Source organism: Anguilla anguilla, chromosome 7, assembly GCF_013347855.1.
Source record: "Anguilla anguilla isolate fAngAng1 chromosome 7, fAngAng1.pri, whole genome shotgun sequence".
NCBI classification, from domain to species: domain Eukaryota; kingdom Metazoa; phylum Chordata; class Actinopteri; order Anguilliformes; family Anguillidae; genus Anguilla; species Anguilla anguilla.
Window position 1 is genome coordinate 15,866,330 of NC_049207.1, and position 287,617 is coordinate 16,153,946.

Here is a 287,617-nt window from a genome sequence, read left to right on the forward strand (position 1 = left end):
TCAATAGGCTCCTAATTAGTGAAAGTGTGAACACCTGGCCACTAAAACTAACCATCTGGTCGATAATGAATTCAAAGACAAGGCAAATGATAATGAGCAAAATCTGCATTGTGTTATGTTTAAGGGAAGAAATTATGAAATTAAATATGTGTTCAATAACTTAATTGGGAGCCTACTGATTTATCTCTGTCTTTCATTTGATCAAAAAAGTTTCTTCTTTTTAAGCAAGTACACAATAACCACAATGTAACACAATATCAACATGGGAATTTTATTCTTTGTGGCAAGAAAAGCTACTTCAGACATAATAATGTCTTAAGAGGACAAATAATTCCTCTAAACATGAAAAGCACCTAATTAAAAAAATATGCAGCTTGTTAAAATTATGGGATTGAGATTGTGGTTGGAACGAAAGTTTGGGAACTACTGCTCTAGGTGTTAAATTAGGTGTGCCATAGGGTGAGTCCCTTGGGTCGAAGTGAACTCTTTAAACGGCTTTATTCAGAAATCGTCGTTTTTAACCCTAATCTGTTAAGAAATGATGAGGCATGATTCCAATACTGTGGCGAAGTCGAGTCGACGAAGTTTTGTTTGCTAGCCTGTCCCATACTATGGCAAGCCGTTTTATCACTCCATCGACATCATCGTGGTCATATCACATTGGATCACGTTGGACAACACAAACGTAGATGTGTTGGTTTTTTTTATATCAAGCTGTCTTGCAAACAATATGAGAGGCACCTAACAATGCAAAGAAATTGTGTTCATCAGATAACCTTCGTTCTGATATAAGGGAGGGCAGACAATTTTATCAATAGCATAGGTGTTGCTTTAGGAACAGAAAGTGTTGCAATCAAAGGGTCACGCTATGTGGTCAAACCGGCACAACAAAAAAACAGTCTCTTTGGGTTTACGGAGTACCCAGAATAAACGAAATAATTGATTTTGCTAAATAGCCTACCCCTCAGTCTGTCCCAGGTGAGTAACAGAAATGTAGCTATTCAGAATGATGACTGATTCACTTCAGGCTACTTTCAAATAAATTTCAGCCGCCTAGCTCACATTCGGATGCAGTGAACTGATCAGCAGTTCTGACACTGATCTTTCCCAGTTTGTATGATCCGATGCACCTTTCTTTTGGAGGTGCAAATGTGTTTAGGGCGGGGTAAGGCCTTTTCACCAGAAGGGTGGTGCGAAAGCATGCCAACGTATTGATATAACCCGCAAGTAAACTGTTCTCCATGTTCACGTTTGTTCCAGGACCTTTTCACAGAATCAACAGAAGTACTAGGTTACTGATTAGACGGTATTTTATAACATCTCCGATGACCAAAGTCCCGTTTGGAAAAGCACCAGTAACCTACTAATCCATCTGAAGAGGACATCTGCTGCAGTTCTGGCAAAATGTAGGCTATTCCATTAATTTCACTTAAAGCTTTCAAAATAATTTTAATTAATTTTAATAAATTAAGTGTGTGCGCGTGCGTGCGTGTGATTTTACGCTTTGCATAGTTAGTAATCTGTGTCTTGATTTCTTGAGTCCCTAAAAAGACACTTGGGGATGTTTCATTGCTGTATCTAATAATTCAGTTGTAAAGGGTCCAGAGGATGATACGATCTTCTTTGCAAGAAAATAATGCGTTAAAAGATATGTAATTGTCTTTTTTATTAGCAGTGCAATACAAAGGAGACCAAAGTAGTTTACACAGACGCTGTACTTTTAGGACTGTAAATTAAGACCACACAATAAAATAGGCAGTATTAATTCAACAATCAAAGGATAACATTTTGTTCCCACATTCCATGGTGGGACCAAATGTTATCAGTTGAGAGCTAAATTAACATTGGACCTTTTACTGTGTAGGAATTGCCAAACAACGGTCAGTTTTTTGGGTTCTCCCGCTGACTATAAAAAACGTATGTCTTTCCCAACGGTTCTTTTTGTATCCTTATTGATTTGTGAAATATTAGTAAGCTACCAACAAGTGCAAGAAACACAATGCCAATGTGCCAAGCATGTTGCTGAAACAATTACATTTATTAAGCAGTCAAACGATTTGAAGTACTACTAGGGAAAGAGTGTTCTAAATTTGTCAGTCATGAGAAAGCAAAATTAGTATATCTACAGTGCATTGTGAATGTAACTGTTACCTGGGAGTTAATGTCTTATTTAGCTATCTTCATTATGATAATTTACACCTTGGATTTAGAAGCGGTTTGCTTTTAATTAAACTAATCAATTAATAATTTAAAATATGCATATTTTGTCAGCAAAAATACAGCTTGATTAAAATAATTTAAATATTCTAATCATGGTAAAAAAAATTTAAACTGTTGAGAGTGGAGCTACTTGAGTGTGCTGTGATACTACATAACAATGCTTGAGTTTTAGATAAACCAATTCCTCAGGTCCTGTCTGGAAATATTTTTTTCTCAAAGTGTTTGTTTTGGTACAGCATCTGCCACTGATCATCATGAAAGAAGAGGTCAAGGAAAAAACAGAGCCTTGTTGCTCCAAACTGAAGGTGACCTGCCCATTTCCATCACCCCTAACCCTTTCACATATCTCTTAAACATTGTACAGTCCCTCATATTTTCCTTGAACCTTTACCTATAAACTTTGCCCCACACCCTTTGCCGAACATGTAGGCTAATACCCAAGCCTTAGTGTTTCCCAACACTAACACTAACCGTATCTCTGGCTTTAAGTAAATTTACTTATTTTTTTGGATTATATATAAATGATATCATATATAAATGATATTTCAATGGATATAAAGCACAATAGCTTATTGTTCAGCTTTGTTGTGATTGTTTTTGGATCTAGTCTAATATTTTCATGCTGATGGAAAACAAGAAAATCATCAATGCAGGTAACCCCCTAAATGCGTTGACCTCTGTTACAGATGTTCTTGGCCTCCCTGTCCTTCGTTTACTTTGCTAAAGCCTTCCAGGGGAGTTACATGAAGAGTTCCATTACTCAGATAGAGAGGCGCTTTGACATCCCCAGCTCCATGATTGGAGTAATCGATGGAAGCTTTGAGATGGGTGAGGTTATTCAAGCTTGAGCAATTGCAACAGTGAACCATTGATGCACTGTCTAATGAAATTCTAAGGCCTTTATCCAGGGGTGACTTGCATTGCTTACCTTTCACCTATTAGTACAGTAATGTACTAATGGAATTTGGAATGGAATTTTCTCTCTTTTTCTAGTGTGAACTCCTGTGATGTTTCCATTGCCACCCGTGGTTTCAGTGTTCTGTTTCATACCTTGCTTCTCAGGGAACCTGTTGGTCATTGCATTCATCAGTTACTTTGGTGCAAAGCTACACCGCCCACGACTGATTGCAGCCGGATGTCTAATCATGGCAGCTGGAGCATTCTGTACTGCTCTACCTCACTTCTTTCAGGGCCAGTGAGTCTAACCCGCACTACACCTACATCTGCACCTCATGTGAATGTGCCTTGTAAGAATTCCTGAAGGTATTGTGCTTAATGCAGTAGATTGCCTTTTGGGCTGGAGGGATACATTTGTCGTATCTGGGCTGTATCTATCTAGCTAGCAACAAACACAGCTGAAATCTGACCTCAAACCACAGGCTCTGTATTTTTAGCCACACCCACCCCTCCCCGTACAGAAAAGAGTGCCAAATGTCTCTAACACATTTTAGAATAACACAGGTAAAGGTTCACAAATTTGGCAAGAGTACAGTAAGAGTATAGACACTGCCTTGGCATGGCTGTTTTATAATGTTTTCAAAGTGAAAATCCTGCACAGTATGCAGTACATCCATTACATTTATACCGGCTGAGATATGAAAGTGATTAACCAAAATCTGATGCATACTTGATTATTATTGGCTATCACCTTTATGAAACCTACTGTCTGCCCTTGCATTGCACTTACCAGTGACTGCTCTCACATAGGTACCAGTACGAAACAACTGTTTCACAGCCCCAAGACACCAATTCAACTGAGAGCGCCCTTCCATGCCTGGCCAATCAGAGCCATGTGCTAAAGAATGATGAAATCTCAGCAAAGAGTATGGCAGGTACAGAACAACCAACCAACCAACAGAAAGAAGGAAATGATACTTATGACTTAGAGAGAGCCTGATCTTGTGAGGACGTCATTTTTACCTTTTACTTAGTCCAGAGAAAGCAGTACCCATGACAGTGTAGTCGATGGAGGATTAATATTGAGATCAGCATGCGTGAACCTGACGATTGCAATACGATATGTGCACTAGACCAAAACAGAAGAGGAGATGTGTATGCCATTTAGCACAATACTCGAAGGTAGCACCAGGCATGATTGATTAATATTTCAATTTAGACCAAAATGGGTCAAAGTGTTTGCCCTTTGCTTTTCAAATGATACCCTTGAGAAGCTGTGGTGCCTGCGATTGTATGACTTGCTGGGTCATGACAGACTAATGGGCTTGGCTCCTGTAGCGTGTGAGAAAGAGGCCGGCTCCATGATGTGGATCTACGTGTTCCTGGGAAACATGCTGCGTGGAATTGGAGAGACCCCCGTCACACCTCTAGGCCTGTCCTACCTGGACGACTTTGCAAAGGAGGAGAACACCGCTTTTTACCTGGGTGAGTGAGAAAACCGTTTCACAGTGGAAAGTGAAATATACTCGCTGACAAGTGGAGAGAGGTCTCAAATGTGCCTGAAACTCATTAAATAAAATCATTGCCTATCAAGCATCTCTGAAGTGCTTGTGTTTCTTGATCCACATTGATGTGGTAATGTCTGTTCTCTCCTTAATTAAAGAAAAGATTTGCACACTGATGGATCCAGATTCCACGCTTTTAGCATTTAGCATCAGTCTTGTAGTCTGAAGAGCAAATGGCCTTGAAATGTTGCTGCGGGTGCTAAATAATGCATGAAAACACGGGCGATCAGTGCTCAACATTTTTTCTTTAATTCTGGATATTACTTGGTCCTGCAGCTGCCTAGTATGGTTTCTTCAGATGTGCGTGTAACCACCTTTGCTGTCTGTTCTCTTCGGCACAGCCTTTTATATGCAGTATCAGGCCAGATCCTCAGTTATGTAGTGTAAAGTACTGTCGATGTAGTACAGTCCTGCCTGTCCTCTTCACTGCAAGCTGTGTAAATATGGACTGATCCACAGTGATGTAATGTCTCATCTTTCCTCTGCAGCTTGTATACAAACCGTGGGCATTTTAGGGCCCATGGTTGGATTTATGCTGGGATCCTACTGTGCCAAACTCTATGTGGACATCGGTACCGTGGATTTAGGTAACTGAATTGCATAAAACCACAACTTCAGATTTTTTAAAAAGTGACTTCAGGGGGGAAAAAAACAAGGCCAAGGTCACGTATTATAAGCAGATTTCGCAATACTGATTTTGAGGCATCTGATTCAGATGCTGCTAACTGTATTTGTATCGGCGTGGTTGAGACTGCCCCCCTACATACAAATAACTGACGTTGCACATAAGGAGCATCACTATTTAGCATATTTTCCAAATATTTACATTTATATTTCACTTTTACATTTAACATAATATATCATTTTTCGGCTTTGCTTTAACGCATAGCGTTACACTTACAAATAGCGATGACTATTTTTTAGATTAATTTCTTCATTAAAAAAAAGTGATTACAATTTGAAAATTGAGTTCCTTTTTTTCGACACTTGGTGATTCTAAATTTGCTAAAATTGAGCCAGGTTACAGTGTGCAACATTTTACATCCCACCGAATGTGACCGTGTGGCTACATAAGGGATTTCAGACATGGTCAAGATCTCCGACTTTGCTTTTTGTCTTTTAGCCAAGTACCACTAGCTTGCTAGCTAATGTTAATGTTTATCTAGCTGGCTGTGTACACCATGCCCCTTATCATGAAGGAGCGTGGCAAAAGTAGTTCTAGATAATATAAGAAAATAACACACTGGAGCCAATCCAGAAGAAGCCTGACGGGATAGATGCCTTCGAAAAAATGTAAAGTAGCAACAAAGTGCAATTTTTTACAACTACGAGATAATAAGCCCTGGAGTGAATTTCACATTGCTGCGACACATTTACAATCTAAAGGCTTTGGCCTGGAGTTTTCCTTTAAGTTACTAGTTGTAAGGAATTGTGTTTTTAGCTTCTACAGCTTTTATAAAAAATATTTTATAACATTTGATAAATTTTGCAATGGATTTTCATGAACTCAAAAATAAAGCAAATTAGCAGGAGGTCCTGAACCCCCCTATTACATTTGGATACATCCAGTGAAAATATTTTTTTCACTTTGCTACAGTATGTGCATTTGTCATGTGTCTTGTTAAAGTCCAGGTCATACTTTCTTTATGTCCATAATCAGGTCATTGATTTGTGCTTTCTTACTTTTGGTCATTGCAGTTGTTCTCTGAGCAAATTAGGAATTTCCAGAATGACCGTTTAATTCAGCCTTGATTGACCCCAGTGTTGTTTGGATTGCAATCTATAATCTGTTTGCATGTGAGCAATGATAGCAGTAGGTTCAAGGCCAGACTTTGTCACTGTTCTCTCACCTGATTTATATTGGCAGATTCCAGATTTCCAAATCTTGTGATTTTGCATATTGCGTAATCTTTCAAAATGTCTAATTGTAATTAGAGCCCGACCGATGCCAGATTTTTGGGTCTGATGCCGATCCCGATTTTGGAGAGTCCTAGCCCACTGATTACCGATGTTTTGACCGATATTTTGTCAAAAAGTGCAACATTTTCAAATCAATTTGAAAAACTTATATTTTATCAAATGTTTCTATATTTGAGAACATTTAACTTAAGCAAACAAATAAAAATAAACACACAAAGAACTTTTTAGATTAAAAAAAAAAGTAAAAGATGATATTAAATTAAAAATACTTTATTTAAAAAAATCTGTTTTCCCGTTTCAAACATGTATTTTTATGAATATTATTATTATCGTTGTTGGTGTTATTAATTTGTAATTTCTTAGTATCTATTCTCAGTGCATTATATTTTCTTATTTTATTCCTACTACATGATCTCAAAGAGTAAGACATTATCTAGCGGAGCTAAAGAGTGAATCAAGTGTAACGTTAGATGAAATTAAATTGACTGGATGAAATATGTGAAAAAAACTACAATGCACTTTCATGCAGGTTACCCGCGCTAACTGTTGGTTGATTCACTTCTCCAACAGCAATCCTTCTCTCATGTTATCATGACAAAGCTAGATAACATGGCTTAAAATGATCCATGTTAGAAGTGTTTTATCTGCGTTTTTACTGTCTGGTTAGCTTGCTACGACGATGCGTGACTAGACATGCTTGCAATAACGCGTTAGCTATTGACACAGCATCATATAGTAGCTAATGTCATTATCTCAGATAAAAAAACAAATGTGTGATGCATTCAATCACCATTTTATTTTGGCTGGTTATTTATTTGAGAATACAGCGATGTCCTCTGGAAATGCAGATCCTACGCTGCTTATGTGCTCACTGCCACTTCATAAAGGCTTGCTAGCCAGCTAGCTTGCTAAAGTGAACCAAATATGTTCGCTCGCTCGCTCGCTTGATAATGAGGATTGATAAACATAGTGGTCGTATAAACGCATTTAATTAAAAACTTTCACTAAATATGCATACCTTTATTGCGGCAATCGAATCTGTGCAGACAAGTCTTGCAGTGGAGAATATTGGATGAGGCACGAGTGGCAAAGTGGTTAGAGAAGTAGCGCGTCAGCTGCTGCAGTTCACACTTGTATTAGAGCTTCCTCTACTGGATAATTCTAGTAAATAGCAATTACAACGTTCGAACAGACAAGTACAGATAAATAATCATTGTTTTTTTGTTTATTATACTTAAATATCGGGACACATCGGCGGCATAACTGCCGATCCCGATGTCGTCAAAAAAGTCAAATAATGACAGTGGATTGTAAATAATATAATTTTTATGATATTTAAAAAAGTATACTTTATCATATTTTGAATAACAATATAAAATACAGCTACAGTGGCTCGTAATGGATACTTTTAGCTGGCTACCTAATCCGCTGTAGGTTTGAGACTAGCAGTAAGTGAACAAGATCCCAATATATAATTGCTATTTAAGCAAAATTGTCAAGGGGTAGTGCAATACTACAGAGTAATTTTGTGTAACCTATCTTACATGATTTGCTGTTTTATACTGCTTATACTGCCACTATTCAATGTTTTTGCATATACTCTCCCACAGTTTACAGAAGCCCCTTACCCTTACCTACATTACAATTAGAGCCCGACCGATATATCGGTTTGGCCGATATATCGGTCGGGCTCTAATTGTAATGTAGGTAAGGGGCTTCTGTAAACTGTGGGAGAGTATATGCAAAAACATTGAATAGTGGCAGTATAAGCAGTATAAAACAGCAAATCATGTAAGATAGGTTACACAAAATTACTCTGTAGTATTGCACTACCCCTTGACAATTTTGCTTAAATAGCAATTATATATTGGGATCTTGTTCACTTACTGCTAGTCTCAAACCTACAGCGGATTAGGTAGCCAGCTAAAAGTATCCATTACGAGCCACTGTAGCTGTATTTTATATTGTTATTCAAAATATGATAAAGTATACTTTTTTAAATATCATAAAAATTATATTATTTACAATCCACTGTCATTAGTCAAGGGAATGGTTTTTAATTGGCCAGTAAATAGCTAGTTAGCTACAGAACTATTGCAGTTAGATGACTAGGTAGGTTTATTTAGACTCTGTAGCTTGCCTGCAAGCAAATCTGGAGGAGTTAATCAAATTCTTATATGCAATGCCCAATTTTTTGTATTGTATATATGCGTTTTTCATTGTTGGGGACCATGTGCATTTTGTGTGCAGAAGCATTTAGATTTTTTATTTTTATATTTTATTTTTAATACCTAGGTGTTATGACTTATGGTATTGCAGTTGACTAAAGTGCTTTCTGTCGCCATGACAAAGTGTAGAGATTGATTATAGTCAGAAACTACACTGAAAGCTGATTTATCAGCACTATTGACATATTACCTAATGATGCTAGTATAAATCCTGACCTATAATGTTTCACTCAATTTTGACCTTTCTACTTCTTTCAAAATATAGAAAGCCCTTGATATTGCAGTTCTGTCTTGAAGTGGTATAGAATCATGCAGAACACGTCCCACAGACCTCACCTCTACATGCTCCCTACAGACACCGTGTCCATCACTCACAAAGATTCGCGCTGGGTTGGGGCCTGGTGGCTTGGTTTCCTGGTTACTGGAGCTTTGATGCTCCTGGCTGCGATTCCATTCTGGTTCCTGCCCAAGTCTCTCAAAAAGCAAGATGAGCAAAAGGCCCAGAGCACTGATGATTCACCAAGTGAACAGGACCACTTCCTTCCGGAGACTTCCTCGCCTTCTGAAACACCACAACCTGGTACCTTGTCGGAGCATGCTAAAGGTACTAAGAATTTCTCTTGCTGCTATTCATTGCTCCCATTACATTTTGTTAGCATAGCACATCAAAACTGCAGAAGCAATTCATATTTTTACAACTGTAACCAGCCAATCACTGTTTGTAGATTTTTGGACTGTTCCTTTTGTTCACTTTACTGCTTGTCCCAAGGAACATATATAGCTACTGTGCATGCAAGATTTAAAATTTTGTTATTAGCTGTGGTGACCAGAGTATGTTTTTCCCTGCATGTTGCACGAACAGAAGGCAAGTATTATCAAACTTTTAAATTTTATTGTGTATTTGAAAATAATCGCACAGCTTTAGCAACATCCCCTACTGTAAACCCCTGTTCTGCCTGAAACAGATCTGTACCTCATCAGCATAGTGAAGTGCATATGAAAGACATTGTAATGAAGTAATATGGGTATTTTGCATGCCAGTGCAGGTAGAGGTACATGCTAGTGAAGTTTATACAGTTTAGAGGTACTGTAATATGAAGAATATAAAAGACCCCAAGATTGTATTATGGTTAGAAAAAAGTTCAGTATAAAGCAGAAGAGCTTATACTTAGTGTTGTGTAAGACTATTCACTTGTACGGTGCAATTTTGACTTCTAACCAAATTTCGCTTTTTCGCCTCAATGTGGACTTTAACCATTCCATTGCCCACACACTGGCAGAGTCGTAAATGTCACAGGCTGTTAACAGCGTCTTGAAAGACAATATAACAAAAACCTCCAGGCTATGGGACAGTCTTGCAACCTTTTTACCCCACCAACGCTCATGGCCTGGAGGAACGAGAACAGTTTCACATGAGAACCTGGCTGACCAGTACCAACATTATGGACTGGTAGAACGCGTTATATGTATTTGCATGTAAATGCAAGTCTATACAATGTTGTTTTCCCCCCGTTTTCCCTTTTTCAGTGCATCTTAAGTATGTGGTTTGCATATGCGTTGTCTGGACTGTGCATCTCTGCGCGGATCCGTCAGTGTATTGGTCTCTCATGCAGTTTTGGGGTAACGCAGTAAATGGGTTACTTCCTTGGCATTTTTATGCGTTCACTAGCTGGATGTACAGCTGCTCCAGGATAGCTGTTTGAATCAGTGCCCAGGTGTCATGGTCTGCGACATTCAGATAATCTCACTGACCAGCTGAAGTAACTTTAGTTAGGGCTCCCTGGGACAGCTGTTAGTTTCGGTGCTTGGGCATACATATTTTTAAGCTTCTTCATAGCTGCTAGGATAAAAGTCCGTAGTGTCAGAACAATTAGACGAATGCCTGGCAGCAGTAGATAGCCTTGCTCTCCGGGGTACAGAGTTTTGTCACCCATTATTTCAACACGCCCCAGTCAACGTACGTATATACAAACCTGAATTCACACAAACATCCACGTTACAGGTTTCAAAGTTAGTGGAGTCAGAAACTTGTTTTCCTCCCTGCCACCAAATCTAAATCCTTACAGACTCGATCCTCAAACACTGTTAAACCATGCCTGTCGCCCAGATAGTTTTGGTCAACTTACCATAAAGACAATGCAGGTTACAAGTATAAGCGACACCTCCTCGCTACTGATCTGCATAGTACTCAATTATACAATAGCGACATGGAGTTGTGAAAGAACGATTGCAAACAAGGAGACTTGATTAACACTGCCATCTACAGTTTCCTAACTTTTCCTCTGGAAACTGGAACATCTGACTCCCTATTGATTGACCAATTGTTTGATTTAGGGAAGCCAGACACTGGCTTCCTTAAGTAAAATCGCATTATTTAGAATATGGATTTCTGCTTCCCGCCTCTGAATTGAATGTCTGGAAAAGGGTATTTAAGACCATTCATTCCTGATAACGAGGTTGAATTGACCATTTGAGGCAGTCCTGCGTGAAGGCTTTACTAGATCATATTTAAAAACTGTCACTCTTCATCAAGATCGGAACTGTGTTGAATTTCCTTACAGTTCACATTAAGTTTAAGTATTTGTATACACTTTTTTGAGCATAGTAAATGCAGGTAGGTATTAGTTTCCCACCATCCTTCTGTATACTTTTTGCTTTTTGCTCAAGACCTGTAGGAACAGAAGATTCTGGTCTGTGACATATATTGCTGTCTGACTCATCCAGCCCTTATCAGACAGAAGATAACAAGACATGTTGTTCTTATATTTTCTGCTATGATTTCAGCACTAACTAAATTAATATGTCTTCTTATTTTCTAGGTTTTGTGACATCTTTGAAGAGACTGTTTAGAAACACAGTTTACCTGCTGATAATTTTCACGTCCCTTGCGCAAGTCAATGGCTTCATTGGAATGATCACCTTTAAACCTAAATTTATGGAGCAAGTCTATGGCCAGTCTCCCTCCAAGGCCATCTTCTTAATAGGTTGGTTCTTTCTTATCTCTGTTTGACCAGCAAGATTTCACCTCTAGCAGTATCAATACACAATTCTTTCTTTTCAACTTGAGTCATTTCAACTGACTGCAGTCAAAGTATTCTGAACTGTTCCCAGAGATAGTGCTGCTTTGGTCATAAACTCCAGGGTACAAGTGCCTGTTGTTCTATGAGTTATTAGCTAGCCTTAAACTGCATATGATAATTGGATTTCATCCAATCTTGTGACTGAAAACGATATTACTTAATGCCATCTTCATGGCCAATCAGGGCAAAGATGTGCTTTTGTGACTTAATTTGGGCAGCAGTACAATGACACACAAACAGCTGATCTGATTGTAGTGTAGGCTGTGAAAGTTGAACATATATCGACAGAGCATGCACTGGGCCGAGTTTATGAAGCACAGCATCTTCCTCATTGTCGTGAGGAGGGGGCTTAAATGCCACCAGGCCCAAAATACATGAGCAAAAGTATGTGGCGATAAGCTTAGGGATAAACACAGGGTTTGGTCACAGCACAATTCTGTCTGATCATGAAAAGGAAAGCAGACCGTTCGGGTTCACAGACAAGGTGCATAAATCACTTACTAGCTTAGCGGAAACTAGCGCAGTAAGCAGCACCACCTTTAGAAACAAAGCCCTTCATCTACACTCTCCAGCGGTTCGAAAGGAGGGCTGCACAAAGCTTTCAATACCACCGCTATGTCCCACTGCGGAGCACGAGGCGGGGCAACAAGTTTCATGCGCCGGACGGCCTAGAGAAAATGTTTTACCAGGGGGTGGACAGAAACCGTATAACCAGTATACTGTAACCAGTATGGCATGCAGAAATTGCAGACAGAGGCTCTTATCTAGTAGGCTCTGCACTCTGCACAAAATTTAATACTAGAGATACAGGAAATGCTAGGGGGTCCTGAGTGCATTCCGGATGGCAAGCTTTGAACGTCTCCCATCTACCCTTATACGCCACCATAGTCAAGGTAGTGTGAGAATGCTGGATAGCGTTTATCGCTGCCCTGCTCAACCCCATCCTCACGAGCTCGCATCTAATGGGCCAGGTCTGAGGCGTTACCTCTGTGGGTGGGGGAGAAAAACTTTCCTCACCCCCTGTGCAGGTCCCGGAAGCCAACACATGGCCCCGGTCAGCAGCAGGGCTATGTCAGCCATCCACTGTTTGTGAAGCCAATCTGGCCCGATCAAAATGAGGGCTTGTTTCTCCACTCTCGCCGTGGTTAGCACCTGCAGTATCAAGTCAAAGGAAGGAAAGGCATAAAGGAAGTCCTCGGGGCAGTGATGGGCCAGTGTAGTCAGCTGATGCCATCGTAAACCAAATACTAGCAACTGCTGCTTTGTTGTTTCTCCTGATTAGAAAGTGTTTGCCCTGAAGATAGGGTGCACATTGTTGTAACGCAAGCCACCCTGCTCCAGCACATTGATAGGAGGCAGAGGAGGGTCCCAAAACCCGCTCGCCATCATACCATTGCAGACCGCACCCCACCCCTTAGTCAAGGTGTCTGTGTACAAAGGAACATGAGACAAGATGGTGCCCTATCAGCACACCGACACTCAGCGTCTTGATTTTTCACCAGTGCAAGAGATCTCTTGCAATCAACTGCGGAATGCAAAACAGCGTCTCGCGGTCTCTCATGGGGTTGAATTTTATTCGCCAGAGTTGTTCCGGGCTCATGCATAGCCCCAACCAAACTACAGCAATTGCTGCTGCTATTAGTCCCAACAGGTGTATAAACCAATTCCCATATGCAGCTTAAAGCGAAGCTAATAAGGAAAATAACTCCTATATACCATTGAATTTCTCCCCACTGGTAGATCACTGTTGCCTTGCTTACCTTCCACTGTTGTTGGTTTAGATCTTTGAACCATTTTAACAGTAGTTGCTTTTAGCTGTTTGCAAGGATCATTAGGAGACCACTTCATTGCATTGCTGATCAGTTTTGAGCATTAATTTAGTTAAAATGATACAATGTATGCATGCCTTAGGAGAATCAAACATTAAGGTTGTGATCAGTTTTCCTCTTGTGAAAGTTATTTTGCTGGTAGGCAAATATGGTAATTATTTTACACCATCTGCGTAAAAACCTGTGACTGTGACTAATTGAATAGTAGTTCATTTGGTACAGCCTAAAAATTTACGTTGGTACTGAGAGTAATATCTTGAATGCTCAAACACCGTCTTATCATAATAACCACTGGAAGCAGAGCTCTGTCTCATTTTACTGCATGGACATAATCAGTGCCTGCATATTTTCTGCCACTTTGTTTACCTCAGTCACAGCAGGTATTGGGGAGAGTCAGTATAAATGTAGCAGTTTTTGGATTTTGCTGTAGATGGGGAATGCTTTTTTTTTAAATGCTTATTAAGAGAACGACTTTACAACTTTATAAAGCCATAGTGAGTTGAGGCATTTTATCATGTCCTGTTTTCCATTATTAAGCAACATATGTGGGCCTCTTGGCACGTATTTTGAATCTAACCATGTTTGTGTCTTGGCAGGCATTATGCATTTACTCATGTTTGTCTCTTGCCAGGCATTATGAATCTACCTGCAGTGGCCCTAGGAATCATTACTGGAGGGTTTGTGATGAAGAGGTTTAAGCTGAATGTTTTGGGGGCTGCAAGGATGTCCTTCAGTGCCTCGGTCTGTTCTTTTATTTGCCTCCTCATGCAGTACTTCCTACAGTGTGACAATGCACAGGTGGCTGGACTAACTGTGACTTATGAGGGGTAAATGTACTTTGCTCTGCTCTACTACTTTCTCTCTTTTACCGATGCAACAAGTGCATTTATTGAAAGAAAAGAAATCAGGCTTTTCATTAATAAAAATGAAAGAATCTATCAAAATTAGACAGAAGGCATTCTTGGCACAATATCTGATTAGTACAATAAATTGACAGAAATTTTATCTATCTTTGATCGTTTTGGCCTGTACTGTATATTAACCTACCAATACTGTAATAGTCATTGGTGACAGTAGTTTATCGTACTACTTTTCTGACTATTCATAAATGACCACTGATAAATGTTTCTTTTAATTAATTTGAACTATTAATTTTGAATTATTTTTAGGTAATTACAGTAGTATGTTTATGGTAACTGAGTTTAAATATTCTGTCTGACAGGGTAAAACAAGTGTCATACCTACAGGAGAGCTTGCTGTCCCAGTGCAACATGGGATGCTCGTGTTCACTGAAACATTGGGATCCCGTGTGCTCGTCCACTGGCATTACTTATGCTTCCCCTTGTCTTGCTGGGTGCCAAACCTCCAGCGGTTTGGGTAAAGGCATGGTGAGTTCGTCTTTCTATTATGATGTACGTTTATTTTAGCTTTTTATTAGGCAGCCTCAACTCAACTTCGTACCTTCTGCTCATACCACTTTCACAGAACCATCTCTACAATCAGACCCAAGGTCTGCACATTTCATGAATCCCATGATGGGTTTTCATAGGAGCCTTTATTAAGAAAAAATTAAGGAAAGTTTTGTGAATGAAGCCTGATGACTCTAACACTAGAGCCTAATGCATTTGGCTCATTTTTCATTAAATAAATTGTTTCAGACACATTTCATCTATTGCTTTTGTTGAATTGATGGCTGCTGCTCTAACCACTGTTCCACACCTGTCCCATGTGTCACACAATGATTCTAACTATTGCTTCACATTGCTGCTCTGACCACTGTTCCACTTTGGTACCCTGTCTTGCTTGATTAGTCATGTCTGTTCTGTTTTTATCTTTTCTGTATTTCCTTTGTGTTAAATCATGTCTGTTCTGGTTATGAGAACATTCCTTCAGGTGTTTGTTTAATCATTTTGTTCTGCTTCTCAGTATAATGCTTAATGTATTTGATTAATCGTCTCTGTTCCTTTCTGTGTTCATTCTTCCTTGTCTTCCAGGGTTTCCACAACTGCTCCTGTGTCGAAACATGGCCTGTCCTCTCTGCCAACTACTCTGTAGTCCTGGGACAGTGTTCCCGCCAGAACTGTGACAGCATGTTCCGATACTACATGGCGGTGTCAGTGGTGGGGGCCTTTATATCTGCCCTAGGGGCCACACCCGGTTACATCGTCCTTTTCAGGTAATATCCTGCACGACTGTGGAGGTCAACTTGCTCAACTTAATTCTGTTTTCACTGAATTATCAGATAAGTAGCCTCCTGTATGTCACTGTGTACTAGAATTGAACACTGAACAATTGCATGATATTCTGAAATATGCTGTAATGGATTTTTAAAAATTTATCAGGACATGGAATATCAATATTCACGATCAGAACTTGTTTTGTGTTCAGATCCATTCCACCAGAACTGAAAGCACTGGCCATCGGCATGCACATCTTGATTGTCAGAACCTTGGGTAAGAACTGAATAAAGTCCTGTTGTGAAAGGAGATCAAACCTTAATTCTCCTGTTCTAAGAGATTGTTTATTCTCTTTGTGGGTAATCCACCTTTGTGCCTCAATGCTGACTGTTCGGAACGTGTCATAGGTGGGATTCCGGCTCCGATATATTTTGGGGCAATGATTGACAGGACATGCCTGAAGTGGGGTTCCAAACGATGTGGTGGTCAAGGAGCTTGTAGACTGTATGACTCTGATGCGTTCAGGTAACTCTCGTCTTAATACGTATTACAGAATATTTAATAAACCTAGGGATCTAAGTTATATGGCACTGGTACTAGTGTTGAATATATACCCTATGATGTATGGGCTTTTATAGTATTATTGTACAAATCCTTTCTTATATGAGGCCAAAATATGTCTCTTGTGGGACTGGTTAGTGATGCTGTCTTGGACCACCTTCCCGTCTCTGTGCCTGTAGAAATGCGTTTCTGGGCCTGATCTACGGCCTGTACTCTGCATCCATCTTGCTGTGGGGAGTTCTCTATGCGAGTCTGGTGAGAAGGCACAAAAAACTTGCGCTGCGGGAGAAAGCCAAGCCTTGTGGACAGGAGGAGGGTGCGGTGAACAATGTGAATGGAAAGGCTGTTTCCGAAGCGAATCTCAAGAACGATACCGAGCCGGAGAGCGAGTGTGCCGTATGAGACATCCCTGTGTCTGCTCTCAATGCACAGAGCTGCTATTGCACACTGCGCTATTTTTTAAACACATAAACACAGTATCATATTAACATGTTGTTTCTCTCTTTCAGTCGTGCACATGTGAACACACACGCACAGACACACACAGATTTTCTTGGAACCTACAGTGCAATGTCATATTGTTACTCAGTATTGGTTTCATTACCAATGGTTACAGCTTGTATATAAATCTTTTATAGTGAAAAATTATCATATGCCTTGTGTCATAACTTGGCAACAATGGGTGTATGGAAATACCTGAATTATAGTGATATGTGTAAGGATGAATCAGCGGTATGTTTAATATATTGTAAATTAGATGTTTTAAATTTTTTACAGAACTTCCTGCAAATTCCCACTGTCCGACCAGTCTCATTGTCACAGTTCATGCATTGCTTAAAAACCATTCATACTTAATACAGCATTCCAGTTTGAGGTCAGCGTCACATCATGTTGATTTTTTGTCTCGAACCAACTTTGTTCCCTTTTATCTTTTACATTATTAGAAATGATTTGATTTTTATATTTTGATTAATATATTTTGTTTTTCTTTTGATTTATAATGACAGAGAAGTTGACCCAATGATCACAATGCCTGGATTTTTTAATAAAGCATTTTACATTGTATTTTATTCTTTACATGGCTGATATACAGAGTTATGTACATTACTGCACTTAATATTATTCAGATTGATGGTGATACTGAAAACATTGTCAAGTGCTGGAGGTTTTTCCCTCTACAACAGTAAATTTACTCAGTCAAACAGTTGAAGTCAATTTTTTCTTACCAAAGGTCATGTTGCTGCATTCTGGTTCTCCCCCCCCTCCCCCCTTCACTGTGGTGATGGTTAAAGTGGCTTATTCAGTCCCAAATTGGTTATATAGCTGAAGCAGTACTCCAATTCTAACTGTAGGTGGTGCTAATTTATTATATATCGACACATGTCTCTACTGATAGGCTGTGCCTTTTGCTCTTGGTAATAGAACAAATTGAACAAGTAAACAAATGCTCTGAAAATCAATGCAGGTTTAATACAGTATTGATTTGTGCGAATGAATAATTCTGTGGAAACGCGTATCATCTCTAAATGTGAGGGTATATATGCTAAGACTGTCCGTGAATTCATTTTGTGCAGATTTATGTACAATTAAATGTCTTGCCACTATATGTACCTCAGGAAGTCGGGAGAAGAAAGTGCATTTTAGTCTGTTCAGTGTTAACTGAGTAAGCACATGAAAGGCACAGAAGAAATTGAGCATAAATGTGTAAAGGGGTGTTGGACATGATTATTTGAGTGTTTTTACTTGAAATTACACTCTTAGACATATTTCAGGTAACCTTGTGCACTATGCTGAAAAATAGTTTGCAGCCTGGAAAAAAGGAAATAAATCTTGTGTGCTGTTATAAGTTGCTAACAAATTTGTGTTCTACCGGCCCCTGATTCTGAATGCTTGAGTGATAGTTGTCCTGCACTTGGGTAACATGTTGTACCAGGTATTGAGAAACACCCTAGGTACTGGTGTACTCTAGAGGTATGATAATTTTCAGGAATGTGTACCACCCACACCAAAAATGTGAGTAACTAGGCAGAGGTGAAGCCAACATTGTGGTCGTTTTATAGAGTTATGAAAGCACCAGGAGCAGTTGTGTGGAGTCAGCAGATATATTTATGTGTAGCTTCATGAAACCTAAACACATGCTCATTTCCCCGTGGACTAAAATTTTGAACTGAATTGACCGTATCTTCAATGTGATTCTGTCTGCTGAGTTTATCTGAGTTCACAACACCAAAGTGGTAAGTATGTTTGTATCTTGGGGGGAGTTGATATCTACATATGCAAAACGAAATGAGAAGTTGGGATGCCTGCGGGCCACAGGTGAATATGGAAGAATCATAATTGTAAATGGATACATGGTGGAGTAACTCCGGTCCGAGGGCTTAGCTACGCGCAGTTAATCACTTGCTATGATTTATTTAAAATTTATCATAGGAGATACGGGAAGAGGAAAAATATTAGTTATGTAATGTTTAAGTGTTCTTACAATCAGTGGTCGATTACGCCTGAACAGGGCAGGTTTATTGCATTGGGCATGGCTCTGGAAATAACAGAACAGAAGACATTACATTTATTTGACAGACGCTTTTATCCAAAGTGACATACAATAAGTGCATACCGAAGGTCATTGGAACAACTGCAAAACACAGGTCCGATAAGGTACAATACTCATTTTGTAATAGTTATTCATAGCCATGACCACATTAAGTCCAGTTTACACAGTAAACAGTACTCTGACCTAACCTATGCTAAGGCAAACTAGGAGGCATGAGAAGCTACAACATCAAGATAATGATACAAAGTGCAATAACTGCTGGATGGAGGTACATGTAACAGGAAAGTGGCACAGGAGGTGTAGCATGAAAGAGGCGGATTTAAGTGAATAAAAATGATCCCTGATTGCCTCACAAAGTGGTGATAGTTAGGTAGTCCAGTTATAGTCTGAAGAGAAGAGTCTTCAGACCATGGCGGAAGATGGGCAATGACTGAGTGGTTCGTAGAGGAACAGGGAGTTTGTTCCACCCCTGGGGAGCTAGAGTGGAGATGCTTCGTGGTAGGGACGAGTGATAACCATTCTTGGGAAGACAGGAAGAGAGTCAGTGTGTGCACTGGCAGCAAATATGCATTTGAAGTAGTACATGACTACATGGTATTTGAGAACACAAGGGAAATCTGACTGCAGGGGAAGACGACATGAAAAACTGACTGGAGACAGTGGCTAACAGCAGTAATCCATGGACGAGCCCATAAAATGATAGAGACCGTGTAATGGCAAGGTATGCTTATGACGACGAAGCAACAAAGCAGGGTCTTGATGACAAAGTCCACTAGAGGCTGTAGGCTTGAAATGCCCAGAAGAGATTCAATGGTATTGTGCAAGAAGCAAATTGGAAAAAGGCAGGGAGTTTACCAGATCAGAATAAAATTTAGTGAAGGGTTGTTCATAACTTCATGATTCCTTCTACTTTAAGAATGATCTCTCAAGGGCCATTGTAAAAATGGGAGAAACGTGGGCTGTAGTGTTACCAGCAGTTATATGGAAAGTTCCAGCAGCCCCAAGAATAATAGTCCTGAAGCCCCTCAAGACTGTGACTGAGAGAACCATTAGGCTCTCAGCTTATACTCTCCTGCTGGAGTGGGAAATTAAGGTCAGGATTGTTTGAGGTAATATCTGCTGGTGTTGGACCAGTCACTGAAACAGCTGGTGGCAGAAAATAAGGCCAAACAAAATATAACTAGTAAGGCAAGAGCTCTGCTACAGCATGGGCTACATGTTATCTCAGCAGAGGTGGGCCCAGGTGACTGGAAGAAATGACTTCCCAACATTGGAGGTCTGACTTCTTCTATATAAGTACTGTTGACAACTGAGATGTGCTATTATGTATAGTTTGTTTTAGTCAACACAAAGGTATATGCATTTTAAATATTTTTAAATAGGAATTAAATTCTGTATATGAAAACGATTCTGAAAACTGGACATAATGAACATCATTTTTATAAATTTTGCATATACCCCTGAATCAAAATCTGAGAATAGTGCTTCAAATACACCAAATATTTGCAAACACTGTAAATATACAGAAAAATAAATAAAACTGAAATGGACCCACCACCGGTGTAAAACAGTTTTAACATTGTTAGTTTGGTTAATTAATGTGTGTACTGTTGCAGTGTCAGCTGGGTGAATGATTGTAACATCTGTAAAAGGTCTGTCGCTGTGGTACATTCCCTTCAGTTCAGGGGTGCTGTAGGGCTTAAATGTTAATCCTTAAATCTCCTGTGAAGGGAAAGCTGTTTGTATAACCGGCCTGCCGGTACCCCATGCTGATAAAAAAATGTTAAAGCATTCCTTAGACTATAGCTCTACAACAATTAAACATTTAATCACAATAGGACATGACATTCAGTTTTTTCCACATGAAAAAGATGTTTTTTATATGTATGCAAAGGTCTAATTCACTTTATAGGTTTGCCACAAATGTGACATTTAGTTCTTATTTAAGTGCTGTGTTAGTCTTTCAGTAGAAGCTAGAACATTTTCTTTTGATAAAAACATTGAAGCGGTTGTTTTTCTTTTTAATTTTTACAATGTTAATTAGAAAAAATGTAACAATTCCTGGAGACCCTCAAACATTTTATATGTGGACACAATGTTTTATCATTAAACCACAAATGCATAATCCACAAAAAATGTGTAAAACAGATTTATGTGAGAGTGAACTGTAATGTTTTTTAGCAGTGCTTGCTGCCTTGTTAGTGTCCAGTCCAGGGCTGGTACATGGGCAGAATAGAAATGCGCCAGGTTCTTTGTTCTTTTGGAGCCTTTGTACTGTAGCACTCTGTGGCACTCATTAGTGCCATCCCAAAGCCATGAACTGGGATGGAAAAACACTCACTGCCACCTACAGGAAGATAAGTTCCATCACTGTTCACTCATCTACCAACAGGACAATGAGGCAGTTTACTTTCACTGCCTGGCCCAGCTATATCTGGGCATAACTCTTGTAGCATTCCAGCTGTCTTTGCTTTCAGCACCTGGTTATTCTGCCCTATCCAATAGCACAGAATGTTGTATAAGAAACTGCACAAATTCTTAGATGCTCTGGGGAGACCTCTGTGCAGAATGTTTTGTTCTCTCTAAGTTTTTGCTTGCTGTGCATCTGAAGGCTCATTATTGGTGGGGGAGAATTACCAGGGCTAAATCTGTAGGATTACCAGAATACTGGTAGGTACTGAAAACTGGTGAGCTTCTCAGCAGCATGTAGTTTTGGACATTCCTCTGTGTTTGCCGTGCTTGTCCTCAGTCTTCAGGGAAAGAAACTTTTCTAATTTAATGTTGCATCTGTCTGGCAGGACATGGAGTCAACAGGTACCATGTGACAATTACAGACATGAACTGACATTTGTGAGAACAGTGACGCACCTAGAAACAGACTGAAGGTAAGGCAACTCCAATTTACATGATTTAATATGTGTATATGCTCCTGAATGGTGGTTGTGGTAACACAGTTGCATTTATTTTTTTAGAATAGAAGCCTCAGATAAGTACTATGACTTAACTAAAGGAACAGTTTGAAATGTTTTATTTGGATCTGTACTGGTAGGTTTTTCTTTTTGTTAATTTTGGTGTAGTTAGGTTAAGTACCTTTAACTGAAATATTGCATTTTGTGAGGTCATTGTCATTTTTGTTGTGATTGCTTATGATGAAGTTAATAGGAGTAATGGGTAGTGTAAATAGAGTTGATAAGAACAAGAAGAAACAAGAACAGAATTAAAGGAATGTTGCTGACAGTCCAGTATGTATACTGTATATATTGGTGGGTTCGGTGAATATTTTCAGAAAGATGAGCAATCCTGCAGAACAGGCTGATGAGAGGCTGACCAGCCAAGAGGCCCTATGCCTGAAAGAAACCTCCAAAGATCAATGCTGCTCCACGCTGAAGGTAATGCCAGATCATAATGCCAGTGCACAATGAGGACTTCTGGTTGGAGTCCAGGTTTATATAATTCTTACTCTCTCTTCTTTTCCTGTCTCTCTTTCAGCTGTTCATTGTAGCCCTGTCCTTTGCCTACTTCTCCAAGGCTCTGTCAGGGACCTACATGAAAAGTTCCATCACACAGATTGAGAGAAGGTTTGATCTTTCCAGCTCCCACACCGGGCTCATAGATGGCAGTTTTGAGATCGGTAACGATAGCACATTGTCATAATGAGTGAAATGTTTCAAGCAATCCTGCTTCTCTTCTGCTGCTCCTGTGGCTCTCTCTGCTGTAATTCTGTAGGTGACCAGTTGTTCCTGCTATGTTTCTCCTGCAGGGAACTTGCTGTTCCTGGCAGCAGTAAGTCACTTTGGGGCCAAACTGCACCGTCCCAGGCTAATAGCGGCAGGGTGTCTAGTTATGGCTGTTGGTACAGGCCTCATTGGTCTACCTCACTTCTTCATGGGAAGGTAAACATACGTCATCAAAAGCACATACTTGAAAAGTACAACGTTCCACACACTTTTGTTGTAGTGATTTTACAGTATGCTGCTCAGCTGATACATTGTGTCATGCTAGATCTCTTGTAGTGAACAGGCATCATCTATAGCTTATTATCTATAAATACCCCAACTGTAAATGAATAAATGTTTTTTTGTTTGTTTCTGTGATTATCCTTGTAGTTACAAGTTTGAAACTGTGATCCGAAGTTCAATGAATGAAAATGGCAGTATATCTCCCTGTCTGGATATTCCAAAACTGCCTGCTTCTCAGGAGACCCTACCTATACCATCTCTCGACATTGATGCAGGTAAAAGTCACACCTGAACACATTACTCTTGTATCAGCACAGGTGAAGACAGAATAGCTTCTCAATGAGGCAGACTTGATAGGCAGAAGTCCCAAAAAGAGTAAATTTGACTCATTGATTCATTGATTATTGGAAAGGGACAGATTGGGTGACACAGTCAGCCAATACATCTACTATGTAGCAAGGCCAGTAGTAGGATGCTGGCCTCCATATTATTCTGTTATTCCCTGACCCAAGATCTCCAACATAGTGCCTGTAGATACATAGGTTGAAATGATTATAATGTAAGGAATCAGAGAAGGTTTGCAGAGTGAGGTTTTTTTCAGGGATAGCTTCTCCTGTGCTTGCTTCCAAAGTGGCCTGTTCCTCTTTGGGTTTATCTGTCCTAGGTATTTGAAGTTACTCTGAGCCTAGAAAAGGCCAACTGTTGTGTCTTTGCACAGAACCATCAAAAACTTTCCCAGCTCTGTGTGTAGAAGTATGTCTCTGTCTCTCTGAGTGTCTATATGTGTATACAAACTGAAGCTCTTTGGGTAGACAATAGAAACTCTGTGCACACATGGTGTATATAGGCTGCATGTGACATTGCGTGTATACCGTGTGTGTCTGTGTGTTTCTACAGCATGTGTGAAGGACTCTCAGTCTCACATGTGGATCTATGTGTTCCTGGGAAACACCCTCAGGGGACTAGGCGAGACACCCGTCACACCTCTGGGAATATCATACATTGATGACTTTGCAAAAGCCGAGAATTCGGCCTTCTACATTGGTAAGCATCTGTAGAAACTGTTGTTGCACATGAATGAAAGACAGTTATATTTTACGGAATCTTTATCTGATTCACAGCTTGTCTACAGACCATCACTTTGCTGGGACCCATGTTTGGCTTCTTATTGGGATCAATGTGTGCTAGACTATATGTAGACATTGGCTTTATCAATACAGGTAAGACTGTCATCAATGATGCAGATGATGTATAACTGTATATTGCATCATTTATACATTGCTTTTTATCATCTACCATTATATCGATTATATACTATAATCGATTGTATTGATATCGTACCCCATCTATGATGTAAAAATAGATAATCTATTCCACTATCTCAATCAGTTTTTTACCTCTAAATGTCCTTAAGTTGCTTGAAAGAAAAGTAAGATGTGTGCTATGTAAACCGATGCTGTATTTGGCAGATTTTGCAGGAACAGCTGTTGTTGACCAAAAAAGCATAGAATGGTTAAATGATTGGGTCTGTGGCTGTGCTCCGTGTTTGCGTATCATTGTTGGTGACAGAAGAATGTTCATGTGTTTGCATGAACACTCACATTAGAGAGCATGCTTGTTCATGTGCATGTGTAAGTGCTTGTACAGGCCTGACTGCATGTGTGTGTGTGACAGAGGCTGGTCTCTTGCAGACAGCATAACTATCACTCCAAAGGATGCACGGTGGGTCGGAGCCTGGTGGCTGGGCTTCCTGGTGTCCTCAGCCATCATGCTCCTGGCTGGCCTCCCGTTCTGGTTCTTCCCCAGGTCTCTGCCCAAACAGGGCGAGGAGCACGTGGTTCCACTGCCTCCACAGGAGCAGCCAGAGCTCCCTGCCCCTCAAGCCTCAAAGCTGGCTGACATTGCCAAAGGCAAGCTGATACAAGCCCAAGCCCTGACCCACACCAAGACCACAGTAGGGCCTGCAGAACACCAGCATTTTTGGTTTTGTCACAGGAGACATCACCCTCTACATTCTCTGCTCTCTTTCTTCCAAGCTTACTTTGTCTTGTTCGATCAGGACCTCTGTATAAAGCCATAATACATAGAGTTCCATGTATGAAATCCACACCTCTAGTTCAGATTCCCTGTTGTCCAAATTAAGCGAGCCAGTAAATATGCCTCCAGATCTTCTGTCCAAATACAGTAAGAGGGTTAATTAGTCATTTCGGTTCTGTTACAGGTTTTCTTCCCTCCCTGAAAAAGCTTTTGGGCACCCCAGCCTACTTCTTACTTCTGTGTGGTAGTATTCTGAAGTTCAACTCCTTTATTGGACTTTTCACATTCAAAGCTAAGTATATGGAGCAGCAGTTTGGCCAGTCAGCAGCCCGTGCCAACTTCCTCATTGGTAAGTGTGTGCTACTCGCCAGCGTTCTCATAAGTGCGTGACCACTCTCACCATAAAAGCTCCCTCACCATTAAGTGAAAAGAAAGGGGGTCGTCTAATCACAGGAAGTAAGAAGGGTTCACTTCATAACCAATCATTGTAAAGTTTCACTATTTATGTCCAGGTCTATCTGTTCAGGCTCATTCTGGTCTGTTTCAGAATATTCCTCTGCTCTTTTCAGTGATGGTATTTTCATGTTAAGCTTATGATATCTGGCTCAAATTGAACCTAATAAGTCTGTTTAACAGTATTGACCAATCCAACATAAATAGTTAGGACTTCTGTTCCCTGCAGGTGTGTTGAACCTGCCTACTTTTGCCGTGGGGATATTTCTGGGCGGGCTGCTAATGAAGAGGTACAAGCTCAGCGTGGTATCAGGGGCCCAGCTCTCCTTTGTGACCTCTTTTCTGGCCTATCTCCTGCTCCTCCCACAGTTTGGAATTAAATGTGAAAACTCACAGGTAGCAGGGTTGACTGTCTCATACAATGGGTGAGTAACCCTAACTCTAACTGCTGTCACTGTGCCATCTGTAAGGTTGGCAATGAAAGCTACTTACTTCATATTACATAGTACATTCTGTATTCACTGTCTCATCTATAAGGTTTGCACTGTAAGTTACACTCTATATTGGAATTGGGATATAGTACTAACCACTGCCTCCTACAGTTAAAGAGAAGTGCTGTGCATATTGGTTCTTATAATGCATGCCACATTCTGTGTTCTGTTGTACATTTGTACTGATTTGCTTTATTGTTCACTGCTGGAGGTTCATACAATACTGCTGATGTCCTACTACAGATTAGCATTATCACTATTCCAGCAACAAAATCGTTCTCTATTTCCCACTATGCTGAAACCAGACTATAACAGTGTATTAACAGAGCCACCCAGCTGCTGCATGAGACCAAATATGTAAATCAAAACAACATAGAAAAAACACTATGGTCTATGATTACATAACATTGTAAGCAGACTTAACAAATCAGAAAATCCTGACCTCAACCTTAAGTACTAATTATACTTTACCAGATACTCAGCAGCCAATCTTATTTAAACATTATTGATAAATCTAATAGAATGTGGAAGCCATAACTTCAACATTGATTCATACTCCGCCCCTCAGGTCCCCTGGAGTCTCATATGAGGAGCACACATTGTTTTCAGAGTGCAACACAGGTTGTTCCTGCTCTGTGGGAGAGTGGGACCCCGTATGCTCTGAAAATGGTATCACCTACATGTCTCCATGCCTGGCAGGCTGTACTAGTTCATCTGGAACTGGGAGGAATACGGTAAAGTACTGCTCTTTTTGGTTTTGTGTATATCAAACACTGTCACTTTTGTGGAATACACACACCAGTGTTTGAATAAAGACTACTTGGGGTAATGTGAGTCAGGATTGTGGGTGTGCACTGAACTTGAGCAGTAGTCATTTTGAAATAATTTTAAAAGTATTTAAACTCCATGTGTCCATTTTTTCATCACTGATCTTTTCAGCTTTTGTTTTTATATTTGAACAAAGGTCTTCCACAACTGCAGCTGTGTGATGGCCTCTCCTCCTGAATCGGGCAGTCTGTCTGTGTCTCTGGGTCAGTGTGCTCGCAGTCCCGCCTGCGGCCACAGCTTCACCATATACATGGCCGTGTCTGTCCTCAGCTCCTTCATAAACTCCCTGGGAACCACGCCAGGATACATGGTCATTATACGGTCAGCTGCCTCCTCGGACCTTGTGACTTTACTCATAAGCCAAAGATATACTGTTCTCAGCTCTCGCCTTTCTTCGTTGATTGAATTTTTTGATTCTATAAACTGATTCCTCATTTTGAAAATTTACATTTGTGTTGGGTAGGACAGAGAGCAGCATGTTTTGTTAGGGGAACAGACAAATATAGCAGGGTTGTGTTAGGGACAGGTCAGGAGAGCAGGATTTTGTCAGGGAAATTTTTTGGATGTGATTAAAGGTGAGTTTTTCCTATTTTATGATTTCCTTTCAGGTGCATCACACCTGAATTAAAATCCCTGGCCCTGGGCATCCAGACCCTGGTGATTAGAGCTCTGGGTAAATGTCATAATTTCATCCTAGAAGGAAGCACACTGGGAACACTATCAGGACTGATTCCATCACTGATATTTGAGCTGGATGACTGCCTATTGCTAAACCCTAACCTTTGAATTAATCTGTGTATTTTCAACATGCAAAATAGCCTGGTGGAAACAAAATGAAGCGTGTTTCATTTTGTTTACTCATATTACTAAATTAGAAAAGAAACTTAGAGCTAAAAGTGCCTGTGGTGTTCCTCTATGGGATTTTGCTTGTGGTTCTTCTACAGGGGGACTTCCAGCTCCAGTATATTTTGGTGCTCTGATCGACTCCACCTGTTTGAAATGGGGACTCAAGAAATGTGGGGGCAGGGGAGCTTGTCGGATGTATGACTCTGATATGTACAGGTGAGTGTGTGCGTGCATGTGTGTGCGTGTGTGTGTGTGAGAGAGAGAGAGAGAGAGAGAGACACAGAGAGAGAGAGAGAGAGAGAGTGAGAGAGAGAGAGAGAGAGACTGATGTGTGGTGTATATTTAATATTATTTAATCTTTATTTATTTGGGTAAAACACATTGAGACAAAAGTTTGTTTTCAAGGGGACACTCTCCAAGTATAAGAAAATATGTGCGACCCTGATAAGAAAGGAACGTTATGAGAAGGTAGTATGTTGAAAGTGATGTTCTTTTCTGCCAGAATGCCTGAGATTTGAGTGAGAGGGAATAAAAGCAGATTGTTCCTGACATGACATGATTTGGTTTCCTTTGCTGAATGCAGGGTGATATTTCTGGGCCTCATCACGTGTCTCAGTGGCTCCTCCTATTTCTTCACTGCTGCTGTGATTGTGCTCCTGAGGAGGCAGTTTCAGAGGGAGGAGGGAAAAACCGGAGATCCCCCCACAAAGCAGGATGGACTGGAACTCCACCTCTCCCAGCCAGAGAAGGAGGCAGACAGGACTGCAGACCAAACCAACGGGCAGTTCTAGAAGGGTAGCTCAGACCAATGGGCAGGCCTTCAAAGGGGATCAGCCCACCGGGTAGTTCTATAACAGGGATCACCAATCAATATGTGGTTCCAGAAGGGAGAGAGGTTTAGTAACCAGGGAGTCATCAAAGCTGCATAGGGCTAGGAATTCCTTCTCCAAAAGCTGAATAACAGAGCTACAACTCTGAGCTGACTTCTCACACAGCACGTTGTTGAATCTTTTCAAATAAAGATGCCATGGGTAATTACATTTTTAAATGTTGTATTTTTTCATGTAAATCTCTGTGAAGTAACTGAAATAGGAAAAGCAGGAGATTACTGGAGTTTAACACAAAAGTATGTATCTGGAAATAGTCCAGTAATAGAAATAGTTTTAAGAAAATGAAGACTTATGACCCCTGGAATCAAGTAACCATAACATAATACATTTTCAATATATATTTTTCTTCAATATTTTTTCAATGCACAAACTTAAGCCATGTTATCAGCTTCAGTTCTTCAGACTGTTCAAAGACCACATGCAAAATAAAATTTACAATTGAATGCTTACAGCATGCTTCACAAAATGGTCATTTTATGAATTTACAGGTATAATTTATAGGTATAATTTAGTCTGGTATTTAGGAGGAGTGATTATTGTAGTTATGTTTACAGTCAACCAAAATAACTTTATCAGCCCAGTGTTCTGGAAAAATAAAATATAAATGCCAGAAGGCAGTGGCAGAGATTAAATATGTGTGTTTGCTGGCTACAAATTCATGTGAATATAAAACCAATCTGTAGGAATGCAAGCGCCTATCACAAACATACATGTAATTCTGTGTATCATCACACTGTGGAATATTGTCCTCTAACAATTGTCCGTTCACCCAATACCTACATTGTCCAGTTCATCAGTAGATACACAATATTGAAGGCAGGGGTGCAAACAAGAAACTTGATCACCAATGTAGATAATTACCTTTCATTAACAGAGACACGAACAATGGGCGACTTCCTGACCCACAGCTGCAGTGGAGAAGTACATAGCTAGTACATTATTAGACCCACCATGGGCTCATTATCCTGATCCCCATCTCCCTGCCTCTCTGCCTAAAAAACAGCATTCCACCAGCCCCAGTGGACAACAAAAGTCCCAGTTCAGAGGGCAAGCACAGCACATTCAATTACAACAAGCCCTGAAGCTGTTGGCATCTCAATGAGTTTTTATTTGATTAAAAATAACCTCCTCTCCAGCCTAGCATGATTGGCTTTGTAGTCATCACACAACCCTTGTTTATTACAGGGTGACATTGGAAAAAACAATGGAAAATGGGCACTCTCTGTTGATGTACACACCATACTCAAGCTGAGGACCTATCCAAGCAAAATATAATTTTTTGTATTGAAGTAGAAGCTTCTGCTTTCTCCTTGATTAATAATTTAAATTGTTTCATTCATGTGCAAATAATGAATTAACAAATAAAAGATAAAAAGCAAAAGGCATTTCAGTTCAAGGCAAAAGTCAGTGATGTTGATTTGTGAGATTGCATGATGGCAATCTTTATCTGAGTGTGGAACTGAAGAGAAATTGTGAACTGGGATGTAAAAGGCATTCGGGGAAAGCTGGAGCATCTTCTTCTGTGAGTTCAGCTATAGTGTTGAGCTGCCACTAGCATAGCCCTGCAGTCCCCCTCTGTGCGGAGTAGAGTAATGCGAGTGCGGAGGAGGTGGTAGGGCATGCAAGTTGAAGTGGACGTGGTGTATAGCCTTGAGAAGGTAGTTGTGGAAGAGGTAGCAATGAAAGCCCATGAGTTGAGATGATAGAAAATGAAAAGGAAAATGCAGATTTGAGAGAAAAGGGTGAGGAATTGACAGGGTAACCCCAAAGAGATGGTGATCATTAGTAGGGAAAAGTTTAAGGGTGTAGAGGAATAAATCATTTAAAAAGGTGTGGGGGATAAGAGTAGGGCTTAATTGCCTTGCAAGCAGTCAAGCAATACACACTTAATTATATACACATTTAATAAGCCTCAACTATTGTTATTTTCATTGTTCCCTCAGTGGAGTTCTATTTTTAGAATGTAAGCCAAACTTAAGTATAGATGTATAAGGATTCACAAGGTCTGAGTCATTGACAATTTACAGGCCATAAAGTTTCTGAAGATACTGTGATGTGATTAAACAATATTATGCTTACACATGAAACAAGACTGCAGTTCAGCTCAAATAAAAGCTGTGGGCTTCTGTACTCTGCTAATAATTCATTTCACCTGGTCATGCAGCTGAATCTCAATAATACAGTCTGTAATGCCATTATCATGTTTTTGAGAATTAGATTTTATATCCATTGTTTAATTGTGTACTTTGCCGTTTCCATTTAATGCAGCAAAAATAATTTGCTGCTTATAAACATGCTGGATTTGAGAGAGTGACAGGACCCCAGGCTGTCAATTCTTTAATTTCAAAGAGCTTCACAAGAACTCTGTGATCCAAATGAAAGAGACAGTGTCTCTTCAGATTTATAACTGAGGGTAGAGGTCTCCCTCAGCTATCATATATAGCTATGAACAGAATGTTGATAATTTCCTGTTTGTGTGTGTGTGTGTGTGTGTGTGTGTGTGTGTTCCTAAATCATAAAAAGTGGTGGCATAAAAAACAGGAATAGGACATGTGCGTGTCTGAGTGTCCAAAAACAAAAGTGAAACTGATTGAGCTGTCGAAGAATGAAGGTCAAGGTTTCAGATATGGCAATCTGAGTTTACCATAGTGCGTGCTTATGACTGGCCACTGACCACAGGGACGAAGTTGCTGTTTTCGACAAAGACGATTACGATGGTGATGACGCTGTGCCTGCGTGATGCATTTGACCCACGTCGCATCCCCGCATTCCTGAAGTGAGGTCCCATCTCCACAGATGGAAATCATCTCTGATGATAGAAACCGTGGGCTATATTTGGAGGGCTGATGATGTCACAAGTGGTTCAGGCGTGATGCCTATAACAGGACAGACTCTATAGGCAAGCCCACAGAAACCAGTGGCAACACTAGTGCCTGTTGGGACCTCTCGCTGTACCTCCTCATTGCCCTGGATCTGATTTCCAGCTCCTAAATGTAAGTGAGATCTGCAGCCTTTAGTGACCATCGTGGTCCCACTGTCGCAACAGCATTCTGAGAATTGTGCATGCTAGCTAAATGGGTTATAATACACTTTGATTTTAGTGCACTTTACTCTTAACATTGTATGTGTTAGGGTGCATTCCTCTGAATGTTATATTTCCCTGTACTCTCATTTGAATGAAATTATATTATATGTTTTGTTGTTCTTTCTAATATGACTGTTAACAGATTTTATATTGCAATTCGTGGGTTTAATTTATCTTTGTCTCATATTTGCTCCTGAGATCTAAAAATTAGTTTAGGCAACTTGATTATTTTTTTGCAGGCAATAGTGACTGTATAATAATTATTTAAAACAAAACATAAATCACAATTCATATTAAAACTATTAAATAGTCATTATTATTATTATACTTTTTAAAACTGAAGTGTTTCTGTTTACAAATAAATATTATTAATATGGAGAGAGCACATAGACAGAACGTAAGGTAATAGATTATTATTTTGAGTATAATTATAAAATATTAACGGTATGATATATTTTTGTTTAAACGACCTTAGAAAGCTTTGTATATGATGCACAATCAGAAGCTGCCAGCTCTCATTCTGGCGCTGTCCCTGGTGCTACGCTGCGTCACCGCCGCCCCCAACAACAGGTAAGTGCTGCGACGTTTATTGCATCTCCTCGCCGGTATTGTATTATATTTTTGCGAGTGCCACTTTTGCAGGACAAAGTATCTAGAGCGGGGAACTGCTGCTAATTATGCTCCTTGTATATTTTTTTTCTAACAACCCTTGATAAGTGAGAAATGATGGTGCCACCCTTCGATGATACCACTTACCACGTACTATCGATCATAATCTTTCCTTGTTAAAAAAAAAAACAGGTGTACTCTCCGTTGCTGAAACTTTTCGTTTGAGAGTGATCGATCGTGCATGGGACCGCGAGGCAATTCTCTTTGACTGAGAGGCCACTTCAGGCTTATTAGAGTGCTCTCTGGCGCGCCCGGTGAAGTTGATGGCACATGAAGTGGTGATCTAGCGAATGGTGTAGATGCCCTTTCTGTCGCTATACTGCAGGTATGAAGCTTCATCCAGTGAACAAGCAGGTGCACGACCAGAGAGAGAGAGCTGGCTACTGCCTAGAATGTCCAAACACACCTTTCCGAGCCTTGATGGAGCGCTACCGCAGGGTGGGCTAACGGCATTGAGCGGGTATGGTCTTCCAATTATGGTTTTGTTATTTTGTTGAGGCTGCATTCCACAGTTTCGCCGCTAATTCTTTTTGACCTATGAACATTTACAGTAGTAGTTACGTTAGGCTACCTGCTGTTGATAATTAAAACGTAATGAATTCTTATCCAGGGAGCTTGAAAGTGGGTTTAATATCTTACATAAGGACATACGTTTTGAGGGCCTTTGTTACTTCTAAAGTATGTTTATGCGGGCAAACCAATAAATTACACAATTCTCTGGACAAACAAATAGCACACGCGTCATGAAGGAGATTTTTGTCCTTGGTATTTTTTTTCTTCTTTCCTCCATATAGGACAGTTTTGTTGATTTTATTGATTTTCAAAGCAAAAGACCTATGATTTCTGATGATTCTGATTGACTGTGCATTTGGACAGTATAATTTTGTTGGCACACCTTAGGCATTTAGCAGGCATTCTGTTCAATAATGATTTACACTGCATATGTTATTTACGTACAGTGCATATATACACCTAGACATTAACTGTAGCAATTCAGGTTAAGTGCCTTGCTTAATGGTAGAACTACAGTGCTCTGCATTGGACTCAAACCTACAACCTCAGATTTAAAAGTCTAGGTCCCTAACTATTTTGCTACACTGCCAAACCTGACACAACACTGTACAGAAGATACATATTTAGGGGATTTGTTATTGTCCTTAGGCAAATCCTATATTTGTGAAGCCGGTCAGCCAATTATCTTAATTTAAACTACAGGACACAATGCAATGAGTCTTGTTATATACACAACATAATCTAATTATATTTTGGCTGGGCGCTTTGTTTGTCTTGGTTTTATTTACAACCTTATTCATTCATAAATCTGTATCTTTACTGGAATCATTCTGTATATGTAGTTATAGGTAGAAGAACAGTACAATATGAATGAATGAATGAATGAATGAATTATTGCATTTATATAGCACATTTCCGAACGCTCAAAGTGCTTAAAATATAGCCAACGCTATACTGACTCATTTTGCGCTACTGCTACTCCAAACATTGCTCTAAACTTCTCCATCTATCTCTCCATTCCTCACCTCTTCCCAGGCACCAAATACAGAAGCGGAAGTGCAACACGGCAACGTGTGTCACCCAGCGCCTGGCAGACTTCCTGGTCCGCTCCAGTAACACTTTGGGCCCCCTGTATGCCCCAACCAACGTGGGATCTAACACCTATGGCAAGAGAGACCGCCTGCAACCAACCAGCTACCTGCCACTGTAGCTCTGGAACTGTGTGGAATTCCCTACCCTTCTGGAATGACCTCACTAAGAACAAACTACAAATAGTCTTATATCTCTTCTATCTTAAACATCTCAACAATCATTAAATATGAGTTTAAGTGGTAGTTTTAACCCTAAACTCCCAGTGCCTTGTGGTGCAACATCTGTGGTCATGATGTGCATTGTGGGCCTGTTTGATTCAATTTCCTTATCTGTACACCTATTACAGCCTGCCTGAAATCAACTACTGCTTCTGTACTAAAATTTCAGGCTCTTCTGATTCAACTTCTCCATCTTTACACCAGTCACAAATTGTTTCAATGCAGGATCACAAAATGGCATGTATGTAAAATGTATTGTAAAAAAAAATAAATGACCTTGAGCAATTATATTTAACAGAACTGAATCAGTCTTTTGTTCATTTTCTAATAAAAGTTTAAGATGTTCAAAAGCCAAAGTTGTTGTGTGTCATTGTCCAGTAGAGAATACTTCGGATGAAGAAAGCTCCTAAAATGCACATCTATGATACAAATACAAAGCATACTAATGAATCCCATTTTTCAGTTAGTAAAAAATTAAAACCTAAAAAGGCTCAATGAAAGTCCAGGCGCATGATCAGTCTATTTATATATGCAGTCTTTTTAGGTTTTTCATTTTTTTTTTTAGAAGTACATCAGAGACTCTGGAGAAGAGTGAGCATGATGACTAAGAGATACAGGGGTATCTGAACATAAGACATAATTTGTGAAAATATGAAATGGGTCTTTACTGATAAACTGTGTGTTCTGGATACAGGACATCCATACAAACCAATGCTAAAACAAGACCAAGAATAACAAGAATAAGGAGTGCATGATGCTCTTGGGTCAGGAACCCACAATGAGGTGAGTAGGTACAGTAAAGGAGATGCAGAGAGAATAATGAAAACAGTCTCATCGATAATCTGCCATTAGCTCTCAGGAATGGAAAGGATGGGGGGTCACTGGGTGACCAATCTGAACAGAGATGAACATTAACACACAGCAACAGTGATGAGTGAGAATTATCTCCTGTGATATCCTCAATCCCCCACAGGGATCTCTGACCCTGTCTGCCTACATCTCGCTCAAGCACCTGTCTATTTAGCAGAAAGGGTGTAAATTAATATCTATCAACACAAATATACCAAAAAAAAAGATTAATTTTGTGCAGTGCATTACCTGTTTTGTTGTCATAGCTACAGTCAATTAAAGACCAGGCATGACATAGGAATAGCAACGGTACACAAACACAGACCACCTGTCATAGTTACGCTAGACAGGGGGACAGAGAAGCAATGGATGCTACTTAAAAGTAGAATACACACACAAAACAATGAAATACACTTCAAAAACTTCTATTTGTTCTCTTTTAGTCTTATTTATTAGATTCAAATGGGGCCAGCAGCAGAAGCCTGGTGTAGAAACAATGGACAGACACAATTTTTGTCAGTATGAGAATAGATCAGTACAGTGCCAAGTGATACAATAAAATATTTTAGCAATTCCTATGATTCTACAGCATCTTTATCTCACTTTAAAGTAACCTGAGGCACCACTGTGCACTGCAAGGCAATATATACTCCCATTCAAATATCCTTACTACTCCTCTGTACATAAGCACATTTTTCAATTCAGTGACGACTACTGGTCCTCTGTAGGTAAAGAAAATCTTCAACTGAGATACATTAGTGGCCGTCTGCAGATAGAGATATCCTAGCTCAATGATCTTGGAAAAAGGAGGACTCTGACTACACATAAAAATAAAAATAAAAATAATTAAGGTAATTTGGTCAATGAACATTATCTGTGGTATCTGAGTTGCAAGTTACCCACTTTGGCATAGATGGTTGGTTGGTTGACTGTTAGCATAGCCCAGTGTGGTTGACTGGGTGACTAGCTGACAAATGCATACTACCAAGAAATTCCAATAGATGTAGATTAAACATTTTATGTGTTCACAGATGAATCTTTGGCCCCTGGTCTTTTTCACCAGAGAGGTCCAGTTGTAGTCCTGTAGCAATCTGAATGCTAAAATGCAGTCATGCTTTTCTGTAAAAAAAATAATAATAAATTACCATTGCAAAGCCATGTTTGTATTCTGAGACTGTATCTCATTTATAAATTATATATTTACTCAGTGAATGTAATTCAATATTCAAGCATAAAGCAAGATCTTTGTAAACCTGAGATTCATCAGGCAAATGAAATTCATTAATCCGGCATGTGGGGATGGCTGGAAATTGTCTCACTGCAGACCAATTGTGAGTCATTTGAGTTCCTCACCTGTGATATAACACACAGTATAATTAACATGACAGCGGAAATGTGCTTTTCCTCTAGTGTGCAGCTCTGTGTCAGATCACTTCTCTTTAATGGAGGCGTATAAAACCACATTACAGCCTTTAATGAGTTTGTCAGATAACTGCAGTCATGGGGGAGGTTCAGTTGCAGAGATATCTCAAACACTGACGTGAATGCAGGCGTGCCTTTATAATGTGGGTTCAATGGTCGCTTTGCTTGTCCTGGGCAATTATTATGGCTAGCACACAAGGACAGTTAATTCTCTTCTCTTATTATTATCTTTAGATTTCAAGTCCATTTGAATCAGACCACAAAGGACTGATTAATATTACTCACTAATATACACACTCTAATTAATTCCATGGCTTCTCATGGATGAGTTAACCCTCGTCTTCTTGTGTGTGTTTCAGGCTAATGAACACAGTCTTGCGCACTTCACACTTATCACTCCCTTCAGTATTTTCAGTACCATTTTACTACACAAACCCAATGCACACAAACACATGCTTACTCTGTATGTATAAAATGTATACAATGCCTTTAGAAAGTATTCACCCCATCTACCCTTGTTTTGATCTTAGACCTTAAAATTTCAAAGCATTGCAATATTTTCTTCACTTGATCAATGCAATAAATTCAAAATATTAATGATGTAAATAATATATTTTTTATTGAACAACAGTTTTTTTTTCAAAAAGGAAATGCATTTCCCATTTCCCTCTTAATCCAAAGCGTCAATACTTTGAAGGCCATTGGTAGCAATTGCAGTCTTCTGCAGTCTTCTTCTTCTCAGGTATAACTACATGAGCTTTGACCATTTAAGTTTTGAAAATTGGATGAATACTTATCAATGAAGTTATCTTCAGTTTCATTTTTACATGATTCCGAGCATATTAAAATGTTTTATTTCATTTTGACATGATGGATTTCATTTTATAGGAGTAGAAAATGTTCTATTCAAATATATATTTGACTTTACAGCACAAAATATGAGAAAAAAGTCTACAGGAGGTGAAAACTTTCTGAAGTCACTGCACCTCTGAGTCCTCCGTGGCCTGCGTGTGACCTCTGACTGTTCTCAAACCCCTGTCTACCACTAAACCATTTGCTGCCAATAACCACCTCACCTCTGTTTTGTAACCCTTCTTCTCCTTTTGAATTGTGACTTCTCCCTCATTAGATCTGCTGGAATGAACAACAATGTTAAAACATACCCTGTGATTTTGCATGTTATTGTTTAATGATCTATGACTATGTTTAGTGGTACAGTTTAGTACAGTTTTCTTTGCTCTTGTAGAATTGTTTGTTATTTCCCTCCCTGGATTGTGCTGCTTAGAACCGAGAAGGCAAAAGTTAAAAATATCTTTTATTAAAAGAATTTCTTTCCATGGGTCAAGAGCAGAAATTGACATTGCGCATTTGCATTCAATCTTAAGGGCTGAAATTGAAACTGTCAGGGCAATGGTGATGTAGCATTGTTTCTGTGAAATATTGTGAACCACTCTGCCACTGATAGGGAAAGTTGGGACAAATTTTTCATTTCTCTGTGAATTTTTATTTTGATATTTTATTTTATTCTTTTGTCTGTGCCTTCTATTTATATAACCAGTGATACATTCTGACATCATTGTATAGGCTTGAGTAGAACAGAGGGTTGATTGCACCCTTCAGTAGGGACAAATAAAGACAACAGTTATCTGCTGAAAAAAAGAAACATGTTATTTGCTTTCAAATTCAGGAGATGCTGTGGCAGAAAGCAGTTCACCTGACATGTATTGCCTTTTGGTCCATTCAGAGTAGGTTGTCTTCTGTCTCGATGTGAGAGAACTAACGCTCCACTTGTTGTAATTTTTTTATTTTTTATTTTTACTGTTTATTAACAGTCAGAAGATAATAGCAATTGTTTATTTACATATTTATCGATACAGATAACTTCTTATTTCTGTGCTTATTTACAATTTTTCAATTATTTGTACTTTTCTTGTGTTTAGTTTAATAACAAAACAGGAATAAAAATATCATATTTCCAAAGTTGTAAGAAGCTAGAAGTCCAGAATTTTACACAATTTAAGCATTCTATAATTGCTAGATATATGATAAAATATTAGCATATAAGTTTTTTGGCTGATAAGCAAAAAAAAAAAAAAGAATAAATAATTAAACATTATTTTGGCTTTTTGGGGCTTAATCCACCTTAACAAAGAGAAAGAAAACCCAAACTGTGCATAAGTGAAGGTATAACAATCAGGATATAATTTAAACAGAAACATGTTTTATATAAGTTTTATGCTCAATACACTGTATTTTGTAAACAGGGCTTAATGTGCCAAAATTTTGCCTCCAGTTAATTGTCTGAAAGTGGATGTTTCAAACAAAACTTTAGGGCTCTGGCTCTTCAGTCTTGTTAAGCAAATTCTTGTTGTGTATTAACCATACATCAAAACTCTTAACGAGCCCGCGATATATTTTTAATTCAATATATAATCATTGATCTCTATAATGTCTCTGGTCTGGACATAGGATCTGACAATGCATCGCCGTTGTTGCTTCACGAAAGGTTTTCGTGGAAGTTTGACCCTTATCGTGTATCGTAGTTTTTGTTCACATGATCGTGTTTGCAGGAAGTTCCTTACAATACTTTAATAAATTATATCAGCCGACTGGCGCACATTGAAATTCAAGCTGCCAGTTGTGTGATGTAACAGTCCGTAATGGTGACAATATCTGCAGTTTCTTGGTCGGAAAAAGTCAACAGCAGATCAGCGTTCCATTTCTTTAGCTCTTATTTCCTGCGCATCACTTTTACAGTGTCTGTGCATAGAGCAGAGAGGTAGCGACCTAAATTGTCTGGAGCTGTAAGTGATGGCAGATAAAACAGCAAAGAGGGGCAAGTTAGTGGTGGTTGGCGGTGGAATTGCAGGTGTTTCGTGTACTGAACAGGTGAGTACCTGCTTTTAAAAGAATTAAAAAATAATGAAGTACATGTGATGTGACACCTGTACTGTACCAGCAAGTAGCGTTGTCGTAAAATTTCTCCTTACTGTGAAGAATCCCTGACTTGTTTACATTCTGGACAGATGTGTCTGCTATGCGAATATATCGCTGTTTCTGTCGGAGCACTTTCGACGCAACTCTCCTCGCTCCCAGAAGAACAAACTACACAAAAAATACATCTCAGTTCAAGTGAGCTCCACTCATTGTCCACTCCTAAATCTTTTGGAACTGCTCAGGCGTCTGAACCATTTGTACTGGTCGGGGATAGATCTTGTGAGGAAACTCCAAGAGGCAATAGCCTATGTACATATGGTTCATGATCGACGACAATACTAAAAGTGGGCAGAGGCATATCCACTAAAGTCAAAGCAAGCTGAGGATGCAGCCTAATCCACTGTGGCATTTTTCTATAGGTTTGGGGCGCCTAAATAAATTCTCATTGACTGAGGAGGGGAATTCAGGAAATTCGTGCTGCCCTATTAGCTATTATGTATTTTCTAATGATTTCTTCATTAACCCAAAAACATGGCTGAGGCTCACTCAGTTTTCTTATGTAGTAACTACAGATACCTCCCCTGAATTGAGTTCTGCTGGGATCATGTTAGGCCTACAACTTGAATAACAAGTTTCAGGTTGAAGAGAACTTTGGCAAGGTAGACCCTACAAGGTTTTATAAGCACACTAATATAGCACACTTCTTAAAAAATAAAAAAGTACAAGAACTTTCTTCCACAGCATCTACTTTGTTCACTTTTGAACTATTGGTGGCATTATTAACAGACTGAGTGGGTGATTGAAGAGTGTTTTTTCTTTATGCATGGTAGATTTGATCCTAATGCAGTGATAGCATATAGACCTTTTTCCAAAGATGGTATTTCTCGATATAATTGTGCCATCATGGTAGTACATTTCTATGCTTGCGAGTCAGGCACTCTTCAAGGTAAGAAGAAATTTTAGGTGAGCGCTTCAGATATTGCTTGTGTCTAAACTGCTGCAACGAAACAGCAATAGATTCACTTTGAAGTCACATCTGTCCAGAATCTAAACAAGTCAGGGATTCTTCACGTAAGAAGAAATTTAACAACAACGTCCTATTGTCTTTAAGTATACACACACTGCAGTGTCCACAAGTCGACAAGTTGAGGTAAATCAGTAGGTATAAACGTTCATTTTTATTTGTCTGTTAAGTCTATCTACTAGTAAAAATTTATGCCATTTGTGATTTCTTCTGAAACGTTTGTAAAGAGACTTGCTGTCTGTGTTACCAAACCTGTTGTGTCTGTTGAAGTCATGAGAAGTGCTAAGGCGTCTAGAGATAAACGTCATTGTATGCACGCTGATGGAAGTTGCGTGTATGAATACTTTCTTACAGCTTGCTTCACAGTTCCCATCCGAAGAAATTGTGCTTCTGACTGCTGCCCCTTTGATAAAAGCCGTGACGAACTTCAAACAGGTAAAGCCATAGAGTTGCACGGTACATAATCACAGTACAAATCCTCTGAGAACTTGAGAGCTAAGATGAGCTATCATTAATGGAAAGAGGTAGCTCTTAGTCCCAAACCAGTTTCAGTTGCTGGTTATTGAAACATTCTGGCTGTCCAAAAATAAATAATGAAATAAAACGAAATAAATATGTGTTATTAATGTATGTTTGGTTATGTTTTGAGAAGAGATGGCTCACAGAAAATGTATTCACTCATTAAACGAGTTGCAGGCTTTGAAAGGTTTTGAACTCCTTCCCTAAATTGTTCTGAGATTTATCTAGTTGTGTCCCTTGTAGTCTCAACTTTTTAACGGTATTCAAAGAAACATAATGTCATTGTGTAGTCAAGAGGTAATCATGCTGAAGCTGAATTCATTTTAATTTGACAGTCTGCTTTTAATGTAAGGAAATACAGTGAAAGGAATGTGCATGTTATACTTCAAAGGTTTCCAAGACACTGGAGGACTTCGATGTGGAAGAACAGCCTTGCAGCATTATAGAGAAGAAGTATCCAAATGTGAAAGTGATCCAGTCAGTAGTGAAACAGCTTCAAGCAAAAGAGCATGTGAGTTTATCAGCAATAGAACTTTATGCTGTGCATATAATGGGTTTAAGGGATGAGTGTGTGGAATTCTGGGAATAAGAGAGGGGTTCTGGCAAAGTGATTAGATAGGGCATCATTTTGCATCTCAAGTTTATACCAGGGATGGTGATTTTCTGTTATTTCACTGATCGAGTGATCGCATGATGTGCTCGATTCCAAATCGATTCCTAAAATTGGGGAAGAATCTGTATTTAGAACGCATCTTGGCCGGGCAGCACCACTGTTTATATAGAGAATGCATGAACTTGAACGCATAACAACGCATATCAGTACCGAAGTGCTTCCATAGTAGTTAAGTTTGTTAATGTTTAGTTAATGTTTAGTTTACTGTGTCAATAAATACTGTCAGTGTCAGATATAACACATGTGCATCGGTGTGACTCGACAAATAAATAGGAAATTTGTAAGAGCAAGCACGTCATCAGTTACAATATCACACTTGCAATAGTGTCAGCTTATGTCCATGACCGACTGTATAGAGCCTAGGGCAGGTAGTCTAGTTACAGCTTGACTACGTTTATAGCCTCTGTTTCGAATATAATTAAGTAGTTGGCTAGCTAGCAATCCCTGATAAAATAAAATAAATAAATAAATAATTTTTAAAAACATGCCGCTACCTCATTTGACATAAAACCAAATATTTTAGGTAATCCAGTTGAGGTAGTCTACTAGACAGAGACGTTCGTTCCCAAGTGGTAGCCTATAGGGCAGTGGTCTCCAACCCTGGTCCTGGAGAGCTACAGGGCTTGCTGGTTTTCATAGTGACTCTGCACTTCATGAATCAATTGGAGCAGTTGATTACACAGTTAACTCAACTCACCTGGTGTCTTTGGTCTCAATTGGGTGCTGATTTTAAGGTGAAAACAAAGACCAGCAGATCCTGTAGCTCTCCAGGACCAGGGTTGAAGACCACTGCTATAGGGTATGGTGTATTTACCAGAATACTTAAATGGGCTCATGTTTCCTTTACAAATGGAGTTGCATATTTTAAAACGGAAGTTTTCATTACATTTGACAGAAGTAGTAAATTCGCCTTGGGCAAATTCCAACACATAGTTGTACATACATGAGAAAATAAAAAATATCGAGTGGGCACGAATCCGACGAGTAATCATTCAAAACTTGTTCCCATTGCTAGTTCACATGGGTTTATTGTGGCAGTGTCAAGTGTACATCTGCCTCAAAGTAAATTTTATGTTAATGGTAATTAGGTAGGTTTATGAACTCAATGGAGTTCTGGAAAAAGCAAAGCAATACTGTACCAGTTTAGAGTCTTGCTAATGCTTGGGAGTTGCAGAGTTCTGTCATTTGGTTAAGACCGTGGAGCATTATTGTTCTGAGCCAGAACCTTGTTAATTCTGTAGAGGGGGGCTATGAAATTAGAATTCTGTTAACTCTGTAGATTGCTGATGCAATGTGTCAGATCCCTCCTGGTAATGTAATGAGTCATACTACTGTTGGTGCGCATGAGCTGTCCTGCAGTGGGTCTGAACCCCATAGTGCTGTAGAATAGTGCTTTTGTGTAAGTACCTTTTATGAGTAGTCTGGTAAATATGCTTCTCTTTTTTTACAAGGGGCGATTCAGACATTAAATTCGAAGTCAACATAATTCCAAGGTCAACTTAATTTCAAAACTGTGCTCTCTGGCACTTTAAGCTAATTACGAGTTTGGTGCTTAACCAGTGTGCAAGTGAGAGGGAGCTAGATATGCACTCCAGCAGGGAATACTATGAACTACAAGTGGGGTTAATAAGGTCAAATGTTTTTTTATTATTATTTATTTCAAGTACAATGCTTAATGAGTGCTATAGATTTCAAATTAGGAATTAAAGTTGGCATCATACTACCATTGTTCACTTCCAAAATAATTTACAACAGTCATAAATGAGTTTGTAATTAAACAATGTTCATCTAAAAATATGGCTTGTCCTGTTTAACAAAGAACTATATGAAAAACAACACCTGATAGCTGAATTAATAATATTTTTGACATGCAAAATCATGAGTACAATGTTAGGTCAACAAGGAGCAAATAAATTCACGAAGGTTCCCATCAAAAAATACAATCAGTGGACAGAATAATAATATTGAAAGCATAGATTGAAGAATAAATCAATTCCAGTGGAAAATGTGTACTGCAAATGATTTTTATTTGTTTCTGGGTTCTAAGAAATTGGTTGTGAAATGCTGTCAGGCTGTTATCCACCTGTCAGTTCACTGGGTACAGTGCTGTTGATTTTGACAGTTAAAACTCATCTGAATGATTTGTTCCCAATTTGTCTCAATTACCTTTTGTGCATTTAAAATGTAAAATTGAGGGAGATAAGCATTTTCTAAGGTGGCTTGCGGCTTCATTATTTAAATGATTGATTTGTACGGGCCTTCCACAGGGAGAGTCAGAATACAGTAGCAAGGGCATACTTCTGATTAGAGGCTACGTTTACATGTGGACTGAAAATAGTTCCAAATACAAACTTTCATGCAGGAAGTTTTATGTATTGTCTTTTTTATTATTTAATTCTTGATTTGTTTTCAAGTGTTTTTCAGCTTTTATTAAGTTTTATCTGTGGTATGAAGAGTCACAGATATTAGACAGTCACTTAAGTGGAATTTCAGTGGAAGTATTTTGGAAGCACCTCCCAGTATTGAAGATAAGCAAGTGCGCAAGTCTGAATGCCTACTTGGAAAAAGCATGCCTAACTTGGCAACTAGGCTAAAAACACTTAAGCAGGTCCACAAATCTACCAACTCTGAATAGGACCCTAGATTAATGCCTTAAAGAGATTAGCATACACTATGCTAACATTGTAATAATAAAACCTTACCAATACTGCCACCTAGTGGAAAGATCTGCAGATCTCCTTTAGAAACCGCTGCCCAGAGGTTGAAATGTTACAATGTAACACAAGTCTTAATATCCATGTTTATTTTTCATGTTCTATATTTCATATTTCACTTGTTTCACTCATGTTTCTCAGGCAGTTCTGCCTAGATTTATTCTCACTATATGAAGTTTAAACTTTGCTGATTTGATCTGTTTTCTTCCTGCTACTTCCATCTCTTCATCCCAATTCCCTCCTTTTACCTGGGGGGAACACCTATGTCTTAACAATTTTATAACAATGGTTACAGTAGACATGTAGAACAGTGGTTAATGGAATAGTATGCTGGTAATGAGTCAGTCTGATGATGGTGATGATTATTTTATTTATCCGGATAAGCCCCCACTGGGATGCAAATCTTTTTAAAGGGAGCTCTCATGAAGGTGTTTGTGTTCTCAGAAGCTGCAGACAGAGAATGGGAAGGAGCTCCATTATGAGAAGCTGTGTATCTGTAGTGGTGGCAGACCCAAGCTCTTTATACGTGACAGCCCCCATGTGCTGGGGATCCGAGACACGGACAGTGCGCAGGTACTCGCGTCTTGATACTTCATCAACAGTAACATGAGTCATTTCAACTTGTTGTACTCTCATATTACTCTTGTAAATGTGCAACTCCCCAAGTGCCCATCCTCTGCCTTTATGCTGTGCACATAGTCAGTGCATGTTCAAATAAAACTTTCACCTGTTTAGCAGGGACTGATAAATAAAAGTACATTTACACCATGAGTGAGGGTGTACTTAATTAGCATTTCTGTGACAGAGTAAACTGTGAGGTTTGATCCATGTTCTTTAATGACCCAAGTCTGGATTTCAGCCAGAGCGTCTTGATATACACAACATTTCTCAGTCAGTTATGTCAATATTTGTCTTACCCATGAACGCCAGAATGTTAATATACTCGTACCACTTTAATCATGCGTGTTGATTTACACATAACTCATTAATTCCAGCACGTCAGTGTACATTTCAATCATTCATTTCAGTGTACTGAAATAAGATTCACTCATTAATTCAAATATGTTAGTAAAGAGCTCACTCATTCTTTTCAGTGTATAAAGTACACTCTCCTTAGTAATTATGGTTATAATGTGAACCTCATTCATTCCCTTGTGTTTGTAGGAGCTTCAGAAGCGCTTATCAAAGGCAAAGAGGATAGTTGTTATTGGGAATGGAGGAATTGCCTTGGAGCTGGTGTGAGTATAATAATAATAATAATAATAATAATAATAATAATGCATTACAGGGAAATCAGGATAAGACACAGAGTACTGAGGATTAAAACATTTTTTTATAAAGATAATAAATAACATCTTGACCTGTCTCTCCAGTTTGTGTTCAGATGTAACAATGCTAGGCAATATTCATTTTATATGTGTAAGACCTGAAAGTGATGTGTAGGGTGTTTCTGTTTGTGGGCATGTATAGCGCCATGAAAAAATATTTGCCCCCTTTTTTATTTCTTTTGGTATTGTGTCTTTGTCACGCTGAATGATTTCTGAATATTTAGACAACATTTAATATTTGACAAAGAGAAACTGAGTAAACACAAAACTGAAACTAAACAAAAATCAGAACCGCACCCTGTGTATGAGCTCCCAGTCTTGGCCCCGAACTGTGGAGAGGAACGCACCTTTAAGTACCTGGGCTGATTAGTTAATTCAACCCAGGTGTGCGTGCTCTCCACCAGCATGTATGTATGGTAAGTACAGGTGATGTGTATTTGTGTGCATGTGTTCGTGTCTCTGCAGGTACGAGGTGGAGGGTTGTGAGGTCATTTGGGCGGTGAAGGACAAGGCCATCGGAAATACCTTTTTCGACGCAGGTGCTGCACAGTTCCTTATCCCCTGCATGGACACCGACAAGCCAGAAAGAGCCACACCCTACAAGAGGACCCGCTACACCACTGACCGGGCTGCACCTACATGCGCCCCCTCTGCAGGTGTAGACCCATGTACACCACTGAAAATACAGACCACATACACCTCTGTGGGTACAGACCAACCAACCAACCAACTGCAGCAGTGGACAAAATACACGACGAGAGGCTTAGACCCATACTGACACATCCTCAGCTGATGTAGTTCCACATACACACCCCCTCTGTATGAGCAGTCTACATACACCCTTCCTGCAAGTATAGACTCAAATACACCCCCATCTGCAAGAATATCCCCCCATATATCACTAGTTCATATACACACCCTTTTTGTACCTAAATACACTTAAGCTGTAGGTTTAGAACCACTGCATAGCCCTACATACACAGAATTGCAAATATAGACCTATACATGTAGACGTACAGTATGTAGACCTGTATACCATCTGCAGAATTGGATATAAATGCACCATAGTAGATGTAGCATAAACACATTCACACTTCTGCTGGTATATTCATGTACTCACACTGCTGCAGGTATACATACTGTGTGTAATTATGAATCAATGTTTGTTCTGACTGGGTTGTAAAGCACAATCTCACATTGCATTCTGTTTGTTTTCAGAGCATGGTAAACCGAACCAGAACCCAGATTCGGCAGAGAAACTAGGCAGTGCTCTGGGCCCAGACTGGCATGAAGGCATGAAACTGAGAGGAGCACAAGAGGTGTGTGTTTGTAAGGGAGGGAGCAATGGGATGAGCTCACTTGCTGAAGGTGTGTCTAAGACATGTTTGAGCTCATTTTCTAAAGGCCTTTGTGTGCTTTTCATTGTTATATATGCAAACAGTAAAATTAATTAAGTTAAATACAGGATCCATCATGTTATTAGTGACCTAGCTGTGGAATGGAAACTGAATGGAAACACCCTCATGCTGACCAAGAGGTATCTCTTTGTCAGAGATGTCATCCTGTGAAGGTGCTACCTTTAGTTTGGGCCAGTGAAGGTCTGTAGTTTTCAGCGGTTTAGGTCATGTGAAAATGTGTTGTGTCCTGTTGCTCCATACAGGTATCCCGCAGAGTCCACGTGGAGTATCAGTGCGAGGTCCTGAAGGTCTATACAGCTGAGGAATTCCTGAACTCTCAGCATGAATCCCAGGAGTCCTCACAGTGCGGCCTGGATCCATCGTCAGAAACAGGTGAGCATAGAGAGCAGTCAAAGTAGAGAGACGGAGAGGTGAGAGTAAAAAGAGGCAGGTGACTTGAGGGAGAGGTCAAAGAAGAGTAGAGCTAAAGGTGAAAGAGATGCAGGGTTGTGTACAGAAAGATGAGAGGAGTTGAATGATTATGGCAAATCTGTTAATCTTCTCTTCCATTGACTTACCGTGTCTCCTGCTTCTTCCAGGGCTCTGGCCAGTGTATATAAAGCTAACCAACGGCAAAACCTATGGCTGCGACTTCATCGTCAGCGCTACAGGGGTCACGCCAAATACTGAACCGTTTCTCCTAGGAAATGACGTAAGAATTCACATTTCCCAGACTGAGGGAATGGCTATGTGGTGGCATTGGAACAGCTGAGTGCTGTACTCTCTTCTGTTTCAGTTTGCAGTGGCGGAGGACTCTGGCCTCAAAGTGGACGACCACATGCGGACATCGGAACCAGATGTGTATGCAGCTGGGGATGTGTGCACTACAGGCTGGGATCCCAGTCCCCTGTGGCAACAGGTGCCGTAACCTCTATATACTGTAGATACTCCAATATGTACGCAATGATGGGGGCATCAGCGTGGATTAAAAGGATCTAGATGTATGTCAGCCTACACAGTTTTCTCTCCAAGGGGAAATGTGACGTTTTTGTACATCACCGCAATGTCAAATGATTCAGAAACCAATTATATTTGAAATTTAAATATTACTGAACCATGTGGGAAAAGTGCTGATAACAGAAACCCATAAAAACAGCAGTACATTAGTGCACACTAATGCATTGAAAATAATTTATCAAAGTGATCCAGCGGCTGGCTCATTAAAAGGGCAGTTCGCTAATGCAGGGTTCCACACACATTTTCTGGGGCTGATGGGCGGTGGAATCCATAGCATAGCCAAAAAGCAACCAAATGGCCTTCGAAAAAGTGGATTGAATGTCCTTTTAAAGTAGAAATAAATTAAAGATTGGGCTCTTTACCAGTTCACCAACATGCCTATATATAGAATCATTCATGGTTAGAAATAGTACCAAATTAGCATTTAATTATCAGACAAGCTAAAATTATTACAAGATTTTTGTTGAAATGGGAAACAATTAACACCTCCTCTTCTCTGGAAAGGAATCTTTTCATTTTGTCTGTGTACGTCTCCCTGCCATGGGATATAAAATAATATGTAAAGCCTGGTCTTGGACACCACAAGGTTCTCTCTGTAGTATAATGTAGTCTCAGGGTGCAGTGTATTATCCCGTTCTCAGATGCGACTGTGGACCCAGGCCCGGCAGATGGGCTGGTTTGCAGCGCGATGCATGGCAGCGGACCTCCTGGATGAGCCAGTAGAGTTGGACTTCTGCTTCGAGCTCTTCTCTCACATCACCAAATTCTTTAACTACAAGGTGGGGAACTAGAGTTTGACCAGACAAAATCTCAACAACATTGTAGACCTTCTACTGACAGAAGTTTCATTTAGTTTAGATGGAATCTCAGTAGTTATTTTTTCCCCAAATAGTCACTTCAGATATGTGAGAGCTTTGAGTATCTAGTCTCGATTCTAGGCTTTTAATTGCCTTGGAGTCTGTTATTGCAATTTGTCAACATTAGTACCAGAGCTGTGCCAATGAAAGTCAAGGAAGCCATAAAGAGGCTGAGAAATATGAAAAATATTTGGCATAGGCCAAACCTTATGGCTTACCAAAATCAACTGTGTGGAACATTAATAAAGGGAGCACTGATGAGTGCAGTAATTGCAAAGGGCCTAGTAGGCAAAGAAAGACCTCTACAGTTGATGAACGAAGAATTTTTGAGTACAGTGCTGAGCCAAATCAAGAAAAAATGTTTGTCCCAACATTACGGAACTAATTGTATAAGTTTGTGCGTTCTATTTACTGCTTTACAGGTGGTTCTATTGGGAAAGTTCAATGCGCAAGGCCTGGGGCAGGATCATGAGCTTCTGGTACGCTGCACCAAGGGGAAAGAGTATGTGAAGGTGGTGCTGAGGCAGGGGCGGATGGTGGGTGCCGTGCTGATTGGAGAGACAGACCTGGAGGAGACCTTTGAAAATCTCATGCTCAATCAGATGGACTTGTCTGCCTATGGAGATGAGCTGCTCAATCCCAACATTGACATTGAGGACTACTTCGACTGACCTAGGTTCTGTCACCCACCTGTCTTTCCAGATCGTTTCAGCTTCAAGCTTTTCATTCATGAAAGGATGGTGGCAAAGTTAAGTCGATTGGTGCACTTTGAGGATATTGCCTATTTGGGCAAGTCTATGGAAATATTTTTTGTTTTCATTTTATGCCTTCCTAAAGCCGTATCAACAGTTAAACCTGGCTGTAAATAAAGGATAATCCAATGTGTCAAAATGTGATAGACGTTTATTTTGTTAAACAGTGAAACAAGACAGCAGATCTCAGAAGGCAAACTAATCAGGAGAAATAAGACTAACAGAGTGCATCGTGGTTGACAGTGCAGTTCACATGATTTAAAAAAACTTCTGAACTTGGCCCCTTCTTTAAAAGTTGGCTCCAATCATTGAGCACAGTTGAACAGTGTTTGCAAATCTTTACAAAATCATTAACACGAATATGAAATTAAAGGCAACATGTCAGTGACCCAAACAAATGGTCAAAGCAGAACATTTCCTTCAAGAGTTCTGAAGCAGTGAAGTCTGAGTAGGCAGTCATTTCCGGATAAGTTTTCTCCTGGTGCTGACTCTCATCCACAGGCTGCGCACTGTCCTGCTGATAGATGATCTTGAGGGCAGCCGCAGGCTTTTCAGAGGCCCTCGGCTGCAGGTCAGGACCCCTGAGTCAGAGTCCTTTAGGCATTCATGGGAAATGTAGTTAATTCTCTGAAGCTGCTTGCTGTAGTAGCTGCGCAAATCACTCAGCTCCTCCACTGCAGCTGCTGAAATGATGGAAACCTCTGAAGGAGCACTAACTAATGCTGATCCCCCATGGACAGGAGGCATGCAAGCATTGCTTTCAGCCTCAAGAAGGTTTTGCTTTGGTCTCTTTTTGGGTGTTGACTTTCGTTTTCCATTGGCTTTGAAAGGAGAAATGTCAGGAGTTAGCGGAACTTGGTTGACGCTTTCTGAGACCCGGTTGTCTTTTTCCACAGAACTGATCTCCACATCTATCTCAACGGTAGCAAGCTGGAGACATGTGGGGTCCTCCTCCTCAGCTTCACCCCCAGCTTCGCTCTGCATGTTGTCATGTTTTCTGGCTTGATTCTGCTGATTCTTGGATTTCTTTGTAAATTTGCCGTCTTTGGAGAAGGTGAGAGGAGGCATCCCCGCCTGTGCAACTCCAGCCAAACCGTCGTCCTGGGAAGAAAACTGCTATGAAAGACCCCTGATAGGCTGTGGCCATGACTGACCTGCTGAAATGCAGCGGTGTTAGTGATCTCTGAAATGGGGCGGGGTTAGTGCTCAAAACCCTGATATGAAACAAGCCATGCTCCGTTATGCATCTCCCTACATGCAGGCAATTAAACAAACATAAACACCACACCAGGTTAGTATGCTGCACACGAATGGTTATGCACAAAAAAAGCATGCTTCAATAATTCTCTTAACAGGTTTTGATATTTCTTTCAAAAATGCACATTATCTTTGATCCCCTGCTGAGCATCTCTCTACATTTTTTCAGCAAGCACTCAATACTCTGTAAGGCTGATGTTCTGCATTGCATGCTGAGATGCAAGTAGTTGTTAAAGATAGTAATTGAACTGTACTTTTCAGTTCTTCTCGTGGATGAAATTAGAGAACCTTCTTGATTTTCTTGGCATTGGGGAGTGCGCCTTCTGCTTTGTCACCAGACCTTTTCCTTCCTTTGGTCTGTGCACTATTCCCACTTCTGGACGTCTTTACCTGTTGGTCATTAATAGCATGAACTGTGAACACTGTGGCCACTGAACACTAGAGAAAGTAAAAATGGATTGGTACACATTTGGTTTAGTACAGTTGGTTCAAAAGCAGGTTTTTAGGGCCAGTGAATGTATTTGATGGGTTTTCAGCTGAGCTGACCCTGTTTATCAAGGTCCTATCCTGTTTAACTTCCAACTTTGAGGTCAGGGTGTGATGCTGAATCAAGCATTTTTTCTTAATAAATAGCAAAAAATATACTTAGTGGACAGTTACTTAAAGGCAGACTATGCAGGATTTTTAACTTGAAAATATTATAAAGTAACCATGCACTGGTAATCTGTCTTTACACTTTTGCCGAATTCATGCACCTTTACCTGTTCTTGTTATACTAAAATGTGTTTGGGACATTTGTGGGCATGACACTCTCTCATATGTGGGGCTACAGTGTGTTCGTTGCTATAGTCTGACTGATTTCTCTTTCACACTTCTGGGTCCTCAACCAGTTTCAAGCCAACTGGGGATGGTTTGCAGCGTTAATTATTTCTTGTGTCCACTCCTCATCCTAAAGAACACAGTCCCTGCTTTAAGTGATGCCTTTCAAACAGACACTTACTGAGAAACTACTTACTGCATCCATTTAAGCAGCATATAGTTTCAGTTCAGACTGATACGCAGACCTTCAGCTGATACCACTGAATTGGAGGCTACCGTGTTGGGAAGAAGATTTGGGGCAGGTTCGGAAGATTAAGAGTCCACGGCGATACAAGAGCACTCGTGTTGGTGAGCAGCTCTCAGGCATTTTAGGTCCTTTCTACTCCATACGTACATTCATAATTACATACACACAGTGGATGATTCCTTCTGACCAATCCCCTTCCATTCCTGATAAAATTATTTCCTGACTTGGAAGAATGATGAATTATATTGATGTATAATTCAATACAGCGGAACCTGAAAAACAAATGCACAGCAGAACACCTGCACTAGCTGTCCACAGATTTCAGCTGCAATCGCAGCTTCCAGCTCTTTCCTAGAAGTGCTTTCCAAGCCTTTTTGTGAAAGCACATTGAGATACAATTGAACTCAACTCTTCTCCTTCTCCAAAGTTCTATTCACTGGGACAGGTAGTACTTTGTAGTTCAACTTCTGTGAAAGTAATGCTCACCTTTGGGACCACAAATTAAGTGGTACTATACATGCCAGTGGTGTCTGGAAAAATTAGTAAAACTACTGAGAAGAGTCAAGAGATAGCAAAGGCTTTTATAAATTATACTTCAGTCCCTTCCACTGTTCCTACTTTAGTGTTTTCTCTTCTCCCCTTAATTTCTGCATATCTTGTTTGCAAGTAATTATACATGAGATCTGATTTTACTTTAGTCCCTCGTATACACACGTTTTTAGCCCTCAGAGAGAGTGATAAATAGCCTTTGGAAATCCTCAAAAAGTGCAACAATAATCAGTCTCTACCAAGGACTACAGAACAATGGTGCTACAGGAATTTCAGCAACTTCATTGTGGCTCATTCTGAATCAGAATTAAAACACATCTTGCACATTCTGGTTTTCATTTAGAGTGCAGAGTGCCTACGATTACATGGTTGTGATAAAATTGAAGCTGTGATTCTGTTAGTAAATGGACAATGTATGATTCGGCTAGTGAACTTAATATGTGGAAAACTAAAAATTGAAATTAAATGGAAACAGCACTAATTTATATACAATAACAGACAGCAAGGACCTACCTTTGAGAGTTACTCTGGGTATTTTCATGTATGAGAGATACAAGTAGAAACTGGTACAGATGGAGATCAGGTGACAGATACAGGCAGACACAGGTGGAGATCAAGAGAAAGATACAGGTAGAAGCTGATACAGGTAGAGCTCAGGTAGTGTAATCAGGAAGAGATGGCATCATTAAATCAAATAAAATTATACCTTTTCATTTATATGGCAGACATGTAGCTACCATGTTGCCAAAGGGACCTTTACAGATGGCAGCAATTACTGGAAAATAACACCTGCATGAAATGTATGTCATGTACGAAGGGCAGGAATCTGAAAGGCAGTTTTAGTCAATTTTGCCAACTGGACTTCGTTCACTACAGATAAACAGTATGTGTGTCACATAAATACAACTTAAATTACATAACAGTCAATTGTTTTTTCAGGGTTCCTTCTTACACATAAGATATGTCTGCATGGTATTTAATATATTAAATAGACCACTACTTATGAAGGCACAAGAAAAAAAATGAATTTGTTATTTGAAACCATTTAAGAGAAACAAATTGCTCTCAATTACATCATTTTGAAATGGACCCTTCCATTAATTAAGCACTTACTGGAATATTAAGAAATATAGATCTGTCAGATCTTTTCAGCAGCTTTTAATTAAGAAAAATGCAATTTCAGAAGGCTGAAAGGCTCAAGAAAAGATAAAATTGAAGGACAGAGGTAAGATTCAGAAACAGAGGAGAGAAACTGGGAAAGATGGAGGAGTTGTGATCAGTATCGTGGAGGCGTTAAGAGATCAGTGAAAACACTGCAAGAAAAAAAATGCCTCCCGCAGCTAGTTATAAACTAAAGACACATACACTGACTTGCAACTATTCAATAGCCACTTGCAGCTGGCTACAGGCATGCAATTGCTTAGATAAAGGATGGGGGATCTTACAGGGGGAGACTCACAACCAGGCTACAGGAAATTACAGAACCTACAGCCAGACTTACAGGGACGCCAGGTCACAGAAATACGCAGCCAAGTCACAGGGGACTTGCAGTGCCTTAAAGTTAGGCAGAATTTACCCAGTAAGACAGTGAGGTCACATGAACATGTAAGTCGGAAGTCAGTGTATGTGCACTTACGGTTGACTAATTAGGACTAAAGCAAGGCTACCTTGCTACCTCAGGCTGAGGACCAGGTCAGCGGGACCAATAAAATCATTTATTGACTGACTTACAGGATCGCTGTTGGGCGGGTTTCTTTTCATCTTCAGGGTGATGGTGTGTTTGTCATTCTTTAGAAGTGCAGCCTTTCGACCCAGCTTCATATAGAAGTAGGTGGTGTAGGGGGTGAAGCTAAAGTCCTCACTTTTAGAGAAAGAAAGTGATTTGAGCATCAGAACTGTAAATTATTTTCTTTAGTCTGTCCTGAAATTGTAATTCATCTTTTTCAATCGAATAAATCGACGGTTTGTGAGATACAGGGGTAGTTTGGGTGAAGAAGGGGCAGTAGGTACCTGAAGTACCCCTGCAGTAGGAGGTGAGTGAGGATGGCCTCCACCTCCAGACGGGAGAGGGTGGTGACTTGTGCGGTCTTCCGCCCTTTGGTCCCCATCCAGGTGTCAGTCAGCTTCAGTGGGGTTACCCTCTCGTTCTTGGAGGTGGCCGCCTCAACGATCTGCACTGCCTCGCGGGCGTGCTCCGTGATGTCCACAGTGATGTAGTCTGCATATAAACAGTGTTATCAAACAGAAAGGAAGGATACAGGCCACACTTTCCCAAGCCCTCAAGGGAAGGCCCAGGATTACAAAGCAAATTCTAGAACAAATTGGTCAGGCTAGGGTTGAGGTAGTGTTTCACAAACAAACACGTTCTATCAGTGGACCTCCAATTTTCCCACGCCCTCACCATTGCCGTGTCGACAGACGTCGCACATCTGGTTACAGCCCTCATCATCCCAGACCTCATCGAAATGACTTGCCATGACCGTACGGCGGCACCTGTGGAGCGATGGTCAAATAAACAGGTGAGTGCGTCGTCCACACAGTGCTTCTCTGAAATGGCTGAACAATTCACTTTTTCACTCAGTTCTGGACTTGAGATACAATGCTACTGCAGTCTTAAGCCAGGCAAGACATGAATGTGGTGCCAGAAAGAACAAATTCAACAAAAGGAACTTGGTGTTCAGTCATTAACCTCCTCACGTCCTGAGTACTAATTACTCTTGTGTCCAGTTATGTGCTGTCTCCACCCCATCTGCCAGTTCCTCCTGTTCCTCATTTACTTAAATTATATACCACTGGATGTCTTTTGATGCTGGTTATTCCATTCTCCAGATCAATGCCTTATTCCTTCTTAATGATTTAAGCAGCTTGTTGTTTCTGATATGTAATAAATTAAAAAGAGGATCTTTCTACTGCAGATCTCACCTCCTACATTTGTATCTTCCCTGAAAATACTGTACCTGTCCAAATTCTGGCAGTAGGCCACCATCTGCATCAGCTTCTGCTGGCCAACGTTCTCCATGACAACCATGGTACTGATTCTGAAGATGTCCGCAAAACCAAAGTACAGGATGCAGTCCGCAGGCTTGTCATCCCGCCCTGATTACAGAAGACAATGTTACACTGACACATTTTTATGAAGCCCACAGAAAAACTGTGTTTGGGCTGTCTCTTACTATGTTGTTACAGTATTCTATTTTTGGAGTAAAATTGTGATTGAAATTATAGTGTTGAAAAGAAGGGGGGGGGGGAAGCTAGTTCAGTGTAAATGTGTGTAAAGTTAGGGATGGCTAATTCTTACCAGTTAACTGTTAAAACAGTATTTGATCATTACATTTGGTCCACATGTAATGTCAATCATCAGCTTACTAAATAATTTACCACTGGCTTGCTGAATGACTGAGCATAGCCACTGCATACAGAATACAAATGCACACAGATTCTGTGTCAGTATGAATTAAATGTGTGTGCGGGACTGCATCTGCAGAGGTTGGTGGATATAGTACCTACAATGGGTCCATAAAAGGTGTGCTCATTTAAAATATAGATTGTACCTGCGCGGCCACTCTCCTGGTAGTAGTTCTCCATTGACTTGCTGATAGAGTGATGAATAACGAATCTGACATCATTCTTGTTGATTCCCATCCCAAATGCTACAGTCGCCACCACCACCTACAACCATACAGTCCGATAACCATCTTCAACCTCACGTTCCCATCAGTTTCTCATTATCATTTATACAGTTGTTTGTACCAACCAGGCGTATACCTGGTTTAATACCATACACCATCTGGACATCATTCTTTGTTACGCATCTTGTGCAGTCACCTGAATCTTGTTGTCGCTCCAGTGGCGGTGCACTTTGCTCTTGTCAGCAAATTCCATGTTGGCGTGATATGGCTGGGCCATGATGTCCTTCTTCTGCAGGACTGCAGACAGGGCCTCTGCCTCCTTTTGTGAAAACACATAAACAATTCCTGCAAAAAAATTAATTTAATCCTTTTTAAATAGAAAGCACACCATGCACATGCAATCACAATAAAAGAGCAATTGGCTACCGTCTACAATAAATCTGTTATATTTTATGATTTCTACCATTAGTTAGTTGTATCCATTCTATCTCTCTTTTCCAAATTTGTTGCAATGCGATTTGTGATGATTACTTCTGTAAAGACTACTATGTAAAATAAATTTGATGAACAAATCTGTTACTATGTGTTTATAATGCCATATCCCAGCAGTTCAGGGATTAAAGGGAATTTCATGTCTCCTTTGCAGGAGAATCAGTGTTATGTCCCATCTGATCTTACCTGCTTTTTCGTGCACAAACACATACCTGCACTATCTACCTCTCACATTCTCTCCTATACACACACCTACCTGACTGATCCTTGTATTTCTCCAAGATCAATTTTGCAATGTCCTCCATTGCACGTTCAGAGTTGGTTTCTTTGATCCGAACCTTAAACAAAAGGCAAAACCTCAATCACAAACATTCTCATTTGCCATTTCTGTAGCAAAATATAAAAGGCTGAACCACAGTGCAATGTGCAGCCCTATAAGAACTCAGCCACTTGATTAGTAAAAGCATGAGAGAGGACTTTACAGAGCCACATAAGGGATGTTAACTAATCAAGTGGCACATTCACTTTGACTGAGACTAGACTTGAACCCAAATAATGACTCCTGGAGAAAAACAGCATGAGCATGCCCTAATGGCAAATTAATAGTGTATGATTGTTGCGACACCCACCTCGTAGTAAAGGTTGGGACGGTTGAAGGTGGAAGTGAGAGTGAGGGCGTCAGGGACACACAGGATCTTTTGGCAGTCCTTCAGGACACTGCTGGTTGCCGTGGCAGTAAGCCCGATGAGGGGGACCTTCGGAAATTGTCTCTTCAGGATCCCCAGCAGCTTGTAGTCTTCAGCAGGAAGAGAGATGGGGCGTTAACTCTGAACACCACTATTTTACAATGAGAGCTTCTCGCCAGTTCTGTGTTAATGAAACCCTTAGGGGTTTCAGTTCTGGTCTAATGAGGCACATCAGATCTGAACTAATGGCACACCTGCACCAGTTAAGCACTAATAATACCTTCAGTAAATCAATGCTCATTAAACTTTCACCAAATCCACACAAATTCCACACGGACCATGTAATGAAACCATTATTGGGTAATGAAGCACATGGTCCCCATGGTGAGATCTTAATGGTGAGTAATTCAGCTGTACTACTGAAGAGGCTTGTCTGAGAGCGTGAACAGGGCCTGTGCCAGAGTGGAACTATAACCAGGCCTACAGGATTGAGAACATCATCATATCTGCACAAACGTAACAATTAGGTTTGCAGTGATCAAATTGCTCAATACTGGAATTGGCCCAGCATAGGCTTAAAAAGCACATCAGCTACTGGCATAATGGCTGATTTCTTTAGCCAATGTTATGAAATTTTATTGTGAGACCAAAACGTGAATAGGACACAGAATATGATGAACACACAATAAGAAGTTTATCTTGCGATGTTCCTAATTAACAATAAAGCAAGATTTGATCATGTTTCTTGTTCCTTCTAGGTGACTGCAAATTTTGTAGATGAAACAACACTGGAAATGGCATTGGTACTGATTTAAATCTGTCTAGAGTTTCTCTATTGCCTGTGTAACAGTTAAATCTAAATAGATCAGTAATAATAGCAGAGTTAGTAGGCCTATAGTACTGGGAGACTGAGCAGGTCTGTACTAATGAGACTCACCAGGTCTGAAGTCATGGCCCCACTGGCTGCAGCAGTGAACCTCGTCCACAGCAATGCGCTCCAGTGTGCCCGCACTGTTGGCTTTCTCCAGCCGGGACATCAGCAGTTTGCTTTTGGAGATTTTCTCTGGAGTCACATACAGGAGTCTGAACGGGGTCTTCTGCTGCGTCATACCGGCCATGACCTCCTTGGCATGCTCCTGCATTTCGGGTTCCGTACAGATTTAGGGTGCTTAAGCACTCTTCACATACATACACGGATATTTGTGGCAAGATGAATTGTTTTCATAAAGTATGTTAACTGGTATGAGGGTCAACTCATCACAAGGCAATTAAATGAGGGCTTTAGAGAAAGAGGGATGCTGGGATGTCTACCTTGCTGCTGGAGGCATTGAGAGAGACTGCAGAGACACCAACATTCTTCAGGTACATTAGCTGATCCTCCATCAGAGAAACCAGGGGGGCAACGACCAAAGTAAAACCTGCCAAACAGAGAAACAGAAAAATAGGCAGGAGGGAGGAATTCAATGGGGGTTATCAGGATATACATATTTAACAAGTGATCTTGAAACACACCTTTATAGGTGTTCCACACAAATCAAATTGATTGTTTCTAGCAATCCAACATACAGTTTCAGCATAGTTGCGCTGTAGATTGTGCTGTGGCTAATATGGGCCTGTCTGTGTGTGCTTGGCAGTAAGGTGATACCCTGAGAGCAGACAGCAGGCAGCTGGTAACACAGGCTCTTGCCACGGCCTGTGGGCATCACCAGAAAGAGGTCTCTGCCAGACATGGTGAGGTTGATGGACAGCAGCTGGAGTGGCCGAAACTTGCGAAGCTGAAATACAGCGGACAGCTGCTTCTGCACTTCCTTGGACCACGGGAAATCTGGAATAAAGAGTGCACGCTCATGGTCACATACAAATGGATGTACAGTGAGAGGGTGGTGTGAGCACAATGCAGAGTATATTCTGTATGAGAACATACTGTATATCTCATTGGCAACAGACTTTTAACAGTGCATTTTTTGTCTCTTTTGGAGACTTGGTATTTGGTAATTTCTATTTAACATGGCAGCATTCAGGTTTACTTCTGTCGACTTGTGTATGTCTGTGTGTGTGTGTGTGTGTGTGTGCGTGTTACCTGTGCCCTCATAGCGCTGCAGGTCCTGCTTGGTGCTGCCAGATTCGGAGGGCTGGGCAGAACTTGAGGGCTGGGCAGAATCGCAAGCTTGCTCCCGCCTCTTCAGTAACCGTTTCCTCCTGGAGTTCAGACTCGCCTGCCGCTCCAGCAGCTCCGCAACCTGCAGCTCCACCACCTCTAGCTCCGCCTCCACCTTGTCTAGCTCCACCTGCACTTCTGCAGAGATGCATCATCGCACTTCAGGAGCTGTTCTGGGAGACTCTCACAGAGTCATTTTCCTCTGTATCTTGAACAGCCATGTTACATTACATAATGTTCATTTAGCAGGCTCTTTTATCCAGACGCATGTGCATCCTACATTGCTAGTCGCTCAGGATAACAGGGTCAGCCAAAAGGACAGGAAGATTGGATGCTGGAATCTGTAGTAAACAACTATTTCAGGGGATTCTGTCCCAGCGCAATGCTTGGTTGCATGCCCTTTATCATTTTTAGAAATGTTGAATGCAGCCTATGGCAAGAGATTCATTTTCAATGAAATTCAAATAAAAGAAAACACGAAAGCCATTTGCGGTTATTCCTATCTTTTTGATGCATATATCACTTGGTTCCAGTCAATTCAGGGTTTGTTTATAATGGAAGTTTTTTGTTGTACACACGAGACATCTTTGTGAGACATGGTGAAATATTTCTAAGACCTACCGTTAACACTGTCCCCCTCCATTTCACAGGATAAGCCACAAGCTGATCACCCTGGGTATTCTCACAGGCGTCTTTATATATCTGATGGCAAACCAACATTACAGAACAACATGTAAACACAGGTACCACACTGCCACATTCATAAAACTAAAATAACTAGTTTGCTCACAAAACCATATACAAAATGAATGAGAGTAAATTGTTTCTGCAGTTTGGTACAAAAATGAATTAAGGCTAAGTAAATGAGAAAATACACACAAGTATTCAGAACAGATAAACAGTTGAGTCACTAGAGATCCTTTCTGAAGTCTCAAGCAAATAGTGTTGAGCTTCGTAGGGGTGGTATCATGAATGTAAACATTTCCTACACACTCCCTTGTGGTGTACAGCACTCTTGTGATGAGGATGCATGTGTTTTATACAGTACAGGGGTAAAATGATTCCACTTGCTTAATATGTATAAAATATTAATCCCAGATTACATCATGTAAAAAAAACAGAGGTTCACTAACAAATTTCCATAAAAGGAATCAATCACTTACTTACGCAAGGAGAAATGTACATAATCTACAAAAATGTCCCTAAACTAAATCTGTAAATTATCGCACTGCTTCACCTTGTCCACACACACCTGTGAAATATTAATGTTAGTCTTTGTTCTCTTCCTAACAAACTCTTTAATCCTTCATTAAAATATGTGCATGTGCACTTTCTCGTGTTTGACATACGAAGGTAAAACTCCTCGAGCTAGTTCAATTTAGGTGCGATACTTGTCAGTGGACCACTTCCGTTCAGGGCTGTTCCTTTTTTGGTATAGCGTAGCAAACTGATAATAAAAGATATGCAGTGTTTCCTGTGGAATTGATCTCTTGGTGTGGTGGTGGGTGTCTAAAGGGGGAGGGGGGGCGTGTAGCAAAGGCGAAAAAGTTTAAGACTATGAAAGCATAACCTCTTGAGACTTCTTAAAGGTTTTTTAAATATCTAAATCTATCTTTTAGCTTTGACAAGCTCTTGATACAAGGAATAGCAGTTTGCAAGAGCTAAAAAGTAGTTTTAGATGTACTTTAAAACCATAAAAAGTTTGTTAACCCTTGTATTGTTTGTAAATATTGAAGCAAAATAGGCCTGTATTTTGAGTTATGGTGGGGTGAGAACAATTAAAATAGCACATTGTCCATCTAGAAGTTCTATCTTCAAGAACAGAGGACTATATAACCAAAATTGATACTCAAGAAAAGTTACATATTGCACTTTAAAAGGGACATTCTTCTGCTAAATCAACTCAATTACCATGACAAAACAGTACTTAGTTAGAATGTTTTATCTTTTTATTTAACAATATAATTTGAGCTGGGTCCACATTCAAAGCCCTCTCTCTCTGTCGCAAAACCTTAAAAATAAACACTTTCCCTTTCGTTTTCATTGGAAAAAAATCCCTATGTTGTAGCATGGAAATGGAAGTAGTTTAATCACTTTTTAAATGCCCCCAAAAAAAAATTTTTTTAATTCGCCGTTTTGGCGATTTGGCGACATCCGACGGGTTTTTCCAGGTCACAATTATAATCAGATGTATTGTACCATTATAACAGCAGCTCTAGATTTTTAAAAAAGGGTAGGCAACTGGAACAGGTTCCGCTTCGGCTCAAACAAACACTTATTATTTTCAGATAACGTTACATATGTATCACATTTATTTTTTACTTGTCCGATCAGACAACTGCATGAGGCATTCCACTTGCCCGAACAGTTAGGATCCGCCAGTTGTCATCACCGAATGATAGTTATGATGATGGTGTGGCGGCACGGCAAAACCTTACCAGCGGAAACGTTGAAATATGTATCTAGGCCCGAAACTCTTCAAGTACGAGTAGTTGGCTGATCATTTAAAAACCAAACTGCACAATCTCATAATAATTCGAAAGCTAGACTAGCACTAGCAGCTTACATTCTAGACAGCCCGCTAGCTATGAAGATGTTTACACGCGGAGCAAAAACATGTAGCAGGTTCAAATAAATTCAAATTAGCCAGACGTTAGATGTCTATCTTATACGATAAGATATTTTAGTCACTCTTGGTTAACAAATATAGCTAGTTATTCACAGCTAACTAGCTACATCAGCAAAGTTAAATTTACTGACGTAGCTAGTGAGCTAATTAAGCTAAATTAATCGAGCAGTGTTCAGCATTTATACTGGGTATGTTACCGTACTTAGCTGTCAGCGAATAGCTCCGAAACCGACTGTTCATCACCATCAAATCTCTTCGCTTGTTTGCAGACTTCGCACTCCTCTCAACCGTTGCTAGCAACCTTGTGGAGGAGAACGGCTGAACATGCTCTCAACAGAGGGCCAATCACAGTGCGAATCAGTTGAGCAGAAACTGAAACTAAAATGCAGGAAACTGACATGACGCAGAGCAAAAACCATACATGGATTTCCAGATCAACGGATAATTTTACTATGGAGAAAATAAATGGGACGTTCACAATAATAAAGGAAATTAGAAAGCTAGCAATACTTTTTCACAGCATTGTAAAGTGTTGTATTGCGCACACACAGACAGCAAGTACATTCTTTTCTTTAGTTTGATGATGGGCTGACAATGTACAGTACTGCCATCTACTGGACCGGTCAACATTACTGGGCGTGCAGTCAGCGTACAGTTCAGTGCGTGCTTTCTACGACCTTCGCTGATTGGCTTTCGGTTTGAGGACCAATGAGTGCGTGTAGTCGTGGTTCCGGAAGACGTGGCGATTAGTGCACAAGTGCCTAGCTAGTCAGCTAGCAGAAGCCTCAACAGGCGGGTTCGTTTTGAGAAAGTTATAATTGGAGCATTTAAACTAGCGCAACAATGATCTCTCTAACGGATTCACAGAGTAAGATGAACCAGTTTCACGTGTTTACCGAAGTAACTGATATCAGTCTCTCCGTGATGTCAATGTTGTAATACAGCACGCGACATCAAGATCAGTAGCTGAATGAATGACAAGTTATAGATGGTCAGCTTGTAGCCTTAAGACATGAACAGGCCTGCGGAGCCAGAAATTAAATTTTCTCGCTGTTTGTCGGTTTCATACTCGCTATCTGACCAGTTCTTGTTGGCTTCATGTATGTTTTTGATTTATGGTAGTAGCTAATGTAGTTTTCTAACGTGAGCTGTGTGCTTTTTTTCCCTTCCTTGGGAACACTTAACGTATGTAGCTAGCCTCCAGGCATTAGTTTTTCAGCTAGGACGGGTAGGCAAGATCACAATATAACAAAAGAACGAATGTTCAGGCGTTTTACAAGTTATGCCTCCCTATGTCATTTTGCTATGTAGTTCTGTTCACTGAAAAAAATGCCTGTAATCCTATTAAAAGTAAACCGGGGATATATTGCATAAACGAGTCATCTGTAAAATAAACGAGAATAAGTCTTATAGTCATGCGTATTAACTAAAGCAGTAGTTATGTATTGGCAATAGACATTAGGTAGATTACAGTAAATTGTTATTTTCAATTCAGATTTTGAGTTGGTGCTAAGAAACAACGGCAGTTAAAGTTGTCCTGAAAAAGTTGACAGTCTTGTGGTGCTGATAATGTGCAGTCTTCCCTGGCTGTAATGTGTAAATCCACAGTATGCTTATAGTATGTAATCATAAGTAGTAGTAGTAGTAGTAATTTAAGTTGTTATCGGTGCCGTCATTTCGGGAATTTGATCCATTAACTAACGTTAAATGGAGTATTCGAACCCTTTTGAGATCACCGGAAGTGTTCAGCAGATGATTTGGATATTGATCCATACCTGCAAGGAAAATATGTTGTTTGCAAGGGAAGACTGAATAAAATATGTATTAACAGAAAATATGTCTTCCTATATCAGTAAGTCATACTTTCATTCTACACTAGTCAAAATGGGTACATAGACGCGTTTCAATTAATGCATTTTTTTTGCCTTCAGAAATTGGAATGGGATTAACAGGATTTGGGGTGTTTTTCCTTTTCTTTGGAATGATCCTGTTTTTTGACAAGGCACTCCTTGCCATGGGAAATGTGAGTACTTTCATTTTGCTTTCAGTGATCCTGACCGTTGACAAAGTGAACACTGTTGTTTCCTCACACGGTTTTCCCTTGCTTTCTCTCTCTGTGCTTTTTTTGTATGGATGAATGTGATCATGCATGCTTGTATGTGCCTGCATGTGTGTATATGTGTGCACAGATTTTGTTTGTGGCTGGCCTGTCATTTGTCATCGGGTTGGAGCGGACCTTCAGGTTCTTCTTCCAGAAACACAAAATTAAGGCCACTGGCTTCTTCCTGGGGGGTGTGCTTGTGGTGCTGATTGGCTGGCCCGTGGTTGGGATGGTCCTGGAGATTTATGGATTCTTCCTCTTATTCAGGTGAGTTGATCCTGGGAAGAGCAGGGCATCGTGGGTACATAAGATGGGTATAGTGGGGTATATGGATAGACATGAACATGATCTTACACAATGTTTTTTGTTTGTTTTTTACACGTGAGTTATGGAAGAATGAATTATTGAGTGTAGTGTATGACGTTTGGATGGCTAGAACTGAATGAGAAGTGGTGGAAATGTAGAATTTTTCATAATAGAGAATACATGCATTATCACTACACACTAAAAACCTAACACCATCCTTACCCTATGTAGATCCTGTCCTACATAGGGTAAGGATGACAAGATCCTGTAGATCTTGTCAAATGGCTAAATCTACGTGTGGTAGAACTTTGATCAGAGCTCTGGTTAGTAATGGAAGTATCATCTTTGGGCCAGCAGGGGGCAGTCTTTCATTAGACCGAGTAGAAAACCAATGCCTTAGTACAATATTAAAATAGTGCTGTAGGAGATGCCCTGTGCACCCGTGCAATATCAGAGCCCGAATTGAACATATGAATGGTAATTTAGCCACTAGCTAAACTGAGACTGTTTAACATTGACATGAGCCCAGTTTTATACGGCATCCATAATAGTCAATTTTCAGTCTGAAGTTCACATTACTCACAAGTTCATCAACAATGCAAAATCATTCAATTTTGAATAGATAAGTGAATAATGTTTTTACAAATTAAAGTGTCATTTTGAATAAAAGGTAAGGAGGAATTACTCTCCTGTGAAATAACCCACTGTGTGGCTAGTACAGTGGGAATATTTAGGCTTGAACAGAATTGGTAATGTAATATTTAGATTATGGTTGTGTTTGAAAATCTCAGTGATGTCTTCTCATGTATATCATGTCCACATACTATAAGGTAGTTTAATGGGGTAGGCCAGGTGCAAGTTTTTAACTGGGAGGTAGGGCAGCAGTGTAGTATAATGGTAAGGCCAAGAGAACAGTTGATATTCTTTCTGAAGCTTGCGGGGGGGCGGGGGGGGGCGGGGGCGGGGGGGGGGGGGGGTGTCACTGTCTGTAACTGACATTGACACGCTCACTGATTTTTCTGAACTCTACACTGGTGTGGTTTGTGCTTCTTCATCACTCTGTGCGTACGCTTGTGTTCAGATTGGCAATTCATTAACCACACAAAGTAAAATAAAAAATATTTGGTAAAATGTTTAGGTTATATATTTAGTTGGACATTGTGTGCATGTGCATGACCATTAACTTCAGTTCATGAAACATTTAAAAATTAATTGCGTTATTCTGATGAAAAATAGTTCATTTCTGTAACAGATCGCCACCTTCTGCTTCACTAAAGAGGCCTGATCCCTTCTCCTTGTCATTCTAACTGTGGCTCTATCATTCCTGTCTGCTTGCCTTTTGTCTGCTTGTGTTCTCTCTGTCATGCAACTCTTTTTCCTCTGGTCCCACCTCTCCTCTGACCTTTTCTTTCATTCCTTGTTTCTGTTTCAGGGGCTTCTTCCCCGTGGTTGTGGGCTTCATCAGGAGGATCCCGATCCTGGGGTCCCTACTAAATCTCCCAGGAATCAGTGGGGTAAGTGCACCGACTCAGCCAGTGCAATTACTGAGGCACTAATTAGAAAGAGTATACAACGAGCAAAAAAAATCCTGTTGAGCCTATTGGACCCGAACTGAAGCCCTTCAATGGTAAACCCAACCATAAGCACAGCACGTCAGTGTGTTACTTGACTGGAGTGCCATTTAACCTTCATCTGGACCAGAACAAGGTGACCAGAGACCAGGGCCCAGGCACTTGTTCTTCATTGCTGCAGCTCTGTCCAACACTTAAGCTCTGTGTGCTGCGTCCTGTAGTGTTACAGCACTGCTCCCTGTTTCTGAGCTGACTGTTTTTCTGTCGTTCCTTTAAAGCCTTCCTAAGGCTGTGAAGACCATCTGCAGTCATGGTCAGTTGCTGTTCATTTCTCCCAAGGTCATCGCATGAGTCTTAAGTTTTCCCTCATTGCTCCGCGTATGCACGGAAGATGTGACTACAGAGAAAATGTTGAGGAAATTACACATTCAGAGCCATGTGTTTCTTTTGGGATTGTAAAAACAAATGTCTGCAAACAGTGGTAGAAACCTTTCGCTAAATCTCGCTTACTCAACATTTTTTCCCCCATAGAGTAAATATTCTTGCAGATCTTTATCAGATCTCTCTTGCTATCTCTCTTTCTGTTCTTCTCCCTCCCCCTCCTCGAATGATCTCTTGATCTCTGTCACACTGGTTTCTCCATGTTGTTCATCTGCTACACATAAAGCTCAGACCACAGTGTTATTTTAGTTATAGAAAAATAACTTGTTCTCTTTTGGGCTTCAGCTGATATATTTTAGGCCATAAAGCACCGAGGTGTGAGTAAGTGGTTGTCATTGTGTCTTAAAGAATAGGTAACCGTGTATCATACTGTCATCCTTGTATTTTTCTTGTTTTAATATGTGATATGATACTTAGCAGTGCATGATTTTGTTTTTTTTTTTGTTTTTTTTGGTTGACCATAGTTACAAGGTGACTACTGTGACTAATCCTGTTTCTTTCTTATTTATATTTCAGTTTGTGGATAAAGTTGGAGAGAGCAACAGCATGGTATAACAGTGACAAATTTTTATTTTTTGTTTTTGAGAGATCTCTTTTTTTGCAAACCTGGTCAAATATTCCCCAATGTTAAGGTTACGTCACCAGATACGTATGAGCTTTTCTCCTATTTAAAGGCCAAAAACTTTTTTTTTTTTTTTACCCCATTTGTTTTTTGATGTCACTGTTCAGTTACTTCTGTAGCGTGGTAAAGTTACCACGCCTGGTTACCATGGGACTCTGTTACTAAGAGACTTACCTGAAGGACAAGACGTGTGTCCTATGAGGTTCCCTGTGTGCCCTCTTCACATAGCCCTCCACATGAGTGGAGGATTTGGGGATGTAGGAACGTGACAGACCAAGCTGGTTCTTCAACAGCCATCAGGATTTTTGTGGAATGTACCAAGAATCAGAATAGCTTCTGAGCTATTATGAGACATGCCAGGATGTTGTTACAGCAGTCATCGTCCTCTTCTGTTTTGTGCCTCTGCCTCCATTTTCCTTTGGAGACAGTTTTAGTTGTGGAATAATACCCTGACTTGCCGCAACTCGGTATGAATGCGGTTCTGAACCTTAAGGTATTTTTTGCAAAGTGCCCAATGTGGCAACTTGGAATCAACTCCCTCCTTCCACTTGACTCCACTTATCAGAACCAAATAATGCACAGGCACTTATGTACAATGAGCGCAAATGCAGGTATTGCAGTCTGTGGTTTTAAAATGCATCAAACTTTTTATCTGTGTAAAGTATTTAAGGATATTGGGGAGAGTCAGTAACAAAAAAAAAAACAGCCTTTGTTTTATTTTGTGGAACTTTTGTAAATACATATTTGAAATAAAAAAGTGAAATGTGTGGGTTTTTTTCTATGCTAGGTGATTATTTTCTATGCTAGTTATGACAAAAAGGCAGAAGAGTTCAGATTTTAAGAAATGCCACCTGGATAAGCTTTATGGTTTCATTGTTGGGCTCATTCCTTTACATCCATTGGCAAATTTAATCCACGAACACTCTGACAAGGTTTGCTCAAAAGATTTTCAACCTTTAACCTAAAGGGCAGCTAGACAGGAGGCAATAATTTAGCTTCTGCTTGAACTGTGGCCTTAGGCTGTCTTGTGCCTCTTAATTCTCTTCAGGCTCAATTTGTGTCACATTCTGTCAGAATTAATCTAAATGGATTGAAACATACTGACTTCTTAAATAGCCAATATGCACCCTCCAGAGGACCCAGCAGGAATGTTTTCTGTCTGTCGCATGAAGGCACCCAACAATGCTTGGTAAGTTGATGGACTAAAAACATTCTTACAGGTTCCTCTGGAGGTTGTCAGTTGCATTTCGGCCTCAAAACATAAAGCATTGAATGGAGCTGAGGTGTAGCCCAGATTATGCACAGTATGTGCGTACAGGATGGGCATTTACTATGTCCTGACCTACTTAGTCTGAATTAAGTTGTTTTAGTTGGCACCTAACAAAGTATAAAAAGCTAATTTAGATGTTATTATTGACAGCATGAAGATGCACTACATGTCCAAAATTATGTGGATACCTGACATCCAACATCTCATTCAAAATTATGGGCATTAAAATTGAGTTGGTCCACTCTTTGATGCTATAATAACCTCCACTCTTCTGGGAAGGCTTTATACTAGATGTTGGAGCATTGATGCAGGGATTTGCTTCTGTGCAGCCAGAAGAGCATTAGTGAGATCGGGCGCTGATTGGGTGATTAGGCCTAGCTCACAGTTGGCTTTCCAATTGATCCCAAAGGTGTTGGATAGGGTAGAGGTCAGGGCTCTGTGCAGGCAAGTGAAGTTCTTCCACTCCGTTCTCAAAAAAACCAAATATCTATATGGACCGTGTTATGTGCACAGGGGCATTGCAATGCTGAAACAGGCAAGGGCCTTCCCCAAGCTGTTGGGGAAGCACAATATCGTCTCAAATGTAGTATTATTTGGTGTAGCATTAAGATTTGCCTTCTCAGAAACTAAGGGGCCTAGCCCAAACCATGAGAAACAGCCCGAGACCAAGGTGTGTCCAGATGCATTTGGTCATATTGTGTATACCCAATATCATATCTAAAGAACCTATGTAGTTTTTGGCTCAAGCTTGGCTGTAAGGAAATGCATTATTGACCTAAGAAAGGCTTCTTTATTTGTCCAATATTTGACAAATGAGTTGTAGTCTCTTGCTTTCAAATGTAGAGAAGATTATTCACACTCTTGTTTTCCCAATATTGATTATTGGAATGTCTTGCTTGTTGGAGTTTCACGGTCTGTCTTGAAAAATTGCAACATGTCATTAATTTCTGCACAGTGTAAGACCTTTCTACACAGTCACAGTCCTGCACACTCTGGGGGTGCTGAGGGTAGCAGAGCAAGACCCTTTGGTCAGTTTGTCACTATGTAGTAGCTCTGAGGACACATTTGGCATTTGATGGCAATCTGTCACTTCGGATGTGTCACTTAGGTGCAAATTCAGGTGTGAAAAACGAATCTGATTTCACCTAGGTCAAAATGAAATTATTAGGTGCCCCAGAGATACAGATTATAATGACTGCATACATTAAAGGTTTAAACACATACATTAATATGTTATTTTATACATTGTGTACAATTCCCAATATCCAAAAACCTATAGAAAGTGCTGTTTAGAGATGGGGACAATAATCATGGTATGGTCAGTTTACACAATAATGAAGATAACATTAGCATTGTGTACAACTTGTAGTCATAAACCGAAGTTTCAACAACAGACTACAGGTGCAACCCTTCAGACAGTCTTCTCCCATGCAAAGGGGAATTGCACCCATCCTTAATTAATCATTCAAATTTGCCTTATGTGTCTGTACAACTACAGCTTCTTCCAATACAATTTCTGTCTCTCACCAATTTATGTATCACAGTACTCCAAAAATTATAATATATAGTATATGTTTTCCTTCGTACCTGCTTAACGAGGTACATAAAATAACAAATAATGTATGTGCTTAGATAATCTTTTTAACGCATATAGCCATTCAAATCTACCGGAATGCACCGTCACCCTTTAAATAAATCTTATTAAACGGATGCTACCTTTTCCAATTAGCGATGGCCTTTCAAACCAGCTGGAGGGCCTCTCCGCGGCGCGTGCTCTCACACCTTGAGCTCACAGGAAGTGTCACTCTGCCGAGACTGCCCAATCAAACACACAGGCATTCATTGACAGGCTGTCAGCGATCCCTTCATTCATAAGAATGGCCGTTCATTAAAAAATGCTATGCTCCACTGCACAAGGGGTAAACATATTAATAATGTCCAGAGCAATGTTTTTTTCCATAGTAGGCCTATAAGAAATAAAAAAGGCCAGAGCGAACATTATTTACCTAACAACAGACGGTAACCCACAGGCTTATTCTTAAATTGGCGCTGGTTAACATACTTGCAGTTTCTCTAGAGGTGGTTATCAGTTCTTTGTACCTACATTCTAAATACAATGAGAAATAAAATAAAGGGGGCAAAGAGTGAGAGGTCGGGGTTATCCGATGTGGGAGACATTTGTAAACTGTATCTAATCACGTTGCGCGAAAAGATGGCATTAAAGTGCTATAAACCAACAACTCACGTTCTCAATCGTATCCTGACCGATCGACATTGACAATTCTCAAAGGAAAACAACGCAAGTCTTGTTCACAGGTTCTGACAGGAGTTCCCTCTAGACACCCCCACCTTTTCCATTGTTTATAAAGAGCGACGAACAGTGCGTCACAGCCACATACCCTCGCCGTTGCATTAAACGCTGACGGACTTGAAGATATCCTTAAGAATGAAAGTAAGACAGGTTGCTTTTGTTTAGTACTCTTTTCATATTGAAATAGTTACTCAATATTTAATCCCACATACATTGCTAATATTTGATTATATTTAATGATGTACATTTCTGTAATGCTACTTGCTAAATTAAGTAATGTGGCTAATATTTATTTGGGACTTTACATTTTTCCAAAATTCTGACACTAACTCAGGGTGATTTTTCTGAGTAATATAGAGAGGAACTAACATTTTGCCGCATTTATGTGCATGTTACGCATTTGTATATGGATGTTACGCTAATAATGATTACAACAGCATGCCAGTTATCCACAGTGCGTTTTTACGCACGGGAATACGTGCAGCCCTTTTATCCATGTTTAGAAATATAAAAAATATTGTTATGAGTGAAGCAAATGTTCTGGGTTCCATGGACCTAGAACTAGGCTATGTATAAGAGTGCTTGTTTCTCTTGCCTCAGGGTTTGAGAACTTTTACGGCTTATACCCTTGCTCTATTATTCTTGGCAACATTCGTTTCTCAGTCCTGGAGTGTCCCGAAGGTAGCTATGACATTATGTTATACTTTCTTTTTGTTACTGTTTACTGGTGACTCAGTAGTCCTAACTTCGTTCAAACTATCTATGCTTCTGAATGAAGGATAGCTTTCAGCGAAGAAACTGGACTCCCCAGGCGATGCTGTACTTGAAGGGCGCGCGTAAGTATCCTGTCCACGAGTTCTTCGGTGCAGGTGTTTTCTGGAGGTGAGCTCTTCAGATGGCATTTGAAACCAACTTCAGCTTTGTTTTATGTACAGCTTCTTCAAATCTATCCGATGACCTGACATTTAGCGTCAAATCACATATTTCAACTGAATTTGCACGACTGATAAATATTCATATTTGAACTATGGGTATGTATCCTGCTCTATTTCACTCCTGTACAAAATGTGCAGTAGTTGTATTTATATTCACTTACCGTTGTGTTTATTATGAACGTGCCTATTAAATGTGCTGTTTTGAAGTCTGAATTATATCGACACTACTATTTCTAAGGCGCATCCACCTTGCATGGATTTCCGAAGAGACAACGTAGTGAATGTTAGATTGTAGTACATGTACCTAGTCCTTTAGTTTTTTTTTTATGGTAGAATTATGCGTCTTGAAGACTTTTCATTTCCAGAGTTATTTCGGGTCTCACTGAGCTTTTTTGTTTCAGGCTTAATTGAAGCGACAAGTAATTTGTATTGGTTGCCTCCAATATTCTCTGTTACCCCTTACACTCAAGACGCCAAGAGAATGTCTTAACCTGTGCTTTGTTTAATAAGTAAAGAAGTAACTATTTGTCAGATTCTTAATATAAATATCAAGTTTTGTAATAGATTCAAAAATTACTTTGATTGTTTAACATGGTTTAAAAGTCCAGTAAACTAGATTCAAATTGTGTTTACATTCGCCAGAAGTGAGAATTGATTGTCTTTTTAATACTGCTTTCAAGTTTTAAACCAAATTATTAACGTTAAATTGTAATTAACAGTTAACCTGTTCAGCAGATTAGGACATGTTGCGCGTGTATCCTGAGCTCATTAATATTCATATACGTGAAATACGTCATTCACGTAAACCATTCTTGGTCGCTCGGTTAGAGCTGGTTGTCCCATGCATTAGTACAGTGGTTCTCAAATTGCGTCCTGGGGGCCCCTGTCCTGTATATGCTGGTTTTCATTCCAACCACAATTGTAATCCCAGAATTTTAACAAGCTGTTCATTTTTCTTGATTAGGTGCTTTCATGTTTTAGTGCAGGGGTCCCCAATCTTATCCAGAAAGGGTCAGTGTAGGTGTCAACTTTTGTTTCAACCTAGCAGTAACACACCTGATTTTACTAATCAAGGAGTTTAGCAAAGACTCTAGTGAGGAGGTGACTGCACCATGCACCAGTGCTAGCCTTTTAGGAAAGCCAGATTGTTCTTTTAGATAGTTGGTGAAGTACTCTTTTTTAGAAAAGAAAAAAGTGGATAGATTTTTCAGTATCCAGAGAAAGTGCACAATGCTTAGGCATTTCCAATTTAGCTTGCCCACAAAAAAAGTGGAAAGAGCATCATTTACATTCTACAAGTAGAAAGGATTTCACTGGACTTTGTGTTATAGTGATTGTACCCAGCTAATTCTGCCCACTGAAAACCTGGCGTTTAGCCAATGGGGAAAGTAACGAGCAATGTTGGCACAGGCTTTTCTACTTTATTTTTTCGCAAGAATCATTTAAAAATGTTGTCCCTTTAGACAATGCGGCTCATTTTCTCAATTTTATTTGATTGTAGAGGGACGACGTTTTGTGTCTGAAGACAGAAAAGAAGGGAACATGTATGATGCCATTCATTTAGGTAAGGTCCTTCTGTTTGTCATCTCTGTGGAAAGTAACATGCTTTTGATAATTTGTCAAGGCTATACCAAGTAAAAGTGGGTTGACAATTTGTGAATAAAATATAGCGAGGCCGTTGAACAGGTGGGAGAAGACTGGCACATTTTAATGGAAGGACTTCATAAATATGAGAACATGTCTCGTCGACATTTTGAGAATCCTTTATCTGAGTGGCCCCAATGAGTTGTATGCAACATTATGTCCTATGCTTTCAGAGACACGCAGTCAGAACACAGAACAACGCAGAGTGTCCCAGGCAGCATCAGTGCTCCTCGACTTTCTCCAGCAGGCCAGAGAAGAAGGTGTGACTTCTAGAACTATGCTTGCTCATTTCAAACCACAGCATGTCACAAAAACTGCATGGATTGTTCTCCTATACTGACGTTCGGTATCAACAGCCATATTTTGTTGTTGTCCCATAGCTGCAATATAACGATGTAACTCCACTGTTTGAGCTTCCCCTAATCGCAGCCCTGCTTCAGTCTATGGACACTCATTTTCCATCATGCATCTTACAAAATAATTGTAAATTATTTTACAATTAAATGCTAAAATGTAACTTCTCAAGTATGTTATCTTCACACAACTATTGGCCCCTCTGGATGGAAATCCCTTTACCTCTTTTGCATGTTCACATTTAATTGGCATGGTATTACATATTCATAAATCTAAATTAATTCCTTTGCATTGTTCTCTCTGGGACAAATTCAACCCCTCCATTATAAATTAATCAATTTAGTTTCTGGTACAAAGCTGGATGGGTCTGGACAAGCTGCTTAAATGAAATTTAAATGTTGAGTTGAGACATATTGATTGTCCCTTCAACCATTTCCCTAAAAAACAGCACTGAATGAATTAGTCAGTATAAATCTAATCAAATTTCATTTTTTTCTCATTACAGCTGATGAGAACCAGGAACAAGTCTACTTGCAAGATCTGCCTGCTTGGAAAAGAGAATACTTCAAATAATGCGTCGACTGATTAATCTTTATAGTATTGAATGTATTTCATTTTTATTTAATTGTGTAATGTAATAAAACTGGATTATGTGGTGTAGCATTGGATGTTTTGAATGTACTATTAAAGCGCATTTGCATTCAATACAACACATTTTATTGTAAATGATTGTTAACCAGTATTATACAGTCAGGGTGCTTTCAGTAGAATTAGAGTTTGCTTCATGTGTGCTGACATCTCCCTGAACATGTGGTCAATCCTGACAAAGATTCAGACAAAGAAAATGGTGAATACATAGTTCAAGTATGAAAGTGCCCCAATATTACGCTCCAGAATTATTTGCCAAATTGCCACATGTTATAGTGTGCTATGAACCAACAGCAAAAGTGCACTACAGGGCCCATAACCATTTCTGGATCAGGTTACACGTTCACTTTAATTATCTAATCAGTCCAATAATTTATTTGATGTTTTTGATGAAGCCATGAGCTGTAGGCTGCACATGTGGTTTCTGTGTTTATAGATGTTAAGACATATATAACAATAATTGCTTAGGACAAAAAGCAGCATTCATTTTGGCTCACCAGGAATGGAGTTGTGTATCACTGACACACAGTAATGTGAATGTTAGTTCCAGTTGCAGTAGATGATACACTGAACCAGACTCAGATAACACTAAAAAAGTTTCACTGACATTGACAAAGCCAGGTAGTGCACAATAATGATATTTCTTCCAGAAACTTTTTTCTCTACAGAACAGTATTCTTGATCTAATCTGAAAGTATCCCTCAGGAAACGTATTTTTTCAACCAAAGATTAAATCTATTAACATCAAATCAATATCATTTGATAAAGGAATTTGGCTTAATACGCAAATTGCTCACAGCAGTGTTTTTATCACCATGGTAAGTGCTTATTGCCAAACAGTGGAAATTCTACTGTTTTGCTTTCAGGAGGAAAGCTAAGTGCAGTGGATTTATCAGAAGGTACAGTATAGATTGTGTGATAAAATTCCATTCTAAGTCTAATAACATTTATCCTGCAGTAAAACAAATAACCATTGATCACCATAAATTAAGTCAATTGTGGGGCAATTTACCACAGTATTCTACCATTCAGTGGTTAAAGGCAGGAAAATTGAAAGACTAGAACAAGGAGAAAGGTTGTGGGCAGGCCCAGGTAGAGAGGAATAGCATGAGGAAAAGAGCTGTGGGCAGTGCCAGGGAAAGACAGGTAAAGTGAGGGTGAGGCTGTGGGTGGGGCCAGGTAGAGATGTGGGGCATAAGGAGAAAGACTGTGGGCGGGGCCAGGGAAAGAAGGGTAGAGTGAGGGTGAGGACTGTGGGCAGGGCCAGTGAAAGACAGGTTAGATTGAGTGGGAGGGCTGCATATGGGGCTAGGTTATGGGAATAGCCAGAGAGGGAGGCTCAGTGGGAATGAGAGCTGTGGGCTGAGTTGTTGAAAAAAGGAAAGAGGTTTGTGTGAGCTGGCAGTGGCTATCAGGGGGTTTCCTCAGTTACTGTTCTCCTTAGGCTGCCTCTTCTTGCGGTGAAATACTGCCCCCAATGTGAAGGGTGATTTGATGTTTTGTCGGTCACGCTCGGCCTCCTCGTCATGGTCGTAAGGCTCCTCATCTTCCTCGTCGCTGTGGTGAGGGGTGGAGTGCAGCGAGGCAGAGGGAGAGGGAGGCACAGAGGGAGGACGGGGGAAGCGGAAACCTTCCGTCTGTTGACAGAAAGGAAAGTCTTATGCTTAGTGTGAACACATAACTGTCAGCTAAACATAAGAGATACTTGACATTGTTGGGGGAAACTTACTGGGACCTAAGACAAACTGAGATGCTGGCCAGTGAGATACTGTTGAGGAAATTCTATATGGCATGAAATTACCGACGCTGGTTTCAGACAGATTAGCAATAGCTGGCTGATTATAGCACATGGAACAATTTTTCTAATGGTGGCCATTGTCCAATATAGTATCTTCAAATATCCTGCTCTAAGCAAGCAAGCAACCTTTGTAAGTAAAGCATCATACAATATGAGTATAAGATAGATTAGTTTCCTGACATTCACGAATGTTAGCTACCGAAGTCCATCTGAATTCATAAGAACCCAACAGTGAGGGCAGGGAATAATTCTGCTTTGCAAGAGTTCACCCTTTCTGTACAGTCCCTCATAGGCATGTTGCAATCCCTCGGCAATGGGAGCGAGCTAAAGTCTCTGATGTGGACAAATTGCTCAGTAAACTACCAGCTAATTACCAAGACAGCTTCGGGGAGCACTGTTTGACCCATGGCATACTTTAGGATGAGGACAACGCCTACACACTCCAAGACCTGTCAAAACGAAGGGTGTGTACAAAAAGGATTGTGCAACATACTTCTGTCTTCTACCAGACCAGTTGTCAGAGGGAAAGATCTACTACTATGTATCTGATCGGTGAGCATGGCACAGTTCCTTCAGGCTCTCCTCTTGTCAAACATCCCATTAAAGGTCAGAAGGATGACCTTAGCTCACTGCATCTAATTAGTGAGCACAGTACACCACTATGTGATCCATGTTCAAGGGGCAACAGTGTCCTTTGCAATCTCTCCAGCCAGATCTCAACTACCTGCCCGGGAGCCAACAGGCCTAAGAACACCCGACTGTCAAAACCCTTCCCAAAATATGACCCAATCCTCAGGTCCATCCGAAGACATGGATCCAGATGCCATACACCCGATTGTCTTAGCTCACTATCCATACATGTACATGTTTATTGTATATGTGTACGTGAATTGTTTGATTACAATGTAAATTGTGGAGTAGAGCCAAATCAAGAGAAGATATGTCTTTGTCGCAAAAACCTCATGGAGGGCACTGTATATAACAAGATCACCTGGTTTGGAGTGGTTTATTTCTTGTTTATATAGATACTGTGCTTGTGTGTGCATGTGTGTGTGTGTGTGTGTACAGTATGAGTAAATGTGAGAGGTGTGTGCATGTTTTTTTTAAGTATACATGTGCTTAATAAGTTTGAATTCAAACAATGCCATGTCAGTATTCACCAAAATGTTAAACTGTCAATTAAGCACAGAGAAAAGGAGTCAGACTTGACAGGACTTTATCTGGCCCTGAGGGGCTGTCAATCAAACACCAAGACAGCCAAAGCTTAGGCTTTACCTCGGTTAATATGGCTCCACGTCAGCGCAGTCTATCGTAGACATCGAATTCTTTGCACAAAATAAAATATTTACATATGGCAACCATTTCATTGAGCTAGAGTCTGGGTAAGAGTGAAATCACCTCAAAAAACCCATTTTCTATAGGGTAACATATTGTGCAATAAGTCCACCCTATTAGCCACAAATTGACCATCTATATCAGGGGTAGGCAACCGTGGCCTTGGAGTTCCAGTGACATTTCTGCTTTATGTTCCATCTGAGCTGAGCTGAGATTCAATAGACGAATAAATCCAGTTATGTTGCTATAGGTTTGGAAGAATCCAAAACCAGGCCCATCTCTGGCACTCCAGGGCCAGGTCTCCCTGCCCCTGCTCTATATTAACAATGTCACTCTATGAATTTTATATTTTTTTAAGGTAGTGCAGACTCTACAGTCTCCGTTAATACATATATTTTTGTGTTCAGACAGGGAGAAGCAGAGAGGTTAACAAAAGAGAAAGGATCACAGCTGAGAAAGGGCTATGGCAGGAGAACCCCCAACTGCGTGGGGGGACTCGTCGATGGCTTGAGAATTGGCCACCCTATGGACTGTGCCACATAGCATGGATGCTGAATAAGATTTTCCTCAAACACTCAAAAGGGAAGTGATTAGTTAATCTGAGAGAAAAAATGAGACCTTTTAGAGACAAATTGTATTAGCTGGTTTTTAGCACTAAAATTTCATTTCATCAACAGATTTTAACACCAGCACAGAAATGTAGCACAATTTTGCCTCAGACACAAATAAGCTTTTCCACGTACAATACTCATGTACAGACAATATGGTGACCAATCTACTTTTTATTTCATCTCTACCAGTTTTTTATACCATGGACCTGCTTGAAGATGTCAGTGGTGTTACACTGAGGTCACACTCACCTGTGGAGGTGCGATTGGGTCCATTTTGAACTTTTCTGGGAAGGCTCTGCTTAAGGCCAGGTGTCGAGCATGTATGTAGAACTGAAACATTACAACACACCATATCAGCACTGATAGTCCAATCCATTTAGCATAGAGGGATAGCACTGATTCTGTACGTAGATCAATCAAAAAAAGCAGGCAAAAACGGAGACTATCAACCAATCAACACAGCAGGTCAACACTGAGACTATAAACCAGTTAACACAGGTCAACGCTGGGACTATAAACCAATCAACACAGTGGGTCAACACTGAAACTATCAACCAATTAAAGCAGATCAACTCTGACACTATAAACCAATTAAAACAGTGGGTCAACACTGAGACTATGAATAATTGATGCAGCAAGTCAACACTGAGACTGTAACCAATCAACACAACAGGTGAATACTGAGACTAAACCAATTAACACAATTAGTCAACACTGAGACTGCTCAGTACCAGAATAACAGGTGATACACATTGGAGAAATAAGGCTTTTAGCTCTGTGATTGATGAACATTTGATAAGAAAAATAAAAAACAAAATACAACGGTTTATGAGTCAAATACAAGACAATACATGAAGCTCCTTTCCTTACTCACCCTTCCCAGATACCTCCAGTCCAGCAGGTCCGATAGCCTCTCAGTGCGATTCCGCTGGATGATGCGTTGCCGACGGGACTGCTGGCAGAACCCAAACATGAACTGTGTGAGCTGGCTACAGGACTCATCGGCTGACCGGAACCGCCGATCCACAATGTAGATCCCTGAGATAGGAGGAGCAGAATGGCTAATGGTCAAGAATGCAGAGGAACATAACCAAGGGTGGAACTGGGCAAGAGGTGCTGGGTAAAACTGAGTCCGAAATGCTCTCTACTGGGAAAGAGGAGATCTACACAGAAGAGAAGGAGCTCTCTCTCACTCCCTAGTGAGAGTAGAGAGTACTAAGAGTGAGAAGCTCAGAGTTGAGGCAAAGGTTTTGCATACCATACGCTGCAGGATCTGAGACATGTTCCTCCATGAAGCAACCAAACCCAGACAGGTTGGTGGTCACACTGGGGATCCCCATCACTGTACACTCACCTGGGGAAAGAACCAATCACACATTCATGTAGGAAAAGTAACAACCAATACAAAGACACATGAAAAGCACAATAATCTACCAGTGATGAACAATTATTGTGTTGATTTGTGCACGTATAATGATAATCTGTATACTCATCCCATGTTTGTTAGTATATTTAATTTGTGAGTATGTCTACATGCATATGAACAACAACAAATGTGTATATTCACCTGGTGTGTAGCCCCAGGGCTCGTAGTAAGAGGGGAAAACACCCAGGTGGCAACCGCGCACAAACTCCTCATAATCCATGGGAAGCAATGGACTGGTGGAAGACAGGAATTCCGGATGGAACACTATCTAGAGAGCGCAAAAACCAAACCTGAACACACTCAGAGACTGAAGACAGGGGGAACATCGAAGCACAGAGCCTGCAAGCTAAAAGACCCGACAGAAAATCTGAGCTCACACAAAGGGGTGTTCAGCAAATACACCGAATATAAAATACACACATACTGTAACACTGTCAATGTTGAACACTAATACAAGTACAAGTAGTTTGCAATAATATGATATTTAGCAATGTTCAGGAAGAGCTAAACTGTTTACTTATTTATAAATTATCTTTGACAAGTGGTAGAAACAGGCCACACTGTAGTCGTGACTATTCCTATAAAGAACATTATAATATTATCATTGTGATATTAATACCTATTACATCTGGATGCAAATAATTTCACAGCCAATTCAATTAATAATATTGAGACATTAGATCAACAATTGATACACAAATATAATAAAATGATTCTAGAACAGGAATTAATTACATAGGCTGGTCATTTAGGCAATCGCAAGATGCGAATAATCTGAGTACTCACAAAATACTGGGAATAAACGTTATACTAAACACCAAAACACGGATTCAAAGTGTTCTTCTGATCTGAGTCTCTACACGGTCCAAGAAGTTCAAATTAGCTTGTGGCACAGAATCGACATACACTTCTCTTCACAATTGCACTGTTCATAAGAGAGCTTCATTAACATGGAGAGGATTACATTATTCTGTACTTAAGTTGGATCCATACTGAAGTAAGAATCTACCTTAACCCTATCGGTGCGGGCGTTGAAGAGACTGATACGACGCACGTTGGCCAGGATGGGGTCAGTGGTGTCGTCCAGCATGTTATGAGTGGTCACTGGGGGTAGGGTGTGTCTCTGTCAAAACAGAAAGAGAAAAAGTTTATGTTTGAGCAGTGTGTGAGTGAGTGTGTGTGTGTGTGTGTGTGTGTGTAAAACAGAATAAGAGAGCTTTGAGTCTGTTAACTCACTCAGTCATAACTAGTGGTCTTGTAAGAAGCATTGGCCATATGCCTGGTACTTGATAAATGAATTTCTTTCAGTCTGTGATTGTATGAAGATACAGCTTGAAGTTTTCACTGGTCTACAGATAATGCTCGGAATTACTCTGCAAAAAGCTAGCCACATTCTTTAAGCTTTCTGGCAGGATGTATCCCTTGTTAAATTTTCAGAAGAATCTTTTTTTAATATCTTCAATCAGCTAAGTTTGGTTACAATGTGTCTAAGCAGTATTGTGCTGAACACACACAAGATCAGTAGCTTTTACAAAGTACATTTTTGCTGCAAAAACTTTGGTTTTGCATTCTGGTAGTCAAATTTTTCAATTCAACAAGCACAGACCATCAATTCTAAAATTCTCTAAAATTCTCATATTTGAGCAGAAGGGTGAACAGAAGCTATAGGTTTCATTCAAGAATCTGATATATGTTGATGGAAGTGAGAATATAACAAATGTGAACAAAAATATATTTCTCCTTGATTTATTTAAAAATTTTCCCACATTTACTATTAACTATTCAATACTATTAACATTTGAATGAGCTTCCATTTGCACTGTAATGCAGTGCAATGTAATACTACTATGGTATAGCCAATAGCTAACACCCCTCAACTGTCCAAGGGAGAGGATCAGCAAACAGATTTTATTTCTCTGCCACTGCAATTGCAGAAGCAAAAGGTCCATCTGAAAATGTGAAGAGAAGTCAGTGTTCCATGACACAAAGAGACCACATTATCAGTAGAGGCAATCCTTCCTTCCACTGGACATCTGAGATCCACATGACTGTGTAACACAGTAGGCCAAAGCCTGTAGGCCAAGAGTGGATAAATAGCACTCATAATGGTCAGATCTATCAAAGTTCACTCATAAATAATCAATAGCTTTTATATTCCTGTCTCCAAAAGGCAGATGCAGATATAAATCTTAATAAAATGCCTTTTTATTGGCATTTTGCGCGCTGATCTCCATTAGCTGTCTGATACATATATCACTGGAACATGCTGGAACATTTACCATCTATTGACCAAGGGTTTTAAACAGAGTGTGTGCGTCTGTGTGTGTGTGTGTGTGTGTGTGTGCTTGTGTGTGTGTGTCTGTGTGTCTGTGTGTTTGTGTGTGTGTGTGCGTGTGTGTGCGCGCATGAATGTGTGTGTGTTCATTGCGATGGAGGAATGACATACTGTAGGGCTGAGCTAAATCAGTCTGATGTAATGCAAGTCAGATATCTGGAGTAAATTTTCTTCATTTAATGCGATTTTATCACCTTGTGTGCCCATATTTTACAATGACCTGTATATGTGACTCATCCATCAAAAACCCAGCATGAATTCCCCTGTCCATCTTAGTCCCTTCCTCTATATTTCAACATGTGTGTAGTAAATGGCTCTTTCACTTCTACTGCACCTGAGTAGAGTATATGGCCCTCTTCATAATAGTGAAGTCATCTTTGTCCAGGATTTTATTCATGTCAGGGATTTCCCCTCTGTGGAGAAGGCAGAGGGGTGATCAAAGAAAAGGTGTTACTGTTACCGGTAGCCTCAGGTCATTCTGGAGGAAGTCATTAACACCAGTCTGACGTAATACTGAAACACCCAGCTAACTCATGGATACCACTCTGGAATTAACGGAACAGTATAATTAACACTTGTCACAGAGACTGGGAATTTACACCATTTCACTGACAAAGTGGCAAATCAGGCCTTTACTCTCCCTGGGTCAGACTGAGGATAAAAGGGGGAGGAGCACTTTTTACTTTGTTTGTTTGGTTTTTACTTTTCACTTTTTTATTCATTTGGTGCTGGTTCTTATCTGAAGTGATGTTGAGATCCATTGTGGTATGTTACATAAACACATTGTCAGTCATAATCTGCAAAAGTCACCCAGCTCAACCAGGAGCTCGTTCAAATGCACGACAGAAATAAAAGAAACATACTTTAACAGGGCATCATAGAGCCTCTTGCCAAACTTCTCTTTAACGGAATGAGCAGTGTCCCTGTTAGACAGAATACATGATTAAATAAGCAGCAGAGTCATGGTTTGTGTGTGAATAATGCTCTTGGGGCATGTGTCATAGCTGGTGGGTTAGCATAGGTATTAGGGCTTAGATTATTACACTGGATTATCTTTGTGAGAAGCACTGGTTCTTTACCAGAGCTGCTTGCGTACAGCCTGCCCCTTCAGAGACTCCACGTTGAAGTTGTTGGTCTTTGCGGGCATTACAAAGAACACCACCACAGTGACATCGTTCCTGTGCACCTGACCCACCCAGACACAAACACACACACACACACACAAACAGGAGACCAAAGAGAGAGCAATAGACTATTAATGTAGAAATACAAAGGCAGACAGTCACACAGACATGCAAAGAAATGCACAGAAACAGCCAGTTAGCATAAAGTGGACACAAAGTGGGTGTTACATAGACTTCTGTGAGCTGACCACTTAGGATTATATAAGATTATACAAATTGCACACAAGTTGTATAGAATTAGTATACTCTTAGTATAAACTTTTTCGGACACATGAATTTCAATCTGACAGTTCTCACAGTGGTCCCATGGCCACAGATCGGATATATATCCAATCTAGGACCACATACGTGAAAGTGGTCCAAATCTGATATGATAATATCTGATTTTTGTGTTCACTCAGCTCCGAAAAATAAGATCTGTGTCACACTTCGGCAAAAAAATCAGAACTGGCCCACTTCAGCCTGTAATCTGAACACAGCCATGGTGGTCTGTAGCTGGGTTTACTGATACAGTACATCTCAATAAAGAAAGTGGTAAGAGATGCAAATAGCATACCCTAAGCAAGTAATTGAGCCTGGACAGGGACTCCAAAAAGATGTCTGCCCCCTTGTTGGAGAACTCATACCGGCCGGCAATGAAGAAAAATAGAGTTTTCTCCAGATTGAAGTCAAGATGTCTGCCAGTAAAAAAGAGAGTAGTTAAAACAATACTAGCAAACTGCTAGTCATTAGCATATGTTTTATAAGATAAAAGTGATGTAAGAGAAAATATGCTCCATTAATTATTTTGAAGATAGAATGTGTCATAACTAAAGCCAGAGGTAAGGGGTGAGCCACACAAATGTTTTCCTATTTAAAATAAATAAAAAATTATAAATGTAAAAAAAAACTAAATGTAGATCTGCCTTGGGGAAAATGTGCTGTACTTATAGTTTAAAAGTCTAGTGCGATATGTGTGTATATTTTAAAATCTGTGAATGTATATCAAATGCATTTACTGTCAAAATGCATTTATTGTATAAGCTACTGCTTATGGCTAAATCCTGTTTGTTCTTTGTTTTTTTTTGTTTTTTTGTTTTAAATGGTGTGGAATACCATTATTGTGTCCAAAACGGGACTCAACAGAGATGATATCTTTCAACACAGAGGCTCTCACTCAGACAGAGGGGCTTCCTCACCCATAAAAGTGTCCTCGAACAAACTCCTGGATTTTGCTTTTGTTTGTGGAGTGCAGATTCTGAAACTCATGCATGGCAGAGAACTTCTTCACGTTCAGACCGTTTGGTGTTACCACATCTACACAGAAAACAGGAATCAAACCTATGACCTTTCGGTTACAAGCGCAGTTCCTTACCCTCTATGCTACACTGCCGCCCGTTGAATTTTCAGTTGCATTTCTAGTTGCATTTGTAATAGTAACTAGTTCCAGTTGTAGAGGAAACCACAGTAGGTAATAGAAGTAGACAGTGGTGTCTGAGATGCAGATGACTAACAGAGGACGCTGTCAGGTGACTATGACGAGGACTCGCACCTGGTCTCCTGTGCAGCATGTGGTCAGCCTCGATGGCAGTGATCTCAGAGACGGTGGTGAAGACGTGGGAGCAGTGGACCGACGCTCGCTCCAGACAGTACCGGTGGTAAATCTGCCTTTCTCCAGCCTCCTTGTCGATGTTGAACTGAGACACAAACACAATCACACAAGTAGTCTGAAAACTACAGTAGTACGGACATTAGACATTCCCAGTGACTCTTGGAGAACTGAGATATACAAACATTGACAAACACACACATGCTCACACAGATACAATTTTGCCTAGTGTCATTTACAGCCACATTGATGGGACTGGGGTAAGATTGTGAGGGAATTATAAAAGAAGAAAAAGTTAGAAAAGCACGTGATTATTAGCCATAAGAAATAAAGAATGATTACATTGATGCCCCAAAAACTTAAGAAAAATCAAATCATGCACTGGAGAAATACTTTGGCAGAAATATTCTGAAAACTATGTGGTACCTTGTACCTGTTATCCAACTGACAATGCTGTTGACTTGCACCCATATTCCATACAGTCAGCTAGTGTACTGTGCTAGTATTTCATTAAACAGACGCATATCCTATGCTCTGTTTGAACTTCGTTTGAAAAACATTCATTAAAAGACTATTAGAAAAAGTACAACAGGCCTCACAGGTGAAGCTCTGTGTGATTACCATTCAACTGAATGTGACCTTTCATTCATTCCTGACCGTGTGAAAGGTAAATGGCTTCACGTGTATTATTTGGGTGGGTGAGGAAGGGAACTCCCACCTTGTCCAGATTATTGTAGAAATCCACATTTGCAGCACACAGATAGCGGCCCAGCAGGGTGGCGTGCGTCGTAAAGATGGTTGCCATTGGGATGTTCCGTGAACGGCACAGTATGAGACCCGGTCCCGCCTGCCACTCATGGAAGTGGGCAATGACATGGGGTTTGTCCTGGAGCTGGTCTGTCAACTGTCGGGTGCATTCAGAGGTGTAGCCAACTTTCCCATGTGTGGGATATACAGTATTCTGGTGTTCTTTAAAATCTAATACAGTTCTTGTGAACAAAACAAATGAAATGATGCATATGCAACAATGCATATGCACATAAGACACCATGAAAACAAGACATCATACTTCCTCACACACCTCTTTGAAGAACCAGGCATTCAGTGATCCAAAGATAAGGGAATCGTTGGCTTCTCTGTCATGGAAAGGAAGTCCAATCCCGCAGGTGTCCCAGAATTCCCCCTTCCACCGATCCAAATTCCAGGCAGCAGAGCCGATGTCAAACAGAATCACATAGGGACTGCCCTCGATCAGCCAGCGTCCAAAGCGTACCTGCAACACAGTAACGCATCAGAAACAGGCTCTGCTTGTGAAACACACACCTAGGATACACACTTGTGGCATGTAACACATATTTGTAACACACTTACCTCTACATCACACCTGTGAAACATTCAAAGTACATTAATCTGAACTCCTGAACTTAGAAGTGTAATCATAATACACAGAACTGCAAAATCCACCAAGGGAACACATTGTTTATCTGATCAAAGAGACAGAGAACAAGAGATCAAATCATCAGGGTCAGATTAATGACATTCTGAACTTTCCAGACTCTGCCTGTGCATCGGTGGGTGCATTCATGTGTACTTCTGCATGTATGTAGCAGACAACCGCAAAAAAGCACTTCTTTGCACCCTGCTGGTACAAAAAAAACCCACTGCATATCTACATGTATTATTCTCCCTACCCTTGTAGGATACAGCGACAACATTAATCCACACTTGAAGTCAATATGCTGTATTATCACAGTTGGAGGGAATTCCATTCTGAGTACTTCATTATTCAGTTTTGATCCCTTTTTCTCCCAATCATATTTCAGCTCTCATTGCTGTAGCCTCCGCTGTGCCAACAAGCACATGACCCTCTCCAAAACATGCAATGCCAGGTGGCACTTCCTATTAAATCACCGCTGGCTAATCCGAGAATGCTTCACATGCAGTTTAGCTGATGGGCTTGCAAGCACCCAACTGACCAGCGGGGGTCACTAGAGAATGATGAGACGCAGATCCTCGCCAAATAGACAATCTCTATTTTGTGTTTCCCGGACCCGGATGAGCCATCCAGCAGCCCCCTGATTTCTGTTTTATTATTATATTTTTCCTTTAGGTTCAATAATTTACATTAGCGTATGACATTTTCACATATTTTTACATACTCAGTATTTTACAACAGAACAGTATGCACCAGGGTCCACAGTGTGACACAGTCAAATGTAACCAACGTTACATGTCGCGCCCTAGGATTCTATTGAGTAAGCCAGAGTGTTACAGGCTATTTATATCTGACATATTGTGATGTGACACTTAATTGTTTTCTAACACCTTATGGAATAAAGAATAATTAATGCTGCAACTTATCAATAAGTCCCCTGTCAGACAGCCATGTGTATTTAATTATTATTGTCGTAGTGTCAGATCTGTGATTACAGAGGCTACGTGTCACAATGGATGCTTTAGGCAGAGTTAAAGGCTATGGCCAGATTAAGGTTAGGGTTAGCGACTGGTCAGAGCTGCAGAGTATGGAAAGTTTAGGGTAAAGGTAAGAGGCTAGAGGCAAAGTAAATGGCTATTGCCAGGTCAACGTTAGGGTTACCAGTTGGAGGGGCTAAGAAATGTGAATGAATGTAGGACTGAATGTGAAAGGGACAATTAGATACATATGGACTGGAATAAATGTGGGAAGGTGGTCAAAAGAAGAATTGTGGAAGATGAGTATGCCTACTTGAGTGCCTGAATTATAATGAGACCACCACTAGGGGGGGCTGCCAGAAAGTGTTGCTGGTGACAGACTCTGAGATGCAGGTATGCTGCTCAGCACCAAAGCATGCACATCAGGTTATCTCTGGGCATATCATGTTTCTATAGCACCTTGCCCTACTCTTACTAACAAAATGTCCTAACATTCAGGTTACAGGTTTTTATTAGTCAGATAAACCTGGTTTTTACCTCCTGTGACAAAATCCAAATCCTTGCAATCTTAAAATATTCCATGTTCAGGATTACTACTAGGGCTAGAATAGGGTTTAGGGTAGAATTATGGTTTGAGTTAGGGGGTAGGGGTAGGGTTAGTGGCTACGGGAAAGGAGAGAAGCTATCAGTAAGGGCAGAGATTATGGACAGAGCTAGAGACAACTGGCTGATTATAGTCAGTACCTGACAGCCATTGTTGTTCAGGGTCTCCATGGCCTTCTGTATGGCTGGGTTTGGTGCCTCACACTCCTCCACCTGCATCTTGAAGTTGTGCTCATAATATGGCCCCACCATGAAGAAGTTCTCCCCCCATTCATCCACGGTGAGCTTTGCCTTTGTCTGGATTACTGTGTAGATTCCTCCAACTGCTCAACGGATATGCACACATATGTATACTGCATTAGCATTTGGACAGTGACATTTTTTGCTGTTGTTTTCGACTATGTATTCCAGCACGGTGGAGCTTTAATTTGAAGATTCTTACATCCATGAGTTACAAGCCTAGTTCACTAACCATTAAACTGCACAGTGCTATATGTCATCACTCCCAAAGCACAAATAAGAAGCGAAGACACAAGTACAAGTACAGTCTGAAACAGAGCACTATGCCCAAAAAATGGATTTTCCAGAAATTTCATATCTAACTAGGGATTAATATTTAACTGTTCTGACAAGCATTTCTCGCTTGTGGCAGACAGTGCCTCAGCATTTGCACTGAGGTAAATATTCTTTGCTTTGAAAAATAATGCTCTTTATCACAGTAATGGGCTGGTCCAATACAATGCTGATATACTCTCTGACTTAAAAATTAGGTACATGCAGCATGGTTGATGTACATCCACACAGCAACACCCTAATATGCATTTTCTATTACTCTGTTGAGTTTTCCAACAAATAGTCTACGTTCCTGCTGGACAGCACAGCAAGTGCAGTAGCATGAGAGGAAACGTACCATTTCATGGCACATATTTCAAAATGTGACCAATTGTGAAGGCCAAGATGGTGGCAAAAGGAACACAATGAATCAATGAACACACTGACATCACTGAAATCAATGCTAGATGTTCTTATTTTTTCCAATCTGTGGTGAGCATGCTTGAACTGTTCTTTTAATTTAACATTTGGAATTTTTATTTATCCATCAACTTGATGAATATTCACATTTTCATGTTGATTTTTGTTCAATTAAATCAATTTGTGAATAGCAACATCAATTTCAATAAATTTAAATTATTAATGAAGGTCGTAGATTTATGTTAAATCCAATACAATTATTTTGGGTTAATAACAGTACATGTCTGGTGAGACGGCCAACTCTCAAGGTATTCATGATCCCTCCTGCACGGTTGGGGATTGATCCCCTGCCATGACACTTTCTAAGCTGTGATCACTTCTCTAAACCATTCCTGCCCTCCCTGTCTGAATTAAGCAAAAAATATAAAAGGAGAAGTCTGGCCTCCTTTTTTAAAGATAAAGAAAAGCATTACTGTATGTGTTTAAGAGGAATAAAATTTAAAAAGTGGTCCATAGATTGTCAGTAGTATATTTCGCAATCACACTAAAGGTAAGCACATAGGATAAGATAAGATAAGCCTTCTCAAAGACAGTATGTAAAACAAATCTGAACAGTAGTCAAGGCAATACACAAAAGCAGAACATAACATAGCGTGCTATTCTGAGTCAGGTTCTAAATCATTTATGTTTTCATTGTTTTGGAACAAACTAATGGTTTTATTATAACCACCGTCTTTGTGAGCAGCATTAAAAAATGGCTCGGTTGTTCTCATGTCCTTTTTTATAGCACAGAGTGCCACATCGCAATGCATAATGCTTGTACATACCTCTTACACGCAGTAATGACAACGGTACATAAACACATAGAGTACACATTCAGTGTAGTGTGCGCATTTATACTTCCACAAGCAACAAGCAGTCAGTCCAAACTGTAAACAACATTTACACATACAGCATTTTTCTAAGAATCCATATACAGAGAGGTCAGTTTACCAATTTCAGCATAACAATATTCTGACACGGCTGATAATTAATTTGCAGTGGAATAGCTTATATCTAGACAATCAAATTTTTTAAATGTATTCCTGTCACTCACACTGAATGCAATTTCATTATTAAGTACTCATACATAGCAGCCTCGTATTAACACGAGTACAGCATGATGACTATAAATGTCAGAGATAATGTCATGCATAATTGCAGTACAATCAATGATAGTGTCATGCAATAACTAAGATTTTTAAACATATCAATTGAATCAGTGATTATTAGATAATAATAATAATAATAATAATAATAATAATAATAATAATAATAGCAACAACAATAATAATAATAATAATTAGTTTTGTTAGCACTGTCAATGACATTGCCACGGGGAGTAATATTTAGTCAATAATTTGTTACTAATGAATTCGCACCTTTATTGGTTACCTCCCAAGCGACCTCAAACAGGAGTAAATCTTCCACGGGTAAATTTTCATCCTCCCAAATTGGGAGGCCACTCAATGACGTCATCGACAGGGACCTGGACAGTGGCATCTTCGCTTCCGTCTAAAGTGCACTCACCTCCAAACAAACAGTTACACACACAAAGTAAAATTATCAGTGTCGAGTTGAATATGCACTAGCTATATTGAATATACACAAATACCCTAATACCCTCAGAATAAAGCTGCCAGTCTGAACTTCAACCTCATGTTCATTGTTTCAATTCAAACCCAATGTGCTGCAGTACACCGACAACAACCACTGTGTGTGTGTGTGTGTGAGAGAGAGAGAGAGAGAGAGAGAGAGAGAGAGGCTAGTTTGTTTTACCTTATCAAAATGCAGCCGAATTTCTAAACTCTTCGACACTTGTGAAAATATGAAAACTTTTAAGGTCTCGGTCTTTTCAATAACTTGGTAAGCCGCACGATTTTTTCAGGTACCGACGTCCAACTGCGTCGACCACTGTCACAAACAAATTACTCCGCCTACTGTAGCTGAATGCACTCTGCTCACGTTTGTAGTGGAGTACCCGCATTTCACCCAGACAGAGCGCGATTAAAGTCCACGTTTGCAAAACTGCGGATGCAAGTTTGTATGCGAAGGACATTATTGCACTTTCTGTCTAAGCCCAGTATTGTTTATACTCCAGATTATTTTGCCTGTTTAAACGTTGAAGCTTTGAGCAGAATAATTCACGTGTGTTTTTTATTTTAAAATTAAATAACAACATTCATATTCGACATCCTAAGTACAACTTCCATGCTCATTGTACGAACATAACAATAGGCCTAAAGGATGCCAAGCGTTTACATAAATACAATTTTAAAAATTATATTTTGTATAGCCTATTGCATAGGCTGTTATGTCAAGGAGCAACACAAAAGAAATAGTGAGAAAATCCTCAACAGTTCTTTTGTGTCATATCTTTGAACTGGTCGTGTTGACCATTCATTCTGCCTGGTGTGAAATGGCACGAATGCAACAGTGTAAACATCAAGGACATTCCTTCAGGTAACTACGCATGTTTACTTGAATTTTTGGGAGGTTTATTTATAAAGACAGATGCAATGGGCTAGGGATTATGTTGTAAGCATGTGTACCTAATCTAAGTCTAACCCTGCTGTTGACACAAAACTGAATTATGTCCACAGAGGGGTTACCGCTTCGACCAATCGGTCACTTTTCTTATGTTTGTATAATCTGTTTCAAAATGTTGCCAGTGGAGGGGGTGAACGCTACTGCTTAGTAACGGGTTTCTTAGGAAATGTCGACATTACATCGCCATCTCGTGGATGTGTTGACTCATCGCACTTAAAATATAATTATAAGCAAGTTCTTCTCTCCTGCGATTTTTTCCAGTTCTCTGGAGGGGCTGATCGAAAAGGAGCTGTGACGTAATTCGAAAGGACAGAGGCTAATTTTATTGAGACAATAAAAACTTTTTTTCTGAACCAAATTTATTTTCATAGAAGGGTTAATGGAAATAATTGTACGATATGATGATCTTCCTCTTTATTAAAGAGTAGCATTTGAACACTATGAGATGTACTGTAACCGCAAAAAGGATATATTACTCGCTCATAATGAGAAGATTGCACTTGAAACTAGTTAAATGCGAATTGTGTTGCATTTCTAGCAGCAGTAAGCTACTGTTGTGAATACAATACCCATGTCTCCCTTGGCTATAGTATTACTAAAAAAAAAAAAGTATTTGTTTGATGTTCCTGTACGAGATAGTATATTTGATGTTCCATGGCCCAGGTGTGTGTGATTTAATCTCGGGTCATATGTTAATACCTGATCAGTGGCGTAGGCTATATATATGTAATCTCTAAAAACTTGTTATGGTCGATATTGTGGCTCAAACTAATATTTTGGACATCTTCATTGTTATTTCATTTATATGTAGAGACTTACTGGATAACTGCATAATAAGTTCCTGGTCCCTAAAACATTTTGCAGAAAAGTTTACGTCAGGAGCTTGAGCATAGAATTTTTTCAGGGCATAAATTTGCAGTACATTCCTCTTGAAATTCACATTATTATCATCAAAACACCTAGATAATATAACTAAACACAGAATACTTACGGAACTGCGGGTCATCATTTTGTCATTTCCTATAAATTGTGCATAATGCATTTCAGCACCTGTAAAGAATGGACAGCGCTCCAATTCGGTTGTTGAAAACGCAGACACCTCATTCGCTACCACAACTGCAATTTAAGGTCAAATAAGGCGATGAAATTACATATATAGCCTAAATACATATATAGTGAAGGCAACTCATCTTCAGTATCACAGCTAACCAGAAAGGGTTTGTAATACGAAGCTGGGCTATATAAGAGAAACACACTGTTTAATGTGTGTAGTTTTTGTTTCATACATCTAATATGAGTAGATTCGCGTTGCTGTTGGTTTTTGCGGTAGTTTGCTTTTGCGGAGCAATGGGAAAATCACAAAACGCATTTCTTTCTGCTGAGCGGACGGACGACTCAGGTAAATCTTCTTTTGCAAAAACCTATTTTGGAAAAGTATTAATCGGAAGTTCACACATTAGAGCACATTTCTTTAAAAAAAAATTATAGAAAGACTTGCATGCATCTAATTAGAATAAATAACGCAGAGAAGACATAGTAACGCTATATTTAACTGACACTCAGAGATTGCAGTTCCAATCTGAAGCATGAATTGTGGACTTAGACTATCTGAAGTGAACATTCAGCCTGTCTGCTTAATGTGTAGCCTAGCCTACAGAGAATAGAAAGAAAGAAAGAAATATATATAAAATAGTACACCGGGAACAAAGAAATAGCCTACATTACATTAAATGAAATAGTTTATTAACATGCTTTGTGTTCATCGTCTAGGTTCTCTGTATCCAGAGCGTGCGTCTGCTGGGGTCTGGGACCGCTCTAAAGTACTGAGAGAAGTCACGGGTCCGAATTATTCAGACGAAGCAGATCTCTGCTTCTTCCTGAAAGACAGTGAAATCGAGGGCCACATTTCCTGCCGACTCCGATACTCTCGAAGCAAATTCAACCGCAATCCGTTCGGTCTCCGTTTTGGAAAACGTGAGTGGAGTTACCTTCCCAAGAGCAAAACTGCAAAACCCGGGACAAGCAAGCTTCTCCCCTATCTACTGTACATCCAAGAGCGGAAAGCCTGACTGGACAAGCAGTCCTCATCCATGGGTTTTTGAAATTTTATGATAACTGAGATATGTTCATTCCAATTTCCATATTACGCCACATGTTAAACATTGTCATTGTGTGTGTTAATTAAAACGTCCTGTATTCTGTTAAACACATATGTTGTCCAGTGAAATGGTCAGATGACCACCTTTAAGTAGACGGATTTGCTTTTTAACAGGATATTTTATGTGAAGACATTATTAATTTAATCAATCAAGCCTACGTTAATGTTAGGAAAATATTTATTTGTTTGCATTATATTCGCGTAGCCAGTTTTATTGTGCCGGTGGCAGCAATGTCCATTGTGAGTGCTTTTCGCCCATGCCTCTATTATATTTGAGCAAATAGAATTAGTGTCACCAGAAACCACAAGGGCGCGAGGAGTACAAGTTTTCTTTTCAGTACTTTTCATAATGGAAATGAGCTGTGTATCTTGAAACGATCAATGAGGTGGTTTAATCAGAAATAAAAGCGGATAAAAACAAACAGCTTGTATAATATTATCAAGCGAATGAATGCTTATCATATTTACTGCCGAATGACAATTGTTCTAACATTAACTCGAACACTCTAGAAAAAAGCGAACATTAGAAAATTTAATTTATTTAGTATGCCACTAAAACGAAAATCCAAATGATAGAAAAGAAAACCAAGTTATTCAGACAGCTCCTTGCCACCTCCGTCCTCAGTGCAGTCAAAAACGAAAATATAGCCTATTACGAGAAATTGTGGTTTGTATGGATGTGAGCGGTGGTCGCTGTGTTACAACTTCGAAGGAATTTTGTTAATTACATAGATTAAATGAAATTTCTGTGAACTGTGTGTGAGAATGTTCAAAATTCAGTAGAGATGACAGAATATAAGTTGCATTGAAATAAAAAAAAACCATACCGAAGAATAATTGATTGTTTTTACAACGTGAACGTGGCATGGCTTAATTTTTCATTCACTGTTAGTCATTTGTTTTTGTGCCTAAAGGATTTGCAATAAACGTTCTCGATTTGTGCGATGGAATTATGAAATGGAACAAAACTCCCAGCACCCAAAATAATGCCTTGGCTGATCAATGGATCAAGGGGTCATGTATGCATGATAGACAAAAAACATACTAAATTATCAGTTTAAACGTTTTATTTAGGCATGGACACTGTGTTCACCACAAAGTACAACAGAATTGACAGTAACAGCATGTTTGAAAAAAGAATGACCAATCTTACGCTACTCTTTCGTGCTTTCCTGGTGAGCCTAGCAGAGAGAATCAGACGGTCTTTTCTTTCCCTTCGCTGCCAGTCACACAGAGTCTCAAAGAGAGCAGGTGGGGAAGGGAGTTAGGGTGCCATTCTGTAATGGTGCTTAAAAAATTAAAAAACAGTCACATTTTGACCTGATCACAATATATGTAGGGAATAAGGACACAAAACTACCCCTAAAGTGAAGTGAAGAGCAGTGGCAGTGTGTGGGTGAAATTAGGAGAGAGGTGAAGGAGTGTAGCAGCAATGGTAGGAGAAAGGTGGTGGAGTGTAGCAGTAAAGGTAGAACAGAGTTCGGGGAGTGTAGATGTGATGGATGTAGGCAGGTTTAGGAGCGTAATGTGCCCTCTGCTGGTCTGTCAGGGCATTACAGGTCCTTCAGATCCTTCTGGATGCCCCACAGAGTGTCAGCACTCTTCTTCAGCTGAGCGATCTCCTCATCCGTCAGGGTCATGTTGACCACGCTGTTGACACCTCCATTGTTCAGCACACAGGGCAGGCTCAGGTACACCTCATCTCCAATCCCGTACATGCCCTGTCAATGGACACAAAGCCTCCCAATGAACACATACAGTACATCATATTCTTTACTTCACATTATGGATGCTGGGTGACACAAGTGACTCCCCTTCACTGTAAATTATTTTAAATCCTTCAGAAGGCTAAAGGGTGCTACTTATACACACCTTATGATAATAATAATATGTATAATAATAATAATTATTATTATTATTACTATTATTATATGTGGATGAGTGTGTGTGCATGTCTGTCCATATTTGCATGTTTGTGTGTGTGTGTGTCTGTGTGTGTGTGTGTGTGTGTGTGTGCGTGTGTGTGTCTGTATGTCTGCTAACTTATGCTTATCCTCAACTACATCAGTAAATATCCAGCTCTGCAAACTGTACAGGGTAAATTGTAATACATGAACAGCCTAAGATAAGCAAATAAATGATGTCCTCTGGCAATGTTCGGTTGTGTTTGGCAGCATGAGGCAATATGTGGTTGAGTGTCACAGCGCATCGTGGCAAGCGGTTGTGTTTGGTCGTGCATGGCTGCATGTAGTAGCCTTTTGTAGAGCCTGGTAGCGTGTGTCTGTGTTAGGCTGTGCGTTTTGGTGTTTGGCTGTGTGCGTTCACCTTGACCATGGTGGAGACAGGGTGGATCCTGTTCAGGTTCTTGATGAGGGACTCAGCCAGGTCAGCCACGCTCAGACCAATGGCCCAGTTAGTGTAGCCCTTCAGCCTGATCACTTCATATGCACTGTAACACACATGTGTAATTAATGTACAATCAATAATAGGATAGAATAGAATGTAAGCTTTAACTAAGGTTCTTACAATGCATTGTTATTGAGGTGCAAAACAGTGCATAAAGCAAGCAGAGCTGGAAGTGAGAGTTAGTTCTAGCAGTGATCTTAGGTCTTAGTGCTAAGGGTGTTTTGGGAAGTGTGGTCCAAATTGATAATGTCATGTGGGATGTCCTTAGGTTTATACAAGCTGGAGCAACCTAACTTATGAGGTAATTAATTATATAATTGAGACTCCATAAATTTCTCCATTACATTGTGTCCATTGAGCAGACCTGTGACATTCAGGAATTTATGGTAGGAACAATGTCTTAACATAAAAAGCAAATGAATAGTGGTGACTGAAGAAATATTTTAATATTAAGTATGAAAAACATGTATAAAACCCAATGGCTACACTAATGTATACTTTTAATTTAACCACATTTACTCTCAAGTAATAAAGCATTAGATGTATTTTCCTCCATTTTTACTCATCTTTACTTTCATTTTTCTATAAAGAAAGCAATCTGTCTTAATATCATCCTAAAATTGAACTGTAAGAGCACTTATCTTACACTGAAGTCTGTAAGTCTAGTAATATAAAGTACCTCTCCACCACCATCTTATGCGCGTCCTTCCAGTTCTCCTTGTCAGCATCAGTGCCAATATCAGGGTTCAGCTTCTGCAGATTCACCCCGGCGACATTGGCACCACTCCACACAGGCACTGAAACACATAGGAGACCCTCTCACAAGGTCAGCTGTGCTTGTCGGTCCCCTGCATGCACTCACTTTTCACTTTTACACTTTCACGTTTCAACTCTACCTTTGTGTCAAGAGATACTTGTCTCTTGTCACACACATACACACACACACACTTCCACACACACACACACACACACACTAACCGCTGGAGTCTCCATGTTCTCCGAGGATCCACCCGTTGAAGCTGCTGCTGTGGATGCCCAGTTTTTCGGCCATCAGGTAGCGGAAGCGGGCAGAGTCCAGGTTGGTCCCGCTGCCAATGACACGGTGCTTGGGCAGGCCACTGAGCTTCCAGGTCACATAGGTCAGAACATCCACTGCAGGGTGCAGGGACAGACTACTTAAGAAAACAGTGCACTGACTTAAGAGACAGTACACTATAAGAATACATTACTTAAGTTAAAAGCAGAGGTGTAAAATCCAGGTTCAGAAAGTAAAAGTCCTCCTCAGTATTTGTTCCAAATCCCTGGATATGCTAATTAGCACAATTCTTCAGCCAGGTGGTAGAACTAATTAGTGAAATCGGCTGGCTGAGTTCATGAGTAGAAGAAGCATGTGGCAAGACTTTTGCGTTCTCACCCCCGGACTTTCCACCTCTGCTCAAAAGGAATGTAACAGCTTGGCAAAGGTTACAGTTCCATGTCTTCATACACTGCCTCTATTTACTGCGATATTCCTGTAAAGAACATGGTGAAGAAGTGAGTTTTTTCCTACCAGTAATTCAACTGTTTGAGGAACAAAGCTGTCAGGTTAATATAGACATTAACCTAGCCAGACTTGAAAACTAGGGGCTATATTTGCATGTGTGTGGCCGTGTGCGTGTGTGTGTGTGTTTGTGTGTGTTTAACAGCATATGTCCTGTGTGTACCTGGATTGGACACCACAATGAGTATGCAGTCAGGGCCATATTTGCATGTGTGTGTGTGTACGAGGCTATTTCCTGTGTGTACCTGGATTGGACACCACAATGAGTATGCAGTCGGCTATATTTGCATGTGTGTGAGTGCGTGCGCGTTTGTGTGTGTACGCATGTGTGTGTGTGTGCGTGTGTGTAAGAGCGTACGTCCTGTGTGTACCTGGATTGGATACCAGAACAAGGATGCAGTCAGGCCTATATATGCGTGTGTGTGTGTGTGTGTGTGTAAGAGCATACGTCCTGTGTGTACCTGGGTTGGACACCACAACGAGGATGCAGTCAGGGCTGTACTTGACAATCTGCGGAATGATGTGCTTGAAGATGTTAACGTTCCTCTGCACCAGGTTCAGTCGGCTCTCCCCCTCCTGCTGACGCACGCCAGCCGTCACCACAACGATGCGCGAGTTGGCCGACACGGAGTAGTCTGTCGCACAAAGAGACGCATGGGGGGGGGGGGGGCGGGGGGGGGGAATACAGCTCAACAGAAGTCTCACTCAGCTGCTCGGTGCGTCTCATGGGGTCTCAGAGAGCCCTTCCTCACCTTTATCAGCAACGATTTTGGACGTCTTGAGGAAGAGGCTCCCGTGCTGCAGGTCCATCATTTCGCCTTTCAGTTTGTCCTCGATGACATCAACCAGGGCCAACTCATCAGCCATCTCCTGCACCGACAAACGGAGAGACATTAGAGACCGAGGATTAGAGAAGGGGTGGATGGGAAGGTGTGCAATGCTTTGTCAAACACTTGGAGGGAGGGAGGAAAAAGGGCTGCTTTAACTAGTTACAAAGTGTGAGCAGAACAGCGCTCTTGGGCTGTGGCCTGCATTACATTACAGGCATTTGGCATGCATGCTTCACCTGCATAAGTATGTTCTGCATCTAGTGCTCTGACTAAATGGCTGTGAAACCTCGCTGGACTGCTGAGTGGAATCTTTTTTTTTTGGCTGGCTTTGCTGAAGGATGCAGCCAAAGAACAGTCTAAAAAATGCAGAGTATTTCCGGCATTTCTGAATGTTTTTTTTTTTAATATTCAGATAACTACTAAGCTGTCCATACAGTTAGATCACATGAGTTACAACAAATATTCAAAGGAATCATGAAGCTCAATCTATTTGTTTTTCAAATGTATAAGCACTATAGCTGTAGTATCCACTGAGACAGTAATCACACTGCAGTTGTGTAGAGACAGCGAGACGGAATTTGTTCAACAGTAATAGAGTAACATTAATTCAGTAATCCTACACCAGTCATGTACAGACCGTGAAACAGTGTTTTTCAGCTGTAACATAGTAACATTAATACAGTAATCCTACACCAGTCATGTACAGACCGTGAGACAGTATTTTTCAGCTGTAATATAGTAGCATTTATAGTAGCATTAATTCAATAGTCATATGTCAGTCAAGCAGACTGTAAGACAGCAGACGTTAAGCAGAGAGCTCTTACCCGCATCAGGATGCTGACAGCACAGGCCATGCCCACCTGTCCCACTCCCACCACAGTCACCTTGTTCCTGGGGGCCTCTGGGGGCCCGCTGCAAAGGGGGGTGATGAGCTTCTGCATAACGGAGGCCATGATCCACTCTGGAGAGAGAGAGGCCGTCATGAGACAAGCAGCACACTCACACTCACTACTGAAAATGGTGACAGTAGGGCAACATGTGTACCCCTTCTCAAGATGAACAATCTCATTTTTACAAGAGGTCAGTGAGTTACAGTCCTACAACAGGCATGCTAAATGCTGCTACAGCACAGTGCCTTGAACCTGAAAGGCTTTGACAAACCATTACTCCCAAGTCTTTTTCAAATTCAGCACATTCCAATTTTGTTATGAGTAATCCTGCCTAATGTTTTTATTTCCCACATGCAGAACTTTACATGTGGCAATATTGAATTCATTTGCCAGGTTTCCACCCACTTCTGGATTTTGTTGAAATGTTCTTGGTTTACTTTAGTGAATTCAAAACTATTTGCTATGCCTCCCATTTTTGTATCATCAGCAAATTTGACTACTGTTCTTTCTATGTCCCTATCAAGGTCACTGATATAAATGAGGAAGAGCAATGATCCCAGCATTGGTCCTTGTGGAACTCCACTTCCTACAGTTCCCTGCTCAGATAATATCCCTCCTACTACACTTTGTATTTTACCTTGTAGCTAGTTCTGAATACACTTTGAAATACCTCCAACATTTTACTACATTTTGCATGTTTCTCATGTGGTACCTAATCAAATACCTTTTGGAAATCTAAATATATAATATCATAAACCTTGTTATAATCAAAACACTCGGTAAACTCTTCAAAGAATAGCCAACCATAAGGTTTGTCATGCATCACCGTCCCAGGTGGATCTGTAGCTAATATGAGAGCAATATAACAGACATTTTTTGGTGCTTTCCGTGACTTTTCGACAGTTTTGGATGGAAAGTGGCAACTTTAACGTAGCATGTAGTGTGATTTGCAGCCTATAGGCTAGGCATTTAGCATTTTCACCATAATGGCAAGTGCTGGGAGAAACAAAGCGCGACAATGTAGATTCTAGGACGTCCTGAGATCAAAATTCCAGTGGTTGTCAGTTGTTGCAGCTGAATTGTTGATCAGCTCTCCGTCCCCGTTTCAGTAGCGTGTCCTTTAAACCTCGCAATGTAGGCTACAACATGTTGTACCAAAACAAACTTTAAAGAAATAAAAACGGACACAGGTAGACCAACAACATTATTTTATTGGGCCTAATACGTGTTCGAACAAAGTTTTTTTTAACTTCACTAACTTGTTACTGTTGCTGCAGTTGCGCCTGTTATTTCAGTCGTTCGTGCATGGGATCTAGGCCTATTAATTCAATGAATTAATTTTTTTTTAACTTCCGCTTTTTCAGTTCTCCATTATTTTAAACAACTTTACAGCCACTGCGCCGTGTATTTAGCTAATAGGCTATTTCCGTGACAAACACCCAACCTTAATTATGTATATTATTAAGCTTATACCACACCTTGCTTCGACATTTTTTTTATTGTATATATAGGCTATTATAACGGCAATAGAAATGGAGAACACAGGGCAATCAAGAATTTTCACAAAACAAATTAAATAATTTAAATATTAATTAAAACTGAAATACATGTACTGTAGAATCAACTCTTAAGTGAAGTTTTAATGCGATGCACAATTTTAACTTGACTTTAAACTGACATTTTGACTTAATTTTTAAAGCAACACTCAAGATGTCTTATTAGAATCACCGACAGCGGTCAAAGAACATCGGTGCTGATCCGGCAAAACTCTGCTCAACTGTTGAAATAGTAACCATTTCTGAAGCTAACATCATTACCCATAAAACAACAAACTGTTAATGCTGCTATGTAAAAACGACTAATTCACGGGAATTTATTTTCGGTAGCCTTCGGTAGAATTTATTTTTTCCCGAGTAGCTACTGTAGAGTGCTCCAGCAGTCCTTGTCTCGAGTCGTATCCCCGAGTACCCGTGGCCATCCCTAAGACACACACACGCACACACACACACAGCTCTAACATGGACCACTGCTAACATAAGCATCATTACTCCCTTTCTCTCTCTGTCTCAGACACACACACACACACACATTTAAGCAAATAGCTAGGGTTAGGGTTAGCACAAGCACCTCTGAGATGCAGCTTCATTATTACACCGCAGATTCTGCCCGTTCACCATGACTGTTCAAACAGAGGACTGACCATACTGCTAACCCTCACTGGAAAGGAAATGGGGAACCATTAACCACAGCATCCTGTCGCCCTTACAGTGTACTTCTTCTAAGCAGCAATAAAGGGGATGCTGGGTCACACCACAATAATAATCACACATGCTCAAGTTAAAGACCTCCAGCACAAGATCACTACCCCAGGGATGGTCTAGAAGACAATTCACTGATTAGGAAGTATTAGAAAAATAAACTCAATACTTGCTCTGTCTGCCGAAACTCCGAGCTGCCAGACACAGACACCACCACGTAATTATCATGGCGGACAAGGAGACGCAGGATGTCCTGAGCCCCTGGGTCGATTACACCTAGCCTAGCAGAAACCTATCAGGGGTGATCAGGAGGGGACTGCACAGCACCCTTCGCGCAGTTCACACATGCGTACCAGCACTCTGCCATCACTTTAATCCCCTGGCCAGCCGTCTCTCCGATCCTGTACATAGCTCAGTAATCCTCCACCCAACCTGGCCTACACAGGTTCCCGGGGAGAGTAATCCTGTGGCCAGCCAAGCCTGCAGACGAGCCCAGAGGGCCTGTCAAAAGCCTGCTCCTCCGTTTGCCATTCCTGCGGCAGGAGCGGGCACAGCTAGCACGCTGACCTTACTGCAGCGCTGCGGCAAGAATGCATTTTGGCTGCACGCCAACTGTCCTAAATAAATTTGGAACATTGCTGCAACGTGGAGAAGAAAGAGGGAAACTTGTGTTCAAAAAACTTTTATAATTATGGGCAATGGCAAATCTGAAGGAACATTCCAAGTTGTAACTACACATTACATTTGCAAAGCAGCATTTTTGAATCACCTTGAGAATTATCATGATTGATATGGGGGATAACCAACAACGATACAATTGCTTACCTTATCTGCCATATATTTTACAATACCTACAAATACAATGTACATCTTCAAAGCTCATCCTCATTATTATCCCGTTTAGTCAGTATACTATCCTATTATGCTGGCCTACAGTAAAAACAGTGGACAAAACTGACTACTGTATATGAACAGCATTCATTCATAAAGTGGAATATTGTCATATTAGCTGCAATCAAAAAGAAAAGACTCATGTTATTTTAGCTGGAACAGTAAAAACTGTATTTCCCAATACATTGCTAGCTAGCATAAGGTGCAATTTACTCTTGGCAATGTCAAAAACAGTTCAATCAAATTTAATAAGTGCCTGCAGGCCTGATAATTTCACTGAAAGCCGCAAACATAGTAGAGCTCAGTAAAAACCTAATAGATAATTACATGGTGCTACCTTTTACAGAATGTTTAGTGTGTCAAGATAATCTACAAACAGATGAGGTAGGCATGTTTTTTTTCTTTTTTTACCAGTTTACTGAACTTGGTTTGTGATTAAAAGGATTGTTTCCAGTAAGAAATACTTCTGATGTCATATTATTTCAGTATGCTAGTGTGGATCAGTACAGTTTCTCAGTCAACTAAATAATATTATTAATTAACTTGTGTAGAAGATCCAGCTAAAACATCTGCCCATGAATCAGTGACATTTAGTTTTTATGTCATAAGATGCGGGTACAAAACCACTTTAATGACCCAAGCACTTTATTAAATCCATTTGGTAATTTGCACCACATACAGTAAACTAACCATGGGAAACCGTGGGGGGCTTGTCTTGTCACAATACTGGGTTTGCAAGCTGTCCAGTGCAAACTGTGCATAATTGGGCACACTGCCCAGGGAGGGAGCATTCTACCAGGAATGTCCTGGGTCACTGCACAGCCTGCATGGCAGACAGTGGATTAAAAAGCAGCAGGCGGCAGCACACAATGCACAGAAGAGCATGTGCTTGTTTCTGAGCTCCTGATTTGACAGACGGAATTGCAGGGATGGGATGGGTTTGCAATTGGTCATGCCAAACTTGGAGAAGATTACTGGGGACATAAAGTATATACATACATACAGAAATAAGATAAATGAGTTAAATGAAAATAAACATTCACAGAAGCTAATGCATGCGTTCAAACAAACATTATGAAATTCTCAATATAAGTTCCTTGCTAGCTGTGCCAGCAGTTGGTTTGGAAGGGTTAGAGCAAGTAGAATAACGTGAATAGCTTGCTATGTCTTTTTGTTTCAATGTGTTTTGTTTTTCTGAAGGAAAAATCTGGTTATAATTGCTTTAACATTACATATGGATTTTAAGAAACTTAAACCTATTAGTAATTATACAAAACCAAATAAATATTTAGTTCTCATATTTCCATCTTCAGAAGTGCCATTATTAGACACTGATATTTGTTGTAATTACTCTGTGACAATGCAGACTACAGTGCTGTCGGCAAATTAAAGAGTACAAAAACCAAGTAAGTATTATTATTCACTATTTATTTAGGCTATTTATTTATTTGTCCACTGCCCATTGTATATTCACAAAGCACGCGAGGTGCTTTTCAATTTAACGTGCAATGTATACAATTAAGGAGATAAACCATTATTAATAGGCTATCAAATAATTATCAACGAATCGGTAACTCCAGTGCTTATAACGAGAATACAGTGGGCCAGCGTCAAGGTTGGTAATAAGCAGCGATAGCCACAGTAGGCTAACCACCGCGTGTGGAAAGCGGTTTTTTGTTTTTTTTTAATAAGCTGTTTACTACGGGGACAGAATTCGGATTTCATAACGTGACAGTCTGCATGAGTAAAATAATAAAATCGATAGAAACTCAATGAAAAGCGTCAAGGTCACAAACGATTGTCCCAGCTAAGGTCGATATTTCTGCAGCTTACTTTATTATATGACACGCTATCAAGAAGTAATAAAAAAGGAATGAGACTGAAATAGAAATGTCCTAGCCTACATTTTTGCTACAAGCATTGAGTAGCCTATGTCTTACAACAGAAGCACTGGTACTGTAATTAAAAATAGACTGGATGCTGAAAAATGCCCGTATATTCAGAAACATTGCGAACTTCTTGGAATTTTCCTACAAGCGATCTATTCCATCTGTTAACGATTTTTGATGTGGAGGAACTGTCCTTACAATACCCCTAGTTCTTGGCTATTAAGTTACTGATCTTACAAAGGCCGTCAATATGGTTATTCATATTCTAGTTTTGTTATCATGTTTTCTGTCGCGCTAACCAAAATCTTCCCGGACCCTGTTCTAAGAGTCAGCTAACAATGCAATCATTTTATATGCGGCCATGAGACCTGTAGCTAGATGCACGTCGTTGTGTAGGAAGTCTCACATTCCGTCGTTAGGCGATACCGCTAGAATAGCAATGCGAAAGACTGTGATGCAGCGACGCACAATGTCAAGTTCATCTGTAAAATGGAGGAAAGATGGCCGATTCCGCTTTAACTGTACACAAAACGAGATAAAAAAGTGATGTCTATATTACTCGTCAACGAGTTACTGCTCAGAATTAACACGATTTCACAGTAAAACGATCAACAGCTTTAGCCGTATCATTTACTCTGTTTAAATTGGCAAAGTAATGCAAAATATTCGCTTTTATGGCGTTTATCGTACGCAATGGGTTTCCTTTTATACAGTAAGATATATTCACTCCTATGGGCCTATCCATGGATCGGTACAATGAAATATACCAATTGATGATTTTCAAAGTAGGAGAAAGCATACCAGAAAAAGCAAATTTAATAATTCGTGATGTACGATGGTATGCCTAAACTACTCGTTACGGTATCCTCATCACTCGTCATAGAGATAAGTCAAATAAATACTCTCAAATTTAAAAGCAAAATGGCTTTAATACATACATTTTTGCAGAGAGATTAATACTGCGTGTTCCCTTGGTTCCAATAAGGCTGTAGAGAGGAAGAATGCGTCACTTCGGTTCAGGAAGGTTCCGTGAGCAGCAGAGTCAATGAGTGTGCGCGTGACGAAGCGCTGAGGCTGAAATTGAGCAGAGGTTGGGTGGGAATATTAAACGGCTTTAACGGGAGGGTCGTATCAGACTAGCCACAGAGCAGGACTGATATGGGCAGTCTCTGCGTATATAAACTCTTGAAGGGAATGTTGAATGTGTTGAAAGACACACTGCCTCCTCGGAAATAAGTTGGAGAGAGTCCAAGTTCCTGTTCAGGAGAGAAAACCTTTTTTCCATGAACAGGTGTCCTGCAACACCTCACAGTGCTTTATGCTTCATTGACAACTGCATTGTGGCCTGATAGAATTCTGCTTTTCTATTTGATAAAACTTTCATGTTTTTATTTTGCACACTTCAAATTACTGTAGATTATTATTAGAATCAGTGTTAACTCAATATATACAGCTAATGTCAACAATGTCTTATGGTAGGCTAACTGAACACACTTGTCTACGGCACAAAGAACATTGTGTTCCAATCTGAACTCATCTGTATTATCATTATAGGTAGAATAGCTAATTTCTAAACACACATGCAGTAAAGGGAGACTCCAAAGCAAAAGTACTGATGAAAACACAAAATGATAGATGCACACACTTCAGAGACAATGGCTGTATTTCTTCAAATCTTCTGAAAAACACAGCTTTAAAACAAATTGAGTTACATACTACTTATAGTTTATAGTTGTGTTGACTGTGACCAGAAACATATCTTTACATTACAGAAGCTTACTTTGCATTCTTTATTGTTATTTCAATTATTCCAACCAAACGTAGTTTGCAATAGTTGCTATTTTTTGCTATCTTTGATTGGATTAACTTGTTTCAGGTGTTATCTTCCCAGAATTCAAGAGATTGAACAATAAATAACCCATTTCCCTCAAAAAACGAAACATGCACTTTTCTATTGTGAACATTGTGTGAATAGCACAAAATCCAGTTTATACTGATTACAGTTTTACATGCTATCTCCCTGCTGGGGAGAAATTGGTGTGAGTGCAGTTTCTACAGCTGTGGGGAGGATGTTTGTGGTTATCACTGTTTTTATAGCTGTGATTGGGGTAGTCCTATAGAACTTAGCGGGTAATGTTGCTCAAGTTCAATTTCATGACTATAAAGGATATTCATGTTCAAGATCACTGTCAGAAGTAGGCCAGGGAGAGTGAGTGCTGTGATCTGCTGCACCAGTTAGACTGCCTGTTTTACCTTATAACATGGGAGCAGAGCCTATGTGTGCTGAAAATAACAAAAGCTCAGAAACACATTATCCCTAACTCCAGAATTATATTGAACTTTAAATTATTTTAGTGTATGTAACCTCTAACTGCTGTCTGCACCGTGTCTTATTCTCCCTCTACTCAATATCTGTAACTTCTATGTTGGTTCTTACTACTGTCTCTAGCTGCACTGTATCTAGCTTTTGTCTGTAAGTCCTGTACGTCATTGACTGAAAGCCTCTTATCTCCAGCATGGGAAGTGTGGCTGATGCTGTAATTAGAACCCCAGTCACTTGCTATCTTTGACCCTGGAGATTAATTTCCATTTTCAGTGTCCCATGAAGAACAAATGAAGTGTTTGGAATAGCAACTGGCAGGGAATTCCTCCTGTAAGCCACTGTACATAGAAAAGGGCTTAGTATACTCTCACTTTCATGCTGCATCTCTCTGCCTCCTCATATTACAGTACACTCTCAGTCTCTCCCTCTCTTACAACATGGTCCCTCTCTTCTGACCCCATTCTAGGAGAAGTAATCCTGGTTGCTATGGAAACTTGCCTTCAGTTTCTGTGTGCTCTTTCCTCTCTCCAAGAAGCGTCAGCTCATTTAAAAAAAACACTTAAATAGCAGGAAATGCTTTTAACAATGGAGCAAACGCAGCCCTGGATGATACAAGGTTCTGAAATTACTAGGAATGCAACTACACTATTTTAGAATGAGCTAAAACTGTAAAATAGCAAATGAAAGTAATTTTGGAGTATTCTGCAGTGCATCTATCTGTGTAAATGTGTCTATTCATGAGTGAGTGAGTATTTTAGAGCATGTTTGACTGTATAAATTGGCATTCCTTCTTACCACTGCAATTCTTACAGACCGTTACAATCACAATGGAGCTTAGTCGGGTCGCGAGATCCTCCCACCTTATCAGCCAATCAGAGCACTGGAAAGATTAATCCACACATTCATGCAAGAGGAGGATGATTGTTTGCCAAATATTCTTGTGATGTGAGTTTTTGTGTGTGTGTGCGTGTGTGTGAGCTCACTTCATGTATGCATATTTTCTGAGGGCCTACCCCACTGCAGTGTACTTGCCAGCCTGCAATAAAAATATGGCAAGATTATCATAACAGACAGAGCCATTGCCGTCCCTCTGGGCCTTCCAGCTCAATTATTCTGCAAACAGAAAACACATGTGCAAGCATTTATGAAATACAATAAACAGAGTTTCTGAAAATGTCTGCTGTGTTCTGATCACAAGGGAAGCAATCGTTGTAAAATCACTACTCAAACACTGTCCTCCTTTCAGCGTACAGCATGTTCTTTCCTTACAGCTAATACAGGCAATAATATAGTTACATTGCATCAGCTGGTTGATCCCTGTTAATGCATAGAAGTATGGATTGAATGTATGATCTCTGATCTAAGGCACTTTACAATGTTTGGGGTGTTACTCACTTCAGTTACAGTACTACCAGATATATTGTAGTGGTTTAAGTAGCCACGTTCTACATCATTTTCTTCATTTTAGTTTGACCTGACAGAAAGGATGCTAAAAAAACAGTCAACAGTAAGTAAATGTTTGTTTCAGTCAGCCACTGTTCCTGATGCCGGTGGAAATAGTAAAAACTGAGGCTAGTTGCCTTGTGGTTTAGATTAGAGTGAGATGAAGTTTTTCATTTGGCTTATATTAAAATACAATTGCATCACATTGATGGCAAGAGCTAAAATAGTTTAGAAGAACAAAATGTTCTAAACCCACTACCACTCCCACACAGACATACACATTGATTCAGGCACATGCACATTGACAAAGAAACACACAGAGGCACATGTATATACACACAAATACACAAATGCATATGTTCATTGCATAAATATTGATTTAAAGAAAACTTCTGGCATCAGATGAGTTTTCAGGTCTGTCCTTACCCACTGCTTTTGCGGCAGAATGAGTCCGATTGCCCCAGAGACCGCACAAGTATGTCCCATTTCACGAATGCACTCAGACATCCCGTTATGTTATTTATTGGGACTGATGAACACTGATTTAAGGGTCACCAACTAATGTAGTCCCTAAGGCGATCCAAAGAGACGTGACGTTCCTGGATTTTAGCCAGGACTCATACAATGGCCCTCGGGCAGTTATGCAAGTAGAAGCACCAGTCAAAGGAGTTGGAACTCAATGAGTTTACATTGCAATGCAACCGTCCAACTACGTACCATCTATCAGTATTTCAGCATATAATTAAATGCCAATCAGTGTTAAATATTTCATTGTTCAGCACAATGATCATCTACGCTTTATAGATGTTCAATAATTTATATTATCATTAGATACAAGTGTCCAGTGCAGAAACTGTTTATTTTCCAATTGATACTGTGGCAGCTTTCAGTTTGACAAATACATTTAAAACAGGTATATTACAGTTTAACTACAGTTAACTACAAACTGAAATACTTGTTCCAAAACACTTTACAAAAGATAAAATCTGCCACTTTGAACCATGCTGATTGTTTATTCCCTACCATAAAAAAACGAATAAAACCACAAGATGGGAAATCCATTCATGCGGTTAAAATTTTCAGTTGTCTGCTGTCAGTAAGAAATGCACCACTGCTCTGATTGGCGCCGGCTCTCATGTAGAGGACAGTACGACTTTGATCTATTGTGGAAAATTGGCAGCAGCTCACTGTAGTGCTCACGACTTGGATACAGACAAAATAGTGCCAAATAATTTTTAACTAGGCGAATCCAAATGGAAGGAAAGAGTAAAAGCACAGAAATATAAATGTAATTCCTTTATTTTGTCCAGTTCATTTCCAAAACCAATTCACTCTTTTAAAATATTTTTTAATTGACACTTTCAGCATAATACAAACTCCTTAGTTCTTCAATCCTCTAGTTTGCCGGATAAGTGCTTTTAGCTTTAAGATAGGGAAATAATTAACAGCCACAGTTTGCTTTTATGATTGCTCATAGTGTACACATGCAAAGAAGACCAAGATTAGACCATTTAAATAAACTGCACCTTTTCATGTATACGGTTGTTCTGTTAACAAAGTGGCTGTAATCTTAAAGGAGTGCAGCTCCTCAAACATATCACAGGAAATCAATAATTCTTTTATCGTTGCTCACTACAATAGCCAGTTATCTGTTTTCAGTGCTATAACGGTCTGTTCTCTCGTCAAAGAACTTCCTTGCTTCAAATGTGATTTTAGTCTTAGCTTGCCATAAAGTTGCAAGTCTGATTAAAATGTGAAAATCACACTCCTAATAGTGCAGCATAATACGTAAGGAGCTGGTTTTGTAATCTAAAGGTCACACGTTTGATTCCTGAGTAGGGCAATGCCGTTGTACCCTTGAGCAAGGTGCTTAACCTGCATGGCTTCAGTATATATTCAGCTGTATAAATGGATGCAATGTAAATGCTATGTAAAATTTGTGTAAGTTGCTCTGGATAAGAGTGTCTGTTAAATGCCTGTAATGAAATGTAATACAGTGAAACTATTTAACTTGTATAATAGGGAATATGTCACACATAATGTCATCTCAGTGTGAGATTTTCTTAGGTTCTACAGTATATTAATTATGAAGGATATAGTATGCAGATTATGCAAATAATGTCTGTCCATAGAAAAAAAAAGGGAGATATGGTTTTAGGACCTGCCTGTGTCTGTCAGCACACTACTTTATATTACACCCAGACTGGCACTCATGGCCACGTGGCACACAGGAACAGTGGCAGCTATTTGAGAGTAACCTCCACAGCATGAGCAAGGGCAGGGAAAGAGACACGCCCATACCCACACAGCCAGGGCCTAGAAACACACACACACACACACACACAAACCCTAAGTCAAACATGCATAGGGGCTGGAATGTGCCTCATTCTGTCCTTGCATGTTGATATTCTATAGCATGAAGTTTTATCCAGTAATTTTGAGAAATGTGGTGTCTGTATGGCAAATTTTCCGTGCTGAATGTAATGCCACAGTAAAAACAAATTTATTTGCATTCCCTTCAGACCCAAACAGTGAATTTACTAAACACAACCTCTGAAGCGAGTGCAACAGTAGGGACAGTGTTCCTCCATGTAACAAAAATCTAAACAAAGCAATCCTTTCACTGCTACCATCACACAGGGACTCAAATGTGTTCTTGATATGGATCATTACATTTACTTTATTTATACATAATCACGAGGGGTTATACAGTTACTGAGTATTTATTTTTATTTTTTCAAAAACACGCAGCCATTTCAAATACATGCTGCTGGTCCCTGGAGTATCAACATTAGCATTGATTTGTGCAAACATATTGATTGGACATTTGCTTTTCTACTGTCATATAATCATATTACAAACATCCAATAGAAAATATCAAGTGGGAGTTTGTTTTAATGAGGGAACACTATCAGTTTCTTGTGAAGTAGCCTTTTAAGGATTACAAAATCACTGAGAAATGCTGTCAAATTTATTCTTTGAACACTGCAAAGTGCTGTTGCTTTTAAACCAATTCAAATCAAATCAAATCATATTTGTAAAGCTCTTTGTACAGAAAACTGTCACAAAGACAGAGAGTGGCAGAAAACCAGGCCTGAACCCCCAAATAGCAAGTGCATGAGGTAAAAACACTCACCAGTGACGGGAAAAAACCCTCAAATAACTGCCTGATGGGAAGAACTTTTCAGAGGAACCCAGCTATGGAGGGGGAGCCCATCCTCTGCTGGCTGGCCTGGTGTAAAGTAGCGGTAGAATGGATGTAACAGAAATCCAATAAAATGGGTTGAACAGGTTGCAGTTGTGGTAATAAACTAGCTTGAATAGAAGGACAAATGAAGGGAAGTATAGTGCAGTTTAGAGGGGCAGAGTAATACATCTGGAGCTCCTGGCTGCATCAGAGGCGGAAGCAGAGGAGGAAGAGGGCAGCAGTGGTCTGCGACCACAGTGCAAGGGACAGGGCTGGAGCAATCCAGTGAACTCAGGGTGATGAACAAGGCTGGAGCGGTCCGTCAACTCAGGGTGAGAAAGAGAAGGTTAGGCACTATAAGGATTATCTACACACAGAGTAAATTGGGGTTGGAATTGGGAGATGCTAAACCCCATGTTGGGCACCAAATTAGTTTTTTTTTTAAACTTTCACTCTCTCAACATTTACACCTTTTTGGCTATAAAGCCTTCAGAGATTTTACAATCTCCCTTGGAAAGCCTATGCTCACATTTGGTTAGTTTGCAGCAGGACATTTTAAAATGCTGTTAGCAATTTATTATTTGAGAAACTGATACTTCATGGCCTTGGAAAACCACAATGTAGGCTAGGTATGTGTGGGAGTACAGATTATGAAATTCCTTTAAACTAACCTTAAGAACAGTCTTACACATTCAGAACGTACATTCTTATCTCAAGCAAACAACCAAATAGTTACAAGAGAAAAGCTTTGATACATTTGTCAAAATATAATTCACTGGCTATTAGAGGAATTATTTGAGTTGAACAACTAGGTGTCAAGAAAAATCTGAGAACATATTACCACACATGCACATAATGGTTTCTTTTTTTGTTTGGATGCCTCAGGGACAGTGCTGCATTATTCAAGAGGGAAAGTGGAGAATTTTGTGCTATTATTGTTGGAAAGCACACACCAATGTATGGGTCACAGACAGATGGGCCTTCTATTTCTGTGACCCTTCACCCTCACCATCAAGAAGCCCCAGTGCAATCCATTCCAGGAACAAAACAGGCTGTTTTGCAGAACCCACCACCCCCCGAGTCTCCATTCAGAGGACTTAAAACAACATTAACAATCAGGACCAAACACGATGAATGATAATGACTATAAGAGTAATTGAGTCAAAGTCAGGACTGATTGTCACCAGGTCCAGCACTTCCTCCAAGCGCATTAAGAGTGACGCAGATTTGTTGCATTAGTCCATTTAAATCCTAGAGGCCAGAGCAATGCACCTAAACACGAACACACTCTCAAAACACATACACACTGTTCCCGTTGTTATGGCAATTACGCTGTCGATCAAATATTATCTACACCATACATTTTGTCAAAGTGCACATTCGTCACTTTTATGAGAATCACTTCCGTCACAGACTGCCATGACAACAAATATGTACACTGAACATTCTTTAAAGTCTACACAAACGACCAATATCAATGCTGTATTTAAGAATTCATTTCTAATGAATGATTAGCATACTCATGACATTACATTCGTTACTTTCATTTCAGATGCTCTCATCCAGAGAAACTTGCAGCATAGCAGAAACAGAGCATTCACCTGACTGATAAGTGAATAGTGCTTGACCTGGCTAGCATTCCCAGAGGAATGAGCACAGATGCAAAATCATAAATGCAAAATCATAAATCTATATTAAACAAGAACCAAAGTACAAATTCTAAATGTATACAGACTATACTCACAGCAACTCTTGAGAAACAAACCATAAAAACATATCCTAAAACCATAAAAATACTGTTACCTGAATTAGCACAAAAGGTGGGACTGCGACATGGATGTGGATGGGACAGGAACCAAGAACCAGCCGAGGCTTCAGGGTGCGTTGGAAGATAGCCAGTGATTCCACTGTCCAGACCACTTTTGAAAGTTAATGGAAATTCCACCACTGTGGAGCCATTAAAGAGAGGCATTGTGACTAGGAAAAGCAACACCACCGGCAGGGGAAGAGTTTGTCACCTCAAGGTTGTGGAACAGAAAGACCTGGCAAGGGTGCTGGGTGTGAAGATTGATTAGAGGCGTGGTGGGGCTGTTCCATTCACTGCCCTGTTGGCTAGTGCAAACATTTTAAACTAGAGAACTGTAGCAGGTAGCTAGTCAAGTGAGATGTGCTGTGACATAGTGTCATGAAAAAGTACTTGCCCCCTTCCTGATTTATCACACTGAATGGACAAAATGTAATAGACAAAGGAAACCTAAGTAAACACAAAACACATTTAAAAAATGATCATTTCATTTATCTAATGAAAGATGAAGTTATCAAACAGCCACATCACCCATGTGAAAAAGTAACTGCCCCCTTACACTTAACTGGTTTGACCACGTTTAGCAGCAATAACTGCAACCAAATACTTCCTATAATTTGATATCAGTCTTTCACATCGCTGTGGAGGAATTTTAGCCCACTTCTTTGCAGAACTGCTTTAATTCATGCAAATTGTAAGGTTTTCAAGCATGAACTGCTCGTTTCAGGTCCTGCCACAGCATCTCTATTGGCTTCAAGTCAGGACTTTGACTAGGCCACTCCAGAACTTTAATTTTATTTTTCAACCATTCAGACATGGACTTGCTTTTGTGTTCTGGATCGTCTTGCCGCAAAATCCAATTACGCTTCAGCCCGCGGACGAATGACTAAACATTCTCATTAAGAATTTTTTGGTACAGAGCAGAATTCATGATTCCATTAATAATGACAAGTCATTCAGATCCCAAGGCAGCAAAGCACCCCTACACCATCACACTACTAAGTTTCACTGTTGGTATATTCTTTGAAAAGCAGTATTTGCTTTACGCCCGATACCAGTCCCGTGTCTTCCATTAAGCTCTATAGAACATTATCTCAAAAGGCTTGGGAATCATCTAGGTGCTCCTTTTTGTTGCAATTGTTAGACAAACACTGATGTTCTTCTAGATTACCAGTGGTTTCCACCTGGTTACTCTCCAATGAATCTCACTATTCTCAATCTCTTTCTTATTGTGGACTCCTGTACACTGGCCTTAGCTGAGGCTAGAGGGACTTGCGGTTCTTTGGATGCTGTTCTGGGTTCTTTTGTGACTTCCTGGATGACTAGTCACTGCACTCTTGGAGAAGATTTGGACGGCCAGCCACTCCCAGGAAAATTCTGTTCCAAGTGTTCTCCATTTGGAGATAAGGGCTCCCACTGGATTGGTGGAGTCCTAGAGGCTTATAAATGGCTTTGAAATATATCATTTTGGAAAGGGTTACAAAGTTGTCATTTCTTCTGGAATTTCCTTTTATCATGACAGAGCACATTTGTTGAAACATGACAACTACTTCACGCTGCTGGCAGGGTTCAATGAGTGAGGGTTAGATTCAACATGGCTAGCTGCAATAAAGCCTGGCTGTGTTTAATCAGTTGAATCTAATAATGAATTAAATTTGGTAAACCGGTTAATTAACTAAGGGGGCAATTACTTTTCACATGGGTGATTTGATCACATTTTTCAGTAAACAAAATCTCTTTAGGAAATGGCAAAGTACTCCATTAAATAGCTTCATTGTATTAAGAGTGTGATTCTAATACACTTTATACTTAGAGAACTTTTTAGCAAGCTGAGGTTAAAATCGCATCAGAAACAAGCAACCAATAATATGCTGAATATTTTTTTTAGATTGCTACAATCTAAAAATGTAATTTAAAAAATTGTTTTCTAAAGCTTAATTTTTGTATAAAACAATATGAATACCTATTGAGCATATAACAAAAACAATAGAGTTAACTAATGTCATAAAACAAGTTTTGAATGCGCAAGGATTGATATTCAAATTAGCACACAGCAGAGGCCAGGTAACCATAGCCTCCAGTGATGCAAATACTTAATACAATTAAGAAATAATAAATCAGCAGGCCTATAGAGTGCAATGAAAAACAAGCATGCACTCGTATGCTAAATTCTGAAAATTCATTACAATAGTAACAGGCAGGTATAGGGCATTCATGAGTTTGTGGTCTAAAGCAAAAACTTTTAAAACATCTTGTACCGTTACATTACTCCTCCAGTGGTTGGACATAGATTATATTATTCTTCAAAATTAATTTCATTTTCTGTTTGATGTTTCCCATGGCACATGCAAAGAGATTGCCGTGCTCAAAGAAAGCATTGTCGGCAGAACATAAACTGATATTTATGCTTACAATTCTGAACAAACAGCTAAAATATAACCTGTTCATTGTTGTGGAATCTGGAAACAACACGTTGCTGCACCAAATTGCTTTTTCTTGCTTTAGACACAACCCGCCGAATGTCCCAAAAGCAGCCAGTGTAAAGCCAGCAGAAACTTCTGTAAATATCCAATACCAAAATCGCACACCAAAAGGTTCTAATCCCAGAAAAAAACACATAAAAATGTAAAGAATAAAAGAAATGCGAACTACGCCTTTAATGCTTGCTTTCGTCTGACGTCCAACAGTTGAGGGGGGAGGCAGAAATAAAAAAATAACCACACAGTTGACCTATTTTTTTTTTTAATATATAAACTTGAAGCCACAGAAAAAATGTCATTGGAAAAATGGCAAGTTACAATTTACTGAGCTCCTGAGAAAAAGGCACAACACTAGTAACTGTTTTTCCAGGTTCTTTTTTCTTTTTTTATTACAATTTCCACAAAAACTAAGTCAGTCCAGCCAAGTCTTTCCCTCTATACTCCTAGCCCGGAGGCCAATATCCCTCCTCTCTCCTCAGTACGCTTGAGCAGCAGAACAGAGCTGTGGATTGCGGTAGGTGCTTAAATACAGAAAGGGGGGCTGCGGGTTGTGATTTGAGGTCTGGAGAGCAGACGCTGTGATGGCTCACTCTGTGAGCCCCAGCTTCTTCTTCAGGGACTCGGGCATCTCCGGGGGAGGGGGGCGGGGCAGGCGGAAGTACACCTTCACAGAGTCGTAGATGAACCACTGCAGGGCGGTCAGGGTGCCGATCATGATGATACGAGCGAACAGGCCCTTCCACACACCTGAGAGAGACAGAGATACGTTAGACAGATGGACACACACACACACGCACATTATTTGCTTTAGCAATAGCATTCTGCCCTCTGGGGAAACCCCAGTCATGTGACTGAGGGAGGATGTGTCCGCCCCCGGGCCGGGCTGCACCGGGAACTTCCTGCAGGCAGAGCCAGCGAGGGGCCGGTGCAGCTGGGGGGGCCAGGGGGCAGGTGTACTGCTCTCACACGCCAATGACTCAAGCACCTCTCACTGTACAACCAGCAAGTTGCTGAGGGGCTCCAGACTGCAACAGTACAGGAGCGCCCCCAAGAGGTGGATCTAAGGAGCGTGTTTCAGTGACTTACAAGGACATAAACATGGCTTACGCTAGTCTATTTATTCCATAACAGTCAAAACCTCTCTAGAAACAAAGGAATATCATTTGGAAAATATTTTAATATTCAAGTCAATATTACATGCTCTTATTGAGAGTACCAGAGTGGAACGGTGTTCAGGGTCTGTGTGGGAGGGACTCACCTTTGGGTCCGAGCCTCTTGAGCACCTGTGCGGCGGTGCTGCCCTTCTCCTTGTTGAGCACGGACACCACCGAGTCAGCGGGGTGGGACACGATGGCGCAGAACACTCCAGCTGCGGGGAGAAGCAGCCAGTCAGAACAGCAGCAGAGAGAGCACTCACACACCGGACCCCTCCATAGCGTTCTCTGAGCGATTGGCAGGCCCGGACCCCCGCCCTCTGCACTCACCGATGTAGCCCGCCACGAAGGTGACGACCAGCTGCTCCGCCTTGGTGCACTCGCTGCGAGGCTTGGGCACCACATTCTTGTACAGGGCCTCCACCGTGCGCTCGAAGCAGGCGAACTTCATCATGGTGTACGGGATCTGCCTCATCCACAGGGGAACCACGCCCTTGTAGAAGCTGCAGGAGACAAGGCGGTCAGGCCTATAGCACAGCTCAGGTCTGACTGACAGACATTCAGAAGAAGCAGTCTTTATGGCCTAAATCCGGGGCTGCCCAGTTCTATTCCTGGGGATCTACCGTCCAGAAGGCTTTCAATCCAGCCCCAACAAAGCACACCATATTCAATAGCTAAAGATCTTGTTGAGCTGCTAATAAGTAGAATCTGATGTGGCAAATTAGGGTTGAAATAAAAGCCTGCAGGATGGTAAATCTACAGGAACAGGGTTAGGCAGCCCTGCCTTAAAACAGAAACATCTAGCTTTGAGCGGCTCACTAGCCCAACTGAGATACGGCAGGAACATGAACAGTGTGGAGGCCTCATGTGACTGAGGGAGGATGTGTCCGCCCCCTGGCCGGGCTGCACCGGGAGCTTCCTGCAGGCGGAGCCAGCGAGGGGCCGGTGCAGCTGGGGGGGCCAGGGGGCAGGTGTACTGCTCTCACACGCCAATGACTCAAGCACCTCTCACTGTACAACCAGCAAGTTGCTGAGGGGCTCCAGACTTCAACAGTACAGGAGCGCCCCCAAGAGGTGGATCTAAGGAGCGTGTTCAGTGGCTTACAAGGACATAAACATGGCTTACATTAGATTATGTTTTCTGGATTAGACAGCGTACTATGGACTTCCTGTGTGATGAAGCTGTAACTAATTGTCCGAAGCAGGGGATACTCACGCCCACAGCCCCTCCTCAGCGTACATCTTGGGAGCGCACTCCCTCAGTGTGTTGGCATAGCCCGGCTGGGTCTGGATACGCACTTTACATGCCTCCATAGGGGCCAGGGCTATGTCGGCAAAGAACTCAGCGCTGGCCGACGCCGCCAGGTAGAGAGACGTCCTCCACTGATAGGTATTTTCCTGATCGCCCAGACGCGCAGAGAGAGAGGGAGAGAGAGAGCCGAGGCATTGTCACACAGCTCACTCTAACGCTTCGGACAGACTGCGCCACCCACTACCGCGAGCGCTCACCTCTCCCAGCATGTCGCTGTACAGGATCTTGAACACCTCGTAGAAGCCGAACTTGCAGAGGCCCTGCATGGAGTATCCGATGAACGTGGGGGCCCAGCCCTTGGCCAGCCCTCTGACGCCATCCTCCTTTACAGTGACTGAGAAACCATTGAAAATGCTCTTGTATTTCACTGGATCCACCTGTAAAACATAAATGTGACCATGAGGGGCAACACACACACATACAATTAGCTGGGGAAGATAAACATACTCATGCACAGGTCATCCATCTTATCAAAGGGTAGAAATCAATATATTCTCTACAATAACACAATGTTGCAGCAATTATTCACAAATGAGCATGCTGCACTCTGAAAAAGGTATCCTAGTTGGAAATGCAAATCTGAGACCCAATAGCCCAGGACAGATCCCCACTCAGGTCATACTGGCTAATCCCAACACATCCTGGCACGGTCAGTCAGGATCAGCAGTGAGAATGCTCCTCTTCAGTATTATAGTACAGCTACAAGTATTACCCAAAATACCTCTCAGCACCAATCCAGAATTTTCTTATGCTTAAAGGAGTAACACTTTAAATCTGAGTACTTGCTCAACCAAAGACATGGTTAAACAAATAGTATTTGTAATTCATATCAGTGTGATTTCAGTGTGAAAAATCTTTAAGCATGTGCGCGTAGTTGACGGGATCGCAGCTATTTATGTGCATTTCCTGAAGTTGAGCTGCGTCCTCACGCAAGCAAAATAACAGTGTTCCAGTTTTTTTTGTCAGAAGTACTACCGCATGTAAGCAGTTGTACTTGATTTCACCAGGACATATTAAAAATCCTACAACTGCATAGGAATTGTGAACAAGCTGAACACTGGGATGAATTCAGATGTATGAAGACCGTTGAGTAGGTGGGAACATGTTCGTAGGTTCATGGGGAAATTCTTATTTTGTAGAGTTGGGCTCTCTTACAGGCTTTCCAGTAGGTCAGAAGACTTATCCTGAAATCAGCCTTGTGCATAAAGTGGTTAGGAGTCAGTGGGCGGTCAGATACAGACCTGCATGCGGCACTTGACCAGGTCGAGGGGAACGACCGCCGTGTGAGTGAGGCCACAGCTGAGGATGCCCCCAAAGCCACAGAGAGCATAATATTTCATGGAGCCAAACTCACAGCTCACTTCCGAGTCTGCAGCAGGAAACACACATCACCCCGTGCGGTCAGTCCCACACCATGCAGTGGCACACACCATGCTGATATCAGTAACCTGGAGGCTAACCTTACTAACATGTCAGGTTCATTAGTTTCTACTTTTGAATCGCTTTATTTCACACTTCACAAACCTTCCAAATCCAACTAACTTTGGATTCATATTGCTAACTGCACAGCGTAATACATTGCACCCTATGTTGGATGATTGACTCCAAAAAGCAGAAAAATGTGAATTAAAACTGCAACAGGTTTGTCATTCAGATCTGCTGTGGAATCCTACGAATGACCAACCAGACACACTAGTTCCATACACATTTTACACTTATATTTTAGGCCCTTGGTAGACAGTTATCAAGAACAACTTGAACAATCTTATCAAGAATACTGTTTTTACATACACACTATTTATACAACTGAGTATGTATTGAAGGTTGAGAATGCAAACCACAAGCTTTGCATTATAAGCCCAGTTTCCTAACCATTATACTAGACCGCAGACCAAATTAGCACATGCATTCCCTACACACCCATCAGACTTTGTTGCTAGGTATATAATACAGGTACTCAGACCAAGGTGTTTGTCCTGGCGAGATACAGCCAACATTTTCACTGGTCGTTTCAGTATTTAAAAAGTGCAATTCAGAAATTACGTTTCTGGAGGTTAGTGTACTTCACACCATGCACAGGGACCGCCCTTAGGGGGCTGCAGGGATGCAGCTAGGACCTCAGACCTGCATTCTGCATTTCACCAGGTCCAAGGGCACAACTGCTGTGTGTGTGGTGCCGCAGCTCAGAATCCCACCCAAGCCGCAAAGGACGAAATACTTCCGGGAGCCAAATTCACAGCTGTCCCCCTCTGAGGAAAAATGTGCAACGATCCCTCAGCTATACACTGTATCACAAACATTTCCAGTACAATGGCATATCCTAACTGCATGGCTCCTTATAACAGGCAATACAGGGCTACTCCCAAAACATACACTGCGATTTCATCCACACACAGGGACACAACACACAAATCCATTATGAATGAACCAAACGTGGATCAGAATTCCACCACACCACTGTTAAAGTTCTGTGGTCTCTAACCATGCAACTATATTTAAAACTTTTATTGTTTTGTGTAAAACGTTCGTTAGTTTTTTTTTTTTTTTTTTACATTATGTAATTTGTAGTTACTTCAAGAACCTCGAGAAACAATACTGACTCTAAGGTCACTCAGTTCAGAGTCAGAAACGACAACCAATCATGCAGTCTTCTGCTGAAACGTCTCACTATCGAAGATGGTCACGCGGCGCTGACGTATTCGAAGCTATTTCGAACAGGTTATTAGCCAACTTTTATTTTCTGTCCAAGTTGAAACAAAGTTGAACAAAGGAAGTTGAAACATCCTCACGAAAATGCTATGGCCTTTCCGAATCATGACTTTTCACCAATATACCGTCTACTTTTCCCCTCTACGCCCTCAAGGAGGGCTGGGGCCTGGGATAAGTTGAGTTACACTAGCTACCTAGAGCTAACGTCAATTTATGGAATAAGAGGCCACGTGAGCTCTGAACGAGAAGAAAATCCAATAACTTCATTTTGCTAGACTAGTCTAGTAGAACGTGTTTCCCGCCCATACATTTTGAGCATTTTAATCCGACCTGCAACCATTTGGCTATAATTTACTCGCAGAATTGTTAGCAAACTACCTATTCAAACACAAGCTAACGTTAATGAATAGCCAACATGTTTTGTATTTTAAATAGTCTCAAACGTGCACGATCACCGCAGACGAACCGCACCGAATTAAGGTAGCCAACTGTTATAGCTAACGTTACGATTTCAAAGCGACTGGCTAGGTTACTCCTGCACTGAACAGAAAATGTTAAGTCTGTGTCCTACCGGGTTAGATGAATAACTGAATGAAGTTAATTGCGTTAGCCAAAAGTTGATCTTACCGGCCACTGCAGCGGCGGCCAACCTGCGCCTGCCCTGTCCACTGACTTGTTTCGGCTCCTCGACACGTTGCAAGGTGAATAATGGGGCACTGAACGGATTCGCCCGGGCCAACTGAGTCAGCGTGGAAGGGTACATTTTTCTTGACAGAAGGGCTGTGAAAAGGGGTACAATTGCAGAAACACAGAGTAAACTGGAAGAACTGCTCAAATCAATATTCTTAGAAATCCCACTTGCGGGTAGCTAGCAAGCCAACATCAACGTTTAGTTAGCCACACGTTAAGTGTTAGCTAAATCAGTAGCTAAGTTACCTTGTCTAACTTAGCTAAGTTATCTAGCGCTAGTTGTATTTAAGTTAGACGGGTACAATTATGCTTAAATCGAACTCATTCAAAGAAATTGCAAGATCAAGTGTGAACAATCAACTTAATCATGTTGAATGCGATGTGAAACAATAGGCTACATTCTCGATATTGAATGAAACTATATTCTCACTTTCTAACGCTGTTGTAAAATGGCGCCTCCGCTTCCCTTCTCCGGTGGCTAGTAAAGGACCGACGTCCTCGCGCTGAATCAATTTGTCCTTCCTCGACGTCACGACACTAAAATATAAACGTCATTTGCTATCTGTCCAGTTAAAAAAGAGTATCCCATTGACGCAAACATAAATCCTCATGTGGAGGATTCCTACTTCCTTGCACTTTGTTTATATGAGAAGTTCCGGTTACCACTATAGCTGTTATGAATTTATGAAGTTCCGGTGAGGGAAGTTAATACTAGCACACGAAATTTTCGAGTGAATTGGACGACTTGCTCCTCATCATGGTACCATTCGGTCATTGCCTTTAACTTTCTCACAAAGCAATAACTGAACGGAACTGCACTTCAATGGCATTATACGCATAATAATACTCATTTTCAGTAAAAAGAGAATGTGAAGAAAAGGGCTGATACATGCAAGGGTCTTTTATATCTATGCATACAACTGAGCCTCACTTGCAGGCAGTTTAAGGAGATTACACAGGGCAGGCAGAAGGGCACATTCCTCCAGGGCCTATTTTTAAGTTTGACAGTCAGGTGAACTGGCCTCCTCAACAGCACCTCCCCCCAGCAAACACACACATTATGGCAGTCCCGAACACGATCACTTGTCATTTATCCAGACATAGACCACCCTCTGTATATACAATGTAGCCCTGTAACCTACCACACATTTGTCATAGTCCTCTTGTTAATTTTATGAAACCAACTTGAATAATTGTTAAGCTGTAAAACTATATATTAGTCTACAACACTCCCTTTAAAAAATATTTTGTTGATAAATCTTAACTGAAGCCAATATGACAAAAACAAAACAAAAAAAACAAAAAACAAAACCCTGTGTCAATACACAACAGAGACAACAAAAGTACATTTTTTCAGGACATATCATTGAATTTCCATGTAATTAATATCTTACACTAGGGTCTAGGGTGCTATTAACAAGTCATTTTGTTATCACACAGGTCAGTACTAGATGGCATGAAATTGTAAGGGCTTCTTTGCCAAGCTTTACTCAAACCTACATTCATTTTGGATTTATAAAGATAATAAAATATAGCGTTTCATAGCAAAGTTGAAATACATTCTTTGCATATTCAGGAGGCTAGTTTGATTAGTTCGATGTACTCTTGATGTACGTATCTTGGCTTGGTGATGATCTCTGAACATTCGCAAAAATGTGCACTGACCATTTTCTTAATCAGTGCAAACTATCAACAACCTGTCAGTAAAAATCTAAATACGCTGAACATATATTTAATAGGAGTATATTCATCAGTGGCGACTGGTGAGCAGAAAATAGGGCGGAAGGCTTCTCTTTAAACTGATGATTGGTCTCAACCTGTTATTAATTTTCCTAGATTACCAAGTGTGCCAATGATCATAATCAATTGAAAGGCAAACACGCAGCTTTCTTCACACCATATTAGAAAGTTTAAACAATAAATTTAGCTAAATTAGTTTTATAAACAAAGCTATCACGTTTTTCCATTTTCAACAACCTGCAATGTAGGCTAACAAAATCTGTGCTTAAAGATAATTTAAATGACAAAATATTTGCATTGATCTTTTTGCGATATATCTTTTCTGAGTGAGTGCAGAGAAGGAAAAGTAGCTTCCATGTATCCACAATTATGTGATGGAAATAGAATTAATTTTATAACTTGCCTAATTGAAGATAACTGATGGTGTTATGGTCACTATTTTGTGAATGTATCGTATTAAGCAAGAAAAATGACAGAACAGGCTGAGACCAATATTCCATTTCAGAAGGTGGGGGGAAGTTTTCCACTGTCATTTTTCAGCTCACCAACCGCCACTTATTTTTATTACTGTAAATGTCAATACACATCTAAAAACCTGTCTACTTTCAGAATAAAACCTTTACCTGGACAAAGACACTCCATCTTTGAGAGTCAGGGATGTTGAGGTCACTCCCACAATTGTCCTACAGCAACATGGGAACCCATGGGGCATCTTTGGTGTCTTGAGTCCAGTCATGACAGATTTTAAGTGTAATAAGAGTTTTTGGGTAAACAGCACAGTGTTCAGAAGAGCTGGGATGAAGTGTGTTCAAGTGTGCAGCGTTCAGGTGTGATGAGTGTAAAGCACTCACAGAAGCAGTGATCAGGGGTGTAAAGCTTAAGTATGGCCAGCTGTATCAGCAGAGAGTTCATTAAGTGTGAAAATGAATACAAGGGCTTGTTAGCCTACAGGTACCCTGGTCCCCAGCAGCAGATGTGGTGAGACATGTGGAAGCCTTACGCTGGGTAACTGAGCAGGGTGGGCGACGACACACAAAAGAGAGGGATTGGAAGGGCTGATCTGAAGTTAACCAATTTTATTTCCATTTCTACAAATTATACCAACTACGATAAAAACCCAGCGATTTAAAAACCCTCCCCACAATTACACGCTTCATTCCCCGTCCATAAACCCATCAGGCAGGAGTCAAATAAATACATTTTTAAAGATTTTCTCGCTGCGTTATTCTGCTTCATTGTTAATAAACGCATGTGCTGTCCTGAAAAATAACTAGGCAGAGCAGCCTCACATTGCTCCAGTTAGAGCGCTGCTCCAGTCTACATGCAGGCAGTAGCGGCTATCTTTACTTGTTAATATAAACATAAAAAAACTATTGAAAACATTTTGGATGCTTTATTTTCTTAAGACACACATTAGAAAAATACTGCAGTTACAAAAAAAGTTCACAGGCAAACATGACTAAACATCGGTCCTACTCCATATGGCACAAATGTCCAAAATCAAAGAATTCCAAGGTTACATGGATATATTCTGGTTGTTTTAAAATGGATATACTTGCCTTAAGGCAGCAACTTGCTATTTGTCTTTTCATTATTTATAATGATACTCTTGTCCATGGTTTAAATGCTACAATGACAACAACAAAAATGCATATACCATCTATATGAACAACCCTTTGGAAATTTTCCATTTGCACTTTTAAAACATGATTCTTATTCATGATATAGCTGCGTACATTAGACCCCAGGGAAAGGAGGGGTGGGTGGTAATCATAATCAAGCCTGCCCTGGATTAGACACCGGGGGCCAAATCGCCCATGTTCTGTAGAACCTGTCACTCAGCCGGGCACTTGGTGTATTGATCAGTTGACTGATTTTGGGGGGGGGGGGTAAGAGAAAGGAGTGCAAACAATTCAATAGCGGAACATAAAGCATAAATGTGCCTTAATCAGAGAGCACAGACAAGAATCTGCCTCACCATCTACCGCTGACCACACTACTAACTTCACCGATCGCTGATATTAGCACAATTAAAATCATTTTAAAACTTCCCAATCGAAATGCAGATCATGATGTATTGAAAGGTTAATAAATTAAAGTCTAGACAGAAGTACCTGGGCTACATATTGAGATATTCTAGTGTGCTTTAAAATTTCAGGGAGAGTAAGTGCTCTTAGGTGCACAGGTACTTCCACATAGACTGTCTGAAACACAGGCTGTAGACAGAGCCTTTATAGGACCAAGACACACTGTGGCTCTGTCTTGGGGCCTCGATTAGTGTGTTTGCCCCGCCAGCATTTTCAGACTCGATCCCAAAAGGGCAGAATGACCTCCCCCCTCTTGCTTCCACGAGGGTGAAGAGGGTCAGAGCATCAGACAAAAAGCACAAAGCCGGTACATACTCATTCACAGACAAAAATCCTGAATTCCAATGAATGCTCACAGATGCAATGACAAAACAAGAGAATGTCATATAAATGAGGTCCATGTGTTTTGGAAGCCAGTTTTTACTTTCTTTCGGTTGGGGGAGGAGGGGGTGTTTTAGAAAGAAAACATCTCATACACATCATCTGAGAAAGTGTGCCGGGGGGGGGGGGGGGGTGAGCTAGGGACTGGGGTGGGGGCTGTGTAACCAATATATAGTGAGGGAGGATGAGGGGATGAGAGGAAGAAGAGAGACAAAAAGCCAAGGAGAGAAGACGGAGAGATGAAATCCATGTGAAAGGGAAGAGAGGGCATAGCTAATCCTCAGCTGAAGTGGAGCTGGCGAGGGTCGGTGACGGTGGGCTGGGTCATGTCTGAGAGGAGTAGACCGTGTAAGTTCACTGGAGATGGGAGGGACATGGAGGTGGTGATGACAGGGCAGGGCGGGGCGGGGCGGGGCAGGGTCAGGGCCTCCTTACTGGCCAGCACCCTCCAGACTCTTGGAGCTGCCGAATGGGTTGATCTGGTTGGTCTCCATGGACTGGTAGACGAAGAGGAGGAACCCGGCCACGGCACTGAGCAGCAGCAGCTGCAGCCACACGGGCAGGGAGCGCCGCGGGCGAGCCGGGCCAGCGGAGGGAGCTGCCAGCGAGGAGGAGGAGGAGAAAGAGGAGGAGGAGTAGGAGGAGGAGGAGGTGGAGGCGGAGAGGAGGGGGGCTGCCGCTCGCGGCGTGGTGCGGCTCTCGATGTAGGAGGTGCTGGTCTCTATGCGCTCGCTGCGCCGCCGCGATTCGTCCAGCCAGAAGTCAGTCGCAGTGAGGGGACGCCCTGCTGCTCCTCGGATTGGCCGCCGACAGGTAGCACTGAGAGAGTATGAGAGAGAGAGAATGCAAAAGAGGGAGGGAGAGAGAGAAAGACCATCGTCTTATTCTTAAAAACATAGACATATAAAGGGGCTGATATGAAGGTATCAAGTTAGCCTTGTTGAGGCACAGGCATCTGAAAGTACTAAAATATACACCATAGCAAAATAGCGGTTGAGAGTGGATAATCCTACCATAAAATTTAACATTGATTAGTCAGAACTAACATTACCCTGCAATCCAGACAAGCGTCACTCATTAAAAATAAACAAATCAAATGCTGCAGTCACATTTTTATTGCGTTTAAAACAAACGCTGGATGCCAAAACACTCCATTTTGAGGTAAAACACACAATACTATTATGTATACCTGAAAATTGATGCCAAAATCATTAAACTTTCGCACCACAACTGCATTTTCAGTTGGTCCTCTATGAACAGGCCATGGCCCAGCGGTGTGAACAGGGCATTAGTTAGCTGGAGACAGGTTTATGGTTTGTGATTGACTGGTTGAGGTGAGACTCACCTGATGCCTGTGGGTGTGCAGGGCTCATTAGGGAACATCTCCTTCAGAAAATCCTTCTCTCCCACTACAGACACTGGATTGCTTGCTGTTAGCCTCTCTTCAACCTGTGTGCACACAAAGAGGTGAGTTAGCCAGGAGACTGCGGGTGTGGTCATGCGTGCGAAACGGGGACAGAACACGCGAGGGTGCATACAGCCGTTTCTCTGACAGGCATTTTCACGGATTCAAACCTGTGATCTCATCCGGAGAACAGCCAATGAGAGTGCTCAGCCCTACAAGTGCACAGCTAGTGTCAAGGCACTCAGAAAGACAAAACTAGGGAGAAATTAATAGACTGAATGTCCCAAAAATAGCTAGTAGTTACAGCTTATAACAGGACAAATCATCTAAGGAAATAATAGCTCAATTAATTTTGACTTCCAAACAGGTGGAACTAAAATCAGCTGTTTGAAAAAAGGCCACCACAACAGAGGACCAGGACTGAAAACAGTGCTCGATAATAACACTAGCGGTGTTCTTCCTTACTTTGCCCACGATGGTTGTGCTCTAGAGATACGAAATGACACTAAAAGAGCAGTGTGTGTGGACCTACACACCACTAGAGGTCTCCATTGCACTTATCACCCATGTGACAGCAGGGCTGCTTCATCACATATGTGGAACTGTCCCATTCCACCATAACACCCTGTGGTCCCCTCTGCTCCCCGGGGCTGTGGACACACCCCAGTCCACTGAAAGGCACTTCCCTGTCCCCTCACTGGGGTGACCGCACTTGGGAAGGGGACGATTCTCTGAAGTTTCTCCCTGCAAGGGGTGTCGCTCCTGGGCCCTGCAGACACCAAGCCCTCCTGTGCGAGTAGGGGAGGGGACGTGGAATATACGGGTTGGGGGTTAGACTATTACAGAAAAGACAGTTGCCACACACGAGAAGAGAGAACACAGGCCCATCTACACTGTGTGAGGGAAGAGAACACAGGCCAGTCTCCACTGTGAGATAGTAGGGAACACAGGCCAGTCTACACTGTGTGAGGGAAGGGAACACAGGAAAGTCTACACTATGTGAGGGAAGGGAACACAGGCCAGTCTCCACTGTGAGACAGACGGAAACATAGGCCAGTCTACACTGTGTAAGCGTAGGGAACACAGGCCAGACTATACTGTGAGATAGAAGGAAACACAGGCCAGACTATACTGTGAGATAGAAGGAAAGACAGGCCAGTCTATACTGTGTGAGGGAAGGGAACACAGGCCCGTCTCCACTGTGAGATAGAAGGGAACACAGGTCAGTCTGTACTGTGAGGGAAGTGAGCTCCACCTGAGTGATTACAGGTGACAGAGATTCCACCTGAGCTGGCCGTTGTAAAGATGGCTGCTCCTGGACGCCTCTGGTTGAGGGGACGTGGGCAAAATGAGGTGAAGGGGAGCGCAAATCCACCCCCTCAAACTTAGGCAAGGGAGATGGCTCTGAAGGCTTGATTACCAACAGACTTTTAGGCTCCCACAGCACCCCCTTCAGGAGAAAAACAGGGTCAGCCAGGGTCTGAAGGGGGCAGATGTCAGTTATAACAGGAAAGGATGAAGCTGAAAACATGATTGGACTCGGCACAGGAACCCACCATGGACTCCTCTTTAGCAAGTCTAAAGCCTTTTCCCTGTGGGGCGAGAGTAACTGGCTTGGGGGTGGGAGTAACTAGCCTGGGGGCGGGAGTAACTGGCCTGGGGGCGGGAACATCAGGAACGTCCTGCTGTAGGAGATGCACAGAGAAACAGGAGCTCAGAGAGTCCTGAGAAATCATCAGCAGAAGTACGTCACCACGTTACACCCAAAATAGGGGCTGACTATCCCACAGTGCACAGCCTCCTTTTAACACTATAAACTACAGACCAAAACACCACCACATCCAGGATTAAAGGAACAGAAGGGCAGGGGCATCAGATTTAGGTGTAGAGTTAAACAAGGGGCAGAATGGGGATTGAATATGGCAGGCTGCACTATGATGGATTTGGGATGGATAACAACCACACACCCTTATTTAAGACATCTAGACACCCAGATCACACCGCTGCCCTACTGACAGTCACTGCCACACCGCTGCCCTACTGACAGTCACTGCCACACCGATTCCCTAGTGATAGTCACACCACACTGATTCCCTAGTGATAGTCACACCACACCGATTCCCTGGTGATAATCAAACCACACCAATGCCCTAGTGACAGTCACCTCCACACCGACGCCCCAGCTATAGTCACACCACACCATCACCCTTGAAATGCCAATACGCTACTACCCTAATGGCACCCATATCGTGCCACTGCCCCAGAGATTCCAAACACTACACTTGTGCCCCAGCGCTTCTTAAGACTACACAGGTGCCCGAAAACTCAACAGCATCAAACAGTTAATTCGCACTACCTGCAGCAGTGGCTGGTAAAGGGAAGAGAGCTCCGCCCGATTGATTACAGGTGACAGAGGTTCCACCTGAGCTGGCCGTTGTAAAGATGGCTGCTCCTGGACGCCTCTGGTTGAGGGGACGTGGGCAAAATGAGGTGAAGGGGAGCGCAAATCCACCCCCTCAAAATTAGGCAAGGGGGACAGCTCTGAAGGCTTGATCACCAACAGACTTTTTGGCTCCTGCAGTGCCCCCTTCAGGAGAAAAACGGGGTCAGCCAGGGTCTGAAGAGGGCAGATGTCAGTTCTAACTGGAAAGGATGAAGCTGAAAACATTACTGGACTCAGCACAGGAACCCACCACTTCTTTGGCAAGTCTAGAGCCCTTTCCCTGTGGGGTGGGAGTAACAGGCCTGGGGGTGGGAGTAACTGGTTTGGGGGCGGGAGTAACTTGCTTGGGGGCGGGAGTAACTGGCCTGGGGGCGGGAACATCAGGAACATCCTGCTGTAGGAGATGCACAGAGAAACAGGAGCTCAGAGAGTCCTGAGAAATCATCAGCAGAAGTGCATCACCACGTTACACCCAAGAAAGGGGGCCGACTATCCCACAGTGCACAGCCTCCTTTTAACACTATAAACTACAGACCGAAACATCACCACACCCAGTGCACACAACTCAGGGCCCAGGGTGCACAGGGGAGGAGTAAAGAGGAGGGGGGAGGAAGAGTTTAAAGGCAGAGGGGGCTGATGGGTTTACGGCATTGTTGCTGGCGGGGACCCTCTGGTCCAGCCGCAGGGAGGAGCGCCTCGGCCTTCTCTTCACATTCAGGACATGATGATCTTCTGCCTGCTCCTCCTGCTCCTCCTCCTCCTCAAGCACATAAGACATGCACATGCATGCGCGTACGTAAGCACGACCACATGTGCAGGCACACGGACGACAGGCTAAATGCAGCACACATTCCATTTGACTGGCCCTTTATGTAACACACGCTGTGCACTCACTCTCTGAAGGCAAACGGGAGGCATGCAGTCTGATCAGTTCTATTATTTATAGTCATCTGCTTTTGACAGCCCTATCCAAGATGGCCAACATGGATTTAAGCTTCATATATCTTTCTTTCAATAAGTAGAAGTATAGCTTCTTAACATGCATTGCAGTGACATGCAACAGTGCAACAGATGTAGGCTTAAAATATATTTCGATCTAGCTATATGGAATAATTATATGCTAGCCCAGAGGTGGGCAAATCTAAGGGTTGTCTTCTGGGCTATCAAGCAGCCAAATGTAGTACACCCCAGAAATATATGTAGCACACTTGAATAACAGTATATACCTATAAATGAATATCCCTACACTTTCTAAAAATTATATTTAACTTATACTTTCGTCCATTTAATTTCTGAACAATGTGTTAAAAAAACAAAATTCAGTTTTTGAAGTTTGAAGTTCAAAATAAATTTGACAGCTATTATCTTTGTCAAGAGAATGACATTACAGACTCAGTTTTTACTTTCAACTTCACAAACAAGCTCTGCCTTTCAGTTAAATGAACTTAAATCCCCAAAGAGAATAGTGGGGGTGGGTATACGGTGCTTCTGGATAGGACAGGTTTCCCAGGGTCACTTGGGCTAGGAAGAACGATTTTCTAACTACAGTAGCATTGCTTGGGTAAAATAGGGAAGAGGACACTAGTGTCTACAGGTGGAGAAAATATCAGAGGGCTACAGTAGTATCTTCTGGGAGCAGGGGGCGAGAGTTGGGGGAAATCAGCAGGAGATTAGAGAGCACAGTCAGAGAAGAAGAGGACAGAAGGAGCACGCGAAGGCAAACCAGCTAATCCAAGTCATGTGGTTCCTGAAGTCAGGATCCACTCCCTCCCATCTGGAGGTCGGATACGCCACACTCCATTATACAGAACTAATGCTCTTCATACACAAATCCTACAAAGCACGCTCAGTTCTGCTCCGTTCTCTCTCCCTACTCTGCTGAAGCCTGGTGAGGGACACGACCCTCCCTGTCATGTAGAAAAGGCTCTGTATGAGCATGTGTGTAAAACAGTATGCGACTGTCACATATGAGCATGTGTGTAAAACAGTATGCGACTCTCACATATGAGCATGTGTGTAAAACAGTATGCGACTCTCACATATGAGCATGTGTGTAAAACAGTATGCGACTCTCACATATGAGCATGTGTGTAAAACAGTATGCGACTCTCACATATGAGTATGTGTGTAAAACAGTATGCGACTCTCACACACGTGCATGTGTGTAAAACAGTATGTGACTCTCACATATGAGCATGTGTGTAAAACAGTATGCGACTCTCACATATGAGTATGTGTGTAAAACAGTATGTCACTTTGACATAAGTGCATATGTGTAAACCTGTGCCTGTGTGGGGGACTCACTCGGTTGTGGTCCTGACGGCGGGTGCGCTGGGGGGTTTTCCCTCTGCTTCTCACAGGTTTCTCCACAACAGGAACTGGCTCTGGTTCTGGTTCAGGTTCTGGCTCAGGTTCTGGTTCAGGCACCGCCCTCTCCTCTGGCAGACAATACAGTTCAGTCAGGTCACAGTTTCAACTACAAACAACACTATACGGCTACATTCACACCGTCAGTTTTTGGGAGTGACAACCTTAGTATTGTTGAGTATTGTACACATTGTACATACTGGGACTGCAGAGCGAAGTGAAAAGAGCTCACCGTGTACAGTAACAGTAGTCACTCTCCTATCAAATCTCATGAAAATCAGCTGTAAATATCATCTGTAACTGTAGCAATGTTTTGCAACAATGCAATATGGGGACTGCCATTGCAAGTTTAGAAAGTGTACTTCATCCATTTGAAATACAAAATAAATTTGAAAAACGGAGCAGTGAGTTTATCCGCCTCCTCTTGACAAACCTCCGGTAACAGACTTTGAACGTAGTTTGTTCTAATGAATTTGCTCATTTTACCTCACATACTTTGTGTAGACCACAAACGAAAAGGCTCTGACACAGCACAATGGCTCCACAGTTTGGAAAGACCCCCGAGTAGCACGCCGACACTAGTGCACGCGCCGAGTGTAGAAAACGGCTATGCTGATATGTGCCTCACCTTCCTCCTTGTCACTGTACTGGTCGGAGTCTGTGTTGCCGTTCTGGTTGCTTCCGATCTTTGCAGGGGCAGCGGGTGGGGGTGCAGCCTCGGGGGGGCCCTGCTCCATCAGCTTCTGCAGCTTTCTTTCATACAGCTTGCGGGTGGAGGCTGAGAGAAGGAGAAGGAATGTCAATAACACAGCTTATGAGTGGAGGCTCGGGTTGGAAAAAGAAGGGCACCCTTTATAAACAGTGAGTGGAGGCTAGGGTTGGGTCAATATCCTGTAATGGTGTAGATGAAGGTGCCAACACAGTAACGCTTTTCAATACCAATCTACTGACAATTCACCATTTTTAGAGTGTGTGCTTGGTAACAGCATAACTACACACTGCGCCGCCACTGTTCACAAAAGTACCAAATGAGTTGGCTAGATTAATTACTTTTTTTTTTTTGCCAAATAAACTACTAATGTTAGATAAATATTAATTAACAGGGTGAAACAGTAAAGATAATGAAAAATAGAAACTGCCTTAGATGAACAAGAAATGAAAACATTAATGTTACCTCCATGTTTACTATGCACTTTCTTTAAATTTTTCTTTTTGTTACAGTAAAATGACAAAAAAGTGTTTGTCACCAGGTAACCTGCAACCTCAAACTCAGTATGAGTGAGTGACTCACCGACAATGGGTCCTACACTGACTCCATACTTCTGGAGCTGTTCCTTCAAGCTCTCGTCAGTTAGGTCAGCAACGTCCACTTCATCCGCTGGAGGCTTGTCCGTCTTCCTAGTGGCTTTCTGTGGAGATACACCTGAACTTAGTGCTGTCTGCGTTCTATGACCAGCAGTTTGGGATTGGCAATGGTAGTTACGGGATGTATTGTTTATGAAATATTTTGTGGAAGCTCTCAAATGATGCGTCCCACCAAAGCAATGGATTTCAACAGATAGTCTGCTATAGGATCCTGACCATGCAAGTGCCAGCTGAGGCTGGCAGGCCATAACCGGCAGGTAGGGCGGGTAGACTTCGGCAGCTGGGCTGCCCCAGTCTCATTCAGCAGTAGTGATAACAGATATGCAAAAACCATTAATTGCCTTCATTTGCCTTTACCATAGTCCTCCGGTTTGCCTTTACATCAATATCACCAAAAACAAACCCTTGATACTATTCCACTAAAAACCCCCCACGCAAACTGTATGAGGCAAGAGTGCCAATAAAAAATAATGCAGCCAATGAAATTGCAAGACAATGTACACATTCACAGTCCTGCCAGCTAAACAGAGAGGTAAGGTTTTTAAAATTCGCTCATTAAACATGTAACTAGGCAACGCCATATGAAGCAATACTCCAGACTAAAACAAAACGTATAATTAAGCTTAAGACTGAGCTTGTACCAAATCTTTCACATGTAATTTACTTTGTAACCAGCTTTCTGTAAATGACACAGCTTAGAAACTCGGAAATTTCGGAACCCAGTGATCACATAATGTTACACCTTTCCATGATTTTTCTTTAAAGTGGGAAGATAGGGGAGAAAATATGATGAACTCTGATGAACTCTGGCTGAGTTAAATTCCACTCCACAGTACAATCCCAGTCTGGTGATCCACTGGGATCGTCCTGTGAACCAGAGGGGCTTCCACCACAAAGGCATTTAATCTGCCACCACGTAAACAAGCTGCCGGGAATTTCACCTCACGTGGCTAAGAATTTTGCCCTCGGCTAAACCTTTTGAAGAACGGGGACTCTAAAATAGAAAAAAATTAATTCCCCACATCTGACAGTCTGGACAGCACTCCTCTCCCAGGGAAAGCATTTCCTCAATAAAGGGACAGAGCCCACTGTGAAAACAGTGATGTCAGCAGCAGGGTCTTAAAGACACCTCAATGTTACAAAACAATGTGGTTTTCAGGGCAAGCTTCCATGGGCGTGACACCATTTTACTATAACATCATGGTTTTGGTTCTGCTTTGGGAAGTATTACATGCACATTTTCCTTTTTTTTTTTTAGCACTTCTCGTTTCACATGTAGCCTCTTGGTCAGGTTATTACTCCTGTTTAATGAACAGCCATAAATACAGGGTAAGTAACACATGATGAGCAATGTCACAGCTAATATGCATTCCCTGTTAACCTGCCTTGACTCCATGAAGCCAAACAGCAGAAACAAAAGACCAGCTGTTTCTTTTATCAGACACCCAACCCCCACCACAGCACACATGCTCACACACATACACAAACACACACGCGCACACACAGATCCCTCACATGAGCTTACTTACATCTCTTTCCAGTTTGCATGCACACACATACCTCTCACTCAGTCACACAGAACATGAAAATGTCACCCAAAAAGTAACCCATCTGATTGGCCACTTATTTTTCATTTATAATTCAAATGTGTAGCATATTTTCAAAAATATTTCATAACAGGGTTTTTCCTGTATTGAAATGTCATAGGTGGGCCCTCTAAGTTGTTCGTGCAAAAACAATAAGCAATCAAAAAAAAAAAAATGAAAAACCCAAAAACTATTCGAAATGGTCCGTAAATTTATTGGTACAATTTGGTCATGAATGATACTGCATTTCATGTTTTTTTATTTATTTATTTTTTTAAAAGTTTTAGTTTTGACTTCTTTCATGTTTATGGGCAACCTTAGACATGCTAAATTAACTATAATCCTCTTAATTGCATAAAAGAATGAGACAGCTAACAGAGTGCTGACAACTGCGCGTGTCACTCAGGTGTCTGCTGAAGAGGTGTTTTTCAACAGGAACCGCCTACCTACAGAAATATGTCATAATGGTTTATGCTATTTCTTTACAATGGAATGAGTGGTAATTGGTTCAGGATTCAGAATTCTAAGAAAATAAGCAAATTATGTGATAATCCAGTATGTAATTGAGTGTATTCTACGGTAATACCATTAACCTACACCATTTTGGCCTATATATGCAGAGTGAACTTATTAAATACATGAAGGTGGTATTTGTGTGAATTCATTAAGTTAAAAGGTTAATATTGTACTTTAGGTTTTGAGTGATAAAAATGAATTTCAAGACATATTGCAATTCCAAATGCCATTGTTCCTGTAGAATGACCCCGTGCAATGTGTTAACCTTTCAGTATAGGCTATATGTTTCCACCAATTCTGGCGCTTACATGTGACCCCTCAATAAATACTAAAACTTTTCTGATTTTTTTATATTTGTGTTTAATTTTTGTATAGCTTACATCTAAAATGTATTGTGGTGGTCTCTTGAAGACTCTACAGAACATTCTCAATGTTGCTAATTATAGGGAGACAACGCATTGAGTTTACAGTGACAGGAAAGCCAGACCAACCGCAGCTGCTGTCACGCACTATCACTACGTTTGAAACCCAACTTTGAGCCAGGAAAAACCCAAATACAAAATCTGCAACATTTTTCTGCTGATGAATCCAGAAACATGCCTGCAGTTTGCATTTGTACAACAATGTAAAATAGGGAGGTATCAGCCAATACAGTCAGTCAATTATTGGTTATAGACACTGGTGCCAGAATTTCCACTCCATGAATTCCTACTTGCAAGAATTTGCTGCTACAGACTACGGCCCTCATTTATCAATCTTGCAGAGGATGAGCACTAATTCAGACCTATTTTTTTACAGTCTCTGATTCAGACTCAGTTCCACCAGCAGTCCATCATTTTAGGTTCAAATCCTCAGTTCATGGAAATAAACTCCACATTGATTTTTTTGAACGGTCACATGATACTCTACATTGCGTTCTTTAAGGCCTTCATTAATTCTGTATATTAGAGGAGCCAAGTGAAGCCTGATTGTGTGTACACGTATATGATACTTGAACAAAATGTCAGCAGTGATATGAAAAGGATTGGCATTATATTCAAGGACGGATTTCAACTCACAATGAAACACACAACTTCAAGCCAACGTATAGTAACTGTTTTTGATATCAGCCCAATAATTCCAGATGGGAAAGAATTGCTAAAGTCCATTTAAAGTCCTACGGATGAAAGGAGGATTCTTCCCTCAAAACAAAATAAAAACAGGTAAAAGTGCTGTGACAAAATAAAATTACACTTTGAATAAGACTAGCTAGATTCAAGAAATCCCATCTCAACAAGTGGCTTCTTTTTGAAATTTGAAACAGGTGGAAACCCAAATTGAGAAGTTGTTTTTAGTCTACAGGCCTGAGAGCTTCCCTTCAACTGAATGCTCTAGACTGCTTGAGGGCAAGTTTACCTTATTGTGGACGGACTGGGTTTAGAGCATGTGTCTGCTTGTCATATGAATGCGTTCATAATCTGTGTTTGCAACCAGAAATAAAACCAAGAAAAAATAAGGAATTCTGCAGTAATGGGTCCTGTGTTCACACATAGCTGCGCATGCTATATATTAGGGATGGGCATTCGGATTAATTTTAGTGCTTTAGTAGCCGGTGGGAATTTCGATAGAGTATTGGAGTGCTGGATTTCTATTTCTGGCTGTCCCGTTACTTTCCGCGTTTCCACAGGACAACGTAGCAATAGACAGCGTAACCTAAATTTCTGCAAATTAATATAAACAGTTAAATTATTGATAAAACTTTAAATAAACGTATTGAACATTTTAAAATCATTACGTGGAGTTTTAATGTGATATACAATTTGTACTTTAAACTCACATTTTGACGTAATTTTCAAAGCAACTAAAGACTCAAGATTGTTCAGAATCATCGACAGTACTCAAAGATCGGGTTTGGATCCTTCGTGAGGTGGACAGTGTTGAAACTCCATCACTTTAGTCATAACACCTGCTGAAATAACTAGACTGTGGAGTAAGAATGCATGAAACTAACATCATTACCCATAAAACAACAAACTCTCCAAGCTGCCGTGTAAAAATAAATAATGAAAACAAACACGTTGATTGACGTGGATTTATTTTCAAGTATTGCATAGTTCTCAAGCAGTCCATTTACCAGCAGTCGTCCTTTTTCGAGCACAGGAAGTACTCGTGCCCATCCGTAATAATGTACATATAAAATAATGTTTAAGAGATGCACTGTTTGTCTAGACAAATAGTATGCTTTAAATGAAACTATCTTCATCTGCAAAATAGCCTGATCTTGCAGACAGGCTGGCCCGAGTATGAATAAACATCCCAAACATCTTTTGTACGGACAACTTCAATGAAAACGTGTATGAAAAGCTATAACAAGCGTGTTCTGACTCACAAGAAACACTGCAGCCCCATACTCTTCCGTTTCTCTTGCTTTAAAACAGCAATTAGGATAACAATAGTAAGAATCAGAATATTATGCGAACCTTAACTCTGTTCTCCGTTTTATTTCCCCAAAAACCATTTTCAGTTATTAGCACCCATCATAAGCACAGGACGATGACGGTTGCGGTTCGAAAACAAGTAAAATAAGATTGCTGCGCGGACACTTAAAACAATACATTTAAATATCTGTAAACATGCATCAATAGTGAGCATGCGGGTTGGCAACTGTCTGCAGTGCAAGGCGACACTAATCTGCGTTGTCAAGCACTGGCAGATTATTTGGGCGGGAAAATGTCTGCTACCGTTTAGCCAAATCACAACACGCGAATTTGTCGTTCTACAGAGTACCTCATATCGTAAGTGAAACTGCACAGGCACTCTTAAGAATGACTATCAAAAAACGTGATGCTCATAAAATGTACGTAGATTGTTTTACTTTAACAACTCAATGTCGGTCTTACTTCTGCCTCAGCTAATTTAGCCTTCCTATGCTTAGCTTAGCCAACATACATTTTGCAACGACAGTGGCTCAACACAACAGTCATTATACCGTAGTATCTGCAAATATTGGTTGAGTAAAACTTTGCTTTGTAACTAAGAGGATCCACTAATTTACAGCTCTCCGTGCGATGACTACCGTTACATTACAAATGACACCTGCGCAACTGGAATCAGATGCCATTAGCCGGATAACTTCAAATATGAGCTTGTGCATGTGCGATAGACGAAACGCTCACCCTTCCTGAACGACTTTTATTAGAGACCACCGGCGGAGGTAACTCTTCGTCGCTGGAGAAGGCGTCCGGGGCGCTTTTCTTCTTGTTCTGCACGGTCAGGGTCTTGCGGTACAGCTGCACATAAACGTCTTTCTTGTGCTCGCCGCTCGGCAGAGACACATTGTTCGCCAACAGCTCACTCTTCAGTTTATCCTTAGTGAGAATCGATGGATCTTCGAGAAATTCCGACATGTCTGCTTAGCTCTAGTATAACAATAAATGTAAAACTGGCACAACTGGTGGTAATCTAACCAATTTACATTCACTACAAAAATAAATGTTTGGATGACGCTATCCAACTCGCGTCTCCTGTTGGAGTAAAATAGCGAGGCAACGATAATTTAGCGAGCTAGACAGCGAATTCGCTAGCTAGCTTAACTGGTCTCAAGCAACAATTCCTGTTTCTATTTCCTTTTGCGTGCAAAGCTTGCCCTCTTCCAGCGAATGCGCAGGGGCGACATAGAACGGAAAGGATAACTTTAGCCTGTTCTAGTAGTAACAAAACACGCCAGACATACTAAGAAAGAAAGCTACACTTTGTACCCGGCCCACTAGCAACCGACCGCGGTGGGAAAGGGGCAGCCTGTGTGTTGTGAACCATCCAATACAGTTGAATGCTATTGGCTAACAACAATATAGAAACGACCTCTCCATTGGCTGAAAGTGCAGACAAATATGAGCGCTCAAGAAACAATAAAAAACAATTGGCCAGTGGTGGAAAACCCACAATTCTTATGTTTAACTATGCACTATACATTTTGTAAAACTGAATATAAATATAAGCAATACATTGAAAAGGTCGTGCTATCATTAATTTATCCAAAATTTCCCCGGTCAAATTACATAAATTTAGAAACTTGGTATGCAGCCAATTATTATTACCCAACGATGACTTATTTGAGATAACATATCATATTACATATCACGCCTTCCATTTCAAAAACACATTTAGGTTTATGCTGCGCGTTTCCCCGTAAAACATGTGTGCTGTTTAAAAATGTATTTTTCTCTGTCTGCCGAAAGCTCCCATTCTCTTACACTTCTGTCTCTCCGAATAGATGCAGATTTGTATTAATTCGTGGATGTTTCTGCAAGATGTGCTAACAAGAGTTGTATTTGCAGAAACTGACCTCTCATTCTTTTTAACTATACAAAAAGTGTCTCATACACACACTGAACCATGTTATACTGCGCCATTGAGACTAACATTTTTCCCAACGTCCTGGAATTTAAAATATGTAAAACATGAAACGCTTTCTAAGTAGTTCTAGTTTTAAGTTTGACCGTGTCATACAAGAACCTTTATTTCACTAAATACATGTAATAAGAGGGCACGATGCAAGTCGTTGATAAATATTGTTCTTATGTTTATGAACATTCAACTTGGTTTAAATCGTTAAAAGTTAGCGACAAATTCTGGAAACAGAGGGAAAAAACAGGCGCAATGACCGCCAGACAAAAATGGCTGTCAAACCAATGGTCGTGCTATGCCCTCTCGCGGCGGTCACAAAAAGGGCCACTCGCTGGCGAGGCCATGAACTGGTAGGGATTTCTGAGACGTGGCCATCTTCAGCTACAATTTTGCACTCACGATTATGCCGTAGACGCGATGTATGTTTATACAGTCTCTGGTTGAAACCTATGGATGGAACATCAGATTGCAGCGGTTGCCACAGTTACGATGACTAAAGTGGATTGCGTGACAACCTTGCAGATGCGTATGTCCGAGTGTACCTGTCTGCAGGTTTCGGGGCGTGGTTAAAGGCTAAAATATACGCGTCTATCCATGGCCTATCCCACGACCTTGTCATGTATCGTAAAATATAAAAACAAAATGCAATTGTATCTGTTTGACAGGATTTAGCTTGTTTGTGTAGCTTGTGGTTCCTAGAGGTGAGCTGTTAGAGGCAGGAGCAGAACACATTTCTAATAATATGTGCCTAAGTCTTGATATACTTGATTTCTTCCACCTTATCTGTGATGACAGCTTCATCCTTTTCTTAGATTTTTATAAAGCCTTTGATTTGTTGGAACATGATTTTATCTACTTGCAAAATATCTCTTTCTGTGAGGCCAGTAAAACCTTTCATAGCTTTGTCAATCTCAAATACTGTATGACACGTCTCAGACATTTACCGTAAAATGGGGCGTAAGACAAGGCTACCCTGTATCTCTTCATTCTAGCCACTCAACTTCTTTTATATCAAATTAAATATCTTAGGGATCTTAGCAGATAAAGAATTTGTCATAAGCCAGTTGCTAAAAGATGCCCCCGAGCACTTATTGCAATTGAAGTTTTCTGAGGCCTCTGGCCTACGCCTCAGTTTAACAAATGTGAGCTTTTCGTTGTAAAAGAATACAAGGTATCTTCAATTCGTGATATTTCAGTTAAAAACTAAGTTACTTGCCTTGGAATTGTGATCATATTGTAACCCTTTAATTGATGAGACTCAAAAAGATAAAATTGGTGGCTGCACAGGGATCTGTCTTTAAGAGGTCAGGTGCTATACTCTAAAGCAGAAGGAATACCAAGACTGACTTTCACTTCATCTTGATAAAAAACCTGTAAAGTGATTGACAAATGTCTCCAATTTCCTGTGGAAAGGTTTTTTTGTTTTGTTTTTTTGCTTAATGTTCCCTTTTCCGACTGCTATAAGTGCCTAAATGTAGCATTGGACATAGTGGCTAAAATAATGGCACTTTTTTCTGGTTTCTCATTCTGCATGCCTGCATTTCTCTAGTTTCCATTTGAAACACGTCCACGACCCTAAATCATTCACATCCAGATATCATTATGAGGCCTCTGAATCATTCTGTCCATTTTTCTCAATGAAAATCACACTTGATTCTAAGTATCTGACGCAGATACACGTGTCAATCTATATTCAAAAGTTTCACAAAACTCAGAAAAGTTAGAGCAGAATTGTAGGCTATTTTCTGACATGGACAGAATCCACGTAGTCAGATCACTGAACTCTATGATACGTTCTATGAATCAGATAAATTGACAGATTTAGATGGACTCCGTTAATTCGCTATTTGTAGTTATGTTGGCCCTACCGACATGCCGTAGCGAAATAATCGCTCTACTTCTGGAGCTACAGGCGCGGAATTTCTTGCTCAGGGAAACTTTGCTTAATCTAAAGGTAGTCTACTTCGTGGGACGTCAAAGGAGTGAAAAGTGCACCAAAATTCAGTTTAGTTTGGAAGAGGAAGATTTAAGATCGTACTGCCTTTAGTTGAGAGCCTTGAGTTAATCGTCCGAAAAGAGGGTAAGTGTAATCCGGTATTTAGCCATCGTAAACTAGCTAGCTAGCTAACAGGAGCTAGTTTGTTGTTAGCCGATTTAGCTAACGTTAGTTCAACGTAGAAGATACTAACTTTGACTAGCGAGCAAAGCAGCTTCCTGAGTTTCATAGAGTCCTAGCGCTGATTGCTTATAAATAGATTACTCTGCAGTTAAAAAAACAATTTAATAAGGATTGTCACTTTTCTTAAATTGAACATGAAAAGCTGAGCAATAACGTTTGAAATTTGCAAGCTCGTCACCCAATTAGCTAGCTAAAATGGTCTCCTCAGCAACGTTAGCTATTGATTTTGCTTTCACACGGCAACAACATTACCATAACACACAGGCAGGAAAATATATGCAGTTTGTATAAGTATTGTCAGTCAGCCAGACGGAAAGAAGCATAACAATTATTTGGTCATTTAGTTTTGAAACTGTTTTGGCTATGTCTTTGCTCGTGAGTCAACGTTCGCTAGCTAACATTTTTGTTGGATTCTTAGCATTAGTTTGATGGGGGCTTTTTGTTATTATTATGATGAAGCGAGGTGGAGAATTAAAGAATGTCCATACATCTTAAGTATTACTATTTATAAATTATTACTGTCTACTCGTACTCTCGGACTGAAACTTGAAAAAATGTTTTGGAACTATTCAAGCGCGAAATTTCTCATGTCAGTTTGCTAACAATATGTTTATGTCATTGACATGACTTAAACGAACTTTAGTGTCCCCCTTATGTACAGAAGATAATCTGTACTGATCTGACAGCTGCCATGTCCGAACCTGTTTGGCCTGTCTATTTATTTTTGACAACGGCTATCGGATTTGTGCTCACTCCACCACAGTGGAAATTTGGATTCGATAACTCGTAAATCAAAACCCTTACTTCAACAGCTTATTGTGCTAAGAATTGAGAGGTCACACTTTACGCCCCTGTTCATTTCCCTCCCCTGTCAGAAACGCACTCCCATCACTCATCCTTTCATGTAACCCAAATCCTCAGGGTATAGTGGGCAATGCTGAAGCTGCCCACAGGGGGGAAAAAGGTGTAATCGTGTCTGAACTGGTTTGACCAACTGTAAACAGGGATAAAATGCCAATGCAAGTGGTCAGAACATGATACAGTGAAACCAATTGCTTTATTCTTTTTAAAACCTCGGGTAGCGTTCAAGACTTTGTATGCGCTGCATTTGCAGCCATTCAGAGTCCACAGTGTGGACACTCAGGGGTCTGTCTGCCATTTGGCACCAGCAATGCACTGTGGAAATGGCGTCTCTTTCTGCCACAGTGCTGCCTTTGTACTCTCCTCACTTGGGTGTAGTTATGCTCTGTGGTCTAAAAGCCTCTCCCTGTCTCTGCAGCAGCTGCGATGGAGGACGTCATACGGCTGGTGTCGTCCGGCGATGACGTGAAGATCTGGAACTCCGCCTCCATGGCGATGTTGGAGCAGTTCAACCCACACAGCGCCACTCACCCTGTGGCCCGAGTGTGCTGGAGCAGCAACAGTATCCTTCGTCTCATTTCCACTGCAGCGGGCTCACCCCCTCACTCATGCAAGCCTTCTCATCCTTCATTTCCCTGTAGTCGGTTGCCTTGACTCACAGCTCAGATCAGTACCTGGTCAGTGCCAGCAGTGTTGGAGACAAGCTGGTGGTTTCCAGCCTGAAGTCCTCACCGGTCCCAGTGGTGGAGCTGGCAGCAGGGGTGAGATCTCGGACAGGGCCACTGTGGAATTTCTGCCCTTTTTGCTTTGTGTACTAAAGCTCATTCCTCATCTGTGTCTGTGTCTGTGCTTGTGTTGGTCTGCGCTCTCAGAAAAAACAAACCCGAGTCAGTCTCAACTCCACCTCCCAGTTCCTAGTGAGTGGAGGCCTGGATAGCACCGTCCACATCTGGGACCTGAAGACCAAGAAGCAGCACCGCACCCTTCAGGTATGCACATCTTTTCTGTTTGTGTCTGCACTTCTTTCTCAGATGTCTCTGAAACTCTCCCTCGGTTACCCATGCCCTACACCTCCGTAAAATGTTTGTGTCTGTATCCCTCTGGCAGTAGTCGGTGTTTATGAACCTTCATCAGGTTCCATACCTGTCTGTACCCCTCCGCCAGGTGTCTGTGCCCCAGGCTAATTGTGCTGTGGCTGTGTGTTTTACTTGCTATTTTTGCATATACTAGATAGACATGCCAATTTTCGTTTGATAAAGCCTTTATACATGTTTTCTTCTGTATGGGCAAAATGGCATGTTCAATTTCAGTCCTCTGTTTTATAAATAAGAACTGCAGAAAAAAATATTACAGATACTTTCTATAAATCATTGTTTGTGTGTAGCTTGTCACATACTGTGGTTGTTTTTATTTTGCTGTTGGTGATTAATGTCTCCCTCATTCACATCCCGTATGTGCATTTATCCTGTCTTCCTGCTAACAAATAAGACCCCCAAGGATCCCCTAATTAACTCTCCCTCTCTACCGGCTCAGGACCACAAGGAGGAAGTAACCTGTGTGTCCTTCAACGGGAGTGACAACTACATTGCTTCTGGCTCCACCAGCGGTGACATCATCCTACATAGCATTACCACCAACCTGTCCAGCAAGCCATTTGGACTTGGCTCCAACCAGGTAAGGGGTCTGGAGTGTACAAGAAGTAATATCCGGTCCATGTTTAATGTATGCACTTGTATTCTCTGCACTGTAAATCAGTGCCTCATCTATCGGCTTTTGTGTGTGCGTATGTGTTCGCACGGTCATATGATTTATACTGATGATTAGCTCCCCTGTGTGCTGTGGGCTCATAAGAGAGACGTGAGTGGTTGAATTATTGATTCGTGGGTTGGCTGATTGATGGATTGCTTCCTCTCTCAGCCCATTCATGACCTGAGGTATTCGTACGTGAAGAGGTCCCTGCTGGGCAGCATCTCGGACAGTGGCGCAGTAGTGCTCTGGGACGCCAACACGCAGAAGGAGCTGCACGTGTTTGAGGGCTCCCACAAGGCCCCGTGTTCTGGGCTCGCCTTCTCTCCCGCCAACGACCTGCTCTTCGTCACCGTGGGCCTGGACAAGAAGATAATCTGCTATGACACCTCCAGCAAAATGTAAGAGAAGCGGTATACAACCCTTTGTCTTGTAAATACTTGGCCTTCTGGGAACAGTAAGCACTCTTCCGGGCTTAAAATCTGGATTGTTAACAGGGGGCGCTGTTCATTGCTGTTTTGCCCAGTACTGTGATTGGATGTCCATAGTCATGTGACTACATGTATGTTTGCAGTGTCCTGCGCAGCATGCGTGTAGAGTCTCCGCTGACGGCCATTGACTTCACGCCTGATGGGGCGGGGCTGGCTGTAGGCTCCACCCAGGGGAAAGTGTACCTGTACGACCTGCGGAACCTCAGTGCCCCTGTCAAGACCACAGCTGCACACAAGACCTCCGTCACTTGCCTACGCTTCCAGCACTGCCACACGCACCATTCCAAGGTACAAGCGTCCGTAATCCTCAACTCTCATCCTCAACAGAAGCAGTAACCCCTAGCCTTGTTGTCAGTTTCGGTGGCTCAGACAGGTTGAGTTTATTAGGTTATTCATACCATCTGCATGATTTTGCAGTCCAGTAAAGGGGTGTCCAACAAGACCTATTCAACGGTTCCCAGCAAGAGGGCATCAGGGAAGCAGACTAATCCCCAGGGGGGCCCTCCGGCTCCCACCGCCATGCCCTTCCCCAAGCCTGTCGCCGAGCAGTCCGTGGACGAGCGAGGGGACTGCCACGCCCAGAACTCAGGTCAGGCTCCACAGAAGACTTTCTAAAAACACACATTTGTATTGTGGGTGCATATACATTTTCCTGTCAAATGTGTGACTCAAACACAGTTTTATATGATAAACAGTCAGTTTAACATACGGTGTTATTCCATCACTAAACGCCTGTACTAGTGCGAGTTGGTCAGTGGCTCACCCGACGTTCTGCCTGCAGGCAGCGAAGCTTTCTCCAGACAGACAGAGGAGCAGCGCAATGCTGAGCGCCTCCCAAGCCTGGGCAAGTTCAGCAACGTTGGGCGCAACAGTCTGGACATCTTCTCCCCCGTCCGAGAAGGTGAGGCCCCCTATCAGGACCGCTTAAGAGTGTGAATTTGCTTGTTCAAAAATAAAGTATGACACACTTACTAAAACTAAAATAAAAGATGGAATAAAATTCATTTTATTTTTTATTACTTTGATAAAGGTTGATATTTTTCACTTTTATACTTGTATTTTAATTTTTTTTTTTTTATCTCTGGACCATCACTTTCACTCCTCTGTCTTAACTCTATTTATGTATTTCAAACTCCATAAAATCCAATTTAACTGAATTCAAATAGCCATGTCTATAGTTAATGCAGATGTGTAATTGTTCTCTGTGTTCTTTGTGTTCAGAGAGTTATGGCTCCACTTCTGCGCACTGTTCTGCTTGCTTTACTTCACATGCACACTTCTTCTAGTGCAGAAGCAGTTTCCTTTACTTTCCACTTACACCGTTTCCTTAAAAAAATAATTTCCGGTAGAACATTGTATTGTTTCCCAAACAAATGCAGACACCTTTTCTCACACAATCAGGAACGGTTTCCTTTGTGAAATCAGGAGTTCGAAACTGTTTCATAAACAAACTTGTTACACCCCCCCCCCCCCCTTTTTTTTTTTAGACTACAAAGCACACAGAGCAATGGGAGATCCTCCAAGTGGGAAGAAGGCAGATGGTATTTTTGTATTCTTAATGTAACTTTGATTACATTGTTGGAAAATATTTACTGGTTAATATGGCAAGCAATGAGTGCACAGTATTATATGTGTTGTGCAGTGTGTTCAGTGAGTGTGTGTGTTCTGGGAACAGTGTTACATACCCCATTTAATATACATGTGTTCAGGTTAAGATGTTCAGTCTGTCTCCGTGTGAAAGTGTGTTGTGTTGTGTTATGTGAATCTATGTGAAATGAGTACATTTCAGAAGACTGTTTTGAAGAATTTCACTGGTAATAATTTAGAGTTATACTTTCGGAAAAGCTGTGAGCAGGGTACAGTGTTGAGTGCATGTCAGAAATGAGCATGATCAATTTGTTCATGGTTCTGTGTACCCAGAGCTGGACTTCCTGTCCCAGTACTCCAGTGCTCTGCCACACCGCAGGACTCCCATTGGCACTCCCGGGGGGCAGTGCTACAGCCCCCTGTTGGTGTTCGAGACCCCTCCACCAATCAGAGAAGAGGAACCAGATTTGGGTTTCGCAGCAGTGCCGGACATCGCACGGGTCAGTCTGTGCTAAGCTCTATAATCTAGAAAGTCAGTTGCTTATAGGTACATGATGTTAAATAACAGAGTACTATGAACTCATTCTGAGTGGTATGCAAGCCTATCAGTGTGAGATACTTGTACCTACAGTCAGTGGTTATGAATAGACATAGGTTTTAAAGTCAGAAATTAATGTCTGGTTCTGTGATGCATTTTTTTAGTGAAAAAAAAATTAGTGAAGCAACTTCACCCTCTCTTTAAAACTGTTTGGTTGTAATTGTGTAATGGCCTGTTGAAATGCATTTCTTAATGTGAACATGTTAGGCTGTTTGAGAGAAGGTTAGAAATGCTGAAAAAAGTACCTGAATGACATACCAAGCACATTGTGTGTCACGCTATGCCACGTGTGGTACTGCACGAAGGACAGTGAAAGATAGTGTGCGTTGGAAAGCCTTGTTGTGACATAGGTCAAGTAAGGGTGCCAGGGCGCTCTTATTAGAATTTCCAAGATTTTTAGGCACTGTTATATCTTATTGTCACTTAAAAGGTAGTCTTCATCTTGAATAAATATTCTATGCATTTGTTATGGGTAAGGGATCCATAATTCGTTGAGTAAGGGCTGAGTTATGACTTCCTGGAGTGCACATAGGGAGAGGAAGGCTGAGCGTTCAGTAATGGCCCTGTCTAATCTGGTCTCTAATCCTCTGGTCTCTGCGGCGATTGTCAGGGGGATAAGACTAGCTGCCCCAGCCTGGAGTTGGACTCGCAGACCACGGCTGCCTCTTCCCAGACCACCCCAACTCCACTGGCACCCCAATGCAATGCAGAGCCCACATTGAGCTGTGACACTATGACCCTCAATGGAAATCTGCCCACAAGCACCCCAAACCCTGCACCCAGTGAGTCAGGACGTCTGCATGTATGAGAGTGGAAGAGGGAATTTATCTAAACTAGCCATTATCTAGCCATTTTATAATTGTGGATGAACGCTGTGTGGTACAGTTTGTGAACACTATATATGTTATGGTGCATGTGAACCTGACATGTAGCAGTGTGTAATAATGTATACGAACTGACTGTGCAGTATGTGTGGATATAGTGTGTGAACAGTGTCTTTATACGTGTGACAGGTGCAGTGGGTGTGGCCTCCAGTCTGTCAGAGCGCATCATGGAGACCATCGGGGGGGAGCCAGGTGGGGCTCCTCTTACGTCTCTCCAGATCCATTTCATTCGCAACATGATCCAGGAGACACTGGAGGACTTCAGGTGAGTCTCGCTGAGCTGCCAACTGTGAAAGGGCTGGCAGATCCTGTAGACACTGAAGGAGTTTGTGGATCTCATGCATGTACACAGCTCATTGCTCCTGTGGAAAGCATTTGCATAAAGTTAGAGGAATAATGCATTGTACCATGGCATTTTTTGATGCTAGAAATTAATACAATTGCTTTTACATTAGAAGTCCTTTGGAGATCTTCTTTACCAATTATTACCAAAGACTGGTGCCATCAGTGTTCCTTTGGAAAAATGAACCTTTTGAGGACCTTCTGACCATTCTCTTGCTCAGATTCTGAGACTCACTTTTTTGGCATCATCTTTTCTATAGGGACTCCTGTCACAGGGATATAGTGAACCTACAGGTTGAAATGATCCGACAGTTCTACATACAGCTGGTGAGCATTTTCCCCACTTGCCAAACATTCACATTGTGCTGAAGACAGAGCCAACCCCACACTTGCTGCTTCCATAGAGGGGAATTACATCTCACCTGTATGGTAGAGATATTCTGATTCAGAATGAGATCCATGGCAAGATTGAGATGCTCTATTGCAGAATGAGATTCATAGCCAAATTGATGCCCTGTTTCACAATGAGATCCGTGGCCTAATTGAGATGCTCTGTTTCATAATAAGATCCATGGCTTAATTGAGAGGCTGTTACAGAATTTGATCCATGGCCTAATTGAGATACTCTGTTACAGAATGAGATCCATGGCCTGATAGAGAAGTACTCTGTGACTGACACACTAGTGGAAGAGATCGAGAAGCTGAAGGAAGAAAATCGACGACTCCGATCCAACTACTGATGGCACTTTGAACCACACACCCTAACCTGTACCCCCCTGCCCTTCCACCATCTTTGACAGACTGTCTTCCAAAGAGATTCCCGCCCCATTGCGGAAGGGCTTTTGAACCTTCAGTAGACTGTTGGGGGCCCAGGTGGGTGCCAAGGGTGTTGCGCTTAGTCTTGGCCATCCCACACAGCTGAGCAGATGGGGGGGGGAAAATAGTCTTTTTGTATTTTTGATATGAGATGTTTGATTTTCCTTTTATTTTTTGGAGTGGCTCAGGATCTCTGACTGGACTTGTATGTGCCTTAACATTAGCATCACTAGAGTACCAGAGAGTGAGGAGGCAGTGCCGAATTTGGAAGAGAGCACCATGTTGTTAAACTGTCTTGTGCTGCTGCGGTGCCACCTCTCGCCGTTGGAAGACCTTGGCGCTCGCTCTGAGAAAAGACCGATGCGCGTTGGTTTAGGCTGTTCAGTCGATGCACAGTAATCTGCTATGCCAAGGGACCGCTGGGCCACGCAAATCCTCCGTGGTGAATTTCTCTCTTGAAGAAATCCCAGTTACAGCACTGGCCAAAAGCACTATGTCTCCGTCAGTTCAGTCTAATGTACTGGATTTGAGTACGCATTTTTAAAATTAAATCATAGCAATACATATCTGATGTAGATTCACTAATTAATGTGTGGAAATACTCATTAAAGAAGAATGCAAAGTGGCATTTCATTTGTATTTCAGAAGGAAATCAAGGTTTTGCTGACTGTAAATGTAAGACATAACACAACTACGTGTTTAGGGAGAATAGGTTGGGGATGTTTATCAATTGTCCAAAATTTAATGTAAAGGCAGTAATGTGAATGTAATTTGGACATGGGGGGGGAGGGGGGGATTTAAAGCATGCTTTAATTTTTTTAATGAGAATTCTAAATTAAGATACCCTCTTGTGACAGGGCAGGTTGATGATAGATTCTTGACCCCTTGTTTTGGTGCAGTCTTTAACAATTCATTTACAGTGGCAAAATACCGGTCACTCCAGTTTTTTTTCCCCTGACTGCTGTGATGTCTCCTATTTAGTCTCTTCCATTATAAACATTGCACCAAATGTTATGGTATTGACAATGACAAATTTATGACCTATAATAAATAGCTATTTCAAGTAACATTACTAAAGCAAATGCCACAAAATAGAATAAGAGGAACTGTGTGTATCCTGTATTAAAACAGGTAGGGGACATGCGATAACAAAACACTAATTCCCTTGTGACAGAAAATGCATGTAAACAGTACCTCTTTATTTTCATAACCAAATACAACTGTAACATTGCAACATAAGACCTAAAAAAACAAAAACAAAGCCAAGAACCAAAATAATCTTGCTTTTTTTTTTTGTTCTTTACAGTATATATTTTTCCCAAGCATCTTTTTTTTTTTTTTCCCCATAATAAAACTAAATCAGGTATTCTGTAAGTGCAGCCAAAACAGTTTGCGCTGTTTCTAGATGAAAGGAATCAAATCTTGGCCCTGTCACTCCAGCGCTGGGAGAAGACCGAGTGCGACCTCACCAGAAAGAGAGCAGGCAGCTGTGGCCCTAACACCCACCGCTCTACTGCTCCCCCCTGTGGACGTCCCTGTAGTGCGTTTGTGTTGCCTGTGTGTGTTTTGTGTGTAAATGTGTAGGGTGTGTTTGTCTGATTAGATTCCCAGGTGAGTTCCTCTTCAGTCCTTATTGAAGAGGCTTTGCACCCTGCTGGGGGGCGTGGTCTGAAAGAACCTAGCCAATCCGCTCTCCTTCTCGTCTTTGGCACACACATCTGGGACTCATGACTTGACTTCAGGAGCAGTGCAGTACAGGGTGTCCGAGTTCTCCGACACCAGTTCCTCTGTAGATAAACGGGGAAGGGAGCAGTTGGTGGAATGCAAAATGACTGATATTTCCCCCCAAACAAACACAACCACTGGTCATTTCTTTCCTTCCAGCCCCAAGACAATAGAGGACTTGTCTGTACTGAGAATTGCCTGAAAGCAGAAACTGTCTATACTGAGCTTTTCAAGAGAAAAAGACTGCATTCACTAGTGACCCACTAGAGAGGGTTTCCATTGTTCAGACACACTAGAGTGGAAATGGTGTTCTGAGCGCACAGACTCACCAGGGAGGACACACTTCCACAGGCCGTATGTTTTCCCCACTGCAGTCTGCCATAGCCTGAGCGTGCCGTCCTCCGAGCCGCTGGCATACAGCTCCCCGTCTGGGCTGAACCGCACGCAGTGGACTGGCCCAAAGTGGCCCTTGTACGACTCTGCGGGAAGAGGGGATGTTAGACTAGGTAGACAATGGCGCTTTGCCAAAATCCCCTAAACCAAATACACCGTCCAAGGTGGAGCGCAAGAACAATGGGAATTTCTGATTAATTGGTTAGGTTGCTTTAAGAGCACATACTTGTATACTTACCGAACTCCCTATGGGTGCTCTGGTGTAGTCAACCCCATTAATCTAGTGCTCTAGTGTGCACTCAACCCTGTAACTCTAGTGTTCTAGTATGCACTTACCCAGCTCCTCTTTTGTGCTGTAATCATATTTGTAGAGCTTGAAATCATCTCCGCCGGCCACAAAGAACTCTTTCTCTGGGTGGAGGGAGGCGGAGTGGATGGAGGCTGGAGCATCCACAGTCTTGATCAGATCAAGGCTATAAAATCCAGGAAGATCAGGGTCACATTTATCTTATTGTACAGTCTGGATCGTTAAGCAATTAATAGATTTTCTGACTGAGAAAATGCAACCTGGATATCCACAATGCTGAAAATGAAGCTAAAAGCATGTCTGGTTTTACTGGTCTTCACAGAGGTCCCCCTGTTCAGCAGTTTGGGGGCCAGTTTGCAAGTTCATTGTGGAAAGGTAAGTTTTCACTCAACAGGCAGTGTACCATTGTTTGTAGGGAAGTTGGTTTCCAATTACTCCATGTGCTGTGAGGGAGTGGTTTTCCATACCTAAGTGCGTTGTAAAAGCCTATGGTCTTCCCGTAGGTGATGACCAGGACCTCTCCATCTGGTATGTACTCCATGCTACTCACAGACGCATCGAAGGGGAGGCTCTTCACTACCTCCATACTGGACCTATCCCAAAGCCTGAAACAAGCAGCAAGGCACTATCAGCAATGCCACACTGAACACACACAGCAATATGCACGCTTCCACACTACACACACATACAGAAACATCAGCATTTCCACACTGAACACACACACACAAATATCAGCGCTTCCACACAGAACACACACACGGCAAGATCAGCTTTTCCAATACCAAATACACAAAAATATCAGCACTTCCATACTGAACACACATAATTCAACACTCACACGACACCACAGCATTATCAGCACTTTACACAGAACAATATAAGAAATTGCATGCTGAACACAGAAATCTCACTACCATACTGAATACAGACACACAGCAATATCAGCACTTCCATGCTGAAAACACACAGCTAGTTCAGCCATCAGGATATCAAACAAAAACACGCTCACCGCACAGTTTTGTCATCTGCAGCTGAGAGAATCTGTCTGTCGTTGTTACACCACAGAGCTTTCTTAATGGCAGAGGTGTGGCCTGTAATCTCCTGGGGATCTGAATAAAATTACAGAGATAAATACACAGGCCATAAAAGGAAAACTAATAAAATATTTGAAGATGATGTATTATTTAAAACCAGTAATGCAACTACTTTTAGTACACAAAGTTAGATCATAGGTGACAACTACCCTGTTAAATCTGTTTACATAAGCATGGACAGTCAGTGGAACAAAACCCAAATTATAGGCTTGATGTCAACTGTCATGTACTGACTGACGACACAGTAGTATTTGTTTCTGGTAATCTATAACTTTACATGCGAGTTAAATGATAGTTATGTGTACACATCTACAGAGCAGTAGACTGAATAAGATGATGCAATTAAAATGATGGTGAAAAGGGTGATGTAACAAAATGTCCATTTTGTACCAGCAGGGCAGCTGGTAATTTAATCGATGTTAATTTATTTCAGAATAAATGAGTAATTATGGATAGTCAGTTCAGACAACAGTGACGTGTTGCTGTTGCATAGCAAGCCTGCTCCAATGTCACTGACAAAAGGTCCTTCTCCACTTCCTATGGGTATCACTCAATAATACCCCCCTAGAAATTCTGAAAGCCAAGATCCTATTCATATACTTGCATTTAGTTTTATCAACAGAAAATGAGTCAAGAAGGTTCACAACATCTCATCTGCAGGACCTCCATAACACACAGTACAGTAGTAAATATGAATTGTTCCTAAAATCACAAACCTAAGTAAGGGTGTCTTATCCAACTAAAATTTGATACCAATTATTTTTCATTATGCTATTATTAAAATTCCAGAATTAATGCATATTATAGTGTAAATACTGACATTTTATTTATGGGTGATGCACAGAAAATACATTATTTCAAAACAGTACAGTAACATCTAATGGTATTTTGGGGGAGTAACCTTATCAGTCTTGTTTAAAAACACAATATTGATATTTTGTACGATCAGGAAAAACACACGTAAATGTACCAGGGTAAACAGACACACATACACTACACAGGTAAACACAGGCAGTCACCCAAACACAAGAGTCCACATTTACGCACACAGACCTACCTGCTTCAGGCTTGCTGAGGTCATAGATGCGCAACAGTTTATCATTTCCCCCAGTCAGCAGGTAATTGCTGTCCTAAAGGTTAGAGAGAGGAAGTAGGAGGTGATTTATTTTGCATCACATGGACCTTCCACCGATTTACGTTTTGAGAGGGCATGCAGAACAGATAAGGGCATACCTGAGTGAAGGTGACAGACTTCACAATGTGTTTGTGTGCCAGTGTGAGAACCTCATCCCCTGTGACTGCATCCCACACCTTACTGTAAAGAGATAGAGAAAGCATTCTTTGGCATTATTTACACCATGACTGAAGTACATTCAGAGAGAGCCAACTTGTGGTGCAAACAGAAATGGAAAGAGCATATGACCTAATAAAATAATTTTTTTAGAATGTGAACTAAAAAAGTGAACAGAAAATGAAATGGAAAAAATATATACAGTACAAATCCAGAAATGTTATTGTTAAGGCATAGGTGTTATTTGCCTGAAACCCGGTGTAACACAAGTAGGTTTATAGTGTTTATACAATTTCCCTGTCCTTCCTGGGACCTAGCTCTTCCCTGTCCGAAAAAACCCAAGTCAAGACAGGACGGGAAGATTGTGTGGTACAAAAAGGAAATAAAAAAGAAAACCCATTTATAATGTACACATCTGTATATTCTCCTTACTGTGGACACCCATCCATTTGTGGACACCTCTTTTTAAAGTATAATCATGACGCCACAGAGGAACGGCCACCAAACCATAAGCAGCAAGAGCAGGAAATGAGTACCAGACTTTTTGTAACGGTCAAGGCCTGTAGCAAACATCATGACTGGGGGGTGGGTTGGGCTTCTCTGGAGAAATTCACTTCAACATAATCAGTAGGGCTGTAAAATGGGCTTCTGCATGTATATGTATACATGTATATGTACATGCATGCATGCATGTACGTGTCAAAATAAACCTGGACAGTGATGCTTGAAGAGTCTGATCCAAAAGTGATACTTTCAGTCCTCAGTTAATTACTATTTTTTACAGTATAATAAGTGTTACAGTTGCCAAAACAGCAATTAGTGGCATTGTGTGCCGTCTGTTGTCTTCATAATAAAGAATATTTGAACTGAGTGACACAACGGAAGGTGAATGAGTAAACAAGTGGTAACTGGTCTTATAAGCACATTCAAATGAATTTAACACATTACATAAAGCAGAGATAAATGTCATTGTGGGCATGTACTCTATATGTGTGTGCGTTTGTGTATGCGGTTTTACGTTTGAGTACTTACGCTGTGAAATCTGCAGCTGCAGTTGCTGCCTTCGTGGCTTCCTTATTTAAAGTGGCGCCCCAGACAGCGCCCTTGTGACCCAAGAACGTCCCAATCCAGTCCCCTGTGTCTCCCTGGCGCAACATGGGTTTGCCATCTACAGGAAGCATCACAAACAGATAAGATGGATTTTTCACTCACAAGAAGAAAAAAATACAGGAAAATGAATTCTACTAATGACTAGACATACGCAAAAATGCACTGTCCATTGAACACAATGTGACTGGGCAAATGTGTGTTAAAACACAGATATGATATAAACAGCAACATTAACATACTGCCATATTTGCACCATACAATACACAGTACATAATTAATTAACTGCAGGTATCGACAGTCATTGCACTTCTGTACATAAAACACATGCAAGGCAGCTAGTGGGGCTGTGTGTCCTTCACCCAGTAGGATGGGTCATTTTTGTTCATCACGAAGAGAGGCAAAATTTGAAAGTATTATTTTTATTTTTTCAAAGAACTCATTGCAAATTTCAGTATATTTATTGCAGGGTAGAAAAAAAGTATACTTCTGTCTCTCCTGTCTCACAGTGATCACATATCCTCTCCTGTTTGTTTGTGTCCTTCTGTTTCAATGGCCAGGCTGTGACCACTCAATCTGTATTTGGTAAGGGTCTATCTCTGGTTCATATACCTGACAGTGGATAGATATTCTACCAATTTTTAATTTATTTTAGCATATTATAACAATCTAGTTTGTTTTGTAGTTTTGTCATTATCCCCCAATGTTCCAAATAAGAATATTTGGTTTGATTTATTAATTGGTTGATTTAAATTGAGGCACTGTTTGTCTGAAATTGGTAATTGTGAGTTTTGTTAGTTGCTTGGTTCGATAGTTTCAGGGCCTGCTGACTGAGAGGACTTCTATTGGGCCTTAGCTCATGGGATAGGACAGCCTTATATTGGAGGGAATTTGGTTTGCTTCGTTTAAGATTAATCCAAAATGTTAATGCTCTTTTTTGAATGGGCATACAGGGTTTCCACTGGGATTCTGTCCGATGTAAGTAGTCTTGATGGCTAAGTGGGCCCCATAACTCACTTCCATATAGCACAATCAGCTGCAGTACGCTGTCAATTATTTTTAACTATATTCTTACAGATATTTTACAGTTGTAAAATATTATTTTTAATTGACGTAAAATGTTATTTAATTGGCATAAAATGCCCTTTTGGTTTCGTCTTTTAGAGCATTAGCACCCAGATACATTTATTTTTAGACCAAGATTTGCCATTTGTGGTGTGTTCCAATATTGTGTGACACATACACACAGACAGACACAATTGTCACATTCCTGACAGACCATGAAATTCCCATTTTAGCCTACCCCATTTGTGTGTCTAATCAATGACAGGTTTACAGTAGAAGTAAAACCCCAGACTAACCTTTACAGGCGCTTATCAGGAAATATCCAAACGGTGTTATTCCACTGAACGCCAAATCCACCACCGGTCTGGTGTGTCCAGAGCAAGTCAGGGGAGTCTGTCTCATAGCCATGATGATGCCCAGGAATTACAAACACCCAGGGAAAAAGAAAGACCAACGCCGAATTCGGGAGGGAGATGACTGAAAAGAGTCGTTGTAATACGTCTAACGATCTGGAATAAACAGAAAAGCATTACAAAACTTAAATTAATTGAGCCATACAACCAGCTGGCTAGCAAAATTAGCTAACAGGACATTGTGCTTCAGTTTGCGCAACACGCTGTAATGCAGTCTATCGATATGTCATTAGCCATCTCGCCACTGGTTCCTCAACTCACCGGTTCGCCCCGTGTGATTGTAATACGCCAAATCGAGGGAAAGCGAATATAATGCAGACAGACACCGTCGTGTCCCCGAACAAGGCTGCACAGCTTCGCCCCTCACAAAATGCTACGCCACCGGCTACAATATATGCAACTCGTGTGGGAGGGGGTCTGGAAACCACGGAGGACGACTCAGATTAAAAGGAAATGGAGAAGAGAACGGGTTCCGCGGACACCGGAAACGAGTACCATAAAAGTTGTCCGTGTACAAACAAACGCTGAGGCACAGCACTTAAGTGAAATTGCATTTGTATCGAGGTTATGTTGTATGTGTATATCTCATAAAAAACACGTTTTCAACGTACAAAAACGCCAAGTTACTCACACATATATGACATACACCGTCTATAACTCATTCATTCAGACTGCCAAAATCCAGGCCTGCCATTAAAAGTATTGATATCAAAATGACGCCAAGTTACTGTACTACAAACAATATAGGCTATCTTGCCTCACCGAAATTAAATAAGATGTATTCCAAAGCAATGCTACCCAATATTTCCTCAATTCTTTCAAGTCACTTGACCCTGTGTTTTGTAATCTTACCATTTTACAATGTCATGCAAACTTTGTGTCAGATCAAAGTGTCAAATATTTCGAATTGCCTCATGGAACACATTGAAATTCATGTAGAAAACTGCTGGTCAGTAACTACGGGAAGCATGTTTATCCAGAAAACATACGTTCATACTTGCTTCTGAACTGAATTTGAGTAAATGTACAAGTGATTGTATATTTGCTACGTACAATAAATACTGCATGTAAAATACATATTATACTTCTTTATCCCCAGCAGCAACATCCTCGCAGCATGTTACATTCACATTTACGAACAGACGTATACCAAGAAACACAATCATTCACGCAACAGAAAGGCTGGGCAGCGAAATGCATACATACCAATACAAATTGGACATGTAGACGCCTATTCAATCAGTCTTGACGGTGAGAAAGCCATCCAGACATATGTTTGGCCTGTCCATGTACTGCATGCTTATACACACAGGCCAAGTGACTTGAAAGAATTGAGGAAATATTGGGTAACATTGCTTTGGAATACATCTTATTTAATTTCGGTGAGGCATATTGTTTGTAGTACCGTAAATGAAGCTTGGCGTCATTTTGATATCAATACTTTTAATGGCAGGCCTGGATTTTGGCAGTCTGAATGAATGAGTTATAGACGGTGTATGTCTTGTATGTGTGAGTAACTTGGCGTTTTTGTACGTTGAAAACGTTTTTATGAGATAATAGTTACCTAGCAAAACATTAGCAAGTATATACGTAGAGGGCTGACTTGATATATCCATGCATATGGCATTCTGTAACGACAGCATGTCCAAACGAAATGATCGCTACGTTATGTCATACAAAATGAAGTGTTATTGAATTAGGCACTGCCATTGCATATGATTGTTCAGTGATAACTGAGTAATCACCTGGCACACTTTTTTAATGTAACGGGTTTGAGAGTTATCATAGGCTACTGAGTGAGCTCCTGTCTTTTTAATTTCACAGGGAGTGGCCCTGTCAGCCTTCAGGGCCCTGCTCTGTGGTTACAATTCAAAGTTTGAGACCAAGAAGATGTGGGTTCTGTGTGCTAGAACACATACATTCACACACTCACACAAACATGTTCAGTGGGGATTAAATCTGGGGGGCAATGTCAAACATTCTTCCTTTTGTTCCTGATAAGCTTCTTGGTTATGTTTGCTGTGTGTATTGGGCGTGATAAACTTCCATCCAGTGAGTCTGGTGGCATTTCTCTGAATATTTCTGGACAACATGTTTCTGTACATCAGCTGTCATTCTGTTGCTGCCATGGTCACATCATCAGTAACGACCATGGAACCAGTTCCAGATGCAGCCATACAGGCCCAAGTCATCACACTGCCTCCACCATGCTTGACAGATTAAGTAAAATACAGAGGATCCAGAGCACTCCCTCTTTGTCCACAATATTACCTTTCCAACAGTCTGGTAAAGGTTTATCTTTGTTTCTCCTGTCCATACGACTTGTTTCAAAAACTCACCAGGCTCATCTTTGAATTATTATTATTATATTATTATTATTATTATTATTATTGCAAGTTCCAATCTTGCCTTCCTGTTATTGGTGCTGATGAGAGGATTACATCTGGAAATGTAGCTTCTGTGATTTGCCTATCAATCTTCTATACCTGTCCTGTGATACTTTGTATGCAGATCATTAGCATTTACTCAAACTGATAATTTTTTTCACAGCTTTTATAATCATCCTGTCATTACTTTCTGATGTCTTCCGGAGATGACCTGAAAGCTAGTGATTCTTAAATCCTCTAGTTTCTTCTTTAGGACATTCCGTACTATTGACTTTGGAATACACATACATTCTGTAATAGCTCTGATGTGTTTTTTCTTCCTCTTCTTTAATCCCCACAATAGCTTTTATGGTTGTCATACTCAGTTCTCTAGCCATCAGCTGCACTTGTCTTGTCTTGTTCTAACCAGTCTTCTTGTCTTGTATGTTTTAACTAATGAAGTAGATTCAACAAACGCTTCCAAAGGATATAATCCATGACCTCTCAAACTGAGTTTTTTCCATTGTCGAGCGCAATGCTTAGGTCTGGGTTGTAATGTTTAACATTACTTCCCTCTGGTGGAATAAGAGGAGAACAGCTGCAGTTGAGCAAAGATTGTGAAAGCATATGAGCCGTGCTACTCCACCCGAACATATCTGGATTGTGGATCCAAGGACTTGCTCTCTTAAATGGTTATTCAAATGAAGGTTAACGTATAATTAAATGGTTTATTTGAAATGTTCCAGAGTTATCCCAAAAGATGTCAGAAGTCTGACTCGGTGGCAGCATTCCGTCCATCTTGCAAAAAATCAGCAGAATCTGTCACACCAAACATCAAATGGCAGGAGACCGATTCTTTTTCTGATGTGTCAAAAAACACTAGGTGGAGTTATGGAGCATGAGGTTTGGAATTTAATCTTGAATGCCAGGGTGGCTATTTCATAGCCATGTAAGGCAAGTGAGAATTAGTTGAAAATTATGGTTCCTGATTCCAGAATTTTAAACAAAACACCCTTGTTCAATGTTCAGCAGTCTGAATACCAAACAAAAGTGGCATCAATTGCTACACTCTGTGGAGGTAGTTTGTCCCGATATTTTTGGCAACACTGGCATGTATTAAGGGCTGAAGTAGCAAACATTTTAAATTAACAAAAAGTAGCTTGAAATAACAAAAGCCAACTGGATCTGAAGAGAACTGTAAATATATATATAATAAAATAATAATAATAATAACAATAATAATAATGAAAGTATAGAAAATGTGTCATTCAACTTCAGTTTGAGCAGATTTTTTTTTTCACCAGCTGCAGTACACCACTGGTTTCTGTGAAGTATTATTGGAGAGATACCACTCCCAGTCCCAAATGTATAAGGCCTGACTGGCTGAAGAAAAAGTTATCTTATCTTGAAATATTTATGTTTCCACGTTAGCTTTCTATTAATGGGGGAATAGTGGTAAAAGCCCACGTTATATGGCTTGTCTGACTTCACTCACCGGGTATAAACAATATGGTGGACCCTTCTCCGCTAAAAAAAAAAAAAAAATCCATCTTAAACTAGCCTAAGATGGTTAGGATGGTTTTAGCTGTGTTTTCTACACTTCTAGATGGTTTTAGCGAGTCAAACAGTTTGACCACCAGTTGATTCCAAATTGGTCTTGGCGGGAATTTTCAGCCGTGTTGAATGAATAACTGGATATGTAGAAACAATTCATTTTTGAAAAACCGTGTAAAAGAAAGAGGTCACCAGTAAATTGCATGAAATGGAATATTATAATGGGTATGGCTCTGAATATTTACCGTCGATCTAACTTATCATGTCCACATTGAAACATTGAATTTGTGCAGGGCTGGTGGTGTAAGGCCAATTAAGGGTAATGGTTGCGTGATAGAAGTAGGTTTGCATTCTTGCGACTGAATTTACAATCTGGCACGATTCCTACTTCTCAGTGTTTCTCAAACCAGTTTAGCAGATTTGCAGACTCGTGACCCTGCAGAACGTAATCCCAGTATATGAACACTAGCCTAACTCACGTTCCATATACCAGCAACCATAACCATATGTTTTTGCAGTTTAACGGGTATAACACAGAGTTTTCATGTTTCTACACAGCCACATTTCAGATGTCTTACGAGAAGTTGGTTGTGGCTAAGGTTAGATAATTTTAAAAAATAGTCGTGACGAAATACTTTTTTAATCAAAATGCCATAATTGACAAAGTTGTACATCGTTATCGAAGTCGAGGGCGAGGAAGTAAATAGATGAATAATGCACCTAAGGTCATTGACGGGCGAAGCACCGCCTCGCCGGATGCAGTGAGTCACTGCGTACCAGAATGCAACGCGTGCGAATTTTATACAGGGGTGGAATTTTCCGAGAGGCGTAGTTGGGTGACCTGCAAGACGTGAGAACTCCAGTCTAACACACAAACGTAGCTATAAACGATTCATTGAAACGCCTTTAAGCGGTTGCTAGAAATACGCAATACTTTTAGTTTTTTGACATGGCAAACTACATCCACGTACCAGAAGGAGTTCCCGTTGTTCCCAAATTTAAGGTCACTGTAGACGAGAATGATTTCAGATCGGGAGCATTGAAACTGATGAAGGAATTGAGACCCCATTGGAAACCATCAGAGGTCAAAATGAAGGTATATTTTTGCTCAGGTTAATCCTGAATATAACTATAGTTTTTTTCAAATATCACGAATGTTGCTGCATATGAACTGGACAGCCTGCTGTTCGCTGGTGGCTAGAGGTCGTGTGCCTGCTTGCAGTATTTGACGACTGCGTCACCTAGCAAGCTAGCAGGCTAACTTGTTAGCAAGCTACAAGCTGACCGGTATATCTATCGTTAGCTAGTTAGCCTGCAAAATCGTAGCTTGGTATGTGCTGGTAGTGGAAAGGCCCCCACGACCACTGGAGTAACCTGAGTAACTGTATAGACCGTGCATAGCAACCTGTCGCTGTCGTTGGACTCTTGAAAGATTCCGTTTGTCCCTGTGAGTATTAGGTTAACATTTCCGTCTATTAGAATAACTACTGTGATTTTATGAAGCTAAAATGACTGATTAGGGTGACTAACTTACTAACGTTAACTGGCTTTACTTCAGCTGTACAATAAAATGTAGCTGCCGTATTTTGCTAGTCTAACGAAGTCAGTGCCAATTGTTGGTTAATTTGATAGAAAGTGTCAACGTAACGTTATGTAATTCATCTTTGCTAGAAATTCCGGTTCTTCTAGCTGACGTTTCTTAATTCCTTATTAGATGCGTTAACGTTTTTTTGTGCGTAGTTTGGTGCAACGTAGCTAGCTCTTAGGCTGTATATTTGCAATTAGTACGTACATTAGTGATCTGAACATGCTATACCGAGACATCGAGCAAGCAGTCTACTCAGAATTTAGACGATGTCAATGAACGTAGCTAAGTTATATAGTTGCCTTCACTATCTTTTCTACAGATGGCGAGATGAATGGCGTGATGTTCCGTAGCTAGCAAACGTTAGCTTTTACTGACTGGGAGAGTACCAAAATTTAGATTACGTAATTGTGCATTTGTATATTTTATATACCGAGTAGAGATCTGTACATAGCGAATTAAATAATTTGCTTCATCCATATTAATAAATTCTTATCTAAACCGTTCTGTAACGTTACGCCTATGGTAAAGCAATTACTCCTCCATTTTTATGCAAGGCCCGAGTTCATTTTACCAGAATTTCTGAAATGGTCAGATAACAAACCTTTTACTTTTACATTTACCTCACCAGCCAAGATGTCTCACTATTAACAACCACGAACGAAAATAACTTTTAACTGGAATCGTGCATCAGGTCAAGGGGAAAATTCAGCTGCCATTATTTTTTATATTTCAGTTTTGTTGTTTGCAGAAGTTTCTGACTACCTGCCAGCTTTTGTTTGGTATCAGGGCGTTCATGGGTTTGTGGTTTAAAGAAAGAAAACTCATTTCGAGTCCAAAGGAGTTTGTATTGGGATGTTATCTTTTCAGAGTTAATACATATGAGTAGATTAGTTTATTGCATTCACAATTAATGTGCAGTTTATTATTTTTTCATTTCTCAAGCGGCATAAGCTCTTCACCCCCAAGTACCTATGGAATGATGTCGATATTAGGCACAATTTTTTTTCGGTTTCAACCGAAAATATGATTAATCACAATTTTTCGGAGAATAATTGGGTAATATACACAGATACAACCTCCTGGAGGCACACCTTTGCTGTACAAGTTGCATGAAGTGCAGTTTTCTTGCTTTAGCACACACCCCTGAATGCCCTGATCCCCAACATTGTAAGCCAGCAAACTGTCAGAAACGTATGTAAGATACATAAATAAAAATAATAATTAATTGCATACAAAAACTGTCTGGGACTGCAGCCTCGAAAGACCCAAATTCTTTCTCAGCCTAAATTTTATGTTGCGTGCCAGCTCGATTTAAAAGCTGTGGCTGGCTGAAACTGACACAGCACCTATAGTGCTGAATAATGAGGGTGCCTGTACCTTTCCCTTTTGGGCTGTGCGTCCAGATGGCTTTTAGGGAACAACGTTTTCACCCCTGAGTGAAGCTCCTGGAAACTCCTGCATTTCAGGTCACTTGAAGTGGTAGTATCAATCAGTGTGGTTCTGTATGGTGCTGTCTTTCTTTAGGGAGTGGCGTGGACTGTAGATCTGTGTACATATTTGCTTTTTTACTTATGATGGATATAGGCTATTTTGTCTTGTGTGTGATTCTAGTCATGTGGTCTTTAAGGACATGGCTAACCACTTACGCACATGTAGGGTTGCCTTATGAAATTAAGAACGGGTGTGGGTTTATGTTCATGGCTTATTTAGCTTTTGGTGTTTTGCGGTACAGTAAGTAGTTATTTCTAATTAAAAATGGGTATGAGGTCTGAAAGTTCTGACAGGTGATTGATATTAGGGAAGTTGCAATTTCTTTTTCTTCTGTATTTGTGATCTCCCTGCCTGCAAAGGATGCTTCTTTGATTAGCTGCAAAACTTTCAGTTCCTTCTTTGAAGTTGACAAAAATGCTAGGAATTTTATTTGCCAAAAGACTGAGGGAAATGAATTGCCACTTTTTGCGTTATTTAGGCTGTTGTCAAAGAAGCTCAACTGCTATTTGGTGGGGATCAATACTATGAGCACCATAAATCTCAATTACATGTGATGCTATGTTGCTCAGCTGAACAACGTCACATGACTTAATGGGTTATTGCCCAATAATGTAGATCTTGTTATTGTATGCGCGCTGAGGAAAGGCCCTCCAGGCAGAAACAAAGGTTTCCTGCTTTCAAGCTGGTTGGCCTCATGTGTTCTCTAATATGCCGTTGGCATGTGGAAGTTCCACATAGTGGTCTCGCTGCAGAAATGCTCAGTGTGGGACATGGGCTCTCTCGTACACCTTGTCTGACTTGGGGAGGGGGTGCGAGCATCACATCGAGTGTCCTTGTCCATCAGGTGGTGCGACGCAAAGGGCGTTGGATGCCCTTGTCCTGCCAGAGCAAGGGGGAGCACAAGCAGCGGGAGCCCAATTATTCATCAGTGATCAGGGGAATGTAAACTCTGCATGTGCTTCACTTTGCAGGTCCAGCGAAGTTAAATCCTGGGCAATCATTCAGCTCCATTCAGTACCATGTAGTGGTGGAATGTTGCCAGCCCACAATCACATTGCATTGCATTTATTTGGCAGACGCTTTTATCTGAAGCAACGTACAATAAGTGCATATCACGGTGCAATCTCAAAGCGGGGTTCACCCCCTGGAACGGTTGTTCTGTTTCCTTTGCGTTTGTCCGTATTTGGACTCTCATCAAAACTTTGGGTGGTACACACCCAGCGTAAACAACGTGGTGAGCAAAGCTCGTGTGACAGGAATCGCATCCCTGTGTATTGTGTGTGAGGGCTTTTCCAGTGTAACCCGAAACTAAAGCAGTAACGTGATAATCTGTGAATGCACGACCACCTTCCAGGGTGGGGTCTTTTTTCTGAGAAATTGACTGGGGAACTGGGAACCCAGGTAACAAAACAATTTTGATCCATGTAATCTTTCAACTAATTTATTTATTTGTTTTCCCCTTCTTTCTCCCCTCCCCTCCCTTTATCTTCATAATAGTGCTTCACTGATGGCATCACCAACAAGCTGATTGGCTGCTACGTGGGCAGCGTCATGCAGGAGGTGGTCCTGGTGCGTATCTACGGTCACAAGACGGAGCTCTTCGTGGACCGAGAGAACGAGGTGAAGAGCTTCCGCGTCCTGCAGGCGCACCGCTGCGCCCCTCGCCTCCACTGCACCTTCACCAACGGCCTCTGCTACGAGTTCCTGCAGGGCACCGCCCTGGAGCCCGAGCACATCCGCAGCCCCTCCATCTTCAGGTGCGCGCAAGTGCCTGCGAATGCAAACTCCATGTTGAGTCCAGGGCTTTCCTGTCCTTGAGTCAACTCTTTTACCAGCTGACCCCAAATGGTGGAGTGCAGGCGCTGGGCTCCCCCTGGGTGCTGTGCCGTTTGGCCAGGTTCATTAGCACAGCGGATGAGTACGCTTTTTCAGTCCTGCTCCGCGGGCTCTTTTTAGAGCAGCGCCTCTGCCTCATGATCCAGTTTTGCTTTAATAAAGGGGAAGTTCACCCAGAAACGAAAGTAAAGTACGTTTCCACATACCCAGAGCTCTACCTATCCATCTAGAGTTAATTTTTTTTGGTGCAGTTTGCTTTGATACAACTGATCTCTATTGACACATGTTTTTGTGGCTCTCACTGTGCCAAAAATCTATTCTCAGAAAACCTCAACAGTCTATTTCCAGACACAATGCCACAGTTACTCAAACATCCTCGGGGCTTAATTTATGCACAGTTTCATTGAGAACTACTACTTCTATCCTTAAGCATGCCAACTGTATATTTGAGCAGTGTCTTGTTTGGCAGACTATTGCGAAATTTGTGTGGTGGTGACGTAACGTTTGTGGAATGTGTCTTTTGTTTTAATATTGCAACTTGATGGGTGTCTCGTTCTGTGACAAAAATTACACCCATTAATATCTCAACTGTGAATTTCAAAGCCATTGTGTGCTTTAATAAAGTTACTAACAAGGTTTTATATTGAAACTACAACGAACTGTCGCATATCGTGAACCTCACGTCACCACTTCTCAAATTTCATGTTAGCCCACCTGCGTGAGATGTTGCTCGGATATACACAGTTGACGTACTTTAGGTAGAAGTAGTTGTTGAAACTGTGCACTAATTAATTTCTGTGGATGTTCGTGAGTATCCATGGAAAGAGACGTTGCTCTTGAGTTTTTTTAATGTTAATTTTCGGCCCTTGAGCCACAAAAATCTGGCTCAATAGAGGTCCGTTGTATTAAGGTCAACTGCATTTTGAAAACTCATCAAATCTCAGCAAAACTGTTTGGATGGCTAGATAGTACTCTGGGTAATTGAAAATGTACTTTAATTTCATTTTTGGGTGAACTGTCCCTTTAACATTCATGGGTGTGACCCTGTTTTTTCAGATTATTCCACCCTTAAAATTTTTGGTCTATTTTCTTTTTTCTTTTTTTTCTTTCTATGAATATAATGTAATGGAGATGAAAGGGCTGTTCATGCCCTGGCTGTTCAGATAAGTGGACGTAGTTCAGTTGAGCTGTCTGCTTTGTGTAGGTGTGCCAGTCTCTACCCGCACTTCACCTTTATTTATTGGGTGGAGGACGAAATTGGGCTGACTTCCTATTTAATTCATGTTTTATCGGTTTCAGGGTGTGGGTCGAATGATAATACTAACATTTCCTCATTTTCCACTGGTTGGTTCTGATTGGTGGCAAAATACCAACCTAGCAGAGCAGCCTGGTCTTCATGAAACGCCCTCTGTAATTCCAGCTTATCGACGCGTGTTTTTGACTCGTAGGCAAATTGCACAGCAGCTCGCCAAGTACCATGCAATCCACGCGCACAACGGCTGGCTGCCCAAGTCCGACCTGTGGCTGAAGATGGGGAAGTACTTCTCCCTGGTGCCCACTCACTTCCCGGACCCTGGCCAGAACCACAGGTAGGGCCCCGTGTCTCATCTCGGCGAGAGCTGAGGCATAGGCTACAAGGGTTGGCTTGCGAGCGTGCGTGCGCGCGCTTGCCTGTGCTGTTGCGTAACCTGTGACCCCGGGGGCGAAGCGCGCGCGCTCTCGAGCCCGCGACCCGGGAATGCGAGCACGCGGCGTTTGCCTCCTGTGTGAACGCGTCTCGTCGTGTTTTCTCCGAGCCCAGGTTCTCCCAGGAGGTCCCGAGCGCGGAGTGCCTGAGGGAGGAGATGCTGTGGCTGCAGCAGAGTCTGTCTGTGCTGGGCTCCCCCGTGGTCCTGTGCCACAACGACCTGCTGTGCAAGAACATCATCTACAACCAGAGCGCAGGTGAGTTACTGCAGCAGAGCCGCGACGCTTCTGTCGCCCTCCAACAGGCCGCCCTACGCTGTAGCTGAACCCCTTTTCTCACCGTAGAGCTGGAATCAGGCTGGAGAGCTAGTTGGAGCTGATGCAACATGATTACCTTTTCCCTTCAGTTACCCGCTGCCAGAGTGGTAGCACATGATATCACACTGGAATTCGTGTAGTCCTAAAGCTGAGGGTTTCTCCCCAAAAAACTAGGCTTCTGACAATTTCTGTCTGCTACTCATAAGTGGTCATTAGCGATGGTGAAGCACTTGATTCCCCCCTTAGTGGCTAGTGACAACTCCAGGGAAGCAACATACTTCTACAGCTTACAGACCCTTACAGGCACCCACAGCATGCCCTACACTGGCAAAAAAAACAAAAAACCGAAGCTAAAGGGAGGGCTGCCTCAGAACTTGAACCAAGCAAGCCAGCCTGGTTCCAGCTCTGTATTGGAAAAGCGGTATAGCCGGGAGGCCAGTCAGGTCACTGGTCAGTGTGCACTGTGTATAGGCATTATGCCTCTGTCTGGTAAGATCGGGTTTATTGCAACATGTCACTGCTTCTCACCTCACCGTCCCTGGGCGGTGACCTCACCGCCCTACTGGTGTTGGCTACAGGTTAGGGCAGGGGGAGGGGGGCCCAAAACTGCTCCGCCACTGCTGCCCCCCTCCCCCTCGCCCTAAGAGGCACTCTGTACAGGGGCAGAGTTCCTTGGTGCGAGACCAGTCGTGACTGGTGAGGTGAGAAGTCTGTTAGCCCAGGTGAAGCTAAAGGAGGAGATGGCCAGCTCCCTGTAGGCGATGGCTATGTCTCGGCACACCTCAGACCCAAGCCTAACAAGCGTGCGCTTGTTGTTTCCCTGTAGTGAAGGGGTCTAATGCGTCCTGCACCCCTTCTTTTGCACTTTTGTGTAACTTGTTTTTTGGTTTTTAAAAAATAATAATAAAAAAATTTTTAAATCATGAATGCTTTAACGTATTAATAGCTGAATGTCTCAAGCCGGCCTTGCAGCATTCTGTGAAATTAACCAGCTGTGGTTTGAATGAAGTGGTTATTCTGTAGCTGAGGAGCGGGTGTGGTGGGAGGGTGGGGTGGGGGAGTTGGTAGCGCAGAGTTGCCCTTGCTGCTGGAGCAAGGGCTCCTTGTGCTCTCACAGCTCCTTCTCTAGATTTTCTCTCCTTAGGAGCGACAGCGCCGCCTGCTGGAGAGAGTGAGACAGCTCTGAGCGGCCACGCCCAGTTGTTCAGTGCTACCGTAAAACCTGCCACTCCCTATTCTGTACTGCACTAGAACTGGGCACGCCCTGCACAGTACAGCAGGCAGTATTGTGGGACTACAGGGAAGGTCTTGCTGACTTTTGGCCTTTAATCTTTGTTTTGTGCTCCCTCTCTTAGCCTGGTTGACACATAGTCACATGCTATACAAATCAGAAAGGCCTAAGGCTAAAGTATCTGTGGAATGGATCACATGGGCCACCTTTCGTATCATTTGCATGTAAGCAAGTAAACTGAAACCATTGGGTGACACATGGCCCAATGAGAATGCAGTTTTGGTGGGGGAGTGTGCCGGCACAGGATGTGTGAGGCCCGTGGGGAGGGGGGAGGGCTGCGTCTCTTCAGTGAAGCGGTGTGTGTTCTGTGACAGATGTGAGTTTGCCCCAGATTTCTTCATCTGCTGCGCAGGGCTATAGCCACTGACTGGAGGTGTTCTGTTGTGTTCCGCTAGGATCGCACCCGGCCTGGTAACCACCTCACATGTCTTTCTGCAGACTTAACACCCTGTATACTATTGATCAGGCACCATGCACAATCTGAAATGTGGAACAGCACACAGCACAGCATAGAAAAAACACTCAGTCAGGGCCAGCCAGCTTAGAGTGGAAAGGGTAGACTGCTCACACACGTACACACCATCTTATCCACAACAGCTGTATTATCGAGAATAGTCAGAGGAAATATTTGAAATGAGGCCAAGCGGGAACATTAAAATAAAAATTAATTTGTGGGGTAAGGATTTGTATTTTGAAATTTTGTTTTGTTTCATGTTTGTATGCTTAGCTAACTGATAAATGGCAGAACTATATTTGCATCCACAAGAGGGAAGTCTTCCCTTTTCTCAACTCTCTCTGTGCATGCTTCGTCTTGCTCACTCAGCATAGCTTCACCCTTGAATATTAAGGTTGAAGCAGGAGGAGGCACATGAGCAGAATTGGAGCACTGAGCTTTTTACCCAACAGAGGAGAGCGTCACTAAACGAAGGGCACCCTGAGTAAAACAAAATTTCCAGAATTTTCCTTTTTAATCTCATTTTGACAGGCAAAACGTAGCCATTTTGAGACCGTTTTATATTTCCTCACTCGCTATTTGCTATTCAGGCGGGTCAGGACCTAAATGGGGCAGGCAAAGGATTGCATTGGTCTTTCGCAAAATAATAGACTCCTCACCACCGCTCCCCCCCACCCCACCCCCACCCCCACCCCCACCCCCGACTCCCCCCACCCTCGCTTTTTTCCCCACTCATACCTAGCCAAGCATGCTGTTGTGTAAACTAGTGCTTGTATGTGAATGCCTACGTCCCCTGTGTTGTGCTTTGTTTCTGGGATGGTCTGTCCCACAGCCCCCTTTCCAAAATACAAACTCCTTACCCTGATACAAACACCAAGAATACTCTTAGTGGGGGAACAGCTTAAAAAAAGCATGTAGGTTCTTGGTCAGGGTATAAATGCAGTACAGCATTAACACATGAAGAATAATGTCTGGGGTTTTGTGTATAAACCTTTGCCTTGTACTAATTGAGTATTCATTTGTTTGCCCTGTGCAGGTAATGTGAAGTTCATTGACTATGAATATGCTGGCTACAATTACCAAGCCTATGATATTGGGAACCACTTCAATGAGTTTGCAGGTACGTAGTCGACGTCAGTCTGGTATCATTCTTCAGGCCAAACTGTAGTGTGGCCGTTGGGATATCTGCCCACACTACAGGATTTCTTGTACATTCCCTGCTTCCCAGTTTAAGCATGTACTGAGTTATGACTGTCTTTGAGGTCTGTCAAGGTGTTTTTGTAGCTGTAACTTGAGGGCTGGAGTAAGGTCAGTTTAAAATCTGGTCATTTTTTAATGAAGGTGCTTGTGTCTGACAGGTGTGAATGAAGTGGACTACAGCCTTTATCCCGGGCGAGACCTCCAGCTGATGTGGTTGAGGGCCTACCTGGAGGCCTACAAAGAGCACAAAGACCAGTGCGCAGAGGTCTCCCCCACAGAGGTGGAGGTGCTGTATGTGCAGGTCAACCGCTTTGCCCTGGTGAGTGTCTGGGCGGATGCAGGAACGTTCTGTCCTTTCATGTTCTTGTGTTCTCAGGCCCTGAGCATTGGAATGCTCCAGTGTTCTCTGGCCCTGAGCATTGGAATGCTCCAGTGTTCTCTGGCCCTGAGCATTGGAATGTTCCAGTGTTCTCTGGCCCTGAGCATTGGAATGCTCCAGTGTTCTCTGGCCCTGAGCATTGGAATGTTCCAGTGTTCTCTGGCCCTGGGCATTGGACGGAGTGTGACACAGTGGGTAAGGAACTGGGCTTGTAACCGAAAGGTCGGAGGTTCGATTCCCGGGTAGGACACTGCCGTTGTACCCTTGAGCAAGGTACTTAACCGAAATTGCTTCAGTATATATCCAGCTGTATAAATGGATACAATGTAAAAAATGCTATGTAAAAAGTTGTGTAAGTCGCTCTGGATAAGAGCGTCTGCTAAATACCTATAATGTAATGTAATGTAATTGGAATGCTCCAGTGTTCTCTGGCCCTGGGCATTGGAATGTTCCAGTGTTCTCTGGCCCTGGGCATTGGAATGTTCCAGTGTTCTCTGGCCCTGGGCATTGGAATGTTCCGGTGTTTTCTGGCCCTGGGCATTGGAATGTTCCGGTGTTCTCTGGCCCTGGGCATTGGAATGTTCCGGTGTTCTCTGGCCCTGGGCATTGGAATGTTCCGGTGTTCAGTGACCCAGGAGTCACACGTCCCTGTTTCACCTGTGATGGTATACGATATGAACATAAAACACACTTCCCCATTTTTCTCCACATAGAATGCTTACGCAGTCCGCGTGTGGAGTCATTTTTATACGTACACCTACATGCGCAGGCATGTCTTACGAATCCCTGAAACTTAGGTCATAATTTGTAAGGCTGTGCTTGGATTGTCCACTGCCTACAACTTCTGAATTCCATTTCTCTGTCTCCAGAACTCTGGAAGAGCTGACTTTTACTTCTTACTGAAGTTCATATTTACATACGCGCGTGTGCGTGTGTGTGATAGAATCCAGCGCGTTTTGTTTTTTTATGTGGAACATTGCTTTGCATGGCTGCCAGAAGAGGAGAGGGTGGCCCCGCGGCCAGGCTCCGGGCGTTTAGTTGCGCTCCTGTTAAAGTTGGGGCCTTTCTTTGAAGTTGTAAACGAGCACGTCTCAAAGGCCTGGCCTGTGGGTCTGCTCTTTGATGTTTTTAGAATGCATTGCCTGCCTTTCTCCCTCGTTATTTGGTCTTTTATTGGAGAAAGGGTTCTAGAAAGATGCAATGATAATCTTTTACGCAGGAAACTAATTAATCTAAAGTGGTGTGTATATAATTTTATTTAATTATAAATGGTCTGCTGCATTTCCATGTAATTAATGGTCGAGGCATTGTGGTCCATTGTGCGAGAGCTTATTTTACTTGCAAATGAAGTCCTTCTTTCAACACCTCCCTCAGAAAACATCCTACGGTCTTTTGCCTTGGAAAGAAAGCAGCAAAATACTTTTGCGGGGGGGTGGCACTTTAATCTTCTCAGTGCTTCTGTGATTGGACCTTGAAAGAAACAATGCTGCAACACAGAAAAATGGCGTTGTAAATATCTTAATTGAATGTGACAATAGCTTTGTTGATGCAGAACACAAATGTCTCTGCCAGTTCAATTATTAACTGGGACGGAGCTTACAGATTAGTGTGGATGATTTTTTACTGCGCATGTTGCAGTGGGGGGGGTGGGGTAGGGGGGGTTTTAGAAAACGTGCAGAGCAGTGGGGCTTAATGCACAGGGACGGAAGAGCCGAGCCTTTCCAATGTGTACGTGTAGAGTTTTACATGGGGAATGTTTTTCATTTTAAAAATTTGATGTGATGCACCCCTAACTGCTACCTAGCCATTAGCCATCTCAGCGTTCATCTTTAAGCCATTTATCAGTTCCAGTTTGACTCTGTAACTAAGCTTTCCAATTCAAATAGATTTTTAAATATGGTATTTTGCAGGCGTTTAGTTTTTCCCATCTTTCAGTTGAATCGATGGACGCCTGCGTGGCAAGTTCATAGTACAACAGTTCTGCCTGACTGTGCGCTCAAGTGAATTCCCATCCTCTCTCTCTCTCTCTCTCTCTCTTTCTCTCTCTCTTTCTTTCTTTCTTTAGGCCTCCCATTTCTTCTGGGGCCTGTGGGCTTTAATCCAGGCCAAGTACTCCACCATTGACTTTGATTTCCTGGGGTAAGTGCACCCTCCCTGTTGTTACCGTGTCCCGTCTCAGATGTTTTGGCTCGTCTTACACAAAATGGCAGGCGACTGCTTCTGTTGCCTTCTGAAGTTGGTTTGCCGTCATGCGTCTAGATGTTGGTCACGCCTCCTTCCGCCTCCCCTTTCCGGGTGAATGTGGCTTCTGGTGTGACTGCTGCTTTCACTGGGGAGGTTTTACATCTCTTTGGCATGGCGGTAATGATCATGATGAATGTTATTTGTATAGCACGATTCATAGCAATTCTCAAAGTGCTTATAGCGGCACTGTATCACTATCACAGAAAAGAAAATGACAGCAGTAAAAATTGCAGCAGTAACAATGGTAACAGTAATGAATTAATGTGTTTGGGGGTGGGGTTGGGGGTTGTGGGTGCAGCTGAAATGAAGACGTGTTGAATTCTAAATATACTGCTTCCCAGTTTGCTAGCCTGGCATGTGTAAGCGCAGGGCGCTCATGTTGGCGTTGCTGTTTCACATTGCATAACACGGCAGCACACCTCTCACGCGACGGCGCTTCGGGCACGTAGCTCTGCCTGCAGTCTCCTCGCCCACCGCAGCCGGCTGCCACCTTCTGCTTTTTCATCTCAGCTGCTGAAGCCAGGAAGTTCGTCTCCTGCTCTCGTTTATGTTTTTTTAAAATTTTGTGTGTGTGTGTGTGTTTCTCTCCCGTTTAGGTATGCCATCTTACGCTTTAACCAGTACTTCAAAATGAAGCCGGAAGTAACGGCTCTGCCCTTCCCCTGAAAAACCACCGTGAATCCGAACAGGTTGACCCACTCTCACACGCAGGGCCTCCTGCAGGTGGCTGCCCTGATCTACACACAAACATTCTCTCACCTGTGGATAAGGCTGCATAACACTGGACGGCATAGAACCCCCGGACCTGGGAATCACACACTCCATTCTGTATTAACGCCGAAATCACGTCCTACACGATTGGCTTTCTCTAAACCCCGGCATCATTCATTGCACTCCTGCATTGGCTGTCGACAAAATGCAAAAACTAGCATGGTCAGCTTTTGGTGTGAATTCCAAACATCGTTCATTTGCATGGCCGATTCTGTGTAAGTCCCAACGCCACGTATCGCGTGGTCGGTAGTTTGGAAACCCCCAGAACCATGCATCGCACGGTCACTTTTACATAAGCCCCCAGAATCCTGCATTACAGTCAGGCCTGTGAATAGCCCAGCACCATGCACTGCGCGGTAAAATCTGATACCTCTCTGTCACAGACACACACACACAGACAGACACACAGGCACTCACACCGACACACACACATGCACTCGCACTCAATCACACATGTGCACACACACACACACACACACACACACGCATGCTGACGTACTACTCCTCACTGTGAGAGCTGACACTGTCACTTACTGTTCTGGCTGAAATTCCTCTCTGAAGTTGGGGCAGCATGGGCGAGAGGGTATCGGTTTTACATTTCCTTTTTAACGGCTCGCTCGCCGTGCGATATCCTTGCATGCACAGATATAGTTTGCACACACAGCCGGCGTCATGTCCTATATAAAGACATGCATCCCCCCCCCCCCCCCCCCCCAAAATTTGTACTTGCTGTCCCAACTGAAAGAGTTACGCTTTGGAGACCAAAGACCGGTATGGTTGTGTATGTGAAAGATGTTTCCTGCGCTGTGGTCCACAGGCTGCCCTTCGTCTCCTCCGCGTTGTAAAGGCCTAGCTTCCTCCCATCTGTCTGTTGCGTCTCACTTTTTAACACGGTGCTAGGCTGAAGAGATTTCTTTGCAATAAGAACGTTTACCTTCTAGATGGACCCTACACCAAAGTGCTGATATTTGTTTTTGCTTGTAAATAATGCATATTTCTATAAAAAGAAAAACGACAGTATTGTATCATTTTTACAATTTAAACCTAGCATTTTTATACATATTGTAATGAAAAAACAGTCTTGTCTCTCGTGCTGATGACTGGGAACGTCTGATTGGTGTAGTCTGAGCCAGGTGTGTGTCATTCAGAGCAGAGGCCTTGATGAAGACCCCACTCGCCCCTTTTCCTAGCCTAGCCCAGCTACGCGCTGTCCCTTCCGCAGCCAGGATGGGACACCGCCATACCCTGAGCGAGGCACCCCCGTGTGAACTGCTTCTGTCAATGTCCAGCTCCATGAACGGATAGTGTGTAAAATACTGTATAAAATGTAAATGGCAGATGTGGGCCTTTGTCAAGTAAAAAGATCGCTTTCGTTCCAGCAAATGTAGCCCTTAACATTTAACATAGTCCAGCAATAAGATCAGGTTTACTGTAAATAGTGAAAATATGAGGGCCTGCTTACTGGATAGGTGTACATTTATAGTTTTACTGAGGTTACTGGGGATCAGTGTGGCCTTGCCACACACAACTGGGTGAAATGTTAAGCGCTTAAATGGCCTCTTTTTAAAATGAACCTGAAAGGCGGCAAGTAGAGGCTGACACTCCTGTTACAGGGTCGGATAGTGTGTAGAATCATCTCTGACGAATGCCCGTGTATGCATTATGTGTTCACGAATGAATTTTAAAACGTCCTCAAGAAGCGAATACAGTGGCCTCACAGCCGAATCACCATTGCATTTGGACTCCATTCACAAACTCCTTTCCAGACATGCAAGTGCAGTTTTAGACCCGTTTAACTTCATAGAACATGCTTCATCGTGAATGTCTTCTTTGCCATGTGTAGCATGTGTGTACAAGTACATTTGAGTATGTGCAATATAATGGTGTTATGCGAGTTACTGTAAATACTCTCTGGCCCTCTTTAAGAAACTAATATAAGAACCTGGATCAAACTGTGAAATATTGTTATGCTTAAAAATCCAGTTGATGTAAATGGAAATAAAGTCTAAATCATAGATGTCTTTCCACTGAAAGTGCTTCCGTGTCTGTTGGTGTGAGTCTTTGGTGTGCAAATACGTTGGGGGAGGGGGTGTTTGGTCTCTGATATTTTGTGTGTCTCAAGTTTCCCAAAACACAAAATCTGACCATAACAATGAGTGATGCGCATGATTTGTCTGTAGTGGAATTGTGCAACATGGAACTAAACAATTTATGATCTAATAGGGTAGGAATTGAAATCATATTCGATGCTGGTGAAACTTAACATGAAGTAGGCCAAGTCATGACAAGTTTAGGGCAATGGTGAAACACCACTGCCTGTAATGGAATGTGACTTTGATATCCAGGGAAAATTTGCCCATTGATTACGAAGCCTTTGCCTTTTGCTTCTGTTCTGCTTCCCTCTCTGTGGCAGTACTTGCTGTGTGTGTGTGAATGTGTCTGGTGTTTTCTGCCTGCATGAATGTGTTTCTTAAGCTGTTGCCCTAAGTGGCTCTCACCCAACTCATCTGCCTGCCTTCACTGATTCCACTCGTTCGTGTCATTCAGGTGTTTGACCAAGGGCCACATCCTGCAGGGTTTAGAGTATTGTCCCTTACCCCTAACACTAACCGTATTGTGACCAGAGCTCTCAGGACTCCCCCCCCCCCCCCCCCCCCCCCAAGAATAATCCCCCCCAAAAGAAGTCTTACCTAAAAAGCTGGTCTTTGGTAGTTAAAACTGCACTGGGATTAACTTTTGGCAATGATGCAAAATTTGTATATCTGTCCTATTCTCAGTATTGCAAAGTCACATTTTTTAAGCATGGTTTCAAATATTTTACCAATTTGTACCTGTTTGTGTGAAACTGGTTAAAAGTTTAAATGTTAAACATTTACTTTGGGATTACTGTTTTCATTACTGTTATATCTTTGAAAATAAAGACTAGGGTTCGTTCGAATCATAATGTCAGATGCTTGGGTGACGTACCACTTTCAACCAGTGGATGTCATTGTTTTCTGTTATTAAAGACCATTTTGTTGCATATTCCATTGTCCTTCATTCAGTTTAGTATTTTTTTAAATTAACTATATTCATGTACCAGTTTTTGAGCGATGTCTAGTTACTATCAAAATCTTGAATAGAATATGGTTTGTCAGTGTCACTGTTGAAATGAAGGTACTGTCAAGTAATATATATTTTTTTTTAACCCACAGTGGTCTTTGTGTTCACTGTGAACCTCTACTGTTTTGTGTACTGTTGTTTCCACGTTGACACGTTAATAATTTGTAATATGAAAACAAAACTTGTGTAATACACACGATTACATTTTTCCAAACGATCGGCCTTATTAAATTCTATTTGTTTAGGAGTATGTATAGGTACAAAAGCCATGTACACTTTGATCTAGACTTTTGCGATTCTGTTCTGCTGGTTGTTATTGCAACTGGTGATGAAAAGTTGCATGAGTTATGAGCTGTTTGAATTTTTTATACAAAACATGCAATTTGCAGTGTAGTATCTGCTATATCACATTTAGTTAATTGTTTTCTCTGATCGGCTGTTGATATTTAACGCTTATAAAAGTTAGAGAAAAAAATGTACATTTTGGAAAACCGCAGCATTTTGGAGAGATAAGATGAACAGTTTGTTGCAGCAGATGAGTGATGTGACACAACATTTTCATTTACATAAATGCAATTAAATATGAATACTGGATATTTCAATCTCTTTGAAACGACAATGTTTATCAAATCGTGAACTGATGTAATTATTTCTCCGATAATCAAAATGCAAAAGTAGGCCTTCCAGTCTTTCGCAGGGAAGCATGGGAGCTGGTTGGAAATGTCTGTACTCTGTGCTTAATTTACACCTCAGTTTTGGACCTCCTGTTTTCTGGGAACTATTTGCATGGTTCGGGCAACTCTCAAAGGAGATGGAAAAAAATATGTATAAATGAAAATCAACATCCATGATAGCCGGCAGCTCCCCCCCCCCCCAGCCCATAATTGCTTCAAATACATTTTGTTTCTGAACATCCCAATTTGCAGTGTACTCTAGTGTCTGTGTGGTTTCATTGCATACAACAAAGCTGTGTCTTAATGCAGGACCAAATTGTGGCACAAGAGGCATTAGCAGTCACTGGATGGATTTTTAGAGTTTAGATTGACTTAAAAGAGCAAATAATTTTATAATCTGGTCCTAGGTTTTTTTTTTCTTCTTTTTTTCTTTCTCTGACGAATAAAGACGTACACACCCTTATTACTGTACTGACACTGACTTAGCAGTTTTCTCTATTCAGTACTTGTTTTCTTTAATGATAATGGTGGCCACAGTACAATGAGATCATTTCTTTAGTTTTAATGCGGAGTGAAATAATTACAGCTGCACTTTGGCTCTGACTGTAATTGAATTAACCGCAACCCCTCCAGTCATTTCCACCAAGAGCTGCTCATTAATTACAGAATTCAATATCTCCTATTCACATTTCAACTTGTTTTCATTTTGCAAATGTCAAGTCACAACCACTTCCTGCTGAGATAATCGGAGAATGTGCTTGAAATAAAGAGTCTCTCAGACCTCGTAATATACACTTTGAATTTTTATGAATGCCAGCATTCAGAAGGCATGAGGCCAGCTTCACAGTTACACTGTTCAGCTACCTCTGTAGCCAACCACGACTCCAGTAACTATTGGTATTTTTTCCATTCTTTTTTTTCTCTATTAATGATGTAAAGACTTATAGGAAAAATACTATAAGGCTGTAGGATAGTTCCAGCAAGTTGTGATATCATCTTCTAAATGAATATACGATCCCATTCAACATTCTATTTCAATTTACCATTCTATTTATGAACTTAAATTAAATGGCAAAAGGTAACAAGTTAACAGCCTGAAACCTCACCCGTGCTGAAACCCCACCTCTTTCACATGAAATTCTACCTCTCTGACCCATAACTTGCCCTGTTTGATTGAATGCATCTGTGTGTTCTGTTACTAGGGAATCCTATGTTCTGTGCTGCAAATATGAGTACCGCAGCTGTTCCTGCAGTTAATAGTGTAACAAGTTCCTGGCAGGGCACAGTCACAGATAGTCACCCTCCTGCGACCAAAGAGTGGACATTTGTTATTCAAAATGCACATGACTTGCTTTCCTGTGTACAACTCTGCCATTTCTGCATGCACTCTGATGAGCTTAATATTAACGAGCTGAATCCAAAATGCTTTAAGACCCATTGGAGCATGTTCATATGGAATTTTTGGATATATTTTTGGATTGAGGCAGATCATATCAGTATATTGCATACATATGCACACAATGCAACAAGTCATAGAAAGGTACAGGATTTTTATGACCTCAATTACACCACAAGCACCATTATTTGTGTTATGTTAAAATTGTTTTTGCAATCTGTTATTTAATTTTTGTTTTTTTCTTAAAGTATTCTCTGTAACAAGTCTGCTAAATGCCTGAATGTAAATGATATATGAGCTGTGTGTGTGTGCGTGTGTGCAAATGAAAGAGAAGCAATGTCGTTTCTGAGAGTGAGAGCAGAGCAGATGAAAGATAAACAATCCATCAACAAACAGAGTGTGACTGAGTGGAAGCAAGATTAACAATGTAATAAATTTCAGATACAATGAGTGAGACATGAGTGGTATAATGATGCAGAATATAGTTGTGTAATAACAGAGAGAGATAGATAAAAAAAATATATTAGCAGTCTAAAAACACACATGGACAAATAAGGTCCACCAGTGTTGCAACATAGATATTCTCGCCATTTAGAAATGATCAGATGTGAGATTGTGTGTATTGTTATAGCATGCAGATGAGATTACGAGTAACAATTCAGGTAGCTGCTGGAGAGGTCAAAGTGTTCATTCATCTTGATTAGCTGTGCCAACCTAATTACCTGTGGAGGAAACAGTAATTAGCACAAGTCTCATCTCATTAATCACGACAGACTCCCTCATTCTATTTTTATCTGATGAATGACTTGGATTAAGCTGGGGAGTATTTATATTTCTGTTAATTGTACACAGCTTGCGTGTTCTATATTTTCTCAGTGACCTCATTAAATACAATGCTTTGTTATATTTTGTCAAGTAGGAGTATTAAGTAAATTGATTGTATATCACCTCCATCAGAAATAGCTTATATCCATGTAAATTGTGCTCAGCTTGTTCTCATGACCCCATCTTTTCCAAAAATAACATTTTCAAAGTATAGCACACAATAAATAATATGCTGTTGTATTGAAAATGGTAGATGACTGAAAGGTGTTGTGACAGGTTTAACGGTGAATAAGTGATAAATCCAAAGACAGTCCTGTGGTCATGCATACTTAGATGTGAAGGTAAATTTGAACATCTTAGTCGTTCACTCTTTAGTGTCCATAGCTTTGTCTTTGAAGAACATTATTTCCTATTATTCAAATGATAAAATCTTCCATTCCAACATTCTCAACAATAATGCAGATAACTCAAAGCAACTGTTCTCGTTCACCATTGATAATCTTCTCAAACCCAAGGCCAGTCTCCTAAAGGCCTTTGAAGTACAGCGCAATAGATTTATTGAGTTTTTAGGACAAAAGTTGACAACATCAGATAATACACATGGTAGCTTAACAACTACCCACTGACCCCTTGGTCCTCTACCACAGGTTGGCTAACTTTTCTGAAATTACTCTGAAATCAGAGTATTGAGGAAATAATCAATAAAATCAGTTTTTTTAAAAGTATCCTCCTGTTCTGTCAATTCCATTGCCACTTCACTACTGAAATGTTATGCCCCAGTCCTCTGCTCACTCTTAGCAGTTTGCAAAAATCTTGCTCCTGGTCTTCAAGCACATCTATGGGAATGTTCCTACATGATCCTCCTGCATGCTTTAAAGGGCTTCTACAGCGTCCCTCCCCCCAAATGTAGTTGCATGGTCTGATGTGACCATGCAACTACATGTACCCAGGCTGCACTCTGTGGAGGAATGCACTTTCTGCTCTGTTCTTCGTAATGCAGTTCATAACCACCTAAGGGCAGCCCTGAATCTTCCTCCTTGCTCAGTCATTAGGGTGTGCCGGTTAGTACAAATGCCCTTCCTCTATATTGCCATTTGCGCTACCTCCCCTATCTTCAGGAGGTGGGAGATAATTACAATGTAATTCCCTTGCCCATGGGGGGATGAGGGGGAGGGGTCTTCCTGGAGGAGGGGGATGTCTTGCTGGAGGTGGGTGCTTCAGTACTGCTTCTGACCAGGCCTTATTTGGACAAACTAAGGCAAGTGTGGAATGTGGAAGGTTTGGTGAGGATTTAGAATTCTGGAACAGTCTTATGGACAGATGAGACAAGTATGAACCTGTACCAAAATGATGGAAAGAGGAAAGTGTGGAAAAAGCAACTAACTGCTCATGATTAAAAGCATGCCACATCATCCGTGAAACATGGTGGAGGTAGTGTTATACTTAGGCGTGTATGGCTGCTACAGGAACTGAATCCTTTGTCTTTATTGATGTGACAGCATCAGCAAGACGAATTCTAGGCCACTAGGCTACTAGGACAAAAAGCACACCATCTATCTATTCCCACCAAGCTAGATGCAGGCACGCAAGGCAAAACCCCAAACCACCAGGACACAGTAAATGGGATACAAAAACACCCCTGGACAAGTACCCAATTTTATGTTACCACCCCGGGGATGTCTAGGGGTAAAGTGGGGTGAACATAAAATAAAAGAAACTGGTGGAACTCAGTAAAATAAATGAGCATTCTGCATTTCTGAGACCAGTCAGGTTGCATGTCCAGGACCTCTGAGATCCAGACCCAGAATACATCTCCCGTCCTGGAACGTCTGAAATCCAGACATAAAATACATGTCACAAGACCTCTGAGATCCAGACACTGAATAAAACTACTAGGACCTCTGAGATCTGGACCTAGAATACATGACCTGTGAATTCCAAGCTAAGCCAGATACATGTCCTGAAACCTTTGACTCGCAAGAATAAAAGTTGTGTGGCCACAGATATGACCCTGGTATACACATGCCCCAAGACCTCTTGAACCAGTAGTGGGAGGATACATGTCCCAAAACTTTTGAGCAGGAGTCAAGTCCCTAGACCTCTGAGGTTGATAAAATAAACACATATCAACCACAGCCACAGCCAAAGATGTGCTTTGGGACAACAGACACAAACACAACAGACGGGCTTGCCATAATACAATTGAGAGGTGTAATGTACATAACAAGCAGATGTATCAACGCAAGAAAGTAAGTGTGAAACTAATAGCTCTTTCCTTGATACAAAATAATTGAGGCAGCAGTATTAGTCATGCATAAATGAGACCGTGTAATTGCCAGTGACCACCTGATTCTGTCGCATTAACAGTGAATGCTGGAGACTGTAGTACCTGTTATTAACTGAGAATGTTGTATAACCTGACGAATACTGAAGGCAGTATTAACAAACCTAATACTGGAGGATATGATCTGTTCATCAGAATTGCTGCTAATATTGCTGCTAATACCTGAAATAGGTGACTATAGGACACCTGTGTGTGCCCAAACACAGCAAAACCACACTGTTACCTGTACTGAGCTGCACAGCCTGCTGTGAATTAGGGACGTGAAGGGAAAAAAACCCACTGAGAACAGATGGATGGACCAGATGTTTTCCCTGCCATATGGAAAACTACTACCAAAGAAAGTATTTGTAGGGAATGCATACAATGACAATGGGTTCAATGTGAACAAGGATAAAAGCCATCAGTGAATGAAGAGCTAAAGATCCTGGATTAGATTCACATTACTGTTCCAATCCAAACACCTGCTGTGTGGGGAGATATTATAATAGACTGCGGAGCAGAGAGGGATAAATAGCTACATGCTGAAAAATGTTATCTTTACAAAGGATTGCCAGTTTCAATCTTTTTATGACCCACAATCCCTTGGGATCAAACAGGCTTAGATTACAATGCCATTCACCACTTCCTCTGAGAGAGGCCTCAGGAGCTAATCTCTCCACTTCTCTTTGGCTTTGTTGCATTTTAGCGGCAAACAAAGATGCATCTACTATGAAGCCCCTTTGTCACACACAGTGAGGTCTGCATCTCATCCTCTGCATTGCACATCCTTTCTTTTACTGCACTGTGAGGTCTGTATCTCATTCTCTACATTACACATCCTTTCTTTTACTGCACTGTGAGGTCTGTATCTTATTATTTACATTACACATCTCTTTTACAGCACTGTGAGGTCTGTATCTCATTCTCTACATTACACATCCTTTCTTTTACTGCACTGTGAGGTCTGTATCTTACATTCTCTGCATTACACATCTCTTTTACTGCACTGTGAGGTCTGTATCATACACTCTATGCATTACACATCCTCTCTCTTTCACTGCAGTGTAAGGTCTGTACCTCACATTCTCTGCATTACACATCCCCTTTCTTTCACTGCACTGTAAGGTCTGTGTCGCTCACCCCCGGATCATTATACAGGAATTTATGGGTTTGTCTCTTTGTGTTGTTCTTGGTCCTGATAAAGTGTTTTGTACAAATCTGTATAACATACGGCCCATCCATATTAACACTAATTTCCCAAGACACTCTAACAATCAGTGTATTAAATCATTCCTCTCCTCTCTCAGCTCCACAGTCATGATTTGAGGCAATGTTGCACCACTGTCATCTCTGAATCCTGTACTACACCATAACCAGCCCTCTTTTGCCCCCTGCAGCTTATGTCCAAGCCTGCCAGGATCTAGCCAAAATAATTTGGTTACTCTGGCTGGAATGCCTGAAAAACATTCAAGTGCAGTATGACATAGAAATGAAAAGACATAAGAAATAATTTGTATGTCAAATATAAGGCATGCAAATTCGCACACACGCACATCATTTTTCGGCATGGTAGATAAGCTCTTCACATGACTGTGGGGCACTGCTGTGAAGCACATCAGATTAAACCAAATGTGGCTTGATTAAATTCAGCCCTCCCAACACTGCCCCTTGTTCTGCATTGTTTTACACATGTCCCCAAGCATCTGCCCTCTGAACATTTCAGTATGGGAACAAGGGAGGTCAGGTGTCAAAAGACAGAAGGCTATAAACAGATGCTTAGGGGAAAAATGGCCCAAAACACTGCAGCAGTCCCTACGGACATACAGACAGACAGAGATAGAGAGAGAGAGAAAAGCATATGCACAAATGGATAAACAAACACGCAATAGGAAGTAGAGCTTTTAGAAAGGAAAAGGGCTTCATGAAAACCAGTGTGTATGAAACAAGCCCTCGGCTACTCCTCAAGCAGGTGTAGCTCCCTGCACAGGTGTTCCCCTCCGTAGCAGCCTTAATTCAAGCGTAAATGATTATGAACACGTATCCCTGGAAATGGTGAGTTTTACTAGGCTACATCGTATAAAATCTAAAACCGTGTCAGTAGCTTACTGAATCCAAAAGTTATTTGGAACCGTATGATATTTGAAGACAGCATGGTCGAAAAGTACTGTTCAGGCGTAGCTTACTGCTAAAAGATCTCGAAAATTAAATACCAAAACAGCTTTCTGTTTACAATGAAATGCACGTACGGTTAGACCTCATTCCAGGCATGCGATGAACCAATTTCAGGAAAATATCGCCAATTAAAAATTTTAATGTCCGAAGCGGATAATTTAATTTCTTTGATGTCATTAAATATTTTGTTTTCTCTGCTGTACGGAAACACCATTCTAAAGTATTATTTGCCGTTTTGTATTATTTGCAGGTTGAGCCTACCTACCTTAAATAGGCCCACTGTGTCTTTTCGAATTATATTCACCATCCAATGTAATCCAGGTAATACAGCTGTCATTCGAATAACATTATGTTGGCCAATTCTTTGCATATAAACGTAAAATGCTTGAGGGGTTAAGTGCATTAAACGTTAAACTGGGAAAGGTACCATTTCTTGCATTATAAATATCTTATGGACTTTCCGAAATGAAGATATTTGTATTTATAAATTTAAATGCTCTTGATATGGAAATCAGCAAAAAAAATGACACACATCTCCGTGCCTTTGTTTACAGTAAAGCTAGAGCCAGTGGAAGCAGGTCTTTCGCCGTGAGGGCTCTGTTGTGCAGTGAGTTACTATCAATGAGGTAACGCCTGGAAAGGATATACAGTTTACATAAACTACCTCAGAACTAATTTAGTCAGGTAAGAAAGTTCTGATGAGAGACAAAAACATCCAAAGAAAATAAGTTCTTAAGTCTCAATAAAAAAGAAATAAATAATGAAAGCGACCAGCAGGTGTCAGCAGTAAGCTGGCAAAAACTTCCTTGATGTTCAGTTCAGAGTGCGTTGTGTAGCTGCGCACGGTTTTCAGTACTCAATTTTTACGGATGCAGGCTTCTGGGTGGAACAGGTCTTTGGTAAAATAACTCTATAGTAGCATCAGTACTTAAAATTGTATCCGAGAGCTTTTTTCTCATTCTTACAGTTTAACATGCCAACACAGAAAATCACACAATCGAATTGCGCATGTAAAAGGCTCTAAGTGCATCTTGTGCATCTTATGTGTGATTCTGCACACACGTCAAGATCGATCACGTACTGTCTTACCAGGGAAATCGGTATGTATTGTACGGGGCTAGAAGTGTTGAAAGATTACAGGATACGCACTCCTGTTTCGTTCTGTCCCACAACCCACCACCACTGTAACAAGGGCCTTATTCCACTCCATCATCAACCGTAGCGCATTATGTCCAATAATGTTTAAACAATTTGCTTCTCCGACATCATATTGGACTTTACATTTTTTCATCATTGTCTTTAAACTTCAGAAGCCATAATTCAGGGTTACACAACACAACGTGACATAATTCTTTGGATAAGTGCATTTATTATTATGTCTTACCTGCTCAAAATAAACACGTGCAAAACACAAAAAATTCAAAAAGCACTGTCTGACATAAGTGAACCACACACGCATACAATAATTAACAATGATTATTATTGTCTTACATCAAGAGTGCTGTAGAATTCATAATAAAAATACTGATAAAAAAAACCAAATATAATAATAATAATAATAATAATAATAATAATAATTACAAAATCTAGAAAATAAAAATGTAAAAATGTATTAGCCTGGTAAAATCACGTCTATGAGTGTGAGTGTCTGCATTAGATTGTTTTGCGTTTCTGCAGCGCTGGACGGATTCCCAGTTCATGGGCAGATTTCAGGTCTGTAACCGTAGTAACCCACTCGTTGGCTCATCTGTGCTTCTGAAGTGTAAATCCTCGTGTGTGCTCACTAGAGTACCTGGTAGAGCTGTGGGAGTTTGGGTCCCTCAGACGCATGTTCCACTACAGCAATATGTATCACAACATAAATCCATACATATATCTATACATATAATCAAATTTCACAATATAACTATTTCTCTTATCACAGTAGCCTATAAAAGTTTTAACCTACCGCAATACATAGCAAAACGCCACAGTTATAACCTTATCAAAATATATGTCTTATGTCCCATCCTATCACAATAAATGGAGCAACACAACAGTCTCATCCTATCACAATACATAGTTTTGCAACACATCAGTCTCATCCTGTCATAAGATATATTACATTACAGTCATTTAGCAGACGCTCCTATCCAGAGCGACTTACACAACTTTTACATAGCATTTTACATAGTTGTATCCATTTATACAGCTGGATATATACTGAAGCAATTCCGGTTAAGTACCTTGCTCAAGGGTGCAACGGCAGTGTTCTACCCGGGATTCGGACCTGCAACCTTTCGGTTACAAGCCCAGTTCCTTACCCACTGTGCTACGCTCCGTCTCCGTCTCCGTATATTACATTATATTTATTGGATCATATCACAATGCAACAGTCTCATCCCTAATATGCGTCTAATTGCAACAGTTTTATTTTATAAGAGTGTATATAATGGACAAAGGGAACTTGTCTGGGTAGAGGGAATGGATGGGAGTGTGAGTGTTGTGTAAACTGTTGTGTGTACTGGGTATAATGAAGTTCCAGAACAGTTGGACCATGTTTCGTTCAATGGTAGCCCCATCTTCTGATCTGACTGCACAGAACAAGGCCCAGAAAAGCTTGGTTGAGAAGGCACAAATCTGCAGTGCTTTTGTTTTTCGTTAAAAGCTGCAGTGCAGTGCACTTCAAGGCCACCTTCTCTGTATACAGTCCTTGTGCAACTGTAAAAGTGAGCTGTTCAAATGCAAAAAAAATCACTTCAGAAAACAGTTTACTGAAGGGATGGGATATTATTGCATGCCGGACTTGGCACAGGGTTTTTTCCTTCAATTATTCTCTTCTGAAACTCCAGGTGCAAAATGGCTCCCAGCCCTAATGGTAAATGCTGATGAGATGCTTTAAAGGCTCCATTGAGTATAAATACTCTAGCTGTCAACATCCTTCTGAGGTTGGTTTATTTACTCTTCTTAAGCTGTTCCTTGCCAATTACTACATCAAAGATGCATGCCTGATGGAAACAACTTGCTGGAGAAAAACTACCCATGACTGCTGTTGCACATAGAAGTAACATTATTTGATGCCTTCAAAGTAGATGCATAAATAGTGGGTTTCCCAGAGCTTATGTGTCGTTGGTCTGTTCCTCACAGAGGGTATGATTTTTTCCTCTCAGTGTAGATATGTAATTGGTCTCTTCTTCAGAGCAGATGCATTGATTGGTCTGTTTTATATAGCAGACAAGTAATTGGTCTGTTCCCCAGTGCAGCCACATGGTGGATCTGTTCCTTGTTGCATACACAGGATTAGTTTGTTTCTTTGGTGCTGAATTATGATGGCAGTGTATTACAACAGTGCGGCTGGGTCTTTGCTTGGAGCACATTTGAGAGGAGGGCATTTTATGTGAAGATTGTTTATTGCACGAAATGGTCTTTTGGCAAAACAGTTTTATAAATGCATCAATGCAACATCCTGAGAACTTAGAAGTGAAATAATGCATTTTTATAATAGTACTATAGTCAGTACTAGTATACACTGCAATACTACAGCATCAGTTGTATAGTGATTATAGCTAGGGAACTCATGCACACTGTAGTAACAGCCACATCTGTATTCAAGCACCAGCAGTTGTTACACTCACGCTTACCAGCATCCTGTCTGAAGAACAGTCACCCTTAGTGGCCACTTGATCCTTAAAATAACCAGAGCTCTGGCTACTGGGCGACATCCAGTTAAGACATTGTTGGGTGAGACTGAGTTTTGAAGCCTGTCTGTATTAGTACTGGATGTTGCCAGCAGCCACATAGGGTGGAAAGTACTTGACTGTATCATTTAAAAGGGAGGATGGCCTTCAGTTGGTCAGGTTTTTTTCATGAGCACGTCTTTGGCCTCTCAAGCAATGGCCGTGTGGAACAATGAGTGAAAGCAAACACGTGTGTGCTTATCTGCAATCTCTCACATTAATGGAGGAGGTTGTAGTGATGAGTGTAGCGGCAGTACAATTGGACATTCCACACTTGGAGGCAAATGGAAAAATCTGGGTTACAATACTGGTCCAGAAAAAGCCAGGGCTCTACTTCTCACCATGTAGTCCCTGCTGGACTGGCCACCTGGTGTGACACACTTGGATAAAGCTGTCTGTTGGGATCATTAGACCTGTAGAAGAGACCAGGATCTGATGCTGTTTGTCAGTGAGCTACAGAAGGCTGACAGAAAACAATATTCATAATGAATTTACAATTCAACAAAGCTTACCACGCTTTTACGAAAAGCTTTCAAAAATTCTTCTGTTTCCTCAGAAAGCACAAGACGTGTGATCTAAAAGAAAGTACAGAAACCCTTTACAACAGCATGAAAATCAATGTAATCTAAAATAATTAATATGTCCTTGAGAAAAACAAAGGCAAAAGCCAAGAAGCAGCAGCTCTGAGGATAAGATGAGGGATGTGATGCTTGAGAGATGAAATGGTTGATTATTCTTCTCAAGTTCTGTGTTTCCCTGCACATTTAGTTCTAATGAAATCTGTCTCACTTCCCTCAGTCTCAATCTCTTTATCTTGTTTTCTTTGTCACTCTTTTCTTTTATTACTACCTGGTTTTCTCAGTTTGCCATCACCTTGGCTTCCCTTGCTCTTGTTCTTGACTCTCTTTTGCCTTTGGATCTCTCTCTCTCTCACACACCCACTCTCTCTTTCTCTCTCTCACACACACACATACACGCACACACACATTTTCTTTCTTTTTTTTTAACCTCATGGTTTTTGTTTATAGTTGTGTGTGCTTTATTTTCTTCCTTTCCTTTGGGTTCATATGCTTCCTTTTCTCCACTAAAATGTTTCCAAACGGCTCTCTTCTTTTTTGAAAACAATTCCCATGAAGATAAGATAACCTTCTCTTTGCTTCTTGGGGAGATGGATTCCTCGTTTGGCCTGGCTGAGTGTCCTAATGGAAGGCGAGGCCGTGCTCTGAGACTGTTTGTTATGTGTTAGTGTAACACTGATGGTATGTTCAGTTCTAATGTAAACCACCAGCCATTCGCACCATAAAAGTGTCTTATCAAAACTGTCATTTCTTGGCAACAAGGAAATTTCAAGAATTTAATAAGCCAGTTAGCACAATGATGTTTATTTCTTGTATTTGTATAAGTGTTGTGATGCAGTTAGATTGCAAGCTAACTAGAACTAGAATGCTTTGGTTGTTATTATTATGATATATTGTGGCATTATCATCATGAAATGTTATTCGTTATAATAGTTGCTTGTTAGACTGGAAATTAATTTGTGAAGTTATATTTATATCTAGTATGATTGATATACTGTATATGGCTATTGAACAAGACATTCTGTAATTTTATGCAATAATCTTGTAATAATGGACACTAACTAGTTTACCGCCTCTCCTATTCATTGATATAAGCCTAAGTGCTTTCATGTTAAGGTACATAGCAATCATGAAAATTTATAACTTAAGCTGAATATAAACAGAATTAAGGGAAAATTCTCCACTTTTGGTAAAATTCTATTCCTGGTGCCATCTTGATCTGCAGTGCTGGTGCTTATTCCTGTTGCTACAGTAGAAAGTGCTTGGGGGATCATGCAAGTACTTTCCCAGGGTTCAAGCATTGACCCTGACTAAAGCCAAACGATGAATCAAGAGCCATTTACATGAAAGTACCATAACTTCCCTATCCCACATAAATAGCCTCAGAGAGGAATTTTGCAGAGATCTTTAATGAACTCATAAGTATTTACTGTCCATGCCACAGGTCTTCATCCATCAGGTGACCAATCCTACAATGCCCTTCTCTTGACATGAGTGACTCTACAGATTCTCACTAAACTTAGCAAAGGAAGTCATAAGGCCCTCCCCCTCCCCCCACCACTACCACCATCAATAATAGCATAGAAATGGATTTTCTACACAGTACATTTGCATTGCAAGTTTCTATTCCATCTCTGTCAGTACAGTTCATATTCTTAATTATGCCTATAAATGTCCCTCAGGGAAAATCATGGGGGCCACTTCTCCACAATCTGGCCATATGGTGTTTAATTAAAAGTTTTCTTAAGAATAAATTGCATCCAATTCAATTAAAACTGTAATGTCATAGCAAAATAATAGGCATAGCCTCCTACAATGTACTGTAGAACAAAAATGCATCTTTTTTTCAGTGCTTGCAATGGAAGCGCATATCTTTCCCTTTTTAAAAAAATAAAATAAAAACCCTGAACAAAATATGCGAAAGGCACATATCACCAAAGCCTCCTACATGATCTCAGCCTCAGGCAGCACACATTAACATCGCTGAAGCTATTTCTGGGGTACTCTCTTGGAATTCGTACCATGACAAATGAACCAGTGGAGTTAGGAATTCCTATTTATCTCAAACATACAGAAGCATTTCATTGGGGTATAAGGAATAAAGGGTTTAAACAAACAAAAAAAGGTCTTGTAGCATAAATATAACTTAAATTGTGGTGATAGTAAGTGGAGGACTCTTTGTTTGACTGATGAGGATGTGAGACCAGTCTTGTCTGCAAGTGAAGAAAGTTATTACCCTGCAGTTTGAGCCAAATGCAGCGAACCTATGCTGTGCACCAATAGGGTCCCTCTAAACCAATCAGAATCATAGTTTAAAGGCTAACCTCCGCATCTCCCCTGCTGTTTTGAAACAATAGAGAGAAACCACTTAGCCCAGAAGACTATAAGCAGAACTTATCTATTATATGCCTTGGAGAGAAGAGTATATATAAAATATTTGATATATCTGAGTAATATATTCCCTAGAGGATAATATTTCTCACTTTGCATGGGCTGGTAGGAGACACCCATCTGGTTACAGAGAGAAAGAAACAACACTGTCACTTAAACATTTTATAGAAGAATGGTGCACAAAGGAAAAAGGGGTAACATCAGTATCCAGCAAAAATCCAAGGAACGGTCAGCGTATAAAGTCATATATTGTGCACTGGAATGTAAGCAGTTGGCCAATTTATATTGTTTATTGGACGTGGATAACAAGAAGGCCATGTTCTCATAACTGCGGAGTCTGCTCTGTGGACTTCTGGACCTCTCTTGGCGTCGCGAGGGCTCTCCAGTGACGGATGACTCCAGACTCCTCTGTGGGGCCGTGAGCGTCTCGGCACCCTGCAGCACAAACAGACCCCTGGGCTGGCTTCTCCTCCGGCCTGCCCGCGATAACCTGACCAGGCCTGGTTCCCACATAAAGCTCCCTTCTGCTGTGGCATAAACAAGCCTGACCCACTCACCCAGCGCTGCACCCTCTCCCTATAGCTGTTTCTTTCCTAGTTTATGGTTTAAAGGTCAAATGTGTGTGTGTTCACAGAGAGGTGGCACAGTTTCATATTGTCTTCAGGCTGTTGCCATAGCGTTAATGTTCACATCCTAATAATTCACTGGTGTTCACTGATTTTGAAATTGGGCATGAGGCATGAATGAATGAGATTTCTGGATAGTCTGTCTTTGTTAATTAGTCACAGTAGCTTTGAAAACACAGAGCTGTGATATATTGCATATTTGAACTGGACTGGTCTGAGTGGTGTCTTTGTGGATAAATGGAACTAGTTATTTGTCCTTGTTTTGTTTTGGTCCACCCCATCTCTTTCCCTTCCTGTCTCTCCTTAAATGAGAGTGGAAAGGAATAAAGCCATAGCACTGGACACTATCAGTTGTCTGCTCTGTAAATTAGCAATGGCAGAAATCCTCTTTTTCTTGGCTACTCTCATTTTTTCCCCTTTCCAACTCAATTTTAAGGTCAAACCCCGACCACAGACATAGAAACAGGGCACTAGAGGGTACTGTAAGACAGCGGGTAAAGGGAGTTTGTGCAATTAAGGTGAGAATGACCTTGAAAAATGCTCCGATGTGCTTGGTTCTGTAGTGACCTCAAGCCAAGAGCGTCCGCAGTAAAATCCACCATAAGTTGCGGAGGGAGACGCAGTGATGAATTTGACTACGGGTCACAGGGTGAGGCGGTGATCCCTGCTCTTCTCCTGCTGTGGCTGGGGGAAAGTTTGGCTGTTGGTTCCTGAGAGCGCTTATCTTTTATATTTTTGAGTCCTCAGGGAGCACTCAATCCTTGCTTTGGTTCCTGGCTCAGTGCTGCCGTTTACATTTTATTCCAATCCACAGGGGGCAGTGTTACCTCTTCCTCCAAAATAGAGCCTCAGAGGTCTGTCTCACGCTCAACGTATAGAATTATAGTTACAGATTAATCAAGATTAAAGTTTTTTTTTTTACAACTTTTTAAAAATGTGTTGCCTTTTTTGCACATTGTTTTTAGATTTGGATGCAGCCTCATCTTGGTGATGGAGGGCAGGTTATGCTCAGTGCCTGCTGTACACACCACACCATAGAGCCTTGTCATGCAAAAGACTGTTCCTGTCCCAGCTGTCAGACAATACTGGGAGGAGAGGCCTTGCTTTGCTGCCCTGCACCCTCTTCAGCAAATACAAGGCTAAACGTTACCTTACCGCACAAAATCATTATTGTGGTGTAATCTGTGCTCGGGTAATTATTTGCGAGTGACAGCAGACCCCTCCAGATGGCCATTGTGTGAGACATTCTCGATGGTTTCACGGGTCAGAGGGGATGCAGCAGTTTCTCAGTTCCTGCAGTCGCGGGGCTGTGTTAAATCTCGCATCGCGCCGCCACAGACGCTAGTTTGTCAATGGGCTCGGCGATTTCGGTGACGGGGTCTCAAGCTCCCTCGGAGGGCTGGGTTTTTTTTTCCTCGGCCGTGTTTGTTTTCGGCGGAATCACATGGATCTCTTCGTTTAACGGGGGCTGGCGTCTCCGCGAGCTTTACCCTTGAACCGCAGAAATTGGTTCATTTTGTGAAAGTGAAAATCTCATTCTTCACTTTTAATTGAGTGTCAGAGTGCCCCACAGATTAGTGGGATAAAAAGGAGGAGCAATGGAGCCGAGAGACTTGCTATTAGAGCACTTTTATTTGTTATTGGTATTTACTGGGTGTCATCTCCCCCCCAGCTTTGAGGATTAAATTTAATAGCGGTTGGCTTAAGAGCGCAGTGTGCGCTGGTCTACTAGAAAACCCTCCAACAATCAGAGATTACTGATTCCTGCTGAGTTCCCTATCATGGTTTTGGCGGGCTACATCATCACCAAGTTTTTGTAAAACTCTCATTATTTAATGAAAAAAGGCACTTGTTTAATATCTATAATTTAGCACTCTGACTGACACGCAGTCCCACAGGACATGGTGGTATCCGAGTTCTAATTTTATGACATGTCTCCCTGATAGCGTTCCTCTGAAACCACTCGGTAAGATTTTCTTTATATTTAAGAAAATGCAGGAATGGGACCAGATCACAATGACCTTCCTCACAAAAGTGACCAGAATTGAGAAAGTAAAGCTCTGAAAGGTGGCGACCTTTCAATACACAAACTTGTGAAAGAAAAAAAAATGGATGGAGTGTTCAAATGAAGAGGCTGGTGGGAAATGGTCTCTGTGTAACATAGGTTTTCCTTACTGGGAAATGACAAAGCCAACTGATATTGCCTGGTCAGATAAAAATGTTTGATTTACCTAGGAAGTAAAAATATAATAGTTACGTAACAATGACTTTTAAAAAATGTAATTAGAAATGTAATTAAACAATGCAGGTTTCCTATATATACAAATAGCTAATCTACTCAGGCAAACGTGAGGTTGAATGTCATCTGCTGCTGTGAATTTTTTTACACAGCGGCTATGCTTGCGAGGCACCAACAATGCGATCCAAAGTTTCCAGTTTTTCGAATTCTCAAAACCGAAGTTTAATTAGCCTCCTGTCAATGAACAGCGCCAAGATGGCTGACACACCAGGCCCAACACCTTAGTTGTTTTGACACTCCCACAAAACCTAGGAGGAGTACAGCTGAATTGTGTTGGGAACTGTTTCAAGGCAGTAAAGTACTCATTCAGGGGAAATGCACTTGAGACATTGGAAGGGGGCACCTCAAGTGCTCTGCTCGGACTACGGTGACCCAAGACTTTTTTCCAAGTATTTCCATTTTGCCCTGATAATTCTTCTGTTCTTTCAGAATTTTCTTTGTTCCAGGATTCCCAGAAGTAGTTTTGGTTTATGGACTCTTCAATATCATTTAGTGTGTTGATGTTTTCCTGTCTTTTATTTTTAATTGTTTGTTTAGATTGTTTGAGTGTTTCACGGTTTCTTAGGCATAAATCCTGGTTTTCAGGATTTTTATGTTTTTGGTTTGATAGAGTTCTCAGCTTTTTTATAATTGTTTTACAGTCCGCATCAAACCATTTTTCATTACATTTCTTATAATTATTCTTCACATTTGTAATTCTTAATTCTGGATTTTGTAGCTACCAATTACTAATATTTAGTAATTAGTCGTAGTTTTTAGGGTTAATTCTGTGTGTTTTGGACTGTTTATAAGATTTGTTATTTTATCACTGCCAATTGCTTCTTTGTATAATTGTGTGCTGTTTGGAACCCATCTGTAGTAAGGTTTGAGGTTGTACTGCTTACTGGGTTGTGTATGTGTGTTGGACTGCCGTGTTTTCTTTATGAAAACAACGATTAGCCCGTGATCTGATAAGGGTGTTTGTGGTCCGACAGGAAATACATTTATGGAGGAGGGGTCTAGGCCTGTGATGGCATAGTCTAGCACACTGTTACCAAGAGCTGAAGTGTATATATCTACCTAAAGCATCACCCTGATCCACCTATTTATTATATACAGACTAAGGGACTCTCTCTCTCTTTCTCTCTCTCTCTTGCTATCACTCTCTCTTTGGCAAAACCCCTTATACTTGTTTCCCCTCTCCTTTCTCTCTGGTATACCCATTTTGTGCCTGTTCCTTTTCTCCACGCTCCCCCAATCCTCTTCCCTCCCGCTCCTCTCCGCTGTGCCCACAGCCCTGCTCCGCCTGCCTGCTGCTCCACAGCTTGTCTGTGTGATCAGTTCTCTCCTCCGACTGCATCTCCAGCTCCTCAACACTTCATCTTCTCAGCCTTTCTTTTCCGAGCGCAGATTGTGTGCCAGTTCACCGCCTGTATGAACTCAGATATGATGTTCTGTAATGCCAAAGCAGATTGTGCTTGGAGGGCAAGCAATTAAGGAAAAAAACTGTGATGTAATTTTGGCTGCAATATTTACGAAAATGGTAAAGCTTAAGCAAATGACATGACAAAGTCAACACCACGGAGAATAATGATTTAGCACTGAGATTTAGTGGGATGGAATCTGGCACAGTCTTAATTATGGAAGGCCAAATGTCAAGCCTGCTTGCTGTCAGCTTGTTTTTTTCTGTAAGTTTATCCGTGTTTTATGAATCTCATTATAAGTCATTAAACTGTTCTGAAAATTTCACAGTCTCATATCTGGGCCTTGTAGTCCAGTGGTGGATGGAAGCATGGGCAAGTGCTGCAACCAAACACAAGACCACCAAATGGAATACAAATAAAAGATGATGTAGGGAATGTTATAATTTTATCTCATATCAAAGACCGATAGTACATGCCAACAGTATAACATACAGCAGTGAGCTTATTCAATTTTGTACAGCTCCGTACTGAAGACAATTGTTCTTTAAGTGGTGTACTGGTGAAGAAGACCCCTACATTGTTACAAGAATGTCAAAACCTCCATTTTAGCAGAGCAATAAACCATAGGTGTAACTGCCGATATAAGAAGAAGTCACATGTTGAGCTGAGATGCTGATAATGAGACATACGCGTGAAAACATCACATGTTAATCTGCAATGTTTATGAAGAGGATGGCTGTATGAATTTTATCAAAGTGAGGATGTCACATATTAAACTGCAATGTTTATGATAGAGAGGACCAAAAACCAGCATCAAAAAAGAGAGGCTTGTGGAAGTGATGACAGCACATGTTAACCTGGCTCGCACCATGACCACCTGTTGAAATCAGGAATTCGGGGCTGGTCGACCATCCTTCAGATATAAGCAACCCCCCCCCCCCCCCCCGCCCTGTAATTCACGGGGAATTGCTCGGGAACCAATTCCCCCCCGCTGCCGGTACGTTTCCTCCGAGGAACCGCGTTCCCTGGATACAAATGAAAAAGATTAGCATGGCCCTGTTTACCACTCTGGGGCTCTTGTGTGCAGAGGGCTGTAGGAGGCGGCCGGTTGGCAGGCTGTCCCCGTCTGCGCGGTGCAGATGGTGAAGGAAGGGAAGGTGAGAAGAGCGATAGGTTGCGGCGGGCTGTGGGAGCGAGGTGTTGGTGTGTGATTGATACGCGCTACACCTCGGGCCCCGCCGGGCACCCTGCCACCTGGCGAGAGAAGCGAGGCCGTGTGGGAGGCAGACAGTGGAGGTATGAACCGGGTGCGTGTCTCCTTCGCTCTTCGTCACCTGTCACCTGCTCCGCTCGCAGAGACACGGTCTCCGCGCCGCCGAGCTGCAAGATCCTCTTGTTTTTCAGTCTTCTGTAAAAAAGAAAAAAAAAATTCCCCAGCTTCCTCCCACCAGGTTTATTCTGTTGCCTTGTTTTGGCATCGTGCTGAACGGATATTAAATATCGCGGGAGCGACTGCAAACTCATGTTGCAACAACTTCACCTTCGTCCTTTTTTATGCAAAAATATTTTTGGATGTTGGCAAAAAACACTCTTAATTTGTAGTTCCAGATCTTAAATATTCAAGGACTGCACTTTGCCATTTTATGCACGTGTTCTGCAGTGCATCTTGGAATCTTGGACAAAGTGATTGTCTTTAAGAACAGGCAAGACGGTGGGGCCTGTATAATGTAAAAAATGTTGGGTGAAGCTAGTGGAATTTCATGAGAGGTGTGTAGAGCAGGGCGATGTGTGGAATGAGAAGAGCTGTGTGGTTGCAGGAGTTGCGTAGAGCTAGAGGAGATAGAATTGTGTAACTGTGGTAATTGCGTGCTGTAGCTGCTAGGGATGTGAGGAGCTGATATAGTTATGTATGGCTAGTGGTAATTGTGTCCTGATTATAATATGGGATATGATTATTAGGGTGTGAGCATCAAATGTGTTTGAACTCTCAAAATAGGCATACCAGCTAAAATAACTTTTAGCTGGTGTGCCCATTTTGGATTATTTTAACAGCTGCCCCTTTTCTGACTTCTGGCCTAACTGCCTTACTGATTCTTATGAAACCCAACACATTTATATTGAGTAATTTCCAGTTACCATTGACTAAATTTGGTGCTGAATGGCCACATGGTGGTGCTGTACCAGTAAATTAAACTTGTAAGATTTAAATAATCATACTTTATGCAGTATTTGACATAATGTCTTGAAACCAACATTACTAGATCCCTCTCCTCTCAGACTCCACTTTTCATTTTTTTTTTCAAACACTTAAAATTTGACTACTGCTAAAAAATTAGACTCACAGAATATTTTGTATAGGGCATGTCTGTATTTAGCATTATACAGGTTATAATGTCATTTAATAGTTTTCCTGTCAGATGATGGCTTAATTTATAAGTCAGCGGCCTTGCATGAGGGTGTAGGGATGTAGGTGGTGGGGGTGAAACAATACTGTCCTCTTCAGCAATAATGGTATGATTATTTTCAGCTGAATTTCAGGTGGCTGGGTAGCTCATCCTATCAAAGCACTTTTCAGGAACACGGATGGGCGCTGTGGTTGGGTATTAAATCTGGACAGTGGTGACTGTGACCAGCAGCCCTACAAGGCAATGCAACCTACAGTGCGCATTTGATTGAAAAAAGAGAAAAAAAAATAAAAAACTAATTTGATTGAGAGGTTTTTGAAAATTTTCCATGTCAGAGTAGGACATATGGGAAAATGTATCATGATTTGCATATTCATGAGTAATTATGAATATTATTATTCATAGTAAATATTTATTATATTGCTTTTCTGTAGTGGATTTTTTTCTATTGCTTCATTTTGAAATGAGCATGTTACCAAGTATACAATTTTATTAAAAATACCAATGAGGTACCGGCATGGCATATGATCAACACGTCAAACATTTAATAAATGTGTATTATAAGCCCATATCAAATTTGTGAATTTGTTTGTATATGTAAGTACATAATATATATAGTGTATTAGTTACTTCACTAGTATTTATGATTTTTTTAAAATCATTCGATTTGATTCTTGCTAGTTTGCTCTTGTTAATATCTACATTTAAGTCTCTCAAACTGTGAAGCTTATTACAAACTGTCTCTCAAACAAATTAAGCTTATTTGCATATAAATTGTGTTTTGAAACACCACTTTATTTTGAGTTAATTTCACCCAAGTAAAATACATGCCAGTTTGAAACAGGTAATCAACATTAATGCTTGTTCGTACATAATAATATTTTAGTGATATCTGTTTGTAATGATAGCTACAAATGTGTAATGATAAATACAAATCCTTACACCAAAATTTGTTTTGAGTTCAAAAATAATCTGTTGAAATGCACGCACAGAAAGAAATTGTGTTACAGTTTATTTATAGCAAAGGGTGAATAGAACATGAATGTGTTTTCTCTCAATTCAGTCCTCATCCTTTGGACAAAATAAAAGCAAAATAAATGGAGGCCAATACAATATTTCTGTAGAGAATCAGACAATATGGAATAAAGATAAGAATGAAGATTCCCTCTCTAAGTGTTTCTATCTCACAGTTATTAGGGAGGTCCAACCTTATATTCTGTGGAGTTCAGAATAATGAATAAGAGATCAAGCATTAGTTATACATCTAAGTGCTTTGTGGAACGCAGATGCAAGCACTTTAGTCGTAGATGCAGCAGATGATATCAGCACAGCCCAAAACCAAATGAAATGGTGTTTGAATTAATTCTTGCTAGCACGGAAGGGCTAGGTTTGTGTCTAAAATAAATGTAAAAAAAATTTATCTTAAAACCAGATATTTGCATTAAAAATATATATTTTTTAGTTTTTTAAGCCTAATTCTAAATGGCTTCTGCCGATCAATATAGCATAGGGTGTTATAAAAATTCCCCAACATTCGTGCTTGTGTGTGACTATGTTAGGTCTAAAAAATAAAAATAAAAAACAGTAAGACATCAGGGTGATTTTGTTAGTTGATGTGGTTTTCCTTGCCTGAAATCTATGTGGCTCCTCTTTTTGAAGAAGGAAAGCTGAAAGTCCACTTTCCTTTCATATTTTTCATGTTATTCAGACGGTATAAGTAGAGAGCGTTACAGACGGGATTACAGTACAGAGTGTCACAGCTGGGAATCAAACCCACAACCACATGGGGGGATTTCTATACGGGCTGAGAGTTGGGCACCACAGTTGCACCATGCAGTTCCTAAATTATCTTTTGCCCACATGAGTATGTAGGGTCGTGAAGGTAAAGAGCACATTGTGAGGGATGGGACTCGTCCAGGTGTTTTTCTGCCGCTCATATTCAGCTCATCGTCCCTGCTACACGCTCTAGGTGCAGCTATTGCAAACTCACTTTGACTGGCTCTCTGTTCCTCAGGTCTTTGGTTACTGTGTGGTGTTTCAGTCCAACTCTTGTATAAATGCTGGTGCTTAGCCTGTCAAACTGAGGGGTTTCACCACAAACCTGCTGAAGAGTTTACCAGGGACCGTCAGTATTTACGCCCCTATGGCCCTAATGTTGGCGAAACCAGCCTCCACCCAATCAGGTGTTAATTACATAGCTTTGGCGCCGCCCCCTGTTATGATCTCTGAGTTGATGCTGGTGGAAGGGGCGGGGTTTATGTTGAGCATGGTTCTGCTCCTCCACTCTTAACCTGCTTTGAGGGGGGGAGGGGGGAGTGTGTCTCCTTGGAGACGATGACAGTCTCTGTCACCCTGTCCCCACAAAGAGAGAACCCCCCACTAAGACAATCTGAACTCCGCTGTGACACTAAGCCTCACAGAGAGGCGACACACAATTCTAAATTTGCCCTGGCAGGGGTAGTTAAGCACATTCTGTACCTGCTACTCAAGCCAGTGGTGAGCCCCCGACTTAGTATGGGCTGAGGGGTCTCCACTGATGGGATATGCTGTTTCTGGCAGATCAAGATAATTTCATACTGCCGACACTCACTCAAGACGAGAGGATTTCTAATGCTGATCTTTGGTCTCAGAGAGGGAGAGAGAATGTGCAGTCACATTAACGAGGTGATTATCGCATTCTATTAAAAAACCAGCACAAGTGTAAACAATGTTTATTTATATAGGCCACTACAAGCTTAAGAAACCTCCCATATGAAACAACTAATCAGAAACCGCACGGATACTAACCTGAAATGTACAACTTTCTAAGCACCCCACAGTACACAGTATCAGTCTCAGCCACTCCCAACTTGTTTTATGTGTATTTTTTTGCCCAGCACTGACTCACATTGGTGATCTGTTAATTACAAGTGAAATATGACTTATAATAACAGTATAAACACATTTGAAACATAGGATTATCAAATATGATTAACAAATGAAGTCTGGCCACCCTCATATCATGGCTGTTCAAAAAGAAGAGTGAAAATGACAGCAGCGAGTCTGTGTTTCAGTCACCATGGAGATAACAGCTTTCAAGCCACACTCACCAGACATTCCCCTTGGTAGCCCCTTGCTCCTCTTGCAGTGGGCTAAGAGAACATCCACTTGCCTGTTTCCTGCAAGGAGTCCCTTAAGCCCGAAACGCACTTAATTTTTTTGAGTTAATCTCACTCACTACATGACTTGACTGCGCTGGAATCATTTGAATCAGGGCTGATACGCCACATAAATTATGAAATCAGGGAGTCATAAGATGTGCCACCAACTTAGGATGGGCCCACAACCGCTACCACATGTACTATCAAGCCTCAGGTTTTATTGCTGGAGGACATTTGAAACTGAAGAACATTCCATTGGGGGCTCAGAAAACTCATATTTCTACAGGGGCAAACAGCTGTTTTATTCCACTGCCTTCCATTATTTTCTTGGGGTAGGTTAAGAACAGCTCTCCAGGTGGATCTAACTCACATCTCTGAGCTCCTCATATTCTGCTTTTGATCATGGGGGCCATGTTGCTGTTGTTCCTCGTGGGAGAAACAGCTGTGGAAGAACTACGCAATTGAATGGTAAAGTTTCATTCGTCACTGGCAGTCCATCTAATCAGCTTGGCTTGTGAAATACAATAACCAAAGGCAAGAGTGCCAAAAAATAATATATGTGGTATTTGACTCAGAACTGACACATGGCTGACAGATATTAGCAGGAGCAGTTCACATCTTTCACAAGTGCTTGAAATGCAGCAAGATCTGAACTATAACACCGATACAAGATTTTAGCTGACACATGCCACATTTCAACGAGAATCAAAGTACACAGGTATTACAGGGGCTGAAGCTGAACTTGTAGCTTGTCTTTTATTCTATCAAAATTATAACCTGGTGTTGCAGGCCCAGGGGAACAATCACGGGCCCCTGCTCTTCTTCATGTGGGATCAATTTAGTTGGACGATGCTGAGGTTTGATTGCTCCCCAAAGCCAATGCACAGATTACATCCTGTTGTGCCAGATAATTGAGCTCTTTTAAACCGATGAATTGGAATACTCAAAGGCATGTAGGCAGCAGCGCACCTCACTAATTGCGATGCACTACTGCGTATTTCTTTTGTGACGTTGCCCTCCGGAATAGTCGAGTTAAAACAGCACATCCATGTCCTTTTGCTGGTTTAACATCCCACAGAGGTCCTAACACAAATCAAAATGATGTCTAGATGCTCGTGGGGACTGATACTATTTTAGACACATGAAGGAAGGCAGATTTTTCTCCCTTTTAAGCAGACAGAGCATGTTGCATAAACAGGAATTGGTCAGTATTGAAATGAAAAGCCTGCTGTGCCCTTATTGGCTATTGAGGAAGCCAATCACTTCTCTGGAGACTTTGTGGAAAAATAGGAGGGAACCTTATTTGTTCTCAGAGCACTGATTCTATGTTTCCCTCCTCTCTGTCACTCCGGCTAGTTTCCACACAAGCAGACTCTGCTCCATTTTGCTGTTTACCCTGGCCAGAAGCCAAGTTCTTTGGGTCTCTGGCAGGTCTAGAGCTCAGATGTGAGGCACTGAACTCAATGGGCACTGAACTCTGTGTCTTTGGGCTGAATAATGTTCAGTCCTCTATGCTCTCCTTCTATACCAAAACCTATTAGTTTTGAAAGGGCTCCACGATGAGAGCAGTGTTGGCAGGCATGTCTTTTGCCAACAGACTGATGGAAAATCCTGAAACACGCTTTCTGAAGACTTATATATGGGACAGGATGGATAACCCCATCTCAAACAACTCTTTCATACAGTAGGCTTGATCCAATACAAAAGTTGTATTTGCTGAACTATTTTGTGAAGAGAAAAAAACAGTCTGTATTTAAGGGCAAACTTTGATTGAATTCAAACAGATCTAACAAAGGTAGATGAAATTGAGATGGAAGAGGTGGCTATATCTGCACAGCAGGCAAATGTGGTTTTACAAACTCACCCAGTGTGACCCTTGCATTTACACCTGTGGCACACACATACACAGGATCAATTAAACATCACACTGGGGACAAAAGATCTTAATCTATAGATCTTGACAGTCTAAAGATATTATAAGCAAGTATGATCTCTGAGCCAAAATATTGACTACCAGTCAGAAAGACAGTGGATGAAGCAGATAGTGAATCAGACGGTGAGCATAGGGAGGTAAAGCTGGAGTGAAGGATGTGGGACATGTAGAATTTGTCACCCCTGGCTTTTTGGAGGCCGAGCGGGGAGTTGTGGGTGTCAGGTAGGCCTCTCGAACCCTCAAACACTGCAAAGCGGGATAATGAATCACTCCCCACTGCAGCTCTGTTAACCTTGTCAGTGCCAGTAATAACGTTTAAAGACACTAAGCTCCTAAATTAGCGAATCTGGACCACGGAGATATTATTTATGCTTGTCTCGGATTCTGAAAGAACTATTTTGATGGGTAAATTGTGTTTAATTCTTGGAAGAAGCTTTTTTTTTCTGCACCACAGCGTGATATGAGATTAATCCCTTGACAACCTTTGCTGTGCACTTCAAATGGCTCCCAAGTATCAGTGCTCAGATTTCCAGAGAAAGAAATGGAAAAGAGCATGAATTCATCCCGCCACCCCCCATCACATACTTGCGTACTCACTTGCCTTCTTCCAAAACCCCTCCCACTTAAATCTTCTCATCCAAAAGCCACCCCCCTCACCTAAAATCTCTTTCTCTCCCTTCATCTAATCAGACATTCTAGACTCTCTTCTCCTTTAATTTTAAACTCTACCCCATTTAATTTTAAGCCCCTCCTCCTTGTGTGCTCATCACATAAACCATCCTACTGACCCCACCTGACTCCTACACTCTTCGGAATCGCCTGTTTCAACATTGGTCTTGAGAGGCCGTAGATTTGCAACAGCTAAAACAGCAACAACCTTTACAGATTGTTTCATTTGCATGATTGTAGTTTCTTGATTTTGTCCAGTACAATCCCAGAGGAAAGTTACCCTCTTGAACAGTTTTCACATTCTGTTGCCTTAGAGAAAAAAAACAACTCAATCATTTGTGAATATATGTCTTTAGAGAACTCACGCACTGTGTGTTGGAAACTATGTCAGATCATAGGTGGGGTGCTGTTGCATAAATTTCTAGACATTTCCAACATGGAAATCGCAAAAGTACACTAGTTTAAATAACTTTGAGGGTGAGGACAGAATGGAAAAAGTCCTCATGACACAATGTTTTGACCAAACTGGCTGTGTGAGCCATCTAACTCCAAATAGTTGACTTAATACAATGGAAAAGCCAGCAAGATATTTTTCTAGACACACAGACAGCCAAGGCTACATCAGGGCCATTGAAATCCTTGTGACACAAATCTCTTTTGATTTATAAACACTCTTGATTTATAATAAATGAGGTTTCCACCCCAGAAAAATGGTGGCCAGTGAGTAGGCTGCTTTACTAATAATTAGTTGATATTTGCCCATTTTCGTACACTAGTTAATATAGCTACTTCAAGCCATCTTGTTTCTAAAGAGGTATTTATATGCAGCTCGGCCAGCTAACAATCTAGATCATTTCAATTGCTTTCTTCAATGCAACTCATCATCTGCCCAGGTACAGTGATCATAAAAAACACCCACTACTCATGGTACATGCAACACTTTCTGTGCTCTCAATTACTGTAGTCATAATTTTATTTTTTTATGTTTTAGTCATTACATACTAACATTGAAATCCAGAACTATACAGTAATTGTTAGCTACTGACCAGCACTAAAGGTTAACCAGCTAAACTAAAATAGCACATTCTACAAACTTACAAAGCTTAAATGTACAGATGCATTAAAGGGAGCTATTTTTATTGTATTAATTTAATTTTCCCACCTTCACACATAATTTGACCAGCCTAGAAAAGTGATATAGTTACACTTCCCTTTTTTTTGTGATTTGGAATTATAGGTTGCGACTCTACATACATCCATTCAAAAAAACTCATCAGCTAAAGTGCTACAGAGGATACTACAGGAGAGCCAGCCCTGATCAGAGGAGCCTCTCACTGTGAGTAAGAAACCTTAGAGAGGTAATCTTCCCTACAGTCTATCAAACTTGGGCTTGGAAAAAAACATTGCTCTATTGTACTCATTTACATGGTATAAGCATTAGTAAAAGCATTCCTTGTGTGAGGAGTGGATTATAAAAATGAAATGTTTCATTTTTAGTTTGTTGGGAGGATTTCATTCCTTACAGAGGGGCTGGAAACCCCTATAAACCAATGCAAATATGTGTGTGTGCATTAAACAGGCACACACATTTCAAGTTTGACACATATGAGCTTTAAATACCTAGATTTTGGTTTATATAATTACCAACTCAACGAATTAAACAGCATTTGTTGCAGTTATATAGTTCAGTCAGACAACTCATGAAATGATTTGAACAATATTTATTGATGTTTCAACATAAATGTAACTTTGGAGTCAAGGCTCTGCTTCTTGTCACACCCTGTTTATAAGCCAGCCAAAATAACAGGGAGGGACCACTACAAACCCTGCCATGGGGAGCATATGATCTATTTCTCTCCCATGATTGTGGCTATATCTCTGTTCTTGTCCTGCTTTACCTGAGTGCTGCCTTTAATACCATAGACCATCATATTATCTTTCGTAGTGCAGGAAAAATCAGTTGGTGTCACTTGGCAAGCCCTTGTGTTGTTTAAATCTTATCTCTCTGCCAGATCTCAGTCAGGGTGAACAGTAAGTCCTGTGTATCCGAGGGTAAACTTTAGAGTACCTCAATGATCTCTGTTGGGTCCTTTGCTCTTTTCTCTGTACAAGCTCCCCCTCAGGGACATCATAAACAGGTATTAACTATCACTGCTTTACAGGTGATATGCAAATGTATATATCTCTAAAACTAGGCAAAGTTGATCAACTAGCCAATTTGGAGGCTTGTCTTTAAAGGCATACTATGCAAGATTTTTTAGCCTTACTGTCCTGTGTTCACAATCAAAGGAGTCTACTCCTCCATCTTCAACCAGTCCCCCACCTCCCCCGAGTTCCCGACCCTGTCACAGAGATGCTAATTCATGAGAAACTACCAGGGAATTTATCATATTAATTACTCAGACTGGACAATGTACAGCCGGACATACAAATAATTAAAAAACTGGACATTCAGGTCAAAAAACCAGATGTCTGGCAGCCCTAGCTGGACAGCTAGAGGCTAGACGAAGTCTACATGTCCAACAGAAAACAAATCAATTCCACACCACATTTCACCCAATTGGGAAACTTCAGCTGACGCCACCGAGGAAAGGCGATTCCAAGGTGAGCTCTAGTTTTTGAATGAGCCCTGTCAGTTTGTTTTTTTGCTTTGCTGTATCTGAGCCATCACAGTGGCAAGCTAGCTAGCAACAAACACTCCGCTGCTCTGTAGACACACCCACCCCTCCCCACATGGAAAAGAGCACCAGGCCCAGAAACATCCCAAACATATTTTATAATAACAAATACAGGTAAAGATCCACAAATTTGGTGAATGTGCATAGAGATTAATTCAGAGATTGCCATGCATCATAAATATGCCTTAGCATAGTTATTTTATAACATTTCCAAGGTAAAAAACACTGTGACATTCAAACCGAAAACACTGCCTTGTTCGTCTCAAGTTTGATAAAGGTTTACTTTTAAGAAAAAGTTTGATTTTGCCTTAAGACGCCAAAGAAAATGAACACAGCGCTCAACTACCAAAGAGGAACACCCGAGCAGCAATTCTTAGAGCAGAAAATTGTTAGAGCAGCCACAACACTGTCCAAGCTGGAGACGTCAAGGGATACCACGGGTGAGGACTAAACAAGCACAAAACTTTTTGAAAACTTTAAGTACTGGAGTAAGCAGGGCAGGTCAAGCAAGGTTAGCAGCAGCAGCAGCATGGCAACAGGAGCAATGGCATGAAGAGGTAAGGCTGGTGATTTAAAAAGCTTTCCCATTGTCTGTCCAAACTAGTTTTGCAGGCTTTGCATTAGTAGTATTTAGTATTTACAGTTGAAATAACTACTTGGAGGTAGGTATATGCATATAATAAAATTTCAAAATGTTTCATATTTTTCAAATGTTTGGTAAATTCAATATTTTATACATTTGTGTCAATTATTCATAATAAAAATGTAAACATTCCTCGCTTTTCTTTTTTGCACATGGGCATTTTTATATAACATGTCTGTGATGTTCATCAGCTGAAAAGATCAACATCACAGATTAATATGTTCTGCATGAAATTCAGCATTAACATTAAGATTCAGTTTTAACTCTAAACCGCAATGCTCTGGAGTAAGACTACATTTATGCACAAAAACATATTGACCAGTGTCCCACAATTAGACACATGGGAAGCAGTGAACAAACAGGGTATATAAAAGCATTAAAAGTGTGTATTATTATGCAAATGCACATTGCTGAATGACACTCGGTCTAAGTTAGTGTATCAGGAAGCACAAAAGTGTATACTGCGTCTTTCATGTAACCTCTACTCATATATATATTTGTGTGTGAAGAATTGGGGAAACATAGCATGCCTGAACAACGTGATTGAGTCGATTGCTGGCATGAATGACCTCAGCTGGAGTGCCCGCTGCCAATTCAACTTTTCCTGGAAGTAGGCCTGTAGGATTGCAGGAAGGAAAAGCACTGATGAGAGAAAAGTGGCAAGTTTCATGCAGCGATGTTCGGGGTGGGAGGAGACGGGTGATTTGCGCAACGGAGCACTCCAAGAAGATGAGGAAAGACAAGTATCGCAGTCTGGACATAAGAGTTTTGGTCCCTGCAGACTGCCTGGCTCTTGGGCGGAGGGGCAGTTTACCGCCTGCAGGGGACAGCAGTGGGCTCTTTGCTCAGTTGGCAGCCATTGCGGCTCATGAGGAGAATGGTGATGTAGTATCTGCTGGCAGCCATTACAGATTTTGTGATGGCCTGTAGGTGTCTGTACTGGAATGGGCACTTTAGCAAGAATGAAGGGGTGGGGGTGGAGTGAGTGATTCATATGCCCTTAGTGTTTACACTGTTCTCACAGATTTTTTGTCAGTTTTGTGCTACTATTTCTTATTCTTCACCCTGTAATCCCTGATCATGTCACTGCCAACTCCACTCAACGCAACAAACTAGTAACATAATGAGAATTCAATGACATTTTGCAGATTTCAGGGGTCTGTTTACTTAATCTACATACAGTGATGTTTAACAAAATTAATTGGTCTGTGTATTTAATTTTTATTTAGTAATAACCTGAAGAATCCGCATGTTTGTATTTATAATCTGTATCCAGTGATTGTATCCAAATTTAAGGGGACTGCCTATTTAATCTGTTTTTCAGGGATTCTCTTAAACTTTAATGGGTTTGTCTAATTTGCATTCGGTTATATTCTGCAGACTTCCTGGGCCCGTGCATTTAATTAGTATTCATTGGTATCGTGCTGATGTCAGTGATCTGTGTACCTAATCCCCATTCTGTGATCATTTGCAGAATGCAGAGCTCTGTATTTAATCTGCATTCAGTCTTCTGCTGCGTTTTTCAGGGACATGTTTATTTGCTTTTGATTTATTTACTTCTTCTGCTTTGAGTGACCCCTCCCTTTCTTCAACAAGTGCTCTGAACAGCAGGCCTGTATATCATTATCATTTTATTAGTACACCATTAGCATGTGTGCATGTGGTGTCAATGACAAGAAGAAATATTTTAAAAAATACAGATAAACAGACAAAGATATGACAGATGATAGGTGCTACAGAAAGCAAATGTCCTCTAATCTTTCTTAGTACATAGATGTATAGGAACTTCGGTTTTCTGTGATTAGGGAACAAACGTTTATGTAGAGTGGCATGTAGTCTGATTCATCTGTTAGGCTGCGACATCATTTGTTCCATCACTGCATTGAATGCAGAAAACATCGAGAAAAAAATATATAAATGTTTATTTCTAAGGGACTCCGAGATTCAAGTTTCTAGCCAAAGGAGTCTGAATGACATGAATAATAAAAAGTAAATAAATGTGTCAAATAAATGCATTACAACATATGACAGGTTTACCTTTGATTTTTTTTTTTTTTTTGGCAGTGAAAGGTGGATACACTGTAAGTGTGAGAAGGGCAGAAGGTTCCGGTGGAGCGATTTTCTTGTCAATGAGTGGTGAAAAATAAACAGGCCAGCTGCAGCTGATGAAGTCACTGAATATTTAAACTGAGTGCATGTATGGTCAGTCAGACGGGAGTCCTGTCAGGACTGAGGGAAGACAAGCCTCAAGGACCTCCTGTTTTATTGAATAGCAGGCTTGTGTTTGACAGCTCTGTTTTAAACTAGAGATAGATTTTAATTTTGATTACTTTTTTTTAAGTCGCCCTGTATACATATTTATCTTTTGATAACTCTCAATTTGGAATAGCTAATTTGAGTATGTTCATGCTGATTGCTGCAACTTACTTACAGAGCGTGTTAACATGTATTCTTCTCACACGCAGTCCACCAGTTAAGCTCACCATCATGCACCACCTTGTGGGACTGCCAGCCACAGCCGACAGTGGCACGGTCTGACGGAATTTGACACCAGACTATGGGGCCCCTCTATGCGCGACCCAGTAGGCCTTTGATATTTAAAAGTTGTTTGTTTGTTTTGTTGTGTAGCTGACCTATCAGGCTGAACAATTGTTTCCCTCACTAGAAAATAATTATGATGATGCTGCAGTATGTATAATATGATATTATACAGAAGCTCCTATTTGTCTGTTTTCCCTCTACAGCAGCCAGAAAGTCTGCAACTTTTTAGGCGTAACTTAACAAAAAAATCTTGTTCTGGGACATTTAATCCTGTATGCACATGGCATAAATTTACAATTTGCTGCACTTCACTTAACAACACAATCTCAGTCTGTAACATTACTGATCACTTCACTGTACCATTTCAAACAGTTCTTCAGCAACTGTTGGTAACCTTTCAGCCTGTTATGACTCTACAGCAACACAGAGTAATATTTCATTTCAATGTTGTGTTCTCCCCACAAGAGTAATATTTCATTTCAATGTTGTGTTCTCCCCACAACAGCGCAGTGTAAAATTTAAGCCTGTGCTTGCACTACGGCAACACAGTCTGCAACCTTTCAGGCCATGTGCAGCCCTGAGTGTTCCCTCAAATCCCTCCCCCTCATGAATACATTAAGCAAATGTCTTAAACTAGGCTTAGCTTGGGGCTTTGCAGCACATCACATCCTATTACCTACTTTAAATCATTAATGTGACATCGTTTTCACTCAATTTCCAACACCCACGGTTAAATTTCCATATTTCACCAAGCTGTTGGAGCAGGCCCTCTGCGAAATTAAGGGACAGACGCACACACTAGCGCAAAACGATGTCTTACGCTCAGTTGTTAATCTTTCAATCGCAGAATTGTTGTGGCAGCATACATTTTGGATAAAAGTATCTGAAGCATTAAAGTGTGTCCACACGGAAGGGGTCAATTAAATATGAAGTTCAGACACAGTGGATAATGGTTTTTTTGACTAGAAAAACACACGCACGCATGCACGCACGCACGTGCGCGCACACACACACACATACACACACACAGTAAACAAAAGGGATGGACATAAACTTTGTTTTCTGGTTGCCCTGCAGGCACCAAATTAAAAATTTAGATTGCCCCAAGTGCAATCATTCCATTACCTAAGAATGTAGAATCTCTTCTACCCTAGTTTCTTCAAATATTGCATTATAGCTTTTAAAGAGCTTTGATGGGAACCACTTGGTATATATTTAATATTTCACAAAAACTAAATTGCCAGGGAATTATTTTGTGTCAACATTGAGAATGCTGGGTTTTGGAATGAGGCTAAAACACTGAGGTCAAAAAACCTTATGATTGGCACTATGACCAATTTTAGCGACTGCAATAAAAAAGGCACCTCTTCAAGCACAGTTTCCCCATCTTCACATCTGGTGCATTAGGTTTTATATGAAGGGGAGAGTTCCTCATTAAATAACTGCACAGGAAAAGGACTGAGCACTTCTGATTGATTGTGTCTGTAGTGCTACAGTGTCTGCTTCTACATCCTTGCACAGTGTATGGTACAGTCTCTTCCAGTATCTGTGGTTTTGGGGACATTCACTGGTGTTCTCTTTGGTAAGCATTTAATTTAATACCAGAGGAGATAAGAAGATTAGGTAAAGTGGTTAAAATTCAAGCATAATAGTGTAACATCTGGTAAAAAATTTTTTAAAAGGGGACGCAGTGGATACATTTTTTCTGTCCAACATTTTTTCATTTTCTCCAGATTTGTAGACCTATTTAATAGCTGCCATGTTCCCTGTACATTTTGGAGACTGAGCATAGATATGTGCGCAGCCAGACCCTGCTTGTTTTTCTGGAGCACTGCCCAACCTGCCCCAAAGCTGACTCATGCAGACTGCAGGTAGCAAGGCAGGGACTACCCTGCTGATCACAGCTCCCCCTTCCTGGACAACAATGGGCAAGGCCCCCCTTTTACAATCTGTGCTGGCACTGTTAAGATTTGGTTCCTGACTGTGCGGTGCATCCCTGCCCCAAGGTGCCGAGCTTTAGCACGGCATGCCACCAGATTTTCGGCTTAAGCTAACAAATGAAGTTGTCGATAGCCTTCACGTTTTTTTGTGAATGGGATTCATTCGGAGAACTGTTTGAAGTATATACTGAAAGTCTATGGGTCTCATTCATGAAACACGCATACGATCAAATTTGTTCAACTGTGCTTACATACATTTCCACAAACATTTCGGCATTCATCATTTTTTGAATTTGTTCATAGGTATGATCAAAAGTTTTAATTTAGTTTTCTTTTATGTTAATAGCCTTAATTTAGGAACTTGTGTAATTAATTTTGTTTATTGGTAAAAGTTATATATGATGATTGATAATGATATATAAAGATCCACAAGCGTGCAGCCAAACCCAACACTAATCGTGTCTTTGTGAGAGAGTGCGTCATTAGGGATTGTGCGTATGAGGCGCAAATACTTTTGCGGAGGATGACAACTGGCTGCTGTTGGCACATGACCCTAAAGGCAGCATGCCTTTTATGGGATTGATAAGGCGTTTCCTTAGGTGAATCAACATGAACAGGCACGCGAGTTTTATTTTCAAGCAATTGGCATTCATCAATCTGCTACCCCTGGGATATGTACAAAATCAAAGGCCTGTGCATGTTTCATGAATCTCACATTGGTTTTTTCGTAAGAACTTGTATTAAAAACAAAAGCAAGAAGAATTAAAGAAAAGTTTTGTGAATGAGGTCCAATATTTTAAGTATCAGTTGATGTGTAGGATAATATTTCATGTTTAAACCTCTGTGCGTGAAGGTGGTTAACAGCAGCATGCTCCTTTAACTATCTTATCTGTACTTGCCTCCTTTCCACATATAGTGAACATGATTTGAAAAAGATTGTTCAGTTGTTGACAAGGTTATGCTTTCCTTTGTTGTCTTTATAATTATGTTTATTAAAGATCTGTTTTTGTGATATCATGCTGAAAATAAACCCAGCTGAGGGAGAAATAGGCACATCAATACATAGAAATTCTGTACATAAAAAATGAAAAGAAAAAACTTATAGCAAGCCTACATATGACTAAAATGTGAACTTTCAGTAACGTATCTGCTTATTTATTTATTAATTTCACAGAAAGTATTTTTGCAGTTTTCACAACAAAAATGGCAGAATTGCAAATAGTTGGTCCAATCTACTTGTCCTATCTAGTAATTAGAAATTCTTGGTTACATGGTGGTGAAGTCTGATAGCTCAGTGATTGGACAACCAAGTGTTTACATACTAGTGATGACGTCCATCATACAAAACAGAGTATCTGGTAAAAGTTCTTGCTAGGCCCATCAAGGCAATATAGACTTCATTACTGCATCAAAGTACTCACCAAGCTCAGCAAGGCATTACAGATCACATGACTGTCGCAGAAAGCACTCACCAGGACCAGCAGGGCATTACAGAACTCATTGCTGTCTTTATTAGAGCCTTAACTGGCAATAATACTGAAAAAGTGAACTCGGAACAGAAGGTGTCAACCCACGGCTTTTTTTCTTTTTTTTCTTTTTTTTGTAAGAGTACATCAACATCTGCTCTTATTGTGGCATGGATAACACAACACCTGCTCTTTTTGTGGCATGGATAACATCAATAAAAGACAAAAGAAATATACAACTTATATTACACTGTGTTATGAACAAAATATAAATCTATACCTCTTATATTTACAAAATTATCTTTAATTTCAAGTTGAGACAGATAAGTTTGTTTACTCTATAACTTTGTTTTGAGCTCCATTTATGACTTTGATTGTCTTTTATTTTTTTTCATCAACATTATTATTACTGCACTTATTATTGTTGTAGCAAACAGCATGCCTGCTGAAGTGAGTAACTCCACCCCCTCCATCACATCAATCACATGCCTCTAGCTCCTCCCCTTAAAAAAGCTTTCTATGCTGTTTGTGTAAACTTTTCCTCAAGAATAGGGTCTAACAATGGAGTGGATCAGGGTTACTCTGGCAGGGTGTGGCCATGTGGATCATTGCCTCACACTGTACGATTATAAGGATCACTTTCCTGCAGGCAACTACGCTATATAGTAGGGCATGGTTGTTGGGGGTCACTGTATGATATGGTGACTGTGATGGTAACTGACTGGCAGGGTATGACAGTAAGGATCACACTCTGGCAGCTCACCTGAAGAATTGACATGGCTAAGCCATGCTGTGGAGCTAAAACAAAGCATTTTCTCCAGGTCAGGAGATACATAAACAAAACATGTCATCTTCCATGGCCATAGCAACACGGTGGAACATCACTGGCATCATAGGCATACTGTCCAAACCAGACACTGGTCCCTTGCTACAACGATCTTCGGTTGTACACATATAGGGGTGTAAACAGTGGAAACTTTGAGCGTATGTAGATACACAGCCAAAAGCTCCTGTATAGAGGGGGCAGCTCTGTGATTAGCTGCTAGACCTGCCCATGACACCCATAATCTGGCACAGTACCCTGTAGACTGCATGATTCATCGCAAGACCGTAGGTGGGTGGAGACTGTGGTCCAAACCAATGATGTTCCAAGGCGTTGCATGTGAAAAAATCCCAGCAATTGTGAGCCAGGCTCTTTTTGTTCAGTGAAAACTGGGTACAATATAATTTTTCTTCATCTTCAAAAAAGAGGACATTTCACATTATACATAAACCATTACAAAAATGTGTTCTTTTAGTTGTCCATACAGAGTGCTTTAAGAAATGGGTTTGGACATGAAAGTTAATGAGGATGCACAACTGAAAGTAAGTCTTTTCTCCTTTGCAACAGCAGTAAATTGTACAGACTCCTCAAAAATAACAGCGTCAACAGGATTATTATTATTATTATATAATAATATATAATAATAACAACAAAAACATAATAATAATAATAATAATAATAATAATAATAATAATAAAAACAAAATAGACAAAAATCTCAAATCAAAAGTAAAAAGATACTCTAAGATCTAAATACCTAACAGCTAAATGTACTGCTCTTTTTATAAGCAGTTTCATAAGGTAATAAATACCCAATAAAGGAAAAAATAAATTATACATAACATACTAAACGTAGGAACAGCTGACCATCATAATTATTATTAATATTATTACACTAGAGGCAGATTGATTGAAAAAAATACAGTATTTAAATACAAAGGAAACACTGACATGCAGAATGTGATGGGTTCCTCCCAATAAGAACAGCAGAGTGAAGGACAGCAGTGATCTAAGCAGATCAAATTTAACTTGGGGATGAAAGTTACACCATTTCCAAGAGCTGAATCAATGGTGTGCTCACGTTTCCAACAGTCAAACACCTTGTGCCAGGTTCCTTCTCAGACACAACTATAAAGCCGGTGGTTGTTATTATGAGTGTGTAACAAACAGCCTTTACAAACAGTATAAACCCACAGCCCAACCTGTATAGAGAATACACATGTAGTCCTGTGTTTTACATGTATAAACCCACAGGCATGTATTTACAGAGGGTATAAACTCACACCAAAGCCTTCACAGAGTGTATAAGCTCATGGCCCAGCCTTTTACAAACTGAATAAATTCTGTGTAGCCTTGTGATTAGTGTATAAACATACAGCCTCACCTTTACAGAGTGTATGTACCCATGGTCCAGCCTTTACAAAGGGGGTAAACTCACGATCCAGCCTTTACAATAGGTAAGGGTGTATAAATAAGTCACCAAGGAACAGGGTTGGCTCTGCAAGGACATAAAATGATTCTCAGTAGCTGTGTAACTGTGATCGACTGTGATTCCCAAATCTTGCATCACAGTCCACTGACATGCTGTACAGCTGTTCACTTTTCCTAAGCTTTTGTGGATCAGGGAAATTAATAAAGGGTCTTCTCTGCAAACCAAGGAATTAATATAAGTTTTCTCTCTGGGGTAATTATGGTTTCTGCCTGTCTCCTTTGATTCGGGCAGTGGGAGTTCTTAGGACGTGACACACCCGTGCAGCTAGGGAAAAACTCAGTCAAATGCTGAGTACTGTATCCTTCCACAAGAAGTGCAACTGTTCAGCATCCATGGGAAAAAGCAACAATATATTCATATATATGTATATATTTATATATTTATATATAAAACAATTGCAAATGTAGTCAAAGTGTACGAAGGACAAGGACAATGGAAAAGGTGAAGTTTCATCCCCCGAGCTGCTTCTGAACATTTCTACCTCCTGTCACAAGTCCTCTTCACCTGAGAACAGCACGTATGGACAGCATGGGCGGAATGGAGGGGGGGAGTAAAAGTGAGACGCACGCGGGGCGGGAGGAGGTGAACGAGATCACAAGCTGCTGGTGGTCCGGGATTCGCGGGGATTGTCTAAAAACGGTCCTCCCTTCTCCCCCACGGCGTGGGACGGCGCGCCGTCCCGACCGTGGGCGAGGGGCTGAAAAGCGTCGCCTATTCTCAACGCGCGGCACAGATTTGGCACTTCCTGTTGGCTGCAGTGTCTGTATGGACGACTGACAGAGAGAATCTGTCAACAGCTTCGAGCTGGAGAAAAAACGAACCACGAGAGAGAAGCCTCGTCTTCACTCATATCAGGTGCTTTTTCCTGAAAGAAAAAAAAATGTAAAACTCTTTTTTTTATTATTTTTCTCTTAAAAGTGTAGCACAAAAACATCAAATCACATTCACAAGCCACTTGTTGGCACCGTGTACCTGAGTGAGAATATAATAGAACCCAAAAAAAAAGCAGTTTGAAAGTGTCTTTCTATCAACAAACAGGTCCAGAAGGTCATATTTCAGTGCTTTGTCATTTTTACGTCCCATAGCTTATTTAGTTATTTTTTCTGACGCAGGGTTCAGCAGACGTCACGGCGGTTAATTGTTTCCTTTAAGACTTTTTCCTCTGTGTAACAGTCACTGTGAGACAGTCCTGTGATTGGCTGCTGAAACCGGGACAGGTGGGAGCGGCTTGGTTCTGACAGAGTCTTCGGTGGTTAGTAGGTGTATAGGGGGGAGGGGGGGGGGGGGGGGGGGGGGGCGTGGGCGTGATATGGGTGGGGTCGGTCCCCTCCGGCTGATCCCAGATCAGTGGGCCTGTGTAACGAGGTTGGTCTCGCTGTCGCTGCCGTAGTCACCGTCCTCATCGTCGTAGTCAAAGTCGTCGTAGACATCGCCGTTGCTGTCGTCCAGGCGCAGCTCCTCCTCTTTGATGCGTGGCTCCTCCCCTTTAGGACCACTCAGGTATCTGCTCTGGATGACGGGCGTGGCTGGCTCCGGGCTGCTGGACATGCTGGAGTGCTCAGAGGGTACCTGCGGGGAGGGCATGCCTGCCATGGAGAGGGCCCCAGGGTACACTGCCGATGCCAGGGGTAGCTGGCTCTGCTGCCTACAGAGAGTCACAGAGGAGACTGTGATTAATACAGCCAAACAATTTCATAGGTATTCCACTAATTAAAACATTGACTCTATATTAATACAGACACAGATACTAATATGAAGTTACAAAGCCTCATTGTTTTTGTTGATAGTTGGTTGGTAAAGTCCTTGCGAAAATGGGCACCACAAATGTTAAACTGCTGGGGTTATTGCAATATTGCAGTGCCAGTGGGCCTCCAGAAATGAAACCCATTTGTTTGTGGGTCTCTTCATTTTTAGAAAAGAAAAAAGCACATTCTCTGGATGGCACAATGCTTAGCTATTTCCAACTTAGCTTGCCTACACAAAAGAAAAAATATAAGTAGAAAGGATTTCACTGGTCTTAGCATTTTAGTGACATACATTGCGCCCAGCTAACCCCACCCCCTGAAAACCTGCCGTTTAGCCTAGGGGGAAAGCAAGCCAATCTCGGCACATGCTTTTCTAAGTTTTTTTTTGTTGTTGTTGCAAGAATCATTTAAAAATATTTCTGGGCCATTAGTGAATGCAAAAGAGTATTAAAACTACACATCAGCAAAGAATCAGTTTCCTGGGCCTTTAATATGGATACATACAGCACATCAGTAACGGTGTCATTGATGAATGCAGAGAGACACTCATTAATATAGATTTCAGGGCCATCAACTTAAACACAATATTTGCACTTACTGTAGCATACAATAATGTTGAAAGATTATGTTTTAATATCACTTTGAACACTATTAGAGTTTGTAGATAGAGGGAAAATGCTTGTTTGTAGTTCAAGGGAAACAATAAAAGGAAAGACATTCTGATTTCTATTTATTAACAGTTCACGAAAATGTTGGCTTTATGGGTATGTTTATCCTGTAATGATGACTAAATATCTGTCTTGCAAGACTCACTATACATTTAATTAAAAGCATGTTGTATTCCCCCAAATTTACTATACTGTGGAATCACAACTGACAGTGCCAACGTCGGCTTGGATGGCTCGCATTATACCACAGTACACTCGCATGTTGAAATGAGGTATTTTAAAGTAAATATCAGCCTTTTTAGAAAAAGGAGGCAAAATGCCCATTAAGCGCTAATGAGAATAAAATGGTTACTTTGAAGGCATGAAAGCCTTCCATACAATGAAAAATCACTGAGATTTGCATAACTGCTCAAAAAAATAAATAACCGTAAAATGGCACAACCACCTACCACTTAATTTGGTTTCTTTTTCTTGTGCTGGGGGCTGAGGGCCAGACCAGACCAGATTGTTTCCATTTTCAGGGCACAGTGCTGCCCGCGTGCAACATTATCCAAAGTGTGAAAAGCTGCGCGCAAGCCGCTCTCCTTCCGTTAGTATTTATACGCCGAACGGGAGACAATTTCAGTTTTTTTTTTTTTTTAAATCTGTATTTTTTGTCATCAGGCTTTAGAAGCAGAAATTAACAATGAAGGTCGAAACAATTGAAATTAATGAATTAAACTACGATTTAATGCATTACAAATCATGTACTGTATATGCGTGTGTGTGTGTGTGTGTGTGTGTGTAAATGTATTAATAAACATTCACATATTGCCAATTATTGTACAAAGAGCTTTTAAAAAGGTTTTATTTTATAAATGGCTTTTGTTCAAAAATGTTTCTTTCATTGGGATAAATTATATAAATGTATTTTCAGGGACACTGTCATTAGGTGTAAATATGCTTAGAATATTAAGCATTGTGACAAAATCTGATATTATGATATGAAGAGATCAACTGATTTCTCAGAATCTGTGATTTAGCTTCAGAAATCAAGCAATATAAGGAGGTAAATAAGTAAGGCACCTCCATTTAATCATGAGGTAAATATTTACAGGATGAAATATAAAACTGTTTTTAACGTATAATTATTTCAGCAGACCTGCCCGGTAATGTTATGGTACACACAGCTCCCTATTGTTCAGTATTAAATTCCACAACCAGTAATTTTCTCACACTTTATGAAATGACATGACAGTTTATGGAAATTTTTTTAAAGGATTTGATTTACTATTCCTAATATTTAAAATGTTTTTTTGTTTGTTAAGTAAGCTGAAGAAGCATTGGCCTCGCACACATAGTAACGCTGGTGCGCACAGACGTGCATGGGTCCGTTCTGCGCAGTCATGCTTACCCCACGCTGAAGTACTGGCGCATCTCCTGCCTGCGGTTGCGCATGATGGCCTTGTACTCGCCGATGCGCAGCTTCTTGCCGTCCACCAGGCAGGTGCGCTTGGGGCGGGGCTTGTACTTGTAATCGGGGTACTTCTCCAGGTGCTGCTTACTGAGGCGCGCCTGCTCCTCGTAATATGGCTGCTTCTCCAGATTAGTCATGGCCTTCCAGCGGGACCCTGAGAGGAAGACACAGTCAGCACTCCCGTATGAGCGTGCATGAGGAGACACACATGTACACACACGCACACGTACACACACACACGCACAAGTGCACACACGCGCACACACACACACGCACGCACACACACACACGCACATACACATATGCACACCCACCCACACACACGCACATGCACGCACACACGCACACCCACACACACACACATGCACACACCTGCACCTGCAATGAGTGTACGTGTGCGCACGCTTGTGTGTGTGTGTGCTGGATTTACACCCTGACTCTCACTACTGTGTGTAATATGAAAAAGCTGTCTCGGCTGGCCCAGACATGGAGAAATAGGAAACTCCTTCTGTTAACAATTCAGAGCAGTGCCTTATTAAAACCACATTTCACTGCTGAATAAAATACTTAGAAGCTCTTGAAAATGTCAAACACAATCCCGGGGTGGGAATAAAATGTCAGACTAACTGAAGTGCTTGTTTAATGCATAATGAATCATATCATCATAGCTGGAGCCGGCTACTCCAGAACAATTCATTAATCGCCAGGGATTCAAGTAATAACAGTCGGGTTCTGCCATCCCTTTTCTCCATCCTTGTGATGATCACTGGAATTATTACAGGTGAAAGTGCCTATTTATGGTTTTTACAGATGTTTGCCAAACAAGAGATGAAAAAAATAGAAAAACATGACATTTGAGCCAGAATCGGTTCTTAGAGACGAGGAGTACAGTGAGCAGCCAGGGCCACACAGAGTGAGCTATATCTGTGGGGAGGGGGCAGCCTGTGTTTTTAGGTGGGCGGGGGGCACTGAGTGAGAAGTCTGTGTTTTTAGGTGGGGGGGCACTGAGTGAGCAGTCTGTGTTTTTAGGTGGGGGGGCACTGAGTGAGCAGTCTGTGTTTTTCGGTGGGGGGGGGGCACTGAGTGAGCAGTCTGTGTTTTTAGGTGGGGGGGCACTAAGTGAGCAGTCTGTGTTTTTAGGTGGGGGGGGGGCACTGAGTGAGAAGTCTGTGTTTTTAGGTAGGGGGGGCACTAAGTGAGCAGTCTGTGTGTTTTTAGGTGGGGGGCACTAAGTGAGCAGTCTTTGTTTTTAGGTAGAGGGGGGGGGACACTGAGTGAGCAATCTGTGTTTTTAGGCAGGGGGCACTCAGTGAGAAGTCTGTGTTTTTAGGTTAGGGGGGGCACTCAGTGAGAAGTCTGTGTTTTTAGGTTAGGCAGCATTGAGTGAGCAGTCTGTGTTTTTTGGTGGGGGGCACTGACTGAGCAGCTGTCTGTCTGTTTTTTGGTGGGGTGAGGGCACTGAGTAAGCTGTTTGCAGTGTGTGTTGGGGGGTAGGGCTGTACAAAAAAATCTCTGTGCTCTGGGACGGAGAGAGATGCCGTACGCTCCCGTGTGTTGGAGAAGTGCGGAGAGCATGAACACACAATGGGATTATCATGGATGTCCTCCCCCCTCTCTCTGCTCTTCCCAGGGGGTGTCTTACCCAGGATTTTGCTGATGTTGGAGTTGTGCATGTCGGGGAAAGCCTGGAGAATCTTCCTCCTCTCATCCTTTGCCCAGACCATGAAGGCATTCATGGGACGTTTTATGTGAGGTTCCCCGGCCCCTCTGCCCCGAGCCTCCCGAAACATCCGTGAATCAGACACGCTGGGACTGCCTGTGGGTGGGAGCAGAGAGGCGCATTATCCAACCAGCTCCTCCTCCACACACACACACACACTGAGCCACACACATACTGTACACACGTACACACATACAGAACCACACACACACACACACACACACAGAGCCACACACACACACATGAGCACATACACACACAGAGCCACACACACACACACACACACACACACACGCATGCACATACCCACACAAAGAGCCACACTCATGTGCACACACACACATACACACACACACATTATCTTTTCACGGTCATAACTGAGCGAGTTTGAAAAGCTCACCATCTGAGTCTCCGCTCATGTTGAAGTCCATCAGGGTGTGGCTGAACTTTCCCTCCTCTGATTGCTTCAGCTGCTGTGACAGACTCTCCAGGGTCTTCTCCTATACAATGTACATACAACAGTCAATCAGTCAATCAATCAATAAATCAATCAAGTAGGAAAGGCAACTCATTACAAAAGCAGAATAAATTCTGTGGTGTGAGTGTTTAGCACTTTAATGCACAAGCTGAAATATCATGCAGTAAATCAGTGACTGTTTTCTCTTGCACATTTAATCAATGAGGGCTTCCTCTAGGCTCGGTACCATACAGCGCTTCCCCAAAGATCCAGCAGGGTGCAGTGCATCCATTTCTACCACATAGATGTAGACAGAAAAATGACACAGTAGAAGGTGCTGTACTGGCAGTAGGAAATGGGTTGTTGGTGTAGTGGTGTGAGTGGATTTTGGTGTGGGTAGTAGTACGGTTGGTTTTTGTGGGACTGTTGAGTCAGAAGTTCTTAATTGAGTTTGTCTGTGGATAATGGTGAAAGGGCTTTTGGTGCATGTAGTGTTAGGTAAGTTTTTGGTGTAGGTTCTTATTGGGATGTTAGTGTGGACAGTGGTGAGTGGGTTGTTGGTATGGGCAGTGGTTAGTGGGTTGCTGGTATGGACAGTGGTGAGTTGACTGTTGGGTGTGGACAGTGGTGAGAGTGATGTTGGTGTGGAAAGTGGTGAGTGTGGATGTTGGTGTGGACAGTGGTGAGGGTGATTTTGGTGTGGAAAGTGGTGAGTAGGTTATTGGAGTGGACAGTGGGGAGAGTGATGTTGGTGTGGAAAGTGGTGAGTGTGATGTTGGTCTGGACAGTGGTGAGTGGGTTATTGGAGTGGACAGTGGTGAGTGGGTTGTTTGAGTAGATAGTGGTGTGTGCGATGTTGGTGTGGGCAGTGGGTGATTGTCTTAGCAGTCTTAGCAGCTGTAACTGTGCTGAAGCTATAACTGAAAGAATCAGGAAATCTGAGGCCGAGCTCTGACTTCAGTAGCACAGTATCCAAGCGCAAACACGCTCTTTAACTTCTGCCACTGAAACCTGCTGAGACGTAGTTAAAACAACAGCATGGACCGAAGCACCTGCTGTTAGACCTGAGGAGCATCATGGGTGAAGGTCAGCCTGTACAAATGATGAGAATAGCATTGAATATGGGCTTATTACGAGCCCCACTTAAACACGTGCGGCCTTCTATCCAAATACCCGAACGGCGTCCTCTGCCCTCCCCCTGCCCGGATCTGAGAGGTCTGCCTCGGAGAGCAGGGGGAGAGCAGCGCCCCTCCGCTCCCTCTTTCGGGTGTTCCGACGGGGCCACCTGCGGGACCATGCCCCCTCTCTCGGTTCGCACGGTGGCGAGCGACTGTGGGGCAACACTCCAGAAACGAGAGAGGGCCAGACCACACACCCCCATGGGTGTTTATTACACTCCATAAAGGCTGATTTACTCCACATTTGCATAACTAATGCAGCCTGCCTGCTCATTTACATTTCACACCCCCATCTCTGTAAATACATACTCAGATCTCCCTACCCAGGAGCTGCATTTACAACCTAATTATACAATTACAATACATCTCAAAAACATGGCCTCTTTAAAAATACACTTAACAGTGTCCCCTCCATTACGGCGTGACCTGTGCAGATTGGGATGCTGTAATGAAATGCATTTTTCTATTCTCAGTGATAGAATCAAACTGTTCCTCAGAGTTAATTGATCAGATTTGAATAAATGTGCTAAACAAACAGGGTTTTCAAACAGGAAGCAGTAAAGAGTGGACTATCCTCATTTTCTCTCACACGGCTGATGGGGGCGTGGGGTGGGGGGTAACAGCTGAAAAGAACGCCGAATCCTCATTTGCAGACAACTGCACACTTCCCCATAATTCAAAGTAAAAACGTTCAAAAACTACAGATAACCCTCAGCTACTTTCGGTGCTAATTGTCCAATAGGGCAGCTGGCTGTTGAATTCTGGAAGCGTTGGCACCTGGGTGACCAATGCGAAGAGGGCTCACAAGCTGCAGCTCTACTCCAGAGAGGGCCATCAGATTTGTCTTTTTGGCCCTGCAACAGGATATCAGCCCTGCCTAGTTCCATTTGTCATGGGGTGAAAGGTCATTGGCACACAAAGAAAACCCAACAACATCCCACAGCCTGGGCAGAATCCAGTCTGGGGTTTCAGATTCACTGAAGGATTTGGCATCTGTCTGAAATTGGGAGAAAGGTGGGGTCCATGCTGAAATTCTGCAGTACACATCTATGGGAAGAAACTGGCAGCCCCTGACACAGAGAAATGACAGGCAAATGGGCAGTTGCGACTACATCGGGCTCAGAATACAGAAACAGAATACAATGACACATTTTGGGAGACACTTAAATAGTTTATCCTGACTGAGACTTTACATGCACTGTGAGATTAATTATTTAAAGGATAATTACTGAAAGTCACACTCCTGACAAAGCTCCTCCCTGCAGTGTGTTTTAATAGAGTCCTGCCTTTACCATGGATACTTTACAAACATGCTCTCACTGTCTATAAAAGCAAAGGAGACCAGTTGTCTCCAACAAGTCAGATTATGCATGACTTTCTGGAGACATATCATATCTGACAGCAGTTATGAACGCGAGCTTCGCCATTGCTCTCTAATCTTTATATTCTGCCTCGTGGTGTCTGTACCCCACCCTCCCTCCAACGATCAAGCCGTGAATGATTCTGCTCTCTGTAACACCCCCCCTCCCCCTTATCCAGCATCTGACAGTCTTCTGAGTGGAACTGTCTTGTCTCAGAGCTGCCTGACCCCATATGGCCTATTCAGGGCGTGTACAGCCTTCAAACGCCTTCACAGAAACGCAAGACAAGAGGAGGAAAAGGAAGAAAGGCAGCGTCTACAGTCAGCCTAAAGTCATGTGTTAAACAGCAGCTGATCTGCATTAAATCAGATTAAAATGGAGAGAGGCTGAAAGCGAGGGATTATTCTAATGTAGCTCCATCAGCAGAAGAGCAGTCAGGACAATTACTGCCATCGGTACTGAGGAGTGATCTGTAACCACAGTTAAAGAGAACAGCCAAGCGCTGGGCCTTCCTGTAACCACAGCTAAAGAGAACAGCCAAGCACCGGGCCTTCCTGTAGCCACAGCTAAAGAGAATAGCCAAGTATCAGGCCTTTCTGTAGCCACAGATAAAGAGAACAGCCAAGCACCAGGCCTTCGTGTAGCTACAGCTAAAGAGAACAGCCTAGCACCAGACCTTCCTGCAGCTACAGCTAAAGAGAACAACCTAGCATCAGGCCTTCCCGTAGCCACAGCTAAAATGAACAGCTGAGCATCAGGCCCTGCTGTAGCCAAAGCTAAAAAGAGCTGCCAAGCATCAGTCCTTCCTGTAGCCACAGCTAAAAATGCCAGCTAAGCATCAGGCCCTCCTGTAGCCACAGCTAAAGAGAACAGCCATGCACTGAGCCTTCCCATGGTCACAGCTATAAAGAACCGACTAGCATCAGGCCTCCTGTAGCCACAGCTAAAGAAAGTGGCCCAGCACTGGGCCATCCAGTAGCTACAACTGAAGAGAGTAGCACTGCTCTGGAGTCTTCTGTAATCGCATGTAAAGAGGGTAGGATAGTGCTAGGACATACTTTGACAACCATTGAAGAGGGCTAAACACGGCAAAGAGAACAAATATGGCTAATGAGCTTCCAATAAAAGCACGAGGCCTGCCTTTGAGCTATCCATAAACAATGCCTATTGGTCCAAAAAGATTTATGTTGAACTTCATGAAAAAATTATTACAGGAATATAAATATTTTGTGTACTGAACAGTGTGTGTTTGTGTGTGTTGAAAAGCAGAGGCAGGGATGTTGAACAGTATCATTACAGATGCTTCTGAAGCTCCTCTGCACCGTAATGTGTACCAGCTGACTCCTGCGTGTTTAACAAATAAGCGGCGTTTAGCCTAGCTGCTGAGGAACAGCCGGTGTCACTTGGCATTAGCATCTGGCAGAGCGTTAGCAGCCTCACCGCAGAAGGAGCCTGACAGAATTCCTGCCCCCAGCACTCCTTGAAGATTAAATATCTGAATAGCGTGTTTTTCTCTTCTGTATATTTAGTATCCTGAAACTCAGTTATTTTGATCTGAGGAAAATGGTATATGCCTTACAGATAACCCTCTACATAGTCCTGCCTCTCAGGATATTGTGATAGTAAAATATGTACATTACTTAATGTACTGTAGACCTATATTAAGAATCCAGGCCTTGAAAAAATAATTTTTAAATGCGTATAGATACAGTCACACATACGCACACACAGGACATATGCAAAACAGGTTACTGCGAGCAGCAAGCTCTCTGACCTTCTCTGAACGGCCATTGTTGAGGGCCAGGCTGCTGACCGCGGCCACCTTGGCGTCCAGCACCTGCTGCTCCCTCTTCAGCTGCTCCTTCATTTGCCGGGCCTCCTGGAAGGCTTTGGTCACCGCCTCATGGTCATTCAAGAACCCGCCAGATGTGATAGAGGAGAGGAGGTCTGCAAGAAGAGAGAGAGGGTCATTCTGAGTGTGTGTGTGTGCGTGTGCCTGTGCGTGCGTGTGTGTGTCTGTGTGGTGGGGCCAGGGGTGAAGCCTTCGGGAAGAAAACACAGAGACCCTGCAGTGAACGCTCTCTGGGTGTGCAGTGTAAATACATTAACATGCACACTTGCCTGCCAGGTTCTGCCTGATTCACTGTGTCCCTGGGCACGTCTGATTCTCAATGTGTTCCTTTTCACCCACCACTCCACTTGAATTTAACCACCCCCTCACATACTGACACCGAAAGTGCTTTTAAATAACATCAGCTCATAACGTACTGACATAGAAGGTATATTTGAATATAACCACCCCCCGCACACAGTAACATTTAACGTGTGTTTGAATATAACCACCACGGGCATGGTAACGAAAAGACTGCTTGAATATACCTAACAAAAAACGCACAAGCACAAGTGTGTTTTTGAATATACCCACCCTCACATGTACAGGCACCACAAGTGTGTCTGAATGTACCGATGCATCCTCTACTGTTACTGTGCATGTTCTCACTAATAGGAGCAAATCATACAGGGTTACATTAATCTTGTAATTATTTACTGCTGTAAATGTCAGCCATGTGCCCTGGGGCAGAATCACACACAGTAAAACAAGCACGGCGGGGACCCTTTGGAATGCACACGGCCCTCTCCGATCATTTAAAAGCTTCCCGTTTTTTGTTTGGCGCTTTTCATAAGAGGGGATCCAGAGGGTTTATGCATTTTCGTTCTAAAGCTCCGCAAATTCTCCAAAGAGAAAAGGCGAATAAACTGCATTCTGCCCCGATTCGCACAGATTACTCCTATTAAACCCGAGCCCCGCTAATTTCCCCCCGGAACATCTGCCCAGCGTGTATCAAAGATGATTCCCGGCTTCTTCTCGACATTATTATTTGTGTTATTTCCACAGCTTACCGGCCAATGGCGTCGGTTCCATCTGTGAGAGCCTCGCTTCATGCTATCATACTTCCCATCTCTCGGGTTAAACCTAACAAAGACCCGCGGAAGATTACGGCTCTTAATCTGCAGTAATCCACCAGTAAATGGCATCTCAGGGCAGATTAAGTGCTCAGATTCGTAGTGGCGGACAAGTGAACTCTTAAAAAAAAGAAGTCAGAACCAGTAAATCTGTTGAAGTGGCCACTGGCAATAATGTGCTGTGGGTTTCAACGGTGGCTTTAATCTGGAGGGAGGGGCCGTGGCTCTATTCTTCCTGATTACCCTGTATCAGCCGCTGACCACACAGCACTAAGAGATGGTTTTGCAGCCACACTAAAGGACAGAGAGAAAGATTATTCTGGAATCACACTAAAAGACAGAGTTAGAGATTGTTCTGGAATCACAGTAAAGAACAGAGAGAAAGGTGGTTCTGGCATCACAGTAGAGGACAGAGTGAGAGATTGTTCTGGAATCACAGTAAAGGACAGAGTGAGAGATTGTTCTGGAATCGTATTGAAGAACAGAGTGAAAGGTGGTTCTGGCATCACAGAAAAGGACAGAGCGAAAGATGGCAGAGATTGTAGGTTGGTGTGTGAGTGAAAGGATGTCTGAAGGACAGAATGTCAAGCCCTCGTCTCCATGGTGAAAGTGAAATTGAGGGAATGGAGGGGTCAGGGAGATGTACGGCTGTCACTTTTGGTCCTGAGAGGGGGGCTGGGGGAAGGAGTGTGAGGCTAACTGAGCTGTCCCAGGACACATTCAGTTACAGTATGTGACAGCAGGGACCAAAAATTTGGAGAAGGGGGTGGTCAAAAGATCAGAAGAGATGACAGATGTGGGGGAATGAAAAAGGCACACACACACACACACACACGTAAAAGGCACAAATCACTTAGAATCTCAGGCATGCCTGTGCACGCACACAGACACGCAGACAAATGACTACGGCGTGTAAACAATGCGTACAGCTGTGAAGTGGGCTCGCTGTGGAGTGGAGTTATGAATCTTGCTGACCTGATAAACACAGCGGAACAGATGGAGCAACGGCGGGGCAGAAGGCGAACACCGAGCGACTGGCTCGCTTCAACACGTTCAGGAGGATTCCAACCAACCTTACACTCTAATCCATTTTTCACAATAAAAAAAAAAACATCTGGACAACAAATCCGGTAATCTGTTATTAAATCCTGCGATTTGTTGAAAAACACGGAGATGAAAGGAAAAAATGGCTAACCGCTGAACGTGGCGCTAACGCTGAGGGCTCGTATTCACCGGGAGAGTGGAGTTGTGTGAGAGGCTCGTCTAATCTCATCTGACAATACGTCCAGCCTGTCCTGCCCGCTCCCTGTGTTCTTCATTCAGCTGCACCGAGAGCACCTTTTCTTGCCTAACAAATGCCTGAGTTTCATTCTCACACACTGACCAGGTCTGGAAATCCCTGGTCTCTTGTTATGCTAATAAACACACTAATAAATCAGTACTAGATTTGTTCTGTATAATGTATGTCTGTTTGGATGTGCATGCATATGCAGGTATAAAGAGTGAGACAGGCTGGTGTGTTTTCCTTCTTCTTAATAATAATAATAATAATAATAATAATAATAATAATAATAGCACCAACATGTTAGTGACTTATTAGGCTAGTAAAGAGTGAAAGACAAGAAATTGTGTATAGTATAGATAAGCAAGTGTACTGGAGAGGCAGGAGGATATATTGTGAAGCAGCAGCCAGGTGTATTGCACGTGCAGGTGTGGTACCTATGGAGCTGATTCGAGTGGGCGGGCTGCCGATGCTGGTGGGGGCGCTGTGCTTCAGGGACCCGGGGCCCAGCTTCTGCGCAGAGACCTGTGGGGAAGTGGGGGAGGTGGGTGACTTGCTCTCGGCTGTCTTAGGCTTGGACGACAGGTTCAGGGGCTGAGCGCCCTCGTCCTGAAAGTGAAACAGCAGAGACGTCTCCATGGTGACCGCATTCATGGGGACACGGGAGCCAATAAAAAATATCTGAGTCATACTGTTTTGCCCCACCCATTCCTGAGAATCCACTGCCATTGGCTCTCTGACCAGGGAGACAAACTGTGCTATAGTACATCTAGGGCATTGTCACTGATGTAAGGCAAGCAAAAATAGTCTTTATTAATTCAAATTTATGAAACCTGATTGATCCTTTCAGGCCACCTTTCCCTTAAAACTAAAATGCATCATATTTTCCAGTATCTTACAGTTTAGTGGGTGAACACACTGAAAAGCCAGTAAATGTTTTATAGTGCAGAACTACACTACATGGCAGATTCTATTTGAATGGATTGTGTCTCACATACTGCTGAAGTGTTGCTAAATCTGGAGCATTTTTATAATGCAACCTTGTTGGTGCTGCCTACGTACGGCTGTATCACATTTCTTTGTGAGAAAATCAGTGAGGTTTCCTTAAAAATGTGTCTTTGTTCGCCAGCCGACACTGGAGGAAGAAATCTTGATTCCTATGCCTTTGCTATTTTTGCATTGGTGATATAACACTATATACATTTCTTTGAATGAGATGGATTAATTATATACGCTGTGGGTATAGTGCACAGCCTGGTTAATATCTGTGATAAAACGGTACTTTCCATTTCTATTTGAACTATCAATGATATGTGAACAAAGACTGCACTACAAGACAGCAGTGAGCTTTGTCAAATGGATATGGCCACTTACAGCTTGGGTTCAGGCCCAGGCTACTACCCTATCTGGGTACCTATCAGCTCAGGTCAATTTACTTAACAAACACCTCAAGCTTTGTTCACTTACAGCTGACCTACTGCTTAGATGAGTCATTGGAAAAGCAGACACAAGCTGCCAGCTCCACGTACAAAGAAAAGACAATATCTGAAGCTTAGCTAAGCGTTCAAAGGCAGTATTTGCATTGACGCAAACAAGAACAGATGAAACAAGAAATGATGAGCAACAGCAGAAGGCTCTGTAAATATAATATACTGCCACCCACAGAGAGGAGAGGTGGAGTAATGCATTCTGGGTACTGTATGAGGGTCACACATTTGAAATAGTTTAGGAAACCACATATGGATTCCTCAGCTTCTTTGTTTCTTTAACGAATGAAAGGCTTTTCACTTCAGACACCCACTAAAAGTAAGGACATCATATTCCATTTTTTCCTTTTGGTATAAAGTTGTCCTTTAATCCTCTGTTGGAAAAAAAAAAACATTCAATTCAATGCCTCTGTACTTTCCATACTCTCAATTTAACTCAGGTTTAATGGAGATATCCATGTACACTCTTTATATACTCTTTATATACTTCCATCCACACAAACACACACACGCACGCACACATATACATGCATGCATGCATGCATGCACACATACAGATATGCACAAACACACACACACACACACAGAGGCGTATGCACAACAGAAAAACCCAGTGGAGATGAAAGTGTGTAACAACACTGTGGGAGAGATGTGACACCTCCTTTAGCAGTTTGGGTCTGATTGAGGTGAAGGGAGGGGGGGGGGGCATGGCAAGAATTGTGAACACAGCATTGAAGCATGACGTAGTAACCATATGGTTATTAGCCCTGTGGATGATATAATTACATTGATCATGATTACCCCTGCTGATGACATAATCATATTTATAAAAAAAGTAGTGCACTCCCATGACAGGAAGAAAGGATTAGATCATAGAGCTGTAGCGAGATCCGCATTCCCCCCTGACCAGAAGACACATATTCTTTGTGCTTGGGGAGAGGGGGGGTAGAGCGTGCCATGTTTAGCATTGGGGAAACTTTTCCCCAATCCCTGAAGACAAAAAAAGGGGTTTCTGCAACAGTGGTCTCATTGTGGTCCTGACCTTAAATGTGTGAACACAAGAGAGGAGAATTCCAACTTGTGGGCAACCAAACCAAAAGCACAAAATGCTTATTCATTCCTGAAACCCACAGCCACAGAGAAGCAACAGAAGCAGGATGTAGCAGTCTGTAACCTGAACCACAGAACACAGAAACAGTAACATTCACCGGCAGCATACACTGCTACTACAGGTAATGCTACAACTACACTGCGATAGCAACCAATGTTATTCTCTCAGCACCATCACATCTAGTACTAGGTGTACTAATAGAAGAGATGGTGGAATACTGCTTGTGGATGGAAGTCTGTCCCCTGTGGTCAAGCTGAAGGTAGCAGCTACACTCAACCTGCGCTCAACACTCACGTTTTTCATGAATGGCCTGATTAAGACCTTCCCCTGCAGTCTTGTGATGAGCTTTAACAGGCTGGGGTTCATTACAGTGGGGCTGAGTGGGGAGGAACCCAGCAGATCTCCTCATTATGCTGGAGACAATGGCCTCCCTGCCTGAAGGTTGCATTCTGACCTATATTGGGCTGGGTTTGGCGGCGGAATTGCAGAAGAAACCAGAATATTTATTACAGTTAAAACCCTTTTGCAGAGCTCTGTGTTTCTTTCTCTCTAAAGAAAATCCTTCGGTGGGAGACTGGCCAACATGAATAATGCAACGAAGGAGGAATTAGTCGAGATTGGGGCTATTGTGTGATTGGCTGAGGCGATGTTTTTTGATTAAATGGGCTGTGTGTGGGCTGCATGTGATTGGCTGGACTAGGGTTGAGCTGTGTGTTATTGATGGGGTTGTGGCCCGGGCAGGAATACATGTGAGTGACAAGGCTGGATTATATATGCTGGGCTCTATGCAATTTATTGTGCTACAGTACAGTACATGTGACTGACTGAGCCGCATGTGATTGTCTAGGCTGTGGGTAAACAGCATGTGTCACTGGACAATGAGAACTTTCAGTGAGATGTGCACTTCCTCTTGAGAAATCTCAAGAATAGAGACTTAACAAATACCCCTTAGCAATGGGGACTCAGGAAATGCCCATTAGTAATGGCTGGGACAGAAAATACTCAGCAGTAATTGTTGAGAAAGACGCCGCTTTTTGTTAGTGCTATGTTTGAACCTTTTGTTAAGAGTAACCATTTAAAGACCCTACAGAGAATGTATATGTAGAATGTATGTTGCCATGTTCTTTCCACTCATTGTTTTGTATGAAAACTTTTGATCTTTTTTCATGTTGTGGGTTTTAACATGGTTCCAAAATGAATTTTCCATCAGAGATAATGTTATTATTGAATCAGTCGATCAATATACGATAATTCAATATAAGATAATTCATTGGCATTCTATAGGAGATGTATGCATTACTGAACTAATAAAAGGTATCACCCCACCACTGATAAGACCCTCACAAATTGAAGATTGTTACTCTTTCCCCTATACTGCAGGCTGTTTCTCCAGGCTTACTGAAGAGGCTCTTTCTCCACAATGCACAATTTCACAATGCACATACCATGCGGCTCAGACCTTCCCCTGCTGAAACAGATCACAGGGGCCACTCGCAGCCTAACAAAGGGCCTCAGTCCAGCAGGTCCAGCAGGTCCAGCAGGTGATCTTTCTCCCTTTCTTTATCTGATACCCAGGTCTCTTATATTGCTCGTACCTCCTCTCGGCCTTCAGCCTTGAAAAACATGAAAACTCTCTCTGAAGTCTCTGATATCTCTACTGCTCTGGGGAACACACCCTTGGCCTGGCCTCTCCCCCAAAACTGCAAGGACGACGCCACACTTGGTCTGCTCCCTCTTAATGAAAGATTACAAATTAACCTGCCCATCACGCAACTGCCCATTCCTAACCTGATACACCCCCTGGTGCTGACCCACCTGGAAAAATGCACACACACCCCAGACCCCCTTCTGGCCAGCCTCACCGCCAACATTGTTCAACTAACCAATCCTGAACTAATTCAGAGCTCTCCTGTTAGATTAGCCTGCACTGTCCTGACCTACTTTTGTACCACGCATACAGTATACGCATATCTGTCCACTTGTTAACAGTATCTTCTTCAAAGCCCTGCTACTGGTGTTCTGGGCCCTTAACTTCTTTGCTTCTGTTTCCATTTCTGTCTGTTCTGTCTCTGTAGGCCAGCTTTTGGCCTGTATCTGTTACAGTGCTTCCTCTATCTGCTTTTCCCCACAGCAAGGGCTCGCTCATTTTCAGCTTTTCCACAAGAACAAAACACCACACTTCCAGACCAACATACTAACTTTCTCACCTCTCCATACTCCAGGCACCAGGGTTCATCTGATTTGGATCTGCTGGTTGGACTGAGACACGAAACCCAGCTAATTGCTCTTTCATGCACTCATATGTTTCATATCCTACTTATGGTTTATAGAGCATGCTGATAGCTGAGAGTTGCTAATTATGATTTGGGTATTATGATTATAAAGCTCTAATATCGAATGCAATGAACGTCCATAAGGCACAGTTCACAGAAATTTACAAAAAACTGAAATTTCCCCCCCAAAAAAGAAAAACAGAAAAAAGAAATAGTTTTTCACTTTTTGAGATTATATACAGTCCATGCAGGAACAGCCCTCTCTGTCAGTGGCTGCATATATACTACACAGAAAGACACCGCCAATGACTGTACAGAGAGAACACTAACAGCATATTTCACAGTATATATTACCCCTGGCACCTCTCCCGCCTCCCTCTGCACATCCCTCCCGCTATTATTGAAATGGGATTTCTGAGCCTCATGCTGACCAGTGACCCCGCATTCAGAGGTTAGGCACTGGGGTATTTTCATTGTGTCTGCCTGATACTCAGGGAGGGTCTTGCATTAATGAGCAGCGGTCCCTGCTGGCCTCTAGCCAGGAACATGGCCTGCTTTCGCACAGAACCTGGTTGGGCGTTCAGATGAGGCGGCAGTGTGGTCATCGCAGCCTTTAATACGAAACACGCGCACACTGAGAGAGGAGGAGACGGCGACAGCCTGGGACGCGGATGGAAGCGTACCTTGGGTTTTGGCGGCGGGGTGCCTCTGCACTTCTCCGTCGGGCCACTAGAGGGCGAGTGCGTGCCGGCTAGGTTGGCCCCTGGGGACACCTGCATGGCCGCCAGCTGGGCCGCGTAAAGCTGCTGCAGGAACAGGAGGAGGGAGAGAGAGGGAGAGAGAGAGAGGGAGACATGAATAAATAAATACGCTCCTCGCACAAACAAAAAGAAGATGCAAGCTAAAAAGCTAGGGCAGCCATTAGCAGAGTCCTGATGGCTGTTTTTGTTTAACAGGCAAGCACTTCTCCTGCAGGGGCTGTCACTTCAAGTCCCGCCGCTCGCCCCCCAGGGGCTTGGCTAACAGCACACGGGACTGAGAGATGTCCTAAGCAGGTGCATTCTGGGAAACGCAATGCAGTGGGGTCAGACGCAGGAAAGTGCTTCTGAAGGTGAAAAAGTGGCTGACGTGCTCATCGACGGAGATAAAAGTGGCAAATTTCCGCACCCAGCAGAATGCAGATGCCAAAGTAGATCTTCAAAGTGACATTACATCACACTGACGGACCCTAAACTCAGGTTGTGTTTTCCAAAGACAAAAAGATTTAGCTGAATATTTCTTTATAATAATAAGTTGTGTTTGGTGAAGAAAGGAATGGGCAAAGTAGTATTAGTACATGAACATAGTAAGGAGTGGTTTGTTGGGTCACCCAGTAGGTCTCTTTCACAAGAATCATGGTCTTTTTCTTACTGCAATGACTCACCCTAAATAGCAGATGAGATTTAAATAATCATTATGATATTTATTGCAATACCAACAACCAGATGAAATACTCAGATCAATATTGACACAATTAATTACCATTTGTACCTGGTAAGTACTAATGCTATTCTAAACAAGTGCTTCATCCTGTTTACACATCCCACTACGTGTTCAGCACTTGCATACATTTTAAAGGAACATTTTAAGCGTTATTACAGTATATAAATAAACATACAAACCATGGAAAATAGTTTTTGTTAAATCTATCAAGCATTTATAATCTCATGACTGGTTCAGCATCTTATGTTCAACATGAAATGCATTGATTTTTTACATAATGAAAAAAGGAAGTAAAACTCCATCCATATACATTATGTACATAAATGATCAATGTATGGTAAATTATTGTTACCTTTTCAGAGAACACCACTAAGTGCCCCGTAAGGACATTAGGAATGAGACTTGAGTGTTTTAATTGTGTTTTTTCTTCAAGATGTGGAACCAAATCAATGTGAGTAAAACTTCTGTCCTTCTGTTTCACATTGGCTGCCAGCCATGAGTGGGAAACAAAGACTGTTTATGCAAATGTCCACAGCAGCTCTCCCATCACCCTTTCAACACATTACACACACACACACACACACACACTCACACACACATATGCACACACACATGCACACACACACACACACACACACACACATATACTCATGAACACTCACACACACATACACACACACACACACACACACATACTCGCACACAAACACACAGAGACACACACACACACACACAGAGAAAGAAAGATAAAGAAAGGGAGAGAAAGAAAGGGAGAGAAAGGGAAAGAACAAGCAACAGAGACATAAGGGCCAGGAATAGCTGATGGAATAAAAGGTCTTGTTGGCCATTTCTATTCAATTACCCAACCCCCCGCCTCCCCCCTAGCCCAGCTCCAGGAGGTGTGTGCGCCTAAGCGTAACCCCCCACCCCCCCTTCTCGGGGGAAGTGGTCGGGTGCTAGATTGAGACCACTGGCTCAAATGGCTTTATTTGCTGTTTGAATTGAGTTCCATTACAGGCCAGTTTCTGTCACTCAGCCCTGCTCAATGGGGCACGGAGAGAGACACGGTCACTCACACACTTACAGCACGCAGCGACAGAGTGTGCCCACACAGCCCCGCGCTGCCATGCAGATGAAGAGACAGGAAGTGACAGCACAGACCCCTGGGGTCACTAACAGGCATGTGAGAGGGGGGGGGGGAATACACGACACAGAAGGGGGGTGGAGGCACAGACGGAAAGATCTGGTACAAATCATATCTGGGTCGGGATGGCACGGAGGGCTTTAAATGTCAGCCACTTGCGAGACTGCGAGAGATGTGCGTAAGGGGAGGGAGGTGGTGGGGTGCTTGTGCGCTATTAGCATCTGCATTTGATGGGGTGCCTTAGCTGGGTGGGTAGAGAAGGTGCCTGGGAAGGATGGTCACAGGAAGCAAGCCACTAGGTGAAATTTAGAAACTCCAGAAATGTATTTCTCTGGCCCAATTAACCTCTTATATGAACATTCATAATCAATCGTTAAATCTGTGCCTATGTTTGTTGCAGGAATATTTGCTGAGCTACAATAGCATGTTCATTATCAGCCCCAAGTGATACATAAATTGCAAGACCATACGCTCATTCTCAATGAACACTGTTCGGAGAACAGGCATCTGAGAGCAAAACAGCCATCAGAACTTGCTGGCTGTCACTGACACACAATAACTGCAGCTAGATTTCCATGTACAAACTAATGTTACTGATACCTATAAAAGCTTATGTGTATTCATTTTTGTTAATACATTTAAGAAATGCCTCATTGGAAAGGTTTAAACCGCTAAGTAACTAAACTAGTTATTACCCTACCCTGGAACAGTAAATAATGTCTGTTCACAATACACATTCTATTCATATATACTGCCAAAAACACTGGAAGAGCAGTGTCCTTACTCAGCCACCACTGCTCTTCCCCACCCCCGTCCACTGCAGGACCGCAGCACCCCCATTATTGCCGCAATGATGTCTTTAATGTCATGGACACGTCCTCAGAGCAGACCTTCTCCGGGCTTTTTCATTCTCCGAGATGACAGAAAACTTGCACTGCAATCTCAGGCAGTTAGAGCGGATGCACCGCCTCCCAGTGTGAACGGATCTGAGGCGCGGGGGGCGCGAGCTCTTGTTCCCCTTCAATAAGCCCGGTTCACAGAGTTTATGTTTTTCTTACATCCGCGGATTCTGGAGAATTCCCTGAAAAGAAGGCAGTTAAGAATGGCCGCGTCTATTGTTTATAGGCTGACCCGCTGCAATTTCTTCTTCCCCTCGCATTCCTCTCGTCGGGTTCCGCAGCTTTCGAGCGCGAGAGAGTGCACCGTGACACATTCAGCACCTGACTGATAGCAGAGACCGGGGAAGCAACAGCGCGGTCTCTGTGCGGACTAGAGGGGTTGTGAGAAAGACAAAGCGCGTTGACCTCCACAAATAAATGGAAAATTCCTTGGGCATAAATAACTTTCCTGGCTCTTTATAAGTACAGCTGAACAGTGCTTTTCAGGGGCAGCGCGGGGTTAGAAGGACCTTCCACCCACACCACTGCGCTGCTTAGAAGAACAGTACCATTAAAAAGATGTGAGGGAACGGCTCTCTGGACAAAGGGTCTTTAGAGGACAGGTCAACTTCCCCTTTCAATTTTCTACCGCCATTTCTACCACTGTCCCCCTCGCTTTAGAAAAATGACATGGTGGCCCCATTGGCGGCAATCAGGGGGGAGCATTGCAGTATATGTGTTTTCATCTGCCATGTGACTGCAGGGATTGATATCGCACGTTCTGTGACCGCACGGGGACTGATATGGCATGTGCCGTGAATTCATGGGAGACGGACAACCATACGATGCAGGGGAAAGGCGTCCCATCACTGAAACCATTTCTGTGCACTTAAGAGACTCTGCCATGAAAAAATAAAATCAAATTCTTTTATATTGGACTTTTATCTTATCCCCCCTCCAACGCACGCACACAAACACACATATACAAGCACGGTGTATTGCATTAGACCTCTCACAGGGGCAATTCAGATAAATAAATCTTTGTGTCTTCTCCACATCTCTGAAAGTACATACTCCAGTGAAGGCATCAGCCAGAGTCTGCCTGTGTGTCCCCCTCTCTCTTTGTCTCTCAGACTCCCCGTCTCTCCCTCTCTCCCCCATGTACAGTGCAGTAATCCTGTACAATATGTTCCAACATCTGCCTCCCCATATGATGCCTGACCCATTCCATTGGCCCTCTTTATACCTCTCCAGTATGACTGTTCATTACACCAGCTGAGCCGATCAGGCCAGCAGCTACGCTTCATTCCTCCATCTCTCTATTTCTCTGCCTCCCTGTCCCTCATCCTTCCCATCTGCTCCTCTCACATCCATTTGGATCATAGATCCAGTAAGTACAGCTCCGTCTCTACATCCCTGTCGCTGGCTATCCCTGATCCACGTCTTTCCATCCCTGTGGCTGGCTATCTCTGATCCACTTCTCTCCATCCCTCCTCCGTCCTCTCACTCTTCCTGTCTCATCTCTCCATCTCTATCCCCATCCATCTCTTTATGTTCAACACAACTGCATACAACTTGTTATACACACATACACATACGCACACACAGGATTTTCTTTCTGAATAAGTAAATCGGCTTTAAATCCAGTGAACAAAACCAGCCATTACCAGCTTAGTGCAAATAGTGCTCTGTATTATTGGTCAGAGATTTTCCATATTGCAAACAAGGAGTTAACTGTTGGAATTCTATTAGTATTATACATACATATAGTGTTAACTATTCATATTCTATAAGTATTTCATTTCTCTAACCTCAGATTGAGTATTCTGTTGGATTTCATTTTGTTAACTAAATATATTTTGTTTGTGTTTCACACAGTTAACAGAAAATAGTCTTATTGGTGTTACACATAAAGCAATAATTGCTGATATTCAATTTGAGGACATGACATACTTCCACGTGTAAATGCTGTAAATCCCTCATCGTGGCTGATGAATGCTACATTTGGCTATAGCCCTGCCCTCCCTGACCTCCCTCTGAAAGTGACAGGGTTTCATATCAGCTCTGCTAATGGGGTCTACAAGCACCAGGCCCGCATACAGCACGATCACTTTCTGCACTGTGGTGAGCAAGCCACAGTCTGAAACACAGCTGTTCAGTGGGAAACTGACCAGACAGACATATTAAACAGACATACTGCTACTTAGTGAACCTGTAGTACAGCATGTCAAGTCCTGAGTCAACTGCATACCCACAGGTATCAAAACTGCCCAACCATCCCAATTGTGTTCTTTTTTCAACAACTTCCCTGACCTGCCCTTAATGCAGAGTCTTTACTTTAAGTGAAGCAACACAAATGAAAGACCAGTAGACAATCATTAAGTGATGGACAGGGAAGAGTTGCATGCTGTACTGGAAGAGAGTTGCATGCATTCAGGATATTTGTGTCTGTGATTTAACAGACATGTAGTAAAGATTAATTAGCTGTACAGCACTTTATATATATGTGAACAGTAGGTGAAACAAAATGACGATAAACAAACATAGGCCTACTGCAGATCTTCAGAATAAAAATCTACAGTATTGACCTGGATATGCCATTAATAAATATTTTTAATCTGATTAACATGGATTCTGTAGTTATAGAACATTAAATATCTCTAACAAATATTTTCTCTAGCTAGCTAACCTGCAAGGTAGCTACTGTATTTATCGAATTGACAAGGCAAGCTATATAACTTCACTCACCTCACTGACGAATTTGATTGTTTCATCATGAAGTAAATACAAGATTTAGTCACAGCGAAAGCGTTTGAATTGGCACAGTGTGGCAAAAACTGTATAATCGCACACTGAGCAGAAGGAAAGGATGTGTAATGTTCCAAAGGGGAAAAACTGCATGTAATACTTGTATCAGCCCCAATGACAAAGTGATGTATGAATTTAAGAAAGCAGTTTTTGTGAATACATGTTATATTGCGAAGGTTTTGAACATGTACATTGTCTATCCCGGTTGAGCAGACAAATATCTATGGAATGATGTGGCAGAGGATGGTCTGCTGACTACCACCCTCCCTCTCAGGGAGATGCTATAGTAATCATTAACTTATAAAGGTTTTTTGTTACCTTTCTTGCACTTCGATTAAGAAATATATAAGTATATAAGAAGTATATAATACAAGCCTGTCATTATAGCTGCCAGGTACAATTCATTATTTTGAAGGTAAAAGTCACCTTTAACACAGCAAAAAAAAAAAAACGGGTATATGACTTCAAGTTTCTCTTCTTCCAAAAGCCTTTCACGGTCATCATGTTGTAGCATGCATTGGGCCTGACACAGCAGACAGCCACTACATCTGGGGAACATCTCCATTAAGAAACAGCACGAGCACATGTATGCACCGCTTACCTGGAGCTGCAGGGGACCGAGCCCAGGCGTAGCTGCAGCAGCAGCTGCCATGGTGGTGGGCATCAGCTGGAGAGGGTAAGGGTCACCTGCAGAAGGCAAAGCATGTGTCAGTCGATATACCCCTGCCCACCCCACCCCACACCAAATCATACTCTACCTCCTCCACACCAGATCCATCACCCTCCACTTCAAATCTATCACTGATGAGTTATAAATTAGGTTTAAAGAGTGTGCTCAACAATATCAGCTCGTGTTTCTAGGTTCTTTTACCACTCTGTTCAGACTGCTCAGAATATAGTATTCATAAAGTAACATCACATATGATGCTGTTCAGCTTTTGTACAGTGAAACTAAATCCATTAATAGGCCCGAGTTCCTCTTACATATGCTCTGAGAATGCTTTGTTCTGAGAAAGATGAGAGCCATTTGTGTGATTCTATTTCCAGTAATAAAGCTACCATATTACTCACACAAAATCGCAAACATTAAAAAGGAGCAAGTACTGTCTTAAAATGGCAGCATTAAGAACGGTCAGACACGACGTAACATTTTGCTCTGTTTCCCTGTTAGTCATGTGTACAAATATAGGTCGTAAATTGAGACCATCTCTCAATCTCCTCCATTTCACAAAATAATCTCGTTCAATTATCTCATGTAGGTGTTACTTATTTGTTTTAAACGTAAGTCTTATTCAGTATTTTCTTATTTAGTTTATTTACTTATTTAGGGGTCAAAACGAACAAGTGAGAAATGTATTTTTACTTTGTGTAATTATTTATCCACCAGTTGGAATTTTGTAAACAGCGCTTTAGACGACTGAAAAACTACATTTCATTCTACGGTACATTTATAGTAAATAACAGATGCATTAAAAATCTGTGGCATTTCTTCACATTTCTCTTTAAGAATTCAAACAAATATTATTTCTTTATGTGTTGTTACTTCAGCAATATCAATCTTTTGACAAGAGTATATAAATTAATTCCATTGCTCAATATGATATTAGACATAGACGCAACATATGCCATGCATTTCACTCAAAATTGAATTTAATCACTGATTCAGTTCTTGTTAACTTGCATTTCAGTGTTGACAATAAATCAATTTGCATATTCTTGTCATTTTTGCTACTGGGTCAAAACACAAGCCTCATATCAAAAAACAATAACCCTAGATGTTCCTATTGGATTATCCAAAACATTTTTCCCACATAACCATTTCCTTAAAAACTCTTGGTTGAAGCATTCTTTGGAACAATGTCAAGGGTGTATTCTGGGAGTTTTTATTCCTCTGGTACCTAAACAAACTAAAGAGTTTCACATATTTTATGTCTCTCGTGGGGAACTCTGCAAAAAGAGAGAGAAATAAAGAAACAGAAGATGCTGGTTTTGGCCATGGGGCTACAGTAACTCTACTGGGAGACTAGTTCTCACTGGTTTAAACTGGGTAAAGGCGATTAGAGTCCAGTTCTCACTGGTTTAAACTGGCTAATAATGCACAGAATCCAGTTTTCCACTGCTTTCAGCTACAGAGGACAGAGTGACAGCAGGTGGTAATGGACTAGAGGGAGTAAGACAGTAATAATTGAAATGGGTGGACTTGTTTCAGAAACTGTGAAGTTCTGTGGGCAGAGCTGGACGTCGTGAAGTGTTGGAAGTATGTTGGAGGCGTGTTGGAAGCGTGTTCTGGCTGTGGCCTGTGTTATTGCGAGGAAACCTGGGGCAGGTCAGTGTACCCCCCTGTGTGTTCACGTTATTCAGCTGAATCCTGGCACACGCCTGTTCTCACTGTAAACAACACATTGCCTCACAGTTGGGTCTGCTACAGCCAAAAAAGACAGCCCCAAAGGACTTTTTTTTCCTTCTACTTATTGAAAATACAATTTGAGACAAAAGGAAAACAGAAACTAGATTAAATGATAACTTCATGATTACATATTTTTCTATTTTCAATATAAAAATATACATACCTGTTGAATATTTCAGCTCTAAAAAATGTATTTGCTTTCTTGTTATAGATTCAAACCCCCATACCCCATGCCTCATCCCAAATACTGCATTCTCACACTTCATGCCTATCACCTCACACAATGAACCAATGAACATATCACATCCACACCTTATAGCTATACCCCAAATCCATACCCACAGTTGACACCTTCATCTTGAACCATATTCCACAAACCTTCACTCATACCCCTGACCTCTGGCCAGACCTCATACCCCATGTCCATGCGAGAGAGAGAGACAGACAGAGAGCATGGGAGAGAGAGACTCACTGCAGCCTGGCTTGTAGTTGAACCCTGGAGGCAGGAGGAAGCCCTGCTGGGCTGCAGCTGCAGCCAGAGTCCTCTGGTCTGGAGGGAACACAGGGATCATCAGGGGAGGCAACTGACCCTGGACCTGCTGAAGGACAGAGAGAGGGAAAGAGAGAAAGAGAAAGATAAAGAGAGGTATCAGTCATGCACTTGTTCATGTAACACTGCTACAAGGTTTTTATTTTGTAAAGGAGAGGTATTTTTCGTTTGTTTACTGAACAGGTATATGGGGTCGGTACTGTGAAAAACAGGAACGGTTAATTATCAAGAATATTCCTTAATGTACTCGGTAATCATCTTCATCTTCTGTGCTTCCTTCCTGTACTGAGGGGCAGCGAGGGGTGCATTTCAAGATTATAATGCCCCCTTCCAAAAGTACGTGTAGTTTCCCAGTGGTCTGAAGAGTATAACACTGGTGCTATCCATACCATAGGCTGCTCAGAACCAAATTGAGCATTATGGAATTTCTGGAACAGCACTTGAAACACTATTTCCCAATCCGCTACTGTGAGGTAGAGAGCTTAGTTAGGGCACACTGGCCACATTTGGTAGCCTCCCAAACTAAATTTGAGTCAATTTAGAATCAGTGCCCTTTAGCGGATTTGAGTTGAATATTAGGTTTGCTAACAGGACCCCATACTGAGCTAATGTGCCTGCAAGGTCTATACGCAAAACAGAAAGCCGCATAGAAACTGCACTGTTATATACGCGCAACACATCAAATGCTCACAGCAACCACAAGATTGCTGTGAACACTAAAAAATACAGTCCCAGGTCTTGAACTCATGGTCATACTGAGATACAGGCCAGTGAGCAGGTCAGTGACTGAACCAACCGTGTCTCGCAGATTACGGACAGACACACATACACACACACACACACACAAACAAACACCCACAAACACACACACTCACACTCACAGAACATCACGCAGAATCTTCCACATTCTCCCAACAGCTGGCCTCTCTTTCTGTGGAGAGCTCATCTCGGCATGAAGCCATGAGCCTTCACAAGGTTTCCAGGATAAAAAAAAACAGTGACTTTGGCAAGAAGGCAGATTCAAACACAGACACAGAGAACTGGGAGACAGATGGTTCTACCAAGGAAGGCACTGCCAAAAACACAAAGACTCCAGAAGAGATGTTACTGAGAGAAAGAGAAGAGAGAGAGAGAGAGAGAGAGAGAGAGAGCGAGAGAGAGAGAGAGAGAGAGAGAGAGAGAGAGAGAGCGACAGAGCGACAGCGACAGAGCGAGAGAGAGAGGGGGGAGAGAGAGTTAGAGTGAGAGTGAGAGAGAATGAGAGAGAAAGAAAGAGAGAGAGACACTGTGTCTTTGGTGTCTGGTGGAAGAAATCTGAAGTGAAGTTACCAAGAGTGTGTAATCATGGCCATTTTGAATACAAGATGATGTTACTGAGATAGTAAATATGGAGTAAGGTTACTGTGGGTGTAAATGCTTACAGTAGGCAGAGAGTCTAAATGTTATTGTGTGTAAATGTGAAATGTTGTTTTTGAGAGAAAATGGACTTTGCCAATGCTGATAAGTGAGTAAGTGGATAAGATAAGTTGTTGCCATTTCCCTGGCCTTGGTTAATTAGAAACTTCCAGCTTAATTGGAGTCATTGACTGGATGCAACTTGAATTGGCAGTTGTTGCAAGTGTCAGTCAAATGCTGGGTCAAAGACATCTTTAAATTGAATGGCGGGGGCCGTCCAGGACAAGTGTGAACACCAATGCCGAATATAAGCCAGCGAGTCCAGAATAGTGGTAAGGCATTCGTACTGCTGTCCACGTTCCACCTAATGCCTTCCTCCTCTCAGTCTATTCTGCTTTCCCCCTCAGCTCACATTTTGCTTTTGCTCGCTCTCCGATATCTGTTTCCACCCCCAATCTCTCTCTCTCTCTCTCCCGCTTTCTGTCACTTTGCATTTTGCCCCATCTAGTCTATCCCCTCTCATTCTCCGTCTCTCTTTTGCTCCCTCTCTTCCCCCTCCCGCCGTTGCTGCAGTAATGACCGTGCTCTGTCTCCCGCTCCCTGCCTGCTCCCCAGACCGGAGCCAAACACTATAATCACACGATCGCTGCACAGGGAATAGTGGGATTCAAACATTTGTTTTCAACCACACAATAATTACTCAACAATTTGGGTTAACCATAAATGCCATGTTGCCTACACAGTGATCAGAAGGTAGAGTCGTTTTATTGTTCAGCTTAAACAGGCCCCCCGTGGAGTGTAATCACAGACACAACAGTGTTCTTCCTTCTTTCAGGATTAATTGGGCATATGCTGTACTGTGGTTAGCTCTATTGGGCACAAGATGTAATGTGGTTAGATATATTGGGCAGGTGCTGTTCTGTGGTTAGATATACCGGGCGCACATTGCTGTGTGGTCACATGAATTAGGTGCACATTGCACTGTGGTCAGCTGTGTCCAGCTATGGCCCTACTTGGGCGGTATAGCTACACCAAAGGCACAGCCTCCCTCTGATACCTCTCTCTCTCTCTCTCTCTCTTGCTGTCTGTCTCTCTTGCTCTCTCTTTGTCTGTATGGGAGAAGTATGCAGCAGGAATTCAAAACAAGCAAACCTGCAACTCATGAAATGCGCAAATATCCCAACTGGCTGTGTCTTCAGAATTTTCCTGCTTTTTCCTACTGACCAATGTCAGAATTTTTGGAGTGGACAATATTCTAATTACATCTTGAACCCTAGCAGCACTGATGGGCCCTAGATCATCAATTTGTATGTGAATTGAATACTTGACTAGAAAACCAGCACCAATGACTCTTTATGTTATAAGCTAAAATTTCTTACATCAAAATGTCTTATGTAAAATGCCAAATTCCACACTGGTCTAAAATTTCAATTATACAAACAATTTTATAACCGAATAAACATTAATATGCAATTAAGATATCTAGATAATGTCCCATTAATGTTTGGATTCATGAAGACTTATTTAAAACTGTGGAATGGGTTTAAAAAATATATTATTTTTTGACCAGGAGACCAGATTCATTTAGTGAAACATGCTGGCCCATGGATAGTGTAGAGAGAACATCTGTTGAGCATACATAAGGGATATCCCACAGTTCCTCTCTTCTATTAAGAGCTGTTTTGAAACCCGCTTAGCATGTGCCCTCCAATGAAGGACTTCCTTGAAGGCTCAAGTCAGCAAAAAAAAGGACTATGATTCCCAGCAGCCCCCACCCTCTTCATCCTTCACGTTTAACCCTTGCCCCGGAATACTCTGGACAATAGCGCCAACTCCATCTGTCAGCTCTATTAAACCTAGATAATCCCCTACAACAGCTGGGCATTGAATTCCACACAGTCTTTTCCCTCACTCACACACAAACCAACAGACAAGACAATTACCCTCAAATGTACTAATCATGCATACACCCACTCACACAGACACAAGACAGACAGCTAGGTATGCAGGCATGTACTCGACACATGCATGCACACACAAGTGTACAAACCCAAACAAACAAGCATGCCCAGCCAGATGTCCCTCCGCCACACATACACACAACTGGTTGGTATGTGTGTTTGTGTGTGTGTGTGTGTGTGTTGGGGGGGTTGGGGATGGGGGTCATGTCAGGAAGTAAGGCTGAGGGTGTAATGAGTAACATATGGACATAACAAGCAAGTCCAACAAGCCTACCCATTCACCTCCTCCACCCCCATCAGACTGTCCCTCCATAATTACACATGGGAAATGACACACCAGGAAAATGAGAGAACAACTCAAAACAGTGCTCCTCTCAAGGACAAGACCAAGGCCAGGAGAACGGAGGCCCTTAAAATAGTGAGTGAGTGGAATCCTGAAAGTTTTCCATCTCTTTGTTTGAGCTGGACCTCCAGTAAGCCTCAACCTCAAACACAGTTCCCATTCAAAACCCTATCAAAGGAACATGGCAGACAATGCCACAAAGCTAACAATGGCTATGGTGAGGTAAGCCAATTTGGTGGGTAGGTTCATATTAATTTCGATATTTCCTTCACCTCTGTATGAAACAGAAAGAAACAGGACACAATGAGGCCAATTTCTTTCTCAGTTAAACCAGGAGCAGCGTGAAGTGTGGGTTCTGAGAGTAAAGGAGCTAAACTTCACTGCTTCCCTTTCAGATCCAATGTAAAGAACACACAGACCTAAAAGGGAGAAAACAGCCACAGTGTAAAGAAAATGCAGATCTAACACAAAGAGAACAGACATTGAAATTGCTCTTCGTGTGGAGAGAAAACCTGAAGGAAACACAAACGCTGCATATTCAACTACCCTCTAATCAGCCTCTCAGAAACAACAAGTAAAACTGGCATAAAAGCAAACGCCAGAGGAGGAAAACTTTTCTTCATGACTTTCATTAGAGGTAAAAAAAAAAAAGAAATGGAGAAAAAGTGGAAAGTTGGCAGAGAACTGGCTCTGTATCGTTCGCCAGGCAGCACAGCTTGAACTTAAAGCTTTTTGAACATAATGAAGATGTGCTGATAATTAACATATGTAGTGTGAACAGGTTTGCTGGCACCAGAGAGTGAAAACTCCAAGGTAAAGTTATTATTAGGGAGTAATTAGCTCTGTGAAGTAAATGAGTGGAACAATAGCTGCCAGCATTGACAATATGGCTAACATCTGACTGCGCGAAAAAATACCCTGGTAAAGTGTGGGTCCCACAGCTAGAATCTGTTCAGAACCATATGCTCAAGCAATTAATGCAGAACCTTACTGACCTATTGTTGAGGAGGGGACACACGGCCATATAACCAATAACCAATGGAGAGAGCCGTTTATGTTCTGTTCTGGCTGCAACATTGTTCTCTACTCACGGGCAGGAATTTACTTGGGTTGAGTGATTCCTGCTCTCGGCAGACTCGCATTAGCATAGGCAGACTGATTGCTGTTAACAGAGAGCCTATGTATGACTGTTCAGTACCTATGGTCTCCGCGGTCCTCATTTCGAGAGTGTGCTACAGTTCTCGGTCCTGTGAAATCACCCTACGGCTCCTCTTGTAGGCTATCTATGTGGTTCATTTAACTTTAGGAGAATCACACACACTGTGTATTGCAGAAGAAGATGCGAAAAGACGGGATCAAACTGAGCGATAAAAAATCCAATCTTTTGGGACACACTTCGAGGGGCAACAGTTTCAGCTGTGTTAGCAAGCATATCACACTGATCACGCTGTTTGTATTGCAATACCTGTGTTTGCACCAATGCAGGATTTTTATGAGAAGATTTGAAAGTCCATGAACTTACAGATTGTGCTGAAGACAGTCTAATTGGATGAACAAAGTGTACAGTATGTTTTACAGAATAATTAATTTACACAGCACAGGTTTGCAGAGATTTCAACATTTAATGTTGAATTTAAGAGAGAGAAAAGTAGTCATTGATTTTCAAAATGTAAAATTCCAATACAACTGTTAAATAAAATGTTGTTAAAATGTCAATGTCGTTAAATACCAATTTTAGCTATTAGAGTGATTCATTTCTCTATGTTAGTACAGTTTGGAAAACTGATGACAAAACCAGTAAAAAAGATAAGTAGTCCACAAATATCCTAACAAATTAACCTACACTTGTGGGACTCTGTTTTTGTCATCAAGAGTTTCAATTTTCTCATAAAAATTTCCATCGCTGGTTCAGAGATGTAAATAAAATTATATTGTAGTATTATTTGGAGCACCCTTTAGTGCAGACGGCATCTTTCCAGCTTTCTGGAAGAGCAAATCAAGTCATCCGGTTACAACCTACAGTCTTGCAGACTTGACATCCAGCTTCCTGACATGAGCATGCATGGCTCAGGCAAACCTGGGGGCAAATGTGTGCTTTGGGGCACGCCACTGGGCATGCCACAAGTTTTGGTGGAGACCAGTTAACAGTGCGTTCCGTCAACACCCTCTAAGCTGAAGCCTTTCCTCAATGTTTCCCCAGAGCTCCTCAACACTGCTACATACAACACACACCAAATCTCTTTACCCTCAGCTTAAAAATACAGTGGTCAATAGCAATTACTGGCAAGGGGGAGCCGAGAGCAGAGGACTTTAACAATGGCCATGATCACAGGAACATCACATCCTCACACCTGCTTTCCCTCTGTGCGCAAAAACACATCGTCTGCCACGTGGCAGAGGGCTGATCACGCAGAGCATTCAATAACAGGGTAGTCTGCAGACATGGTGGCTGGGCAGGGATGTAAGAGGACAACAGTGCTCCTGTAACAAGAGCAACTCACCAGGACAAGCAGATAGAGCATTTTTTTTTTTTTTTTTACTTGACGGACACAGCAAGAAAGAAGTTGCATTTACGCAATGCACAGATTACTACTCCTCCTATTTCCTCCATTTTACATTGCGTGTTTTCCACTCCTTTTCGTGCAGGAAGGGCACCTTCTACTGATTAGCTCATAATGGAATCAAGTGGCGAGTTAGCTGCACACCGACTGGCTTTTATTAGCCATCGATTAGGAACGAGAGCTGTGAGTGCGTCAGCCGCAGTCCGTAGGTGGGCATAGCTTTGTGCCCATCTGCTCGCCTGTGTCCTTCCTCAAATAGCTCCATTAGCTGGCAGCCGGGTGGGCCTGAGAGGAGCCTTCCATGTGTCATTAAGCGCCAGTCACTTATGTAACAGACATTGTGAGGAGAGCAATCTCTCCTCCTCTCCGTCCAACATTCCCTGTCCATCTCTCTATCTCTCCATCTTTCTCTCGCTTTGCCATTTTCCCTACTCATATCTATCCTACTCTCCGTATATCTATCTCAGCACCTATGCTTATAAAAAGCGAGGAAGGGAGAGGGGTATCGTACCCTTACTTACACTAAAACAACTATAGCCACACACACACACAAAAAAAACACCTGCATTGATCAGATCCAGATGATATGGCTTATGTGCCATATATTTTGTAAAGTATGTGTTACGCCCATACATAGGGCATAAATGTGGTATAATAGAGTTGGTTGGACCATAGGACAGGTAGTCCAACATATTGTGTATATTTTCACATAATTGTGATATCATAATAGTTTATTTATTTTTTATTTTAGCTTTATTTCTCAGTCCCACTGAGACCAAGGTTTCTTTCGCAGAGCCCTGCTTACAGAGTAAAAGCAAAAGATTTAAAATGTACACTCTGCCATCATTAGGTCTCCGCTTAAAGCTGTAAAATAGCATATTTCATTTAATATGGTGGAAAGGAAGTTTTTAGAGCCAATATAATATATAAAACAATATAAGCCAATGCGTGGTTCATGATACAAAGTAGAGAGAATTGTTCTAAAACTGGCTCTAGTGATGAAATGAAGAGCAAACAGAATCCAGGGGTTTAAAAACAGGAATAAAGTCTACACACTTCCATCACTGTTCCTAGAAAAAAACTTCACCATATGAAAGCCAACGTTTCGACGTGCATTTGAACTTCATCAGAACCCAAATCCTGAGTCTGCAGCAAGGAACAGTGGCACCGTTTCCCCCCAATCAACGTCACAAAACCAGTAATGCCAAACGATGAGGGAAAACACAGATTTGCTTAATTTCTGTTTAATATGATGAATTAAGCAATTAAACCACTAATTGGGTTAGGTGGTGTGTTTACTGCTACACCGCAGTAGGTCTTTTACAGAAAAAAAAAAGATTAAAAACCCCAAGAAGGTGGAGATGCTCAACAAATGAGTTTTATTAAGTTACTGTGTTGGGATATAGAGTGGCATGTGTCGGTTTTCTATAGAACACTTTGACCCCGTTCCACCATCCTGTCTCCAGCCTTATGAGATGAAGCTTCAGGGTGGTTAGGCTCTGTAAATCTGCTTTGTTTTAGTTAATTAAGTGGTAATGCTGTTGACGTAAATGGTTTATATTCTGCCTCAAATTAGCGACTGGTTCACAGAGGCTGGGACATCGGCATCATTACCGGGACAAAATACACAGAGAAATATCAGCAATCGCACGCTGCAGCAAAAACCCGTCGCTGTGTGTCAAACAAAAAAGTGCCAAAAAGTATTTGAAAGAGAGAAGTATAACAACACCACACACAGATAAACACAGAGAGACATAGGGACGGGCAGAGATACTGACTTTTGGATATCGGCAGGACAGCTATAAGGAAGAACTATAAAACACCTTCCGCGCAAAGATACTGTAATGGAGACAGTTTCAGTGGATGCAGGTATAGACGGTTTTTCTGTGAAGGTAAAGAGAAAGAGCGTGTCTGTGAAGGTAGGGTGAATCTAATGCGAAACTCGCACTGGCACACCGCAGGAATCCGCTCCCAGGGATAATCACTTGATGAAAAATTCAATAGCTGGAGAAATATTAGTCTTGTTAAATGTGGAAGATGTTTAATAGATGAGTTGTGTGTTATGATTTGTCCCCTCAACCCCTCGTCCTACTCCAAAAGCACTGCAGGTGTTCTCTTTTAATACACGCATCAGAAAAATCCTTCATGGCGGTCGGCGGTGGCAACGCCGGGGGGTCCTATGGGAGAACATGTCTCTGAACAGTTTAATTAAAATGAAAGTGAGCTTGGGGATGGCTTGGCACCCAGGAGCATATAATCACATGCCCAAAGATGGGGGGGGGGGGGGGGGGGGGGGCACATAATTCTGTGGATACTATAGAAAAGTGTTTGTCTTCTTAAAGTTTTGGCATTGACTAAATATGAGCTGAGAATTTCAACCTAGTAAGGCCCGATCCAAAGGGAAGAGCAACAGAAACACTAACCAAAGATTAGATTCATTATTTATTTTATGTACAGCACCATACTTTCTGTGATCACTTTTGGAAGAATTTATTCAGCGCAGTTGAGTATAATCTCGCAAGCTATCAGTCTTATGTATTCTTGTACATTCTTCAGTGATCAGTCTTTTGTCTTTAGAGGTATTTTGTCTCTTGAGAATCTCAGTAACCTCAATGGTTCTCTGTTGATTTTCTTGGTCAGTTGCGCTCCCACAGGGAGACTATATATATATATATATATGTATTATATACTTCTCTGCCCCTCCTAGCGATGCATTTATTTGGGGAAAAGGAGCTGTGTCTCTGCGGGGCCAGAGGAATTCAAATGAGTTTACAAAGGCCGCTTTGTACAAACACACACTCAGACACACATATATATTCATGTGTGTGGAATGATTCATTTTAAACGTAATACACACACACAGACAAAAGCTCGCATGCATGCACACACATACGCGCATACACACACACACACACACTCACACACGCACGCTTGCACACACACACACACACACACACACACACACACACACACACATACACACACACACTCAAGCATACATGCTAGCATGCGCGCACACACACACACCACACACACACACAGACACACAACACATGCACACAGGCACACTTGCTTGCACGCACACACACATGCGCACACACATGCACACACACGCTCACACACACACGCACTGTCCCCTCTAGCAGATACAGTGCTCAGTGAGAAGGGCCTGTCGCACAGACAGCAGTATGATGGCTGCAGTCCAGTGCAGGGAAACTGTCTCAGTGGGACACTGTTTGCTGGCCAAAGCCTTGCACATCCACAGCCTGGAGGAAACCCAGTCTCTCTGACTTTATTAGCCAAATGGGTCTCTTCCCCTTTCACAAAGCTATTCTCTTGCCACCTGCATGAAGACAGAAGTCGGCGCAGACTACAGGACTATCCCTTCATACCTCTATCTGCATAATCAAGGGTATAGCTGCCTATATGTGTCTGAGAAAGCAAGGGGACAAAAACGCATGTGCACGCACACGCACAGACACAAACACACACAAACACACACATGCATGCGCGCGCACACACACTCACTCTCACACACACAAACACGTGCACATGCACGCACATGTGCACACACACACACATTAAAGACTCACCTGGATCTGCTGTTGCAGAAGGTTAATTTTGTGTTGCTGCTGGAGGAGTTGCTGCTGTTGCCGAGCGATCTGTGACAGGGACAGAAGGTGTGAGACACACACACATACATACATACACAGTGGCGCACAGCAACCTTGATTTCTGCGGTGCTGTGCTATTATTTTCTCTGTGAGTGACACTGATTTTATTGTTCTCTGAAAGTGACCTCGTGCCCCTCTCTTCTCTGCTCTGACGTGGTGGCCCTCTGCTCTCTCTGAATAACGCTGTTTTATCCTGCTCTCTGTGTGGCTTCAGAACCAGATTGTGGTCAGGTTAAAGTGATGTTGGTCTCCTCTACAGTGTGTTTGAGTATTACGTTTGACGCTAACTGCTTTGGTATTCAGAAGAACCAGAAAAAAATATACATGTATTTAAATTTGCTGTGCAAAATGCAGTAAAACAAATCCTGATATGGCTCCTTGGGCAGACACACAGGGGCCCTTCCCCTCCTGAGTGCTGAGGCACACTGCGTTTCCTCTCCATAGCTGCACTCCCACCAGCTCAGCCACGCAGAAGAGAGATTGCCTCTCTGCGCTATCCCCGGCAGCCCATTGCCTGCAGGAAGCCTGCTGCACCTCCATCCACTACACAACCACTCCCAGCATGCATCACTTTAGCCCTCCGCTGGTTTAATTTGTTAAAGGCTGCCTGGGGTGGGTATCTAGCGGGCTCAGAAGCACCACTCCCCCCCGCTCCCTTCATACCCTCGCCCTCCAAGCTCCCCCTCAGCCCCTCCTCTCCCACTCCCCCACGCCACACAGTTTTCCCAGTCCACGGACAGAGTGTACTCACCCCAGGCCCTACCTCTCCCCAAACCTCCCCTCAGTCCATACCAAGAGCACACCCCCACCCAGCACCTCCCCCCACACATTCCCCAACACACACACACAGGCTCCTCCAGCCCCTGGTCCTGAACACTCACCTGCTCCTGCTGCTGCTTGGCTAGCTCCATCTGCTGCCGCTGCTTCTCCATCTGTGATGCGGCCAGCTTCTTCTGCTCCTCATGGGCGGCCAATAGCTGCTCCCTCAGGCTGGTCAGCTGTGTGATCATGCCCATCAGCTGACGCTCCTTGTCCGCCAGGCTGTCCGGGGTTCCTACAAGAGGCCGCAGGTCAGAGCCCAGGAACAGTGCCGGTCATTAAATGTGCAGGTCAGAACCCAGGATCAGCGCCGGTCATTAAATAAGCAGGTCAGAGCCCAGGATCAGCGCTGGTCATTAAATAAGCAGGTCAGAGCCCAGGATCAGCGCTGGTCATTAAATAAGCAGGTCAGAGCCCAGGATCAGCGCTGGTCATTAAATGCGCAGGTCAGAGCCCAGGAACAGCACCAGTGACATCCATGGATATGAATCAGAGACTGATATATCATTGCAAGCTATCTAGAGGTAGAGAAGCACACAGAATCACAGCACAATTCATCTGCAAGTACACAGAATGACAAGGAGTCTAGCTTGCACCTCCCTCTATGTGGCCTCTCGCTTTTTGTTTACTTTCAAGTCAGAAGGCCTCCAGCATGAATTTAGCATTTTGTGATCTCTGACCTCACAGGGCTCAGAACACATGCTGACCTTTGAACTCAATCCATTCCTCAAGCAGAGACTGAGTTTTCACAGAGGCAGAGAGGAAAACAACATATTGCATGGGGATGTGAGAACTGAGCAGTCAGGATCTACACCAGTTTTCTTTTGGCATGTACAGCACTGCTATCTTTATGTACCTGTACGTATGTTATCTGTGGCTATAGGGTAGTTATCCAAATGTGTTATCTCTAGATATGTGCAGATCTTTTAACTTTGAGCATGTGAAGCTCTGTTATCTTATGGTAAGTGCAAATTTGTTATCTTTAGGTACCTGTAAGTTTCTTGTCTTTGGTATCTCAAGGTGTTTTAAAAGAATTAGTTTTTATGTATTAAACTGGATATGCAGATGTGAAAGAAAAGCTACAAAGTAATTTCAAAATTACTAAAGATGCAGAGGTGAGAATTCATATGCATGACTGTATTTGTGTGTCAATGTACTATTATTTTGGGCTCTGATGTGTAAAGGTCATTTTGTGTGGCCTGTCTATGGATGTGTCTGTAAATCTGTGAGCCTGTGTGTGTGAGGACGAGTGCTTATATTTTTATGCATGTATATGGGCATTCTTGTGTGTGGTTGTGGGTTTGTTCATGTATGTGCGTAATTGTGTGTCCATGAGTATTTCTGCGTGTATGTTTGTGTGTGTGTGTCTGTGTGAGTGAGAGAGAAAAAGAGAGAAAGAGACAGAGAGAGAGCGTATATGAGCACGAGTGTGTGTCTGCATCTGTCTCTCTCAGTAGTACAGTTCCTCATTGCCTTTCAGCTTCTCCCTTAAGCAGAGCCACATTCCTTCAGAGCAAAAAAACATGAAGGAGAGGAGAGAGCCATCGTGAGTGACCTGGCCCCTGACCTCACAGGAAGGTGAGAGTGAGATCCATTTGTCCAGCGAGGGTCAGCCTCTGCCCCACCCCCACCCGGACCTCACAGCCAACAATGGACAATAAAAGTGACTGTCCCAGCAGCTCCCAGGGAAAATAACACAGCGCCTGTTTAAACAGCTCGCCGCCCGCCTTTCAGGTGGGGGGCTGCAGGAGAGCCCGGGCAACTGCTAAAAGGGATCAAAGGCAGCATTCTCTCTGCGGCAGACCGTCTGAGGGGCTTTCAGGAAGGTGGCGTTTCATGGTGAGCCGCAGCTTTTATTTGTGTCCCGCTGAGCCCCGTGTCTCTGGGTAAATACCGCTCAAATATCCTGCAGTGGAAGGCAGGTAAATACCCCTCGTGCAGGGTAAGTACAACCCATGTCCCATTCCATTGGGGGAGGGGGGGGGATAAATGCCCCTCATGAACCCCCCGCACCCGCCCCGCCCCACCCACCCACCCACCTCCCTATAACACACACACACACAACCACACACACACACACACACACACACGCTCCATCAATCACCGGTGATGTTTTTCACCTCCGCTCCTGGAACCTCAGCAATGAATCAATAAGTGGTTTCCTGCTCTTGCAAACATCCTTAGGCAGGTTACATAACCAAGCGCACACCACATCCCACAGTAATTAACCAATTTGTAACAATGTAATACTTGTCAAGAACCCCTCCAAACTAATTAATGACTAGGTTGAACAGATAACTCCCTACTGCAACAACACACTACAAAAGAGCAGAACTGAAAGGAGAGGGAGGAAAAACAGAGCCAAGGGCATTCTGATTTTCATTATGTTTCCTGTTTTCAGCCTTTTCCCAGGGAGAGGAACTAGTACACAACAAGTCTCCACCCTAATGCGGTTTCTATTGGCTCCAGCACTCTCTCTTCCTACTCTAACCTGATCTTTGTGCATTAGAATACTGTCATTGTCCACCGCAACGCTCCCTGCCCTCCCCATCCCCGTCTCCATCCCTCTGTTATGGGTCTGAGCACGTCAGGAGTGTGGAGCTCACAGGCTGTGTATACTGTGGCTCTCGGGTGTCTGGGCACATTAAGACAGCACATTCAACAACCAAAAGCTCTGGGCACAGCTCTTCATTTTCTTTGTTTGGACATTTTGATTTCTCAGCTGAAAGGCTCTTGGTCTGTGCTTACTGGTGTCTTCCGTCTTTTTCTTTGTGTCTGTGGACAACACATCCATATGTACTCACACACAAATATACAAACATATTTATACACACACACAGACACACGCACACACACGCATGCATGAACACGCACACATGCACACGCACGCACGCATACACAAGCACATGCACGCACGCACGCACACACACACACCACACACACAGAGACACACACACAGTAATAATTAAACCCCTCTGACAGTCCTGACAGCCCTCTCCAGCTGCTTGCCTCCTCTAAGCCTGGCAGGATGCTCTAAAATGTCAGCTCAGTAGGGGACAGTGTGGAGGATTTGATCAATTGATCGTTCTTTCAAGGGAAAAAAAGGAGAACATGTTTCTTTGATTAAAGGTTTCTTGTCTTGTAATGACGCAAAATTGTGTCCGTAATGCCTGCGAATATCTCAGTGCTAAATCAAAAGTTACAATTTATACCGCTCCTCTGTCCAGCGGAATATATTATTAACAATCATATCATCTAATGTTTCTCTGCGAGATCAGTTTGGAATTGTAGGTCTCTTCAGTTCCCTGATGAGCATCAGTCTCGCTGGCTCTCTGGAGTGCCTCGGAAGATCAGTGTCTTCAGCACTGCTGTTCCTTGTTTCCCAGTTTCTTGGGGAGATCAGCATCTTGGTTTCTCAGTGTTTCTTGGGGAGGTTAATGTCTTGGTTTCTTTTGAGATTCTGGGTGAGATCAATGTCTTGGGTCTCTTGTTGGTTTTGGATTGTACTTTGGTTGTATTGCTTTGGGTTTGTTGGATAAAAGAACTCAAACAAAAGTGTGTGTGTGTGCTTGTGTGTATACTTGCGTGCGTGTGAGTGTGTTTGTGTGTGTGTGTGTATGTGCAATTGCATGCCAATGTGCGTGTGTGTATACTTGCATGCGTGTGTGTGTGTGTGTAACTGTATGCCAGTGTGTATGTATACTTGCATATATAGTGTGTGTGTGTGTGTGTGTGTGTGTTACTAGGAGGACAAGACTGTGTGTCAAAACAAAGTAAATTACCTTTGATTTCGCCAAAGCTCCCTGATCCCATGGCCAACAGCTTGTCCTTCCAGTCCTTGGACAGCAGCTTCTCAATGCTGGGGGCTTCTGAGGGGGGAACGACAGGGAGAAATTAACATGGACTACATCACAATAAAACTCATTTAAAGTCCATTTGCAGTAATAAAGCCGACTCTCCCCCCTCCGCGCTCCTCTCTGTAATGGCTCCATCAGCAGGCAGATAAGAGCTAGAGAAGAAGACTGCTTCCTCACCTGCTGTTAGAAAATCATTAGCCCTTTCGTCCATGAAACAAAAAGCCTGTTAATGCACCATGACAATGGACACATTATGCACCAGCGCTGTGTTTTTCTAATACAGACGCGCTCCTGTTTTTCTCTCTAATTGCTAACCTGCCAAGGACAGCGTTTCCACAGAACTGAAGGGAAAGTGACACAAACCCCCACAGAAAGGCTGTGTGGAGAACGTCAGGCTCCAGCCATCTGTTTGGGCGCTGAGAAGTGCTTCTCCACACAAGCAACAGAGGATTAACCCTGTCAGGAACCTTTTCCGACAGCCCCGACTTACAACCACAACCCTGACCACGTTCAACTGCTGACGACAAGTGAAACTTTGTTTTAGGAATATTTTCTCTCTTCCTCAAATGACCCAACTTTTGGAATCTTAATCATTTTCATGTCACAGTTCCCATCAGCCCACACACGGACGCCAGCAGTCCTGAAGACAGACTCGCTACATATTGAGTGGCAGAACATTACGGCAGCAGTATCAAGTATTAGCGGATAAAAAAAGCTTAGCATATCACTTCTGATTTCCAGAATCACGCTCACAAGCCAACTGTCTGGGCTGCTCCCAATCCCTATGTGAGATTCTCTCACTGGGCGAAGAGGGAGTTTAGGACTGTCAGTTAGAGACATTACAGGGATTTCAGAGACACTAACGACCTGATGATCGGCTCAAATCATGGAGCTTAAGCCTTCAAAGAGCTGCTAAAGTTGCAGAGATACCACACATATTCATGGGTATCTACACTGTCTCAACAAACAACTACAGGCATCCACACTATCTCAACACAAATCCATGGACATCCATACAATCTCAACACAAATTGATGGGCCTCTACACTGCAGTATCTCAACACAAATGCATGGGCATCTACACTATCGCAACACATATCCTCGGGCATTGACATTGTCTCAACATACATTCATGGTAACATAAACATACATACAGACACACATATACACTGACTTCAGTGCACACACATGGCTGCACACCCACATACATGTGCACAGACATACACATTCTCACACTAGTGTTTACGCACAAAGAAACACAAAATGTAAAGACGCAAATGCAAGACGCAAATGCAAACAGGGAAATTATTGCTATTATAGTTGTTATTTGTATGACCGTAGTAGATACCATGATATAATGTTTAACACTCCAGTGAAATGAGCCTCAGACAGACTGTACATTGCATAAATTCATCCACTATTTTCCTGGGTATGACGGTTGACTAAATGAACAAATAAACACATGGTTAGTTAAGTCCATTAATGCGATTAGCTTATTATGCTACCTATATTTTAGGCTAAATCAAATACATTACAAAAAACACATATTAGATTAAATTACATGAAATTATTATTAACTCTGATTACATTATAATAAAGTTCAGTTCTGTCGCATGACAATTGTTTTCTGATGCCGAGCGATTAAACCAACATACAAACATCACATAAACACAGTGGGGCTGGTCGTAAAGACGCTATGTGTGTGGGGGGTATTCTTGGGGGGGTATGAGGAGATGATCAACTCTTTTCAAAAACCAAAAGGACTTGGATTTCTCACCTCTGCTTGGGAAGAGGACAGTATTTGACCAACAGCCAGCCGTGCTTCTGCATTCTCTCCTGACAGCTGTCTCACTATCACCCCAACAGGTGCTATTAGCCCCCCCCCACACCCCTTCCCACACCAAACAATGACAGAGGCTTTTAAGCCAAAGAGCTTTGACAAGTGAAAGGGAACAACAAATGGCAGTGCCGCCCTATTCTCCTGGGGTCTCTCGGGCGCACACAGGAATAGTTATTATTTTTATTTATTAACATGGCTGCTATTGTCCCCGCTGACAGCCAGGACACTTTAACTATTAATAACGATGGAAGGGCTTTTTCTGTGCGTGGCAGCGCAGTGCAGCAGTAATGAAAGCCTGGTCCATTTCGCACTGGATAATTCAGAGGGAGAATAAGGGTGGTGAAGACGCAGTAAACATCACTGTGACTGAGAGATGACAGACAGACAAGGGGACAACTGACTGTCTGACCATAGGATGTGTTCACAGATACTCTCATCTCTACCTTGCTTTCTCTTTTCTCTGTCACTCCCTTTATAACTTTTATTATTTTTTTATAACCACTCTGCCCGGCTGGGGTCCTTTCAGAACGCAGCAGCAAAAATGATGGCATGTTTGTGCACTGTTACAAATGCAACATTACAAATGAAAATGAAAGAAATAACTAATGATAATGAAAGGTAAACATCAATTCAAATAAATTTCGAAGAACCCATTATGTATTGCTGTAGGGGATATTTCAAATTGTCCCTATCACTATACCTCTTCTGGAGAATGGTGATCTAAGATTCAGAGAATGGATAACAGTGTACCAAGGCTGTCAAAATAGAGACTGGTGTTCTAGGACTGTCTGAATAGAGAATGGTGTTCTAAGACAGTCAGAATAGAGAATGGTGTTGTAAGACAGTCAGAGTACAGAATGGTGTTATAAGACAGTCAGAATACAGAATGGTGTTATAAGAGAGTCAGAATACAGAATGGTGTTCTAAGACAGTCAGAATAGAGAATGGTGTTCTAAGACAGTCAGAATAGAGAATGGTGTTCTAAGACAGTCAGAATAGAGAATGGTGTGCTAAGACTGTAAAAATGGGGAATGGTGCTTTAAGGCTCATAAAAAGGAGAACTGTGGCCCATGACTAAGACAGTGAGAAACAAAGGCATTATTGTGATATTATGAGGTTCTAGGGCAACAGGAAGAGCAACTGCAGGTCAAAAAAACTTGAAATTCCAAAGAGGAATGGAAGTGGATATGCTACGAAACACAATTCATCTCAGCAAGCCCCATGGTGGGTATTTTAATTTGTATTTCATGGATTACACACAAACAATGTGTGAAACAATGCCCGATATAAAGAATTAATAACCATCCTTCCTTTTGACTGTACTACCATGTCCATTTTTAATTAACACACACCTCTGAAACTTGTCAGAGTGTAAATTAGTTTAAATTCATTAACATTTGATTTGAAAGTTTAAAATGGGACTCAGTATCTGCACATATAATAACTGGGACCAAACTTTTACTGAAATGTTCTCTGTGCTTAATAGTTTTGCTGAGATCATGCATGGAGTCAAAGTTATGCTGGGATTGGAAGTGATAATCAAGAATTTTCCAAGAGCCATGGTCCAGTGATCTTTTAGTGGTATAGGTGATATTATTGTTTTATATCATTACTACTCTAAGATAAGATAATAAGCTCCATTGCGTTGAATGCGGGTCCACTCAGTGAGGATTTCTAACTCTTTCTCCCTGATCAGTATCTTATAGACCTCCTAGCTTGACACTGGTGCACAGAGCAAGCTGATATTTAGACAGAGATCTGTAGAAGGGACATTGTTCCCCGAATATGCACTGCTGTGTGGGGCAGCCCAGTGTTAATGGAACCTGCAGTAGGTTTAAAGTTGTAGGTCTCAAAGCACCTCTTTCAGCTTTTTTTATGAGTGGAATAAGGGTAAAACTCACTATACACAGTGTGGTTATTATCTGTACCCCCCCCCCCCCATTTACAATATTCATAATAAACTCACATACCCGACCCCAAAGCATTTTTAATCTTCCATCCATATCCTCTATCCCCTTCTCAGAGCATTGTAAATCTACCCACAATGCCTCCCTACATAGGATGAAGGTAAAATAGCACAACATCACATCAGGAAGCTAAGATAACTTCAACTGCCATTTATGGTCAATTCTGTAATGAAAGGACTGTTATCAGACAAAGGCATATTAAATCTGGTGTCCTATTCCCTCCGTTCATTCGCAAAGGGGGAAAAAAACACTAAGAACAGTTCCCATAAAAAGACATCATGGGCAACATCACGGTACTTTTAACTACAATGTCTGTGATTCAGTTATTTTGGGCATCGCATGTTTTTTTTTTCCTTTTTTAAAAAGAAGCATTAATCAGGTGTTAAAATCGATGCTGGGAATGACCACGTCAGCAGCAGCCATGAGACCGGCCGCCCCCGCCAGTCCTCAGCCTCCCCTTCCAGAGGAAACACAGACCGAGGAGAACTCGTTTTTATCATAACACGTCCCTCGGAGCCATTGGATCACGCACAATCGAGCGGGCCAATCGTGGCGGGCCCCCGAATCGCAGGTCCGGCCGCCTGGTTGAAAATACAGACGCCAGATCGGGACCCAACACCACGCTCAAGTCTAATTTTAGCCCTCGGACCTGCAGGGGAAAAAAATCACTGCGCTCCTTCCAACTTCAGAAACAATGTAATCTCTCTGGCCGCTCTGTGCCTCACTCTGTACATGCTCCCTGACTCACAGAAAACAGCCGACCATTCTCCTATTATCTCATATTTGTGAAGCCGGGAGACTCTTTGTTGGGGGGAAAAAAAAGAAAAAAGAAAAAAAGAGAGACGTGAAAAAGGGGAGAGCGGGGGAGAAAAGAGAGAGGGGGGGAGGAGGGAGCCAGGCCCCCTCTGTACAACAAAAGCACCTCTGTCCCTACTCCAGCCCCAGCTGGGATGGAAAGGGCCCACAGGAAAGGCCCTGGCTCCGGCCTAGCCCCGCCCGGCCCCGCCCCAACAGGCTCCGCATTGACTCCTCTTGGCAGCAGGGTGTGCAGTTTCTGGCGCGGAGCGCCAAGCAGGGGTCAGGACTGAATAACCAATTATACAACACCGCCACAGTTTATCTAAGGTCTGTAAACTGCCACAATAGTCCAGTATTCAGCAGGGCTTTAATCCCCGGCCAGATCTGGTCACCACATCACCGTGCAGACTTGCACAGAAGCGGCACCGCCACAACGCCTCTACTCTACTGTTACACATTCCTGGAGAGGAGAACAAAGTTGTACGTGTTTCTCCCTCTCGCACGGACTCAGCTGGAAAAGGCCAGGTATTTACTCACGGATTCTGAAGGAAAAAAAACACGATATTCAGAGATTCGTCTGGATAACACTAAATATTTGTTCACAGTATCAATGGTAAAAAGGCATATATTTACAATTTGCAGTAAAATACACGATATGGATTTATAAACATGGAAAATACATGCATAAATACATTATTTATTAATAAATACATTAATATATAATGTTGATGTAAATGGTACAGTTATTTATGCACCTATTTATGTTAACTTGTCAATCCAAACTGAAATTTTCATAGCTTCATTACATTACATTACATTACATTACATTCATTTGGCAGACGCTTTTATCCAAAGCGACGTACAAGAAGTGCATTTTCATGATCGTAGACAACTGCTGAACACGGGTTCAGTAAGGTACAATTACTTATTTTGTACAGCTATTTCTAGCTGAGAACAATGAACACTATCCTGGTCTAACATCTGCAAAGCCAAACTAGGCAGAAGATTAAGCTAGAGTATTAGGACAAATACAATTTACCAAGAAGTGCAGGGATGGGGCAACATGTAACAAGTGACAAGGAAAAAAGGGTATTTTTTTTTTTTTTCATCAATAACTATATCCAAGCAGCTTTGAACACAAACTTCCATTTGATACAACTGTAAAGGGACACATTTACTGAACACTCCATAATTAAGGGCACCGACAATAATGTGGTAAATCAAGTTAAATCTAAAACACAGCTATGCCCTTCCAAATTTTCACTTCCTTTCTTTCTGGTGACAGATGGCGTTGTGGGTGATTATGTCCAATTTTATTTCAACCAAATTCCCAGCCAACATGACACTGGCAGATTGCTAAAACTGCAGAGAGGGCATGACATTGTAAAAATAAAAAAGCAAATTAAATTTTCAGACGTGGTAAAAGCCAGCAAGCCTATTAATTTCCTTTTCCTTAGACGCACACACTTCAGATGGTTTCAATGTTTTAGCTGTAATTGAATTTATTTTCAGAGTGATGTACTGTATGTCTAGCACTGAAACATAGAGGGCCCCAGCATTCCTCTACATCAGCCTACCCTAGTTAGTCTACCCGGTCTAGCAGAAATTTCTCCTGCAGACTGAAACTCACGCCACCAGTCTGAACTGCCAGCTTAGGCATGTAGCCCTTGCCCAGCCCATTCCAGCCTGTGCTCTCAGAGTTACACCCTCAGTCTTACCTCCCTAATCCCAGCCACCCTCAGTCTAGTGCCCCGTAACACTTATATATTTAACCTTTATTTATCCAGCTGGGTGTGCTGACAACATTATAATGGCAAGATAAGCCAAGGCTATTCAAGACGAACTGTGGGATCAGAGGCTGTTTTCATAAAAGAATGCTGAGACACACACGCGTGCGCGCAATGCACACAAGCGCAGATGCACAAACACACACGCAAGAATGCAAACACACACACTCCAGACACACAGTGGAACTGGACAGATTGCTTTCAGCTCATCTCTTGCTTTGGAACAGGCCTGTCACAGCCTCATCAGTTGCTGAGAGAAACACTCCTGACACATTGCTGCTACCTTATAATTAGGAGCCCAATCAAAAATAAGAGACTGTGTTGCTCACCTCCTGTTCCAATTACATTTCTGACGGATGAGTATTATTATCAAAATTATTATGATGTTTGTGTGTACCATCGCCTGACTGACAGAAAAGTTTGTTTGTATTCCATCTCTTTCATTGAATTTCGCATCTTTCCAACCTGACACACATGCACATACGCACACACACACACACAGGCACAGACATGAACAAACACACACGTATGCACAAGAAACAGCCATGCAAACACACGCACACAAACACACATGCACACACATGCACACACATGTACACACAAGCACAAAGTCATGCAAACACGAAAGCACAACACACATATATGACAGCACACATAAGCCCGCACATTGTGCTGGGGGGGGGGGGGGAGTCTGGTAAACAGTTCTTAGTGGCTGTTGAGTGAAACCTCATTCTGAATAGGAACAGTAATAGCTGTCCAGCAGCAGCCCTGAGAGAGCTGGCATACAGCTGTTAACAGCAGATAAAGAGCAGGGCTGGGACCACTTCTGATTGGCTGATGAGATCGACTGATGAAAAATGAATAATAGCGATATTGGGGTAAACACTGCATTCCATCAGTTAGGCTGCAGGGAGGGTGCCATCTCTCCCCCAGTCCTGTCAGCACAGCAGTGTTCTTGTGTCTTAAAGCTCTTAATTAGGTTACTTCTGTACTCTAATGTACTGTACGGTGCAGTCTTAACAAAGTTAAAGCATTAGATGCAGTGGAATGCATGATTCATTACGAGGTTTCTATATGGTTCAGTTTCCTGTCAGTGGGAAAAATTTCCTCCATTTTGTGTACTGCAATTTTACAAGTATGAAATACTGGCAAACACAATACTTTTATTCACTGGCCAGTAAATAAATCAGAAGTTCTGCCAATCAGAAAGTCATAGGGACAATGAGAGGGAACTGTGGACCACAATCACAAAGAATTTACACATAGACACACACACACACACACACACACACACACAAAGTGGCAGCTCCTTCTGGACTCAATGATCCAGGTATGGAATATAACATATAAATGCAGTCATTTTTAAATATAAATTAACTTGAACAGTTCCAACTATCTGTAGCCTGTATTTTAACACATTTTGAAACCAAGGCCTGTATTTTGGATAATTAATGGAGTAATAAATAGTTTGTTTCACTATCATTATACTTATACATTTATTTGTTATTTTTTGAAAATGTTTAAATATATTGTATTGTAAATATATTGAAATTCAACCTCAGAGAAAGTATGAACCAAGCACACTCTCAGTGAAAGGTCTTTAAAAAAACAAATCCAAAACCTTTTAAATAGTTGTTTTATTTTACCTTTAGTTATTTCAGCCAACTGTATCTTTAAAATTCAAAATCTGTAAAATAGTAGAAAAAAATACGATGGCTGAAAAACTGAAGCCACACATTAAAGTCACGCAGGCCTCTGTCTGAATCGCACACACAGAATATATCAACTCTTAGCCGCCCTGTTTATTCACAGGTACATAGTCTTTTCACACACATGCGTCTAAAACCACGCCAGACAAAGACGAATATATCATTTCTTAGAAGATCAATCTCGCTCTCTCTCTATCTCCCCCCTTTCGTAATGCTGTCAAAGTGAGAACTAGATACATTTTGAAAAAAAGGAAAGAAAAAGCCATGCCTCCATACAAGACGCTGAGGAAAAAAGGCAGCATTAAACATTTTTAAGCAGCAAATTATTATAATTTTTTGTCTTTGAATTGAGTCAGGCACCAGGGAAGGGTCTACAAGATCTTATACTATTACCTCTATGTCTGACCAGATCCCACACGCATATACTTAAGGTTTACACTCCGCCCAAACCCTGCTCCCCAAGACTAGAAATAACACCCATATATATATTTTTTACCCATTAGCTAGGTCAGCAATTTGTGCAGTATGCCCTTGTTTCTAGTAAGCTAAACTTGTTTTCCGAAGGCTGACTGTAATCAAGACCTTTTCAAAGTCTGATTGTGGAACACTCAGCACAGAAGCATCAAGTACCTGTGAGAGTGGATGGGGCACAAGCAGCTGATAGAGCAACTACACACAGCCTCACCTCACTCTGCATGGTCACCACTGAAAGCCATGATACACCCCTGGGTCTTGGAGGGAGAAATTCTGACCAGGTACGTTTTTTTTGGAGGATTCCTCCTAAAACGCAACAGAGCGGGCTGTGGAACAGAACCACTGGGTGACCGTGAGGACCGGACTGGCAGACAGGACCGTCGCTCGTCCGTAAGGACGGGCCAGGGGACCGGACCTGCGAGGACGGGGCGGGGGAACAGAGGGAGCCGGTGTCACCCTGTCGCTGAGCAGTGTCACCCTGCTGGCTGGAAGAGTGGCAGCCTGGGACGGATCCAGCCCGAAGTGACGAGCAGCTGCAGGCAGCAGTTGTTTGAACAGCTGAGCTGACAGGATTCATTTAAATACACTGAAATCAAAAGTGGGGAACACCTGTTCGGCCTTCCGGGGCTCCGCGTGGAGGTGGGGCGGGCCGCGGCACGCTGCCAGACTGGCGGGCACGGTCTGAGCCTCTCCTGAGCAGCGCGGCCCCTCGGCCGGGACGAGGGGGGGGGGGAGCGGCGGGGGAGCGGGGGGTCTCAGAGCTGCCTCGTCTGTCTCTGAACATCTGGCTCTAATAAGGAGTCCTTTTGTTCTGGTCCCGGGGCCTGACCCCGGTGCAGTGGCAGAGAGAGAGATCACTTCATCTCAAAGCTGCTCTGTCTGACTCCCTCATCCCTCTGCAGCTATTGGGGGTTAATTAATATGTTCTCTCTGTGTGGGGAGACCCCCGCCATCCCCCACTATCCCACACCCCCCCCCCTCCCAAAACCCCCTCCGGCTCCCCCTCCCCCATTCTCTCCCTTTTTACTGAGCGTGCGTGTGCAAATATGCGGGAGAGCGAGTGAATGAATGAGAGTGTTAGTACAGTGAAAAATGGATTACTGTTTGTGTCAGAAAGTGTTTGAGCACATGCGAGAGGGTATGCTTGTAGGTCACACAAATGCATTAGAATTTGTGAGTTTGTGAACGCCTGTGTGCATTTGTGTTTCCATGCCACCGTAAGGGAGCGTGAATTGCATTTGAAAGAGTGCATGTGAGTGCATATGAGAGTATGTATGAGTGTGCTAATATGTGTGTGCATGTACTTGTCGAAGTGTTTGTATGCTGTAAGCGTAATGAGAGGTTCCTGGTGACTCTGTGCTCATTGTAAGCCATCATGGTATCATAAATCTTTTGCTGAAACAAAATAAGTGGGATACAGGAGCTAAGCACATGCACAGTTAGTGCTGAAGTTAAAAGGCAGAAATAGCATTATAAATGTAATTTTTATATGAATAGTACAAAGGTTTAAAATATGATACATATTCATGAATCATTCCATTTTATTACTTAGCATTAACTTAAAAATGCCTGTATACATTCAAAATAAATTTTACAAGTTAATTGATAGGGGCGGATTGAGCAAATTAGCATATGGATTATGATTCAGTTGAAATTTCTAAAGCAGTCTTCATTTAATCATAGTTCAGACAGGTGAAATACTCATGCAATCGTTGTGCGTGTGTGTGTGTGTGTATGTGTTTGTGTGTGTGGTGTGCATATAAACGTAGCGTCTAATGACAAAAATGGTGTCTTAATCGCAATCAACCCCACATGAGAAGTCAGCAGAATTATTTAACATACTAATTTGCACACGCGATGACAGTACGGCAAAATTCTACAGCCTTATGTAAATAGAGGCTGTTTGAAGCAGGCACAGAGGGGCAATGCTCGAAACTCTGGTGTAGGGGGCATTCGCGAGGATAGCCCACTGATGGAGGTTCTAATGACACAGCTATGGAAATCTGTCTAATTCATGGACCTCAGGCTTTTGTCGCAATATAAATGCCACACCGGGTGGTGAATATAAAACTTTACACACACGCAGCACACAAAGACATGGGCCTGATTTTCCCATCCATGCACACACTCGGAGCAAAAGACAACAGGACTGTTTTATAAAACCCTTTCAGCACATGTAGTGCACAAAGCAACAGGGCCGCTTTCCCATCCGCACAGTATTGTTCAATCGCTTAAGAAAGACAAAAAAAAAGAGTGAGACAAAAAAGCTTTCATCTCCATTGATTGTCTTGTTCAAGGTCTTAGAAGAATAAAAAAAACTGGAAACCAGATGAAACAATTCAATAAAAAGTGACTTGAATACTTCTTTCAGACATCAGGACAATAGAGCGCAATATAACCCACAGGTTCTTCCCATGTCTTTGGCTGTTTTGCATGCCAAAAGGATACGGAAAAAACACAAGCGCAATCGAATCAGAAAACCAAGATACGAGTTTGTACCTCCAGGATTTGATAGGTTTTAGCCAGCTATGATGCACTGAAAAAGTTGACAAAGAAAGAAAGAAACTGAAATGAGTATGTGTATGTCTGGTTTTCCAACCCTTATTTGGCAACTCACTCTTCCTGGCTCAAAGTAAGGAAAATTCCACTTCTTCCACTGTCAAACCTGTACTTAAAATTGCTCCAACAGAGAGTTATCTGCAGCCACATCTATCCTGTAAGGGACATAGATTGCCAAGTTGGTATTTACAGTCAATTTATAGTTAAATTGGCCCAGTCACACTAAATGAAGTTAAATATGTGCTGTAGGAGAGGCATATACAATTGCATTTCTCATCTACAATAAATATTTACTACTGTCAAATCTTTCCGGTAACACCAATCTCTAAAATTAAATATATAATGCAACAGAGAGATCTGCTGTGAAGTTTCTCATATAGTATACAGATATGTACAGTCCTTTCCCTTCCCATCACTAGCTCATTAGCCTCTCTGCGCTTCCTCTTTTTCTCTGAATGTAAGACACATCTCTCTCTCCGCACAGTAGTAAAGCGCTCCCTTTCAACGCTCGCAAACCCCCCTCTCTCTCTTAGCTCCCGAGCTCCGCGGCTGCTTCTCTTTTTCTCTTCGAGAGAGAGAGAGAGAGAGAAAGAACGGCAAACAATGCCTGCAAAAACACACAGCACTTAGTGTTCAATTATACAACAAACTAATTACTACCAAATGGTGCAAATCGCATATGGAGGTTTCTCCGCTCTCCCACGCTCAGGCTGTGAACCAGGCGCTCTCTGCCACTCGCGCGCACCGCCTCTGTGACAGCAGTTTCAGAGAAGCGGTCGGAGATCAGCCAGGAAGGGGAGCAGACAGCAGTTTCAAAGACCAGGCGTGCGGTCAAGTTATTCTTTTCTTTTAATGGAACACAACTGGCCCTCCGTAACCGCCTCGGTCACTGGTCAACTCACAGCCAAACACACTCGCGCATACTAGCGAATTATGTCGCACAAACGTACAGGAACATGCCGGCGCAAATATGTATATGTGCATACACTGGGCCTGCCAAGAGGCCTCTGCACATATGTGGGCAGTTACAGGGGCCTCATCTGCCTTGACAATCCTTCCTCCTCCTCAGCCAGTTTCCTTGTTCATTAAGGGGTTTGTATATTAACTGTGCTTATTGTTTAAGTAAGGGCCTGCATGTCAACTGTGCTCTCTGTAGAAGAACGCGTCCTGTGTTACCTGTGGATGTCTTCATTAACGGCCTGAGTCTCCTCCTGCGTGACCTAAAGACCTGGCATCAGACAAAACAATTTACCTCCGCAGGACCTGCTGACCTCACAGCAGAACTGCCCCACAGCGCCTCCTTAAATCACTGAGCACTGTCTGACTGAAGCTAGCCTGAATCGCTACACTTTTCTGTGCGAAAAGCATGGAAGTCATTAACGAGAAACCTGTTGAAGTCCCACTCTCTTCAGTCCAGCTACTGCAGTAGGGCTCGCCCGGATTACAACAAAGTGAGATCCCATTTTACAGTTTGTCTGCAGACGCTGGTGGTGTAAATCTGCTTGACTGGGTTTCAGCTGGTTGCGGATTGCCTCACAAGACAGCCTCAGGCTGGGAGACAGGAGCACCTCGCGTATTTGGGGGGGGAGAATTCAATAAGCCAATAAATATACTATCATTAATTAAACATACTGTAATCCATTAAACATACTGGGATCAATGAAGTGTCTGGCAGTCTGGTGCGGGAGATCTTCAGCGCTGTGAGGGTATTCGTTCTGACAGGATCGATAGTGGACTCTCTGACACACATAAAGACCGCTGTGCCGGTGCACAGCCCCGCTGCTGTGGCAGGGCTCCTCGTTCTGAGCCAGGACCGGCCCATAAAAACCCTGTGAAGCCTGCAATGTGGGGCTTCCCCTTAGCTGCAGGAACCAGGGCTGGCCGGATCCATGAATCAAGATCTGACTCTTCCTCTGGAGGCTCTGAACATCTGTGCCCCAGATACAGAAGCCCTCAGAAGCGAGTCTGGGTTAAACCACATACGGAAGCTCTTAGAGTGGCAGTGGTGTGTTTGTGCGTGTGTGTGTGTGTGTGTGTGTGTGTGTGTGTCTGTGTGTGTCTGTGTCTGTGTGCCTGTGTGTGCGCGAGCGTGTGAGTGTGCCTGTGTGTGCGTGCGCATGTGTTTGCGTGCCTGCAGGCCTGCTTGTGTGTGTGTGTGTGTGTGTGTGTACAGGGTAAACCCAGGAGTATTACAGCTGTGACGAGCAGGGTCGACAGCAGCATCCACTGAGCTCAGGTGAGGGAATGGTGGAGAGTGCTCTCTTCCCCCTCAACCAACCCCCCACCCCAGTACTCTGCTTCTCTCTCATTATCACAAAAACAACAAACACACACCACACACTCCAGCACGAAGGCTTTTCTGCATCTAACCTCCACCTCTCCAGACCCCACACACAGCTGTCACTAGCTGAGACTGTTGAGACACAAGAGCCCACAGTCTACAGAGAAACAAATACAGCCAACCAGACAGGAGAGCAGAGGACAGGAGTGGATAGAAGAGGAGAGGAGAGGAGAGGAGAAGAGCGGTTATTGGAGAAGAAGGGAAGAGGAGAAGAGGATATGAGGAGAGCGTAGTATATTTGTAGAGTTAATGAGTAAACCTGGTAAAGAAAGGAGATGTAATATGCAACTATTTACAGTATGAAATGAACTGTCACAGAAGCAGACATAGAGTAGTTATTGTTGTAAATGTGAGGTGTGTATTTACAGTAGGGGGATGAGAGACGAATCATTAGGGGTAGTGTATTTGAGAGACGAGAGATGAATGGTTCCTGTTGACTAGGGACATGTTTGGCAGAGATTTATTACAGGCCCAATGTCCCTGCTCCTGACTGGGGCCTGGCAGTGCTTCACACAGCCAGCCTGGGCGCACGCACGGGAGAACAGTCATACCGAAGTGACCCAGTATCTTCACTGGCTGCAGGTTTAATAAACGACTCCCCACCGCACCGACTGAGGAGAAGTGCTACTCATTTATCTGAGAACTAAGTGGAGCAGCCCAGGACTGGGTTACTGGGAGCAGAAATTGGCTGAAACGCAATCAACAACTTCTCTGAGCAACTGTCCAGTCTGAGAGCTGTCTATGAGAGAGACCAGGAAATCATGACTTTGGCAAAGGGAATGCATGACTTGGCAAAGAAAAACTCACGAATGCAAAGTGCAAATAGGCTGAATGTAAAACGTATTAACCGGAGAGGTAAATAATGATTTCCTGCAAATTTGTTTTGTCTACATGATATGATTCTAGAAATATAAATCACTGATGCAGATATCAGCACTTTTCATGCAGACAAGTGGAATATACTCAACTGGCATGACTACTATGTGCAAGGTATTTACTGTCCTTACCAAAAGTGCTGATACTATTCATACTATCATAATAATTACCTTCATGTAAAGTATGGAGTATATTTATGTAAAGTGCTGATTGTCTCTTATGTAAGTGCCCACTTGTCTGCATGTGTAAATGTGATTCTGGGGCCTGATGAAGGCAGAGGATTGCACAGATGACTTGTCTGTCCCACCGTGCATCTGAGACGCAACGGTGGTGGATTAATAAAGATTTGTGTCATCCGTGTACGTCTTTCCCAGAGGATAAACGAAGACACACACATTCATTCAAGAGGGCAAAAAAATACAGAGGCACAGAGAGTGCTTGTGAACAGCATGTGACTGGAGGCCATCGCAGTGGGGATCGGTTGCTGAAAAACCTATCTTTGAACAAAAGACTTCAACTCTGTAAAAAAAAACCTGCACTGGAGTTAAGTGGGTTGAAGTGATGAAAACTATTACTTTGTTTAATGCAATTATTTAAAAAAGAAACTGAAAGAGGTGAAGTGCAGCACAATTCATAACCAGATTTGTTTTGGCTATTTTGTATTCCTTGTGGAAGTATTTCCATTGCCATATATTGTAACTATGCAATTTGGAACTTACAATTTACAATCTGTTTTACAATGAAAACTTCTACATCTCCCGACTGTTTCCCATGACTACAAATCACATTGACGCAGCCAGCACTCTGGTGCGTACGGTCTCTATGTTCCTACATGTAAAGTTTTGATTTCTTCAAATGTTAATCCCAAACACAAAAACGAAGAAAACAAAGAACTTCTTCACTGCAAAATGTTTAATCTAAAATCAACTACGATAAAGCCTACTTAAAACTAACAAAGTACAAATGGTTCCTGTTGGACTCATATAAGAACTTGACTTAACCCCAAGTATTGTGGTATTGTGAATCAAGGTTATACTGAAGCCCATATTATATACAGTCTGCATAACTACACTATACGATGATCTCAATATATCTCAATGCTTCAATGTGGGTATTATACAGTATATCAAAAAAAATGGTGAGGATACAGTCAACAATCTCTCTTTAACATAACTCACGATTAGTTCTAGTTCTTTTCTTCACATATGTAATTCAGTGACTTCATTGAAAACCATATTTTGCATTTATTTTGAAGTCAAGGACAAATTCTATTGAATCCTGGCCAGTGTTTCAGTACTTCAGTGAGGTCTGTACTATGTCCATACACTATTCCTCAGTGCCACACTAAAGATAGTTATTGTTTCCAGTCCCATTATCACTCTGTAGTTCCTCTTCACATCACACACACATTTACTGTGTTAGAGCGTCTCAGTGTGTGTCATCGATCTGGCTGAAGGCCGGGATTCAGGGACGTGTGAAAAGAGGAAGGAGGGATGAAACAAATAATAATAGAGTCCTTTCATAATGATTAAAGCCTTCATTAATCTTTCATCCCAACCTGCCGTTTTCTGCTAATGGTCTTTCAGTACACAGCCACACAATGGGCCAAAGGAAAGGACAGGATTTACATCTGGGTACAAGAGCTCAGCTCCATACATCTGCCTCACTCCCTTCATCTCTCTCTCATGCTCTCCCTCTATACCTTTCTCTTTCTCTCCCTCCGTCATTTTATTGGCCTCTCTGTCCCCCCCTCTCTTTATCTCTCTCTCTCTCTCTCTCTCTCTCTCTCTCTTCCTCCCTCCCTCCCCCTCTCTCTTAGCACAGGGTTCCTTTGTTCAAAACAGCAGAGAGATAATGCGTGGCCCATGACCCGTTCTGAAGGCTGCTGTGTCCTGCACTAATGGATCTCCCTCTCCACACCACGTCTCATTGCTGCTTGCTGTCAGCCCCCGAGCACCAGCGAACACTGCCCTGGCACACCCAAAGCACCCGCCACGCCTCACCCCTCGACCCCCACCTCGCGCCTCTCACACCACACCCTGCAAGACGCTTGCCATACGGCCCTGAAAAGCCAGTTACCGCCAAAAACGTCACAGAGCCTCAGTCTTTCCCTCTGCTGTGTGTCTCTTACCGGCTGCTGACATATTAAGTAAAGGACTGATTGTGTGGGATTTTGTACCAAGTCATAATGTGAAACCAAGTCAGTTTTCCAGGCATTTGCCTTTGTCATTTTTGTAATTATTCAAATGCATACGTATTACTGTAATGAATGCTTTAAAACTAAGGGCAAATTCGTAAATGGTTTCCACTGAGTGCTGAACATCCTGATTAAGTCCAGGCCACACATTTACACAGAAATATGAATAGATACACAATATTCATATATACTCATTTTTTTAATTCATGATGATTTTGAACACATTTTACATTTTTGAATGTGTTCAAAATGATAGGGGCCAGGTAACATGCTGTCTTGTGTTTTGGAATGCGTGGCATTACCCAAAACTGGGATTTACATAAGAGCAACTGCATAATTGGCTGCTTTATGTAACTCATAGTGAATTAACTTCACACAGACTGAAAGTGCACTGAATTCATTGTTATACCTTTTATTGCAACACATATTTCCTTAGTAAATATGGCCATCTTTCTTTCCCGCAAATGAATCAGAAAGATAATCATTGAAAGGTTGGCTGTTCCTTTGTAAAGGGAAAAGGGACTTTATTGAACAGAGTGTGTGAGGGATGCCACAGGAGCAGATATCAATCAATCCACATCCTGCAGTAAAAGGCTGATGGTTCGAGTACAGTGAGTCAGGTAATAAATATGCAAAGGACCGCAGACAAAGATACTGGTGCTGTCCCTGCTGAAACAAAGAGGTGGTTTTGCCATCGCTTCAGTACACAAACCAGCAGATCACTTCTGAGAATGTAGGCTCCTGAATTCCTCAGAACCACGTCAAACGTTTTCATTGTGACCAAAAGGCAAAATATGATGAAACTACTAATAATTTCAGGCCCAGCAGAGAAAATACTAAACTTAAGGGTGCTAATGAAAAGCTACTGGCATACCTAACTGAGAAACTGCTAACATTACTAGACACTACTGTATGAATGACTATACTGATGCTACTGCTACGTATATACAAAAACTGCTGACCTTACAATACCAATGATCAACTGCCATTACAGACAACTGACATTGTGGACACTTTGAGTAAATACTAACATGAAAGTTGCTTCTAGGAAACAGTTCTCTAGCACAGAAGGTACATCTTATGTGCAGTTTCAAAAACACATGCTATCTCAATGAACATGGTCCTGTACTCAAAAAATTACATACATCAGTCATGTAAAAAGATTGAAAAAAAGGCATAGTGAATTATGAAAAAACCTGCAACTATTATAAACCAATACACAGGAGGGGTTTGGTAGAAAGTATAGCCTGTAAGCAGCTGAAAGTGAGATTTGACAGAGGAAGTGCAAGAAACAATGACAGCGCAGACAGGAAGTAGGCGAGACAACTGACAGCACGGGCAGGAAGTACGTACATCAGACAGTGACAGTCCTGGAAGCAGTTGAGAGAGGCAAAGCACAGACAAGACCATTGGAGAGTACGACAGCACAGACAGCAAGACTGTAGAGCACCCACCCTCTGGTTCGTTCTTGATAAGCTCCTCCATCTTGCGCTGCTTCAGCGTGTCCACCACGTCGGCCAGGCTGCCTTTGCGCCGCTCTGGGGTGCCGAGCGCTGCGGCCGAGCCTGGCTCACTTCCTGGACGGCCACCATCTTCCATCTTGGTGGGTGAGGTAGAAGAATTGTGCTGGGTGTAGGGGCTCAGAGAAGCACCCTTACTGCTCTCATGCTCCTGGGGAGAGGGGAGGAGAGAGGAGAGGGGAAGATAAGAGAGGCGGTGAGGAGACATACTGTCACAAGAGATCTGGAACCCTTCCTAACTCAAAGAGATGGAACTGGACTTCCAATGTTCTCCTCAGTATCTATTTTCTTTTTTTACCTCATGTTTACGTGCTTTTATCAACAGCCAGTATTCTAAAACTAATTTAAGATGCAGAGTTCCTTTTCAGTTTTCTGGAATTAGCTTTTTTGGATTCTTCTGTGTGCAGTCATTTGGATTATACACAGAAGAAAACATTAAAGACTGAAGATTTCAGACCGTTTTGAACAGAGGTAATGGTTTTTTTTTCTCTCCAAAGCTCAAGTTTTCCTTTGAAAGACATCCCAGGATTAAAGTAATTCCAAGTTTTTCAACTGAAGTGTATTTTCCCCTGGCTAATATTTATTTATTAAACCGATGTTAAAATCATGCCACCAATGGGGAAGACATGAGAATAACAAATAAACTACAGTATTTCAGAACAAGTTTCTAGCTGTAGAACAGAATATCTGATAAACAACCAATAAAATGCTACAATGCTGATCAGCTTTATCTGGCCTTGGACAGTGACAACACAACACCCAGCGCTACAGAAATGCTTCGTCTGGCTCTCTCCCAGAACACAGGAGATCTACTGTAAGCTTTAATTACAAAACAAGTCAGGTATTTGCGCAAGGTCAATAGTCCAGCTTTGCTAATCAGGGTTAATCTTTAGAGTATCTGGCCCCGTTATCTCACACAGTACCTGTATGAACCAGCAGAGTGCTCAAAACTAGAATAACCCCCAGCATGAGAGACCTACAGTAGATCCCAATGTGTTACTCAGTGGAATAACCTTGTGTGTTAGACGTGACAAAATATCAATGCTTAAATGGAGATACTCAAATGGCTGCCATTGTGCTACACACTGGATTAAGCGTACTGTGTTAAACGCCATATCAACGCCACTTCATTTGACACTGGAATAACCCCACTCTGATGTAAACAGTTTCCAACAGCAAACACACCAGCTGCAATCATCCGGCAGGTAACTACACCTCTGCGACGTCTCTGTAAAAAGCCCCTGGTTGTTTACATGGCAATCTCACTTTAATTGAGGTGATCAGATAGTGATTATTAACTAAAGTCCATACTGTTTTATTCATGGTTTGTAAGAAGCTCTGAACATAGTTGAATTACACAAGCCATGACCGACCAATATTTGAACAAGACAGGCTGGGCCCCCACTATCAACATAGCTGATCGCCATGTCAGTTTAAAGAGATAAATGGAATGTTTCTTATGTGATATTAATTATGAATATCAGTACTGTACATAATATTAGTTGGATGTCATAAGTGACATATTTCATAGGATTTTAATATGTTTACGTACAACAGGACTCTTTTGAATAACATTAAAATACATTTCCTCAAACACATTATTTTTTAAATAAGATGACATTGAGCATGCAGTTCAACAGCTACAGTTATTGATTCATATTGATTCAAATTACAATCATGTTTCTCAGGGAGAGAGAGGAATGAGTGGGGTTATGAATGCTGTTCTCATCATGACCTTATAGTTACCATATATCAGGAGAGAGGAACGCTATAATTAATGTGATTTTTCAGTAAATGTCACAAGTAAGACGTAGGCATTTAGTAATAAGTCATGGAGATGTGTACTTTAAAACTTTGGTTCAGGCACAGATACAAAGGTTTCCTATTTAATTTGTTTCTTCTTTGTGTAAACACAATTCAATTGTCAATGCCAATTAGAAAAACCAGGCAAAATATGACAGCCACGAGTTTAAAAGGTTTTACGATGTCAATAAAACTGTTAATTTCCACCCTCTCCAACAGCCAGCTCTGCTTTGAAAACTCCATGAATCCTTTGCTGTGATCTCACTCGTGGGACACATTCAGAAGTGTGGTATGTAGGGTGAAAGGCTAGTTCCCAGAGTGTTGTGTAGCTACAACCAAGTTCCCAGATGGCCCAATTTTTTTTATTATTATTATCCTTTTTTAACAAACTAAAGGAGCATTACAAATGTTTCCTTAAAATATGTTTTACTAGAGATGTGCCAAGAGAGTTACTGACATTCATATATGTAACCAGCCAGCTGTCCCTAAGAAGGATTCCTTGTGTTTCACAGTATCAGACCTAGGCCACTTCTCCTTTTGGGTGATTTCAGAACAAACTTGGAATCCTTTCTTTTGTTTTGTGTGAAACTACTGCCAAACTACTATTTTGCCCAATCCTAAAATTATGTTCCATTTCAAGTCAATATTTGTACCCGAAATATGCAATATGGTCCGGGGACTTTAAATTGGCGGAGGTCCTCGTGATGTTCATTCTTCCACTGACACAATTAACTTTATTCAGTGAAAAACTGTATATGGTGTTGTCACTTTCCTCTGTTCTAAACAGTGTGTTGTTCAATAAATTCCAATAAACTGCCAATATGCATCTGCCATTTTTACTAGGATCTTAGGCAAGTGCAAATCTAGCAGTCTTCACTAGTACCAATACACATCAGATTATGAAGACTACTCCTTCATATTACTGAGGTATATGATCAGATTCACTCTGAACATAGCATGTTGTGATGGGAAGCCAATGTTTTTGCCTGGTTAGGACCAAGTACTTTTTCTGGCTAAGGTTGCCTCTTCACAGTAGACATCAATAACAAAAACCTTTTACCTTAACAGTTGAGTATCAGTCAATAGCATGCAATAATACATTTTTATGGTGAAAAGCATACATGGTTTTTCACTTATTCCCCAGCTGAACTGGATACATGTGATTTCTAATAGTTTTCCAGTGCACACTAATACTCCTTTTCATATTTTTCTAAATTTCACCAGTTTTTCTCAGTTTTACAGGATCTCCGCAACCTTCATAATGGAAAACTGAACAATTTCACCTGGGAACCAGACGCACTACGCAATTTTAATGTAGTACATTTGACAAAGTGGCTGAAGTAAATAAATTGCAGTCTTTTCAATGATTTACAAGCATAAGCACCACAGATCTGTCAGTGCTGTGCTGTTCTGTTTATCTGTTCTTTCATCTGAATTTGGTTAGCTTGTGCTGGACTGCAGCAGAAACATCGTCACAGGGGAGAGAATGGTTCTCACAAGCAAAGGGGACAAGATAACCATAAACCACACTGAAAGTACATAAAAACTCATGTTCCAGTGGGACGAGGCACAATTTAAAACCAGACAATATGCTACACCAAAATGTAAGAGGGACAACTCAGTTCAAACCCAGAAAATATGCAACACTGACACGTCACAATTTAAAACCAGAGGGAGAGAAAAGAGGAGAGTGGCAGCTCTGACTCTCCCCACATTAGTCTGGCATGCATTTTAAACACCAAGTCACACCTGTCACATCCAATTTATTTAATCCCTAGCCTACTTAGAAAAAGAAGCACTATTTATTTAAAGAAGAAAAAAATGTCCAGAAAACACAAACAAAAAAAATGAGAAAAGGGGAGAAAAAAATAACCCCTCTCTCTACTCATGGACTACAAATGTCATCAGCAAAAGGTTGTAAACAAAGGTCCTTCCTCACTCCAGAAGAATTAAAACAGCATGGTTCTTTAAAGAGGGGATCTTTGATTAATGACATGTTTGGTTGGATTAAAATGCCAAGATTCCCATTTCCGGATCTAGCTTTCACGCATTACATTCTTTTTCAGACAGACTTCAGAATTAAACTGGGGAGGGAGGGAGGGGAGTCACAGAAGATGAGAAGGAAGAGGGAGATGGGACTTAAATCTTGGAAGTAACTCAGTGAAAGAACCCAAACCGAATCAGTGAAACATTAACAGAGCATTTATCACTATTATATTCCAAACAACCCCTTATGATGCCTCTGAAACTACTGACTAGGAACCATCAGAATGCTGCAGTTGTGCCAGTACAGCTGGGGATGGACCCAAACATGTATGACAAGAAAACTTGCGTCTCATTGAAACTAATAAAAAAAGGAAAAAGGTGTTATTTTGCATGTTTTTGCATATAACTGAGTGCATATGCATATTTGTGAGTGTGTGTGTGTGTGTGTGTGTGTTTGTGTGTGCATGTATAGGGCTCTTTACAAGTGTGTATGAATGACTGTGTTCTACATTTGTGTGTTGGCGTGGGTGTGTGCGCGTGTCTGTATGTGAGTATATGCCAATGCATAACTGTGTAAGAGTAATTGTATTTTACATTTCTGTGTGTGTGTGTATGCGTGCGTGTGTGTGTGTGTGTGCGTGTGCGTGTTTGTTTGAATATATGTATTTATATGCATTTGATCTGCAATCCGGCTGGTGTAGGCGGTTCTGCTTTTAGTTTGCAGATGTCAATTCTCTTCCAAACGACTGTAACAAACTGCTCTCCTATTGCCTCCCTTTATCCCTTTACTGCTTCAGCACGGGAACTGAATTAAACAACTTTTGTCTTTTTAAGCTCATCTGTGACAGGAGCATATTTAAACACACTTCACAGTTGCCAGAAAATCTAATCAAATCTAAATGCTGTTTCTTCCTTCAGCCAAAACAGATGCCACTGCTCGTGTTCCTCCTCTCTTTTATTCCCTCATCTCCCAGCGACCACAGGATAAACACCCAGCTATCCTGCAGACAGAGTATGATGAGGGGATGGGTGGAACAGACATTCAAAAATGTGGCCAGCACTTGCTCTCAGCCTTTACGCTTCTATTTTATCATTTCAGGCAGCACACAGGCAGTGTTTCAGAACCCTGCCTTCTAACGTGTCAGGGAGAGCAACTAAACTCCACTATTCATAAACCTGAGGGGCATCCGATAACATATGAACACAGATCACACGCATTTATACTCTCACTGTCTTTCTGCCTCTCACATAAATACACACACAAGCGCGCACACATGCACGCATACACACGCATACAAATGTATGCGCACACATGCTGATGACCCTGGGACAACAAATCCTCCTGTTCATGTGCATGCATGAGTAAGCCAGCCGGACTCTGTGTGTGTGTGTGTGTGTGTATGTGCGTGAGTGTGTGCGCGTGCGTATTTGCATGCGCAGTTGTCTGGGAGTGTGGGTACTGTGCCAGTGTTTGAGTAGAGGCTAAAGAGCAGCTTGTCATTTGTGATTCTGAGGAGACCAAGATATCCCAGCATTCCCAGTAGGGCTGCTGGACTGTGAAGTCAGACACAGAGAGAACACGCTGAAACACAATAAAGGCCTTTAACACAGGTTCCAGCTAAATACTGTCACCCATAATAACCTTACCTGTAGCTTGCAGGTTTACAGCTCAAATGAAAAACAAAACAGCATCAACACACTTCACTGCTGGCTTAAATGGTACTCAGACTGAGGAAAATTTCTGCTGTTCGGAAACCAAGTAAATATTTTATGGAATGCAATCTTTTCATAAACTTCTATAAATGTTCCATGATTTTATTGATCAACTACATAGTATGCAAAAGTAACTGGCATGGAAACCCTAACACATATTGTTCTATAATAATAATAATAATAATAATAATAATAATAATAATAATAATTATTATTATTATTATTATTATTACTACTATTATTATTATTATTATGATTGTTGTTGTTATTATTCACAACAAAAATATATATTGTTGTCATATAATAATAGCAGGAATAATAATCATCCTCCTACTATTAGCAATAGTAATTATTATTACTTGTTTTGATATTGATAATTGTATACTTATTATTTTATAATAATAATTTTATTTACTTCATTTATTCATATAGTACTGTAATACAAAATGTTATTGCCTTTTCAATGCGTCTGATCATGCTACTATACATAACCATACATCGTTGTATAACCATAATGCATGAGCCTTTTTCGCTGAATTTATATTTATGAAAATATTTTTGGTGCTAAAAATGTCATTCATATCTTCAGTTACTAGTCATCTTTAAATAGGTAATCAACAAACTCAGTTCAGTCCCACAATATTGAATTCCTAATTATTTCCTGTTAATAGCCATTGCCTAACAGGAAATAAAATAACTAAGCAAGAACATCCCGTTAGTTTCGGGGTTATTTACAAACCGTAACATCTCGCTATCTCATAGGTATATTCCAGTTTGTCAAGGAGTTTGTCCTCGTGAGCGCACCTTGCTTAAACAACATGGAATGGGCGGACAAGTAAGCTCTCACCAAGGATTCCTCCCTGGAACGCTCCGCTCATTAAACATACAAAAGGGATTAATTATCACCTAGTTATTATCACCTGCAAGTAAAACCCTTCCCACCTTTTATCTGTAAAAGCTTCCGTTTTTTACTGTAAAACTCAGGGGACAGGGAGCTCTCACTGCCCTTCTAGCGCACGCAAAACACGCGCGCGGACGGAGGAGAGGGTTTTAAATCTCACTCTCTTTCTTCTCGCGCTGCGGTGTCGGCAGATGAAGAGGTCAGCCCTGTTTAAGCGTGCGCTGCCGTGTTAATTTAGTATGACAAGATAAAGCAGTAATCTCCTCTCGCTAGCGCCTGTAAACCAGCCGCTACCCAGGGACACGCGGAGTCGATTTACACTGTGTATCACTTTGTACAATTGCCGTGACAAAGCCCCTCGGAGTCCTCGCATGTAAATCTCTCTCTCACTCAACACTACTGCCACTCAGCGCGGATCGGATTGGTGCTAAAGCCCTGACAAACTTCACATTTTACACATCCCATCCCATTCCAAAATCCACCCCTCCACGAGATGGGTAGGATTTATTCATCCATGTCAATATAAGGCTTTATTCTTTCCCATTTTATTTGTCAGTCAGACGATTAAAGTAGCATTTAATTTTCAAAGATTTGAGAGTCTGCAAAATATTTTCTAGATTTGGAAAAGCTTTTTATAACGATGATACCAAAATGGTACAATAATAATAATAATAATAATAATAATAATAATAATAATAATAATAATTTGTATGATATTGTTTATATTACTGTATTATTGTTACAATTCGTGATACATGAAACATTTATCTTTTCATACAAATGTTAAATAATACAATACAACTGACTTCATTTAATATTGAAATTCATATTCAATATTTACTACTACACTGTTTGAAGTTGGCTCTGTGGTTACCACAAATATACATGTAAAATGCCATGCTCATATTCATACTGAACCCTGGCCATTTTTAAAGTTTATTTGAGCCCATATTGTCTCTGTGATCTGCATGGGTAAAACTAAATTTCACTTAATTGTCTGCATGATTACATAATAACTGCAGAAACAAATGATAAATGGACACAGATAGGTTCAATCCTGCCAGTAAAAACTACCAGATCCGATATTACATGACAAGTTTGCTCTGAATGTTTAGGTAAATGCTAATGATAGAGCCACACTTGGCTTTTATTCTATTCCCATGAAATAATAGAAACAATAACTGTATTTAAAAATCTATATAAAAATAGTATAACAGTCAAACTTTCAATGGCTACAAATATATGTATGTTGACGGTCTAAAATGCTGTTTGGCTTGTTATGTCCAACAACACATAAGGTCTTCCCATTTTATAGAAGTATACTGAAGTGTAAATAACTAATTCTTTTTCTCCATCATTGCATTTTACAACGGAGGGGGGAACGAGCACAGGGGAGAGGGACTTTGCTTTCGTGAGGGACGTTCTGAGGCCTCCAGTGTCCTGCAAGACCTGCGATCATCGTGCAGATTACAATTAATTCCTTGAAATATCAACAGCTTGTTTTAGTGCTGTACCGGTTTCCAAAGTCTGCCTTCTGTGTGCACTCACTTATCAGGCAGATAAAGGGTCTGGGGGAAAGGTCAGCCGTGAGTGCTGTAACATTCAGCTGTGATTCCACGTGAGCCCTGTGACCAGAGCTCACCTATTACACATATTCACACAGGACACCTGTCCACACAAAACCCTTTACACATCCACACGCAAACCCCATCCCCACTTTATAAATACACATATCCATACAGAACATAGTCAAACAACATCAGACAACACACTTTCACACAAAACTCCACAGACACTGACACACTACAAATGCACATTTGCACATTTAATGCCCCCACACTATACATGCCTTAAAACTACACTACACTCAATATAATTACACCATACACCCTATTACTAGGGACCTACTTTATTCACAGTACAGTAAATGGGCATGAATTTCACTATCATAGAATTTTTAAAAATCTAGAAATCAAGTTCATGTTCTTAATTAATTTTTTTTTTAAAAACACCCCCAGAGATTAAGAGCATGGGGCATTCTGTAACTATATTCAGCTTCTTTTTTAGTACCTGGCTTCATGTGTTGAAATGCCTTCCCAAACAGACACAACTCTCTCCACATCCACATATAAGTGTCTTGGGATTGTCAGATAATCTTGTGATGTGTGTAATTATATCTGCTCACAAGTTTTTAAGCCCAGAAACTGTTGCTTACTTTTCGCTTTTCATTTCCCTGTAATGTGATTTATCCGTCTTTTCGCTTTGATGGTTTTCGCAGCCCAAGTGGCACTGAACAGTTGCCCGCCATGTGCGAGATCTAAACAAATATTGCAGGTTGAACAAAATACTTTTCTCCACCATCGGCATGTATCATTTCTCTTCCAAATTCTTTCACACCGTCCCCTCGGGAAATATTTCAGGGGCTTTCGATTACGGTTTTCATCCCATCGGGCTTCCTCTCCCGATTTGGAAGCCGCGGTAGCGCTCACGGACCCGTCTCACCAGTGCGCGGTCTCCCGTCGGCTGGGTACGAGGGAAGACGCGCGCGGCATTCCCGTCCAAAGCGGGCGCTGCCAGCAGCTGCTTGCGTTCACCGCGGTCGAGCTGCGGAGTCATTCCCGCGGAGGAGCCCGCTCGAGGGAGCGGGCGGGACGCCGTGCCTGCGCGGTGACACAGAGACAGCCCTGCCGAGCGAAACCCCCCCTCCCCGACTGACGCTACGGGCATTTACGCACCGCGGGGCTGCCAGCCACAGTCGATGCTGACACGTTCGGGATTGGATGCCATATCATTGGGGCTCATCGCAAAACACTGACAACCAGCGTTTTTACAGATCAAGCCAACCGACAGCCCCCTTCATTTACTCATTTTGAATTTTTTAGCACTCTTTCAGAATCAAGAATAGACCACCATTTAAAATATAGATTGCTATTTTATCATTCATACAGAGCCACCCGGAGCTTCAGATCAATGCGGCATTATTGTATGGAGTGCTAATATCATGATGTGGTGCTCAGCAATATATCACAGTAAATCCTGAGTGACTGTATTCAGTATTTGTAAAAACCTTATTTGTATATGTAACCTGAAATGGCCTGCATGTAATTTTATTTGACATTAATATGAAGTAGTAATATACACAACACCGCGATTCATTACTGAGATCAAATTTAATGGGGTTGAGAAAATTTCACGTGTTAATGTCATTTTTCACAGCTATGCTATTTCTGCCAGTCACTGCCAGTCACCGATACCTCTGCCAGTCACAGGGCTTCAGTGATTAGTAGCCATTCTGCTTATTATATGCGCAGCACCACCACTTGAATTCATCTAACCCAAACATTAAGGTCTTGATGGCAAATCTAATATAATCACCTCTCCAAAAACAGTATGGCTTGGAGCGGCGTGACTTTCATTCACAGAATGTACCCCTGCTCAGAGAGGCTGAGGTTCAGAGGAGAGGCTGTGCAGAGGAGATGTTGTCCTACCATTGGGGGGCTGTCCAGGGAGCGGGGGGAGGGCCTGCTGCTGCTGGAGCTCAGGGGGAAGTGAATGACGGGGTGTCCGTCACTCTCCTCGTCTTCCAATTTCTGTCTGCTTGTCACCATGACTACCTCTCCATCTGTTGCCCCATATGGAGAGGCTGGTCGCTTGGAAGACATCCTGGAAAAGAGAGAAAGGGAGACATTCTGGAAACGCGCACTCTCAGGAAGAGAGCAGTAGAGGTAGAGATGGGGGGAAGAGTAGGATAGACACATGAAGGAGACTCAAGAGGAAAGAGTAGAGGCAGAGAGAGATGGAATAATAGGAGTGACAGGGAGCGTATATCACACAGAAAGAAGAGTCTTCTGTGCCAAAAAGTCACTTCTGAATTGAATAGAACACGCTTTCTCTCTGATGATGATGATGATCATAATAATAATAATAATAATAATAAGAAGAAGAATGATAATAATAATAAAAAATAATAATAAAACAACAACATTATTATTATTATTATTATTATTATTATTATTATCAGAGAGAATAATTCTTACACAGGGTATAATCTAAAGAGTGGACCTGCCACGATGTATATTACTCCATAACTGAACACACAGATAATAACAAATTCCATGCATACATACTCTATTGTCAGGGTAAGCATATAGATTCCACGCGAGGAATTTACTTGATGAACCAGATATTTCTAGAGAGAATTTTTTAAAAGCTATGTTTCAACAATAACTGGATTCTCTGCCTTTTCTGGAGCACTGTTATAACTTTACCATGTTCAGCCTTGAACCTAGTGTTTACACTCCATCTAGGTAATATGCATCTATCAGAGGTAAACTTGAGCAGGGGCTGACAGAGACACAGGTGGAACTCCGGAAACCAAAGAAGCAAACACTAACGCGTCCTGCCACATTTTAGTTGCCCTTGCGGAGCACTGAGCATATACAAGGGTCTTTCTTGACATGAAGGCAACCTTCACATCAGTTTATTTAAAAAAATAATTACTTGATTAGGAGGACCGGGTTTGGTCAGGAGTTTTTTTCTTTTTGTTAGGGGGGCAAGGGTGGCTACACTGCTGACATTGCATTTGCCTTGTGATAGCAAAGCACACACACATTATTGTTCTTTACCTTGGCTGGCCGATCTTGGCCTCTGAGGGTTCCCTTACAGAATGCATTTATTGTCTGTTGTATAACATCAGTGAAGGTAAATACATGGTAATTCATTCCTTCACATTTGAAGGATACAAATACATTTGTGTGCCACAGTGATTACTGCACTGCATATCTAATCCAAAGGTTGCAGGTTCAAATCCCTGGCTTACATTTGAATGTATACATGTGTGGGTATATACTGTATATTTGCCCCATGCTCCGTAGCCCATGCCCCCTGTTTGGCTTGCTGATGGAGGATTTTCACAGCTCCTTTAGAGCAATAAAATGTCTATTTTCCTCCAATCCTTTGAAGTATAATTACTGTACAATTCAGCTCCCCAGGTGACCAGGTTATAGCAGGCATTTCATTCAAAGTTGGCAGACCCGTGTTGGTGGAGAGCCTGCATAAAACCTCTAAAGCCTGTACTGATGTGTGGATTAAAAGAAGGCTTTTATTAAGCAGATAAACTGGCAGCAAGGAGTGTCTCCAAGGTCATAATTAGCAACCATTAGCATAATTTCACTCCGTCCTACTATGGCAGTAATAAAGGCACGTCTGCCAAGCTACCCTCCCTCCACCGCAACACCATGCAGTACAATTCCCAAATGCAACAGCGCTCCAAACTCACACGCTACAACAATGCTATGAACACTCAACATACAAGAGTAGCTTCCGAGCTGTAAGAGTAAACTCCCAGAGTGCAACAGTGTTCTAAGGCCACAGCATGGAACAGTCCAATAACCTACTGTGAAGTACTGTAAAGAACACTGATGTACCAAATGCTGGCACTTCATTGGTGATCTAAACTCCCAGATTGCAAAACTCTTTGCACTACATGAACCATCACGTTAAACCTTATAGTATATTAATCTCCCAGAGTGCAACAGTACTCTAAACTCCCAGAGTGCAAAACGCACTCTGAGCTCACACAGTACACTAGTTCAGGGATTCATCACACCCTGTGCCCAAACATTAAGCTCAGATTAAAGCTGTACTTACGCCATGTGCTTTCATGATTATAAACTGTTACTTAAATACCCTCTGATGTTAGTTATGTACATTTTTGTTAAGTCAGTAATGGTGTCCATTAAATTCTGAGAAGAGTTTAAGTACAGAATCAGAGTGATTTACCTAATCGCCATCAGCTGTGTTAAACACACATTTTCATATTTAATGAAACAAACCCAGTTAGCTTTCTCTAGAGATTCTTTGAGGGAATTCTTACAGAAACATACTATACATTGACAGAGAGGCATAGAAGCATGTTATACAATGATGGAAACACACAGAAACACGCTTCATGTTGAGGACAGGGAAAAAATACTGAGAAACACAAAAAATGGTAAACAATGGCAAAGACACACAGCGACACACATAAAATTCTGGTGGACACTAACATAAAGACACATTGCGCACTCATAAACACATTAACTGGAACACTTATTTGACACTAATTGATACCTAAAGTACATACAGTGTGACACACTGGCAGGTACACAATCACTGAAACTAAAAACTAAGCGAAGAGACAATTTGGGAAGTACACACTAAAAGAAAAAATGTTACAAACAGATGGAGCGCAACAGTCACAGTCGAGATCTAATGAGCCCAAAGGAGTCTCTTAAATGAGATTAAGTTTGTGAACTGCCCATCTTGTACATGGACAGTAGCATAGAAAAGAGAACATGTCTGCGCGAAACAAATATGCACTGTTACGTCTGTAAAGAATATAGCAGAGGTAACCACTATATCTCACATACTCACTATTCTATCTGTAAGGAATAGTGCTGAGTTAACAACTAGATCAGGAATGCACACTATTCTATCTGTAAGGAATAGTGCTGAGGAAACCAAGAGATCGCGAATGCACACCATTATATCTGCAGAGGCCACAGCCGAGAGAACCATGAAATCACACAAATTATTCATAAACACAGGGGAAAATACTTGTTGCACGAAGACTGAGCGAGCAGATACGTTAAAACGGCAAACACTGCCCCTCAGAGCCTTTTCAGCACCAATTATCACTCACCACACGCTTAACTGACTGAGTCTGCTTTCACACTGATCATTTGGTACATTGAAAATTTGCAGTTAGCAGATATTGTGCAGTTTTATTACGCCTTTATCGGCCTTTTAAAGCTTTATCTACTCTGCTGACTGAGTTGTACGGAACGCGTTCATTCACTCTACCAGCTCCAGGTCCTGTGCCTGAAAACAAAAACCTCAGCATTTACATACATA

The 287,617-nt window shown here is 41.7% G+C and overlaps 15 protein-coding genes, 1 long non-coding RNA gene and 2 other non-coding genes across 39 annotated transcripts in view; 9 read left to right on the forward strand and 9 right to left on the reverse strand.

The window, feature by feature from the left end:
- The first annotated feature begins 477 nt into the window (after window positions 1-477).
- LOC118232605 (solute carrier organic anion transporter family member 1C1-like) lies at window positions 478-17,679 on the forward strand. Its single transcript, XM_035427663.1, has 16 exons — window positions 478-978; window positions 1,261-1,406; window positions 2,457-2,525; window positions 2,907-3,048; window positions 3,283-3,415; window positions 3,928-4,052; window positions 4,456-4,602; window positions 5,171-5,269; window positions 9,186-9,434; window positions 11,650-11,814; window positions 14,371-14,566; window positions 14,962-15,127; window positions 15,734-15,915; window positions 16,128-16,192; window positions 16,324-16,441; window positions 16,657-17,679. Exons 3-16 carry the CDS (start codon window positions 2,475-2,477, stop codon window positions 16,877-16,879), a joined length of 2,061 nt encoding a protein of 686 aa, XP_035283554.1. The 5' UTR covers window positions 478-978; window positions 1,261-1,406; window positions 2,457-2,474; the 3' UTR covers window positions 16,880-17,679.
- Window positions 17,680-18,509: 830 nt separating this feature from the next.
- Window positions 18,510-28,983, forward strand: LOC118231209 (solute carrier organic anion transporter family member 1C1-like). Of its 2 annotated transcripts, none has more exons than XM_035424835.1 (16): window positions 18,510-18,711; window positions 21,827-21,913; window positions 22,315-22,417; window positions 22,518-22,659; window positions 22,789-22,921; window positions 23,135-23,262; window positions 23,885-24,031; window positions 24,109-24,207; window positions 24,679-24,897; window positions 25,209-25,373; window positions 25,707-25,902; window positions 26,537-26,702; window positions 26,933-27,117; window positions 27,405-27,469; window positions 27,741-27,858; window positions 28,226-28,983. In XM_035424835.1, exons 3-16 carry the CDS (start codon window positions 22,319-22,321, stop codon window positions 28,431-28,433), a joined length of 2,070 nt encoding a protein of 689 aa, XP_035280726.1. In that variant the 5' UTR covers window positions 18,510-18,711; window positions 21,827-21,913; window positions 22,315-22,318; the 3' UTR covers window positions 28,434-28,983. The 2 variants fall into 2 exon arrangements, with proteins under 2 accessions (XP_035280726.1, XP_035280725.1); XM_035424834.1 differs by lacking the exon at window positions 18,510-18,711 and adding an exon at window positions 21,360-21,698.
- A 2,409-nt stretch (window positions 28,984-31,392) lies between these two features.
- On the forward strand, window positions 31,393-34,414 carry LOC118231210 (calcitonin gene-related peptide 2). The gene is made up of 4 exons (XM_035424836.1): window positions 31,393-31,525; window positions 32,093-32,187; window positions 32,612-32,746; window positions 33,835-34,414. Exons 2-4 carry the CDS (start codon window positions 32,105-32,107, stop codon window positions 34,007-34,009), a joined length of 393 nt encoding a protein of 130 aa, XP_035280727.1. The 5' UTR covers window positions 31,393-31,525; window positions 32,093-32,104; the 3' UTR covers window positions 34,010-34,414.
- A 4,526-nt stretch (window positions 34,415-38,940) lies between these two features.
- Window positions 38,941-49,731, forward strand: pyroxd1 (pyridine nucleotide-disulphide oxidoreductase domain 1). Its single transcript, XM_035425377.1, has 12 exons — window positions 38,941-39,269; window positions 40,696-40,776; window positions 41,252-41,371; window positions 44,692-44,820; window positions 45,412-45,485; window positions 46,041-46,231; window positions 46,794-46,894; window positions 47,236-47,365; window positions 47,572-47,684; window positions 47,769-47,891; window positions 48,631-48,768; window positions 49,269-49,731. The coding sequence occupies exons 1-12, from the start codon at window positions 39,192-39,194 to the stop codon at window positions 49,515-49,517; spliced, it is 1,527 nt and encodes a 508-aa protein (XP_035281268.1). The 5' UTR covers window positions 38,941-39,191; the 3' UTR covers window positions 49,518-49,731.
- recql (RecQ helicase-like) lies at window positions 49,732-62,594 on the reverse strand. Of its 3 annotated transcripts, XM_035425376.1 has the most exons (16): window positions 62,267-62,594; window positions 60,057-60,137; window positions 59,358-59,573; window positions 58,923-59,102; window positions 58,589-58,695; window positions 58,215-58,413; window positions 57,221-57,387; window positions 56,848-56,929; window positions 56,296-56,444; window positions 56,022-56,139; window positions 55,428-55,566; window positions 54,872-54,963; window positions 54,481-54,688; window positions 54,202-54,331; window positions 51,110-51,245; window positions 50,403-50,699 (listed from the first exon to the last, which is right to left on the reverse strand). In XM_035425376.1, exons 2-15 carry the CDS (start codon window positions 60,076-60,078, stop codon window positions 51,135-51,137), a joined length of 1,920 nt encoding a protein of 639 aa, XP_035281267.1. In that variant the 5' UTR covers window positions 60,079-60,137; window positions 62,267-62,594; the 3' UTR covers window positions 50,403-50,699; window positions 51,110-51,134. The 3 variants fall into 3 exon arrangements, with proteins under 3 accessions (XP_035281264.1, XP_035281265.1, XP_035281267.1); XM_035425373.1 differs by lacking the exon at window positions 51,110-51,245 and having other exon boundaries at window positions 49,732-50,699; XM_035425374.1 differs by lacking the exon at window positions 51,110-51,245 and having other exon boundaries at window positions 49,732-50,699; window positions 62,262-62,594.
- LOC118231519 lies at window positions 54,686-56,671 on the forward strand. The gene is made up of 2 exons (XR_004766084.1): window positions 54,686-54,989; window positions 55,386-56,671. It is a non-coding gene; the product is annotated as an uncharacterized LOC118231519 (long non-coding RNA).
- A 157-nt stretch (window positions 62,595-62,751) lies between the features above and the next one.
- Window positions 62,752-67,871, forward strand: golt1ba (golgi transport 1Ba). 2 transcript variants are annotated; one of them, XM_035425379.1, is made up of 6 exons: window positions 62,752-62,932; window positions 63,996-64,087; window positions 64,254-64,432; window positions 65,904-65,985; window positions 66,321-66,355; window positions 67,000-67,871. In XM_035425379.1, exons 1-5 carry the CDS (start codon window positions 62,908-62,910, stop codon window positions 66,327-66,329), a joined length of 387 nt encoding a protein of 128 aa, XP_035281270.1. In that variant the 5' UTR covers window positions 62,752-62,907; the 3' UTR covers window positions 66,330-66,355; window positions 67,000-67,871. The 2 variants fall into 2 exon arrangements, with proteins under 2 accessions (XP_035281270.1, XP_035281269.1); XM_035425378.1 differs by lacking the exon at window positions 66,321-66,355 and having other exon boundaries at window positions 62,773-62,932.
- A 2,884-nt stretch (window positions 67,872-70,755) lies between these two features.
- spx (spexin hormone) lies at window positions 70,756-74,619 on the forward strand. Its single transcript, XM_035424916.1, has 6 exons — window positions 70,756-70,827; window positions 71,287-71,367; window positions 71,465-71,522; window positions 73,123-73,185; window positions 73,439-73,525; window positions 74,125-74,619. The coding sequence occupies exons 1-6, from the start codon at window positions 70,822-70,824 to the stop codon at window positions 74,190-74,192; spliced, it is 363 nt and encodes a 120-aa protein (XP_035280807.1). The 5' UTR covers window positions 70,756-70,821; the 3' UTR covers window positions 74,193-74,619.
- A 954-nt stretch (window positions 74,620-75,573) lies between these two features.
- Window positions 75,574-90,542, reverse strand: gys2 (glycogen synthase 2). The gene is made up of 17 exons (XM_035424914.1): window positions 90,350-90,542; window positions 89,953-90,100; window positions 87,701-87,882; window positions 85,626-85,817; window positions 85,263-85,448; window positions 84,488-84,632; window positions 84,135-84,252; window positions 83,513-83,633; window positions 82,852-82,958; window positions 82,636-82,695; window positions 82,107-82,185; window positions 80,447-80,560; window positions 79,579-79,705; window positions 79,270-79,365; window positions 78,886-79,049; window positions 78,261-78,341; window positions 75,574-75,904 (listed from the first exon to the last, which is right to left on the reverse strand). The coding sequence occupies exons 2-17, from the start codon at window positions 90,071-90,073 to the stop codon at window positions 75,692-75,694; spliced, it is 2,106 nt and encodes a 701-aa protein (XP_035280805.1). The 5' UTR covers window positions 90,074-90,100; window positions 90,350-90,542; the 3' UTR covers window positions 75,574-75,691.
- Window positions 90,543-94,327: 3,785 nt separating this feature from the next.
- Window positions 94,328-105,128, reverse strand: ldhba (lactate dehydrogenase Ba). The gene is made up of 8 exons (XM_035426983.1): window positions 104,921-105,128; window positions 98,879-99,015; window positions 97,977-98,094; window positions 97,686-97,859; window positions 96,663-96,836; window positions 96,364-96,481; window positions 95,604-95,727; window positions 94,328-94,999 (listed from the first exon to the last, which is right to left on the reverse strand). The coding sequence occupies exons 2-8, from the start codon at window positions 99,005-99,007 to the stop codon at window positions 94,832-94,834; spliced, it is 1,005 nt and encodes a 334-aa protein (XP_035282874.1). The 5' UTR covers window positions 99,008-99,015; window positions 104,921-105,128; the 3' UTR covers window positions 94,328-94,831.
- Window positions 105,129-115,365: 10,237 nt separating this feature from the next.
- slc25a3a (solute carrier family 25 member 3a) lies at window positions 115,366-121,631 on the reverse strand. 2 transcript variants are annotated; one of them, XM_035427242.1, is made up of 8 exons: window positions 121,515-121,631; window positions 121,022-121,174; window positions 118,927-119,054; window positions 117,883-118,062; window positions 117,590-117,771; window positions 116,704-116,876; window positions 116,478-116,588; window positions 115,366-115,966 (listed from the first exon to the last, which is right to left on the reverse strand). In XM_035427242.1, the coding sequence occupies exons 2-8, from the start codon at window positions 121,155-121,157 to the stop codon at window positions 115,806-115,808; spliced, it is 1,071 nt and encodes a 356-aa protein (XP_035283133.1). In that variant the 5' UTR covers window positions 121,158-121,174; window positions 121,515-121,631; the 3' UTR covers window positions 115,366-115,805. The 2 variants fall into 2 exon arrangements, with proteins under 2 accessions (XP_035283133.1, XP_035283134.1); XM_035427243.1 differs by lacking the exon at window positions 118,927-119,054 and adding an exon at window positions 119,810-119,934.
- On the reverse strand, window positions 116,082-116,293 carry LOC118232671. Its single transcript, XR_004766374.1, has one exon. It is a non-coding gene; the product is annotated as a small nucleolar RNA SNORA53 (small nucleolar RNA).
- On the reverse strand, window positions 117,256-117,467 carry LOC118232672. Its single transcript, XR_004766375.1, has one exon. It is a non-coding gene; the product is annotated as a small nucleolar RNA SNORA53 (small nucleolar RNA).
- A 3,784-nt stretch (window positions 121,632-125,415) lies between the features above and the next one.
- On the reverse strand, window positions 125,416-138,774 carry tmpoa (thymopoietin a). Of its 7 annotated transcripts, none has more exons than XM_035427042.1 (12): window positions 138,130-138,774; window positions 132,799-132,916; window positions 132,136-132,285; window positions 131,445-131,578; window positions 129,787-129,900; window positions 129,391-129,534; window positions 129,054-129,284; window positions 128,254-128,379; window positions 127,953-128,147; window positions 127,360-127,485; window positions 126,638-126,741; window positions 125,416-126,111 (listed from the first exon to the last, which is right to left on the reverse strand). In XM_035427042.1, the coding sequence occupies exons 1-12, from the start codon at window positions 138,358-138,360 to the stop codon at window positions 125,724-125,726; spliced, it is 2,061 nt and encodes a 686-aa protein (XP_035282933.1). In that variant the 5' UTR covers window positions 138,361-138,774; the 3' UTR covers window positions 125,416-125,723. The 7 variants fall into 7 exon arrangements, with proteins under 7 accessions (XP_035282933.1, XP_035282932.1, XP_035282931.1 ...); XM_035427041.1 differs by having other exon boundaries at window positions 128,254-128,382; window positions 129,787-129,897; window positions 138,130-138,773; XM_035427040.1 differs by having other exon boundaries at window positions 128,254-128,382; window positions 129,391-129,531; window positions 138,130-138,773.
- Window positions 138,775-141,227: 2,453 nt separating this feature from the next.
- On the forward strand, window positions 141,228-149,492 carry nedd1 (NEDD1 gamma-tubulin ring complex targeting factor). 3 transcript variants are annotated; one of them, XM_035426698.1, is made up of 15 exons: window positions 141,228-141,440; window positions 142,819-142,962; window positions 143,067-143,161; window positions 143,273-143,389; window positions 143,934-144,074; window positions 144,318-144,547; window positions 144,721-144,925; window positions 145,055-145,226; window positions 145,419-145,538; window positions 146,125-146,178; window positions 146,558-146,724; window positions 147,433-147,604; window positions 147,836-147,971; window positions 148,309-148,375; window positions 148,498-148,605. In XM_035426698.1, the coding sequence occupies exons 2-15, from the start codon at window positions 142,827-142,829 to the stop codon at window positions 148,588-148,590; spliced, it is 1,905 nt and encodes a 634-aa protein (XP_035282589.1). In that variant the 5' UTR covers window positions 141,228-141,440; window positions 142,819-142,826; the 3' UTR covers window positions 148,591-148,605. The 3 variants fall into 3 exon arrangements, with proteins under 3 accessions (XP_035282589.1, XP_035282587.1, XP_035282588.1); XM_035426696.1 differs by lacking the exon at window positions 148,498-148,605 and adding an exon at window positions 148,684-149,492 and having other exon boundaries at window positions 141,229-141,440; XM_035426697.1 differs by lacking the exon at window positions 148,498-148,605 and adding an exon at window positions 148,684-149,492 and having other exon boundaries at window positions 141,229-141,440; window positions 142,822-142,962.
- A 550-nt stretch (window positions 149,493-150,042) lies between these two features.
- Window positions 150,043-156,736, reverse strand: strap (serine/threonine kinase receptor associated protein). Its single transcript, XM_035426699.1, has 10 exons — window positions 156,521-156,736; window positions 156,143-156,355; window positions 154,707-154,842; window positions 153,617-153,698; window positions 153,441-153,513; window positions 152,299-152,398; window positions 151,757-151,894; window positions 151,319-151,455; window positions 150,919-151,068; window positions 150,043-150,651 (listed from the first exon to the last, which is right to left on the reverse strand). Exons 2-10 carry the CDS (start codon window positions 156,252-156,254, stop codon window positions 150,590-150,592), a joined length of 990 nt encoding a protein of 329 aa, XP_035282590.1. The 5' UTR covers window positions 156,255-156,355; window positions 156,521-156,736; the 3' UTR covers window positions 150,043-150,589.
- A 4,218-nt stretch (window positions 156,737-160,954) lies between these two features.
- On the forward strand, window positions 160,955-175,473 carry etnk1 (ethanolamine kinase 1). Of its 2 annotated transcripts, none has more exons than XM_035425345.1 (8): window positions 160,955-161,275; window positions 164,756-165,015; window positions 166,543-166,683; window positions 166,896-167,038; window positions 169,880-169,963; window positions 170,202-170,362; window positions 172,488-172,561; window positions 173,263-175,473. In XM_035425345.1, the coding sequence occupies exons 1-8, from the start codon at window positions 161,129-161,131 to the stop codon at window positions 173,330-173,332; spliced, it is 1,080 nt and encodes a 359-aa protein (XP_035281236.1). In that variant the 5' UTR covers window positions 160,955-161,128; the 3' UTR covers window positions 173,333-175,473. The 2 variants fall into 2 exon arrangements, with proteins under 2 accessions (XP_035281236.1, XP_035281237.1); XM_035425346.1 differs by lacking the exon at window positions 160,955-161,275 and adding an exon at window positions 161,498-161,626.
- A 36,557-nt stretch (window positions 175,474-212,030) lies between these two features.
- sox5 (SRY-box transcription factor 5) overlaps window positions 212,031-287,617 on the reverse strand; it is a 169,696-nt gene continuing 94,109 nt past the window's right edge. For 3 of the 8 annotated variants that reach the window (XM_035427271.1, XM_035427278.1, XM_035427276.1), the window contains 14 exons: window positions 284,212-284,386; window positions 274,255-274,471; window positions 256,178-256,264; window positions 252,458-252,630; window positions 251,496-251,564; window positions 241,565-241,691; window positions 239,287-239,372; window positions 233,057-233,179; window positions 227,940-228,111; window positions 225,031-225,203; window positions 220,661-220,760; window positions 220,183-220,356; window positions 218,478-218,694; window positions 212,031-216,316 (listed from right to left, as the gene is read on the reverse strand). In XM_035427271.1, coding sequence (XP_035283162.1) covers window positions 216,016-216,316; window positions 218,478-218,694; window positions 220,183-220,356; window positions 220,661-220,760; window positions 225,031-225,203; window positions 227,940-228,111; window positions 233,057-233,179; window positions 239,287-239,372; window positions 241,565-241,691; window positions 251,496-251,564; window positions 252,458-252,630; window positions 256,178-256,264; window positions 274,255-274,471; window positions 284,212-284,386 — 2,194 coding nt within the window. In that variant the 3' untranslated portion in view covers window positions 212,031-216,015. The remainder of the gene's footprint in view (window positions 216,317-218,477; window positions 218,695-220,182; window positions 220,357-220,660; window positions 220,761-225,030; window positions 225,204-227,939; window positions 228,112-233,056; window positions 233,180-239,286; window positions 239,373-241,564; window positions 241,692-251,495; window positions 251,565-252,457; window positions 252,631-256,177; window positions 256,265-274,254; window positions 274,472-284,211; window positions 284,387-287,617) is intronic. The other 5 variants (XM_035427275.1, XM_035427273.1, XM_035427274.1 and 2 more) reach the window with 5 other exon arrangements.

Bases quoted from the DNA above. Each gene is read 5' to 3' on its own strand.
- LOC118232605 (XM_035427663.1), top strand. From the start codon at position 2,475: ATGAAAGAAGAGGTCAAGGAAAAAACAGAGCCTTGTTGCTCCAAACTG. The intron at 3,416-3,927 runs GTGAGTCTAACC...GCTCTCACATAG, and splicing joins CCTCACTTCTTTCAGGGCCA to GTACCAGTACGAAACAACTG. The intron at 15,916-16,127 runs GTAATATCCTGC...TTTTGTGTTCAG, and splicing joins GGTTACATCGTCCTTTTCAG to ATCCATTCCACCAGAACTGA.
- LOC118231209 (XM_035424835.1), top strand. From the start codon at position 22,319: ATGAGCAATCCTGCAGAACAGGCTGATGAGAGGCTGACCAGCCAAGAG. The intron at 26,703-26,932 runs GTAAAGTACTGC...ATTTGAACAAAG, and splicing joins CTGGAACTGGGAGGAATACG to GTCTTCCACAACTGCAGCTG. The intron at 27,470-27,740 runs GTAAATGTCATA...GTTCTTCTACAG, and splicing joins CCTGGTGATTAGAGCTCTGG to GGGGACTTCCAGCTCCAGTA.
- LOC118231210 (XM_035424836.1), top strand. From the start codon at position 32,105: ATGATGCACAATCAGAAGCTGCCAGCTCTCATTCTGGCGCTGTCCCTG. The intron at 32,188-32,611 runs GTAAGTGCTGCG...GCTATACTGCAG, and splicing joins ACCGCCGCCCCCAACAACAG to GTATGAAGCTTCATCCAGTG. The intron at 32,747-33,834 runs GTATGGTCTTCC...ACCTCTTCCCAG, and splicing joins GGGCTAACGGCATTGAGCGG to GCACCAAATACAGAAGCGGA.
- pyroxd1 (XM_035425377.1), top strand. From the start codon at position 39,192: ATGGCAGATAAAACAGCAAAGAGGGGCAAGTTAGTGGTGGTTGGCGGT. The intron at 41,372-44,691 runs GTGAGTTTATCA...TTGTGTTCTCAG, and splicing joins AGCTTCAAGCAAAAGAGCAT to AAGCTGCAGACAGAGAATGG. The intron at 45,486-46,040 runs GTGAGTATAATA...GTGTCTCTGCAG, and splicing joins GGAATTGCCTTGGAGCTGGT to GTACGAGGTGGAGGGTTGTG.
- recql (XM_035425373.1), bottom strand. From the start codon at position 60,078: ATGGAGGGGGACAGTGTTAACG. The intron at 54,964-55,427 runs GTACAGTATTTT...ATCGCTCCACAG, and splicing joins TACTGCCAGAATTTGGACAG to GTGCCGCCGTACGGTCATGG. The intron at 50,700-54,201 runs GTAAGTCAGTCA...TTTTCTTCCCAG, and splicing joins ACCCGCCCAACAGCGATCCT to GACGACGGTTTGGCTGGAGT.
- golt1ba (XM_035425378.1), top strand. From the start codon at position 62,908: ATGATCTCTCTAACGGATTCACAGA. The intron at 62,933-63,995 runs GTAAGATGAACC...TTTTGCCTTCAG, and splicing joins CTCTCTAACGGATTCACAGA to AAATTGGAATGGGATTAACA. The intron at 64,088-64,253 runs GTGAGTACTTTC...ATGTGTGCACAG, and splicing joins CACTCCTTGCCATGGGAAAT to ATTTTGTTTGTGGCTGGCCT.
- spx (XM_035424916.1), top strand. The intron at 71,523-73,122 runs GTAAGTATCCTG...ATTTGATTGTAG, and splicing joins GCTGTACTTGAAGGGCGCGC to AGGGACGACGTTTTGTGTCT. The intron at 73,526-74,124 runs GTGTGACTTCTA...TTCTCATTACAG, and splicing joins CCAGCAGGCCAGAGAAGAAG to CTGATGAGAACCAGGAACAA.
- gys2 (XM_035424914.1), bottom strand. From the start codon at position 90,073: ATGCCACTGTCCAGGTCCCTGTCGATGACGTCATTGAGTGGCCTCCCA. The intron at 83,634-84,134 runs GTGAGGAAGCCC...TTTTACTGGCAG, and splicing joins GTTCGAGGACACTTTTATGG to ACATCTTGACTTCAATCTGG. The intron at 79,706-80,446 runs GTAGATTCTTAC...TGCGCTCTCTAG, and splicing joins CCCGCACCGATAGGGTTAAG to ATAGTGTTCCATCCGGAATT.
- ldhba (XM_035426983.1), bottom strand. From the start codon at position 99,007: ATGGCCTCCGTTATGCAGAAGCTCATCACCCCCCTTTGCAGCGGGCCC. The intron at 96,837-97,685 runs GTACACACAGGA...TGCACCCTGCAG, and splicing joins CGTTGTGGTGTCCAACCCAG to TGGATGTTCTGACCTATGTG. The intron at 96,482-96,662 runs GTTAGTGTGTGT...TATGTGTTTCAG, and splicing joins AGAACATGGAGACTCCAGCG to TGCCTGTGTGGAGTGGTGCC.
- slc25a3a (XM_035427242.1), bottom strand. From the start codon at position 121,157: ATGTACCCTTCCACGCTGACTCAGTTGGCCCGGGCGAATCCGTTCAGT. The intron at 118,063-118,926 runs GTCTGTATCTGA...TATGTTTTACAG, and splicing joins TGGTCAAGTGCCGCATGCAG to GTGGATCCAGTGAAATACAA. The intron at 117,772-117,882 runs GTGAGCGCTCGC...CTGGGCGATCAG, and splicing joins ACAGCGACATGCTGGGAGAG to GAAAATACCTATCAGTGGAG.
- tmpoa (XM_035427039.1), bottom strand. From the start codon at position 138,360: ATGTCGGAATTTCTCGAAGATCCATCGATTCTCACTAAGGATAAACTG. The intron at 132,917-138,129 runs GTGAGCGTTTCG...GTATCTCCACAG, and splicing joins ATAAAAGTCGTTCAGGAAGG to AAAGCCACTAGGAAGACGGA. The intron at 129,535-129,786 runs GTAAACCCATCA...CATCTCCTACAG, and splicing joins TCCCCGCCAGCAACAATGCC to CAGGATGTTCCTGATGTTCC.
- nedd1 (XM_035426696.1), top strand. From the start codon at position 142,827: ATGGAGGACGTCATACGGCTGGTGTCGTCCGGCGATGACGTGAAGATC. The intron at 144,075-144,317 runs GTAAGGGGTCTG...TTCCTCTCTCAG, and splicing joins TTGGACTTGGCTCCAACCAG to CCCATTCATGACCTGAGGTA. The intron at 145,539-146,124 runs GTGAGGCCCCCT...TTTTTTTTTTAG, and splicing joins CTTCTCCCCCGTCCGAGAAG to ACTACAAAGCACACAGAGCA.
- strap (XM_035426699.1), bottom strand. From the start codon at position 156,254: ATGGCTATGAGACAGACTCCCCTGACTTGCTCTGGACACACCAGACCG. The intron at 152,399-153,440 runs GTAGGTCTGTGT...AATTTTATTCAG, and splicing joins CCTCAGCAAGCCTGAAGCAG to ATCCCCAGGAGATTACAGGC. The intron at 151,456-151,756 runs GTATGGAAAACC...TGGATTTTATAG, and splicing joins GGCTTTTACAACGCACTTAG to CCTTGATCTGATCAAGACTG.
- etnk1 (XM_035425345.1), top strand. From the start codon at position 161,129: ATGGCAAACTACATCCACGTACCAGAAGGAGTTCCCGTTGTTCCCAAA. The intron at 161,276-164,755 runs GTATATTTTTGC...TCTTCATAATAG, and splicing joins CATCAGAGGTCAAAATGAAG to TGCTTCACTGATGGCATCAC. The intron at 169,964-170,201 runs GTACGTAGTCGA...TGTGTCTGACAG, and splicing joins CCACTTCAATGAGTTTGCAG to GTGTGAATGAAGTGGACTAC.